The sequence below is a fragment of the Phaethon aethereus genome, assembly GCF_964289735.1.
Source record: "Phaethon aethereus genome assembly, chromosome: 2".
NCBI lineage: Eukaryota > Metazoa > Chordata > Aves > Phaethontiformes > Phaethontidae > Phaethon > Phaethon aethereus.
The window spans coordinates 26,868,837-27,146,841 of NC_138582.1; the positions used below are offsets into that span (position 1 = coordinate 26,868,837).

General features: G+C 43.7%; 6 protein-coding genes across 6 annotated transcripts; 3 read left to right on the forward strand and 3 right to left on the reverse strand.

The window, feature by feature from the left end:
* Window positions 1-22,001: 22,001 nt before the first annotated feature.
* Window positions 22,002-27,215, forward strand: TP53INP1 (tumor protein p53 inducible nuclear protein 1; the record flags this gene model as incomplete). The annotated part of the gene is made up of 3 exons (XM_082015259.1): window positions 22,002-22,113; window positions 22,612-22,960; window positions 26,966-27,215. 3 exons carry the CDS (start codon window positions 22,002-22,004, stop codon window positions 27,213-27,215), a joined length of 711 nt encoding a protein of 236 aa, XP_081871385.1.
* A 15,530-nt stretch (window positions 27,216-42,745) lies between these two features.
* CCNE2 (cyclin E2) lies at window positions 42,746-55,943 on the forward strand (the record flags this gene model as incomplete). Its single annotated transcript, XM_082015075.1, has 12 exons — window positions 42,746-42,873; window positions 43,858-43,890; window positions 43,984-44,092; window positions 44,271-44,327; window positions 46,302-46,453; window positions 48,545-48,680; window positions 51,168-51,314; window positions 52,541-52,636; window positions 53,385-53,519; window positions 54,353-54,464; window positions 55,295-55,449; window positions 55,842-55,943. The coding sequence occupies 12 exons, from the start codon at window positions 42,746-42,748 to the stop codon at window positions 55,941-55,943; spliced, it is 1,362 nt and encodes a 453-aa protein (XP_081871201.1).
* Window positions 55,944-57,219: 1,276 nt separating this feature from the next.
* INTS8 (integrator complex subunit 8) lies at window positions 57,220-83,837 on the reverse strand (the record flags this gene model as incomplete). Its single annotated transcript, XM_081996881.1, has 27 exons — window positions 57,220-57,363; window positions 57,606-57,649; window positions 57,753-57,817; window positions 57,898-57,971; window positions 58,645-58,695; window positions 60,076-60,179; window positions 62,054-62,172; window positions 62,915-62,976; window positions 63,060-63,116; window positions 63,788-63,821; window positions 65,535-65,719; window positions 66,463-66,584; window positions 67,133-67,334; window positions 67,970-68,080; window positions 68,695-68,828; window positions 70,381-70,556; window positions 70,695-70,765; window positions 71,927-72,068; window positions 73,526-73,626; window positions 74,135-74,290; window positions 75,025-75,132; window positions 75,603-75,785; window positions 76,781-76,832; window positions 77,955-78,026; window positions 78,453-78,593; window positions 82,047-82,221; window positions 83,708-83,837. The coding sequence occupies 27 exons, from the start codon at window positions 83,835-83,837 to the stop codon at window positions 57,247-57,249; spliced, it is 2,988 nt and encodes a 995-aa protein (XP_081853007.1). The 3' UTR covers window positions 57,220-57,246.
* A 3,980-nt stretch (window positions 83,838-87,817) lies between these two features.
* On the reverse strand, window positions 87,818-149,465 carry LOC309417852 (neural-cadherin-like; the record flags this gene model as incomplete). The annotated part of the gene is made up of 33 exons (XM_082015424.1): window positions 148,311-149,465; window positions 131,600-131,794; window positions 130,922-131,147; window positions 129,436-129,640; window positions 128,919-129,030; window positions 124,950-125,199; window positions 123,875-124,017; window positions 122,364-122,536; window positions 121,849-122,017; window positions 120,415-120,585; window positions 116,441-116,613; window positions 116,145-116,312; window positions 114,965-115,214; window positions 112,203-112,330; window positions 110,734-110,920; window positions 110,431-110,574; window positions 108,487-108,770; window positions 105,893-107,510; window positions 103,917-104,010; window positions 102,949-103,133; window positions 102,108-102,340; window positions 100,809-101,086; window positions 98,924-99,138; window positions 98,655-98,782; window positions 97,699-97,826; window positions 97,438-97,570; window positions 97,175-97,355; window positions 93,215-93,381; window positions 92,279-92,543; window positions 91,327-91,507; window positions 89,709-89,962; window positions 88,640-88,794; window positions 87,818-88,219 (listed from the first exon to the last, which is right to left on the reverse strand). The coding sequence occupies exons 1-33, from the start codon at window positions 149,338-149,340 to the stop codon at window positions 87,818-87,820; spliced, it is 8,625 nt and encodes a 2,874-aa protein (XP_081871550.1). The 5' UTR covers window positions 149,341-149,465.
* Window positions 149,466-164,509: 15,044 nt separating this feature from the next.
* DPY19L4 (dpy-19 like 4) lies at window positions 164,510-194,971 on the reverse strand (the record flags this gene model as incomplete). Its single annotated transcript, XM_081996939.1, has 19 exons — window positions 164,510-164,674; window positions 168,416-168,574; window positions 168,905-169,037; window positions 170,565-170,647; window positions 174,016-174,072; window positions 175,553-175,673; window positions 176,772-176,891; window positions 178,578-178,736; window positions 180,550-180,623; window positions 181,849-181,947; window positions 182,037-182,168; window positions 183,855-183,989; window positions 184,558-184,681; window positions 186,523-186,668; window positions 187,527-187,648; window positions 189,409-189,499; window positions 190,161-190,285; window positions 191,258-191,365; window positions 194,833-194,971. 19 exons carry the CDS (start codon window positions 194,969-194,971, stop codon window positions 164,510-164,512), a joined length of 2,292 nt encoding a protein of 763 aa, XP_081853065.1.
* A 58,228-nt stretch (window positions 194,972-253,199) lies between these two features.
* On the forward strand, window positions 253,200-253,805 carry LOC309402813 (GSK-3-binding protein-like; the record flags this gene model as incomplete). Its single annotated transcript, XM_081996751.1, has 1 exon — window positions 253,200-253,805. The coding sequence occupies one exon, from the start codon at window positions 253,200-253,202 to the stop codon at window positions 253,803-253,805; it is 606 nt and encodes a 201-aa protein (XP_081852877.1).
* Between the last annotated feature and the right edge of the window lie 24,200 nt (window positions 253,806-278,005).

Here is a 278,005-nt window from a genome sequence, read left to right on the forward strand (position 1 = left end):
TAGTTAGTCCTATAGTCATGGACAGAGTAGCTGTGCTACCTCAAAGTTTGGCCTATGTGGGGATCAGCCAGCAAATACATACAAAAGTGCGTAAGAGCAGTTTCATCTTAAAACTATGCCAGCCCAACCTATTAGTAAGTAGCCCAACCTACTTATTGCTAGAAGCAACAGCAGACTGGATTTTCTTTCTATCCGCACCCTTGCCATCCTCTTCCCTGGTGCCAGCTTTGACCTGCATTTTACAGTACAGTGGGTGGATTTAGGGAGTTAAACCGGTAGAAACCCATCCACTGCTCACTTTTGCTTTTCCTGAGTGTGTTTTCTGCCATTTTTTGGTGCTTTGAATCAGTTCACTGCATGGTCGGCTGAGCATCTGCGCTAGCACTGGGCATTAGCATGAGCAAGGGGCTGTGGGCTGGAGAGAGGGTAGGAACTCATGGTTTGTGGACAGTAATACATATGTTCATTAGCTGTAAAGATAAGCCGCACAGTAAAATACAGGGAGAGTTCTGAGTGGGCAGCGACAGTCAAGTGACAAGGCATCTGTTTGGAAATGAGGGCAAGCCTTTATTTTGTGTCACAGAGTCAAGGAGGGGAGGGAGGTTAGGGGTCTCACTTAAGCATTATTTATTTTATTGATTAGTGACTCTTGCAGGTTTACCCTGAGCATTTCTTCTTTGCTTTCCCTCGTCTCTTAAATTCTCATTGTCTTGAAACTCTGGACCTTGTTTTAAACCCTTGCTATGCCCTGATCAGGATTTATTGTTTGTCAGGGCACCCAAAGGAGGTCATTTAGCTTTGGGTGGGGGCTGAAACTGCTGTTGTTTAAGTTTTCAGAGAGAACTCCTAGATAAATGAATCCAGCTCTTTCAGCTGCTGCCAATTCCTGGCAAAAGGGTTACATAAACATACTCTAAACCTCAAGGGTATTATAAATACATCTTATAAAATATTAACTTTTGTTAATCTCTGAATGAACCAAAATGGTGCTAAACTGATTTAAACCTTTATTAAGACAAGAATAAATCAGGTGTCATGTAAAAAACAATAATACCGACCTCTTTCTCAATGGACTGACATTTATTTCTTATTGTTCAGTACCTTTACTGTTCTCATTAAATTACTTTTTTTTTTTCTTTAGACAAATATTTCAAACGTCACGTATAGGTATTGAAAAGCTTCATCAAGTCTGTATTGGTTCTAGTAAGGTAGCCTTTTGTGTTGTCAGCGCAGTGGGAGTAATGATTTGGCTTAATATTTTAGTGAGTTTTTAACACTGTATATGAAAATTTAAGCTTAGTAAGGGGCATCTGCCAACTTTTAAAAATTGTCTCATTGTGTTAAAGAGCACATTTTGTCACCTTTTTCAATATTGCTCTCAGAAGCTGAAAGATGATTGCCTGTCTCTCTGATGTGTACTGCTTACGGAAGTATTTTGTCCCACTGACTCCTCAGAAAGAACTCTGAAATCCTTGGGCAGCAATACTAGGGACAGCAATGGCTGGTTTAGGTAAAAATAATTCAGTTATTGCTCTAACCTGGAGTTACTGGGAAAAAAAGAAGTTTTGTGTCAAGAAATACCAACCAGTTATAGCCAATCCTTGTTAAAAGAACATCCAGATATTATTTGTCAACATATAAATGAGAAAAAGAGACCCTCAGCTGTCCATGATAGCCAAACAGATGCTGAAGTTTAGGAGGTCTACATATATTCAAGTGCTTGTACCAAAAAAGTCTTCATACAGAGGAGGATGGGGGAAGAGAGAGAGACCCACCTGAGAATATCCAATGGCCGGAGACTGAGGTGTTTGCTGGGATATGGGAGGCTGGCACCAGGATCCCTTATCTGTAGCGATGAGAGCTGAAATATGAACAGTGATCTGACAGGTCTGTTCTCTGTGCTCACATGGGCAAGGATATATTCTCCCTTTCTTTCATTTTCCTCTTCTGAATAATCCTGGATTCATTCCAGTATCAGAGTTAAGAAACAAATGTGTGTGTAGTAACAATAGTGTTTCCTGTCCAGTTCCATGCCACAGCAAACAGGCGTATGCAGTTATTTTTACCTGGACTACTAAAAATGCTCAACCAAAAATCTTTGTTTAAAGGAGTACACTAAGAAAACATGTCTAAGAAAACATGTCTAACAGAAAACTGCAGTCATTCCACTCCTGGCCACAGAATAACACATTAATGCGTGTGGTAACAATATGGTAACAAAGCACTGGGTCACTTTAAAACACAGTTTACCCTTTTTCCATGGTTTAATCATCTAAGTCTTTATTTACAAAGTAGATGGAAAGTTCCAAAAGGATGTTGCAGTGGAGGGGTATCATCTTTGTTGTTGCTGCATTTGTTTATTTTTTTGTAACTTTAGATAGTTGTGCTGGTAAACTTTCATGTATTTCTTGTTACCATTGTGCTCTTTCACTTCCCAGTTTCAAGCACAAATAAAGGTTGTAAAAGGTGCTACACTAACAGCTGTGGGAAACAAAGGTCTCGGTGATTTGTGGAGGATGAGGACCACTGCATGCTTCCTTGGCTGTGTGCTGTAGGACTGAGCTGGAGTGACTGTCCTTCAGAGTGAAAGGCAACAGCCCTTCTTCCTTATCCACTGACACCTTTGCCACTTGTAGGCCTACTCCACTGCACTCAGTAGGAATTGCTGCTCATCTGATATTCTCAAGCCTCCTGTGGTTTTACCCGAGCTTCAGTTTTACTCCATGAAATGGGTGGATCTGTCAACACACTTTATGTACACCATCAAGTAAAGGCCAGATATTGCCAACTTTCAATTACTCCTGATTCAGACTGCAGACTTGTGAGTGAAACAGTGGGTATCCAGGTCATGCAACTTTTGTTGCATGATACCTTTTGACACCTATCTTTTGTTAGGATAGTCTCTTATCTTTTTTAGCCAATGGAATGAAATAGAACTTCTACAGAGAGTAGTTCAGAATAAGGACATAGCTTCAGCATTCAGGTCATGCTAATTAACCTTAGACTCTCTACTGGTAGTAGGTTACTGACCCTCTCTGACAAGGAACCTCTCTGCAGCTGTGCCACGTGCTCTGAACACACAGGGAGAAGCAGAACTTGGGGCCAAATTTTCAAGGGCTTAGCGCATCCTAACTGCCCAGCTTCCACTTTGACATCAAAATAAGACCTTCAGAGTTAAAAAGCCTTCGCTATTAATCTAACAAGTTCCTTTGAATATCCTGCTCTCCTTGGGGGCAATGCATTCTCTGCAGAATTTTGTCTCTAGTTTTTCAAGAACCATCCTAAAACCTCCGTGCTGTCATGAGAAGAGATGACTTACCTGGCTGCCCTTGCACAGAAGCGCAGGCCCATGCAAACACAGTTTGGTTCCGTGTGGTTGCCTGGGGTGACACACATACAATATCAGATGCAAATACAGTGAGTATTTGAATGGAATCCACAAACTGTATGCTTTTAAGATAAAGTAGAGCCAAGTCCTGCTGCTGCTTTGGATGCAAATATATTTGTAATGAACTCTTGTTTTTGTACGTATGCCTTATCTTGCACCTGTTATCATCTTTGTTGTAAAAAGCTTAGGGGTAAGCTTGCCAAACGATACGCCCCATCTGTGCTACCTGGATAAACAGTGTTAGTAAGAAACATGCAAACTGAAAAGCCACAATTTCTTGATGGACAGGTACCAGCACTGTTTCTCTGGCTATCAAGGACAAGGTCTTTTTGTTCTTCCAACAAGTTGCCAACCTTTTCTTGTTTGAAATTCTTGTGAAGTTGTTGGGAGGGAGATGAGAGAGAGGAAGCTGGGGGTGTGCAAACTCATTTTTGGCATGCAGATGGAGTCAACAGCAAATATAACAAGGATTTCAATAGAATCCACCAAGTGAATGTTTTTTCACCAGAGCCAAAACAGAACTAAATGTTGTGCCTGCTGTGTTGGAGGCAAGTGTATTTGTTGTGAACGCTGCTCTTGTTTGCATCTTTTTGCTTGGACCCCTGCAAACCAGACTAGCCCTCCAAAGGCGGGAGGGTGAATAATGGGAAACTGCATCACTAGGACTTGTCCCTGACAAGTCTGGAAAGAAATGACAGCAGATATAGCAAGGCAAGAGAGCCCTCAGGCACTTCAGCAAAGAGGCAACAGTAGGGGAGAACAACTTGTTCCAGAACTTTACCATGTTCTACTGAGATCTCTACATTTTCCTATGTTTTCTTTTTTTAGGGACTTGCAGGAGGGAGCACTGTTGAGTAATTAAAGCACAAGGCTGGCAGCTTGGCTTCTGAAGTCCTGTCACTGAGTTCCTGTGGCAACACATGTACTCTCTGCGATAGTCACATCTGAGAGTCCCTGAACCATGTCATTTTAACTGACTTGCATCTTTAGTGTTCACATCTCAAGGCCTTTTGGGTGCACAGGACACATCACTACTGCATAGTAGTAGGACAGCGGCTGTTATGAGACCTGTCCCACCGTGGAAACATCTGCAGACCCGTTTCCACCCCTTTGCTGCCTGAGTCGAAATGGATGAGACTAGTAGCACTCGCTGTGGCTGGATATGGACCCCCCCCGTTCTGCCATTCATCCTCTGCCTTGCGCTCCCTGCGCAGGCATGCTAGTGCTTGCTGCTTTTCTGTGTTAGAGCAAGGTAAAGGGAAGATCTTGGCATCGTGAGCGCCCTGTCCTAGACCTTGAGCTGTAAGGGAGTTTGCCCAATGCCATTTCACCAAGAGACAGAAGTAAGACCCCCATTCCTTTTGCTGCCTGCCACATGGGGTCTGTATTGGCAAGAACTAGGAAGGATACCGCACTCTGATCTGCCCGAGCCTTGTCAGTCAATGAGAATAATTCATAAACTGGTTACCCTGGCAGAGTGCAGGATGACGGCATCTTTTTGCACTTGGATAGGTTCTACCAGACACAAGCTAGGAACTTCTGCTGTTCAAAAAACTGGTGGCCTGAGGGGATCCCTCTTCATTATGGTCAATTCAGCCTGACCCCTGACCTGTCCAGGAACTTTAACCAGGCTCCAAACTCTTGCAGGGTTGAGTGTGCTGCCAGGCAGCTGAGCAAAACATTACAGATTTGCTGGCAGTGCTACAGCATCCCAGGCACCCCTGCTGCCTCCAAGGCCCTTGTAACAGCTTGTAAAAGGGCTCGGAGAAAACTTTCTGTGCAGAACAGGCACTCCTGGGGTGTTGCAGGCCAGGCAGTGTGCCAGTCTCCAGGGGTGAGACAATGCTTTGGGAAGCTCACCTGTAACCAAAGGCTGGCAGCAACATGTCCAAATGTTATAGAGCTGCAAGGACACAGGCACAGATTCATTCCACCTCAACTTTTGCTCTCTGCCTCCCAGTGGCAGCCTCCTTCCCTGCTCTTGGTGTGAAACTAGCCTCTTCTCTCTCCTTCCTTCATCCCAGCCCCTCATGGCAGGTGCCCAGCAGTCCCAGTGAGAGCAGACCATGCAGTCAGCTGCTTAGCAGGAGACTGCCTCAAACCCTGCAAGCTTCTTTTTGAACAAAATTTCTTTTTTAAACCCTTTGTGCAAGGGTACAGGGCTGCCAACCCAACTGAGATATCCTTAAATGATTTGACCATTTTATACAGTGCAGATCATAGGGAACAATTATAGGACTGCAGAATACAGTGTAGATACACCCACGTAGGCTCCTGAGACACTGCAGTACATGTTCTATTTATACTCATTTTAAAATGATTGTTGAGAGGATACAGGGTCTCCTGGGTTTGGTCCCTGAGGTGTGTAAGGGATGCTGATGTGCAAGAGGTGCTATGACAGCCAGCTATGGCACCTATAGCCATGCGCAGAAACAGGATCCTGTGTGTCTAAGTATTTTTCCTGACAAAATCTTGTGCACTTGCTGCTCCTCAGATCAGCAATCAGGGCCTGAATGTCCAGTCAAACTGCTTTCTGCCTAGTCTTTACTTTAGGCAACGATGTCCCCTTCTGAAACTGAGCCCAATTCCTCAGAGGTCACACAGAGTGCTTGCACCCTGTCACATTGGTCTGCTCCAGCTCACATTGGGATCCTACTCTTTCAGCTGTCCACATGAGCATTTGTGTTTGCCCGTTTCCCCGTACATGACAAAAGGAAGCCCAAGCATGGGGTAGAGTATAGCTCTAGTTGGCTCTGCTTTGAGCAAGGGGGGTGGACAAGACAATCTCCAGAGGCACCTCCCAGACTCTGACTGAACCCACTGATTCTGTCATTCTGTGACTGTGAAAAATGTAAATGATGGTGCCAGTCCTCACTGGGTCTACATAAAGCCCTGGAGTATCCTTGGGAAGTGTGTGTACAATGTAGTAGGAATGCAAAGTACTGAAGACACTTGCAGAGGAAACAAGGAAGCTGACATTTTGATAGTGGACACCAAACTGAACTAACTTTTTAAGTGCTTCAGAGAAGTGGACAGATAGTAAAATATCCATGTAGCTGGGGAATTTATTTTCAAGGGTTTCTTTTTTCCCTCCCCCAGCCTTGAGCGCGTGAGGAATCTGTGAAGCAGAACCATCACAGGTAGGGAAACTTCACATTGTTCAGCAGTTAGCATCCTTGTTGGTTTACAGATGACATTCTTACTCCTTGAAGAGAATCCCTCCCAGCTCTGCTTGGCCAAAGTGATTTGTGAGATCCAGGGGTCCTAGGAGAGGGCAGGACCTGGGAGGATCTTCTGCAGAGGACTTCAGGGTGCAAACATACATAGGAATTTAGACTGAAATCTGCGGTGGTAAGTAGAAACATTCTCCCCTAAAAGTGCCCCTTATCAGCCAACCATAATAACTAGCAAAGTACAGCAGTTGATGGAAAAATGAGATGCCTAGCTACTGCCCTGCTTTTCACTTCCCCACATTTTTCTGGTGATGTGGGATCCCAAAGCATTTTGAAAACACCTTTTGGAAACCAATTGTTTTCAAATCCACAAACAGTCCAGAGTTCAGTTATGAGCATTATAAATGGTCATGCTAATTAAATGCAGCTAAAATATTGAAAAGAGTTTCAGGGCAGACGAGATCAATGACAAAACACCCTTGGAGAGCACAGAAGGGGAAAAAGCGCTGATGTAGAAAGGTGATTTGTGGCGATTCTCTGGTTGCTGAAACAGAAGAATTATTGAGAACCTTAAGGTGAAAGGAGCTTTAGGTTGGAAGATTGATGACTAAAAACCATGGGGAAGTAATCCTTTCTGCATCAGTATGGCAAAGCTTCAGTTCTGGGAGGCAGGTCAATGTAGGTCAATGCTTGCACTGGAAATGCTAAGCTGGGGAACTTCTCTGGTCACCTCCTTCCCCCACGTTGCCTTCTTCCCGCCTTCTCTTTGACAAAGGGAAGCCAGTGAATTTCGGTGTTGCAATTTCACGTACTGAGCATTCAGCTCCACTATCTAATTCCTAACCAAAGACTCTGGCGCTAGGCTGTCTGATGTAAAGATAAAATAAGTTGCTCCGAGTATGGTGATTCTTATTTTAGCAAGTTATTAAACGTGGCTGGCATGGGGATTTGGCATCTGTGAGTGTAGGAGGTCCTTTTCTCATCTTTTATCCTAACCATCTTTTAACATAAAAACATTTGAAAGTCAATCTCATACGCATACGCAACTGTGAGTTACTTTGTGGCCCCCCAGTAACTGCGTTAAAAACAAAGCAAGGATAAACTTTTATTCAAAGTACCATTTTTACACTTTCCTATAATCTGAAAACATTGTGTGAAAAGACTGTCACTCCATATTCTACACAATAAGTAATATTCCAGCCTGATCAGTAATTCCATTGCAACACAGGATGAGAATCTGGGAAGAGTTAGCGGGTTGCTTTTTTAAACTTTTAAATTTCTTCTGGATGAATGGAGTTACATATTTGAACAACCATACTGTTATGTTTGGACAGTTATTTTATGACCATCACAGGCTGTAATTAGACATAGTTGTCTCACTTTAAAGATACCATTTTCTTTGTTTCAGGAGGTTTCAGCCAGCAATTAATGCAATTGGATGGCATTTCAATAGCTGGTCTCTAGCAAACTCCTGTGATGAATCACAGCATTGGCAAAACATGGCAACTATGGTGGTATAATGTCATGTAACAGCAAGTCAGTGTCTTCTGCTAATATTTTAATGACAAGCGTCTCAAGCAGACCAAGTTTTCAGAAAGTGTTTGTTATTCACACATAATGATCTGGGTTACAAAAACACCCTTGGAGGATAGAGCTAATAAAATAAGCAGCTAGTTAGTACAAACTTCTTCATTTAATTTTATTATGTGGAAAGTAGCATGGTTTTCTCGCATGAGAAAGGCACTGCTGTTGTCTGGAAAGTTTCCATATGGCCCTGCAACTTTTAGATTGCGCCAGTCAAAGGTTTCAATCAGACAGTTGCTGCACTTCCACTGTTGTTGACTTGTACATCTATACGTGTTACACAGATTGGCTTTATTTGGAAAGCAATGTACAGCTGTAAAGTATTAGTCATCAGTCTGGCATCATTACGTGCTGGATTTGCATTCTAATTTCCTTTGCTTGATCATAAAATAATGTATTGCAAGCTTACTTTTTGTTTCCTCTGTTCCAGAGATGCATTTCAGAAGCCGCCTGTTGTGCTCCTTTCCACCAGAGAAGCAAGCAAAACCTGCCCAGCGCAGCAAGCCGCTGCACTGCTTCCTGCTCGCCATGACTAACGCAATTACACCAGAAGGAAGTTTAAAATAATTGCTTTAGCGTTTGGAGCATGAGGTTCATCTTCAGCCAGACCTCAGACTGTGCTTTCCACAGCATTTGGATTGCTGAAGTACTCTTATATAAGCCTAATTGACACAATTAGAAGAATGACTCCTTACAGATGTGTGTTGCTGTAGCAACCTGGGGGGAGAGCAGCCAAAGTACCCTTCATATTTAGCAAAATAATATTAATCATAATAGGTAGAAGCACTTCATCCTTTTCATAAGGCTCTTGCTCAGGAGCCAAGTGCCTTAGCATGTTGCAACAGGGATCACTGTAATGGAGTTGAAATAATTTGAAGGTGAGCTAAAATTCTCTCAGGAATAACCAAAATTACATGGAGACACAAGCATAGTCAAATATTGCCCAAATCTCACAGGATATAGGCAGGAGGATTAGCTGTTCAAGGCTTTGATTCTGCCTCCATAGGAACACTGGGGGAAGAAAAACACCAGAGGCATCCATGGAAGCAGGAGGAGGCCTGAATTGCTGGCCTTGTCTCAAGTTTATGCTACCAAAGGGCCCAGTTGTCCAGTGAGAGCACTGTGGACAGACTTTAAATCCACCTGCCACCTTCTTTGTGTTAGAGGGACTCCAAGTTGCTCCATGTTGTTGGCAGTGGATATGGATATGTATGCAAGTGTCGATGTGTGCCAGCAGCGTGGTGAAATGGTAACAGGTATCCTGCTTCCCCTGCGGCACACCAGAGCGGAAACAGCTGCTTTGCAGAGTGGATCCAAATGGGTTTGTTCCTGACTCTGTCTTGCCTGTCCCAGTAAACTTGCAGATTTCATCCAAACAGCATGGTCTCTTTGAAGTGTCAAAGGGACCATGTGAATTAGCTCATGACTTAGGACCTGTTGTCATGAAATCTTTTGATTTTAAGCCAATGATAAGTATTTTGGCTGGTATGATTGTCACTTCAAAGTTATTATTTTAACTAACACCATTTTAAACTTTGTCTTGATGTCTTTGCAACTTGAACATTGAACAACATTGTGTTGCTACAGAGTACAAGAAAAACCTGAAGTCAGTGCTGACTGGGACTGAATAATGGGATTTCCATTTCCAAGATGAAGCAGCAAGTGAATAGCATGAATAAACAAGCAAGTCTGGAAAAAAACAAACACTCATCTCTTGGATGATCATGGAAAATACAGATTAAAAGGGATCTCAAGAATTCATCTATACCATCCCACTCTCTACAGATGGATGGATTTTATCTCCGTCATTCCTGACTAAGTTTTATCTGATCTCTTTTTAAAAAGATTTACAATCCCCAGGCAATCTAGCTATATGCATCACTAGCCTTATTTTTAGAAAGTTTTTCCTAATGTCTAACAAAAGTCTATTTCTGCTGCAATGGAATGTCTTATTAATCTGCAATATCTTTATTTTTGAAGACTGCTGTCATGTTTCTGTCAGGTTTCTCTTCACGAGAGCCAGCAACCCCTATTTCTCCAATCTTGCCATGTAAGTTGTATTTTTCTAGAGCTCAAATCATACACATTGCTTTCCTCTGTAGTCTGATGAGTGTTTTATCCCGCCCAAGCATGATGCCCCAAGCCAGGCTCACTGAGCTCCAGCTGAGCTTTGCCAATACTGTGAAAAGTGGAAGAATTGCTTCATATATTTTATAGCCTCTATTTTATATTTGTACCTCTCAGTATGTAGTTTGCTTTTTTTGAAAGAGTATGCAACCTCCAGAGTATTTCTGCAGGGCTGCTCCCTACTCATTTGCTACTCCATCTGTGTTTTTGCAGTGGATTATTCTTGACCAGACATAAAATCTTGGATTTCCTATTCTTAAATAGCATCTTACTGTTCTTCACTAACAACCCCAGCTATGTAGTTAACTAATGTGACATTGCTCAGTTGAGTATTAAGCTTATATTTCTTCCAACTTACTTTCAAATTTTTTTAAGCTTTGTCACACTGTTTTGTGCCTGGGATCTATAAACCCTCAGCTTTGCTCTAATTATAGTTCCAGAGCCCAGGTACAGTATGTTCATGTGCAGCCTGCACGTGGCCCCTTCACTTATCCTATTCCAGGTACGGTGGTATGATTATAGCTGTTTGACCTGTTGCACCATTGGAAGCTCAGCTTGTCCTGATAATAGCGCAGTTATGTTTACTGTCCTTGCAGCTCTGGCAATTACATCTCATTACACCACCTTAATTATTCAGGCACTGACATTTGAGTGATAATATGTCTAAAATTCAGGCACAGAGAAAAAGAGTTCTTTCAACTTCAGCATCTTTTATTTAGATCTTCTCTTGAACTGCCTGTTTTCCCACAATACATTCCTCACTGTCACAACCAGTCATGATGTTTTTCCAAAAACCCTGGAAGAAGCTCTAAGGTCCTGCTTCTGCCAGGAATTTTTTTTTATAAAAAACATTTCTAATACTTGAGCACTTTCACCACAGCAGGATGAAAGATGTATTTGTAAGATACATCAAGCAGCATGTTTTGAAGCAGTGGTGCAGGTGAGGCAAATGGCTCTTAGCACATCAGCTGTTGGGGTCGAGCCCTGGGGGATACCAGGTGCTTGGAGACTGAGGGCATCACTGACAAGTTGTCACGTTCTGTCACACTGTCACTCATAGCCAAGAAAGCACCATTTTGGTGTATATGTTTAAGAATCAGAGCATACTAACTTACTTTCTCTAGGTTTTCGACCTCACACCAGCTGAACCATCAGCTGGAAGAATACCCCAGGAGCAGCTCTACTTCACCTTATCCAAGAATCATTCCAGCACCTCACAGCTATTTGAAAAGTTCTTAGACAGGCTGTAGTAAAAAGGGTTAAGTGCAAACAACTCTCTTGCATCATCTCGGTGGAGTGCCTGACTACCTGACCACATCCTACCTATGAGGAACTTAGGTGGAGTGACGTAGTCTGCCCAAAGACATGCAACAGGTTAACAACTAAATCTGGAACTACAGGTCTCTTGCTGTGGTGGCTGGGCACGACAACCTTGCTGGCAAGTTTTACTGAAATCTTTGCTGTCGTCTGGGCAGTTACACTGTTATGCAGGGAAGCTATACCTTGCTGCGAACACTAACTTTTCCAGACTGGAAGAGCATGTGGCAGGATCTGTCTCTTGCCTGGAGGCTTCATTAGCACAAATCTTGCAGAGACTGAGACCTCATTAATTTGTTATTGTGCAGAGCCAGTTTTAAAATGCTATCTGAAAAGAGCTCTTCAGATGACTGTAATACCAGATTCTGAGTTGCAGCAATTCAGTATGCATTGATGACGCTTGCACCTGGCTTCTATGAAATGCTCAGCCCAACAGACAAGACCTCCCATGCTATTTATTTATTCAGCAGAGCTCAGCTGGCACAGAGTGCTGGTGTTCATCATGTCTGACCTAAGCAAAAAGGGAACCTGTCAATAAGTGCTTGGGATCCCAAGTCAATTCCTCCATGTGTAAAATACATATATACTGTAATACACTGTATAGATAATTTATGAAATACACAGAAACACACATATATATTTGTATATATACCGTGCTAAAATTAGGTTTGAACATGCAAGCTAAGGACATTGTAATGTATTGATTGTCTTTGTTACCGATGCAGTGCCTGAGACCTGGGAGCAGGAAAGGTCACGTCTTTTTTATCCACTGTGATCACTTTAGGCTCCATTGAAATAAGCATTATTTGATCTTCTCTCAGAAGTACTTGGCTTTTTTTTTAATCTATTGGGGCCAGTCTGAGCTATGTTGAGAAACATTGGGCTCAGTATTTGCAAGAAACATCTGTGGCTGAAAAGACTAACAATGCAGAATCATGGTGTGTGGCTTTGTACCCTGCAAAGATCAAGAGATCTTTCAAAAATAATGGTAATTTGCAACTGGATGGAGTCTTACAGTTCAAATCCAAGCACACCCAAGCATATGATGTGATTCATATTACTTGGTGCTAAACTGATGTTGCTAATTCTTTTGTAACTTGTCACAACAGAACAAAGATAGTGCTCACTATTTTAGGAAGCATATGAATCAGTGGGAGAGCAGAAAGGAAACAAATGGATCACTGGTGAGACTGAAAATGCCTCAGAGATGTGAACAGTGTGTGTCTGCTGACTCTGTGGTTGTGCAGAAAAATTCAGGGAAGGGTTTTAAGCATGGCTAGCCACATAACACAACATGCTTCGAGCTGACAATTTAAGGAGGAAGCTCTCTTGCATGCTGTCTGTCATTCCCACATGATTTAAAGCACAGATATGCTACAGACAGAGAAACCTACTTATCCTCTCACTGAACATTAACTGACAATCATTATGCAGAGAAATCCAGCACAGGAAAATAGATCATGGCACCAAGATAAGTTCCTCCTAAATTCCACCTGTAGTAGGTGCTTAAGAACAACTTTTTAGGGACATAAATCTGCAGCAGCTTTCCATAGTGTTGATCAAGCACACTTGCCTATATACTGACTGTGGGATGCCCATCATCCTAAGATCACCACTGAAATAAAGAACAAAAAAATGAAGTGTTGATAACCATGGTAATAACCCATCAAACATCTGAAGTGTGCAGGAATTTCATAAACATAATAAATGCATGTTTGATGCCACAGTCAAAAATTCGTGGGTCATTTCTCCTTTGGATGATAAGAGCACTTTACTTGACTGTCTTAGGTGGGAGACGTGCTTCTGGAAAGCCTGTGATTAACAGGGCGAAGAAGAAAACAGTAGAAGAGCATGATTCCTGGTTGTATCCAGAGGCACAATAGAGTCTTTTATCACAGAGTGCTGAAGGAGAGGACAGGTTGAGGCAAGAGCGGTGAAGCCATGCTGGACTTTTTGTAGTACAAAAGACAAATATGAAAGAGGACAGGCAATCCCAATGGAAAATGTTTGATTAATGCCCTTAGGCTCAGGAGAAAAATCGTTCACGTAATAACACAAGAAGGGGCATCTGCCTCCCTCTTTCTACTGGCTGGCACTGTAGTATGGCACTACCTGCTGAGATGCCCGACACTCCAGCCCGAGCTAATGATTCAGATGCTGTCACCGAAGGTGCTCTAGAAAAAAGGAGAGTTATTCAGACCGTGGAAATCTATACTGACTTCTGAGAGGATTTTTATTTTGACAGAGCGGAGGAAAAGAGCTTCAAGTATGGCTAAAGCTTACCATTATGTTTTTTAATCTGGCTATGATTTACGGTGGCTTCCTGCCAATGCAATGTGAAGACAGAGTTATACCTGGTTTTGCTCTCGAACAATATGAAAAGCAGGAATTGCATTTTGACAGTTTCTATGGAAAAAGAGTTTTTTTCTAACAAGGACACATTGCTGAAAAGGACAACAGGTTTAATGTTTTAAGATAATAGTTCTTCCACAGAAAACTGCATCCCTCAACTTTTTCTATCTGGTTTAGGGGATCATATTGAGTAATTTCTGCCTCCTTGGATCTCACTCAGCCAAATCATGAGGCTTCTAGTCATGTCAAAATTGGATTCTTGAATTTGCTGAGTTCATGTTCTAGATATACAGAAACAGGTCTCTAACACCTGTTTTGCATAAAAGTCTGGAAAGGCCTGCTCTTACTCAAAACTTTAACTTGCTGTTTGGGAAAATAGCATTAGAAACTTGTGACTTTCAGCAGGAACAATTGGTCTGCTTATCTTTAAGCCAATGCTGCAGAAACCTTTGCCCTAACTGAAGGAAGAAGAGCAGAAAAGGAAGTGCCCATTTTCACTGAGATTGATTTTTATATCTAGAAGTCCATTTCAAAAAAGGGATTGACTTTTGTACAAGGACACAAATGTCAGACTATGCTTTTTTTAAGCTTAAGCTTGGATCTGTTCAGACTGCTTGTGCTTTAAACAACAGGTTTGACGTGTTTGTGCCTAAATTTGGACAGAATAGCTTGGACTCTTTTGAACAGCAGCTAGTATCTTTTCCATAGGAAAAAAAAAAGTATTTAATTGTGGTTAATCATAAACTTGAGATATTTTAAAAATTATAATGCCCTGCTATTTCTCCATATTGCATTCAGCCAGACAGACCAAGACCTATCTGACAGCAGTGATCTAGCAGAATCATGCAGAATCTCTTCCCATACAGGACAGGACTTTCTGCCACAGCCAGGTGGAAGCCATGGGGCAGAAGGCATTAAACTTGGTCTTAATCGCGATTAGGTTCAGGGCGTTCATTTTTAACTGAACATTAAACTGGAACTTTGGTTTTGGTAGCTGTGCTGCACTGACCTTAAACCAACGGCACATATATCAGCAAAGGTGAATGATGTGGAGGTTCCTGTACAGATATGCCAGGTTCGTGCTCCATGGGGACGATGGATTTGTTCATGCAAATCACTAAGAATGATATCAAATGGCTTGCTACACATTGTTTGGAAAGAATTTTTATTTATCTTTGTCTGGAAGGTATATCTTCTCCAAAGTTTAGAGGGAGTTTATGATTTTAGTCTGTGCAAACTCTGTTTGCCGTCATTCTCCCTCCTGCTACTCAATGTTTCCAATACAGAGATAGATCTGCATTCTCACCTACCATTTAAACAGGCATGTCTGCGGAGTAGGGCCTCTCCAAGAGGCAGGACACATGGCAGCGCTTTGTTATAAGCTCAATGCATTCGTTGTAACTTGCAGGTCGGTGTTTCTGTACTCCATGGCTAGACATGGGATTGTGCCTGCTAAATACTGCTGTAGTATTTCATCGCAGTGGGAACCCAGACAGTAGGTCATGCCTCGCATTTATGTATAGGATCTTGAAAAATCAATACAGTTCAAATAACAGGGGACCACTGCTGAGTCGTTTACCATTCCTATGACACACAGAGCACTCTGGACACACAGGGAAATTTTTGCAGGCACAGCAATGGCCACCGAGCACACAGAAAGTACAGCGGACTCGCTGCTAGCTCCTACCAATAATTCACAGTCATGCAAGGGCGTGTATTATTGGAAACATGAATGGTTCCCTTGCTCCAGAGATCTATTCAGGGTTTTTTCTGTAATACAAATAGAAAAGTCAAATTCTTCAAGGGAAAGCCAGTCTCTGAGCCAACTTTTGAGTCCAGCAAGCTCTAGACCACAATGACTGTATTTCTTTTGCTGCCTGAGGGCCTGATCACACAACCATTAGAATCAATAGAAAGGCTAATTGATTTGAAAGACTTTGGATAAAGCATCTAAGGCCACAACCTGCACCACTGCAATCACCAGAAAATTTGTCATTGACCTCAGTGAGTGCAGGATGAAATACCTGGGCTTTTGGTCAGCAGGTATTTAAGTACACACACACACGTAATTTATTTCATTTGTAACCATTCATATGCCTAAGTACTTGTCAGATCTGGAACAAAAGCGCACTGGTTGCCAGATTGAGAAAAGGGGTAGCTTTCAGATCTGCCCCTCTCCTACCAACAGTGATGGGATTTGGAGGAAAGAGTAAGCAAGTCCGTTGTTTCCACCAGTTTGTGATGATAGGGGATTAAAGAAGATAAGTGAAATGTAGGAGAAAGAAATTGAGAGCAACGCTAAGGGAAAAGGAGAGCGTCTAGCCCTTTAACTGCTTCTCAGGGGACTTCAAAAAATATAAACACTGGCCTTTTAACTTCATTATGAGTCTGCATCTCAAATACAACCCAAGCCTTCCTAGGGCTTGCCTACACTGGAAAAATATATTATGTTAATTAATTAACACGTAATGCTTAATATAGCAGTCAATGTAAACAAGGACTACTATGTTTAACATTTGTTGTTGTTGTTGACCCAAGGTAACCCAGCTGCCAAACATGACAGTTCTTGTCTACACTTAAGTGCTTTCTATAGCCTTAATTAACGTGTTCTAACACAATGTAATTTTGCAATACAGATTAAATCCTTTGGGGCATTTATTCTGTAAATTTAATTTTCTGTCTCGCCTATCTTTAATTCGTAGACTCACGCTGCTTCTGCTGTCTCCCCTCCGCCCTTCAGTCTTGGAGCCACTATCATTGAAAATTGAAGGGGCTTTGTAGGTTTTTTCCCCAGTTGCTTCAACTTGTAAACCGAAAGTTTGATCAAATGTACAATCAGTTTATGCCCCTTGATAGTGCCGGTGTTCTAAAAGTTGATCTTGTAACTCAGGAAGAGTTAGTTTAGCCTAGAAAAGTATCATCAAGTACCAGACATTGGAAGTTTTTGGAAAAATACTGCAAAATGTACAGCTAGGCAGTTTGTCAGTCAAGTTACAAAGCCTATTCCCAGTTGCAAGAAGACACTTTTCAGTGTTTTTCCAAAATTTACATTCTCCATTTTGTTTTACATAGAAAAGCTTTGTCCTTACAAGAGGAAAAAAAAGGGGGGAGGGGAGAGTACAAAAAAGATATTATTAAACACAGAGGTTAAAAGAGCAAGAAGTTTATCCAGACTCCAGCAACTGTAACACACTGGTATTGCACACCTTGTATTTTAGTAGAAAATGTTATTATTGCTTGTTACAAATCAAGTTACTCAGCACTACTGAAACCATTAAAAAAATGGAAATTGTTAAGGTGTGTTGCATGTACAACAGCTTGGCTATATGTCACCCGTTTATTTCAGCCTCTTCCGAAGGACACAGGTATTTTCCCAGCCGACATTCGCTGCAGCCTGAAGCGACTATCAACACTCGGGTGTATTCACAGTTACATTAAGCGACTGACGGTGTGCAGCAGGGCTGCGCCAGCTCTCCTGGGCTGTAACTTCACCGTGTGGAAATGCCTTTCCTTTCAGCTGCTCACCTCCCAGAAGAGCACTGCATTTATGTTCATTGCCTCTTCTTTTTTTTTCCTGAAAACAGGGAGTGGATACTCACAGGGTAAGTGACCTCATGCACAGGTTTTCTAGGGCTTCTGATATGTGGCCTGGACACTTTACAGCCCAGTTAAGGAGCTTCAGCCTAGTAAGTGTCGAGGGAGGGGATTCTGCCCCTCTACTGCGCTCTGCTGAGACCCCGCCTGGAGTCCTGTGTCCAGCTCTGGAGCCCTCAGCACAGGAAAGACATGGACCTGTTGGAGCAGGTCCAGAGGAGGCCACCAAAATGATCAGAAGGGTGGAACACCTCTCCTGTGAGGACGGGCTGAGAGAGGTGGGGTTGTTCAGCCTGGAGAAGAGCAGGCTCCGGGGAGGCCTTACTGCAGCCTTCCAGCTGTAAAGGGGGCCTGTAAGAAAGATGGGGACAGAATTTTAGCAGGTGACAGTAGTGACAGGGCAAGGGGTAATGGTTTTAAACTAAAAGAGGGTAGATTTCAACGAGATATAAAGCAGAAAATTTTCCCAATGAGGGTGGTGAAACACTGGATCAGGTTTTAAACTGAAAGAAAGTAGATCAGACATAAAGAATCCTTTTTTTTTATAATAAGTGTGGTGAGACTAGGTTGCCCAGAGCAGTTGTGGATGCCCCATCAACTGTCAGTCTTCAAGGCCAAGTTGGACGGGGCTCTGAGCAACCTGGTCTACTTGAAGATGTCCCTGCCCGTGGCAGGGCGGTTGGACTAGATGCTCTTTGAAGACCCCCTCCGGATCCAAACCGTTCTACAAATCAAGATTGTGTGTCTTTAATTACTAATTAATCAAGTATGTTTAATTACATTTTTAATTTCGCGAATTTTTGTGGTAACGCGGGGGGCGGGGCGGGCCCGCTCGGCCCCGCCCCGCACCCGCGCCCGCCCCGCCCCCTCCCGCCGCAACGTCCGTGCCCGCCCGTCACGTGCGTTAGCGACAGCCGTCGGCGGCGCTCATTGGCGGAGAGGCGGGGCCGGGGCGGCCGGGCCGTCAGCTGCGCGCCGGGGCTATAACAACAAAGGGCTCCGCGGGGCACGGAGTCAGGGCGGTCGCGGAAGCGGGAGCAGCGCGGTCTGGGTGAGTTCGGTTGGGGTGGTTTTTTTTTTGTGGGGGGGGCTGAGGTTTGCTCGTCGCCGGTTATCCCAGCTCCAAAGCACGGCGTGACGGGTTGTCTAGCGGTGGTGTGAGTTCCCCGGCGGGAGGTAGCCAGCGGAGCTCTCCTCACCCCACGCATCCATCACCGGCTTTTCTCCGGAAAACACACCGAGACTGGGCAGCTTTTACCGTTTTCCCGGCTGTCGAGCAGCCGGTAGCCGTGTCCTTCCCCCCCACCCCGCCCCGGGCTCCGGAGGCGCAGGCGGGAAGGTGCGCAGCTGCTGCGGGCTCTGCCCGGTCACCCGGCGGCTCCGCGGAAAGCGGCTTTTTGGAGCCTCCTGGTGGTAATTAAAAAGCGGTGAGCTAAAGGCGGGGGAAGATCGGTAGCCACGCTGTCACAGGGAACTGCAGAGGTGATCTGGGGAGGGGTCTGTGTCTTTTTTTTTCCTTTCTTTTTTTTTTTTTTTTTGCTTAGCCTGCACCCCATCTCCTCTGCTAGGATGGAAAGGGGAAAAAAACCCTTTTTTTTTTCTGCAACAACAATACAATATCGTTGACGTACATCGGGGGTGCTATCTAGAACAACCTTTTATCACTGCTATAGCTGAGCCAGTTGTCCCTAGTCCTGTCTTTTCTTGCAGCTGATGGTTCCCATCTCAGAACTGGAGCATCCCTCTTCCAGCCTCTGTCTCGTTTGCCTCCCCTAAGGATGGCCCGCGATCACAGCGTTACTTCTTGGTCCCCATCTGACTTGCGCGATAGCATGCAAGTGTGGCATTTTTAAAGGCGCTTGTCCAAAAGGATGTTCAAAACATCAACTGGTTTCAGATGGTTTTTTTGGCTCCTCCTTGGGTTGGGGGAAGGGGAAAATGGGCCAACCTGCTTTTGAGCTGCAGCAAGACATTTATGGGTCAGAAACTGTAGTTTGTTCAGCTTATGTTCTCAGGAACAGTGATCTCCCTTTTTTCCTTGTTAGAGGTTTGTTATCTGATGCTGCTGTGATGCCTGTGGAGCCTTAATATAGGAGTGTGGGCTCTCATCTTGCTCCACTCTACGCACAGAGCAAAAAGGCAGCCTCTGCCTGCAGGTACTTCCAGTCTTGATCTAGGAAAGAGGCAGCGCATGCGTGTGGGAGTACAGGGAAAGCCAGCGCTGATCAGCAATTACGCTATGGCTTGCTAAGCTAGCCTAAAAAAAACAAATTCTTTTGTCCCCAGGCCTTGTGCCAGAACAGGGTTAGGGATGGATGTGGAAGATAACTGGAAAGTTGCAGACTTCCAGCTTTCACTTACAGCTATTTCCTTATCCGTGGCAAGCTCTGTCTATAAGGGAAGTGTGCAAACCTTCTCAAGAAGGTGCATAGGAACACTGTGGGCATTCGATGTTTCCTTAAGTAACCCATCCAGAGCTTAGGAACCTTAAGGGTTAAAAGTGTTTCCTGCTAGTTTCCACTGAAAACTGAACTTTACTGCAGTTAAAAGGCACTATTGCTTGCTGTGAATGTTAGGAGAAGGGGATAAATGTTTGCTTCTTTCTTCACATAATTGACTACTGTTGTCATTTGTTTTCTTCCCTCTGTTAAGCCTTTCCATTTTTTAAATTTTACAATTTTTTCTTTAGACTTCTGATCATTCTTGTAGCTCTTTTTAAAAGAGCCCAGATCTTTAATTCTCAAGATTGGTCCTAAAACACAGCCTTTTATGACTACTGGAGATGAACCATTTGTTCATAGTCTTGAATTTTCCTGCAGCTGATAGTTACTGTCGAAGAGCTAGAATGCATAACTTCTTGAGTTACACTGTACCTTTTCATATTGCTTCTGAAGACTGAATTCTAATCCTGTCCTTTTGTGCTGATTGATAAGGAGGTAGCTGCATCAATGTCCATAGGAGCAGTATTGTATGGAGCAGGTGCTTGTCCTTGCGTTGAACAAGTAAGGGTCTAGTGTCCTGGGGTAAGATGACGTAGGAGGACAAAATGACCCTTTCATGTTGCCTGAGAGTTATAGGGTGAACCAGGGTATACTGGCCTTAAATAATGTTCTTTATGGGTTGTATCTTCTTTCAATGGCTGGGTTTGTCTAGTGTAGTGTGTCTTACTCCCTTTCTCTTTCTGAATGCAGGCACTCATACCCTCTTACATGCATATCTTCTTCCCTAATTAATTATTAAATGGGTATTTAATATGTAATAATTCTGGCACGCTGTGATAATTCAAATAATACTATGATGAAATTCACTTGTAGTTAAATCGGTGAATATTTTTTCCACTTACAGTCTTTACCTACTCAGCTACTTTAATGACTTCCATTTATTGGCTCGTACATACATATTCAAAGGCTGTAAGCATGCTGATCTGAGCTGGCTGAACATTCAGCTTCTCGGTAGTAATGGGATTTTTTCATCTTAACTGCCAAATGTAGGGTTCAGGCTTATGGTGACTAATTACATGTAGATTTAGGGAAGTGTTTTGAGAAATAAACATTGGTTTTAATTAAGTATATGAGTTACTTTTCCTTGTTACTTAGACTTACCATACATTATCTTCCACATCCATCCCTAACCCTCTTCTGGCACAAGGCCTGGGGACAAAAGAATTTGTTTTTTCTTTAGGCTTGGGCACTTGGTGTGAAAATGTTCCCACTGGTAACTATGTAGTGCACTTTGAACCTGACAAGGGGATGTGCCTTCCTACTGTGTTAACTTGTAGGCAGTGGCCCTGAACCGTGTGGGATGGGAGAGAGAAGAGACGCTGCCTTGGGCACCCCTGGGAGCCCTCGCAGGAGTCTCTGGGAGAGACGCGGGGTTGTGTCAACAGAGGAGATCGTTGTCCGGAGCAGAAAACGTGTGCTTGCCTATCGCATCTTTCTCTGACGAGGAGGAAGATGAGTGGGGGGCTGAGGGAGAGCCTCGGTAACCATAGGCGCAAGGCTTCTATGCAAAAGTCCTCTCCTCCCGTAGGAGAAGGTGGGGACCGGCAGCTGAACAGGCCTTTGCATGGGGAGGAGGACCTAGAGGAAGGTGCTCAGCTCCGAGGAGAGACCTAGGCTTTTTCTCTGTGCATCTAGCTGGGAGGGAATGGTGAATGCCGGTGAAGCTGCCTCTCCTCTTAGGGAAAAATGTTCACTGGTACCTCAGATTGCACTAACAAGAGGGTTTTTAATTTGTTCCCTACGGATGTTCCCTATCGCTTTGTCATTAAGACCCCTGTCATCGTTTTTTGCAGGTTCCACATAAACTGTTTACCAGTCATGCCTCTGCGTGTCCTGTACCTAAGCTGATAAAGCATCTATGCACTTTAATCTCAAGTCTATGCCACTCTGCTAGTACAGTGTGAGCTGTGCCTTGAACCTCGGATATAAAGACCTAGCAGCCAAAGTCTTGTTCCTGCCTTAGTAATGTTCCAGAGGTTAAATAACATGCTCATGGGAGAGATTGATAGCTTGTCCAGCCAAGAGCCAGAGTTCAGCGAGAAAGAAGATGACGAGTGGATTCTGGTTGACTTTATAGGTAAGACATCTGTCAAACGTAAGCTCTACCTAGGAACTAGTAGCTTGGGAGAAACTTTACCTAAACAAAACCAGTGTGGATTAGTGTGTAGGGTGTTTTCCAAACAAATGCACCAAAACACGTTATGTAAACCGATGAGAAAAATGATGTCAGGTTTATAAGCCTGACACAGGCTTCAGCAGAACCACTTGTACAGATAAAATATGTTTGACTTATTACGCAATTGTATTGCTTTACTGATAACGGTTGTTTTACGTGTCCAGCCTGGCTTGTCAGGGAACTCCCTTTTCCCCTCCCCTTGCTGCCTTTTTTTTTTTCCCAAAAAAAAAAAAAAAGGAAAAGAAAAAAGAAATGTACATGCTGATAGGGGTTTATTTCTGTTTCTTTGGTTTTTTTTATATCCTGTTTCTGGCTGTGTGCAACCTTGTTGTTCTCAACTTCCTGCAATCACCAACATCCATGGGTTCCTCTCAACTGACTAATGGCCACCTACAGCAGATACTTGCACTAATTGCTCTGCAGAGGAAGTGGACATCGCTGAAGCATCTGCCGTGGATGGCTCGCCCGTCTTCTCCTGTTTACCGTCTCCCTTGGAACACTTGCCAGAGGCCAGCGAGTCTTGCTTCATCCAGTTTGAGTCGTGTCCCATGGAGGAGAGCTGGTTTATCACCCCTCCCCCGTGTTTTACTGCAGGTGGATTAACCACTATCAAAGTGGAAACCAGTCCTATGGAGAACCTCCTAATAGAGCATCCCAGCATGTCTGTGTATGCTGTCCACAATACCTGTCACAGCCTTAATGAGACTGGATGTGGAGATGAGGAGTTTCACAACCCAGGTAGTCCAAGGTATGTCTGAATTCCCTTGTCAAGGAGCTCTGTTGCTGAAAAAATCTAGTTTCTGTTTGATCAGCTTAGACACTTAATACTGAATTTTCCAGCTTATTTCAGAGCAAGTGAATAAAGCATGAATACTACGCAAGCTAGGGTGGTCAAGGCTGCCTGCCTGCTTAGAAAAATGTTACACAAGATGACTGTGCCGGGAAACAGTTGGGTATGCTATTTTGACACTGCAATGAATATTTATGGAGCCTAATTGTATGCTCCACTCCTGTTGAAACTGGTGGCAGTTAACCATATAGCTGATAACGTAGATTTGAAAGCACTTTGCCCCTTCCATAGCTATGTGTATTTTTTCGTAACTGTTAGTCAGTACCCTTTTAGTCACCTCACGAGATGAAAAAAAAAAAAATACTACTTTAACTATCCTGACAGGGAAGTCTGGTTTAGTATTTTTTTGTCCCTCAACGTAGTGGTAGATTAGGACAGGATTAAATTTTTCCACAGGTGACTTGTGGAGCAAAAGCAAACTGAAATATTCCACAAAACTTACTCCCCTCAAGGTAAAAAAAAAAATGTGCTGCAAACTTCTACTTTTAGCAGAGTATCTTGTTTGATTTTGATGTCTTAAAGATCTGGCCATGTGGAATTATTGCAGGTGCATGTTTGCTGTGCACTGCTGCTTTGATGGTCACTGTCCAGTATATACAGCTATACGAGTGTAGTATACTCTATTTGTATACATCTGTGTATTTTTGCCATCATGACTCCCCACTTGCCCATATGTTCATTGATTTGGAAATAATTGAGTGTTTTGTGAAGCCTGACTTTTCCTCCCATCTGGTTCCTACACTTAGAGACAATTGAAAATGGGAAAAAAAAAAAAAAAAATCAGAGTATAGTAAGCTTTGTTACACAGGAAGAAATGAGTACAGTGGTAGAGTTGCTACAGGTAGATGCCCATTGACTTTTCTGATCACCTCCTTGCCATATCTAAAGGCCTTATTTCAAAGGAATGGGTGGCTTTGAGGTGACATGCTGCTGTATAATATGGAAGTATAGTGCTGATACCATTAATCTTTGACAACAAGGGATTTGTATAAATATTTGGGGGGGGCACTTTGTGATGTTAAGCATCAAGCTTAACTTATCGGGGGGGAAGCTAATGAGCGCATAGCACATTTTAAAATGAGGGCCTGAAGGAATTAGTAACACTCAAAGTCAGTATCTGACTTCTCTCAGTGACTTGTGAACAAGGGATACTGGTATAAATTCTTCTGAGTAAGAATCCTAATGCTATACTACGTGGTACAGTTAAGCTGCTTTTAATGTGTTGGGAAGCTAAAGGTGTGATCGTCCTCAGGTGCTGTGATTAAGTTTTTCCACACTGAATTCTGTGCTGTTGCGCTTCATCAGGGGATCTAGACTTCCATACGAGTTATTTTGGGTGGCAGAACTGGGAGGAGACATAAGTCTAAAGCTGAGGTAGACTAAAGAAACTGGGGAAAATCAATTACACTGATAACGCAGTAAGTTTCAAAAGCTCTTTTGAAGTGTCTAGTGGTTTAATGGTTGGCCATTTAACATTGTAGGGCCAAGAAAAGCTGCTTAAGGCACACTGGCACAGTAAGTACTACTGTTTTGGGACAGTGCTTTTTGTTTGATCAGGCTGCTAGCAACACTGCTTCCTCTAGAGCCTTGTCTGCCAAAACAATACTGGTTTTAGGACTAACCTTTGTGCCAAATGATGTTACTTGATTAAGCCTAACTACATCTGCTTTAACAAGGCAAAATGCTAAGTGCAAAGAAATTACTTAAATATTAATTGGGGCAGGGTCTGAATACCTTAATGTTTCCTGTGATGTCTGGCTCTATAGCCCAACTAGCAGGACACTTACGCTTTCTAGCAAAATGTTGCTGGGTGCTGGGGACACAGCAGTGAATATATGTAGCAGCGGTCTGGTTTTAGACACAGCCCCTGTAAAATGAAGCTTTCACAACATTGATGGAGGCTCATCAGCCCTGTTCTTTCGGTGCCTGGGGCTCACTAGTGCCAGGCTACTGAAGGCAACCACTAAGATAATAAAATGCTATATTAGATGAGTATGTGGCCTTCTAGCTAACTCAAATCACATTTGCTACCCCCAGTTTCACTTTAAGGTGGCAAATAGAAGAGCGTTGGTTTGCAAATCAGTGCTGGAAGTATATTTGGTAAGAGGGGAAAAAGCTTAAATATCTTCAGACAGCAATTTTAAACCAGTTTTTCTCCTTTTGTGGAGGATCTCTATTTGCTCCTTTTAAATTCCTTCCGAAGCAAAAGGATGTTGTATAAACTTTCCCCTGTTTGTCAGGTTAGTCCTATTTTTTCCATAACAAACCACAACACTTTTGTATTAACAGTTGATACCCTTCACTAGCTAATGACATGCAGCAAGGGCATGCTTAGGAAATGCAGGTTCCAATAACACAACATGGTGTGGCTTCCTAGCTCTTTACTCTGTAAGGCTTCATTTGGAGTTCCACCTCCAGCACTGTTGGACATGTTAAGGGATCGCCCTGTATAGAAAATGGTAGCCCTATATTTGCAGACACCCTCATGTAAATTAAACTGGTGTAATCTGCAGAAAAAAATATGTTTACAAAGCACTGTGAATTGATTTGTGCTATCTTATTCACTTGTTTCTTGCTTTGTATTTTAAGTGCTACGTTTAGGACAAAATCCAGTTAATGAGCAGGGGAAAACCAGCATGTCACACATGGCTATTCTGGAGTCTTTAGGCTTCAGCTGGTCATCCCAAGCTAGCCAAGGAGCCAAATGCAAGTGGATTTTGATATTTAAAAGAAAAAGGTAGAGGGAGGGAGTATTCCCTTGTTGACAGGGAGTACTTCACTCCAACGTGGAGTGGGGGAGATAGAAGAGCTTGCTTCTGTGCCACGCACCTGCAAGCCCTCAAGAGCAAGGCTACAAGGACATACCATGGGCACAGCAGACCGGACTTATGTCTACAGAGACATTATACAATAAATGCAAGATAAGCTCTTCCAGAAGAGACTTTATTATAGAGTCATCCTAGTGCTGAAAAACAGACTCTCCCAAGAGACCTCTTACTCATGCCTGTGCAAGCTCCTGGTCTTGCAGTCACCCTTCCTGGGCACCACTGAGTTGACAGCTAGTCGTTGGGTCCTGGGTGGGGAGAGAGAAGGCAAGCAACTCTGGTGCCACTGGTCTCACACCAGCTGTGGCACTTGGACTTGGGATTTGCTTTGCTTTTAAATCTGCCAGGCTATTTTTAGCTTTGCTTGAGAAGCTTCAGGAAACACCAGTAATTGTTCTGTCAAGTAGGGAAGTCCTTTTTCAATATGTCATTCCCTGCTTGCATAGGCTGCTGGTTTGTTTTTCACTAGTGCATGATGGAGTGAGGGTTTGCCAAAACTGCTGACTGTCTGCTCGTGAAATCTAGAGGACTGGTTGAGGAACAATCCTTCTAAGTTATTTCCTGTGTGTGTCACAACTGGTCTATCTTTCCCATTCCTCTGCATGAATGTTGTTTGGATTTACTTGTGTGGCTTTCATTTAGTATGCTTCTGTCATCAGGCTGAACCATCTATGTTCAAGATGATTTTGAACAAAACTTTGCCTAGTGGCTGACTCCCAAGTCTTCTAAAGCTAGAGCAGTGTGACACACGTTGCCTTATTTCTGATCTATATTGCATCTTGGGCTTAGGGAGGTGGGGTGGGGAAGGCAGGGTGCGATAGCATGATACACCAAAAATACAAAGGCTGTTGTGGTGCCTTCACACTAAAAGTGAGTTAGCAGCACTACTGCACACTACTTACCAGTGTGGTTTTTCCTAAACTGGTTTGACCTCACCTCAGCCCAAATCTCTGCCCAGTAGAATAAGGGTGCCCTTTTGAAATGCTGGATGTTGATGTCCATTTTCTCCTGCCCTCGATAGTTTGCATGTTTTTCCAATGCACCTCAGTAATGACGTACCTGCTTGTTACATTTCTAGACTGGAGGCCCGAAATGAAACGGGACAGCGTGTTCACTGCTACGTCACAGCTCTTGCTACTCGTTCAACTTTTCTGGAAAAAACCAAGAGCTTTCGTCCCACCCACTGGATCAAAGAGCATAATGAAAGACACTATCTCAACAGAAACAGTCTCCGTCGCCAAAACCTTACCAGGGATTGCCACTCTCGGCAAATCAAGCACAACGGACTGTTTGTTCACCAGCCTTGCCAGCGTCAGTTCAATTACTGATGGCACTCGTGGTGGTTTTAATCTATGGTCTAATTGTTTTTTAGGTTGCTCTTATTTTCATGCATAGGTAAGTGTGGTCAATCTGAAACTGATCATCAATCCCTTAAACACAATCGTAATTAGTGTTGCATTCTTTTGAAATGAGACATAAATCTCTGAACATCTTGCAGCAAGTCCTAAACGTTGATGTTAAATATCAATGTCTTTGCAAGCCTATCAGTACGATAGTTTGTGTGCTGTTTTATAAACTATGATATATAGATGGATTCTTAGTTGGTATTTTAAAGAAACTTAACTGAGATGGAAGTGAGTTACATTTTGTATTAATCAAAGTGGAGCTAGAAAATTTGAGGTTTAGCTGTATGCTTTAATGACCAGTACTTGACAGCTTGTGTATCAGTCTGTATTCAGCATATATGACTACCTTCTAACAAGGAAATACTATAGCTGCCAGTGGATATTACATAGCTATGCTGAACTGTTACAAGAAGGACATCTAATCTAAATTGTCTTGTACCTACTCACAGTAGTGGAGTCTGTGTAGGCGTTTTGGGTACTTAATGTGGGTATCAGAAAAGGGTTAAATGTCCCCCAATATTGTTGCAGTGTGATACAGCACTGGTGTTACAGATGTAGTACCTCACAGTGGAATGGAAGGAAAAGTGGACCTATGGGTTAAGTGCAGATGCACAACCCAGAGAGCTGAACTGGGTTTTACTTGGTACAGTTTGAGTTCTTACTCCTTTTCTCTAACTTTCTCTCTTTCTGTCTTTTGAAAGAGGTATTTCCCCTACCTTATTTCATCTAGTCTCTAGTCTAGGTAAAGGAAAAAGATGGTGAATCGACCATTCTTTTAATCCCATCAATAACTGAGTGCTCGTTGAAGAAGTCAGGCTGATGGATAGCTATTTCTGAGCTACTAATTGCTGTTAGATTTGTCTCATATTTACAGATTGAGAGTAGCTCAAAAGTAGCTAGAAGGAAGGTTTTATTAGAAATTCTCCTAATTTTCTCTCTTTCTCTCTCTATGAAAATGAAGTCAGGGTTAATTGTGACTGGAAATGAAGGGCAGTGTGTGGCAGGGTGAAGAGCATGCTGAAAAACACTCTTACAGAACTAAACACAGTGATAGCAGGGTGTATAAAAATTGAGATGGCTCGGTAGTGGTTGTTCTCTTAGCCCACTGGGGGCAGAAGGACTGGATAGCAATTCTGTGGGCCAACAGGAAAGAAAAGCCATTCAAAACTAACAAGTAGTTTTCTGAAGAACACAGTGCAAGATGTTTTGGAAGTTGGCCAGCACTTAGCAGGTGAACTTTAATTTTTTTTTTTTTTTTTTTAAACAAAGAGTGTGTATTACATAGCAGCCACTTTGCCTGCCAAACCCTGACAGATCAATCTGGGAAGTAGATTAAATGGCTATGGAGTTGAAGAAGCAGAAATCTGCACCGAAAGAAGGGGGGAAATACAAGTAAGATTATCCCCCTTTCTGTCAGTGCTTAACGTGGCTGACTGTTTTTTCCTTGTGTTTAGTGCCTAGGGCATTAAAGTGTTAATGTTACATTCAACCATGTCTTCCAGTAGCCCTTATACGGAAGTTAGTGTAAGGAGTCATGTGAGAAGTCTTTGAAATTAGGCAAGATCAATAATGTGAATTATTCCAGACCTATGAAGTATTTTAAATTCAGCCAGATGCTTCAATTTCACTGAAGCAAAACCCCAACAGTTTGGATTGACCTTGATATAGTGATACTGTTGTGCATTCTGCAGCTGGAATTGTTGTGGAACACAGTGTACAGGAAATGGCATTTATAAACTGTTTCACTGCATACATGCTGCTTCATTGGGATTAGTTAGGATTGTTGCAGAGGGATGTTGACAAATAGTTAAATGTATAAAAGCAAGAGATGCTTTCCTGGATACACTAGTCTTTTGTTTGTTTGTTTTAAGACACATTGAATTCACATGGACAGTGAAAGAAAACAAAATTGGTCACATCATGCGTTTCCAAAACAGATTTTGTTACTACTCTTCTCAGTGGTATGTGCCCATGTCCATACAACAATTCTTCTGTGGTCCAAATACTCTGGTTTATCTGGAAATAGCTGTAGTTTCACTAGTCTCTCATTTGTTCACAAATACTCTTACTTGCCTCGGATTATCTACCTTTATCACTCCAACTTTTTGCCTGGCTTAAACTTCCTTCTCCTCACTGCCAACTTTCTATCTCAGGAAAATTCTTTGCTTTCCTGTATTATTTTTCTTTATATAGAAGTAACTACTTTCCTTCAGCTTTAATTTTCTTAAAGTGAAATGAAGGAAGATGGAGTCTCCACCTCCCCGTATTGGAAGGAGTAAGTAATCCTTTAAATCTTAACAGGGAAGATGGAGTTGAGAGTATAAGGCTCTCAGGCATTCCAGTGAGAGCCTTGGTCCGTTCTTCTCAGTAGGCAAGTAAATGCAACTTTAGACTGCTCCTAAAACTGGGAGATACTGATCTTTTTATACTACATTACTAGATGACTTTCTGGTGATGAAAACCTATATCTTTCAGGATATAAACTGTTTTGTTGCACAAAGCTGTGCTTCTCGACTTGTAATATTGGAAACCATATTATTGTGTGAGAGAGTACTGCATCAATGGCTTTTTTTAAATTTCTTTTACATATTTATGTTGGTCTAGCCCTGTTTTGTGCCTGGAGCTATTGGGCAATTAGATTTGTTTTGGTTTTCAGTTTTAATAGTGAGCTGTGTGGCTTTTTACATGGTTTTTGAATTGTATTAAAGTGTGTGTGTGTTTTTTCTTGTAAAAGTGGAGGCCTCGCACTGTCTCATACTGATTGATATTCATGAATCTTGCTGAAACTATTTTCATATATATTGGTCAATAGACAGATTTGCATTTTAAACTGTGCCTTCTACACAGCAAACTTGAAGATTCAAAAGGGACATTTCAGTTAGGATTTAATACTGTACATCAGTCTATGCATATATGGCAGCTTCTCTCCAGAGCCACATCTCTATTTGTAGCAGTCCTTTTGATATGGAAGAATGTCTGGCTCTTTATTTTTTAATAGTTTAACACAAGATGAAAACCGACAAAATACAGCACTTTGCCAAAAAGTAGCATTGCTTAACCAGTGTGTATTTACTAAAGCGATCTTCTGTATTTTGTTTTCATAGTGCGTTCTGCGCACCATGGGGAGACGTGATCTTAACTCTCAATAAAAAATGGCCTATTAAGAACTGTCAGTGTGCTTTTTTTGTGTTACAGGTCGGTCAAAACCCAAATGCCCGAGCACCCCATTCAGGTGTGGTAAGGTACAAGTACTGAGTATCTCAGAATGCTCGCTCTAGTGCAGAAGTCCCTCTGGGAATCAGTTTGCACTGCTGATCAAGTGACCGTGTATGGTGTAAGTAGTGTTATACACCTCTGCCAACCGCTGCGTTTCCTGATCAGCATGCAGAAGTGCTGTAGGTGAACAGGAGAGAGATAAAAACATGTTACCACTTAAAGCGTGCATGGGGTGGGGGGAAGTTTTTTTCCTTATCTAGGCTAAAGCTCTCTTGTTTCAACTTGTACCCATTGCCTTTCATCCTCCTCCCATGCACCACTGTGCAGAATCGGTATGGAAGGCTGCTGTTAGCATTCAAGAGGTGGAAGCAGGGATGGGTAACCTGTGAGGGACCTAGAGATCCGGTGCAAATGTCCAGGTGTGGAGTTAGAGAAAGACAAAGCCAAGCCATCTGCAGTTGAACCTGGCAAGGGATGTAGAGGACAACAGGCCTTCCACAGGTCTTTTTTTCAGCTGGAAAAGGAAGACGAGAGAAAATGTGTGTCTACTGGTAAATGGGGCAGGAGTTCCTATGACAAAGGACATGGAGAAGGCTGAGGTACTCCATGTCGTCTTTGCCTTGGTCTCTACTGGCAAGACCAGCCTCTTGGCATTGCAGGCCCCTGAGGCCAGGGGGAAAGTCTACAGCAAGGAAGATCAACCCGTGGTTGAGAAGGATCAAGGTAAGAAATTATCAAAGAGATGGGACATACACAGATCTATGGGACACAACTATGACTGGTGAAGGAGCTGGCTGATGTCATGATGAAGCCGCTCTCAATTATCTTAAAGGTTATAACAATGGACAGGATTCCTGAAAGCTGGAAGGAAGCAAATGTCCTTCCCATCTTCAAGAAGGACAAAAAGAATAGAGGCAACTACAAGACATGTCAGCCTCACTTTAATCTTTGTGAAGGTGATGGAGCAAATAATGCCAGAAACATTTCCAAACATGAAAAAGGAGGTGATGAGGAGTAGCCAGGATGGATTTATGCAGGGGAAAGCACTCCTGACAACCTGATAGCCTTCTACAATTGGATGACTGGCTCTGCAGATGAGGGGAGAGCAGTGGATGTTGTTTACATTGATTTTTAGCAAGGCTTTTAATGCTGTCCCCAATAACATCCTCCCAAACTGATGAATTATGGACCACAGAAGTAGATGGTGAGCAGGTGTATTGAGACCTGGCTGAACTGCTGTGCTCAAAGGCTTGTGATCGGTGGCATGAGGCCTAGCTGGAGGCCAGTTGCTACTGGTGTACCCTAGCAGTACTGGATCTTACACTGTTAAAAACCTTCATTAATGACCTGGGTCATGGGGCAGAGTGCACAATCAGAGGGCTCTGCTGCCATTCAGAAGGACCTTGGCAGACTGGAGAAAGGGGCTGACAGGAACCTCATGAAGTTCAACAGGGGGGAATGTGGAGTCTTGTACCTGGGGGAAAAATAACCCCAGGCACCAGTACAGGCTGGAGGCCAACTGACTGGAAAGCACCTTGGCAGAAAAGGCCCTGGGGGTCTTGGTGGACACAAAGTTGACCATAACGCAGCAGTGCACCCTTGTGGCCTCAAAAACTAAAAGCTTCCTGGGCTGTATTAGGAAGAGGGTTGCTAGCTGGTGGAGAGAGGTGATCCTTCCCCTCCACTCGGTGCTGGCAAGATGTATCTGAATGCTGTGTCCAGTGGTGAGCTTCCCAGTACAAGAGAGACATGGATGTACTGGAGTGTATCCAGCAAGAGGCCAGGGAGATGATAGTATGATTAAAGACTGAAATAACGGGGAGAGGCTGAGAGCTGGGATTGTTTAGGCTGGAGAAGAAAAAGCTCAGGGGGGACCTTGTCAAGGTGTATAAATACTTAACGGGGGCAGTAAAGAAGACAGACGCATCTCTAGTGGCACCCTGTGAAAGGACAAAAGGCAACGGGTGCAAGCTGAAATATGGGAAATTCCATTTAAATGTAAGAAATAGGCTCTCTGGTCTTCTCTGTGTTGTTCTTTTGGCTTTTTCTGAAATCGTGTGTGACTATTCCCACCCTCCCCGGCCTGGTCATCAAGGATCCTTGATCTCTGTGGCTTTTCAAAGAACAGAGAGAATGGCCTTGCAAGGACATCAGCCAGCTCTCTCAGCACATTGGATGCAGGCTACTGGGCTCCATGGACTTGTATGGGTTGAGTTGTTGCAGGTGGTCCTTGACTTAATTCTCACCCACTGAACAAACCAGGTAACAAAATGATCTGTTTAACTGACAGCGATGAAATGGAATTTGTGCAACAAAGCGTACATTTTCCCAGAGGAAGCACTGCGTAAAACCTTTCCTTTTCAAATGCAGATTTTGTGACTTGTACATTTATCAAAGCAGCGAGTCTACACTGAGACCTGTACAGTGTTCTGTGGGAGAAAGTTTGGCCCATTATGCCTGTATAAGTGTATCCATGCAGATAACCTAACATAGCTATACTGATAGTGTTCCTCTTGGGGGTGCTTAGTTCAGACTTAATGCAGCGTTTTTCATTTAGGTTGGATGCTTTCCAAAACATCATGAACTAGTGTTTTTTAAAATTTCTCTGTGCCAAATGAGAAATATTCCTATAAAGGGTCACATCAATGTACCCATATTGACTTAAGGTCTCGCTTTACATTCCAGTTTTCCTGTTTATGTAAATTCTTGTATGTCTCTGATGAAGCTAGCATACTAATTACTATTCTCTGACACTTAACACTGATGGAGGCACTCTGTTTCCTCACTGAGTCATTCAGTATCTGCTTTCTTTGTCTCATGGACTTCTTTTGGTGCATATTTATAACCATAAAATGCTGTTACCTCCATTATTCAGTGACACTTGCAAGTAGGGTTCAGGGTTTTTGACACATGTAGAAATGACTCATCAAAAGAACAGGCTGGTGCTGCCGCAGCACTGTTGTTCCCGTGATGTGGTCATGATAGATGAGTCTTAGAATAAATGGGACTGAACTGAGACTTAACAGGATGTGTGATAAAGTTTTGTTTCTTCAGCCAGCCTTTTTCTTCATGAGAATACTGTCCTGGAGCTACAGCTGTATAACGAATATTTCAGAAGTTAAAGTCTCTAGACTTGTTACAGAGTTTTGTGGCCAGATTGGTAGTTGAACATTCAAATACCTTAAAGAAAGAGGCAGATGATAGATAACAATATTGTAATTTCATGGGCAAGCTAAGGAAAAAGAATAATAGCCAAAAAAAGAAAACTCAGATAAAAGTAACAAAACTAGGCTAGTGGCCAGGAGTAGACTTCAGATCTCAACTTGCAGACATGGGCTCTGCCATAAGTCTATGCTTCCTCCTGAAGTGCAGCCTTTACGTTGTTTTGTCCAAGCAAAATGACCTAGTCAGGCAATATAATAAGAAACATAATTATGCCTAAAAATCAGCCTATCTGAGTGCTAAAAGAATTGCAGATCCCCTGAAATGGGGCTCTGCAGAGAATTAGTAGGGGCAGAGAAGGGAGGGAAAGAGGAGGGGAGGCCTCAGGTAGTTGGGGTATGTGAGTAGTGGCCAACAGCTCTCAATTTTTGCAAGGTGGATGAAGAAGATGAGATCACGATTAAGAAAGGAGGGACTGACATGGGCAGAGGTATCCCCTTGCCTACTCCCAGCAGTGAATTTCAGCTGTAGCTCTTCTGTCTGTGGTGGGAGACTGAATAATAGGAGATGGATGTGTCTTGTATCACCTTCTACATCAAGAAATGGGTAGAGTGTGAAAAGCTGTTTCTGAAGAATAGCCACAAACAGGTTGAAAGCTTATGGGAAAAAATCAGAGACTGAAGCAACAAAGAGAACCTTGTGGTTGGTGTATACTGCAGGCCACCTGATCAAGAGGAGCCTATTGACAAAGCCTTCTCACTCCAGCTACAGGAGGCATCGTGTTCACAGGCTCTCATCCTGCTGGGGACTTCAACCACCCCAACATCTGCTGGACAAGTAGCACGGTGACCTGTAGGCAATCCAGGAGACTTCTGGAGTGCATGAAGGGTAATTTCCTGTGACAGGTAATAGACAGCCCTACCAGAGGGGATGCCATACTGGACCTGTTCATCACCAACACAAGTGAGCTAAGTGATGACATCAAGATTGGAGGCAGCCTGGGCTGCACTGATCATGCACTGGTGGAATCGCAGTCCTGAGGGATATGGGGCAGGCAAAGAGTAAAGTCGGGACCCCGAATTTTAGGAAAGCAAACTTCCACCTCTTCAGTGAGTTAGTCAATAGGACACCCTGGGAAACTGCCCTCGGGGACAAGAGAGCAGAACAGAGCCAACAGATCTTTAAGGATGCTTTCCGTAGAGTGCAAGAGCTCTCAATCCCCAGGTGTAAGAAATCAGGAAAGGAAGGCAAGAGACCAGCATGGCTGAGTGGAGACCTGCTGAGCAAACTAAAGGGCAAGAGGGAAACGCACAGGCAGCGGAAGCAGGAACAGGTATCCTGGGATGAGTATAGGGACACTGCCTGGTTGTGTAGGGACAGGGTCAGGAAGGCTAAGGCACAGCTAGAGCTGAACTTTGCATGGGATGCAAAGAATAACAAGAAGGGCATCTACATATATGTCAACCAGAAAAGGAAGGTCAAAGAAAGCATAACCCCCTAATGAGCAAGACTGGCAGACTGGTAACAACGGATGAGGAGAAGGCTGAGGTGTTCAACAACTTCTTTGCCTCACTCTTCACTGGCAGTCTCTCTTCCCCCACCTCTCAAGGGGATGGACAGCAAGACAGAGACTGGAGGAGCAAAATCCCTCCCACTGTAAGACAAGATCAGATTCAAGACCACCTGAGGAACCTGAACATATGAAGGTCCATGGGACCTGACAAGATGCATCCCAGAGTCCTGAGGGAATTGACTGATGTAGTTGCCAAGCCTCTCCATGTTATCTGGAAAGTCCTGGCAGTCAGGTGAAGCCCCTGGAGACTGGAAAAAGGGAAACATTGCACTCATTTTTACAAAGGGCAGAAAGGGAACTACCGACCTGTCAGCCTCACTGCTGTGCCTGGGAAGGTCACTCAACAGATCTTCCTAGAAGCTCTGCTAAGGCACATGGAGAACAGGGAGGTGATTCGAGACAGCCAGCATGGCTTCCCCAAGGGCAAGTGCTGCCTGACCAACCTAGGGGCCTTCTATGATGGAGTGACCCCATCAGTGGACAAGGGGAGAGCTATGGATGTTGTCTATCTGGACTTCTGTAAGGCCTTTGACATGGTGCCTCACAACATCCTTGTCTCTAAATTGGAGAGATATGGATTTGGTGGGTGGACTGTTGGGTAGATGAGGAACTGGTTGGATGGTTGCACTCAGCGGGTAGTGGTTAATGGCTCAATGTCCAGATGGAGATGTGTGACAAGTGGTGTCCCTCAGGGTTCTGTGTTGGGACCAGTACTCTTTAATATCTTTATCAGTGACATAGACAGTGGGATTGAGTGCACTCTCAGCAAGTTTGCAGATGACACCAAGCTGAGTGGTGCGCTTGACATGCCTGAGGGACCTGGACAAGCCTGAGGAATGGGCCTGTGTGAATGTCATGAGGTTTAACAAGGCCAAGTGCAGGGTCCTGCACCTGGGTCGGGGCAACCCCCTGTATCAGTAAGGGCTGGGGGATGAAGGGATTGAGAGCAGCCCTGCCGAGAAGGACTTGGGGGCACTGGGGCATGAAAAGCTGGACATGAACCGGGAATGTGCACTTGCAGCCCAGAAGGCCAAGCGTATCCTGGGCTGCATCCAAAGCAGCGTGGCCAGCAGGTTGAGGGAGGGGATTCTGCCCCTCTACTGCGCTCTGCTGAGAATCCACCAGGAGTCCTGTGTCCAGTTCTGGAGCCCTCAGCACAGGAAAGGCATGGACCTGTTGGAGCGGGTCCAGAGGAGGGCCACCAAAATGATCAGAAGGATGGAACCCCTCTCCTGTGAGGACGGGCTGAACAAGACGGGGTTGTTGAGCCTGAAGAAGAGAAGGCTCTGGGGAGACCTTCTTGCAGCCTTCCAGTACTTAAAGGGGGCTTATAAGAAAGATGGGGACAGACTTTTTAGCAGGGCCTCTTGCAATAGGACAACGCGTAATGGTTTTAAACTAAAAGAGGATAAATTTAGATTGGATATAAGGAAGGAATGTTTCCCAATGAGGGTGGTGAAACCCTGGCACAGGTTGCCCAGAGGGGTGGTAGATGCCACATCCCTGGCAACATTCCAGGTCAGGTTGGACAGGGCTCTGAGCAACCTGATCTAGTTGAAGATGTCCCTGCTCACTGCAGGGAGTTTGGACTAGATGACCTTTAAAGGTCCCTTCCCACTCAACCTCTTCTATGATTCTATGATTCTATTAAATGGCAAGGAGAGAGAGTAATTTGGCTTCTATGGCTGATCACAAACCACCTAAGAGCTGAATTAGTGGATACATCTTTACTAAATATCTACTAATGATTTGGGATGGGGTGTTATCTCCTGCACATCGTCTTTGCCTCTGGAGAGATCTATGATGTACCCTAATCATAGCCAAAATCAGGGCTATGGAGAATCGTAAGTCTTAGTCCCCAAGTGTTGAAAAGATATTTGCTACAGTGCTTGGACGCTGGACCATCAGCAGTAAACTCTCTTCACCTTGCTTGCTTTGGAGGGAAAGTCCTGACCCTAGGGCCCAGCAGCTATAGATTTGATGGGGTGATGTGAGTCATCTGAATCAGGATCCACATACATTCCTAGGTCAGAGGCTGAGCCAGGGAGAAGAGGGTCTTCCCCTGTAGCCAGCTGCCTGATTCTCCTGGCAGCAGGGGCAAGGGGTGTCTCCTAACACGCTGTCCACCCTAGGAGGTCACGGGGAGGGTAAGTTCATTTATTTTGTTTTTAAAAAGTACTGTATTATTGTCCTACTTGTGTTCTACGTGGCTCTTTTCTGTGACCTGAGATTCCTTCTTTTCCCCTACCTACACTTACCTCCTGGTCCAAAAGGTGTCATGTTTACAGCACAGTGGTGAAGTGGTCTTGTTAGTTCTTTGAGCTGCAGATAGGAGATCCAACACAGGGGTAGGTGAAGATAGACTCAATGCTTGGCTATTGGTTGCAGGTGCTGCTTCTCACTGCAGAGATGATGTCCTTACCAGGGTTTGACAGTGGGCTTTGTTCAGGAGATCAACCGTAAGGATTGTGCTTTAAAGGTGTGTTGAAAGTGGGAGTTTAAATGTTCACCTACAGGAAAGGATGAGTCTCTGACAGGACATGGATTAAGTGCCTCCTGAGTAAAAGGACTTTCAGGACAAGATAATGTTTATTCCAGGCTTCTTACTGCTGAGGAAGGTACATCATCTGAAAAAGACAGACAGACGCTACTAACAAGAGCCAGAAAGACACAGTCTGTTGTTTTGCTTTATGAGTGTTGGGAAGCGATGGCATCTACTGCTGAATCCAGGTTTAAAAGGCTGGTAATTTTAACTCTTTCTGCTCCCTCCAGCTTTAAAAGCATGCTTTGGAAAAAATCAAGTCAAAGAGGAAATCCTTGTATCGTGCTATACCGTTGTAGCAAATTGTAAGGGAACTGTTAACTTATTCTTGATCTCTACTTGAGTTTTCTTCCTCTTATAAAACTAACTCTTAGTATTGGTTTTCTTAAGCTGATCTGATTGTCATACAGGCTGCTTATCAATAGCTTGTCATTGCCTATGCTCTCTGTTGGCCTTAGAAAGACATATTCACATGCTGATGACTAAGGGGTTTACTCTGTGTTGTACTTTAGCTAACAGGTTCTTAATAACTGTAATATGGGCTCCCTACCCTCCAAATCAGAAAAAAAAAATCCTAAAAGAAGTCAATCTTGTAAGGTCTTAAAAATGTTCCTTAATGCATATTATGGATCATGCCTATTTTGAAAGTCTCTGAAATGAAACAAGCAGGAAAGTAGTAGAATATAAAAGGTTCTAATAGAAAACAAGGATTTTGAAACCTTGGGGTTTCAAATTATCCCATGCTGTTCAACAGAAAAAAAACATTACAGTTTGGGAAGGATGTAACTTACTACTAAAGGATTCTTCTTTAGGATGGGTCTAAAGCTTTAATGGTGCTTTTCTTAGGCTATGTAACTGGAGCCATTCTGCAATAAGCTTAAAACTCCTCTTAAAAACAATGGAAGTCATCCACACAAAAGTCCCAGGAGAAGGCCTTTTCCTTAACTAAGTTATAGAATAGCTTTGGCAACACGTCTGTGACACAAAAGGACAAAGCCTAGCAGCACAAGCAAATGACAATAGTAAAATATTTACTGCAACAAGGTAGGAATCAGGGAGGGGGACAATATTCCATGTTATTTTGTGCCTGGATCACAGTGGAGCTGTGTGCAATTGTTTATAATGAAATACTGCTCCCTTCCTCGGGAACAACCAGGTGGATTCAGCAGCTCTGGGAGAAGAGCGGTATTAAGCACACTCAGTAAATGGACTGACCCTCATGGCTTTCCATCTGTGCTTTATGGATCCCAAGTACACTCTGGGCTCCTTCAAAGAGATCCATAATAGGATAACCAGGAGAAGCAACCTCATCTGTGTAAACTTGTGAGGAAGCCCCTGTAATTCCTACCTTTCCAATGGGGTTCATACCTTCTCTGGAACATATCTGGAAGTGGTAATTAGAAAAAAAAAAAAATGAAAACCACTAGACTAAGCTAAAAGAACTTACCAGATCCCAGCCCAAATATTGCTTAGCAGTTGTAGTGTATTAAGAATCTTGAAAATTCTTCTCTCTTTTACACTCGTCCCCCCTAAGGAAGTATACCCATAATGAAGGAGGATGTACTGTGTGTTAACTCACTTGGAAATGTTCCCGTGTGGACCAAGTCACTTTAGTTTTATTGCCACATCAAAAGGTCAGCACGTTAGCTTGCATTAAAATAATAATCTCTTTGTATGCAGTAGGATTTTATTACACACTAGCTTCTGGGGTTTTGTTTTCTGTCCTGATTAAAATTTATGGGAGAAGTTGCTGGCAGGGTGGAGAATGCTTACGGGACCTGGTGCATTTTCCACTACCACAACTATGCGGCAGTTCACACCAAAAGGTTTGGAAAAATGAGCAGCATAGTCACTACAGTCTTTGTGCTGACACTTATTCATGCCAGACCTGATCCATTCAATTTTTAGCTGCTATTCACTTTGCAGTATTCTTTCCCGATGCGCCATGGAATTCCTTCCTGATGCACCAAAACAGCTTTGCTGCTTCGAGGCTGGCTGCCACCAAGCCCTCATTTGACATCTGCAAGGGGTGGAGGTTTTTTGGGGAAAAAGATACTTTGTCTCTCCTCTCTTGCCAGCCCCTTCATGAAGTTTTTTGACAAGGTGGCTATGGTAGCCTTTCAACTTCAGCAAGTCAGTTAAAGGCCTGAGGTTAGAGTTAGGTCAAGTTTGCCCAAATTCGGGAAAGCCCCTTCTCTTTGTGGGTGGAGTGAGAGATGCACTTCCAGCCAGCAGGACATATCTTGCTGGTGGACTTCAGTGGAGATCAACTAACAGAGCCACCTCCTGAAGGTTACATCTGCGTTAGGCATCCTGAGCTATGACATGAGTTAGATTTCTTGAAATGAGCTGGTGCAATATAGACAGTTGGCAAAGATTGTTTCTAAAGTGCCAATGGGCTTGAACAGATGACAGTGGTTTGTGAGGTTTTTATGTCCCTTTTGAGCCACAACTAGCAGATTTTCTTCATGGTAGGGACTGGAATGGGCATTTTGTTGCAGCCACCAAGCTGAGGAGGCTTGGTGGCTGCAACATCCATCTTGTGCATCTGTCTAAACACCGCTGTGCTTGAAGTTTGCAGGAATCATTGTCCCTGCTCCATCAGGTGCTGTAAGCATCCATCAGGTGAAAGATAGCCCTTGCTGCCCAAAACTTGTGACCTGTTAAACTGCTGTCAGCGACCCTGCTGTAACATCTCTACCTTTGGTGGGCTGTGCTGTCTCTTCTCTTGCCCTTTAAAATAGCACAGCTATGAGAAGGTAAACACCTAAACCTGGTTATCATGCTTAATTACTACATATTTGGAGGTGAAAACTATGTTTACTTGTTAATAGAGTTACACTTGGGAAAAGAAAATGCAGAAGTGAAAAAATGATGAGGTGGTGGATTTACTTGAAGGCAGCTGCGGCTTCTCTTTGCGCTGTTTTTCAGCACGTGTGCCCTGCTCTGCAAGAGAGGAGGGCCAAAGTACCTGTTGTTTCTCCTCAGCAAAATGGCTGCAGGTGCCCTGCATTGAGGTGAGGGCCTGCCTTCACACACAGCCCCTGCCGTGGGTGTTTTAAAGGAAAGTGTGCACTCAAAGTATGGCTAAGTACGTAGTACTGTGGGGCATGGTTGCTTTTTGGGCAGTGTGGGTTTTTTTCTTTCTTAGGGTATGTATTAAGAAAACTCCAGGCAACCCTCAAGTGATGTTGCCAGTGTCTGGGAGGAGTGCCTGACACTGAGGGTAAGCTTCACTCTCCAGCATGTCCCCTGATGGAGAAGGGGACTGTCAGGTTGGCACTGTCACAGCTGGTGCTGCTGTCCTGGGGCTCGGTGGCACCCCGAGGGGTGGTGGTGAGCCCGGCTGACAGATGTGGGAAGCCACTGGGCAGGGGACAGGGCTGTCCATGGGAGACCATGGAGGCTGTGCTTGGGGGAGCCCCGTTTTCTGCCGGGGCAGATTTCTCTGTGGTTAAACACACTGTAAAAAAGGAGGGAGAGAGAAGGGACCGCAGGGAAGGCCCCTCGCAGCAGAGCTGGGTGCCTTCATGGGGCACAGCTGGGTGAAGGCCACCCCTGTGTGGTGAGACGTGCCATAGCTATCAGGCAGTGGGCTAACACCCCCCCGCCCCTGACGTGGGGTGCCAGAGGGCAGGTCCCACAGGAGCGGGGGGGTCGGCGGGTCAGGATGTTGGTGGCACAGGGAGAACCCGGGTGTCACTGAGGGGCCGCGGGCTGCCGCCCCTCATTGGCAGGGGTGCCGCTGGCGGGCCGCGGGCCGCTCCCCAGCCGCGCGGAGGGGGGGGGCGGTGCGCATCCCCGCTGACAGGGGCGGTGGCCGGGCGGGCGGTTGCCCTCAGGCAGGCGGGTAGAGCCGCCCCGCCCTCAGGCCGCGGCGGGAGCGGGGCGGGGCGGTGCCGGGCGCGCGCGGCGGCGCCGTGTTTACATTCCGCCGCCCGCTGCACGTTGCCGCGGTGTCGGCGGGTTCCCATTGGCGGAGGTGGGCGGCGGCCCCGCCCCGGGGCGGGCGGGCTGCACCCTGCCCGGCGCGCGGCGTACGCGGCGCGTGGGGCCGCCGCCGGAGCTTCCCACGGCCGGGGCGCGGACTCGGGGCTCGATGCAGCGGATCGGGATGACGGTGCCGGGGGTGTCCGGCCAGCGGGGACGCGGTGGCGGCGGAGAGGGGATGGGGCAGCGGGCAGCTGCGGGATGGCGGCAGTGGCAGCCCTCCTCCCGGCGCCGCCCGGGACGCCTCCGCCAAGGGAGCCGGGGCGGGCGGGAGCGTCCCGGGCAGCGGCAGCGGCGGGCCGGGGGTGCCGCTGGGACCGGTGCGGCCCTGCGGCGAAGGGGCGGTGCTGGGGCGAGCGGGGCGCGGGCGCTGGCGGAGGGAGGGCGGCGGGCGGGGGAGCTGTCTGCCGCCCTCGCACATGCGCAGCGCGGGCCCGGGCCGCGCTATATAGCGACTTGGCGCCGGCGCCAGCTGAGCAGCGAGGCCCGGGCGGCGGTAGCGGAGGTGCGCGGGGGGCGGCGGCGGGAGGAGGGGGTCCCGCTGGTGTGCGGCCGTCGTGGCGGCGGTGGTACTTGTTGTGGCGATGATTGTGACGATGATGATTAAGATGATGATGATGATGGTGGTGGCAGTACCGGCAGACCCGGTGCGAGGGGTGCAGCCGCGGCGGGCGGTGGGGTATCGGCGAGCGGGAGCGGTGAGGCGGGCTGCCCTCCCGCCCGGGCACCGTTTTGGAGGGAGAGCGGCTGAGGAGAGCTGGGGGGGTTGGGTGGCCTCCCGCCTGGGGCAGGGAGCGGCGCCGCCGCGGGGACCGATGGCCGGGCGGGCACCGCCAGCGGCGGGCCGGGGTGTCGGCGGGAGCCCGCCATCGCCTCTCCCCCACCCCACCTCGGGGACACCCGGCGGCAGAGAGCCCATGGGGGGAAAGCGGGGGGCGGGCTGCCGGGTTTTGGAGGGAGACGGGCGCGATGGGGGCGGGGAAGCCGGCCGAGCCGCTTGGCGGGCTGACCCCGACAGCCGGCCCGCGCCGCCCGCCCTCGCCCGGCGCCGGCGGGTCCTGGCCCTCAGGACAGGGGCTTAGCGGGGAGGGCGCCCGGTGAGTACACCCCCCCCTCAGAGCCCCCCAGCCCTGCGGTGCCCCGGCCCCCGCCTGCCCTGAGGTGTGCTGGGGGGATCCCTCTCCGAGGGACGGTGTCCCGGCTGGGAGGATGTCCCCGGGGGGGGGGGGGTGCCGTCTTGGCAGCCCCTCCGCCCCTTCCCCCTCAGGTTTTGGAGGGAGCCGCGCTCGCAGTAAGGCGGGAGCGCGGGGGAGGGGGGGCCGCGGTCCTGCCTTGCTCCCTGCCCCCTCACGCGCCCCCTCAGCACCCCTCGCCTCCCGGGGGCGGCGCGGGGGGCACACAGGCAGCGTCTCGGCCCCTTTTGGAGGGAGAGCGAGCGCGGGCAGCGGCGGTGCGTCCCCTCAGCCTGACCCTCGCTGCGCCCCGGGGCTGGCCGAGGCGCCCCCCGGCACGGCCCGGCGCAGGCCGCCGCCTCCCTGCTCTCTGCAAATTGGCGCGGAACCGGGGCGGCGGGAGCGCGGGCGGCACGGCACGGCGCGGCCCATCCCGGCAGGTGTGGGGGGCCGGCCGCGAAATGGCCCCCAAGGGAGCCGCTGCACCAGCAGAACGTGTGTCTGTGTGGGTACCTGGTGGCCGTAGGGTGTGTGTGGGGGGGTGGGGGTCGCAGCCTCAGGGCCCCCCCTATCCTCTTGTGCCGGACATGTCCCTTTATAGCCCCCCAGCCCGAGCTAGACGAGCCCAGTTCGTCTGAGCCGAGCTACCCCTGACATACGTGGGCATCCCTGTGTGACCCACTTGAACAGCATAACCCCTGCAGGATGTGGAGCTGCATGTGGTGATGTGCCATGGGCATCCTCCACTCGGGCATCCTCATGCCAGTAAATACTCGTGCCCTTCTAGTTCGGTTGTGTAAACTGTGCCATTCTTTGTGATGTGTCTGAAGACAGAAAGTACGGAACTTGCTCCTAACTTCTTGAGGGTACATTAACTGAGCTTATGTTATTCTTTTGGTCCAGGTAGAGATCTTACAATCCAAAGAAGATGTCAAGACGCAGGTAAGCTGTTGGCATCATAACTCACTGAGCATATCTGTATTCATCTAACTACTGCTGCTCTTCTCATGTCTAACATCTTTTTGCTCTTTGCAGTAGCCGGTTGCAAGCCAAGCAGCAGCAGCCACTGTCATGCCAAGAAGAGTCTCCACAAGAACTGCAGGCACCAGAACCTCTCCAGACCAGAAAAAGGAGAACAGCAGAGGTGACCAGTTTGGGCAACTTGAAAAGTTTAATAATATTGAAAGTTCTCCAGTGCATTTGGATGGGAGAATCTTTACTCTGCTGAGTTAGAAAGTGGGGCGGGAGTAGCAACAGCTTTAGCTTTAGAGGTGGGTGTGCTGCTCGTTGTCAGTGTATTGACACGTGTCTCTTCTCAGCAGGAGATTAAGAAAAGAGAAGATGGGAAAATTGCTAAAAAGCATCAATATGAGATTAAGGTAATTCAATCTGATTACTGGTTCAAACTAGGTGAGGGATTCCATCTGGTTTATGTTGGTGGGTGTGAAGTTGTGCATTCCGCACTAGAAAGTATCGAATAGGGGAAGTTTCTACCTTTACATATTAAAAACTACGGGGACTCTGCACCTTAGCATCTTTCTATACCTTTTTGGCTTTTTACGCTTGTCTTTGTCGCAGATAAAGGGTCTTTCAATGTGGAAACCACTGCAGAATGAGGTTAGGTGTAAAAATGAGAATAAAACCAGATATTTCAGAATAATTCCATATGCAGAGCAGGTAAGGCCTAGAGGCAAGTCTAAACAAGATCATTGCACTTGTTTTAACTTAAGGTGTGGTTTCACGGCCATTTAGTTAAGACGACTCATAACCATGCAGGCCTTCTTTACTCATTTAACAGTTCTTTTGAGTATTTAAATCCATTTAGGAATCTGTTTTAACTCACATAGGCTACTTCTGAACCAAGTGAGGGCCTTTATGGTTGTTTATTTTAAAGTGGATTAATAAAAGAATGTAACTTTCTCTTGCAAACAACCAATTTTGCCATTACTCTGTAAAGCAAATGAGACTAACAGCTATGGTGAAGTAAAACTCTTCTGATTGTGAAATTATCTTTGCAAACTTTGTGTAGGGGCAAAAATCTGTGTAAGTACGTCAGCTGTACTTGGGGTGAAACTGCATGCCACAATTTACCTTTGCTGAATGAGAGAAATCCTGCCTTTTTTTTTTTTTTTACTTCCTTGATAGCTGGCCACACACTCCATCCCCTGCCTTGCTCCATTTTTTGGCTCTCTTTTAAATGAAGCAGTATGCAGGTTTAGCTTGCTAATTTGGCACTACAAACTGAGTTAATGTTCTGCCAGGTTGGTAAGTTGAATCAGCCCAGCGGAGGATATGACAAGCATCAAAGCTGACAAAAAGAAGGGGTGGGTCTTGGGGAGTGAGGATCACAGGCGAGAAGGAGGAGCAGGATCCCCCTGTTCTTGTGTCTGTGTGCTGTTAAGATCAATTCTGCTGGAATATGTAAATTCACTCTTAGGGTACTTTCGTCTGGCTATAAGTACGTTTAGATACACTAAGGAAATTTTATGTAGTTTACCTTGCAAAACAGCTATATAGGAAAGGTTTCTGTGTTCATGGGCAGGTGTTGCCATTCTTTGTGAGTGGGATCGCCCCTAACTCCAGAGAGCATAATTAAAGCTCTGTGACACCATTTTGAAGACTGTCAGCCATTACAGCATTGCATATGCTCCATGCATTTGATACCTCCTTGTTTGTATTGGTTATGTACAACTAAATAAGTATTAGTGAAACAAATTACAGTATTAACTAATCTAGAATTCCTTCTTTGAAGATTTCTGCGTGAATAACTTTGGGCTCTTCTCCTTTTGAGTCATTGCATCCCATATTTGGCATTGACAGGCTGAGAGATAGTTCACAGCTGCTGCTTGCTCAGTGGGTATCTAGCTCTGGAGCTGAGATGGGTGGCTCCTCTCTGGAGTGCTTAATTGGAAGATAACAAGTTGCTGAATTTCCACTGAGAGACAGTAGGACCTCCACCCTCTCCTTTCTTTTCTCTCTGAGTAGATAAGTAGATAGGGCCAGCAACCTCACGTCCTGTGTCTTAGTAGCAGTGAGTACCTTTTGCCTTATGTCCTGTAACTGAGCAGCTGAAGTAATGGGTGGGTTACGTGTGGGTTCATAAACTAAAGACAGTTGTCTTCCTCAAAGCTGAGTTTCCCAAATTTGTCTATACATATTGCATCTTGACTACGAAAGTCTTTGTTGGCATTTAATCTCTTTGTCTGTCTTTGTTTTGGTACTTGAATCAATGCTGAGGTCTAAAAAGGCTAATGTGTGTTACATATATTGTTGTTGTTACTGTAATCTACTTCTTGCCTTTCTTGCTCTCATAGTAAAATCAGCCTTTAAAAGATACCTTGTTTATGTTGCAGAGTTGTTGGCCGCCCACAATAACAGGAGGCATCTCACCTTGCATAATTATTGAAACACCGCACAAAGAATCAGTAACCACTGACTTCTCAAGATTCAAAAAATACAGGTTCAGAAACCTCTTCATAAATCCATCGCCTTTGCCAGAACTCAAGTAAGTTTACCAGATGCAGCAGTTGTTCTGCATATTTGATAAAACATCAACTACTATAGCAAAATCTGTTGTTGTATTGTGTTTGTATTATAGTGGGCAGTCCTCAACCCATACTTCTACTTGTCTCCTCATCCCACAAACAATTTGATGTCCAAAAAAAAGACGGAAATTCTGTTGTGTTTTTTTTTCCTCTTGATCTTATAAACACACTGGACAGATAATTTTCGCCTTTCAGAATTGTCCTTTTATAACTTAACGCTGGAGACTCTAAGTGGTGAAGAGGGACATAATGGTTAAACTAGCCTTCTTTCAGTGCTATTGGAACTGAATGACAAAAAAATACTAAGAAAAGTTTTCTATAAGAACTTAAAAATGTACAAATATGCAAATAAACTTGTGGCAATATTGCTGTGCAGGTATCTTGCTAATGCCAATGCAGTATGCTTGGTGCAGTCACAGTTCTAGAAAGTTTCCCTTCTGCAGAGAGATAGATTAGCTCACTAAATCGGGTTTTTCAATTTCTGAAATTTTTAGCCATTCAGGTGTATTAGATAAATACCCCAGTTGCTGTTTGTATTAGCCTGGTGTTTAAGAGTTGTTAAATCTACTGAATTTATTAGAGAAAACCTCTGCTGAGGTGACTGAGAAGGAAAATGTGAAGCATTACTTTAAGACAACCTTTTTAGATACACCGTGTTTTCATTTGTTCCAGCCAGAACTTGATCAGAACTGGGAGATGCTGCATGGTGACGTTTTGCCTCAGTGCAAAGCAATAGGTCTCTTGTAGTCTCTTTCACTGAGTTTCAAGCTCAACTGCTCTCCTCTCTCAGTATTACTACCAAGCCTGCTGAACTGTGCTTTAAAGAACAGTATGCTTTTATTTATACCTAGCAAAACCCATTTTTGTGTGTGTTGGAAAGCTTAGTGCAAAGTAGTTAAAAAAAAAAAAAAAAAAGATGGTGAATGGGGGAAATCTCATGTGCCCCTCTAGCAAGTTGTTGCAAACTGCTGGATCCTAAAAATAAGTTCAGATACAGAATTCCATGCGAGGAGTTTAATCTTTGATGTTCACCTTTTATCGATAGGCATCTAGTAAAGCTGAGCTCCATCCTTTCCAATTAGCTGAATAAGAGGATCATTTACTCTCTCCTGCTGCCTTCATGCTTTCCTAACTGCTGCAGGAAGATCATAAGAGATTTCTTGATGCCTGCCCACTTAAATGAAGAGACTTGTGCATTAAATGAGCAAGTATCTCTCCAGCTTTTAACTTATGATGGCAGCAGAATGGGACTGATCTGGGTTAGAATTTGTAGGTAATACCAGTCATCAGATCTGTTTAATCTCTCTTTGTTCCTGCTTGGGGAAAGGTAAATATACGACTCCAAAAATTTCGGTAGGAAGCTGGCATTGCATTCATTACCATGCTGTCCCTCTTAGTAAGATGAGAAGTACATCTAAGAAAAAAACCACACATCAGTTCCTAATAACAGTAATTACAAATTAAAACCAAACTATATTAATGATATAGGCATCTTCTTCCCAAGTAGACTTGAGTGCTAATAAATTATAAGTTAGCAATAAACAAGAACTTGTTTTTTTTCACAATAGCCTGTTTCTGAGCCTATAGGTAGGCTAGAAAAGGAAGGGATGGATGAATGACTCTTAAACACTGTCTGTAAATGTTTTTCTCAAACTAAACCGGACAACTTTGTGTATGTTTTGTGTTTCTTGGGGACTGTTTTTTTTTTTTTTCTTTTTTTCTGGGGAGAGTTTGTTTTTTCTCTTGCTCTCTGGGCAGCCACCTAACTAGGCAAAATAGAAAACTGGCTGTATGTGCAACTTTGGGATGTACACGTTCAGTTTTATTGACTGTTCTATAAAACTGGACTTTGATTTGGCAAGCTGCTGTTATGGTGATGTAAAATGTTCAAAGTATACCTACAGTTTTCTAATTACCACAGGGATCTTTTAGTATGCGGAATTTTTCTTTTTGTTCCTGAATACCTGTAAACAATAAATAATGTTTTTATGCTGCTTTTGTGAAGGTGTATGTATACTTAAAAATGCTTTGTGTAACTCTTTATTCCATAGCTGGGGAAATTCCAAAGATGTCTGGCTCAACATCCTGAAGAAGGAGAACCGATACGCTCACTGCAAACATTTCACATCACTACACTCCAGTTTGCAACCTCACATGAGATCAATACTGTTAGACTGGCTCTTAGAGGTGTGTTCTTTTAGTTACTGTGCCATTTTTTATGCTTGTGGACTAAGCAGATAAAAGCACAGCTTTTACGTAAAAAACCTAATAGCAAAATGTACCATATGGTAAATGCTAAAACTAGCTTGCAACAAAAGGGTTACAAGTTGCTTTTGATCCTCTTGGTGAGCTACATTCAGTCTTCCCTGGCAGGAGGTGCTGAACCTTCCACACAGGGCAGCAAGCAATAGTACCAAGTTTTTGCTCTTCCCACACTTATTTCGTGGGAAGGGGAGAAATCTGGTTTTGAGACATTTATCTGTCTATAGCAGTTTCAGTATTAGTTACGGAGCTCTACCTTTACATCTTGGACTGTATCTAAGCCATGAGACAGCTGCATCTGTATTGAGGACTTGAGTTACCACCTTGGTCCTGTCTACGGCAAGAGCTCTTAGATCTCAGCCCTGACACTATTTTCTGACTTACTAGTAAATTTTTAATTCTATTCTATGAAGAGAGCAGAACAAAAGTAGTGCATTAGTGGTGGACATCTGAAGACTCTTGATATAGACAGATTCCTGTTGGAAAACAATTATAAATCATCCATATTCCAGTCTAATTACTGTACTTCAGAGTATTCCAGTTGTCAGAAAAAATGGAAGTTCTAAATCTTGGCAGCCTATGCGAAGGATTATTAGTGTTGTAAACAGAGAGCTATGTTCTGGAGGCGTTTCCAAGAACTCTGTGTTGAGCATATTCAATCACCACTGCCAAAAAAAGTAGCCTTTGACTCATGCAATCCTTGCCCATCAGTGGAAGGGATCTTGCAGGTTTACCAATTCCATATCGAGTAGTCCAAGGAAGCAGATGTTAGTGGCACTCTTGGTGTCTTGGTGGAATAGTGCTAGTAGCACCTTCAAGAGAAAGGAAAGGAGCATGGGGGTTTTTGGAGAGGAGAAAAAAAAAAAAAGAACCCCCCCCCAACCCACAAAAACCCAGTCTGAATAAAAAAAACTATTCCAGTTGTGTACTTCCCTGCTTCTTCTAATGTGTAATTTACATACCACCATTAAATTGTGTTTTGTTGCCTTTTTTGAAAATCTTGAACCCTCAGGAAATCATCCAATTTCCAGACACAAATGTCCAGCTGTTGTCCAGCTCAGTGGTTCTATATGCCACGGTGGATCAAAATCCCATATTGAGGGTCCGTATCCAAAATCCAGTATTGAGAGTCCTTCAGTAGCTCCTACCATTGTCTTCTGTAACATCATAACTGAGATACTATTTAACCTGACCAAGCATTATTGCTTATGTTTGGGCAATATGCTTTTGCAGAAATTGCACTATTTATTCATGGGTGGACCTGGTCTGTACCTTTATAGTTCTGAATCTTGTTTGGAGCAGTAGTTAATAATATCAGAGTAGCACATCAATTGGCAAATATTAGATCAGGTCTAGATCAGAATGGCCTATGGTGTTACTGCCAACCGGTTGCATTTTTGATGGTCAGGGAGGATTTTAATTTTCAAATGGGCTTTCAACCTTATCTTAGTTATTCTGACTTTGTATCCAAGTGAAATAATGAAGCAGAGCAGGAAGCTTGGACTGGGGTTCTATTTCTTGGTTGTTCTTTCCTGTTGACTATAGGTAGATTATAAATAATTTATAGTTATCTAATTAGTTTCTAGTTGTGGAAGGGATACAGAGTTGCAGATAAGATGGAGTTCTAGTAGACCCACTCAAATTCAGTTAGAGATTAGAGGAAAAAGTAGGCCCCTGCATAAGATCTCCAGGCCTGGGCTGCCTCCTTTCCCTTTTTTGTTGAACTGGCATTTGAACCACTGTGATACAATGCAGGGATTAAAAGGTTCTCCCTGCCAGGGAAACCCGCAACTGTATGGAGCAGATGGCCGTTCTTGCAGTTTTGTTCCCGCTTAGCGAGGCTGTCGGTGTGCCTGAGGGGCTGCAGGCAGAGCTCCTGACTTGGCAGCAGAGCCCCCTCCGGCAGGAGCTTCCAGGCTTAGTTGCTGTAGAGCCAAAGACTTCAAGTTTTATTTAGTGGTTCTACCCTGGGACAGACCTACTAGGAATACAGGGAGGATCTGCTCAGTGACTTCAGCCTAAGGTTTGAGCCAAAGTATTCTTAATCAAGCAAATTAATGAGAGTGTTTTTGCTGGGTTTTTTTTTTCCCTTAATGAAGCTTTCTTCTTTCAGTAGAAAATTGTTTGTACTCATTTTTAGGAAAACTGGATGCCAGTTAGATTAGAAAAAGTATACTTTGGAAGTATGTTAGTGCATCATAGACAACCCATGTTCAGATGGGAGCATGGGAAATACTTTTCCCAGTCCCATACTAACCATAATGTCCTAACACACCTAGGTATGTGATGGCTTGTGTGTGCAAAAGATAAAATTGTGCATACTGTGTTTTACTATTAAAGCTTGAATACTCCAATGTGTGTACATAGAGTTTTTTAACAGAAAACTGATTTTTTTTTTTTCCCCTGTTGTAGGTATGTGAGGTGTATGCACTCCACAGGGAAACTTTCTACCTAGCTCAAGACTTTTTTGATAGATTCATGTTGACACAAAAGAACATTAACAAAAGCATGCTTCAGCTCATAGGAATTACCTCATTATTCATTGCCTCCAAACTTGAGGTAAGAAGCTCTGTTATGGGGAGGTTGATTTTTGTTATTCCAAACTAAATAAGAGAGTGATAACATATTTATTTCTTCTGTCTGAATCTTTTTAACTTGGTGGTGTATATACAACACTGAAGGTCAGAAGGGGAAATTTTTTTCTCTTCAGTTGTGTGTCAATCTCATGTAGTCTTTGTCCTCCCTTTCCTTAGCAGTGGGGGAGACCACATAAACTTAAAAGGTATGCAAATGTGCCAGGAGTAGTTTTGTTTTGTTTTGCCTTTTTCCAAATACAGAGCAGTTGGCAAACCATCTCAGGAACGGGTGTGGGACTTGTACAAAACCAAGCCAACCAAGCCTAAATCTCAAACTGCCTGTACATCAGGCTGATATCCTTCTAAACCCATTTAGTGGAGGTTTTTTGGTTTTTTTTTTTTCCTTTTAAACATAATCAGTGCAGTGATGGTGATATGCTACACTGCATTGGTGAGCCGAGAGCATATTTCTGTATGTCTCCTTTTGTAGGTCATGGTAGGCTAGACTGAGAGGAAAATTTGGGGTATTCAATTTTTATAATCTGAAACCCTCTGAATCTATCTGCTGTTCCTAAAGCCGAGGTAGTGCGGCTTAAGGAAGTGCGTGGGGCATCACGCCATGGAGCCAGCTGGTAGAGAAGCAGTTCTGATGGCAAGTTCTCTTTTATTAATACACCTACCTAGACGTAGCCCCAGCTGGCATGAAGGGGTTGGCAAATGTCTTTGTTAGCCATCTCTGCACTATGGATTTTGCCAGCTACAGTGGCTGTGGGATTTTCTTTCATCTTTTTGTAGCCTTTTTTTAATCAATGAGACTGCATCAGTACTGACATTGTGCATAACCTGTATCAGCAAGCCTTTTCTAACGCCACAGTTGCTGTACAAGAACTAGGATGGTGTGTATTTTTACATCAAATGGAGTAGCCGAGTAGAATGATTGCTTGGTCAGCATTTGCTCCCTCAAAAGCTAAAAAAGTTGTGATAACTCTATCGTGTTTTACAACAGGTAATATAGAACCTACTTGTTTTTAGTATCTCCTCATCGTGTATGTTTCAAAGTCACTTCGTATTATGAAAAAAACACTGTTCTAGTGTAAGAAATGTTAATATTCTAATATGGACTGAAAAGTATCTGTCAGTATCTTCTTAAGCTTTCTTACAATTGTGAGGCATTCTAATCTTCACTTTTTCCCCTCCCTCCCTTTAAAGGAAATCTACGCTCCTAAAATACAGGAATTTGCTTATGTCACTGATGGTGCTTGCAGTGAAGATGATATTGTAAGAATGGAACTTATTATGTTAAAGGTAATAACTTTGCTGTATTCTTAAGTGCTGGTGAAAGACTGTCCAGCTGAGTCTTGTATTTTAATGTCCTTTATCTGCTTAGAAAAGGAACACGTGTAGTCTGTCCTTCTTTCTGTGAAACAATGAAACCTTCATTGTGTGTGCAGTGGACCTCTAAAGCCCCTGGCTGGGGTGGAAAAACCTCTGTCTGTTAGAAAAGGACAGGTTTTCTCATGTTTGCATGAAAGTAAAGGCTCTTACCAGATGCAGCCAGCCACAGGACAGATGGGAAAGCTGTTGCTGTGATGTAGTGCACTTGCCAGTATCCTTTCCAGGAACAGGGGCCTCCAGGAGAGCCAGGCAAAGAAGTGACACTACTTGGTGCTCTTGATGTTGGAAAGAATCCATCTTTACCATCACAGAACTCCTTATAGATTCATTCTTCATTAGTAGATACTATTTGCAGGCCTAGGCAGCTAGCCTGAAGGCTTGGGAGAAATACTCTTAATTTCCCAGCTTCTGAATGGGGAAGAGATGCAAGATCCAACTGCACAGGCATAGGGAAGGGTGTCGAGGTAGAGACATTTTTGTGCTGGGAGTAGCGAGAATGCAATCTAAAATTAACATTTGTACTTGAAATTGTATATAATCTTTAGTGTCTTTCGAGTATCTGTGCAATAAGCTGAGCAAGCTCAGAAGGGGAAGTATGGTAGCACAAAACTCTCCTTGTACGGTTTAAGGTGCTTAACTGTTTGTTTAATATTCACAGGCTTTAAAATGGGAACTCTGTCCAGTGACAATCGTCTCTTGGCTGAACCTCTATCTTCAAGTGGATGCTCTGAAGGATGTTCCGAAAGTGCTGCTACCTCAGTATTCTCAGGAAAAATTCATTCAGATAGCACAGGTAGGTAGTAAACTGTATTGCAAAATACTTTTTGGAGTGATGAAAGCACAACTGAAAGTTACGGCCCAAAAGCCATTGAAGAATGCTTTTCCTTGTTTCACCTCCCCTCTTACTTCGTTAAATGCAAGTTTGACTGCCAGAGAACTTCATACTCAGTTTTAAGGAGAAGCACCCATGTGTTTCTTGTCTCCCTGCTGTCATGTATTTTAAGACACTTCTGTACACTGGAAAAATACAAACCCATCTCTTCTGTTTAACCATTGCAGCATTCTGCAAATAGCATGCAGTGGCAACAGCTCTGAGATGAGGGTGGATAATTTAAGGTCATTTACGACAGTTAACTGCTCTTACCTGTATGTTCTGTAACAGTGTTGCTGTGTATTTGCCTAGAAGGCAGCCTGAGAAGTCTTTTGACTATCTCAAAACTACTGTGGTTCAATTTTGCTGGGCATGTGTTGCCCAGCCTCAGAGGTGCTTACTGAAGAGTAGACATGTCTAAGTCACTGAGCTGCTAGGTAATACTTTTAAGAAAATACCTTCTTGGAGCTCTACTAAGAGTTTAAAGTTTTAAGTGTACTTAAATTTGTGCAAGTGAAGTGTCTTCCATGTTTCTGGTAAAAGGGCAAACTGGTTTGCATCATAACTCTGTGAGACCCACTTTAACAGCAATTGGTGCCAAAAATAAAATGGTTGTGCACAATCAATGCCAAAAAGCAGAGCCCTGTTACAGAGCAGACTGTAGGAGGCCTGCGGTATGCATAGCAGTTTCTGAGACAGGATTATACTCAAGTATTGTCTTGTTAAAATATTTCCTCCACTCTTTATTTCCTCAGCTCTTAGACCTGTGTATTCTGGATGTGAATTCTTTGGACTTCCAGTATAGAACGCTAGCTGCTGCAGCGCTCTGCCACTATACCTCAAGTGAAGTAGTTAAGAAAGCTTCAGGTAAAGGAGCCTTTGTAAAGCTTGGTCTTCTTAGGCAGGCAATTCTGAAAGCTGTTCTAAGCCTGAGGCTGCCCAGAATGTCTTGCTTTACCAGGCTGCTAAAGAGCAAAAGCTACATGCACACTAATAGTTTGTTCTTCTGTTGGGGGGGGGGGTAGGTGTTTCTCCCCCATCCTGAATTCTTGCTTCCTCCTTACCACTGTATCAGGTGTTACCAAAACTCAAAAGAGAAAGAAACACTTTCAGAAGCATAGTCTTAGCTAAGGAAACGAAGCAGATTTCTTGCTTTTGGGCCAATACTGCTGCTGTATGACTGACTTCCAGTTGTTTTTGGGGATCATTAGCTGTCAGTTATTTGGCTACTTTTTTTTCTCCCAAAATGTAGGTTGGCCACCCTCAGCTGTCAGCAGCATTCAGTTAGCCTTTGTGCTAATTCCTACAAGCCTATACCTTACAAAATGGGGAAAAAAAACCCACTTAACTAAGTTTAGCACTTGTGTGTTGCCCAAGGGGCAATAAAGGACAAGAGCGTATGTTTTTCATAGTCTGAACCAAAATCTTGTGCACAAACTGACACAATCACTTCAGCCTCCTTGGTAAGCAACAGCCACCCTCGTGGCCAGGGAGCTGCGTTGCTCCAGCAGCCTGTGCTCACTGTCCTCTGCCACAACACTTTGAGGTCACAAGTGCAAGGAAATGCCAGGAGTTTCTGGGAGGATGTTTCTGAATTTTTATCTGTAGTATTTGTTATTTTTAGATTTATGACCATATTGGAACACTGTGCCACTCCTTTATGATTTCTAAATACATTGCTGTGTTCTACCCTCTAGGCTTAGATTGGGACAGCATTTCAGAGTGTGTGGAATGGATGGTTCCCTTTGCGAGCGTGGCAAAAAAAGTCCCTGCAAAGCTGAAGAACTTTAAGAAGGTTGCAGTAGAAGACCGACATAATATCCAAACGCACACAAATTATTTGGACATGCTGGTAGGTGGTTTGTGGATTTGCAGCTCAGGCAGCTAAGGTGCATTATGCCTGGCTGGATGCCTTCCTGCTCATGCCTGGCCCAGCTCGCCTTGGCCTGTGTGGCCAGTGGTGCCTGTTTTGTTTAGTCCTCATGCTTGATGATGCTATAAGCTAAAGGTGTTTTACCCCAGCACTTACAGGCCCATAAGCAAAGGCTTGGATTAGAAGTGCAGGTGGAATGTTTAAAAGACAGTTATCTCTGTGTAATGTTGCTTTAGTACTCCAGAGTCAGGATACAGAATAAAAAAACTTATACTAGCAGTGGGAGGTAGTGCTCCTGAACAGAACTAATGAAACAAAAACATGGAACTTGCCACAGTATTGACTTGTCATCTTCCTCCCCTAAAACACAGGAAGAAGTTAACGGTGGAGTAGCAGCTACTGCCCCAGGTCAGTTATCACCTGTGTCAACAGGAGGAATAATAACCCCTCCCAAAAGTACAGAGAAGAAATGAAATATGGACAACAAACAAACATCACAAAAGCTTCAGAAACACGACTTGGTGCTTCAGAACCAGACCATGCTCAAGGTGACTCATGCTTCTCATTGCTGTTCAAGACTTGGGCAGTAAAAGCAGCATCAAACAGAGCAGCAGATGGAAAGTGAGACTGGTAAAAGGTTTAGACCAAGCACCCCTCCATGCTATCAATCACAGGAGCCTGGACTACTCTGGTCCATTTCTCAGACACAACTTCATTCAACTCACTCTGACGATTCCTAACTTATGAATTTCAAGAACTTTTTAAACATGACTGAGTGGCAAAGTTTGTCCATTCAACTTGCGTCAAACTTACTTACTTGCTTTAACTTGGGCTAGCCATAGAGGACAACCTAATGACAGCTTGTATGTATCTCTTCTTACCTTTTTTCTTTTCTTGGTAAGGTCAGAGCTTAATGCCTCAGTCAGTCACCCATGAGCTCAGGTGCAGTATTACAGAGCCCAGTGGGTAAGCAGTTTACTTTTCTGAAACCACTCTGCCCTTGCATTACTGTGTGTCTCATTCTAGCTCCACATCAGGCTGATGAATTGAAGGTGACACTTTTGGGCTGCCATAAGCCTTCAGTTCACTGAGCTCAGGTAAGAGTACAGGCAAAGAAGGTGCTGCTGAACTAACCTGAACTGGAAGAAGTTCCCTTGAAGGAAGGAGTCTATTTTATACAACCTTCAGCAAGAACAAACAGAGAGAACTGGAGAGGGTAGGGGAAAAAAGTGAGCCGCTGGTACTCTACAACCACTCATCATATCATGGGAACAGTACTTTAAACTAACTGTGGAGCTGTATTTTCTCAGTGTTCATAGACAGCATTAACTACTGTGTTTTCCTTGGAATATTCACTACCTCTGCCTATGAGGTGCTTCGCTTCTGTGATGAAGGGACAGTACTAGGAAAGATGGGTATCCATCCTCCTCTCTCTTTCAAGGTGCTCCTACCTGTGCCCTGCACCCAGGGACAAGTTTTACATGACACTGAGCAGTCTGTGATGTTGCACTAGAGCATCATTAAACTCATACTCTTGGCCAACTTGAATTCATGTTGTCTTCGAACAAGCCATTGTGGAACTAGCTGGAGTTGCTTCTAGCCTTCTGTACAGTTTGTAAAAATAAGGGGTTTATTATAAGATTTCATCTATTTCTAAAAAGAAAGATACTAGGCTGTAAATGTTGTATAAAAATTTAAATGAATTTAAAAAATAAAGTCTTGAAAGATTTTTTTTTTCCACTTCTACACATTTTATAATAGTCTTCCAGCATTAACCTAGAAGTAAAGTTTTGCCATTGCTTGAAGAAACTTCTTTTTTCTTCTCTGTGCAGCAAGCTGCAGGACTTCCTCAGGATTACTAGCATTCAGCTCTGTCTGGCCAATGGCTTTTATCTGAAAACAAAGGAGGGGATGTCACTACACCCCTCACTCCCATAAAGCTGCTTTATTAGAAGGCATTTTCAGCACTGGCTCAATGGGTGTTTTTTCTGTAACATGTTCTGCCACCCCACCACCATCCGGCCTCCATAGCAAGAATTAATACACAATGAAATTATGGAAGTGGGCATTTGTTTCAAGGAGGGAACAACATGCTAAGGGAATCGCCTACCGCAAAGCACCCTGCGTTAACTTACCGCTATCTGCCGCTTGTCTGTCTCACCTCTTTTGTGGTGGAGATCTGAGGGTGAGTCAAGAAAAGATACTAGGGTAGGAAACAGACTTTTTCCAGCTATGAACATCCAGTATGAGCTTTCTGTAGGCATATTCTAGTGAAAGGATACATGTCAAATACTCCAAGATGGTGACATCCCAGATGTATTCATAATAAGAATCCATGGCATCATGACTGTAAGAGAACACGGGCTAGGACATCTAACATTCACAGATTGTGTGTGCATGTTTATTAAACTTCAGTGTACCATTTACCTGTTCTGTTCCTGCAGTGCCTTAAATGCAGTTTTATAGTCTACTTCTCTGAGGAACTGACACAAAATAGCTACCTGGAAGGAAAGACAGGCAATTTTCACAGCCTTAATTCCCCAAAAACTGAAATCTTCCACAACATGCCTCAGTAATCCCACCCCAGTTCCAGACCTAACCACATGCTTGTTTCCACAGTAAGCAAGTTCTGAGCACCTGAACTGCAAGAGCATACACAACTCTGAAATACCAACAACAGTAACAGCTAGAAGGAAGAAAAAGGGTTTTTACTCAAATCTGAAGGGACTGACCTGCCTTCCAGGTTAGGCTCTGATTGTAAGAAGCCTTGTTACTTCTGAATGAACAATCCCACCGAACAATCACAGCCACACAGCTATGACAAACAAGGCCAGGTTCCCAATGCCACCCCACAGATACCATACCCTCTCTCAACTCCACCAAAAAAAACCCCAAACCAAAATCATCTATATCCCAAAACAGAAGTGGGACGCCCCCCCAACACACTATTTCTACCTTTTGCAACACTTCCAAATACAGGTTTATTTACTCATTAATTTGGGTCCTTTTAAGCACCCTAGAAGCAACAGTAACAACAACAAAATCTCTTTAATTGCAGATTGCATTTGCAAGCAAAGTTGGATCCCATTTTACTTTTTAGAAAGCTCGCCCCCCTTTTAACATTGAAATATTTATAAACAAACATTTTACTTGATGCCATGTTTCACCTCTTACCTGGGTGTGACAGTTGAGTAAAGAACAACACTTGATCATTCTTTTTATCACCTACAGAATGGTTAAAAAACAAAACACAAGTTTTGAAATGCCTAGTATTGCAACACAAACAGCAGGTGATTTATAACACAAGGGACCAGCTAAATATCTACATTCTTCTAACCCCTGCCCAACAATGTCATCAATTCCAAGACTTCCCAAGCATATGATGTGCACTACAGAACACAGCACTGTGCTTCTGACAGGAGAGAGGGCTGCAGTCCGTTAAAAAGCTTCACTTTTATTTCCTACCACCCACAGAAAAGGCCTGACCTGGGTGGGAACAGCACTGCAAGTGGGCTCATGGACAAACACCCTCATGCCATGGCAGACGGGCCCTGGCGAGCAGCAGGGCTGCTGTGGAACAGCACAGTACAGTGGTCCCAGACCAGGAGTCCCGGCACAAGGCACAATTTAGATTGGGGTGTGAACAGAACATGCTGTGGCTGGGATTGATGATTCCCCCCAAAACACAGAATTATGAAGGGATTCTCACTCACAGCCCACTTGCAAGTGACAAGCCACTTGTTACATCAACTTGCAAAGTACACAAGGTACATACTATGTACAGTGCCATACCTCTGGCACACTCTGACAGCAGTAAAGTTACAATCCTACCCAACTCCAGACAACCTTTCCCAGCATTGCAACACAGCTCTGCTCACTGTCAGAGCCTGGGAAAAAAATACCAGCATGTGTGTGAAAAGGAGCTAATGTTGTCTGGATCTCACTGCTAACGTGATCCATATTCCTGGCCCTCCCCTGTGTTAGCTAGAGCAAACGGTATTTCCGAAGCATTTAGACAATACGCTTATGTTCATCCACATGGTAGGTGGAAGCAAGCAGGCTCCATCCATGTGACACCAGCACCAGCAGTGCAGTGGGAGCTGGATGTTTCCAGCAGCTGGAGGCTCGGGTCAGCGCTCCAGCAGAGCCAGTGAGGCAGAGCCAGAGCTGCTGTGCTGTCCTGAGCTGGTCCACCTGCCCAGCACTGCACAACAGGCTGCAGCCCTGCAGGGATGGGCTGGGGGAATCACCACACCATGGGGTGAGCACGCACTCCCAGCTTTTTCATTTGCTCGCTACCACACCAGAGTCCAGTACCGGTGCTTTCCCAGCTGGTAGCTCTGCACACTCAGTCTCTATGAACTAACAGGAAAGCCTTCTGTGCTTCAGCAAAGGAGAACCTTCAGATTTTCTACAGCCTTCAAGCAACAAGCAAAGAAAAATGGATCTATGAGGATTCATATCCCTAAATGCATCAAGATACACAAATCTTACAGGCTACAGGAATGTGCGTGTGTGTTTAGCAGTTTTGTCTCTACAGAGAATTTGGATGCTGACTGAATCCAAAGAGATATTTTTGTACATCTAAATGCCGTTTTACCTCACCTGGTCTGTGTACACATCTGGTGGTACCATCTTATTAAAGAAGTCTGAGCATACAGCTCCTGCCTGTAGATAATAGTGAAGGGCTGCTGAATACTGATTTGTTGCTGCAGTGAAAAAAGCAAAATAGGGTCTTAAAAAGTAAACATAGCAGTTATTTCTAAGACTCAGATCAAATACTTATTGAATTGTTCAGATACATATACTTCGTAGCAGAATTCTACTGGGAAAGTGACTTGCTTATCATTGCTTAAAAAGCACAGCCATGCAGGAGGTGGTATAACAGCGATAGAAGACTACACAATCAGGAAAACTAGCAACACAGGCAAAGTTCCACCTTTCGAGAATTGCTTTTTACTTTTCAGGTATTTGATCCTGAATCCACCAATCTTAGCGTGGAAAAGAAGTTTGCCTTCACTGAACTTAGCACACGGGCAGTAGTGAAGGACTTAACCCGCACCAGCTAGAGGGGGCCAGCCGATGCCACTACACACACCTCAGGGTTCAGCACCAGTTTTACTCCCAGTCAGTCCTTACTGAGCTGACATGCAGACAGCCTTCAGGGGCTCTGCAGTGACAACAGTCTGCTTGGCCACGCTGCTTCTGAAACACAGACATGACACACGCCAGGAGTGCTCCAGCTGTTGCTCTTTCAGCTACCAGCTTCTGAGGGTCCTTCACAAACACGCTCCTTCTGGGATGTTGTGCTGCTTTGCACAAGCAGTGAATACCGACAGTTTATAACCTTGAATCACTCTCCCATATCCACGGTGACAGCCCTAAACACTGGATTAAAACCCCTCCCCTCATCCCAAAGGTTATAAAGCATCTTCTAGACAAATTTATCTCCTTTGGAAGGCTAGGATTTCTCCACTACATCTTACTGCACACCACATACCACCTTCCAGTTAAAAAAAAGTATATAAAAAAAAAAACATAACTGGAAACGTGCACCTTGCCTCCTGCAATAGCCCAAAGCACTACCAAGTAGATGGCAGAGGCACAGCACAATAACCTGTTTTATTGCCAGAAAAGAAGAGTCTGGCTTAAATGTTAAATTTCACTAGAGTGGTCTCAACAGATAATTTAAGTGGAAGAAATGCCCAACTACCTGTGAGGATGGCTATGGCCATATCCTTCCCTAGCACATACAGCAGGTAGTACCATACTTGTCTGGCTATCTTCTGAAAGTTCATTCTTCAGCACCTCCCTCTCTGCACTGTCTTTACTCACACACTAAAGTAAGGCCCAGGAACTGACTCTAGATTGGGGAATGATTTAACAAAGCGTACTATCACATCGGCTGGGCAAGATTTCCCCAGGCAACCGCTGCCCTGGTACAGTCAGGTGCACGTCATGGTGCCCAGGATCCAAAATTCTTGATGTCCCAATTCTTCTGGCTGCTCTGGCCTCAGCTGAGGTTCAAGGGCAAGTAGTGGGGAAGTGGCAGGTGAGGACAGAAAGGGAAGAGCTTCCCATCGCAACCAATACCAGATCTGGAGTTCATGCTCCATCATTTAGAAGTCCTAGATATTTCCCTATATAAAATACAGATCCTCTCTACTCTGCTTGCCTTCTGCTCCAGTGAAGATGGTCTCCACATTTAAAAGTAAGCACTATTCTCACAACTTCCCATTCACTTAATAAAAAACTTGAATGTTAGGAATTTACATTAATCGTACCACTTAAGGGCCAACTACCACCCACTAAAAAAGTGCAGTTAATGATGACTCTTACAGTGAGGTTTCCCCTACCCTCAAAGCAAGTCTTCGTGACCCATCGAAAGCTCAGCCTCTCTGTGGGCTTAGACAAACCTCCCAGACAAATTCACCTACACGATTGCATTGAAAGATTTTAAGCCCATATATCACTTAACCTTCTTTACTTAAGAGGAAATACAAAGAGGGTTATATCAGGCAAATCTCAGAGAAGCAAGGTATCCCTACACACATGCTAAAAAACAGACATTGGTTTCGCTTACCAAAATAAATATCTGCCTGAATAATTAACCAGAAGTGGTTGTTTGCGTTGATAGTCAATGCATAGCTGACTAGCTCTTTTACTGTAACAGCCACAGCTTCGAAGTCCACTGACTGCAGACTAAAGGGAAAACAAAACGAAGAAAAATAATTCCTAAACAATTGTTTTGTTTTTTTAAACAGTAATCTGATTTCACATCTAGTTTAAGTCCAAAGCACCCTGCATTAAGCATCAAGCAAAAATAACTCCAGGAAAGATTTAGTGTTGACTAAGACTACCGTTGAATCATTTCAATACAGTAAATCTGACAGAACAAATACACCCTTCACAGACTTGGACAAAAAGTCAGGACTTCATCTATGGCTGCCACCATAAAAGGGTTCTGTGCAAGAATACATGGTCTCAGTTTCAAGAAGTATGAAGGCAACACCTGAAACCACTACAAATTTATCACAGCATCTGCATAAATGGCCAGAGGCAGCAATCTCTGGAAACTTGTGGAACTAGCTTGCAAATCAATACATACCATATGTCACTTAGTGTTTTGGCAGTTATTCAAACACACCTTAAACAATCTTAGTTATTTTGTATTAAAATATTATTTAGTTCACATGGTTACATATAGCTCAGTGAAGCACACAGCTAAGAAACCCCTCAGCTTCTTGTAACTGCATCTCCATCAGGACAATCAAGTTATGAGCAAAAACTACCATGCAATCTGCCCACAAACAGAATGGGGGTCAGCGATGCCCTTACCTGGCAGAAATCACACTAACACACAATAACGAATACACAGTAACTGGAACCAAACCAATTACTTAAACACGAATTTTGAAAATTGTACTTTTAATTATCTTCTTACTTGGGGATGGATGAGGGCCAGATGGAAATGTGCTCTGCTGCAATATCATTCACAATATCTTCCTAAGAGTAGAAAGATGGTAAGAGAAATTATAAAGAGAAACATTTCAAGAAAACCATGTAAGACGTTTATGGTATATACTAACCCGAACATTATGAAGCTTGACAAACAGCGACAATATTGTTGTTAAAACCAATGGTTCCTGTAAAGGGAAAAAAAGAAGTATTCCCATGAACCAACAAAACCCTACCTTCTTCCCTAAGCTTTCAAGCTATGTAAGAAGTTCTGACATTATTATAATTTCCTCTCAAAATAGGGCAATATTGTGTTAAGAATCCTGCAACACAGGAATACTGCAAGAAAGTTTCTGCAGGAAGTCATTAGTTACTCCAGATTTTTCTTAATAATTCCTTGGATATAAACTTTACTTAGATTTTACACATCTTTATGTTATAGTTTCTGTGGCTGCTGCCTAGCCTGAAACTTAAGCTAGGTATACTACACCTTTCTAAGTATTTACAAATCTACAAGCTATAAAACAATTTCCCTTTCTCTTGCTTCTGCTGCTTAGTTACAATGCAAGTAGCAGCTTCCTTCTCACTCCAAAAGGAATGCTTTGCTCCACCATAGCTGGAATAAAATATACTCCTCATGTTAACAGACCTCCACTGTCAGAATTCAGGATCATTTCTTTTGGTAAGCTATTCCACATTGCTGTATGGCAGGTATAGCAAATTCAGGAGTTCTTCAGCCATGTAAAACACCTGTATAGCTATCAGATTTTCTGAATTCAACAGTGGAAAAGTCCAGAAAAATATTATACCAAAAGAAAGTTCTGGTTGCAAACACATGCTTAAGACCACTATAACTTACCCGAAGCTTTTTGATGAAGGACAGCAATTCACTCCTAAATTAGGGACACAAATACCCATGTAAGTAACTGTCCACAGCAAAGAATATATGCAAACTTAATACACTGCCAAGAAGAGTCAGTAAAGCAAATTCTTCACCCACCAAAATACTCGTTCACCTCTAAGTTTACAAATGCAGGGTATATAAGTGAATATACTCAAGCAGGTCATTCACTTTTAATACAGCCACTGCCAAGTTTTACTTTTACATTTAAAACAGGTTAAATAAGAGGTAACACTTATTCTGTCGCGCTATCAAGGGCAGGAAAACCACTTTGGAGTAAGTCAACCGTTTGCTCTAAAAGGGAAAGCAATTGAACTGTATTGTAATTGTCCAAGCTAGAATTGCAACAATGACCTAGAGGCTTACAGAAGAGGTTACACAGTAATCATTTATAATGCACATTGATTTATTTCCTTGTCATGCCACATCAGAAATTGTCACCATAGGACAATCCAGACAAGCACAGACTGTGTGGAAAAGGTTGCAGTGCTTCTTTTCCATAACAGCGGGTCACTGCCCTTTACTGTTTGAATCGGAGGGGTTGGAAAACATTCAGTATCCTAGAGTAGCACATCTGTACTGCTTCCTTCTCCTTGCCAGAGTATACGACCGAAACCTACAGCAAGCACACACCCTCTTCCACCCATCCCACAGCAACATAAGCTTGGATATTAGGAAAAATATCTTTACTGAAAGAGTGGTCAGGCATTGGAACAGGCTGCCCAGAGAAGTGGTGGAGTCACCATCCCTGGAAGTGTTCAAAAAACATGTAGACATGCCATTTCAGGATATGGTTTAGTGGGTATGGTGGTGTTGGGTTGACTGTTGGACTTGATGATCTTAGAGGTCCTTTCCAACCTTAATGATTTTACGATTTTATAAGCAAAAGCAGACAGCCTTTAGGCACACATTAACTTGATTAGCTGAAGAAAGGCAAACAGTCAAGTAGTTTGACTGAGGAACCTTTTCCAGTTTTTAATATGGAAAGCTGTTCAATATCATCATACATTCCAAAATGTACTATAATAGGCAGCTTATAATCAGGCTTGGACTTAAGAACAGGCTGAAAGCACTTACTGAGTGGACAATTCAGAGAGTCCTGAATCAATCAATCGGTCAATTAAGGCTAAGGCTGGCAGAGGTTAGGTAACTGACAGTGAAAATTACTCCAGTCAACAGTATTTTCTTCCTTTTCCTCTCTCCAGGGGCTCAGCTGAACTAGAATTTCATTTCAAGATTGAATAACCTCTAGCTTTACATTCAGCAACCTTAAGCTAAGTGTAGACACCTATGCTGTGAGCTAGCTGTTAATACAGTTATAAAAGTAGTTAAGTGATACAGTCAGTGGAGGCTGCAGAGCAATTGTATTCGATATAAAGCAGATACCTCTAATCAGTCAGCTAAACTGCCATCTCGATGCCATTGACTTTACTAGATCTACCCTGATTACAATGGAGGCACAGGCATGTATTCTTTGGTGTCTGTATGTTGGCCTGAATTCCATATACTCTGTTTCTCTCTCTGAAAAGGAAAACTGACACATCACCGCTAACACCCAACACCGCCAGTGAGCGGATTGTTCACTCGGCAGAGATCTTTAGCTGCTGCCACCACTCTGATAGTGGAATCCAGACAGTTCTTGAAGGAAACATGAGGTCAAATACACAGTTCAAGCAATCTTCAAAAATCATTTAAGAGAACACACCTGTACATAATGCCCAGTGTAGACTCCCTGTGTTTTATCAAACTCACTCTGCCATCATTCCCCCGTTTGTGCTGGTTGGATACACTGCAGATTTGTACAACGACTTCCCAAAGGTCTTTAGCTGTCCGTCTACTTTCTTTGGGACCTGGAAGTTCTTTGCACGTAGCAGCCAGCAACTGTCCCAGCTATGCAATGCAAGAGAAAAAAAATACAGTAACTACAGCTTCTCTAAATATTGACTACAGGAAAGGAATTATTGGTATTAAAAATGGCTAAGCAAGTGGTTTTAAGTTACAAAAAGCAAAGCAATGTGACTAAACTTTGCAGCAGAGGACACTGATGAGGAACCTGGAAGACAGGAATTAAACAATAGAGGATTTTTCCTTTTATTAGTTTCCTTAGGGTACATTTCATTACTAAAGGCTCCAGAAAACAAGCTTTACACTCTACTTAAATATATTGCATAAAACCTGAAAACTGTAAAATACAGTTTTACAAAGACTATGTCCCTAAAACTCCCTTAACTTTCATATAATAATTAATCTGAACAGAAACTGGCACCCTCTGCTATACAGAAACAGCTGAACCTCAAAATGGAAATTAGAAAATACCACAGGTAAGCAGAGCAGGCCAAAAATGAATACGTCCTGTAATATGATCTGCATCCAGCTTCATTGCCTGTCTTTCCTAGTTGGCAGCCAACAAGGGCCAAGATCTGTTTTTGCAGCACAGCCTCCATGTCTCTGCCAATCGTCAAACACGCTTGTTGCTTAGCCCCGCTGCCTTCTACACGAGACTTAATTCATTATAGCCACAAAACCCACCACTCTTGAGACAGAAGGGTATATGCTTTTAAAAGTACAAAAGACTTCAACAGGAGAAGTGTCACTTACAGCCTGAGAGGGCTTTGAGAATGAGCGCTCATTACCTTCACATAAGGATTAGTTTGAACCAGAGGTAGTGGAACTTGCATGGTCAAATACTCGTTCTCACGCCAGTTTAACAGGAAGGCAACACATTCTTCAGCTATAACTTGTCGAAGAGGAATATCTGGAAGAAAAGTGGTTCTTTCCTTAACTTTTTTTTTTTTTAAAAAACACTGCTTTATATGAAACCAAGCTAAACCCATTTCCTCTAATTAGCCATTTCTTTTCCACATCTTCTATCACAGAAAGACACGATGCTTAGCCCTACAAGAGACTTTACCTCTGAAAATGAGGAGCAACAACAGCTTCCTCCAACCACAACAGTACTACATTACTCCCACAGTGTGAAGCCACGTAGACTGCTTTAACAACTAGCAAAAACTTTTCAGGTAAAAATACAGACATGTTTATCCTGTCCAAGTCCTTCAAGCAGCACTAAACAGAGACTGTCAGTGTTTAGCAATGCATAGGCATCATGATGTTGCCGTTTTCATTTCCACCTTCTAAGAACTAACCAAACTTCTACGGACTCACGAAAACCAGTGTCAAACTTCACTACTGTTTTTCCAATTATACACCTAAATGGTAGATCTACAATACAAATCTGTTTTTTTCCCTTTCTTTCAGGCTTTGTGCTTTACTGAGTCCCAAGGAAGACAGAAATGTACTTACCAGGTACTCTCATTTCCAAATATCCTCGGACTCTGCTTATAAGATCAGAAGGAGGACGCTCTCCAGAAACACCAGCTCCAGCTTCATGAGTGTAAATGTCCAAAAGTAGCATTTCGTTCAGCATGACTTGACGGAGTTTTGGAGAAAACTCTGTCACAAGCTCCAAGCAAGCAGCAAAAAGCTGTTTTGCATGGACAAAATCCTGCAATAAAGAGGATATGCATTAATGGTTCCTAATGGATTCATAAGGGAAAAGGCTAAGAGTTAAAGTGCTGTTCAGCTCTATCCTGGCTGAACCAGCCTCAGCATCCATTATCGTTAGCATTGCTCAAGCATCTTACAATGGCCATTTACATTTTTGAGACCTTTGGACTTGCTAGTGAGCTTAACAATTCCAACAGTTCCAGATTTTTCAAACGAAACAAGAAGTCTGAGCAGAAACATACCAGAAGTAACAACTGACATATTAGGTACAGTTCCGTTTTACCTCGTAGTTTAGCAAACTACAGTATTGTCCATTACAAGGCAAATAAAACAGCATTCTAATAAATTCCTTATGTGAAACAGCCAAAAAGAACAGCACTTATCAGTAAGTCAAATCACTGCTGGTTTAGATGCAATGTGATTTAGTACATCATAATCAAAATTTTGTATGAATGAAGTTAACTCCAGGCCCAGCTCACTGGAAAGCCATTATCCTTGCTGTACTGATGGAACTTTGAGACAGAAATATTTAACCATTATATGACACACAGAGCCTGTTACTACATCGCCCTCACCTCACAGTTTTTCAATTGCCCAAATTAACTCACCGGTAACTTCACATGGCTTGCTCACCTTAATTGCACAGCAGTGTAAACCCTTCGCCATAAGGATGTAGACCAAATCCCTAGTCAGATTGTCTTTGATTCCTAAAATAACATTGCCGTAAACATTTGGTACTTCCCACTGGGAGAGAAATACATAGGACATTTGCACAGAAACAGGTTTTAGAATTCACACCACTGCTTAAAACACTAAAAACAAAACTCAAGTATTGAAAATGATTGACATCTAAATGCCAACTCTTTCATTTTTACTTCTAATCGGAAGTAATGTGTTGCTCTCATAAAAGTACCATGAAAATGGCTAGCTAGCCTACTTCATTCCTACTCTGAATATGCAATAACTGGGAGGAAAAACACAAATAAAACAAGAAATCCTTACTTAAAAAAATTCTCTTCCCCTCTCCTGCTCCCAGCTTTTAATTACGGGAATTTAAACTAAAATAATATTGCTAACTAGTCAGAACACTGAGAGCAAAAACTACAGAAATTTGTTTCCTCACAAGGATAGCTTGCAACACAGCCAGTAATTCCTTAAAACAATGGTTATACATTTTGTTGTAATACTTTTCATAGACAATGTAAGTTTAGATACGTATCATCATTCTTACTAGACCACCACTATGCAGAGGCGGGCAGAGGGGAAATCACATTGAGGACCTATGACAAAAACGTTTACTGTTCGTTCGCAACCAGTCCTTGAATTACACTCTCTCGTGACCACATGAAATAAATTACCTTATTTGAAACTGTCCAGAATTGGCGTTCTGAAGTCATACCATGCAACTCAATTAAGATCTGGCGAATCCTCCAAGGATCTACTGACAATATGAGCTGATGTTCAAGCTGGCCAATATTGACACTTGCTGAAGCTAGAAGAAAAGCAATTAGGTCCCCAGAGCATTTCTTCTTAATGTACATGCTTACATTTCTTTAGTATATAACATTTTCAACACAACACAGTAAGAACAGCAGATACATTGATACTTTTGTAGGCCCCATACATCCTTTCATGCCCTACCACAAACACCTTGTGCTGGCTTTCCACCTCCCCTGACCTAAAGAGCTACTTGTGGTGCCTCTTCTTCTTTCACCAGCAGCTCTGAGTATTCCCTTGTCCTTGCTACAGTGAAGCAATAGGTTCAAGATTGGAAAAGCTGGACATGAGCCAGTAATGTGCACTCACAGCCCAGAAGGCCAACCATGTCCTGGGTTGCACCCAAAGCAGCATGGCCAGCAGGTCGAGGGAGGGGATTTTGCCCCTCTGCTGCACTCTGGTGAGACCCCACCTGGAGTCCTGTGTCCAGCTCTGGAGCCCTCAGCACAGGAAAGACATGGACCTGCTGAAGCAGGTCCAGAGGAGGGCCACCAAAATGATCAGAGGGATGGAACACCTCTCCTGTGAGGACAGGCTGAGAAAGTTGGGGTTGTTGAGCCTGGAGAAGAGAAGGCTCTGGGGAGATCTTATTGCAGCCTTCCAGTATTAAAGCAGGCCTGTAAGAAAGATGAGGACAGACTTTTTACCAGGGCCTATTGTGATAGGACAAGGGGTAACGGCTTTAAGCCGAAAGAGGGCAGATTTTGACTAGCTAGAAGGAAGAAACTTTTTTACAATGACTGTAGTGGAACACTGGCACAGGTTGCCCAAAGAGGTGGTAACTGCCCCATCCCTGCAAACATTCCAGGTCAGGTTGGACAGGGCTCTGAGCAACCTGATCTAGTTGAAGATGTCCCTGCTCACTGCAGGGGGGTTGGACTAGATGACCTTTAAAGGTCCCTTCCAACCCAAACTATTCTATGATTCCAAGACTGGCACCAAAAAAGTACTGTTCATATACTCTCTTAGTGAAAATATGCATTTTCACAACTGGTTTAAGTCAATGCAAGACTGTATCAAAACTGAAAAGGTAAGTTCTTTCCAGCTCCAGTCACCATGTGCCACCTCTTACGTTAGCTTCGACTTGTGTAGCTGCACAGCCAGCCAACTATATCTGGGAAATGAACTAGCCAAAAAGATCTGGGTTTCACTCTGGTAGGTTTAAAGCTCCATCCAGATGGCACTCCTGTGTCCAGCTCATCACAGAGTCAGACAAGCATTAGTGCTGGTCTAAGCCCAGAGGCAGGGTGCCCTTTCTGGGAACAGCCACCACAGCTAGATTTGGATCAAACCAACTGCCACACCTCTCTTTCATTCGGTCAGCTAAGACACATTCACTTGAGCATATCTATTACACTCAGTTGAGACACAAACAAACAGCCACCTTCTTGAACAAGCAGGACATTCACCAACTACAAATGGGAAGTGTTCTCTCTGAAAACATTCTCTCCAAACTTTTTCCAAGAACAGACCTGCACACCGTAACCTCAAGCACGGAAACAGGTAACTGCCTGCATATAAGTTAATGAAAATGCTGTGAAAATTACCTGGGATATCATAAAAAGAAGTCACAGGTTTTGTGCACAGGTTGATTCGAGGAGATCTCTTCCGCATTTGATCAATGAGCAGCTTCCGTTCATCATCTTTCAGCAGTTTTATAAACAGCTCATGAGATGAAATCATGAAGACAAGCTGAAGATCTTCCAAACCCAAACACAGGTTTCTAAACAAATGAAAAAGTTAATACGTTAGCAGGAAGAAGCTGCTTATTTTTCCAGTTACAAGTTCTCAAAACATTCATTGTGCTGTATTACATTGCTTACAAAGTGTAAATTCATGTTATCTTAATATGGGTACATACTTGAGAAATGCTGCCATTTTTCTCTTCAAGACTTCAGAAGCATTTTCCAAGTTTATTGATCTTGAACAAACCTGGGAAAGAAAGCAGTAAAATAATTAAGCAGCCCCTTAGAACTTAGAAAATACTTAGTAACAGTGTTACTGCCCAATTTTCTGATTCCCAATAAGTATCAGGCAGTAACCCTCTCTCTCAGGGGAGGAAACAAAAGTTATCTGACAAGCACTGTAGCCATCACAGAAGGATCAGAGTTTCTTTCAACCTGTACACAAGATAGGCTGTTTCAGACCACTGTGCTCTTCCGCCAGACACCATTCACATTCCTTTTTCCTGTTCCTCTGATACTCCGGTGTGCTGACACTGAGTGCCACAGTATTAGTCAGCCTCACAAGATCATTAAATATGTAACAAAGCCATGTTACATGAGTTTAAAAATGAACCATTTCTGAGTGTAAAACCATAACGTTCACTAGGACTAACAGTCAAAAAAAAAAGCAGTAGTTGGAAGATAACTAGACAGCTGGATTTAATTGCAAGCTTGCAAGAAACTTGGTTTTTTTGAGAAATATGTTTAAGTCCTAATATGAGCAGTTCATGGAACAGCTTTTGCTTCCTCTGAGTACAGTGTACTGTCAGTCAATTTTTGCCATGTGCTTGAAGAGCCAAGCAAAAGTCAAGACTCAAATTACGCAAAGAAGATATGAAAATAACAGCTAAGCAACATGAGGAATAAGTTGCATTTGAGCAATAATAATTTCCTGAACTGTTGTCCTCAACAAACCTTTTTAAGTCTCACACATACAGTAACTCGGGATCATTTCATGACATGCTAACTTTTACAACAAAGCTGGCAAGGGAAAGTGGTCCTCTTCAACAGATACTTTATTTTCTAGTATCTCTGTCTTGGAGAATTTGTTTCTTTGTTCCTTGAAAACAAATGTTCAACAATTTCTCTATATGATTTAATGATGTCAGGAATTGCAGCAACTTTAAATCCAAGCTGAAGCAACATTGGTTCCTCCCCAACAGATGGAAGCAGAGCTATAAACATAGATGCAAGACTGATTACACAGAGTAACTGTACTAACTGCAAAGAAGTTTGAGAAGTTACCTTACAAAGTATTGTTTTTTGCTTCAGAACTTTGAGCATTACTTGCAACAATAATAGGGTTATATGGGGAAAGAGATATCTCACTAAACACCATTTCCCCTTCTAATTTCCGATAATTTCTTACCTCAAGGAGGAAGTCTATTTTCTCTTTGCTGGGTTTCAGGAACAGTTGACAAAACTGAATATCAATTGTTCGACCCTGCAATACATCGCAGACTGTGTTGCACACACAGACTTTGAAACAAACTTCATCCAGAGCATCGTTCCTGCATGAACACAAAACCAAAGATCACAGAACTTCTCTGACAAACACAGAGTTGTATCACAGCACAGCACCAGGTGCCAGATCCCAAGACAAGTTTGGAGGACATGCCTAGGTCCAAGGCTGCACTCTGAAAAACTTTATTCAGGATCTACTTAAGTTTACCCAGGACCTCATTTTTTTTAAAAGATAATTCCCTCCCTGCCCCCAGCTCTTTTTCACATGCAGGCTTCATTCTCGCTTCAGCCTGAGCACCACTGGAACTCCAACTAGAGCAGTGTGACTGACACAAAGGTGCATCAGTTTTTGGCAAGCGCGCCCTAAGCATGGATGACAGCCCAATCAGGAATATTTATGCATCTCAGAATACACAATCATTGGGCAAAAGTAAAAACAAATTACCAGAACCTATGGCTTCCTTCTCTTAATCCTTCTCTGTGTGCCTTAACTAGATTGCAAAGTCATGCTCCTCCATCCTTCCCTGTCCAGTACTCATCACTGAAGGCACTCCGTATCAGCCGTATCAGAGATGAAAACACCCCTGCACAGTACTAAGCTACAGCCTCTAAGATCCTCTTTTAAGAGATGTTTATTTGACTCCTCTCTGGCTGAAGTGAACTCAGTAACTATTAAGCTGTTACACAAGAGGCCGTCACCAAGAGGCTGTCACCACTGACACTTCTTTTTCCTCACATGCATGTTTGGAAAACTGAGCCTCTCTTACTTCAACTGAAATACTTGTAAGCATCTTCCCTTTAGAGAAGAATTATCATTATGATTATATGGAGATGCTTTCCATATAGCCCTGATTCAAATGCCTACAAAGTTTGAATACTAGATGCAGCCATATACTCAAAGTTTCTCAGTTGGGAGCCATCCACAAACTGGCCTTGTAACGTGCCAAAGTCTCCCTGCTTATTATAAATTTCTTCTTGTTACAAATGTCCCATACTAATCCTTCAGGCCTGGGCTAGTTCATCAGTGCACAAGGCTCCTAATCACAGACAACTACCTGCTCATGTTCCCAGTGAAGTACACATTTCCTACAATATTACTGCTTAGTACGGTTAGCCTGACCAGTTTTGGCTTTAAGTTTTCAAAGACCTCTAAAGAGGCATTAACTTAGTTGTATTTTTTTTTTTAAATATATATACATACACACACACACAAGATCAGTTATGACTTTTACCACTTTATGATTTACCACTTCACTGATTTATTCACGTAAATGTTAAGACTCATTAATTTTTTCCCCAAATATGGCCACAGTGAGATACATCACAACATAGCTCTTTAGCTGGAAGATGTAGTTCAGCCTTTACTTCTGTTAGCAATAGTCTAAAGTTTTTTGGATGGAAGTAATTTGTTGCTAGAAGATTTTGTATACTTTCCACAAAAAACATAAAAATAATGAAAATTGCTTTTCATCATCACTGAACAGATCATTATTTAATATCTCACCCTTGTTGAGCTTTTTGGAAGAGTTCTCTCAGCACTGATTGCCTGAACTGAACAGGTAAACTGAGGGTTAGATTATCTTCAAGGAATATCTTTACTAAGTCCTATAACACAAACACAGTTGGAATAGTCAATGGATAATGTAAAAGATACAGCTAAGGTAATTTTTTTTATCTGGTAAAAATGATCAAACTAGCAGAAGCAGCTTACACCTGTATGTAATACAAAAATTTATTAAACAGACAGAAAAGGACTGAACAACAACAAAGTTCTCTAGCATCAGAGAAACACAGCAAAAAAACCCCCAAACTTGCACATCTCACAGCAAAAAAACCAAAGAATTAGATTCTACCTGAAACCCAAAGAATTAGATTCTACCTGAAAACTCCGTACATCAGCTAGTGGGAATTATTTACATTGTACGGAATCCAAGATATTTTAATCTTATATATCAGATTATATTACATTCCTATATACATGTGTTCTAAAACAGCATGTTAATGGTCAACTGAAACACTTAAATTTATTAAAATTCCTATCAGTTCAGGTGGAATCATCCACATGGAATGATAAAAAACCTCAAATATATATGGGTTTACTTAAGCACCCTACCTGATAGCTGCCAGATTTCATACAGCTATGGATTTGACTATAAGGAGTTGCCTGTTGAGATGCATCATCAGAAGACGAGGTAAGAACTCCACAAGCTTGACAGTACCCAGCTAACCGTTCTTCATCGATGGTAAAATGAAGTGATGATGAACCATTCTGATAAATAAGAGTTACTCAAATCTTAGTGGCCAAAACATTATGAAACGTAAGCTTAATTCAGAAACACAGAGACTCACTATTTTCCCAAGAAACAGCAAAACAAAAGAATGTGTGTGCACACACTTCTTTTTCAATACTTTTATATGTGCTCTTTAGAGCTTAGACCATGCTTTGTCTATTTAAATAAATTAAAAAAAAAAAATCAGTTTTACAGTTGTGGGAACATAAATATGAAGCAAAATAAAAAAGGAAGCATACCTTTGTTGTAAATTAAAATGTTGTATTTTTTACAAGGTCAGAACATAGACCATCTAACTTCCAAGGGGACGTTAAATAAGAAAAGAATAGGAAGTGCTATATGGTTACCTTCCTCAAAAACACAACACTGCAATCCAAATACCACAAGGGACTCAGAACGTACTGTTCAGTCAAGTTAGTATCAGCACTGGAGATGTTATTCTTGTGTTTCATTCATCAATACAACTTGTGTAAGAGCCCATTCATTAGAAAATGTGGAATAAAGCAGCAATATATTGGAGATGATTAATGTAATTTCAAACAAGGCACAGTGTGAAAAAAAAAAAATTGTTGTCAAAACCCCATGAAGTTTCTTTAAAAACCTTGTGTACCATTAACAATTATTAAATTGCTAAAGGAGGAAACAATAATTTAGACAAGTTTGGGTTTTTTTTAGAAGAGTTGAACACACATGCCAATAAAACACTCATTACCTTTGCAATCAATTCCTTTGTTTTGAAAAACTTTTCTTTAGCATTTTCATGAACAGCTGCATTTGTAGATCCTTGTTGAAAATAGATTGCACCCAAATCATAGCAAACCTGCAAATAGTATTGACATAAAATGCATTATCTTGGAAATTTATGAAATGTTTAAAGTCAAGATTAAGTACTTCAGCTCAAACCTTACACGTACACGTATGTACCAACATACACTGCATAACTTTCCCCACATATTGCAATTGTTTCCTCTTTATCTGTGATCTCAGTAAGAGTAATTCTGCACAGGCATTACAAAATTACAGAACAATTTCCACATAATCATTAAGAACAAAGCACTAAACTGCCCCTGCCATGTAATAGGGTGGGGGTAAGCAACAATATTTACAGTATTGAAAAATGTTCTAATAGTGTAAAAATGAAGTCAATAGTATCTCTTCGCATTAAAAAAGAACACAGAAAATATAAATAGAAAAATACTGCAATTTATCTCAAAAATATTTCTTAACACTTTACACTTTGTCTGAAGAAATAGATACCAACTGAAAGCTTTAGTATAGAATGTAGGCTACCTGGCACTGTAGCTCCTCTGCACTGATTTTCAGCCCAGCTGTGGAACTCTCTGTCTCTCCATTCACCATACCAGGCTCCATCGCTAATAAATCCAGAGTTCTTATAGTGTGGACATACAAATCTTTGTTTAATTTAAGTGCTCCTTCTAGGACAAGGATGGAATCAGCAGCCTGCTCTTTCAACTGTAATAGTTCAAATGCATTGAAAAAATTATTCTCTTGGTTTTGAGTTTAGCTTTGGGTTTAAATTAACGGTAGAAATGTAACAGTACGGTAAAAAGATAGTAAAAAAAATTGTCCTTATACACCTGTCTTATTGCTGTCTAGAATCTGCTCCTGTATTTCTTGTACAATAAAGAACTTTGTGGCTTATACTTCAGTTTCAGATACTCAGAGACAGGATCAAACCCTTACTTCCACTTCAAACAAAACATTTTTCTACACCTTGTTGTCCATTTTTGGAGCACTAAGTCATGCAACAGTCAGACTGTAAATTTTGTTACTATTTCACAGCTGAAACAAAACCGGCTTCTATGTGAACAGCGAGATTTTTTTCAAAAATTCCGATGAATTGGTAAAACAGTTAAACATCATTCATGCTCATCTATTTGAAAAAATATGAAAAAGTAAAAAATTGTAGAAAATGTGTAATACAAATTCTTTAACTGATTCCAAGTTGTATAAGAATAGGAAAATGAGCTTAGGCTACTTATGGAAGTAGAGGGTTTGTTCTTCCTCTTTCTTGCTTCCCTCATAGGCAAACGCTTTGGGCACAACTAGCATTCTGTTGGAAGCTACATACAGAAGACATTCAGCTACCGAATTCTTTTAAAAAAAGTTTTAAATGTTGAATTTTGCTGCCATATGATTTTGCAGCTCAAGCATGGTATGGTTTTAATTACTAATGACACACTGATTTTGTAGAGGCTTGCTCAATTCATATGGCTCCAAGGATGGGCTGATGAAAGAGTACTTCAATCACACAAAACAAATTCCATACTACATGCAGAGCAGACACAGCACTGCCCAAAACACACAGAGTGGATCTGTAGCAAATACTCAAAGTGGCAAATATGAATGTACTGAATCCAACCAAACTGTGATACAGTTGTTTATTTCCTGTTCATTCATATTTACATGTAAATTCAAGCAAAAATAAGAAGGGAAAAAAGTCTCACCACTTTCAAAATATTTTCAGTTAGTTCCTTTTCTTGCTGCATCTGGTTCATCCTGGAAAATAAAGAAAAGAGGTCAAGATCTCAATTATAAAGCAAACCTGCATCTTATTTTACTTCATGTTCTAGACCACAACAATTAATTCATGGTAAGCTTTGCTTAATTACATTTTCAACATCATTATGCAGGACTACTGACTGTACTTATCTATCTACATCTGAAATAAAGGATGAGAATGTGGTTCAGTAAAATGGAACTTAGAAAGTTTTCGTTGCTTTTTTCTTTAAAAATCAGACTGTTAATATTAGCAAAACTATCATGAAGAAACCAGCTTCCACAGCCTCAAGTCTCTTGACGCTTCAGTATTTAAATCTTCTTGAGCATGTGTCATGGGCAGAAGTGTATTCATGTGTTTAAGTAAATATTAAAATTATTTTAAAATTATTTCCCCATACAGAACTTATTGATTCATGATCTGTCTCTGATACTTATAGGACAATACAAGATTTATAGTAAAATGAGGACAGGAGTAGTAGTTTTAATCAACGTATTTAATAGACTCTATCAAACAAGAATGGCCTAATACTAGAGTATAAAATTAACATAAAACCCACGAAAAGTACCACTGAGATACTCTGAACTTGATCAGAGAAATTTATAACATAAAAGTCAATTCCAAGAACAGGTTGTAACTGAAGCCACACAAGTTCTATAGTGCAAAATGAATACTGACATTAAATTACAATTTATTGCCTCGTGAAGCAAATTAAAATACTTCATTATTTCTCAGGTTATCATACATAATGCAGCAAATTGCTATAATAAAACAACTGTATTAAGCAAGTTACTGTAAGTTAAAAGGATGTAAGAAATGTATGCTGCTTAAACTAGGGAATAAGTATTCTGCCTAGGCAAATTGCCATGATTTTTCATGCCTCTACAAAGTCATAGAGATAATAACATATTAAAAGAGTGGACCAACAGACAAGTACATATATGTATCAAACATGTCTGACATGAAAATAAGAATGTATTTGAAAGAAATGCAAGTTTTCCATGCTACAACTAGCCATTTTAAGCAACTGTATCTTAATAACATGATTTAATCAACTTAGAAGTTATATTTCTTATTACAAAATACACATGAATTTCAAATGAATTATGCCTGTAACTTACACATTTAACTGAGGTGGACCAGGTTTCACTTGCTTTACAGGAAAGCTACTTTGAACGATGGTCCTTATGGCCCTGCAGAGGGAAGAAAATTAAGCAAAGAATGGTATTAGCCTCAGAAACATAGTAAGCAGATTACATGGCTCTTAAAAATATCAGTTCATCATTTCAGATACATTATACCATTAGAATACATCCTCTACTTAAGAGCATATCTAGTATTTAAGAAATGCTCTTATGTCCACAAAAAGCTAAAAGACAGAAAGATTTTTATCTTTATATGGTGACAGTTCAAACCACTACCTTAACTGTTTTTTTTAGGGAACAAAACCAGCTGCAGAATAGCTTTTCAGACTCAGCTCTTCACTATAGCCTATCTACAGATCACAAAATCATTACTACTTTGAGATTCTTTCTCCTTCTATGTACAAATATATAGGTAGAAGAAAAGATTGTTTTGTTCTACCATGATTTTAAGATTATTGCCTTAAAGTAGTTTACCATCTGTTGTAGAGTAGTATTGCCATTGCAGTGGTTGGGGGCAAGCTGGACAGGTCTACATCCACATGTTTAGTTCCTGGAGGAACTTTGCTGATACACAAAAGTTCATTCAGTAGCATGTTCAATACAGGAACAGACAAGCTATTTAAAAAAAAAAAAGAATCAGATACTTCATATAGTAATCCTACTTCTGGAATGTTTAAATAATATATACTACTATTCAGTGCTATATTATTACTTAACATCGCACGGAAGTAAGGGTAGTATGCTTATTCAGCATAATTAAATGCTCTGTATCTGACGGCTTTCTAGACATGGTATTATTACCAGTATTAGCAGTGTAAGTTAAGCCAAAGCGGAAGGTTGCCCTGATAGCTGAACTATTACTATGCACTACTCCACACAGACACAGCCCCAGACTAACCCAGTTACCTATAACAGCAGGTCCCAACTAAATAGAAACTCTTTTCAAAGCATTCCCAGATCATACTTCCAGAAGGTAAACACTGACTTTTCCATTGCAAATGGAATTTCACTCATGTAAAGGGAACTTTTCTCTGTGCTGTTATGGCTTATCTCCCTTTCTGCAGCATCCACTAGCAAACAGTGAAGTTAAGACCAGGAACTAGAATAGAACACCGTAGAGCACCTAAGCTGTACTATGTAAATACACATTAGCTGGGACAGAACCTCCCTTGATAAAATGAGAAGGCATGCAGGCTAGACTGCATGACTCCAAGCTTTTGAGGTATAATTTAATACAACTAAAACACTGTTACTAACAGACATTATCTGAAATTAGATGTGATAATCTACTGCCAAAGTACCTATGACCAGATGAAAAATTTGCATTCTATGCAAGCAGCACTGAAAACAACCAGTGAAACTACGTTTTTAGCAGGTAAAGCCAGAATTCCTGTTTAACACATTTTAGGTCTTGTGTCATGTCAGATTCCAGGTCTGTTATCAAGCTATTATTTTAAAATAACAAACACTGTTTTTACTATGTGAGGTCCAGGAATCTTGTTTTCTTTGGCAAGAGTAGAACATTATTCAACTGTTTGTAACAGCAGTTTTAGAAAACAGCTGGGATCAAGCTGTTATTTTATTCCCTTTTAACTACCATGACTGAACCTTTGGATAGAATCAGTTAAAAAAAATAAAAGCATGTTTCTTAATTAAGAACAGTCTTAGGCTTCACGAGCTAACAGAACAAGAACTCTAACTACTATATAAAGATGCTAAATTAGTAGTTGAAATTACTTCAGGTTGGTTCTCAAAAACCCACCACAGATGGACAAAACAATCCTGTCAGAACCCAGAATCAGCCCAAGAGCATCATACAGTAAGGCTGATTTTTGAATCAGGATTATACCTTCATTTTAAGACTAAAGGTACTAATAGACAGAAAATACACCATGAATAAATGTCAGTATAAATTCCTCCTGCAAAAAAGGAACCAGTCTTTAAAAAAAGAAAAAAAGCCTTCTTGTACACATTCACATAAATCTGCTTTCAAAGCTAAAGTATATATAAAAAACCCCTATTGTATACCAGATACTTTTGTCCATACGATATTTTCACAACTAACCACAAAAAAGGTTTCTGTTCATTCTCTGCAGTTGTGCAGCATCTTGCAAAGGTACTTTGGCAAGCAGTAATCCCACCTCACAACACTTCACTAAGGCAGATAAATATAACATAGGTTAACAGGTGACAAAAATACTACTGGGGGGGAAAGAGTAAGAGAAATCCATAGGTAAAACACAAAGACATCTCACTGCAAGCCCTTTTACTGCTCATTATAAAATAACCCCACCAAAAATATTATTATACAAGTGAGAAATATAAATAAAAGTATATAGGAAGAAAAAAGCCCTACCAGTAATTTGAAGAAACATAGTTTTTTCAAAATACTTCTGAAATTAAAAAAAAAAATCTACACACCATAAGAAACATAACTTTCAGATCAGCTCAAAAGAAGTAAGACAACATAGCATGATTTTTTTTTAAAGAAACTTTTACACATTCAAGAGTCAGTGTAAGTTTTGTCTAATGAAGAACTTTCTTCTTCCACGGTGTCTGCAAGCCAAATGTTTTGCTTAGTATCTTTATCAATGATCTGGATAAGGGGATCGAGTGCTTCCTCAGTAAGCTTGCAGAGGACACCAAATTGGGTGGAAGTGTTAATCTGCTTGAGGGTAGGAAGGCTCTACAGAGGGATCTGGACAGGCAGGATTGATGGGCCGAGGCCATCTGTGTGAGATTCAACAAGGCTGAGCGCCAGGTCTTGCGCTTGGGTCACAAAGTGGAAAAAGACCTGGGGATGTTGCTCGACAGCCAGCTGAACATGAGCCAGCAGTGTGCCCAGGTGGCCAAGGCCAATGGCATCCTGGCTTGTATCAGAAAGAGTGTGGCCAGCAGGACTAGGGAAGCGATCGTGCCCCTGTACTTGACCACTGGTGAGGCTGCAACTTGAATCCTGTGTTCAGTTTCAGGCCCCTCACTACAAGAAAGACACTGAGGTGCTGGAGCGTGTCCAGAGAAGGGCAACAAAGCTGGTGAGGGGTCTGGAGCACAAGTCTTCTGAGGAGCAGCTGAGGGAACTGGGGTTGTTTAGTCTGGAAAAAAGGCGGCTGAGGGGGGACCTCCTCGCTCTCTACAACTACTTGAAAGGGGGTTGTAGTGAGGTGGGTGTTGGTCTCTTCTCCCAAGCAGCAAGTGATAGGACGAGAGGAAATGGCCTCAAGGTTTACACTGGACATTAGGAAAAATTTCTTCACCAAAAGGGTTGTCAAGCATTGGAACAGGCTGCCCAGGAAATGGCTGACTCACCATCTCTGGAGGTATTTAAAAGCCATGTAGATGTGGTGCTTAGGGACATGGTTTAGTGGTGGACATGGCAGTGTTAGAGTCCAACTGTTAATCTATGATCTTAACGGTCTTTTCCAACCAAAATATTCTATGATTCTACACAAGTTACAACTAGGGCATGTATCGCCCCACTAAGATTTTACACTGCTAAAGTCTAGTTCCCTAATGTGCTTAGTGCTGCCAGAGTAAAGTTCCCAACTGTTGTACTTCATCAGACCATTCAGCAGCTGAAATTATTTGGGTTAAAAAAATTCAAAGGAAAAATGCAAAGGTGGAGTTTGTCTGTTTCAACCACAGTCAGTTCAGTGGCTTAGTTCACAGATAAATGGAGTGCTTTACATCAACAAAACTGGAGCAAGACCTCCAACTTCAAGCATGTCAGAATGGGGAAACTTAAGCTAGTTTTGTCACTGAAGAAAAGGCAATCTAAAATTAATCTTCATGAGGTTTACATGTGCACATCTTAATGCCTAAGACCCACTATTCTTTCTCTCTAAATTTTAAGCAGTATTGTTTTGCTCACAGACACTGCCTTTATCAAAACCCTTTTCTAACTCACAGATTAAATCGAACTTGATTTCAGTCATTACACCCAAAACTCTTCTTAATGTAAGAAAGATGCTGTCAGAAAAGGGAGCAAGACAGGTTTTCATTTGTTAAAACAAGTATCTCAAGACACTTCAGTTTAGTAATTTCAGCATGAAGATGAACAGACTATACCTTTTCTCTAATACATCCAAATCCCACTTCAAATGAGCAGCAACCTTAAGAGCAAGAAGTTTTAAAATGCGATTTCTTTTGTTATCAGGTGGTGGTTGGACTTGATTCTGTTCATTCACTGATGGTTTCGAAGCTTGTTCCAAGAACTGGACAATCAGCTGTACAGGTGGAGGATCTGCAAAAAACACAGCCGCTCTTCAAATTCTTTGTAAGCCCAGAAATTAATTTCTTGTTGCAGCTATCAAGAGGGATCTTATATCATTGTCATTTATCCAGCTGACATTGTCACCTGGCATTCTAATCGCAAAAGGTATCTTCCTTATGCTGACTCTAATTAGACTATTAACGTATCTTTGTTTAACCTTCAAGTTTACTTGACCATGGTAACCACACTCTCACACTTTTATTTATTTTCACTATTTTGGATTAATTATGTTTCAGTACTTGCATCTACAGAAAATAAATGCTGCCTATTGAAATCACAAGTTATCTGCTGTTAAAATATATACTTATTTGTAATTCTCTATATTTTAAATTATATTTACAAGCAACTGCTTGTCGTTCTGAACACATTTAGAAGATACTTTCAGACTGATTTAAAAAAAAAAAGTGTCCCCAAGTCTCTCCAGTATCTTTGAGCTGCTTTGGAAAACAAAGACAAATGATAACTATTACACTCTCACTCAACTTTGTGAAACGTAAGACTAGTATAAGTCAGTCATTATTTTAAATTGTAAAATAGCAGGATAAGATCTAAGCACAAAGATATAGCCTGAGCATGCCTAAATCTACTTTTTGTAGAGGCAATACTGTCCCAGGTTTTCCTGTTTCCTCCACCTGCTTGCAGAATTCAGAATTACTGAAAAAGGTGATTCCCACTTACTATCATCGAAAGTTCAGCTACTTTTAAATATGGTCACTTTCTTACAATACGGGAGACTAGATTTCTATTCATTCCATGTCTAAGAAGACAAAGCAATTTCAGCACTGAACCTTTAAGAAGACTCTAGTTCCTGCTGCTAGCAAGACTTCAAAGGGAGAAAACCACCTGCAAATATTTAGAAACAGCTCTTCACATTGTAAAAATAAACAGCTCGTAACATTTCCGCAAACAAAGTCCACGTATGCGAAAGGAAAAGTGATCTACCACACGGGAAAGACGGCGAAATGAAGTTATTAGATAGAAAATTTAACGTAAAACGAGAAAAATACATTCTTTGCCTTATTGCTAATGCTGCACAGCCGTGGCTGCCCGCCCACCAGGCCTGACGCCCCTGTCTCGCCCCCTTCACCCTGACTTCCCCACCACCGGAGCCGCCAGTACCACCGCGTACAACCCCGGCAGCAGGCCCCTCCGCACCCAAGCCTGCCCCCCCGTTACCAGCGCCGGGGCGAAGCCAGAGGCGAGGGAGGGACCAAGGGAGAGACCAAGGAGGGCGAGCGAGAGGGAGGGAAGGAGGCGGCGCCGGTGCGCGGCCGGCAGCAGGCCCCAGGAAGGCGGAGGCAGCGGCCGAGCTGCAGGCCGCAGCGGCGAGGGAAGCGGCCCGCAGGCAAACGAGCGAGAGCTCCTTCCCCGGGGCCCGTGGGGAGCCGGGCAGCGGCGCCAGGCCGCGCCCAGAGCCGAGGAGAGGCGGGCGCCAGCAGGGCCACGCCGCACGCACCGGGAGAGGGCTTCTGCAGGTGCTGCTCCAGCAGCGCCTCTTCCAGCAGGAACTCGAACCAGGAGGTCTGTGGCGGCGTGCAAGGCCGGCTGGAGGTGGCGGCTTCCCGATCCGCCGCTTCCGCGCTCATCGCTGTCGCCTGCCCCGAAGGCTCCCCGGTAGCTCGCCCACGGCCGCGCAAATCACACCCCCCCCCAAGAGGAGGAGGAGGAGGAGACGGCAGCATCAACAAGATGGCCGCCCGCCACCGCCCCCTCGCGCAGCCAGGAGGCGGGGCCACATGCGGGCGCGGAGCCCCAGTCGATAGGGCCGCGCGGGGGCTGTCCTGTGGCTGAGGCCCCGCCCACCGCGGCGGGGAGGGAAGATGGCTGCCGTCGTCGGCCTGCAATGGCCTCAGCCCGCAGGGTCGTAACTCCTCCCTTGCCTTACCTCTCCCTCTCTTCTGCTGCTGCTGCTTAATTAAGTAACGGTAAATATATTTTTTTAATTTGTGGTGACTAACAACTACCTAGAGAAGACGGCAAGAAGGGAGTGCTCTGAGCTGGGCCCTTCCAGCGGTCTGAGCAGGCCCCCGCAGCTCAGCCTGGGGTAAAATGGCTAATCTTCCACCTTCCTCCTGCCCATGCACACCTTAATGCCTCATGAAAATGCAAAGGAATTAAGACTTTGATCCATGAACAGGGGCAAATTCAAGTCAAGCAGGAGAAGCAGCTGCTTCTCCTCAGCAGTGGCTTCCACCGTTGCTAAGATGTCCACGTTTCCATAGTCGGTGTCGGTCTACACCAGTCTCGAAGCTGCAGCTAGCCAGGGGCCTGTTGCTAGGATGGCAATGTCTGGTGGAGAAACAGAAGTTTCAAACTATTTCACTCATTTGGCTGAATTTTTCAAATGGTTACCAAGAAAAGAGTTCACAAAGCCTGCACAGCAATTTTTCAGTGTAGATACACGTTGCAAATCTCTTTTGCCCCAGTCATTGCCTCAAATGACCGGGCTGTTTTTCCTTTCCTATAGGACTGCTACTCATCTGCTCAACAGCTGCAATACCCTCAGCAAGCGGAACAGGTGATACTGCATCAAACAAGTGCCCAGAATGGCCCTTTCTCAGCTTCAGTCCATTTATCTACCTAGAGAGTGACCTTCCAGCCATAAAGATTCTGCATTTGGCTATAAGTGATCCAAGGAGACAGAAGAACTTTCCGCTTCCCCATCTTCCATGAGGACAGAAGTCCATTGCAGGTCCTGACTACCATGCAATTTGTTATCTTCTGTCGTGCGTGCTGCTTTGTGTCTTCAGTTATTTGAGGGAAAAACATTAACTACTGCTTCAGCTTTTCTGAGTTACTGTTTAATGCATCCATATGTAAAATGTTCAGTTTCAGAATATGAATTACAAAATAATCCTCTGAGGAATGTTAGCCTGTCAGCGTTACTTGTAGCACATTGTTCAAACTTGTCTCTTTTGGAAGAGACAGTTTACCAATAATTAGGCTAAGCTTTACTTGATACCAAGTTCAGAACAGGCAACTTAATAAAGAGCAATAAAAATGTATATGCACTTCATGAAAATGTTGTAAGAGTTCAAGACTTGGAACATTTGCTGTTCTGAAGTTCTGGGGTTCAGCAGTTTTTATCTGCAGCGACAACATATGTAATATCCCTTGATGTAAGAGATTTTGTAGTTTCTTCTAAGACTATACATCTTTAGAAAGGGAGGAAAAATTTACATTAAGCAAAAGGTGTATATTAGTATAGCTACAATATTTATTTTTTATTACTTTGTAGGAATAATCAAGGCCCAGCCATATAAGACTTTGGCATGGAGTGGCTCATACTGACTCTTTGTTCCTAATCTCTCTAATAAATATTGCTATTTTAGTATCATTGATATAAATAATTTTATGGAATCAATGCAGATTGTTTTATTCAGTTCACATGGTGTTTTTGTTCAATCAATTTTCAGTGTAAAATACACTGGTTCTAAGAGTATCAAAATCTTCCTTCTAGGTACAAAAGTAATTTACATTTGCATTTTTATATGAAGTAAAACAACTAGTGATGAAAGATATAATTTTAAAACAGTATTTATAAATCAAAGGAAGTGTCAAGACTTCAGTAAAAAACAAACGTTCAGTATCATGTTGTACTGATAATTAAAAAACACTGAGTAGAAAACAATTAAAAAAACCTTAGCACTTCAGAGCTTTCAAGCACACTGTAAGCACCTATTAACATTCACAGATCGCCCCAGGCACTGGTAGCTGCCCCTATTTGAAAGAGGTAAGAAAGAGACAAAGGAAAAGAACACAGTGATTTAACCATGGTCATGGAGATTAATCTTCAAGTCAGTCCCTTTCCATGCTTAAACCACAGTCCTTTTTTGGGGGGTGGGAGTAGGAGGAAGCAAAGGGGAACAGGGCACGTTTCCCAGGCTTTCTCTTTTGAGGAACCCAATTTTTACAATGACTGTCCTGATTGAAAGAGTTTGGTTCCAGCTTTTGCCTGGATACCCTTCTAGCTTCTCTTCACACCTGCTATCAGCTCTTCTGTTTTCCAGCTGCACACTTTGAAGAAGGGTTCCATGTGGAAAGCGAAGTCAGAAATAAAAGCTTACCGAATATAAACTTTTCCCACATCTGACAACCGCTTTTAAGAGTGTAAATTGTCATGGCAGCAAAGTGCTACTCACAGCTAGGATTTTTCCACTATTTCAACCTCTTTAACAGGTAATTAGAAAAAGGGTCAGACAGAAAAGTTTCATACAGTTGGGCAGCCTGTAACAGTGAGTGAGATGACATGTGTGATGTCAGGGAGATTACAGTTTAGGAGGATAAGACAAAAGCTGACAAGAAAAACAAATTTAAAACGTTTTATATTTAACATTTCTAATAAACATTTCACAGTCTAAAATGAATGCAATTTAAAAAAAAAGTCCTACCCATTGCTACCCACCTGATAGTAATCATATTAATACTAGGGAGATAATAATAGAATCATAGAATCATTGAATCGTTTGGGTTGGAAGGGACCTTTAAAGGTCATCTAGTCCAACCCCCGTGCAATGAGCAGGGACATCTTCAACTAGATCAGGTTGCTCAGAGCCCTGTCCAACCTGACCTGGAATGTTGCCAGGGATGGGGCATCTACCACCTCTCTGGGCAACCTGTGCCAGGGTTTCACCACACTCATTGGGAAACATTTCTTCCTTTTATCTATTCGAAATCTACCCTCTTTTAGTTTAAATGGTTTAAAACCATTACCCCTTGTCCTATTGCAAGAGGCCCTGCTAAAAACTCTGTCCCCATCTTTCTTATAGGCCCCCTTTAAGTACTGAAAGGCTGCAAGAAGGTCTCCCCAGAGCCTTCTATTCTCCAGGCTCAACAACCCCAACTCTCTCAGCCTGTCTTCACAGGAGAGGTGTTCCATCCCTCCGATCATTTTGGTGTCCCTGCTCTGGACCTACTCCAACAGGTCCATGTCTTTCCTGTGCTGAGGGCTCCAGAGCTGGACGCAAGACTCCAGGTGAGGTCTCACCAGAGCGCAGTAGAAGGGCAGAATCCCCTCCCTCAACCTGCTGGCCACCCTGCTTTGGATTCAGCCGAGGATACGGTAATTCACGTTCTTGCATCCAGGACAAATTTAGTACTGGTACGGGTTGCCCAGAGAGGTGGTAGATGCCCCATCTCTGAAAACATTCAAGGTCAGGTTGGATGTGGCTTTGAGTAACCTGATCTAGTTGAAGGGGGGCTGGACTAAATGACCTTTAAAGGTCCCTTCCAACCCAAATGATTCTATGATTTTATAGTAAGTCACTGTGGTCTACACAAATAAAAAGGGATATTATAATGCTATTCTATACAAATCCTGTGTTCCACAGTTTTCAAGAAGATTCATGCTTTAAAAGTCTTTGCACTTCTACCATTAAATAACTGTACAGCGCATATAAAAAGACTGTTTGGATTATCACTTGTGGGAAAAATGAGTATATCATACTACTGTAACTAAAACCTTGCATCAGGTTAAGTTACTTGATGTACCTTATACGTAAAAAAAGTAATTTTTAAAAGTAGTGTCCATATGTCATGGCAATGTTTCAAGTTCCTTTAACTCAGGTTACAAATGTTCATTTGAGACCTTATAGAATTCTTTAAGCTTGTCAAACTTTGACCCCCACTCTTGGAGGCAATCATAATTTAGGTCTTCATCACCACTAATGGAGTCTAAGGAACTAAGGCTCCCTGCTAAAGAGCATTGCCCTTCTAAGCAGTAAAAGTGAATAGTGTCAGCTGGAAGACTCTGTAGATCATGGTCTGCATCCCAGATGATTTGAGAAACATATTCCTTGAAGTCTGGGACACTGGTAACTGCAGATGTTGATTGTTTCTGATGTGCATGTTTTGGGAATGAGTCTCTTTTGGGGCCAGTGGGTGTCCTGGAGCGTGGAGCAGCTGCCCTCAAGGAGAAGTGGGGAATGGTATGGAGAGGTTTCTTCAGTTCATGTATATCATAAGCATTCTGGAAAAAAAAAGAATGGAAATATGAGAAACAACACAAAAGGAAACAGGTTCCAAAAAATGTTTTAAAACTCAGTGCAACACAAAACTGGATTCTGTGAGTTTTTTACAAACTGAAGAGAGGGCCTACTTCAGAGGGCTAAGTTCAGATCATACCAAATTCTTTTGTGTAATGATAGTCTTCACCTCAAGCAAGAATGCTGTGTCCAGAGCAGCCCCCTCAAAGGTGGCCACAGATGACCAGCATCATGAAAGGTACTGGTTGAAGACTGGGTTGAAATAGAATACTCCCATTCAAGAGTATTTCAGGTTATAAAAAAAAAAGCCAATTGGATAAGAACAGTAAGTTAAACAAAAAGTCTGGGATGGAAAGATAAGGAGAGGTTGGATTTGCAAAGACTGGATTGAAGCTGCATCATACCTGGTCACGTTCTCCACCTCCTTCTTCATTATAATTAAAGACATTTTCTCTAACATCCTCCCAACTTTCACGCTCTTCAGGAATATGGTAAATTCCTCCTTTCCGAAACCCTGAACTTCCCCACTGACTCCACACCGTGTAGGAGACCAAGAGTGCTGGAAGGAAAAAAGACACGTATTTGTTATATGACATATGACACAGTATGATGCATGATAAACAAGTAGTTATATGACACCTGAGATATTACATTGACTCTTAATTTGACAATCAAATGCCCAGGTAAGAGATGCGTAATTGTTAATATATAAACAACTTATATTCAGGAATTTAAAGAATCAGCTATGTATATTACATCATAAACCTCATTAAAAGGGTATTTTACTTACCTAAAGGAATCCATTTAAATAGAAGGCATTTTGGCCAATCTCTGGCCTTTCACCAATCCTGAGTAAATAAGATACCCAAAGTAAGTAAAACACTGTTTTAATGAAGGTTACAAGTGTAATATAATCATGGAATCTTTACTATTCTGAGATGTGTATGCAGTTTTTCTTTATCAATATGAGAAACAGTTTTATGGTGTTAACTTTTCAGCCAAAGTGTGCCTGAAACTGGACACGCTGTGAACATTTCTTTCTGCCCTACCCTCTTAATGAGGCTTGCCTATTAAAATCATAAACTTTCTAGAGAAAGCTCTCTGCCTTCCTATTATGTGAATAGCACATACTAGGTGCAGGTCCTACCTAATACAAACGTAGGGGCTCAGTGCAGGTGGGAGTTTCAGATGGATGTGGTTGCACACATAGATGGGAAGCTCTTATTTAAGAAGGATTGAAAATAAATGATTCTTAAAGACAGAAGTCCTAAATTTGCTTGAACTGTCTTCAGAGCAAGTAAACTGTAACTATGTGCTGATGCCTGTCTCTTAGCATCCTCAAATGAACACCCAACTGCTGATCTCCAGAAAAATGTGAAACACTGATCACAACATCCAAGGCTATAGCAGATTTGATTCAATGGAGCAAGGTACAAGATTAAAAAGAAAGAAAAAAAGTACATGCTTTCCTACCTAGGAAGACAAGGAGGCACATGCTGATGGCCAGAATAGAGCCAGAGCTGAGTCCAACAGGTCTTCTAGCCTTCACCTGGCTAATTTCACACCATCTTCCCTTGTAACCTTCGGGGCACTGGCAAATAGTCTTATCTTGGGATTGAGCCACACAGGTACCCCCATTCCTACAGGTCCAGTGTCCACAAGGTGACGAGGTACAGTGTCTGAGCCCTGTAAGGTTGTCAGTCACTTCTACTTTCCCAGCTGGACACCTGAACAACAAAAGCAGAAGATACCTTTTAGGCAAGCAAAGCACCTGGAGTTGTATGTTGTTTTTGCAAAAGTTTGTTACTATTTCTTTAAAGCCAATAATTAAAGTCTTTTCAAGCAAACCACAAATCCACACTGAGAGTATGAAATAGATGTAAACTCTAACATAGTGAGCTATAGGCTTATGAAAACATGAATGTATGTTCTGCTTTCCCTATCCAGAAGATATGCAGAAGAACTTCACTCCTTCCTTAAAAAAGGGATCTGTCAGCTTCTGAACAGACTAACCCTTTTTTTACAGACTTGTTCAAAATCCCTAGAAGGAAATGGATGCCTGAGATCAACGGGATCCAGTATAAGCTTTGTAAAGTTCATCTGGGCCTTTGGGAAAGAGGGGCCATTGACCTCCTCAGAATGACGATCTTGTCTTTTAGGACTTTAGTTGGAAAAGAAAGTGATTTCTTCTGAGATACAACTGGAGAGGCTGTGCAGTAATGCTGTGAGGAGCACACACCTACTTTCGCAATCCAAAGAAGAAATACTAGTGAATAAATGGAGGAGCCTTCATATTGTTCTTTCACAAGTAGATGGAAGAAGGGAGTGTCCCAAGGCACACTTAAGACCATCTCAGCCTCTTTCAGCAATGAATCACTAGGCCTCAGAAGTGCCAAATTTTGGCTGAATTGAAGGAATGCAAGTTGCTCCTTCTCCCAGTCCTGCGTGTGTGTATGCTTGGGGTTTTTTTAACAGAAATGCCTGTATTTTGATTTGTATATTTTAATCCAAGTTTTGAAAATTTTCTATAAAGAGTGGATCTTCTCTAAGGAACTAACTGTTTAGGATACCACCTGGTAGGCTTTGGTTCTGGCCTTGGGCAGCCAATTTTAAAATCCAGTTTTGTGACAGTCTAATTCTGAAAGTCTCATTGCTTCATATAAAATATGATTGATTTCAACTTCTTTACAGAAAATATATGTAAATATATATTGTATATGCAACATGGATTTTTTATATATATACACGCTATATATATGTGCTATATCACAATATAGATATATATTCACACAGAGGAGAGACCAAAGCTTTTGCAGTACACCTTTTATCAAAGGGTATTTCACTTCCTCACTGGCCTGTGATCTTCTCACCATGGAAAAAAGGCCAGAGTAAATAGGTTCCATAACAGACTTGCAGGAAAAGGGAAGTTTGGCCCATGGTGGGAGACAGGATGGAGAGCAGGATGTGTCCTTGGGATGCCCCTCTCTGGCCAACAGCAGCAGGGAGTTTCACTGTTAGCAAGTTACCTGAACTAAGATAGTAAGAAAGAGCTTCCCAACCATCCCTGGATGAAAACAAAAGCTTAATGTACCGGCATTCATATTTTCTCCACAGGTCTACACAAAGGAAAGGGCTGTAACAGGGCTGGCTGCTGCAGGCACTGGAATGGCATCCCATTGTGACACCTTGCCGCCTCAGAATTAAGCCAAACTCCGTGCTTTTGCCCTCCACGAGAAGCGGCTGACCATTCAGCTGGACATCACGCATACAACCTGCATCAAAGCAGGGGAGTACACAGAGAAATACATTGAGTTAGCAACTTCCCCACCTCAAGCCTTGCACCCAACACATATGCAGGGGATCTTAGAGCATTGTAAAAAACTTAAAATATTATTTTAAAAGATCCGTACACTGCTTATCAGTTTTATTTTAGAAGAAGAGCTACAGGACACGTGCCTATGTGCCCTGGCCGATCTGCAATTGGCAATACTTCTCCAGGACAGCTTGGTTGTACCAATGCAATGATTTAACATTACAGTGCTATGAACAAGAAAAGCTCCACTAAATTAACTTAGATTTAAAATATAGTCTTAAAAGTGTGGCTGAATGAGAAGCAACAGAATGGAAAAAGCTGTCTTCTGTTGAGCCATGACCTCTAAGTCCCAGCACCCCATCCCAGGAAATGGACAGTGCCTTCCAAATCCATCTCCTACCAGGAGGTGTTGTGTTGTGTTCCTTAAACCCTTACAAAGCAAAAATGGAGTGAAGATCACAGCATGATGAGGCTTCTGGAATGGGAAATAAAGATCTATAGTGCTATCTTTCAATATCTACAGGAAATCTTACATCTTCACTAAGACCGGATACAATGGCAAACAGAGAGTTGAACATTAGTTCTGAATTCCCTAGCAGAGGCAACAGGATTTCATGGGCATAGTTGTTGCCGTGGGAATTCTTACCTGGGTTTTAGACTCTCCAATACACTCATAGATTCCCCTTTTAGCTTCAATTCCCTCATTTTGGGAACTCATCATATCATGTACCTTGGAAATCACTCTCTGAATGATTGGGAAGGCGGTTTCCTAGCACAATGGTTGTCCAATCCATTTCAAACCATATATTTGTACCCAAGACAGAGGTCACTTCTTGATCACCTCCACCGCTGTTAACACGCAGGGTAAATTCATTGTTGTAGCGCTCCATGGTCAGAAGAACCCACTGGCCATTGTTTATACGTAACGTCCTCATTCTCAGAGAGTGATTTTTGTCCCCCAAGCTGAAGTTAACACTAAAGAAACCCTCAACCACCTAGAAGACAACAATAAAGATATTTAATAGCAGAAGTGCACTTCTAAATGTTATTACACTGTCCTGACTTAAGAAATGGACCTGAGTTTTGAAACAACAAGAGTACCACTTCCATTTAAGTGCTTTATTCACAGATAAAAATTACCACAAGAAAATGAAAAGTCCAGGGATTATCAGCTTTTTTCTTTACAGGCCACCCTCTCTTCTAACCCACATGAACCTTTTTATCAATCTTCTCCCTATTGATGTCTATGTCCAAGTCTTCCCAGCTGACCCTCCTGTTACACCTGGAATAATTAGCCTCTCTCTGGCTAATATAATCCAGACACCTTTTTAAAAAAAAAAACGTAGAGACAAGTTTTATAGCCAGAAACAGATAGAAGCAATGGGAAAAGGCAAACAGGACAAAACAATCTTCCCCATTCAGGTGTATCACATGCACTCATTCACCTGTACTTTTTGCAGTGAAACAGGTAGCATCTATGCTATGAAAGGGTAATACTGAGAAGTACAACACAAATGAGAGTAGTTACCCTCATGTGGAAAATTCTTGCTTTATATTACATTAAAAAAATAGGTGTCCTTAATCAGAAACTGCATCTTTTTCTCTTATTGGGGTACTCCATGACAAGTTAAGAGCACTGGAACAGAATGGCTTTTGGACTGCTCACCTCCAGTCGGATGTATCCAGTCCAATCTGCAGAGGCCAAGCTGAGAAGGGTGCTGTGGGATATACGGGTGCGCACCATCAGCTGGATCTGAGTGCTGTGAGTGCTGGGGATGCTTCTCAGCTCATAATGGATCCAACTGTCCCTTCCAAAAGCCCATTCTGGAAGAACTAAGTACAACACACACAAAACCAAAGCAAAAATCTCAGAAATTACTGCTCCATCATACATACCATCTTACTGCTTGAGAATTAACCGATTCTGAATGTCAGAATTTTCGTTCTTAAGAAGCTTTGACAATGTAATGAAGCATCATGGAAAGCACACCCCTCTCCCCAAGGGAATTAAGAGAGAAAGAAACAAAGGATACAGAATTTAGGTGGGAAAGGGGCAATTAGAGAATGTCTCTAACATTCTGCCTGTTACAAGCTACATGTTCTACCCAATCACTCCTACACTGAGTCAAATAAGTCTTTTTTTCTGAGATCTGAAACATCTCTTCCAGTAAAGTAGTTGGTATTGATCTGAAGACAAAAAAATAAGAAGCTAATGTTTCTTTCAGTAGTTTAGTCCTGTGGTTAATAACCCTCACTGTTAGAAAATATGCATTTTACTTCCCATTTCAGTTGGCACAAGAGAAAGCCTGGGGTCTGGCACAGAGTCAAAAGTTATAATATGTAATTTTTTTAATTACAAAGAGAGATTAAGTCAGTGTTCATTATCTTAACTAGGGAAAAAAGTAATTCTTTCCCCATCATCCTGGGGAATCCATCTGAGAGGCATCCAGCAGAGAGTGTGATGAAGTTGCACTGCACACTTTTGTGGAAATCAAAAAGCACTAAACCACGCAGACCCTGGTGCTCTTATGGAGCAGGCACCCATTTCAGTCTCTCTCCCTGACAGCAATCCTAGATCTGCTTTTTCTGGGCACAGCTTAGTTGAAAAAAGAAATTTCTTCTTAGCAAATAAAGATATAGTCCAAGTTAGTGACTAGACAGGAAGAACGCTGGGTCACCAACAGCTAATCTAAAGTCAATGTCACGCCAGTAGAAATCTAAGAACTGCCCAGCTGATGCTGGGGCACTTAGACTGGTTCCCAAGGACATGAAATATCAAATAATCAAGAAACTTCATTTCTGCACTCTTTCTTCCCTTCACTGTTTCTCTTCTCTCTTTTCTTTCTTAAAGCATATTTTCTTTTCTCCTCTAGCTTATTCCTTTCCTATTATTGTTCTTAGCCCACTGTTCTCTAATGTCCACCATCTCTGCAGCTACAGGCAGATGAGCAGGGGTAGATTTTCTTGGGACACTACAGTGATTCTTATCCCCAGCTGCCTGCTCCTTCCTGCTCAGCCATTCAGAAAGCGTCAGCTGAACATACTCACCTGTACCTCACTCAAACTACAGGACTGAGAGGTCTAATTCTCTTCCAACACTACACAAGGTCCTCAAAGTTATGGGGCACTGGTGCTCATTACAGACCATTCTGATCAACCCCATCACTAGTATTTTGTAGACAGAGGGAGAAGGCAGATATAGGGAAAGTAAAGTCCCAATAAACATCTGTAAGTCACTACTGATTTCTGCTTGAGAGCAATGGCTGCTGAAGGTATTAAGATAGGGAGGACAGAGCCAACGTCAGGTGTGTGTCCCCTGTACCCTGAACTAGGCTGTGGGATACTAAGAGTTAAATAATTTATTTCCTAAATTTTTGAATTGTGCTAAAATTTTGCACTTTATTACAACATCTCTGAGGTTTTCATTATCCACCCTTGCATGCTTTTGTTCTCTGATACATATATCATTCTGATTTTGTACAGGATAACATGTTTGCTGGAGCCAGCCTGATATTATGTCCTCACATGCACCCACTGCTGTGGTCTAAGGGTGTTGCACAAGCTTCAATTCATTCCAGTAACAGAGACAAATGCAATTATCCCCACTTTAAAGATGGAAAATTGGGCCTGAGGACTTGAGGGTTGGGCAGCCAGGTTTCGGAGACAGAACACAGAATCATAGAATCAGAGAATAGTTTGGGTTGGAAGGGACTGTTAAAGTCATCTAGTCCAAGCCCCCATGCAATGAGCAGGGACATCTTCAATTAGATCAGGTTGCTCAGAGCCCCGTCCAACCTGACCTGGAATGTTTCCAGGGATGAGGCATCTACCACCTCTCTGGGCAACCTGTGCCAGGGTTTCACCACACTTATAGGTAAAAATTTCTTCCTTATGTGTAGTCTAAATCTGCCCTCTTTTAGTTTAAAACCATTACCCCTTGTCCTATTGCAAGAGGCCCTGCTAAAAAGTCTGGCCCTATCTTTCTTGTAAGCCCTCTTTAAGTACTGGAAAGCTGCAAGAAGGTCTCCCCAGAGCCTTCTCTTCTTCAGGCTCAACAACCTCAACTTGCTCACCCTGTGCTCACAGGAGAGGTGTTCCATCCCTCTGATCATTTTTGTGGCCTCCTCTGGACCTGTTCCTGTTCCTTCCTGTGCTGAAGGCTACAGGGCTGGACGCAGGAGTCCAGGTGGGGTCTCACCAGAGCGCAGTAGAGGTGCAGAATCACCTCCCTCGACCTGCTGGCCACGCTGCTTTGAATGCAGCCCAGGATACACTTGGCCATCTGGGCTGCGAGCGCACATTCCCGGCTCATGTCCAGCTTTTCATCCCCCAGTACCCCCAGTCCTTCTCAGCAGGGCTGCTCTCGATACCTTCATCCCCCAGCCTGTACTAATACCAGGGGTTGCCCCGACCCAGGTGCAGGACCCTGCACTTGACCTTGTGGAACCTCATGAGGTTCACGTGGTCCCATTCCTTGAGCTTGTCCAGGTCCCTCTGGATGGCATCTCATCCCTCAGGCTTATCAACTGCACCACTCAGCTTGGTGTCATCTGCAAACTTGCTGAGGGTGCACTCAATCCCACTGTCTATGTCATTGCTGAAGATATCGAACAGTCTTGGTCCCAATATGGACCCCTGAGGGACACCACTCGTCACCCATGTCCATCTGGACATTGAGCCATTGACCACTGCCCTCTGGATGTGACCACCCAACCAATTCCTCATCCACCCAACAGTCCACCCATCAAATCCATCTCTCTCCAATTTAGAGACAAGGATGTTGTGGGGGACCGTATCAAAAGCCTTAGAAAAGTCCAGATAGATGACATCAGTAGCTCTTCCCTTGTCCACTGATGGGGTCACTCCATCATAGAAGGCCACTAGGCTGGTCAGGCAGCACTTGCCCTTGGGGAAGCCATGCTGGCTGTCTCAAATCACCTCCCTGTCCTCCATGTGCCTTAGCAGAGCTTCTAGGAGGATCTGTTCCGTGATCTTCCCAGGCACAGAGGTGAGGCTGACAGGTTGGTAGTTCCCTTTTAAGCCTTTTTAAATATGGGTGCAATGTTTCCCTTTTTCCAGTCTCTGGGGACTTCGCCTGACTGCCAGGTCATTTCAAATACAATGGAGTGGCTTGGCAACTACATCAGCCAGTTCCCTCAGAACTCTGGGATGCATCTTGTCAGGTCCCATAGACTGGTGCATATATCAAGCTGGCAACATATCAAGGTGGCAACCTCATCACTCCTATAACCACTGCAAGGTGACAAATAGTACCATGTTCATTAAACTACATTTTGTAGCATGATCAGAGGAAGAAAGGCACAATGCAGAATGTTTCATTTTTCACCACTGAGAAATAAGATGCTGTGATGAAAAAGTGATCTGACCACTTGCCTCCTCCACAATGTAAAGCAGGTCTCAACAAGACCCTCACCTGTGACATTATCTTTATTCAACAAGAGTTAGAAGGATCTTTACATTGCTGCAGATCTAAATCACTCCCAGAGTATGGTCAGCACGGTCGCCTTAGGCTACCCAATTCTAAGTCGTGGCAAATTTAAAGCAGTATGTTTGATGCTGTTCCCACAGATCCTCACCATTAATTTCTCCCTAGAACTCACAGTACCTTTTTCACACACCGGTCCAGCATATCCTGGGGAACAGTCGCAGTGAAAGAAATCCCAACCACCAGCACATTTGCCATGGATGCCACAGGAGGCCATCCCACCGCTCTGACACATATCATCAGTAAAGACACAGCCAGGAGCACTGTTCAAGGACTCTGCAGGGTGCTCTAGATCATAGACCTGTAAAAGGACAAAGAGAAGCATGACATCAGGTGTCTACAGTTAACAGCAGTAAACCCAAGACTGGTCTTAGTAGCCCTACCTTACTATCAACAATGACATTGCGTATGCAGCCAACAAATCCTCTGAAGCGCCTTTGTGAATCGTGGTAAGGCAAAGTCTTCTTAACTCCACCCAGCTGCAGGGGCTGATGGCCACTGAAGAGCCTAACTATGCTGAAGAGAGGGAAAGAAAGAATTAGTGGCATGCAAAATACAGCATCTTGGCTTAATTTCCGCCCCCCTTTTTCCTTAGGTCTTTTGAGTAATTGTTTCCCATTCTTGTTGGGTTTTGGTTTTTTTACCTTTGAGATCCCACAGTCTCTTCAGAGGCTTCACAGGTAGACAGATCTATTTTGGAGATCTTCTTAATGACACTGTCATTGTCTCTAACTGAGACATTTACACAGTGGTCAAGAATCAGCTTCACTTTCTAGAGAAAGGCATTATTTTAAAAAATTGCACCCAGGGACATGCACACATTTTAAGTACATATTTTCTTTCACTTAGCAGAAGGAAGAATAGTAACTAGCAATTACAGTGCAAGGAACTTTATTAGAATAATAAAGCACATCCACATACTAATCTGGAAGGTTATTGCACATGGCATATAACTAAGGAGCCACACAGAAGAAAGATCCGACTCTACCATGACCATGTCAAGTCACTGACACGGTAGACAGAAGGTGGGATTTTCTTGGAGTTTTCTGCCAAATCAGAACCCAGAGAGATAATCTAGCAGAGCAGACGGTCTGCCAGGCTCCCCATCCCAGATCCTGACATGCTCTGCAGCTTGTCTTATCGGTGAGAGGAAGGGAAGCCTAGCGGATGCCTTCACCAGTGTTATATCAGCAAGATGTTCCCCTTACACAAAAGGATATCTATCTCCTTTGTGCTGTATGTCTAAAGTCACTTGCTGGGGAAGGGTTTCCTGCTCAGAGAAATTAAGGATATTTCAATCCATGAGTCCAGGAAGCATTTAGCCACTGGATCATCACAGCTCTGTAGTCTAAGTGATAGATAGGATCATTAAACAAAGAAAATAGCAGGGCCAGTTTCACAATTGGATCGGACTTCTCCAGGCCTTGTTCTGCTTCACTGCTTCAAGACTAAGGAAACGTCTGAGCTGGCAAACTTCAATCCCTGCTGTTGCAGAGATGATGAGAGACATTGATAAAAGAGCTCTACAGAAGGGAGGAAGGGTTTGGAAGGAGTAACTAGGTACATGAATTAGTGCCATATTGTCCATATTTACACTTGCCTTTCCATCATTTATAATTTTAATATTGTGCCAGCGGCGATCTGCAACATTAACTTTTCGTGACAGCTGCAGGAGAAGCTCACCAGAGCTGTGGCTCACAGTCAGCGATGGGACACCACTGGAGAGCTCTGCAAAGACAAGACTCTTATCGGATACTCACTAACCACGTTCCCACTGAAACTCAGTTGAAACAACTGTTTGCAGTTAGATTTAAGTAGAATCTCCCCTTCACACAAACACAAAGAACAAATACTCTTTAAGATGCAAACCTAAAGCAAGGAAATCTTCCCGTTCTCCAGGCTGCCCTCGCGCCACTGGTCCCTGGTACAACAGAAGGCCATCGGCGACTTCAGTGATAAACTCTAAGGAGATGCGGCTCTCAAAGCAAGGCTTAAGAGGAGGGAACCAGGCATATCCGTGGCCTCTGAAGCTGTGTTTTGTCTGCTGGCAGTCTGGTCCATGGAAATTTGCAGAACATTTGCATCTATTAAATAAATAAATAAAAGCAAAAATCCACCGTCCAGGCAGAAGTCACAAAGGGTTCTTCCCACAGCAGGACTTTCCACTTGAAACACAGGAGCCCATGTTGCCTAGGCCATAGCACAGGTTAAGCACTAGCAAAACTCCTGTCATAAAACGTTCCCTATTGACTTGTTTGTATAGACACAATTTAGCTTTAGTTCTAAATTATATGTCCAGGCAGGAATATTCTGTGAATAAATGACAGAGCTGTAATATACAAAGCACATGAAAACATCTAATCTCTTCAGCAAAAAAAAGAAACTCACTTTTCACTAGACTGAGTTATCAGCTTGTTTAAAGACTTTATAATGTTGACAGGGAAAGCAAAGGAATCATAGACTCAAAGAATACCAGGTTAGAAGGGACCTCAAGGATCATCTGGTCCAACCTTTCTTGGCAAAAGCATGGTCTAGACAAGATGGCCCAGCAACCTGTCCAGCTGAATCTTAAAAGTGTCCAATGTTGGGGAATCCACCACTTCCCTGGGGAGATTATTCCAATGGCTGATTGTTCTCATTGTGAAAAGTTTCCCTCTTGGGCCCAATCGGAATCTCCCCAGGAGTAGTGTGGGAAGGTAATGTCACCGAGGAGAAGTGAGAAGAGGTGTGACAGTCATAGATCTTGACATCTTCACTTTTGCTGCAAGCTACTTCCTGGTTTATTTCCTTTATGCTATCAAAAATAGATGCTTGGGGTTCTTTCCTTAATACTCTGGGGATTCTACAGAAAATAGTAATCACAGCATGACAATGACAAAATCTGTAAGGGCGAAATAAAAGGACTAACAGAAATGGGCAGGAGGACAGGGAGGGAGACCAACTGGGCCCCTACTTTTTAGTTTCTGCTTCCCATAGATTGCTAGTACCTACTGAGAGCAGAACAACAGGGGTAGGAGGCAGAAAAAGATCACTCACAAAACTACTGAAAATGGAGTAGAAGCAAATCATAGGTGGCAGAGCCTACCAAGGGCTTCTGGACAGCAAAATTTCCTTGGCTGATTACATCTGAGCAGTGTCAGACTCACATCTTTACCATGAGCAGGGCTTCTGCAGCTTCAGTCTGAGTCCTGTCACCCCTATCAAGCGTGCTCAGAAGAGGCTGGACAGTTGTTTCTGCTTTCCTATGATGGTATGACCATTTTTAAGCAAACACGCGTAAAGGCTTGCCTTATGGAAGGGGACCAGGCTCATTCTGACCTAATATAGTTCCATTTTTTTTTCATCTTTATACTATTTTATCTATGAGATGTCATTTTTTTTGAGAAAAAATGAGACAAGAAATGTGGGGAAGAGGTTATTAAGTGATGTAAGTGATATGATTAAAATTATTAAAAATATTAAAATTATTGAAAACACATTAAGTTAGGCTGCACAAAAGAGTATTTTGCAGGCTGGCATTAACAGAACTGGTGCAGCCTGCAAACTTCACAAGGTTTTCCCGGACACTATAATGCACCGAAGTACCTACCTGAAAATAGGGTTTTCTTTGCAAGACCTGGGCGTGAAGTGTAACAAAACTCAGATCTGCCACAGTGAGGAGACACGCCATGATGCCTCCTCAAGCTTCCAGTCATCCCACTTACAGACTGAACTAGAAACATTTTGTTTGAGCACCAGACAAAGCTTTACCAACCTGTAGCCCAAATCAGTATCCACGCACGTGCCACCATTGAGACAAGGGTTTGTCTGGTATGAGGAGCAGGAGAGATGAGGACTCTCCCGAGCTGCACAGCCACACAGGGCACGACTCAGGACTGTCACAGACACCAGTAAAACACTTCCAGCTGTGGTTATTGTTGGCACATGAGTCTGTTCATGCTTGCTGATGCACCCGCTGCTATGAGTACAGTTTGCAGTCACGCATTCATCAATGCCAATCTGGGTGATATTTATATCCAAGATGTCTTCCAGCTGTGGAGAACAATTAGTTGCATTCATCTGACTTTTCCACAGAAAGGAAACTCGCAAATGACAGCAATAAAAAGCCTAAGTCTTATTTATTTTCAAAACTGGTTGCTGTGCCACTTCCTTTCAACATCTACCTCACCCTATCCAGCCAAAGGCAGTTCAGCCTGGCATCTCTTAAGGCCAAAGCCTTGGTATAAGTCAATTATAGCATGAGTAAGCATTTAAAGGACAAAAATATCATCATACTCATCATAAGCTGAGTGGATAAATTTTAATCGCTCATGGTTCTGATGGATTGTTTACATAGCATCTGAGCTGTATTTTTAATTTGGACTTCTGTCTTAAAAATACTGGGAAAGGTGGGCAGGCATTGGGCAATGAAGAAGTACTTTTTCTGGCAAGAGTGAGTTAGTACTGCAGCACTGACTCTAAACATAACTCTTATTTCAGCCTCTGTGTACCAGCACACACATTTCCAACAGAGCGAGTCATTTAACTCTTATCTACACTTTTTTTTGCAAGAGAGGCAGGAACTTTACTAAATTGTCGATGCACATTTCCAACCTGGTTTTCCACTAGACAGTGGTTATTTTACTGCCTTGTCCTCTTAACTCAGGAAGTTGGAACTTTTGACTGGTTTGTGAGTTTCAGCTACAGAACATTTCTGGGTAGAGGACTAAAAATTGAAACATTAAGACACCATGTAGAAAGGCCACAGCCAAACACATCCTTTATACAGAGTTTTACAGTCTTTTCAATAGGAAAAACATGTTCACATTCCTAAAAGCTCATTGTGTTTGGTGACTTAATATGTATTTATAGGCTGGCTTTTAAAACATTCATATTTGAAACTTTTAGTATAAGTGCTAAAGGACTGTTTGAGTCCACTGATTAAAACTATCCCTTTTTCTCACACATTACTCCCTCAGTCATTCCAAGTATGTACATTCACTAGGCAATGGATATTATCTGAATAGACACAATGAGAAGACACTGTGGTTTCATATGTAGTATGGATACTTACCCACACTCTGGAGGCTGCTACATTGCCATTAAGTTTTTCTGCTTTATAATAAGGTGGACCATAAACTGCAAACCAAACATCAACCCCTCGGGTTTGACTTGGGCTATTTAATACACTGAAAATGTGAACATTTTCCTGTTGGACTGATATAATTTCTGAAAGCAGCTTCTTCATCTGGTAGTATTTACTCTGTTTTTCGGGGGATTGGGATATGAACTCCTCTGGAGTAATATCTGTAACAGAAGTTAAAAAACTGACAAACACGTATCTTGCAACTGTTGCAGCAATAAAAGCGAAAAGCACCACAGAATAAATATTAAGGTTGCAGAAAATGGACTGAAACTGCAAATTTAAGAGTATTTTCATTTTTAAGCTCTGAAATTTTCCATGCTGGCTTCTGCTCAGGGTTTGTATTCTGAAACTTTTTGAGTCTTATTAATTTCTTTCTTTTTAATTCTTTTAAATCAGAAACTTGTCTAAGATTTTACTTTTCCATAAAGATTGAAACAATTCGGTGAATTTCAGGCAGACACTTCAAATGAAGTTCAAATAAAGTTTTCTTCTGAAATATAAATTGCTGTTTTGTTAAGAAGTTGGTGTAGAAGTCTTTCATCTTTGTCTTCTGCATCAGACAAGCATTTCTTTTTTTCTCCACAGATGCTCCTTCAAATGCAGTGTCAGAGGACCATGCAAATAAAGATGCATTTTCAAACCTTTACCTAGAAAACTATTAACTCTCATCCCATGCCTAAGGGTATTAGAATACTAAATAACACAGCAGTAACATTAAAGAGGTAGATTTCAGTATTACAATCCTAACATACTTCATCACACTGCTTACCTTTTATTCGTATAGAACCAGCATTATGGAGGGCATCATCTTTGATTTCCTTCACTATAACCTTTACAGTTGACACAACATCTGGCCAGACTCCATCAATGACTCTAACTCTTATGTTGTATGTTCCTGGTGGGGTTCCTTCTTTAATAGTCAGCAAACCTGAGTTATCATTAAGGATAAAGTACCTGTAAAAAGAGTTAAGCCAAGGAACAAGCTATGAGAAGTTCAAAAGCTAAGTAGTAATTATCATCACTGATGTTTTTTCTGATCCACTTCGTTTTGGGAAAGCTATCAAAGACAGCAGATGTGTTCCCTCATGAAGGGACAGGGCAAAACAGAACTTTTTTACATTGCCTTCTGTTGGCTCCTAATGACTCTTCACCAGTATATCAAGAAGGTTTCTTCCTGCTTCTATGGCATATTAACTGTGTAAGAAGACTCAGACTTCTGTAGCCATAACTTTGGAAACAGTGCAAACTCCTAGTTTAGATACCTTCATTGAGAGCGACATCTCTGTCACCACCTTTAAATGGCACATGTACATCTCAACCCCAGTCACAATCCAGACGCTTTGGTGTGAATACATCACATACAGACAAGGTCTTAAAACCAGTGGTGACACGGAAACACCAACTCTCCAGGAGCCTGGATGAAGGAGGATGGAAGTTAGCTTGTATTTTTTCTGTAGTGGCTCGCTGATACTGATTGTGGGCATGATTGTGAACAGGAATTTGGAATGGTGTTCTAGCCCATCAGGCAATGGGAAGCAGACTGGTTTGGCATACAGCATTATTTACTGCAGCCTCACACTCAGAAGGGCTTTTGGAGAGCTACACGCAAGCATCTAACCAACAAAATGCTTTTGCACACTTGTTTTCAAAAAGGGCAGTTTAAATACTTTTTATGGTTTCGTGTGTGGGCAAGTTTTCCATACATCTCACCCAACTCCCATTTTTCTTTCCAAATACCTTGATGTTTTCCCTTCAAATTGGTAGATTTTACGATCCCAATCGTCGTCATCAGGGGCACGGACCTGGCCCAGTACAGTCGTGGGAAGAATACCTAAAACAACATAGCATATAAGTGGCACAGTCAGATCTCTCACACATATGCAAACAGGTTGGCCATTCAAGTTCTATTGGTTTGTCTTAAGTCTAAAACCTCTACAAAAATAGTTGTGATAGTGCCTGAGAGTTGTGCACCAGTTTGCAAATACCGCATGGTGTCCTGCTTATTGGGTGTTCGCAGTATGGCTACATAGATTTAATTCAACCTGTGGCTGCAGTGGAAAGTAATGGGAAGGAAAAAAGAAAAGCCACCTCTGAGGAAAGATGTAAGAGATATTCAGAATTACTCGTTTTCAGTATTTTAGCTGCAGTATTCAACCAACTTACAGAGTGGTTTAGACAGGGATTGGGGTTTGGCAGGACAAACAACCAAAATGCTGACTGGGTTATAACGGGCAAAAACCAATAGCAATTTGGAGGAAATTACAGCAAGATAGAGAGGATGTCCAAAATACAGTAACCAGGCTTATTTTGAGTAGGGACTTGGCTTTGCATCCTCTCAGCAAAGCTCACAAATTAGCATTTTTTTGTTTTACAAAAGCTATTTCTGAAGGAAGGGTCCACAGGTATCTGAATTCATAGATCTACTGAGTAAAGAATCAAGGATACACAAAGAAGAGGAGAAAATGTGGGACTTCACCTTGTGAAATGGAACAGCACAAACCCTGACAACTGAGGGATGCATGCAAAAATGAGAGAAAACTGTACCTCTCCTGCAACTGTTGGAACATCCATTGCATATTTTGCAGGAGACGGTACACAGGATGCCCTGGTGTTTGACTCCCACATTATATGAATGTAACATACAACATGATAGTAGCCTTCTGATTCTGTCTCTCATTAATATTTTACATAACCGAAAATCTGAAGACTTGCACAGTCCCTCCCACAAATTAACAGTACAGATGAGTTTAACCTTCAAAGATGCAACTAAAAGGGAATTCAGGCTTAATGAAAAGATCTGGTACTTAGTGTACAAGCAGAGTTTCTCAGCAAACAGCAACCAGACTTGGTTTCAACTTTACAATAAGCTGAACTTGACAGTGAACACACAACAGGCAGAACAATGCTTCAGTACAAATAAATGGTCAACAGCATCTACACAGAAGTAGTTTCTAGTGTGCTCACAACAGACAATCTATTTAATGTGCTATCAAACCATAGGGTACACAGCAGAGTAGAAGAGGAAGGAATGACCTGAGCCTACATGGATGCAAGCATCCCAAATCTTCCTACCTGTGTGGTTTATTTTGCTGTTGGGCTTATTATGTGGGGACACTGGATCACAAGATTTCACCAATTGCCAAAGCAAGAAGGGAAAGGTGGCTTCTCTTGCACTGCCTGCAGCCAACATTCACAGAAAGTTCCCCCATAACAGCATTTGTCAGCTGAAGGTTTATATGAATGTCTCAGGCTGTTTATACCCGAGTTCAGCTTAAGTATATTCACTAAACTTGAATTCAGTCTGGAGGAGGAAAAAGGTTTAAGGAGGAGGAAGAAGGTTCTCAGCATTCAGACTCATCACTTCTCAGCAACATTATGAATTGTTAATTTGCATCCCCCCCAAATGTTAATGCTGCTGTAAGACTGCATCTGAAAACAAGAGACCATTACTCAAGTTTGATAGAAACATGCATAGAATAGCAGCCAGCTATGCTTTTCCTTCAGGCTGGCTCAGTTTCTTCCACAAATTACGTGGCCCAGAGTCCTGTGCCCCACGCACCTACATCTCTCTGGGCGTGCTTAAGCAAACTCGAGTAGCATCTCTACTAAGATCTTAGCTTATGTGAGACAGGACAGAGTCCTGTTGCGAATGTCACAGCTGCTCCTTTGGCCTTACTGTCACACTTGGAAGCAAGCATCAGGGAGTAATTTACCATCATAGCTGTAAATGAGACATTCCATGTAGCCAGCAGAATGCGGGTGGTCATTTTGGTCCCCAATATTCACAGTCAGTGTATTGGTGGAGCTCATCGGCGGGATCCCGCTGTCTGTGATCAGGATGTGCAGGTAGAACACCTTGTGCACTTCCCTGTCAAAGGTACGCAGCGCGGTGAGCAAGGCACTTCCATTGTGGAAGTCCTGCAAGTTGAAGTTAGTCAGACTATCGAAATCACTGAGAAGGTGAAAGGAGAAAGGTGCTCCATTAGCAGCAGTGTCTCGGTCCTTAGCGTACAGCAAAGTAGAGGTCTCATTCATTTGGACAACCTGTGGAGAAGCTGTGTTTTCCCAAACCACTGGGTTATAATGAGCCTCAAACTCTGGCCCGTTGTCATTTACATCCTGCAGAGTCACTAAAACAGTGGCACTGCCAGTCAGAGGGGGCTGCCCCATATCAGTGGCAATGACAATGAGCTGGTACTGTGTCACTGTCTCATGATCCAGCAGTCCTGCAACCATCACCCACCCATCACTAGCCACAGAGAACTGGCCACCCGGGTCAGACTTGTTTAGCAGGTGGAAAGAAAACCTTCCGTTCAGGCCAGAATCCAAGTCAACAGCAGAAACCTGAACAACTTTGGTGCCAACAGGCGCGTCTTCCCCCAGTGCAGCCACTTCATAGAACTGGGGGTAAAAGACAGGAGCATGGTCATTGGAATCCTCCACATAGATCACGCAGTGAGCGATGCTGAAGAAATCCATGTCCTCTGCTTTCACAGTCAAATTGAACACCCTCTCATGAGGCTTCTCAAAGTCAATCTGCTTTCGTAGCCGGATAAACCCACAGTTGTTAACTTCATCTGTCTCTATGGAGAACTTGTGGTCATTGTCCCCATCAAGGATGCTGAACGTCATCATGGCATTGTCTCCCTCATCTCTGTCCACAGCAGACACCACTGCCACCTCAGTGTTAATACTCGCGTTCTCAGAAACAAATGCTGTGTAGATCTTTTGCAGGAAGACTGGAGCATGATCGTTTATGTCGGTCACCAAAATAGTGGCAGTGCCTGTCCCAGTGAGCCCTCCTCCATCTCTGGCCTCAACCACTACTAGGTACTTGTCTTCCTTCTCCCGATCCAGGGACCCAAGCACTGTATAGATGGTGCCGCTAACTGAGTCAATTGAGAACAAGTCCAGATTAATTTCATTTTGGACATTCTGAATGATGCTGTATGTTAGTACAGCATTCATACCAGCCTTTGGGTCATCAAGGTCCACTGCTGTCATTTCCATGACGGGAGTGTCTGCTGGAGAATCCTCAGGGACATGGCCCACGAAACAGCTTTCCAGCACACAGAGGAAAAGGGGTGCGTTGTCATTCACATCCCTCACTTCTATGATCACATCTGCAAAGCCGGTCAGTCCCTCTCCACTCTCATCCGTTGCAAGAACAAGAAAGCGCCACGTTGATCGCTTCTCACGGTCTAACCTTTTATTTGCGCTGATCTCACCTGTGTTCTCATTGATGCTGAATTCACTACCGGCTCCCTGTCCGTGCAGGGAATAGTCAATGGCATTTTGATCAGCTGCTTGGTCAGGGTCTGTTGCAGAAACCTGGAAAAAGCCATAGCAGGTAAGTATTTATGTAAAAGAAAAGGGGAAATCACTATTATTTTATTGATCGTAGATGGTATTGTGCAGGCTAAATAAATAGCATGCATTTTAACAGCAAAGGTCTACTGGTTTGAGTCATTCAGGTCAAGTAGTCTTTCAATAAACATCATGCACAGCCCAGAGAAACAAAAGATCGCCTTTAGACAGACAAATATATTCTGCTTCATAGTGTATTTTGGAAAGAGGAAATAACTGCAGGAAGGACCAAGTGGAAGTAAGAACAGATCTGCTGATCAAATGTTTCTTACGAAACCCTTTGGAGCTGGAATACAAAGGCAAACAGGGGCTGTTTCTCTCCGAGTGAACAGAAGGCTGCGAAAACAGCGTGGCCGTACATCCACGCTGATTATCAGCACAGGTCAGAGAGAACGCCCAGCTCCTGATTTGCATCCAAGGATTGTTTGGGAGACTGATGGTTGGGCCAGCCAAGCAGTCCTCATGCCAGGGACTGCTCTAACAACAAAGCAATGAAGATGATCGAGTTGCAGAGTCAAAGAACAATCCCTGGTAATGTTTATTTGGTAGTATAAATGTAGCCAAAAAGTCTGTAACTTAAATGCATGAGGTAGATGTGCCAACAACACTATGCCTATACAGTTACTCCAAATATGCTAACTCTGCTCTGTAAAGGAAAGCCACCACATTTTTCAACATTTTGAGTCACAGAATCATTTAGGTTGGAAAATACTCTTGAGATCACTGAGTCCAACTGTTATTTATGCTGGTCAAGTGAGCAAGCCCATCACACAAATTCAATCAGACTTTCTTTATTCTCTTCTTTACAGAAAGTTGCTAGCTAAATCCTAATACCAAGGCTCGCCCACCCTAAAGAAACTATCTTTTTCAATTTGTGTGAATGGGTGGGATTGAGCTGAACAAAAAGTCAGGTTGCCCTGCTTTGTGCAAACTACTTTACCTTTAGGACAAGTACAGGCAGATCTGTGAGCTCCTCCAAGACACTGCCCTGATATTCGTTCTGAGTGAAGACTGGTGCTTCATCATTCTTATTGATGACATTGATGATGATAAGAGTGTGGTTTTCCCATTTTCCATCAGAAGCTACAAGCCGGAGCTCATAACGTTGTTCTTGTTCGTAATCCAGAGGCTGAGAGATTAAGACAGTTCCAACCTCAGGTTCTACATCAAAAACTCCTTTCACATTTCCTGATGTGATCTGATACCTTAGTTTGGCATTTGCACCTACAAGAGAAAGCAAACAACCATTGCCCGTCCACTGTCTGAATGCTAAATCCAGCTACACACACTGGACATGTATCCAGGAGAAACTTTATTTGCCCAGAGTAGCCTGTTACAGTGTGTGGGAGACATAAAACATAGACACAGCCACAAACAGAATGATCCATGTGTATAATTTGAAGGGATTGTGTGTGGCAGATTGGGGGTTGGGTCTGCATTTATATTGACAAATGTAATTTCCAGTCACAGACAAGCACCTGTTTATCGGTAGTGAAGGAACTGTGTGCCTCTAATTTAATATGCATTTATTTGCCAATAATAAAAAGGTAACATGCTATTAAAATACTAGAAGATATTTTTGCTATCTTTTGTTTCCTAAATCTCCCATTTCAAATGACAATATTCCTTAACTTTTTTTTATTTTTAACCACTGGATGGTGCTAAAATATAACAGAAGTCCTCTATTTTGAGCAAGAACTCATCTCAGAAGAGCACTCCACCTGTACAACAGCAGTTGTTTGATTGCTGCAAAACATTTAGGAATAATTAAAAAAAAATTGTTTGGCACTTCATGTTTACTGGTTTGAAAGGAAAAAAAAAACCCCATGACATTGCATTCCAGGACAGAAAGTCATTTCCCTAATTAAATAGGTGAACTAGAACTAGTAGAAAGAACATTCAGCATTTTTAGTTGTGAGTCAACCATGGGTGAGAAGACTAGAGCAACATGGATGACAAGAAAGTGAAAAGGCTGTGCTCAACATTGCTTAGTGCTTGGAAGAGGCCTTTGCAGCCTGCCTTTCAGCATCACTCGCTAACTGCTTTTGCCAAATCCTCTCAAGTGCAGCAGTTGGGTTTAAATGACCTTTTTACTTCTCCATCACAGGCAACCCGTTCCTCGGTGCTCATTTGGGCTCTGTCACCAACGCACCAGCTTACTTTCTTTTTTTACCAATGTGTTTGTTTTCCTCCAGCAAGTTGAGCTGGACCAACTGATGAAAGGAGCAAAAAAGCCCCTGAAGAAGCAAAGATGGGAACTGACTGGTGGTGCATGCTGTTGGACTGGCTCAGCCCATCTGGTCTCACCACACCGTAGGGGCAGTTTCACACCGTCAGAGCTGATGTAACAGTGTAAGCCCCAAAAGAAGGTCTGGCTTTCCCTTTTTTTCCTGCCTTCTCCTTGCCTTCATTTCCATCTATGTCATCGCACATTTTCCACTGTTTGACAAATTCTTCCACAGGCAGAGTCCAACTCCTTAATTCACCTAAAAGCACATGGGTTTGGTTTTCTTGCAACAGTAATAAGTAAAACTGGCTCGCAAGAAGCTCTGGAAAGCACAGGAGTCAGCACAAAGCAAACACATGCTCAGCAGTGGGGTTTTACGTTATCTCTTGTGAAGTTACAGCAGGGTTGTGACTCCAGGTGATTTCATTCTACCCCAAAGAGATTGCCAGCTAGCTTAACATTTGCACTGTGAACCTGAGCACCTAAGAAAAGAACATGCTGCCACATGCTCAGATCTTGTCTCCTGACTTTTAAGAATGCTTAATTATCTCCTGAATGCAGAGATTTGTTTGCTCAAGAAGGAAGTAGCCCTACACACAACACACAGTAATACTAAGGGGACTTAAAGAGAAAGACATGCAGGTCAGGTCCACTCACCTTCATCTTCATCATCCGCTGTTGCTGTTACAACCGGACTTCCAACATCCCTGTCCTCATCTATGCTGACCTCATACACTGACCGAGGAAATGCCGGAGCGTTGTCATTCACATCACTGACAAAAATCCTTACGTAGGCTGTGTCTAAGAAGGAGATGCAAGAGGAACATGCAGACTAGATATGGCAGAGGTGGAATACCTTGTCGTATTCCAGACAGCTCACATACTCCCCATGTCTAGAAAAGTTAAGGAACCCAATCTCTGATATCTTTTACCCAATATATAATTCCTTACTAGTTTTACCTGTGTTGGGCTGCCCATGGACACCAGGTCTAGCAGATTCTGAAGAGTCCTGAGATTGAACTTCAATCAAGTAAGAGGCTCTTTTCTCTCTGTCAAAAGATGCATGGGTGGAAATAATTCCTGTCTCGGGCTCAATGGTGAAGAACTGGTAATCCTCACTAGCATCTTTCAATATTACGTAGTGAACCTAAAAAGGAAATCGGTAAGAGAGCCTGCTTTTTCCACTTTCATTTGTATGTCCGAGTGCTGTGAGCTCCCCCCTCCCCAGTAGCCTCCTAAGGCTACCTGCAAAGGAGCAAGACTTTAAGGAAAGACAGTTCATCTGGACAGAATTTTTCTAAGTCTTTTGCCCATTTTGATATAAAAAAACAGAATTCTCAAACAGAAGAACATCTCTACCAGTGATATGAAGGCCTATCAAGCCCAGTATCTTATCTAATCTAACCTAACTGGCCAGTAGGAGCAGTTAAGAAAGATCATGAATAACAGAAGGGCAGAGAATGTATGGAATGACATATTCCCTGGTGTCTCCCCAGCTTCTAGGAACCCACTGTGCTTCTTGCTGGGTTGATGCTTGGACTTGATGATCTTAAAGGTCTTTTCCAACCTTAATGATTCTGTGATTCTGTGATCTCAAAAAAAAAATGGGGCTAACAGAGTTTGGGGCCCGTTCAACAGGACTGAACAAATAAAAACCTCCACTGATGAAGCTATGCAAATTTTTCACTTTAACAAAGGTTTGGCTTCCTCATCTGAAAAAGACATTTCCACTGCCACCCCTAAGTCATGCCCAGAGCACCGCCAAGCAATTACACTACACAGGTTGCTCTTCAGAAGCAAAATGACAGTTACAGAACAGCAGCTCTCTACTAGCTAGAGGTCCCTCACAGAAGAGCTAGTAGGATTTTTGGAAAAAACTCAGGAAAATGCACAGAGAACAAGCAGTTTCCTTCATAACACTGCTTTTTCCTAGGATTAGGTCATTATGATAACGGTCGTTAAACGTTAGTTTGACCAACCATTTGACCAATGATGGTGAAATGAAATGTTATTTAATTGACCATATTTAAATGGCCGTGTTTAACTGATCGTAATCACTGATGGTCAATTAAATAATGAGCTGAAGAGACAAGAGTTTGGCAACATGTTCTGCAGCCACCTCTACTTGTCTTGTCATGGGAACAACCCTGAGAATCATGCAGCAGTGCTTTGTCACAGTTACTGGATCAGGATGAGCTGCTAGGTGCAGGATCCCAAGATCACGAACAGGATCTTCTCTGCCTGCACCCCATATTATGCGCATCAGGCGTATGCTAGACAAATGCTTGACAAGTGCTGTAAGAAGCGTTTGTGGCTCATTACCACATGAGCCACATCTATCATCTATCATCTGCGGTCTGCGCACTCTCACTAATTACAATACTAAAACTTGCCCATTGGGAGGAAAAGAATTGGATGTAAGGTCAAACCTCTCCATGTAGGCCAGAATCCAAGTCCATAGCTAACACCTGAATCACAGATGTGCCAACAGCAGCTCCTTCTGGCACAGACACCTCGTAGTTAGAAGACATGAAAAATGGAACATTATCATTGACATCTGCAAAAGGAGGAGATGGAGACCATGGTGACAAAATGTTTGAAGACTTTTTTTACTATATTTTTTTTCCACAGTCATAATTTTGCTTGGAGAAAGAACTCACATTATTCATAGTAAGAAGCAATCCTGCTTTGGGTCTTCCTATTTTCATGGCAGCTGTCAGGAAGTATTTTATGGACATTGAGCAGTTTCTGGGAGATAGTCGCCTAATCTCAGCTGAGATACTAGCTAACAATTTGACCAGTGATGATCTCATAGTAAGTCCATGAGGGCCAGGACCGGGAGGTCTTCTGGTTATCTACAGCTGGTTATCCACAGCAGTAGCTAATTGCAGCATTTTTATTAAGCGGACAAAGTAAATTAAAACTGAAGAGTCTATAGAGTTGACGAAGGAAACGTGTAAGACAGTCTTGCTTGGCCTTTGCAGGGCAGTATAGCCAGAGTTATGTTAGGCTCTAGGACCTAATGATTATTTAGGATACAGTTGCACATTAGCCTCCCGTCATCTAACCACTGGACGATGTCCAAAGGAAGCATGCTGTTCTTCCCACTCTTGTCCTCCTGCTCTAAGCCATGGGATCCCCCTTCCCACGAGCAGGAACACATGGTCCCGTGCTGACAGTGCTCATTTTGTTGCTCTGAGAGAAGACTGACTTTCTGTAGAGAATGGGGCTAGCTGATCTGACATGCTCTGCAGCTGTGTAATCACCAGATCCAACACAAGGGACGTGGTGAGATCGCGCAGCTGAAGGAAAGAAAGGGCTGCCCTGGTAGCGGCCATCTGCAGTCAGGTCAGATTAAGCATCACGCAAAGCCTCGTTAAGCTTATATCAGTGCTGGTCTTGCTTTGTCTTCCTTGCCTGATCCCTGTAGAGATTTAAACTGGAAAAAATATGTCCAGTGTTCTGAAGGGCCAGTTTCTGACACATTTTCTCCCTAAAGCTGCTGTGTAGGACCAGGTGAGCACAAGGGACAGGCAGGAGAACTATGGCAGCACTGACTCGGATCCGTTTAAACTTCTCTGGAATCACGTCCTCCTGCTCAACCCATGACAAATCAGCCCAGTGTTCCTCTTTGTCTGTAAGACGACTAAACTCAGAAATGCTGCGTAGTCCCCTACATCTTTTTGCACTTTTCACAGTTTAACAGCCACATTTTAAGAAAGTTGATTTTCCCGTGTCGTGGCACAGTGCCAAAACAGAGGAGCTATAATGACAGTTCCTCGGATCCATCTGTCTTTATGAAGAACAGACAAAATTCTTAATATCGCATTCTGCAAACCCTTAAGCACACATTTACTTCTACTACTGCCACATGACTCCATTAATTCTGACACACAACTATTTACAGGAGCAATGTCTTAAATTACTTTTTTTTTTAAGTTGTCAGTGTGGGCTCCCATAAATCCCAATTTTCTTTCTCTCTCATATGCATAATTGTCTGTGAAAACTTCTTTTCCAACAGACTTTTTTTTTTATTTTATAGAAGAGAATATATCTTCTTAGAGATAAGTTTCAGCAAATTCATTGACCAAGGCAAGGAAAATAAGATGCTATAAAAGACTTCCTTTTCTGTGTGCTTGTGCATAAATAAAGGACAATTCTGCATATGAAACTTTCTGGCTGTTATTTCTCTCTTAAAGGTGTTTAACTTGCTTTTTTCTCCCACTAATGCATACACACGTGCGTAAATCTTTTTTTGTATGAAATACTAAGTTATTGAAAAAGGATTTTTGCTTGTGAGCAAAATGAAGTTTCTCCCAAATTCTGATACCAATAACTGCACTATAGGAAAAATCTTTTGGGACAGGGTCCATAATCTACAATGAGGTTCAGACTCTGACTTGAAGCACTCTTGCTCTACAAACCTGAAGGGTTTTTGCATTGGTGGGCTGTGAAGGACAGGACAATGCTGTGATAAAGTGAAGCAGGGAAGTTGGATTCCCATTCAAATTTCCACTTGGTGGTAAGCAAGACAAATGTTTTTGCTGGGGACTTCACTTATTCATATTTTCATCTAAATGACTACATATCAAAAGTAACTCCACTAACGCTTTAGAAAGCAGGGATTAAAATCAGATTTTTATAGTTCTATGTGGATCTATGGTAGAGCCTTACAAAAAGATCCACTATAAGGGGGGTTGGATCAAATCTTTGAAAACTATACCTATTGCATTTTCATTTCTACAGTTTTAACCTCAGTGTTAAATAGAAAATTCTGAATGTAACAACAAGCCCTAAACAGATTTGGTTTCTGCTTGATATCTATCTGAGCTATTTCTCTTTCTATAGCACAAAACATTTCTAGTAATACTCATCTCCTTTCAATAGCTTGGGGCTATTGACTAGATTTTCCCTCCTATCAAAAGAAAATCTTTGCAATTACACTTATAAAAGCAAGCACTAGTGTTGCATAAACGTTCACATGGCCCATTTTTGCATTATCACATTATTTTATAGCCCTTAGAAAATGTCTCAGGCAGACCTTTTTAATGACTGCACAACTTCCTTTTACAGCACAGAAACGTACAAGGCATTCTTAGGTGGCTTGGGATTTCACAGGTGTTACCTTAATTTATGGTGTTATACTAAAAATAACAAGAATATCGAGCGTTCTAACAGCAGCAAAGCTTACCTGTTACGTTCACACAAACAGTGGTAAAGGAAGCTAAAGGAGTCATTGCTACGTTTTGCGCCCGGACTGTCAGGGTGAAAAACTTAGTTGTCTCAAAGTCAAGTGGTTCAGCGACTAGAAGAGAAGCAGATCCATCAGCTCTGTTTGGCTTCAGATAGAAACGAACTGGCATGTTAGTCTCTGGAACTTGACCCTCCTCCAGATTATACGTAACCCTGGGATCACCATGAGGGGATGTGGCTTTGATGGTCTGAAGAAGAAAAGAGCCACCACATACGTTCATGAAGCGCAGGGTTGCAAGTGTTAAATGTTCAGTTTGACGGCAAGAACATACGGACATATGTGTTCTCCAAGAACATGCATGCCTGTATGACTTGGATAACAGACAAAAGAGCAACAGCTTAAAGAGGTGAGTTTCATTTTACAACATTTAGGTTCGATGCAGGTCTTTAATCAGCAGCACGTTTGCCTGCCTGTAAATGTGCCAAGCAAGAACTGCATCACCAGCTAAAGGAAATCCCTCCTCTCTCCTCCTTCCAAAACAAAAGCCATCCAAAAGGAGACTGTTTCTCCACTGAGTGGTACATTTTACCAGGCAAGATACAAACAAAACTGTTTGCAAGTGCTTGGATATTACATGCAGGAGGAGGAAGGCAGGAATTATCTGACAATTTATGGAAGAGACTATCCTTAAAGAATATGTCTGTGCAGGTTAAAAACTAATTGGTTTCGGTTAGAAGAGCCCAGAGCAAACGACAGCCGTTCCATGCTGTAGCGCTAAACTAAGAAAAGCTGTAGGAGAGATGCAGGCAGGCAGCACGGTCCACTGAGGATGCAGGAGTGAGGAGCTGGCCCTTGGTGGGAACACTCAAGGATTTCCCGCACAGGCAGGGCACGGGTCTTGCTTCTCCTTCAAAGCCGCTGCCTGCGGGAGCACACCCTGAGGGCCGTTGGTGTAAGACGTCACTGGGAAAACTGCTGCCAGCTGAAATGCCAGCCTATTCTGCAACAGGTACTCCTGACAAACACTAACGGGCTACGCAGCTGTGAAGGCTCGAAGGAAACACAGTGAGGTTGCCGAGTGGGCATCCATGCACTCTCAACATGGAGACAGAGCACAACAGAGGAAGATGATGAAATGAAAAGATGAGGGAGGGAACTAATTGCACTTCTAACATACCGCTATCTTGGTGTCACGAATGGTGTTTTCCGGGATGGTTACCCAGTATCTGCTCTGCTCCCACCGGGGTGGCTGGCTGAGCGCATTAGTGACAGTTACCGTCAGCTCCACAGTGCTGCTCCTGTTCCCTCCATCTGTCGCCACGACGTACCGACTAACACGCATTGTCTATGAAACGAAGAAGATTGAGGACGTTTGCAAACCGTTTTGTACAAATCAAAGAGATTTCAATTAACCTTCTGCAATAAATTTGAGGGGTTTGAGGTTGCTCTGCTCCAAGCACAGAGTCGCATTACCTGGGATAGCGGGCGGTTCACATATACCCAGCCCGTGCTGGGGTTGATCTGGAAGTATTCCAGCTGATGCTCTAACATTGAGTATGTGACAGCAGCATTCACTCCTTGGTCATTGTCATGAGCTGCAACACGGAGGAAACTTGTCCCCACGGGAGTGTCTTCGCTGAGGAAATCTTTGGAAAGACAAAGGTTGTGTCAGTAGGTCTTGCACTGATTTACCAGGCTGAGTGTAATAGAAATAGGCCTGCAAAACCTCATAGTCTCCTTCACGGGAGATTAAATGTTTCCGTCATGAGGCAAATTAGAAAGTATCGTCAGTAACAGAGTGCCTACAGTCCTCTTTTAGCTTCCCCTTCCCTCTCCCCTGAGACGCTGGGCTGTTCAGCGAGCTGCTGGTGAAGCAGCTGTACTGACCGCGCCACTGCCAGCACTCCTGCCTCTCCCCGCGGCCGCCCGCGCGCCCGCTGCTGCCGATCACAGCCCAGCCGGCCTCGGCTGCTGATAAAGGCAGGCTGGCATCAAAAGGAATTCTCTGTGGATTGAATTAATCCTGAAGGTGAGTGGCGGCGGCAGCGTCGCCCGCAGGAGGCAGTAGGCAATCGCCAAGCGTGAAGGCTCGGGTCATAGCGAATAAAGATCCTCCGCAACACCCCGTGTTTTGGAGAAGCTGCCCAGGGCAAGGGTGCTATGATCTTTTTATACATGCTCCTTTCCTGAGGTCTTGCTCCCTGTTCCCAGCAATCCACCTGAGACAGATGCTCTGTCTTTGTGTCCGTAGCCCTAGACAGACCAATACTGCTTTGAACCTGCTTTTATAAACATCATCTAAAAATCTGGTGGCAAAGAATCGCACAGTTGAAGTACCCATTGCACAGAAGAATAATTAATTTTGTCTTCCTAAAGCCTGATTTCTGGCAGGGACACCAACAAAATTATGGGAAATCATGAGCAGTCATTTCCTACTGCCCTCCTCTCTGCAAGGCACAATTTTATATAAAGCTATCGCATGCCTGCTGGCTGCCTCTCTTCCACACCCGGTCTTTAAATTGCTCTGATCTGACTTGGGTCCTGCTCTTCCCTCCATCCTCAGCCATCCAGTCCCAATTCCTCCTCCAAGTAGCCACAGGTGCTTGCCTGATCGGGTTTTTGAGCCCCTTCCATGCACTAAGGCTCCATCAGCCCAGTGGATTGAAACAGCCCCGGCAGTGGGAAGGCTGGAGTATTGTGTCCAGTTCTGGGCTCCCCAGGTCAAGAGAGACAGGGAACTTTTGGAGAGAGTCCAATGGAGGGCTACGAGGATGATTAAGGGACTGGAACATCTCTTGTATGAGGAAAGGCTGAGAGACCTGGGGCTGTTTAGTCTGGAGAAGAGAAGGCTGGGAGGGGACCTTATCAATGTCTATAGATATCTGAAGGGTGGCTGTCAGGAGGATGGAGCCAGTCTCTTTTCAATAGTGCCCAGTGATAGGACGAGGGGCAATGGGCACAAACTGCAGCACAGGAAGTTCCACCTCAACATGAGGAAGAACTTTACTGTGGGGGTGATGGAGCACTGGAACAGGCTGCCCAGAGAGGTTGTGGAGTCTCCTTCTCTGGAGACCTTCAAAACCCGACTGGACGTGTTCCTGTGCAACCTGCCCTACGTGATCCTGCCTCGGCAGAGGGGTTGGACCAGATGATCTTCAGAGGTCCCTTCCAACCCCTACCATTCTCTGATTCTGTGATGGCTGTCACAGTTAGGTTTAGACAACCCAGTCAGTCTAGTTAATCACTTCTTGTTCAGAAACTGCTTCCTCTCTTTGATCTCCCTTGTATGTGTCTCCTTTAGCATTTCTGAGGTGGGACAATCAGATCTGCACACTGTTTATTAAGTGGAGTGGCCATGTCTTCTGTTTTGGTTTTCTTCCTTAATATCTACAGTCTGTGGCAGTGGGGCAGTAAAACCCTAAACCACCACCACTGCTTGCTCCATGAACACAAATTTGAGCTTTAATTAGCTTCCCTCATCCCCCAGGACATTTAATTGGCCTAGGATTCATGTCCCTGGTACATCAGTAACAGCCAAAAGCTGCTCTCAGAAGAGATTTACTGGCACTAAAATAGATTAATGAAAATGGAATTTATTGCTGAGAAACACTGTAAAATATCCTTTCCTTGTGTTTAAATTTATTCCTTTATAGTCAAATCCTGTTAAATCGCTTTGTGAGAAAAAATACAAAATTACTTAGGAGGGCCATACACTCACATTTTATGTACTTCTGCTTGCTGCTGGCATAACTCTAATGCTTACTATACTATCCCTATTGCATAGAGTTAATCATTTATTTAATGTCTGTTTTGCAAGCAGATGATAAAATGCACGGCTTAAATCAGGGATTTGACTAACATTCGAGGGCAGAGGAATAAAGAACGAGCAGTTTCCAGGAAGAATAGAAATCTATGACTAATGGCATTTGATCTTGTTAGAGAAGAAGCTATTTTTAATTCTGTGACGTGCAAACATTGATTACTTATGTATAGATGCTGGAAAAGTGCTATGCATAAAGTGACCTCATTATCTGCCGTTTCCCCATCCAAAAGCACAGCTTTTGCTACAGGACCTTTGCTGGTTCCCTGTGTTCATGGAAAAAGAAAAAAAATTGCCCATTCCTCAGAAGTGCCAAAGTAATCACAATTACCAAATGCAACCTCTCAGCTTCACTACTTTTGAAAAAAAATAATCCCAGGCAGTTACACCTGAAGGACATGTTTAAAGGTAGAGATGTTCATCTTTGCATAAACATTACCTTTACCTCAAGGACTTCTCTGTTCTGTCCAAAAATATTTCTCCCCAGTAAGATCACTCCCGCCTGACTTCTCAGTGCTGCTTTGGCCAGGTTTGCAGAAACCATTGGTAGGAACACAGAAATGGCTGTTCCCAATCTGCACATTTTAACCAGCTTGGCACTTGGAGATAGTCACTGTAAGATACTCTAAAAGGTGCAACACAAATTTCTTTCCGTCCTTGGGCATGCCTCTGAAGTGTGGACGTATATTTAGACTATTTCCTAGCAGGTCACTTCTCCTTGTTAAAATCCAGCCATGCAAGCATCCAATCTCTTTTTGAATCCTGCTAAAATGCTGGCCTCTGTGATGCTAGACAACTTCTGAGCCATCTTCATTTTAATAAGGCATTGGTCACTGCTTTGTCCTACATGATATTTACACAGAACTGGCAAAACATCTCCAAAATGGAGTTATTGTCACATTTTTTGCCATTCTTGGCAAGGTAATTACGCAAGGAAGGGCCTGTCCTAGTCCAGCAACTAGAGAGTACGCTTGTCACTTGTAGGTGACGTCAAGTGTAAAGGCTCCGAGTGTACTGAAGTGCAGGGTTTTACTGGAGAAGCATCAAGTAAATTAAATGAAAGACTGATGAAAAGCACATCATGTGGGGATGAGAAAGGGAATGGCACCAGGGCAAACGGGGAAAGCTAGCTCAGCAGCACAGTTACAGGAGGCATCAAGGCTCACAGCCAATAGCAGGCTAGAAGCCAAGGATTTGGGGCTGTTTGACAAGACATAAATACCACTCCAGCCTATTCGAACAGAGGTGCTGTGTCAAAGAGACACAGATGACAATTGCTCTTCTAGTCGGGGCTGATGACTTCTCAGCTAGGATGTCATGTTGTGTTTTGGGACATCGAATAAAAATCCAGAGTGCAGAAAAACTAGGCAAGGAAAAGCTGCAAAGGGAAGGGATCAGACCTGCCTGATCTGTAGGAGTGAAGACTGTCAGTGTTTTTAAGAGTATTGCAATGAATAAAGAGGACAATGATCAATTCTGCTTGCTTTCACTGATGATGGGTTGAGCAGTAACTGGCTTAGTCGGCAGCAAAGGAAGACTGGTCACCTAAAAAAGTGACGACTGTTATAAGGAACTACTAACCAGGTTCATGTTGTGGTACTGGGACAAGTAGTTAAGAAACACTCACACTGATAGCGACTGTTCTCAAACTTGGGATCGTTGTCATTGACGTCAGCAATAAGGACGATGATCTGACACACGCCAATCAGTGGTTCCTGTGCCTGGTCAGTAGCAGTAACAGACAGCATATACTCCCTCTGCTTCTCCCGGTCAAAACTCTGCGTGGTTGTGATGACTCCTGGGAACACAGACACCTCCTTTTCTGTGCATTACAGCCTCAGGACTAAATTCGAAGAAAGGGACCACCAAGTCTCCCACACAAGAGGAAGCTCTGACCACATGCAGCACAACCATCAAGCATAATCCACGCCAATCCTGGAACACATCTTGTCCAAGACCAACTCCAATTCTCCTCTCCTCTCTGCTCCTCACATGCCACATGCTGCCAGGAGTCAACAGCTTTCTCTCCTGCTGCCCTGATAAGGAGCTTCAGTCTGAGTACCTTGCTATCTCATGCCTCATGGAGAACAGAAGGACTTTCTTCTCCTCATTGAGAGGCCTCTCAGGTTTATTCCAGCAATGGTCCAAGTAACCAAGTATTTCAAAGACACACTATTATTACTCTGGGGAAGAGTCACACCACAGAAGGCACAAGTGATGTAATCAAAGTAATCTCTCCTATAGGAGCCGGAGGCTGCATCATTGAACAGATTAAAACAGGGTAGAGTCACATACCTCAGTTAATAAATCGAACAATTTTCTCCCAGTATTTAGCTTTTCCTCTCTATTGACCAAGTCTCTCCCTGTCTCAGATCTTTTCTTCTCATTGAGTGACTTTAAATTGGCCTTCTGGAGGCCACTTCCAGACCTATGTCTTACTATGCTAGGGACCAGGATTTTGCTGCTCTGTGGTCAGTCTTTCCAGTCTTCTGTGCTGTCCTGGACATGCAAATATCACATCTTACTCTTTGACTGTAGAAACTTCAACAACTTTTATAACTCCTTCATCTGTAACACATCAAGACTGTCCGTCACTACAACTACCATTGTTCTGGTATGAGGGTTTTGCCTCTATACGCACTGCACTGGACCTCCTATTTGTGCGTGAGATGAGAAATAAACCATTTTGAAGAAGTCTCTGGCCACATTAAAGGGAAGAACAAACTCAAGCTTTTAGAATCAAACTTTCTGCTCTGCATTTTTATAGCCACACTTGACCAATAGGAAGATAACTGATACAGAATAGCTGTTTTATCTTCTAATTGAGCTGGGGTTTGTTTCCCTACTTAGTCAATTAAATCACTATCATCTTAACTTAATCTATATGCACGGCTATCCACATATTCTGAACTTTTTCCAGTGTTTATTCTACGAGCTGCTATAGCTAACCCTGCAGTTGAACTGTTAAAGCATGAGCCCACATGGACACAGTCATACAGTGGCATTCTCATTACAATACAACAGCATTTTCTTTTTATCTCAGTAACCTGAAGCTACTGACCTGTGTCTGCGTCAATGCTGAAGCCTAAGGAAGCTCCATCTCGGTGCATGAGCCCATACTTCACCTCCCCGTTAACGCCGAGGTCTGCATCGTAGGCTTCCACCTGTAGCACGTACGTGCCTGGAGGCTGATTCTCCAGAACCCAGGTGCTCTCGCTGTAGAAAGCGCACTAGAAACACATCCAAACATCCAATCCTATTTATTACACAGAGCCACATGAATTTTCTGCACAGTGTCAATATTTTTTCCCAGCACTTCTGCGAAGAATTCAGAAGAAAATCACTTCTATTACTTATACTCACAAAGAAATCAAGCTCTAAGGGAGAGGAAGGAAAAAAAAGAGAATGAAGACTTTTCTCTTTAAGTATGAAGAAAACTGGATGTGTGTTCACCTACAGATTCATTCTGCTCTGCACACACAGTCCCTTCCACCCACCAGCAATCACCAGTAGCCAAGAAGAGTCTATAACCCCAATTATGGATGGGAAAAGGATATCTGCAAAAAGACATCTTACCTCTCTGAAGACAGGCTTGTTGTTATTAATGTCATTAACTCCTACAATAACTTCAGCAAAACTACTGAGAGGGGTGGGTCCCCCCGAGGCATTGTCATCTATCGCAGTGATGTTCAGTGTGTATTGTGGCCCTTTCAGGCTGGGCGGTGGGTTTCTGCGGAGTTTAATGATACCTACATTTGGAAGCATAAAGTGTCATTTTATTTTACTGTGTAAAAAAACGAATAAAACCAAGTGACCATCACATTTCTCTTCTGCTGTATTGTTGGTTCAGTTTGTAGTCATAGAATCATAGAATTATAGAACAGTTTGGGTTGGAAGGCACCTTTAAAAGTCATCTAGTCCAACCCCCCGGCAATGAGGGGGGACATCAACTAGATCAGGTTGCTCAGAGCCCTGTCCAACCTGACCTGGAATGTTGCCAGGGATGGGGCATCTACCACCTCTCTGGGCAACCTGTGCCAGGGTTTCACCACACTCATTGGGAAACATTTCTTTCTTATGTCTAGTTGAAATCTACTCTCTTTTAGTTTAAAACCGTTACCCCTTGTCCTATTGCAACAGGCCCTGCTAAGAAGTCTGTCCCATCTTTCTTATAAGCCCCCTTTAAGTACTGGAAGGCTGCAAGAAGGTCTCCCTGGAGCCTTCTCTTCTCCAGGCTGAACAACCCCATCTTGCTCACCCTGTCCTCACAGGAGAGGTGTTCCATCCCTCTGATCATTTTGGTGGCCCTCCTCTGGACCCGCTCCAACAGGCCCATGTCTTTCCTGTGCTGAGGGCTCCAGAGCTGGACACAGGACTCCAGGTGGGATCTCACCAGAGCAGAGGGGCAGAATCACCTCCCTCGACCTGCTGGCCACACTGCTTTGGATGCAGCCCAGGATACACTTGGCCATCTGGGCTGCAAGTGCACATTCCTGACTCATGTCCAGTTTTTCATCCACCAGTACCCTCAAGTCCTTCTCGGCAGGGCTGCTCTTGATCCCTTCATCCCGCAGCCTGTATTGATACTGGGGCTTGCCCCAACCCAGGCACAGGACTCTGCACTTGACCTTCTTGTCAACCACACCACTCAGCTTGGTGTCATCTGCAAACTTGCTGAGGGTGCACTCAATCCCACTGTCGATGTCACTGATGAAGATATTAAACAGTATTGGTCCCAGTACAAACCACTGAGGTACACCACTCGTTACCCATCTCCATTTGGACATTGAGCCATTGACCACTACCATCTGGATGTGACCATCCAACAAATTCCACTGAACATTTTGCTTGAAAAGTGTAGGATTCAGTCTTCTTAAACGACACAGACTTTGGACCAGGACCTCAAATTTTAGTTGATATTTGGAGAGTGAGCATCATATCAAAGAGATAATTCTCATTGATAAAAAGCACACTCATTTGCAGATTGTATAAATTCGGTGCTTTCTTATGATTGTTTACACACAGGTGAAGCAGAGTCAATACAAATTATACAGTAAATAACTGTGTTCTAAAACCTCTTTACTTGCCTTTCTGACTATCCAGTTCAAAGTTGCCCTCCTCATTGCCTCCCGTAATCAGATATAGCAGCCCATCTCCATCAGGGTCCTTTGCCCGCACAGTAGCCACTAAGGTGCTGGGGCCAGCATCTTCCGAAAGGAAAGTTCTGTAGCTGATGGACATAAGGGAGCAATGACAGCACATTCAGTATCAGAATAACCATCGCCATGTTAACCAGCAGCCAAGGATTATAAATTCACTATGAATGTAATTATTTTTAAGCTTTGGGCATGCAATCATGCAATCTTTAATCAGTTTAAGATGAGACTTCAAGCATCTTTGTTCAGCATAGGGTTTGCATTATAGGACTGTACTCCTGCATTTTTGGTATACGTAATTTCCAGAGATCTTTTGGAAGATATCAATATGTACCATACTATATTGCACTGCAAACCAGGATCACTTACCCCCTAAAGATGAGAAACAGGACTAATATTTGTCATGCAGGATTTCTTATGTCCCTGTGTACTAATGGAAAGCATCAGCTACTACAGAGATGGTGTAAATCAGTATACCATTTTGTAAATTACTGTATTTATGTTTCGTATTTAAAACATATCCATACTTTAAACTTATGCAAAAAACAGAAATTGTATCCCTCCAGGAAAGAAAAGACTGTATTTTAAACAAACAGGGCCTTATGAAGTTAGCTCATAATACAATCCACTGATGAAAAAATTAAGGTTTAATGTTTGCTAACTACCATCTTTATCTGTCATACATTTATACATGGACAATCACTTTGAGACCTAGAAGTCAACACAGTCAAAATCCCTATAGACTTAGGTCTTTTATTCATTCTGTTCTCTCCCTATAAATATAAAGTCAATATGCTGGTATCACAACCAGTGGTTTGTTTTTTTTTTATAAAATCTAGAAATGAAGAGCCAACTTCCAAAGCCTTTCTCCATACAAATTTAGCCTTGATTTAACCAGTTCTTACAGCTGCACAAAACAACAAGTGACCGTTTAGCCAAGTGTTGTTAAGGTTACACACACGAACAGCATCTGTGAAAACCAAAGCAGGCGTTCAAGCTGGCTTACACGGACTGGGAGAAGACAGGAGCCTCGTCATTCACATTGGCCATTCGAATGCGCACAGACGCCGTCCCTGTCCGAGGGGGATGTCCTTTATCGACAGCTATCACCACAAACTCATACATATGGTTTGCTCGCTCAAAGTTCAGCCTCTGGTTAGAATTGATGACCCCGTGACGCGTGATGGAAAAATCAGTGCTCTGGATGAAGTAAGTGATCTCGGAGTTGGAGCCAGAGTCGCAGTCTGTTGCAAGCACTGTTAGAGAACACATTTAACAGAACGGTCATGCTGCAGAAGAGGTTTGGTTATGCTATTTCCTATGAAGTCAAATTGAGATACTGTTTTTTTTTTTTAGAACAGCCGTTACCTAAATCTATTTTACCCGTAAAAGCTTCATTTTTGTGGTAAGAGTCTGGGAGCTCAGCAGGAGGCTGGGAGAAAAAAAAGCAAAACAAGTCTCCCCCCCAACCCCAGCCTGAGCGAGCGCAGCAAGGCGCGTTTGCAGGAGAGCCGTGATCCCAATACTACACAACATGCTTTGTACAAATAGCAGTCAACACTGGTAATTACCGCACCGCACAATCAATACGCACGTTGGTAGAACATTAGCAGTCATAAACTGTGTCCTCACTCTCTCTGGGGATGCCTTTCAAATTTAATTAGCTCCCAGCTATGTTATAGCTAAAGTACTTTTTAATTACCTGGTGCTTCAAGGTACAAAGAGTGATTAAACATTCCTCCCTAGCAAGTGTTTATTCAGGACTCGGGTGTCCCATCTGCTCAGAAGCACCAACTCAGCAGAACAAAGAGCTAGAGCTCACAACGTAGTATCAAAAGCGATTTTTAAGAGCAGGAGCTCACCTCTTTAATTACCCTGCCATTTTTCTAGCCCAATAATGAGGTTTCCACTCATACCCACAGTGGCATTAAATAAGCTCCTTATTCTACCAGGAGGATACAGATCCAGCCATCGAGGCAGCGCAAAGGCCTTTTGGAAGCGGAACAGCGATTGCAGTGCATGGACACCCTGGCAGACAGCTACAGCGTCATCCAAAAATGAAATAAACAAACAAGGACCCATCACTATCAGAATATTAACTCAAAGAGGTTAATTCCCCTCAAAGGGGAAGAAAAAGATTTCAAAAAAGAGCACTGAAATGCTGTGCTACTTAGTTGCAAAAAACTCAACTACTTCTGCCTGTGGAAAGTTACTCATCTCTGTCTAAAACTACATTTAGGGTGGTTGTAACATTTTGTTTAACATCTCTCAAAATCCTGCTGTTTAATAAATATTCGGGTGTGTTATAGACTACAAAACCAAGGGCTTTAGAGTTAATCACTCTCTTCCTGTACTGAAAGATGAAATATATTAAAAACTCAAGAAAGATTGAAATGAAGCTGACTTAAAACCATTACATTTAGTGGTTAAGTATTGTTTTTAGAAAAGACACGCAGAAAGTGAAAAACATATTTGACTTGAAAAGTTCTGATTTAATCTACAGAGTCGTTACAGAGATGTTGTAACCATTCACAAAACCACATTTTATGTGCTTAACAATCATACTTTTTTTTTTCCCCAGATGTCTGGCACACAGGGAACATGATGCTTACTTGTACATGACAAAAACATGCCTTACTTCCCCAAAGCAACTGGGAATTCCATTCCTCTTCCATTTCATTCCATCCGGCAAACTGATCTGCTTTGCAAAGGTATTTCAAGGACCACATAGCAACCAGAAACGGGTCTGTGCTAGCTCTACCTATGCTCTAAGCTAGCTTAGTGCATGGTAACTCCAGCTCAAAGCCCAGTATCTTAGCATAAAGCTGCCAGCTACAACTTTAAGCCTTGCTCTCCTGGCACAGTGGTGCAGCTGAAGGAGCACGCTAACCCCTGCTGAGAGCATCCCTCCATGCTTTTCAGATCATAGCTTGTTTGCATCCAGACATCTTAAAGCACATGCAGCGAGCATCAATCTGCCCGTAATGACTAAGTAGACAGGCTGACGCAGCTAGCGTAGCATCAGCACTGCAAACATGATACCAGCCAGACTTTGAGTGTGTTAAAATAAAAATGGTTGACTAAAACCTACATGTACATCATCCACAGTTTTAACAAGTGGCATATATCACATTATCTTTTTCACTGCCATTGATAGCAACCAGTGAGCCACAGAATGGCAAAGGCTGTCTCGAATTGCCATTTATTTTTGTTTGTGGGATATTCTGAGGTTGCAACATCTCACCCCTCAAGGAACTATAGCCAGGGTAAGAGCTGCTTTCCCTCCCTTCCCCCCACCCCGAGATGACACTAGCTTTGGCAGTCAGAGTTAGTGGCATAGCACTCATCCAGCACAGGGTACCGGTGACTGCACATACGGCTTCCTTGCAGCCACTACCAACACTTAACCTGCCCTCCAACACTGAATGAGTGCTCACCCACCCGTTTTCACTGACTGTCACTGTACTTCCACCTCACATTTTCTTTTCTAAGAAGGTTCTTTCTCTTGAAATGTACCCCATATGGAAAGAAAACCAAATGGGATGCAATTGCACAGCTTTGCCGTTCTGCTGTTCTGCTTGCTTTGGACACGGGGCATACGTTTTTTTCCCACAACTGGGTGACTTTTGATCAGCTGTACAAGTCTCCTGGTTAGAAGAGCATTCACCTCTTTAAGGAAAATCACATACTTAGGAATTTAAGGAGTTGACCATTCCAATCAACTTACTTCTTCCAAGAGCCATGAAGCCAAAAAATGAGCTACAGCAGGCTCTGAACTCTCTTGGCAAGTGTTTAGCAAAAGCAGTCCCTGCAGCCCTCTTATCTGCATGTGGCTACACAAGGGAAGCTACGCTTCTTATCACCACTGCAACCTGCAGCTGTTCAGCTTCGATCAGGACATTTACATCGTTGTCTTCAGAAGATACATCTTAGACGTGTAAATTTTTGCAAAGTCTTGCCTAGGCACTTCCCCTTTCTTACATGGTTCGTAACCACCCTGAAGTCTCAGCCCATGCTCCTGTTACTACCCCAGTACCTGCCCCTACTTTGTTTGAATACCAACAACGAGCCTGTAAGCTTTCTCCCAGTTTTAAGCAGAACACACCTGTGCCATGTGTCACATCATGACAGACAACGTCAGATCTCGAGACATCTTTGAAGGCATTTAACTGACACCAGTAAAACAGGTTGGAGAATGGACTTTTGTTCCTTGTCTGTTGGACTCTGAAGGCTGAGACAAGAGGTGCAGCATCATCCAAATTCACTCCTTATTTGTGCAACCACAGTATTTCAAGAGTGACCTTGAAGTTTTGGTTGGGACTTGGGGCTTAAAATTGTTTCCAACAGCTCTTATCTTTCAACAGGATACTATTCTAGCCTCTAAAAATGTCATCTGTGCATTCAGGGTTTATGTGCAAGTGATATGTGGCCATGTTAAACACAACAAATGGAATGATGACTGGTAAGCCACAACCATAAATATAAAAGTTCACAGGCTTTCCAAAGGTTTCTCCTTTAACACTTTGTAAGTTGATTATACAGCATTAATACCTATTTGATAAAACTAGCTGCCCATTTAAAAGACTCTTTTTTTCCTTAACACATTAAGAAAAGTAAAACTAGTTGCCCTTCCAGGGCACACAAAGATGACCAAGCTGAGTTAAAAGACAGCTACAAGATTTAAAGGAAACAAGCTATGGCAATCCACTAAGTCACTGCCCCTCAGCTGCCTTAACTGATCTTGGGATAACACTGGATCCCTCCTTGGGGGCAGCTGTGTGACACAGCACAGTGGCCCTCACCTGAAGACACTCACAACTCTACTTCCAGGGTACCTAAAAGCCATCAACATCTTACAGAGGCAGTGCTTGCTGTGGAAGAGGCAGCGCTTCCTCACAGTAAGAACATGAACATGTAACATAAACCAGCAGGCTCATGGCAAGACTGAAACGAAAGGTACTGGGATGGTCCTGACCTTGCAGTAGAGACGTGCCAACAGGAATGGTTTCAGGAATGTTGTCTCTGCTGTAAATGGAGTGCTGGAATTCGGGAGAACAGTCATTTTCATCGGTGATATGGACCATGACCTAAGACAAAAAGATATGCTGAGGGGACATTTTAGTTTCTGCACTTAGGAAAACAGGCATCTCGTTCTGGACACCGCCTGGGCAGTCATTGTGTTTGCTGCTGTCCCATCCTTACATCTCCGGTGCTAAACTTTTGCTCACGCTACTCCTGTAACACACAGAAGTATTACCTCCTCCACTTCCAAGCAGATGGGAGGCAAAGCCAAAGAGAAATACCAAGAGGTATTTCACAGAGCTTAGATCTGAGCCCAGAGCAGAGCCCACCCTTCCGCCTGCACCATAAGGCCTCCTCCCTGTCAAGCATCTTCATGAGTCTTCTAGGCTATCCTTGTGTACAACTGGTCCCACTAACGAGGTAATGAAGATTGCAGAGACAGTGGGTAAGAAGCAAAGTGAACCACGTACCTCAGCCACGCTGCTAAGAGTGCTCTCAATTTCCACGGCTTTCAGTAAGAGGTGATAGAGGTGGTGCTCGCTCTCATAGTCCACAGGGTGGGTCAGGCTGAGCTCCCCGCTCTCCTGCCTCACCCTGAAGAGCCCGCTGGGGTTCGTCAGCAGAGTGTATGAAAGAGGCTGGCTCTGGAAAGAAACAGCCTCAACAACTGCTACTCTGTAAAGAATGAGAGAATAACCCTTTGCTTCAAAACAACAACAACAGAAGCTGTCTCCTGACCACCTAGAAGAGGAAGATGAGGATGACAAAAGGTGAATTGCTCACTTTGTCAATGCTTGGCTTTGCTTTTCATTTAGACTGGAAATCCCCGTGCTATAGGGAGCCCACCCTGACATAGCTAGGATAACAATCCATTTCTACCCCCTACTAACATGAAAACATCTTTTTCTTCCCTTTTGTACCCTTCCAAATACTTGACAGCAGTTACTGGTTTAGCTTCAGTTACAGAGATAACCGAGTCACTATACTTTTGACTTCCTTTGAAGCTGTATATTCAGAAAACGAGCTGGTTCAGAGATGGATGGGAAACCCACGAAACACAGGGCCTTTCCAGACCCTGCTGTCCCCCTTGTCAGGACATGAAATGAATGTTTGCCTCCGTACCGTGACCTATGCTTTGAAGCTCCATCTCTCACAGCAGTCTCTGGCCAGCGTGACAATATACTTTAAGTCCATCTTAGTGAATGCTCCAGGGAAGGAGACAAATCTCCCTCCTCCTCCTCATTCAGTCTCTTTTAAGGAGTAAGTGGCACATCTCCAGCAGTTTTTCCTACTCCATCAGCTTATTTTGAGGTTTCCTACTCCTTAAAGGCCCTATGGCACCGCTCCACCACTCGGTGCCTTAAAAGCCCATTCTGCTCTCAAGAAGCTGAACAGTGACAATAAAACCAGAGCCAGCTCAGCAGCATCTCCCCACTGTGGCTTGGCTTAGCTACTCTTCACGCAACCACAGAGCTCCTTGGAGACTTAGCTGTATCTATTTGCACTTCACACAAAGTTGTTGTTATCTCAAGAGTCTGGCAATGATTTGCCTTTCTAAAAATTTAAATATAAGTCAAACGGGATGCAAACAACTCCAAATCTGGTTAATTAAAAGACAGTATTTTTCAAGCACTCGAAGCGCTCCAGGAGATGCATAGCCAGTAGTTTGGCTGTTTTAATTCACAATGCAATGCAATAAGACCCCAAGAGCATTAAAATAATAATTTCAGCAGAATTCCAGCATCCCAGACTACACCATGTGCCACATTGGAGACTCTCAAGCACCAGAAAAGGCATCATTTCGTTTAGAAAACACAACACTATTTTTAAAGTGTCATAGGCAAACACATATGCATAGCCCTGGAAAGCAACAACACAAAAATGTCACTTCATTGTGCCCTGTGAAGTTCCTCTCAGACTGCGGGGAGGGAGCTCACCTAACAAAGTACAACTTACTTTTCTCCTGCTGGAGTATTTTCAGGGACAAACACACTGTAGGACATGTTAGTGAACTGCGGAGGTCGGGAGCCCACCAGGATGGAAATGGAAGCGTAGGGGCTTTTGTTGCCGTACTCGTCGGTGGCTTCCACAGTAACCACATACTCCTTGTTCCACGTCAAAGGCAAGCCAGTTGTCATGATAATACCAGTATCCTTATCTACTCGAAATCGCTCTTCACCACCTATCAATATATGCACACAGTTGGTCTGAAAATTGCCCCACGGCAAGAACATTTGCATCTTCAGTATCTCAAGGCAAGCCATCCTCAATTCGTCTGCCTATGTCCTCGCATGCGCTTCTTTTTTCCTCTCCAGTTGTGCACCGTATCTCTCACTCACACCATGCTCTGTTGACTGGTGCAGCGTAAGAGAGACAAGAATAGGTGAGAAATGGAGCCTTAAGGTAACCATAAGGCTGCAATCGATTTCAAAATAGGAGGAAAGCAAAGAAAGATTTCCATCCACACATCTGTTTTACCTAAAGCACCTCTAGCTTCTACTTGCTGTATCTTTAAGGATTCCCCAAGGGATAAAAATCTATCAACAAAATGATGAAATGGGAAATAATTACGAAAAATCTGCAATTTAACAGAAGTTTACTTTTTCTTTTTTTTCTTGCCCCAAATAAACCTACCTGCAATAAGTGTGTAAGTTATCCCAGCACTGGTGTTTTCACTGTTACTGTAATATGCGACAAGCTGGTAGATGAGAGTGCCTTTTCGGGCGTCTGGATCGACACGTGCCAGGTAGGGGTATGGGTACATGCCCCAGGACAGAAGTTCCTCTTCTGGGGCAAGGAGTGTCACGTGGCAGAGGTACCAGTCGTTATCTGCAAAAGATGCACAGATTTCTAGACAGTTTGTTCATAAACTTTAATTGGGAAAGTTTAAGATCTTATCCATTTGTACCTGTAAACAAACTGTTGCCCATCACATTCATCCTATCACATGCACAAAAAATTCAGTACCGATACGGACTTTGGTAGCTCAATGTGCATCAAGTGCAGTTAACAACTAATTAAAAATACATTCAATAATAACTTTTAATTAGTTAGATATGTATGTTAAATACTATGTCTGTTACACCACTTGCCATGATACAGTTTTAAGTGCGTACTTATCCAAACTTGGGTGAAATTTGGCCTTTTTGTTTTCAACAGAGCCAGCATAAATGTTGCCAGTTTCACCAAATCGGGTTTAGGGCTTATTAGAATATTTCTCTTAAAAATCAGTGCAAGCGGCAAGCAATCGAAACTTCCTAAAATCCTTCCTGCTCCTACACTAATTTCTTTAGATTTCTCAAACCACTGGATATTCAAGGAAAAGCAGATGCGCCTTCCCCTTCTGCCCCCAGCATCCCACCTGGTTGCAGCTCAGGTGAGTGAAACATGGCTTTGAACTGGAACCTCCCCCAGAGCAAAGCCTTGGGCTTTGCTTCTGCAGGGAGGGAGCAAGCCCTAGGTACTGGCAGGGGAATCAGAGCACAAACTGCTCTCTCCTGGGCATGGAGGATCCGGGGTTGGGAGCAAGCACCTCGACCTGAATCCCTGGAGAGAAACAAGCACGTATGTTGACTGCACCTGTATTGTTTTGGGGCTAATACTCCAGTACCTAAAAGGATGGGTGCAGACGATGGCGTCTGCCCAGCCTTGGACTGCCAGATCTGGCAGCAGCCTGGAAGGACCCGCACCATGGAGTGTCTGACCTCAATCCTCTCTGATCTCTGACAGGTAGCAAGGCCTGAGGGTGTGCAGGCAGCAGGGTTGACTGTCAGTGGGACAACTCCTGGGATCACCGCAGATCTGCTCCTGGGGTGGCTGTGCCATTGCTAGTGCCAGCCCAAGAAACGGGGTGGACCCCTGATGTGCAGACGGGCTGTTCACAGAGAAGAAACAGAAGGAACCTTCTACTGCAAATAGCCCATAGAGATTTAATCACAGCATTTTTACCTCTTGGCATATCTAAATTCAAACCTTTGAACTCTCAGCAACTTGCTAACAGCTGCTAAAGGTACCTATGAGCTTCTTGAAGAAATTTTCCTAAGCACATTGATGTTCCAGAGGTGGCCGTGAGGTTTGACTTCAAATCCAAATTAATATATTATTGAACGTATAAAATAAGTTCAAATAATAAAAATACCCCTAAGTGTAGAAAGCCGGGGAAGTAGAAAAGTACATATGAGAACTGCATGTTGTCTGCCTGATAAAATATGATCACATACTTCAACAAACTGCACTGAGGTTGCAGGTCTGTTAAGGGCTACACCACTATGAAAAGAAACACCCATCCGTGTGTTCGTATGTCTCGTATCGGAAACCCTTGATCTCTGCCTTCAGGAAGGCCACATTTCACATAGGATGGAAGAGGACAGCAGCAGTGGACAGTGGACAAAACCAGCACCAAAGGCAAGACGCAAGCTAGAAATTCCAAACCAATTTTAACTGTAAATAAAAGACTACCCACAGATAAAGACATCTGCTGACACACAAGACCCTGTATTTATGGCAGCCTTACCCCACAGTAAAATACGTGCAGGACAAATTTACCAGAGGCAACCATTCCCAGGAGGGAAAAGACTTCATTGAAGTTTTGTGGGGTTTTTTAGGTATTTAAAATAATTTAAAACATGGTTTCTTTAGCCAGAGGAAATTCTTAGATTACATGGTTTCTGTTTTTCTAATGTACTGACATGGCATACATGGAAAAAGTTGTTAAACATGCTCCTCTAAGAATTTCTTTTTCTGTATTTCTCAGTGTAACACAAGGTACAACTCTCAGCACAAGCTAATGGCTCACAGCAGAGTGAGCAGCTGTAGTGGTCGGTATTTTATCCATAGCCAAGAGAGCGAGCTGAGAAACACATGTCTTTAATTAACCCAGCTATAGACAGTGTCATTTTGCTAAGAACTTGTATGCACATGGCATTAAAAAATATTTTTATTCATTCATTGGTCTAATTCAGGCAGTTCTAATTTCTGTGGAGGCAGATATCTAGTCGAGCATTTTTCCCATTGAGTGAAACTTAGAGAATTATTTCAAAGAATTATAATTATACGGCTTAGTCCTTAATATTGTCCATGTAGGTGATACAAGTGTTAAATACTAATCAATAATGAAGTCCTAATCCTGCTGTAAGAATTGTAAAAACCACCACCATGTCAAAACGTCAGCCCTAAACAGAGCTTTATGCTTTAAAAAAAACAGACAAGGGAATACATTTTGCTGAGTTCAGGACACCATGTCAGGGGAAATATTCGTGTTGTTCATATTAGCAAAAGTTTTTTGGACTTTTACAAAAAGTACTTCTCCCTCCTCTCTGAAATTGTGTATTTAAATAGACTCATAGAATCACAGAATCATTCAGGTTGAAAAAGACCTTTAAGTTTATCAATTCCAAGCATTAACCTAGCACTGCCAAGTCCACCACTAAACTATGTGCCTAAGGAATGCATCTACTCTACACGGCTTCTAAATATATTCAGGGATGGTGACTCAACCACTTCCCTGGGCAGCCTGTTCCAATGCTTGACAACCCTTGCAGTGAAGAAATTTATCCTAATATCCCATCTAAACCTCCCCTGGCGCAACTTGAGGCCATTTCCTCTCGTCCTATCGCTGGTTACTTGGGAGAAGAGACCAACACCCTCGTCGCCACAACCCCCTTTCAGGCAGTTATAGAGAGCGATAAGGTCTCCCCTCAGCCTCCTCTTCTCCGGACTAAACAACCCCAGTTCCCTCAGCCGCTCCTCAGAAGACTTGTGCTCCAGACCCCTCACCAGCTTCGTTGCCCTTCTCTGGACACGCTCCAGCACCTCAGCATCCTTCTTGTAGTGAGGGGCCCAAAACTGAACACAGGATTCGAGGTGCGGCCTCACCAGTGCCACGTACAGGGGCACGATCACTTCCCTACTCCTGCTGGCCATACTACTGCTGATACAGGCCAGGATGCCATTGGCCTTCCTGGACACCTGGGCACACTGCCAACTCATACTAAGCTCTCACTGAACCTTGGGAAAATCGTGACACTAGCAAAGCTTCATATCACAGACTCACGGGATGACTGAGGTTGGCAGGGACCTGTGGAGGTCATCTGGTACAACCACCCTGCTCAAGGAGACCTACCTAGAGCCGGTTGCTCAGGACTGTGTCCACATGGCTTTTGAATATCTCCAAGGAGGGAGACTCCACAATCTCCCCTGAGTAACCTGTTGAGGAAACTAAAGTTCTGCGGACTGAATGTCAAGAAAGATGTGGACCAGCTGAAAAGTGTCCAGAGAAGAGCAAAGAACACAACCAGAAAACATGGCCTGTCAAGAAAGGTGGAAAGACCTGGAGGTTTTCAGGATACTGCAAGGGACATGCTAACAATGCTACAAGACGCCGAAGGACTCTGAAGTCAGACAGCTGTTCCCTACCCCACGAAACAAAAAGTAACAAACTCTCATTCCCAAGGAAAAGATTTGTGTTAGATGGAAATCCCCCAGCCATTTTTTAATTATACGGATAATGGAGCATTTGATAGTGGCTGGAGAGGTGAGGGATCATCCATCAATGAGATCTTTAAGACCTGACTAGACATTATCTGCCAGCAATCACTTTGTTATAGCAAAGCCTGCCGCTAGGCAGGGCCACGGGGTACCAGCAAGACCGTTAAATCCTTTCCATCACACTTTAATCCCCCTGCCCTTCAGCTTTTGCATCTCATTGATTTCTGAAGCTTACATGTTCACGTGTCACTCGCTCCCCAGCAGCTTGAGGGAATTGCTAGCACAAACATTCTTTGCCCCTCGTGTTTTATTTTACTGTTCGCTTAAAGATAAGAAGCGAGGGAAGGAGTGAACGCCACTCTAGAAACAGACAGCACCGCACATGAAACGAAAAACACAGGGTGAGGCCAAACCCAGAGGGTTGTGGTACAGCAGCAGGTGGTAATAAACTTCAGATATCAGGTGGAACGTCTTTCTGCAGCTGAGATCTGGCTCACTCCTTCAGCACTTCAGGATTTATTTCTACTTTTAAGGCTTGAAGGAGCAGAGGTGTTCTCTCTGTGCAAGTAAACAAAACTTACACTGAAGCAACCTGCAAGCATGCTGACAAAACAGCCTGGGTTATCTGCACACAGACAGGAGAGCTCTAATCCTGGCAGGGAGTGAATGGAGTTGGTCCCTTCTCCCAAGAAACCAGCGATAGGACGAGAGGAAGCGGCCTCAAGTTGCGCCAGGGGATATTTAGGTTGGATATTAGGAAAAATTTCTTCATGGAAGGGGTTGTCAAGCATTGGGACAGGCTGCCCAGGGAAGTGGTTGAGTCACCATCCCTGGAGGTATTTAAAAGCTGTGTAGACGTGGTGCTTGGGGACATGGTTTAGTGGTGGACTTGGAAGTGCTAGGTTAACGGTCAGACTGAATCATCTTAAGGGTCTTTTCCAACCTACATGATTCTATGATTCTGTGAAGAAAAGATTGCTACAAAGGTCAGGTCTAAGTTGGAGCAAGTCCCAAACTCTGAAAAAAGCAGTATTGAACATGCACCAGAGGCTAACCGGAGGCCAGTCAAACAGCACTATGCTGCCCTATCATTCAGAAAAAGCTGTTCAGAAGCAGCACTTTGAGCCTTTGCTACTCAGGAATACAAACATCCCTGTTCTGGCAGCTGTCTCTTCTTTGCACAGACACCAGGCATGAGCAACTCAAGGATTTTAAGGTGTTACAGAAACACGGTAATAAAATACTATGGAAAATTATTGCATTGACCTGAAACGCGTCAGTGAAACAAAAAGAGTCTTGATAAAGCAGCTTTTTTTTCCAGCAATGCATTGGTTTTTCGACTGTCATAACTGCAAAAGCATTAACAGATCAAGCCTCTGAAATCAATAGTGTTTTATTTTGTTCCACTGACACAACCGCAGCATCCTATTAAATCAAAATGCAACATCACCCAATGATGGTACAGCTCACCCATTTTGTCAATATGAATCATCCACTGAAAGGAAGTAAGTAATCAGGAAACTAGGCTCTATAGCCTGTGAAACAAGACTATCAACGGGATAAAACACCAAGCATCTGTATCACACATTTGAAAAAGACTCTTGGTATGATCAGTCTAGAGGAGAATATTAAGGGGCTGGTTTTGCTTGAGATACCAGTATATCTCCAAGGCTTCAGCTCTACCTCTCTACCCCCGATCTCTTCAAGGTAGAGCTGAGGAAATGTAAGAAAGGCACATCAGCGATGGCATGAAAGGGATGTCAACCAACCACCAGCCAAGAGGAATCTAAGTAAAAGGGTTAGGACGTAGCAAGTGCAAGGATGGGGGAACTCACCACGTGGCCATCCATGCAATGAAGAGCTGCTAACTTTCTGTGTTTGAGGGCTAAACACACTCCAGCAGATACAGCTGCGCCATGCTTGGATGAGAGCATGAAAGCAAAGAAAGAACTGGAAAAGGATTTTAAACTGCAAGTGGCTGTTCTCGCAAGCTTTTACCAATTCCATGTTCCTTTAAGCATTTACTTTCCTCCCTTAATGGAAGGAGGAAACGTGATAGAAGTAATTTTCTTTTCCCGAGATGAGGATTAGAGCTGCACTGACTGATGTGGGTTTGACGGGACTAACGTTGGGAAGCTGAGAAGTAAAAAATCTGCATGAAAAATGGTCGTTTATGTTTTGATTATATCCCCTCTGGCAAAATGAAGCATTAAAAGAGACAGCATGGTATGCGAAGACTTTTCTTAAGTACCCAGCCTGAAACAGGACATCAAGGCGGGATGCCTACACAGCCCTTCATTGTGCTGTCAGGCCACACTGTTACCCCTTAGTGGCAGGGCAAGACAACAGGAACTTTGGTTCGCTATTGACCTCTCACCAGGAAATCCGCACCTCAGAAATGGTTACTCTCATGGCTAAGAAACCTGTTTCATCTTCAGGATTGAAACACAAAATTAGTTTCAAAAGACCTGTATTTCCTCAAATTAAAAAGAATGTAATTGCCAGAAAACACCTGATGCACTAAGTTAATAAACTTCCATCCCAAATATCATACAAAATTACATTTGAGATAGAAAATATCTTGTGTATATATATACATATAAATATAACTTGTCCTAGAAGTCCTCTAAATGCTTGTCCTATAAATTTGCAGTTTCCTTATAAATTACAATTTTCAAGAGTAATTTTTTAAAAATGTAGTCGGATATACTGAAGACTAGGAAGATCAGTGTGTTTCAGTAGAAGCAAAAAGAAAAACAAAAGGACTCATTTTTTAGGCTTAAGTTACCTTCAGGCTCCAGACCCCACTGCAGACAGGGCAGCTGTGGAGGCAGCAGGGTAAAGCGTTTCGCAGGCAGAAGCTTGCACAAAACATGGTAGGTGTTGGTCTCTTCTCCCAAGTAACTAGCAACAGAACGAGAGGAAATGGCCTCAAGTTGTGCCAGGGGAGGTTTAGACTGGATATTAGGAAAAATTTCTTTACGGAGAGAGTGATCAGGCATTGGAACAGGCTGCCCAGGGACGTGGTGGAGTCACCATCACTGGAAGTGTTCAAAAAACATGTAGAAGTAGCTCTTCAGGGCATGGTTTAGGGGGCATGGTGGTGTTGGGTTGACAGTTGAGTTGATGATCTTGATAGTCTTTTCCAACCTTAATGATTCTGTGATTCTGTGATGATGGCAGGCAGCGGCCATCCCAATGAACACTGCTGACAGACCATGATGCATTAACACTGCACTTCAACATGAAGATGGGGGAACCACCACCTACTTCTGAGATCCATAGCAGGGACCAGACTCTGCTGCTTGCCACAAGAAATGTGGGGGGTTTTTTTATTTTTTATGTTTAACGTTATAGTCGCCGGGGGTTACATGTGCAGCTCATGCTCCAGTCTCCCAAACATAGGACAGATCTGAGAGCCTCGGGAAAGATCAAGGGGAGGAAACAAAGCGAAGGAAAACAAAGGGGATTTGTGCAGGAAGATGAGACAAAAGGCAAGACTGATCAGAAACTGCAGTCTTTCAAGTTTAAGGATACTACCTTTCACACCGCCTCCCCAACACAGAGTGATTTAAAGATAAGCCACTGACAATGGCAAACACTTCCCTTCCCTCAGCTAGCAGCCCCATCCCCTTGATGTGGCTCCAGCGAAGAGGACAGGGAGACAAGGCCTCCTGCCCTTCTTGGGGAGCAGAGAAAAAGCCCCGCTGTCATTGCCGTCCTCTGTGCAAGTCAACAGGGCTAGAAACGGGGTGAAACACCCCAGCAATGTTACTTAAACCACAGGCATGACAGCTGAAGCACTGAGAAGCAGCTTTTATGCCTCTCAAAAGCTATAGACAACCAATTCCCACTGCTGTCATCTAATACTGGTATGATATTAGATGAAAATGTCTCCTGGTTTTGGTTGGTATTCCTTGGGATTTTGGTTTGGTTTTGTTGTTTCTTTTTTTTTCTTTCAAGCACTAGTTTACTTCTCTAACTCAGATTTTGTAAGACAGCTTCGCATAAACCTCGCAAATCATAAATGTCGGTTCATCAGCCTTTTTCATAAGTAGATGCTCTGTGGTTGCGAGACACACTGGTGCCCCAGTTTCTAACCATTACTCTTGACTAACGTGGATATTTTTAAAACAAGCTGCTTTTGAACATTCCAGTATTTACTTTGTTGTTATGGTCTGTCACGTACTCCAGTACTACCTGAGGATCAGACAAGATGGGTCACTGTATTAAGTATCTCATAAACTAACTCTAAAACACCCCTGTCCTCAAAGCACCTGCAATCCAGTCCTCGTCCACTATGCAGTATCCTACAAACACTGCAGTACTGAATCTGAAAAAAACCCACAAAAAAACATATGGACATGCCTCATGAAAACTCTTCCATGTATATTTTTGTGCCTTTCAGAAATTTCCCCAAAACTAAAGTATATGTAGGAATAATCTACTTAACAGTATTTAAACCTCCAATAAAATTACTTTAACCAGAGTACATAATCACTTTTAGAAATGCCTTTTAGCCCGAAGAAGTGATATTTGCACAGTCATGCTGTCCACTGTGCCCCCTCTCCCCTGCCCAAGTGGCTTTTGAATCTGGTGGCCAATGTGCTCCTACATGCTTTATGAAAGTCAGCAGCTGGCCAGAAGATCGGGATCCCAAATAAGGGTGCCCACTGAAGGAAAGGAAAAGGGAAAGCAGCTTTTGCTTGGTCCTGATGAGCAGACCGGTCAGCAACGCCTACCATGCTCATGCATCGGCTCCAGCTACCACGGGTGCTGTCATCCCTCCTGGGAGAAGCGAGGGGGTGAGGAGGGGCTCTCACAGCAGCGAGAGCCTTCACGGCACAGGTCACCCCTCCAGAACTAAAACCTTAATTTTCTTAATTTCTTTTCTCCAACTCTCTTAAGAAAAGTTGTATGGGGGCAGTTTTAGTACAGCTAGTCTGCCGTCGTGAAAATGACGGGTCAGCTCCACCCCCAGTCTCTCCTCAGGGAGATTCCTGAGAGCGAAGTTTCTGTTAATTAACAGATTTGGTTTCTCACAAACACTCCCAAGGTTTGGTCACGATGCTCGGGGTATCATATCCCCTTATAACACGCTAGTGCACCGACCAAACTCTGTTGGACTGAGAGGCCCATGTCTTCAAGACAGGGTAATATCCTCGCTATCCCAGTTACAGAAATAGGCCTCTTTACTCCCTTGAAAACCCACAAACCACTATATTACCTTGCGGATGAACAGCCCACAGCCACAGAACATCTGGGCAATGTGACTGTACTGACCACCTCATCTAAAGGTATGTCAGTGGGTTTCAGTTTTCCCTCCTTGGTTCATCACCGACAGCAAGCTCGACAGACCAGCCTGCAGAGATTGCTTTGCATTATTTCCATGACATATTTTTTTAAAACACACCAGCACTTGGACATGTTTTCTACTCATATTCCACCTCTGCAATTTTAGGAGGCAAGGTCTTGCTTACCTCAATACTACCTGTAGACTTATCCAGCAGGACCATCAGAGCTAAAAGGCAATTGCGAGTGCTACTGCACACATGGGCAGCAAAGACAGATCTTCAGCCAATTGCCAATTTCTCACTTTCTGTGTGAATGCAAAGCTACAGTGGGTACCTCCATCACACTGGGTATCTGAGACACCTAAGGCATTTGTTGGGCAGCAAGGACATCTCCACAGACAGATGTCTCTACATCACAGGAAAAGCTTTGGGCAGATAAGGAACAGGACTTCAAAATCCACCGTATCTTTTCTGCTACGGCGTCATCATAGAATCATAGAATTTTGGGGTTGAAAGCGACCTTTAAAGGTCATCTAGTCCAACCCTCCCTGCAGTGAACAGGGACATCTTCAACTAGATCAGGTTGCTCAGAGCCCCGTCCAACCTGACCTGGAACGTTTCCAGGGATGGGGCACCTACCACCTCTCCGGGCAACCTGTGCCAGGGTTTCACCACCCTCATCCTGCTCCAGCCTTTAAAGCCTGACTGTGGTGTCATCCTCTAGTTTTTAAGATCTGTTTAAATTATTTGTTTTGTTTCCAGAGGAAGGCTCTGAAGGACTCTTAGACCTGTGATTACAGAAGTAGCATCTTTGCTTTGGGCCTTAAATCTACTGTATCTGCCAAAAGCTGCCCACTACCACCCAACCACAAGAATCAGAAACCCCTCACAATACCTCAGAGAAGGTGGGAAGTACAATTATTTACAGGATCTCAAAAGCTTCCAGTTTACAGGATTCTTCATAAAACAGGGTTTTTATTACAGCTTGCCATGTTAACAGCCTCCTAATCACCATTAAAAGATGCTATTAAATACTATACAATCCATAATTATTTGCAGGCACGTCAGTTGGTGAGGAAGTCTGTTCAGCAGCCAGACCATGCTGACATGTTAAGAATAGCTCAGGAGTCAGCAGCACAGAAGACATTTTGGGTGATTTTTTGTTGTTTTTTTTTTTAAAGGAGGAAAGTGCTGTAAGACACAGCTGCAATCTTGGCATTTAAAAGTTGCTTCTCTTTGCAGATCATTCAGCTTTTACTGTTGATAGGAAAGAGAGGCATGTTCCTCAGGTTTGTTTCCATCCCCCAGAACTTCCATCTTCTACTCCCCAGTCAGTATTTCAGACAACAGGTGGAATGATACAGACAAAATAGACATTTGTGTGATACAGCACACCCCAGTAACAGAAACAAGGTTGTACTTAATGTCACTGAAGTGACATTACCTGCAAGGTCTCTTGTCTGCCAATAAAAAAGAGGCTCCAATTGTATAGTCACAAAATCTAGGAGGGTTCATAAACGTTTTTATAAGAGCAGCAGGAACGTAAACAGCATTGAATTTCATCATGACACGTCTGCTGAGCAACCCACATTTTTGGAAAAGCTAAGCTCTGCGTGTCGTCATCATTAAAGAAACACAACATCCTTCAAGGAGCTCATGCCTGGAACAAGCTCCCAATGGCTGCCTCTGCCTTCCTGTCGCCCAACACAACACAGTACCTACATTGCCTCATTAAAGTGGCACTTAGTCAGTTTAAAATTTGTGTGGGGCGTAAGAGATCCTCTTCCTGAGTGGCTGTGGCAGAATCCTACTGCTCCAGGGGTTAGGAATCGCCTCGCTTCCAGCCCCAGCCTTTCTGCAGGAACGCTACAGGCACTTGTTCTTGTGTCAGCGTCGTCCTTTAATATAGGTAAATCTCTTCTCCTTGAGGTTTCTTCAAATGGTTTTAGAATAAAAAGTTGCTTCCAGGGGCTTTATGCAATAAGAGCTGCTCCTGTGACCATACTTGGAGTGTATTAACTTCTTTCCAAACACTTAAACAGCTACTGTCACCAGCAAAGTACCAACTTTTTTTTCAGCAGCAATAGCATAGACAAAGAGATGCCAGAAAAAGTTGTAGCAGTATTTCCTGTTAACACCATTGGATGCAGCTGTACAAGATGCACCTCGGACCCAGCAGCACGTGCACCTTTGGTAAAGGTGGGCGGCAGCATTTAGAGGTGTGTTTGGAGCAGGAGGCTCCAAAGGAGTAGTAGTGTGCCGGTTCCTGTGCTGGGTCGTAAGAAATGAAGAAGTAGAGTTGATAGCCTGCCTTCCAGCTCTCCTTCTACACTACATTTCTAAACAGACCCTCCTCCCCTTCCACAGACATATCCCTCACCACGTTGCTACTTCTCTCTCATGAAGCAGATGTCTATTCCATATGTATAGCGTTTGTTTACTCAGTCAAAAGCTCAGCCAACCCATCTGATGTAAAGCAAGTGCCTCCGTAGCCATATGCACAAAACTGCTCCTTACTCTGCCGTCACCAGCGCTGCTTTTAGGTCCCTCCATCAGCAAGGCGCAAGACAGGGAGCAGCACGTAGTTACAGGAGCAGAACCCCAAGTCCTTTCCATCAGCCTCTTTCCTAAGGTCAAGCTTTTAAAGGCTTTTCTTAAACTTTCTGCTTAACTTTCTCTTCGGTTTTGAACGGTTTCCACCACAATGCCTGCTGCGGAGCCACCCCTGCTCTCCAGCCAGGACAGCTTTCCAAGCCCACTGGAGATGCACGAACGGCACCAAGTTCAGGTCCGCTTCAGAGTCATATTCCCAAACAAGAAGGCTACAGGCACGTCTGCCTAGGAACGCTTACACAAACAAACTGCCCATGAAACACGGTAGGCACGAATTTTGGGCCTCCCATGTGTAATGCAGGTGTGACAAGGCAGCCGCAGATCAGCCAGCTCCTGCCGGTACAACAAAAATTAAACCCTGCCATGAACCGCATAGTGCTCTTGGAGCGTGAGACAACACTGAGGGTACGCAGGGATGCTTCTGGTATGGTGCAGCTTTGATCTGGCTCTGAAACAGATTTTTAAATGCCTTCCTGCTGTTGTAACATAATGAAAACTCAGAAATATGAAATCATAGGCTGTATAAAAAGATGTAAGATACTAACATTAAAAAGAAAGGGCAGAATACTCTGTTTTAAAGATCTCCTATTGCTTTTCTCTTTACCTTGTTATGATAAAGGATTTCTCATCATCTAAATAGCTTCTTATGTACCTTACTAAGAATACTTGTAACATACATAAACTTACACATTTGCCTCTTCAGTTTTTAAGCTCTTTGTTGGTTTCCCAGCTATAGACTTTATCAGATATTCTTACCACTTATTTATTGCCTCTGGGTCATTATACATTTTTACATTCACTTCTTTTACAGTAAGATTCTTCCAAAGATACATACAGACAGAGTAACACAATAACCTTCATCCCAGAGCTTGCTGTTTTGTCTAATGATCCCTGGCCATTAAAATGGTTTCACGGTTTAAGTGAGGCAAGCTTGTTCTCTGTCGGCACCTGAATTTGAAGGCATAGCAATGGTATCCACAGATGGTTTTCATCAGTCTGATACTAGAAGGGGGGCGGGGGGTGGAAGCAGCACATAGTCTGACCTCCAATACCGATCGCCAGGTCAGATTTCTGTTTCTGGAGTCAGACTTATTTTGTTCTTAAAATGTCAGGCGGTGGCAGGAAGCAATGGGCCATTTCTGACTCCATAAAAAATAACCCTAAGTTCTGTCTTGATCTGAAATCATAGCCAGCAACATATATGGATTACTTGTTATTTTTTACAGAAGCTGTGTTATGTGGATGGAAAGGTTTTCCCTTCCCAGTGGGCATCCTGGTGGAGGTTTTTTAAGAAAGTGCAAGAGACTGAAACTACGTAATGTTTCCATGTGCAGTCTAGACTATATTTTCAGGAATATCAAGATTTGACAGATGCCTTTTTAAAATGTAGTTTGCTTCCAGTGAGGCATAAGGGTTCGATACTGATCATATATTACCATAAGATGCTATACTGGAGGAACAGCATTATCCTACCGTCTCCTCAATCAGATTTAGGATTTGTCTCCTTGGAATTTGGTTACAGTAGTAAATACTCATTATCCCACCTGAATGAGAACAGGGGATGAAAGATCCATCTCAGTTCCAAACCATGGAAATACTGAGCAGCCTTGCAACTGTTTTATTTGTTTAGGTTGCAAACTAGCTGCTGGTGTTTACCTCACTTTGATGTCTCGAGGCATCCCAGATTTACCCAAGGGTTGCTAGCCTCAAGCTTACTCTTCAGAGCACTGCAGACATGCTGGAGGGGGAAGAGATTTGTCTTGCTGGGCTTTTTTTGAGTCTCTCTCATTGTTAAAGAAAAATAACCTTTCTAGATTATGGAGTGACTTCTTATCACGGGTGTTTTCAGTGTGATAGCATGTGGGCTGTATCTGTGGGGTTGGTGTGTGCAGGAGCACGGAAACCACCGAGTGGGTCTCACTATTCCGAGTCAACGCAGCGTGTGCTCTATAAGCCCTTCGTGGCAGGCTCTCAAGATTGAAAAAAAAAAACCAAAACAGAGCTGAAAGTCTGCTAGAGCCAAAGCACAGGGCTAAGAAATTGTGTTCCTTCACTTTTTGAAATATGATAGACAAAGTCCTAAACATAAATCTTCCACACGGCGTGAACTAGTTAGTACGTACCTGCAGCTACAGAACAGATATCTGTGGGTGGAGGAAGACGAAACGGCTGTGCAGCTGCACAAATCCTAGCCTGTGTAAGTCGCTAACAAGTGTGAGAACCCACTTGGGCGCTTGCAGGTGTGGGCAGGTGTGCATGAACAGAGGCAGACCTGCAAGGGGAATGGAGCTACAGCCCTGGCAAGCCTTCCCCACCACCCCCAGCCCTTCCACGCTCAGGCTACACACTGTTCCTTTGTGTTCTGATGGCATGGCCAGTGTTTCCAGGACATTAAATAGCCCAGAAGAAAATTTGGATGAGAAAAGGGCGGGTTCGTAGCTCCTATCTTTGTATAAGAGTCTTGTCTGAACTCCAGGTCCTGATCCCACAACTACACTCATGCAGAGTCCAGAACAGCAAGGCTTTGAGAGATGGAGGCAACCTGCCAAATTCCTAAAGAAGATGCTAACTGCTCTGTGTAGGTAAATAAGACAGTTCACAGAAGTCATGCGAACCTCTTTGCGATGCACAGTCCATGTACCAAGTGTATATTCAATGGGAGAAGACCTGTATTTTCACTGTGCCAGCTACGGTATCCCCACAGAACAGACGGCAGCCCCATACACATCACTGCTATGAGTACTACAGAGCGACAGGTAGATTTCGGAAACTTATTGTACTCTACACTCAGTTTATTTCAGTATTTTGACCATGTACATGAGTATCTAGGACTACAGTTGCTCTACATTACCCTCTGACCTATTTTTTTTTTTTTAAGTGCCAAAAAAGCTTTACTTTTCTCGAAAAAACAAAACCCCAAGACACACGCTTCGCTGGAGAAGCAGCACCTGTGAAATGCCTACTTCCATTCATGACTTTTACGTAAGAGATGGCAATTAATAAGGGTCCAATAGTTTTGTTCTTCAATTAATGGGAGGATTAAAAGGTTGGCACATGTTCCATAATATTCATTACTATGTGACCCACTGTTAATTATGTTTAGTAAGAGGCACAAGGAGAAATGAGGAGCAGACCAAAGTTAATTCTTGTTGGCTTTAGATAGTTCACCAGGTTCCTTCAGATAAAAAGATGGATGCTCAAAGCCTCCCAACATTTCATTACCTTCCTGTAAAATAAGCAGCCAGAAAAAGATCCCAAATTAATTAGTGTACAAAGTTATGAGGTAGTTTTGATTTTAAAAGTAGCTTAAAGGAGTGTCTAAATGACCTTGTCCCACTTGATCATCGAATTCCTTTCTCCCCGAGGCTCAACTCTTGTCAATATGTTATCAGTGCACAGACAGTGGTAAAAACATGTTGTACAGCACCAGACTGGAGAGGACAACACGATTAATCATTTGTACAACACTGCTCACAAGGTTATTTGCTTTCATTATAAATAAGCAAGACAGTCAAGCAACATGTCATCTTTCCAACTCCATCTTTAGCTTGAATGAGAAGTGACACTCAACGTCGGGTGATTTGTTTAGTACCTGTAGTGATTTGTTAGTACCTAGAAATAACGTGCAGTGTTTTTATTATGTTACATGTTTCTCAGTTGCACAGCACAGCCCATTCCTGCAAGAGTAAGTCTCTCGGACAGGCAGCTCTGGGATTCTCAGACTGCACCCAGTGCAGGATGGTAAAGTAGATCACAGACCCCCACGACACTCCAACACATTTGTTTTCCTCCCAGGTCTACGTTTCACATTTCCCGAGCATTAGGCGGTAAAAACCGTTCACAGAAAACTGTAAATATTCTCCCTGCAATGAAGTTGTAAACCTCTAAGAAAGAAACCCCAACAAAATACAAACAAATGATAACCAGAAATGTTATCAGAGACCTGAGCTACAGTTACAAACACACTATCAAACTTAGTCTGAGTAAGATGAAAGTAACACACAGAAAGGATGGCTCTTGTAGCCATAATGCACCTCAAGCTTAACATGGTTTAAGAAGTTTAACAAGTCTAGCCATTCTCTTTGCTGTAATTAGGAGAATCACGTACAATATACAAGCTGTTGATACACTGAGGATTTACACAGTGCTATGAGACCTCCACTTTGTTCTCTCCAGCAACTCCTAGGGTTCTAGAGTCAAGGTGGGGTTTTATTTTATTTTTTGCTTGCCATAAGCCCATTGATATCTACTGCACAGCAGCTTCATTCCCTTCCCGTGCACTGCTCTGCCACTGCTGTAGCTGACTTCCAGCATCATTTCAGTGTGCTTCAGCGGTGGCAGAAGGATCTCCAAATGCAGTGGGTCTGTAAGCAGCATTCCCAGGGTGTGGGGGTTACCTCTCCCTTCCCAGGTCATGGAGGCCCACAGTGAACTGAAGAGGTTCTCCAGCAACCACCAGCACTACAAGACAAGCTCTCTGCTGTGGTGTGCCCCCTTTTCTAGCCAGCTTTAACTGCTCGTTAACCCACGGGCAGCCCCCTCTGCTCCTACAGCAGCGAACCCACTGTGACAAGAATTCCTTACAAGACAACATAACCAAAGCACCATTACCCACGTTTTCATGTATTCCTTCAAAGCCAGGAGGCGAAAGCTGTGCAAGGCGGCACCGGAGAAGAGCCAGCACCTCCCCACGCCAACAAACCCAGCCTGGGGGGACTGCTCCCACAGCCGCCCGCGGCTCCCCACGCCCCACGGAGGGCAGCAGCAGCGCGGCCGCATCTCCTCGAGCGTCCAGTGCCTGGCGCGGCCATGCCCGCTTCCGCGCCCCCCCCCCTCCGCAGGGCCACCCTCCACCCCCGCCCGGCCATTCCGCCGCCATCCCGCCCCACGCGGGGCAGCGCCGCGGGCAGCCGTGCCCCCCGCCCCGCCGCCCGCCCGGCCCGGGCCCCTACCTCGTCCGCTGCCGCGGTGCACCTTGACCAGCACCTCCGTCCGGCCGCCCGCTCGCAGCTCCCGCCGGAGGTAGAGCCGCCCCGACGCCCTGTCGACCGCCACGGGGGAGGCGCCCGGAGATGCCAGCTCGAACCAGTCGTCCGCCGCCCGGTCGCGGCCCCGCGGGACGGTGAAGACGGTGTCGCCCACCCGCGCCCCGGGGGGCAGGCGGGCCGTGTAGCGCCGGGAGCCCGTCCCCGGCGGCCGCTCGGGCGGCGGCAGCGAGCGCCGCTCCCGCCGCCGCCCGCCGGCCGCCGCCCGCCGGCCGCGCACGGCCAGGCGCAGGCAGCGCGCGGGGCTGCGCAGCGGCCGCGGCCGGCCGTGGTCGTGGGCCGTCACGCAGAGGCGGAGCCGGCGCAGCCCCAGCAGCGAGCCCACGGCCAGCACCTGCCCGCTGCGGGGCACCACGAAGAGCAGGCGGCTGCCGGCGCCCGGCGGCCAGGGCCGGAAGGTGAGGCGCGCGTTGGCGCCCTCGTCGCCGTCCGAGGCGCGGAGCCGGGCCACCTCCGCGCCCAGCGGGGCCAGCTCGTCCACCTCCAGCGGCCGCGCCGGCGGCAGGCGGGGCCGGTGGTCGTTGCGGTCCAGCACCCGCACTCGCAGCAGCGCCTCCCGCGGGCACCGGCCCGCCCGCCGCCGCAGCCGGAGCCCATAGTGGGGCTGCGACTCCCGGTCCAGGCGTTCGGCCGTGCGGAGCAGCAGCAGCCCCCGCCCGCCGTCCGCCCGCCGCTGGAGGGAGAAGCGGGAGGCGCCGTCGCCCTCCAGCGCCCACTCCCCGGCCGGCTCCCCGGGGCCCAGCAGCCTCCGCAGCGGCACCCGCAAGCCCCGCACACGCGTCCCCGCCGGGCTGTTCTCGGGCACCTGCCCGGAGAAGCGGAGCAGGCGGGGAGCGCCCCGGCCCCGCCGCCCAGACGCCTCGCAGAGGGGCAGCAGGAGCAGCAGCAGGAGCAGGGCCGGGAGCCGCCCGCAGCCGCTCCGTCGCCCCCGGCCCATCCCGCCCAGCCGCGCCAAGCGGAGCAGAGCCCCCGACGGAGCGTCACTGCACCGTGCTCCCGCCGCGCACACCCACGCCACGTGGAAACCCAGCCCGCCCCCGTCGCCGCGGCCAGTCACAGCCGTGGGCGGGGACGGGGCGAGCCCGTTCCCCCGTGGGTGGGGGCGGAGCCCGGTCGATGGCAAAGTGTACAGCAATTGCGGGCAAATTCCCGATTTTCCCCAATTCCAGAGCTTTCTTTCCGGGCTCCGCTGCCGCTTGCGTCTACCCAGTCCCGACGCTCCCTCCCGCTCCTCCACAAGCCAGGCGGACCCGGGAGGAGGAGCAGTGCTTCCCGGGGGGTGACTTCGCGGAAAATGGGCCACCTTGCGCTTTCCCGAGCGTGTGTGAAAACCACCAGCCAAGCCACAAGAACAACCAGTAAAAGAAACAGAAGAGAAAACACTATTGCATAAAGGAGAGAGGACCTTGGGATGCTTGAATCGTTGAAAAATGGTTGTGACCAAGCAGATATATTTTTCTGATGTGAGCTGGGCTTGTCTTGGAAGTGTGGCCCCTCAGGAGTGCATGTACAGGTTGCAGCTCCTTCGGGGAATATGCATTTTTGGTAGAAGGAGGAAGGGCAAAACACATCTCAGCATCGTATGTGAACAATAGCAGCAACTATCACATTTAAAGTATTTTTGTGAAAAGAATAGTGTGTGCTGCTCTTGAGAGCAGTACTGAAATGGCCCGTCTGAATTAGGCAAATAGACGCATCAGTCCTGCTAACCATGCGTAAAACACTCTGGGCATGGAAATCGTTGCACCGGTTATAACGCGATCCATGGAAGCATGAATCCAAGCCAGACCACTCCAATGCCAACCACTCCCCACCACTCATCAAACAAAACATTACTCATTTTCTCATCACTCCAAGCGCAAGTCCCAGCATCTAATAAACAGGAACAACAATATCTGCCTTCACACAGCGACGGTAACAGCCTTTTGCCAAGTCTCCGCATCCAGCTGGTCAAACTGTGTTAATGCTTTTCAATTAAAAATTCTCCCTCTTGCTGTTTTGAACACAGGTTTGCTAGTTTTGCTGGAAGGCTGTTAGGAAGGCAGGGCTGTTTGTTGCCAGCTGTGTTGTAACTTCAGTGATAACATATCTAGGCTGGAAGTAAAGCTTAAGTAAAGTTTTGCTCAAGAAAGCCAGAAGCCATTTCAATAAGCTTTAGTCAAATATTGCAGGTAACAGCCAAAGGTGACAACCAACTGCTAGATCTGCACCTATGCCACCTGGGGAATTACCAGTTTTAAGGAGAGGTGATCACTGGGTCAGCCTTTATTTTTACCCTAGGAAGGTGAAGGGATGATCGTTTCTAAAAACCAGCACGATGGTTGTTTTTTTCTAAAAAACAGACTGGGAAGGCAAAATGTAAACCCAAATATTTTTAAGAAATGGTTTACCAGTAACAACAGGGAAGTAACCATCAAGATCCATCCATGGTTAAAGTGCTGTAGCAAGCTTTGAGTGTGTTGTCTTTATTCTTTGTGCCCGACATAAAAATAAAATGTGAGTAATTCCCTGCTTCACAAAGGCACTAGAAAGCTCATTAACTTGCAACACTTAATGAGCCAGCCAGACCATCCGAACGAGCGTTCAGTTTAGGACAAGTTTAGATCAATACTGAGATATAGTGCAACACACCCTTTTCTGAAATGCATCGCATCCTACTGGTCTTGCACAAACTCTCAACATCCAAATTAAATCCTCTCAAAATCCAGTGCTCAATTTTCACCTACATTACAAGGAGCGCTACCCTTTCTGTTCTCTTATATTCACACACACACATTTAGAAACATACAGTTTTGTGTCTATAGCCTGTCAAGACATGAGCTGCATTTTATTGACAGTTCTCCTTCACACATATGAACCCATGTATTGTTAACACGCTCGTTAACACATCATTTTGGTGATGTAAATTTAGGCTTCTGCTGCACGTCACTGGCATTGGCAGAATTTAGGGCCCACCTTACAGACCAGAATCAGCGACAACCTTGCCACCATGGGTACTTACTAGCACAATTTGTGTTATTTTCAACATCCAATGGCACAAACACTGTGCTATGACAAAACAAATATATATATATTGTGGACACATGTCCTGCCCTACAAGTTGAAGAGATGCAAACACAACTGAGGTGCATCTGACTGCGATTACCAGCTCTAAAATTATGTGACTGCATCCCAGACAGGCATGGCTGGAATATTGCTCTTACTGGTGCCAGGCAGCTGTAGATGCATTAAATCACAGAATCACAGAATCACTAAGGTTGTAAAAGACCTACATGAAAGACAGAGATGCTACAAGACTGACCATTCTGGAGGAATGGAATGGGATAGTATAGGATAGAATATAACAGAAGAGAAGAGAGAAGAGAAATAATAGGTTTGTGTTGGAAGAGACCTTTAAAGGTCACCTAGTCCAACCCCCCCATAATAAGTAGGGACATCTTCAACTAGATCAAGTTGCTCAGAGCCCCATTCAGCCTGACCTGGAATGTTTCCAGGGATGGGGCATCTACCACATCTCTGGGCAACCTGTGCCACTGTTTCACCACCCTCATATTTAAAAAACTTCTTCCTTCTATATATCACAGAATCACAGAATCACTAAGGTTGGAAAGGACCTTCAAGATCACCAAGTCCAACCATTAATCCAGCACCACCATGTTCCCTAAACCATGTCCTGAAGCGCCACATCCACATGTTTTTTGAACACTTCCAGAGATGGCGACTCCACCACCTCCCTGGGCAGCCCGTTCCAATGCTTGACCACTCTCTCGGTGAAGAAATTTTTCCTAATATCCAATCTAAACCTCCCCTGGTGCAACTTGAGGCCATTTCCTCTCATCCTATCACTAGTTACTTGGGAGAAGAGACCAACACCCTCATCGCCACAACCCCCTTTCAGGTAGTTGTAGAGAGCAAGAACGTCTCCCCTCAGCCTCCTCTTCGCCAGACTGAACAACCCCAGTTCCCTCAACTGCTCCTCAGAAGACTTGTGCTCCAGACCCCTCACCAGCTTCGTTGCCCTTCTCTGGACACGCTCCAGCACCTCAGCATCCTTCTTGTAGTGAGGGGCCCAAAACTGAACACAGGATTCAAGGTGTGGCCTCACCAGTGCTGAGTACAGGGGCACGATCACTTCCCTACTCCTGCTGGCCACACTGTTTCTGATACAGGCCAAGACGCTGTTGGCCTTCTTGGCCACCTGGGCACACTGCTGGCTCACGTTCAGCTGGCTGTCAACCAGCACCCCCAGGCCCTTTTCTGCCGGGCAGCTCTCCAGCAACTCCTCCCCAAGCCTGTAGTCTAAATCTGCCCTCTTCCAGTTTAAAACTATTACCCCTTGTCCTATTGCAAGAGGCCCTGATAAAAAGTCTGTCCCATCTTTTTTATAAGCACCCTTTAAGTACTGGAAGGCTTCTTTTCTACAGGCTGAACAAGCCCAACTCTCTCAGCCTGTCCTCACAGGAGAGGTGTTCCATCCCTCCGATCATTTTGGTGGCCCTCCTCTGGACCCGCTCCAACAGGTCCATGTCTTTCCTGTGCTGAGGGCTCCAGAGCTGGACACAGGACTCCAGGTGGGGTCTCACCAGTGCGCAGTAGAGGGGTAGAATCCCCTCCCTTGACCTGCTGGCCACACTCTTTTGAATGCAGCCCAGGATACGCTTGGCCTCTGGGCTGCGAGCGCACATTGCTGGCTCAGGTCCAGCTTTTCATCCACCAGTACCCCCAAGTCCTGCTCAGCAGGGCTGCTCTCCATCCCTTCATCCCCCAGACTGTATTGATACTGGGGCTTGCCCCAACCCAGGCACAGGACTCTGCACTTGACCTTGTTGAACCTCATGAGGTTCACGTGGTCCCATTCCTCGAGCTTGTCCAGGTCCCTCTGGATGGCATCCTGTCCCTCAGGCATGTCAACCGCACCACTCAGCATTGTGTGGTCTGCACACTTGCTAAGGGTGCACTTGATCCCACTGTCTATGTCATTGGCAAAGATATTAGAGAGTACCGGTCCCCATACAGACCCCTGAGGGATACAAATCATCACCCATCTGGACATCGAGCCTTTGACCACTACCCTCTGGGTGCAACCATCCAACCAATTCTTCAGCCACCCAACAGTTCACCCATCAAATCCATCTCTCTCCAATTTAGAGAGGATGTTGTGGGGCACCATGTCAAAGGCCTTACAGAAGTCCAGACAGATGACATCCGTAGCTCTTCCCTTGTCCAGTGATGCAGTCACTCCATCATAGAAGGCCACTAGGTTGGTCAGGCAGGACTTGCTCTTGGTGAAGCCATGCTGGCTGTTTCAAGTCATGTCCCTGTCCTTCATGTGCCTTAGCAGAGCTTCTAGGAGAATCTGTTCCTTGACCAGATGTAACCTCATTTCCTTATCGGGAAAGAAAATGATATGTCTCTTTCCCTTCCCTGTAGCTATATTTTCTGAAGGAACTTGACTTTTCCTGTGAAACTGAAGCAGAAACCACAGAGAGACTGATACAGTATTAATCCAAGAGGCAACCTGAGTAAGGAGAGTGGAGATGGCTCTTGGCTCTGGTGGGAAACAACACAGAGAAGAAACAAATACAAATAAATTAAATATGCTCCTTAGATCTCTTCAGGACAGTCAGCTTCTATTGCCAAAGAATCATAGTGAAATTTATTTTTAGGATTCTTCTCCAGAAAACCTTATCTGATGAACTGAGGACTGTGAATGGCAGCCACTAAATCTAAGAATTGCTATTATGAGGCCAAATTATCAGCAAGCCCAACAGCCTTCCTCTGGCCCTCTCTCGCAGCTGGGACAAGTCCCTAGAATGCAACCAGCAGTTCAGACTACAGCTCAGATCATCATAAAATGTGCCAAATTGGGAGGAGAAAAATTAAAAAAAACTTTTTAAAAAAAGCAGCAGCATTTATCCAGGTGTTAATAATGTGGAAATAGATGCAAATTACACTGTTAGCATGTGTTTCAGAAATAAGTTTTCATGTTGAAATGAAAACAAGACTTGATTTTAACATAGCTGCCTAAAATTGTATAACAGCTCAATCACTTCTGCAGCAGTGGTTTCATACTGTTGTCCAGGGTTGAGGTTAGATCAGCCAAGGAAAGCTCACGTGCTTTTTCCAGCATCCAGCAATCCCTCCAGGGAGAGCACAGCTTCTGCGCTCTGGGTCTCACAGACAGCGTAAGAGGATGCAGTGAAGAGATGGCGGCTGCATTCTTGCCCGTCCTTTGTCAACTTTATTCAGAGGGGGGAATGGCTAAGGACATTGTTTCATATTCACCTTCATCTTACAGAATCTGCTGGCATTTATTGCAATAGTGTAAAAAAAGTCAGTCTAACGTGGTTTTGGTCTTTCTATAACCAACCAGTATAGTACCATCAGGAGTCAGGGCTTGACATTACAGTGAAAACTTTGAAACAAGAAGAAATCCCAAGGCATTTTAAAGCTACTCAGAATTCTGAAGGTAAACATATATACTGCTGGTGTGTTACAACCTACTGAATAGTTCCGTGATACTCTATATTGCTTTACATTTGTATATTCCATACATGCAATTTATTTCATCATGAGATGCATGTCCTCTCATTACTATTAAAAAATGTCTGTCGTTTGTTACCTGAGCAATCTGAAAGCACACAGGAATTGAAGTATGCTAGTTTGGGTCACAGCAAGAACTGGAAAATCTGGGAAAGTAGGTCCTAGAAACAAATTACAGAGCTACCATTTAGGAAAAAACCCAAACCAACAGTAATTTTTCCTAAGACTTCTCAGACACTGATTCTAATCAGGATATATATATCTTATATATATACACACACACATAAAGTACATACACACTTTTTTATATACACCTATTTCTGTACACATATAAATATAATTTCTATTATATATAATAGAATATTCTGTATCTCCCAGCTGGTAACCACAGTCTCAGTTTTGGGTAAAGACATGGAAGAATACACAAACGCCAGCATGTATTTCATGACGCTGGGAAGCTCCATTCCCATTTCAGCTAAGCAATCACAAAGCCTGGGTGCTTGAAGAATTTATGGGTAAACTTGAATACCCCAACATCAGCACATTTCATCTTTTTAAAAAGATTAAGCTTGTTTCCTGACTTGTCTAAGAGGAAGCAGTCTGATGAATTGTTCAAACTCAGAGCCATTAAGAATTAAAGATGTAAATACATATTTTTTAGATGCTGTATGATTGATTTTTAGAGAAGCACTTCATCGGATATTTCTATCATCTTTAGGATTTAACTAAAATAATCTATGATTTTCATATCATTACATGGTAAATTATTACAAAGTAGTCTGTGTTCAAAGATTTCATTCCTACTAATAATATCTTATAAAATGATAGAAGGCTCCAAAATATGTCACCATGATCTGCAAAAATTCAACACAGACAATACATTAGTTGATTAAAAAGAAAAATAAATGAGTAAGCATTTGATGTTGCATAGCAATTTATTTCCAAGTGACATGCTTGCTTGTGGTGGGATGACCCAGGCTGCGTCCCAGGGACCCACCAAAGCCGCTCTGTCACCCCCTCCTCAGCTGGACAGGGCAGAGAAAATACAACCAGAAGCTCATGGGTCGAGATAAGGACAGGGAGAGATCAATCACCAGTTATCGCCATGGGCAAAACAGACTTGACTTGGGGAAATCAGTTTAATTTATTGCCTATCAAAATCAGAGCAGGGTAATGAGAAATAAAACCAAACCTTAAATCACCTTCCCCCCACCCATCCCTTCTTCTCCCGATTTCTCTCCCTCCTCCCCACCAGCGGCGCAGAGGGACAGGGAATGGGGGTTGTGGTCAGTTCATCACACGTTGTCTCTGCTGCTCCTTCCTCCTCAGGGGGAGGACTCCTCACACTCTGCCCTGCTCCGGCGTGGGGTCCCTGCCATGGGAGACAGTCCTCCACAGACTTTGCCAATGTGAGGCCTTCCCACGGCTGCAGTTCTTCACGAGCTGCTCCAGCCTGGGTCCCCCACGGGTTCACAAGTCCTGCCAGCAAAGCTGCTCCAGCCGGGGCTCTTCTCTCCATGGGGCCACAGGTCCTGCCAGGAGCCGGCTCCAGCGTGGGCTTCCCACGGGGTCACGGCCTCCTTCGGGCATCCCCCTGCTCCGGTGTGGGCCCCTCCCCGGGTGCAGGTGCAGATCTGCTCCCCCGTGGAGCTCCATGGCTGCAGGGGCACAGCCGGCCTCACCGTGGGCTTCCCTAGGGGCTGCTGGGGAACCTCTGCTCCGGCGCCTGGAGCCCCTCCTGCCCCTCCTGCTGCTCTGACCTGGGGTCTGCAGAGTTGTTTCACACATTCTCACTCCTCTCTCTGGCTGCAGTTGCACAGTTCTTTCTCCCCCTTCTTGTGATCACAAAATGATAGAGTTTTTGATTCCTGGAGGAAGAAAGAGAGGGGTCAGCAGAACTGCTACCTTGGACTTCCAGAGGGCAGCCTACAGCCTGTTCAGGTCACTGGTTGACAGAGACCCTTGGGAGACAGTCTTGAAGGGCAAAGGAGTCCAGGAAGGCTGGACATTGTTCAAGAAGGAAAACTTCAAGGCGCAGGAGCAGGCCATCCCCATGTGCTGAAAGACAAGCCGGCGGGGAAGAAGACCAGCCTGGCTGAACAGAGCTTTGGCTGCAACTCAGGAAAAAAGAGGGTTGATGACTTTTGGAAGAAGGAGTAGGCAATTCCAGAGGACTATAAGGATGTCATGACGTTGTGCAGGGAGAAAATTAGAAGGGCCAAAGCCCAACTAGAACTTAATCTGGCTACTGCCGTAAAAAGACAATAAAAAATGTTTCTATAAATACATTAGCAACAAAAGGAGGGCTAAGAAGAATCTCCATCCTTTATTGGATGTGGGGGGAAACACTGTCACCAAGGGTGAAGAAAAGGCTGAGGTACTTAATGCCTTTTTTGCCTCAGTCTTTAATAGTAAGACCAGTTGTTCTCTGGGTACTCAGCCCCTTGCGCTGGAAGACAGGGAGCAGAACGAAGCCTCCATAACCCAAGGGGAAATGGTTAGCGACTTGCTACACCACTTAGACACAGACAGGTCTGTGGGGCTGGATGGGAAACACCCAAGGGTGCTGAGGGAGCTGGTGCAGGTGCTCACCAAGACACTTTCAACCATTTATCATCAGTCCTGGCTGTCCAGGGAGGTCCCAGTGGACTGGAGGTTAGCAAATGTGACACCCATCTACAAGAAGGGCTGGAAAGAGGATCCAGGAAACTACAGGCCTGTCAGCCTGACCTCGGTGCCGGGGAAGGTTGTGGAGCAGACCAGCTTGAGTGCCATCATGCAACACGTACAGGACAACCAGGTGATCAGGCCCAGCCAGCATGGGTTCATGAAAGGCAGGTCCTGCTTGACCAACCTGTTCTCATTCTATGACAAGGTGACCCTCGCCTAGTGGATGAGGAAAGGCTGTGGATTTTGTCTACCTAGACGTTAGTAAAGCCTTTGACACCATTTCCCACAGCATTCCCCTGGAGAAACTGGCTGCTCACGGCTTGGACAGGTGTACTGTTTGCTGGGTAAAAAACTGACTGGATGGCCGAGCCCAGAGAGTTGTGGTGAATGGAGTTAAATCCAGTTGGTGGCTGGTCACAGGTGGTGTTCCCCAGGGCTCAGCATTAGGGCCAGTTCTGTTTAACATCTTTATCAACAATCTGGACAAGGGGAGCGAGTGCTCCCTCAGTACATTTGCAGGTGACACCAAGTTGGGTGGGAGTGTTGACCTACTTGAGAGTAGGAAAGCTCTACAGAGGGATCTGGACAGCCTGGATCGATGGGCCAAGGCCAATTTTATGAGGCTCAACAAGGCTGAGTGCCGGGTTCTGCACTTGGATCACAACAACCCCATGCAACTCTACAGGCTTGGGGAGGAGTGGCTGGAGAGCTGCCCGGCAGAAAAAGACCTGGGGGTACTGGTTGACAGCCAGCTGAACATGAGCCAGCAGTGTGCCCAGGTGGCCAAGGCGGCCAATGACATCCTGGCTTGTATTAGAAATAGTGTGGCCAGCAAGAGTAGGGAAGTGATTGTGCCCCTATACGTGGCACTGATGAGGCTGCACCTCGAATACTGCGTTCAGTTTTGCGCTCCTCACTACAAGAAAGACACTGAGGCGCTGGAGCGTGTCCAGAGAAGCAACAAAGGCAACGAAGCTGGTGAGGGGTCTGGAGCACAAGTCTTTTGAGGAGCAGCTGAGGGAACTGGGGTTGTTTAGCCTGAAGAAAAGGTGGCTCAGGGGAGACCTCATTGCTCTCTACTACCTGAAAGGGGGTTGTAGTGAGGTGAGTGTTGGTCTTTTCTCCCAAGTAACAAGCGATAGGACCAGAGGAAATGGCCTCAAGTTGCACCAGGGGAGGTTTAGACTGGATATTAGGAAAAATTTCTTCACCGAAAGGGTTGTCAAGCACTGGAACAGGCTGCCCAGGGAAGCAGTTGAGTCACCATCCCTGGAGGCATTTAGAAGCCATGTAGGTGTGATGCTTAGGGACATGGTTTAGTGGTGGACTTGGCAGTGGTAGGTTAGCAGTTGGACTTGATGGTCGTAAAGGTTTTTTAAACCTAAATGATTCTATGATTCTAAATCTATCTATCTATCCATCTTATCCCAGAGGCGCTACCACCATCACTGATGGGCTTGGGCTTGGCCTTGACCAGCAGTGGGTCTGTCGGACACAGGGGAAGCTTCTAGCAGCTTCTCATGAAAGTCACCCCCATAGCCCATCCCCGCCCTCACCCCCAAATTTTGCCACACAAAGCCAATATATTGCTGTTGCAGGATCTTTAGGGAGGATGTCAGAGTTCAGTAATCGCATTGGAAGCATCTCATATTTCGCCGCTCATCCTCACACCAGTATGGCTCAACAGGTAGGCACAGTCAGCATGACATATGCATCCCCTCTGAGCAGGCTGCTAATCCTCAAGAGCTGCAAGAGCATTTATGTTGCCCCAGGCAGACAGATATTTGAGCTATGCTGTACAGTCTTCACTTGACTGAAAATTGCATATGCAAATAATACAACAGAATACAAAAATCTTTTTATTACTGCAAGAGAGGAAGGTTAATTCATTATGAACTACATGGGTTTTGTGAAAGGGTATCAGACTTCTCAAAAGAAAGCGTAAAATGGTTTGTATCCCAAACAAGCCATACTTTCTGGACTTGACTTTTATTACAATTTTTTTTCTTTTTCCCCACAGAAAAAGTTTGTCACAAGAGAAAAATATTTACTATGTATACATTATTTTGATAAAAAACCTGTCCAAGACAAACAGGATAACAGGAATTGGATTCCTTAGATTTGTTATTAAATACCTGCACATAGATACATCCATATGCCATATACACTACTGCTAAATGTCACTGTTAACAAGTAAAGCACCACCAATATTTCTTCTGCATTACTGAAGTAACAAAGTTTGAACTTTGAAAGGCATTAAACACGCACCTCTTTTCCATCAAGTAAATAGGTAACCTTAAACATCACTTGAAAGGCAGAATTACATACATTTAACTGCGCTGAAATGGAAAACACTGCCAGATTAATTACGCATTTAAACATCTAGTTGAGGTACCAAACAATTCAGAAGACCTTTAGGCATCACTAGCTCTGCATTTGGCATAGTAAGAGTGCAGCAACATAATGGTGGTATTTCCTTTTAGCTGTACTGATGAAGTAGAAATGATTACTAAAATCACACACACTGCACATTTTAGAATTTTCACCTTTTTCCCCGCCCCGAAAGTTAAGTTTTAAAAAGAGTACTAAAGGCATAATGATACAGATTTACCTTGAGGTATTATTTCACATTAAATATTGCTTGTGTTGGAATTAACTCGGCTTTTCTTTCATCTCTGATACCACAGCACTCTAGAATTCATCTGCCCATCAACATATAGGGGATTTATTAGATCCAACCACCATTAGCAATAATAGAAGCTACTCATTACATCTCCATATCACAATAGTAAGACATCTCTAAACGCAAATACAAAACACATGCCCAAGCATTCACACAAACAGCCTATGCTTTCTCCTGTTAGATTTCTGGTTAAAGGATAGCTTATATGTAGTTAACAGCAGTCATTAAGACGGGTTTTAGTGACAGCTTACAATCCCCATGACCTGATCTCGCAGCTCCTATTCATGTGAATTGCATGGGAAAGCTGATGAAGGGTCACAAGATTTGGACATTTGCAGATGACTTAGTAAAAATAAGGTGGTAAGAAGCAAATTTGGTCTCTCAACTTCTACCTTACAGTAAATAGTAATGACACCAGAGCAAATAATTTGAAGTATTTTCAATGCCTGTTAAACCTTTTGGCCCTCTTTCTTCCATATTTGTGTATCTCCTCCTTACCCCCACAATGGAGATTGTATTTAAGATTGTATCGTATTTACTTTGGAAGAAATAAAACCAGTATTTTTTTTAAATAATATGAATAGAAGCTTATGTTCTGAAATGCCTTTACTTAATTAGTTTCAAATATCTCCTGGCAAATCTATCAACTGAGTTCAAGTATGTGGTAATTGAGGAAGTGAAAGAGCATTTTTTTAAGATTAAGACAAAACTGTACATGTCAGTTTACCTGTGGCTTGATTAAACTTTAATCCACAAGCCTAACGGTAACAGGTGAGTGCCTGAAAATACTACACTCAATTTATTCTTTCAAGGTAATTTTTTTTGCATTTACTAAGATCAAGCATATCAGAAACTGGAAATGTGAGGAAGGAAATAAGCCAGCAAAATAACAACACAAATTGCTACGCAAATTCTCATTCTTCCCAGTGAACAGCTGTTAGATGGCTGGCATACATCCCTAGCTGCACCACTTACTACTCAAGCATCCTTGGAGGCAGGAGTATTAAGACACAACAGAAGCTCTAGAAATCAGAGGGACAAGAATGAAAAAAAAAACCCAAACCAACTTCATAAAAAGAAACACAAACTGAGATTTTTGTTTGTTTAATAAAAGCTTGCAAGGCACATGTTTCAACTGAATTGCAACATCTACAGCAAAACAGATCATAATTTGCAAAAGGTTTCCCTCAGCCCTTGCAGGGAGTTAAACCTGTGACCTGGCTGAAAACCAAGCTAGGGTTGTGTGCACAAGTCCAATGTTTTTATTGTCCTTCTGAGGGATATAATGGAATTTACTGCTCCTTTTTCACAGAAGATGGAGATTAGAATAGACAATAGTATTTTTGCTAATCTATAGCTGGATAAGAAATTCAAGCTCATAATTTTCTTTGTAAGATATGATTCTTTCAGTCTCTCACTTTAAAAATGATGCCTTTTTACTGGAACAGCAGCAATGTTTCTCCCACATAAAAGGCTCCTCCTGTTACTTAAGGCTGCTGTGTCAACGGTGCTGCAATACAATTTTCTCTAATATAAAAAGCAAGGTAAAAATCTTAAATGATTCTCCTAAAGCGGAATCAGTTGAAGTATCAAGAATACATCTTAAAAACTATGACAAAACTAATAAAAACAACTATGTCACAGTTCAAATAAAGTTCAACAGGTTCGTTTAAACATGTATAAAGGCCAATGTGCTACAAGATAGTTTCTTTAGATGTATGGATGGCCTTGTTTGAGATTTTCTTAACATGTGTGCTCTACATGTAAGTATTCAAACTACGTTCTATGTGATAACACCTACATACAGCATTGCGGTAAAACACAACAGGCAGTCAAGGATAATTAAATACTGCATCTTGGCATGGCAGGCTAAGGCATGAAGCCGTAAGCTATGCGACTTCATCCATGCAAGTGCAGTTGTAACCCTGAAGTTTGCCACCTGGAATGCCTTATTGCTGTCATGAAATGATATTCATGAGTGATTAACTTCAGGCAAGTAAATGACTGACACACAGACACGTAATTCCTTGACAGTGATTCAAACAAACTTAAATCATATAAGGAACTCTAAACTTACTTCCAAATATTACATCTACATCCATACCAGCACACACAGAGAAGGTTCCTGCAGGCCTGCCATAGCTCAGGTTAATACAGTAGCTTCTGTTGTTATATGGTAATTGAAAAGTCTGGAACAGTCCAGTGCAGTAAAACATGCACTTGTGCATAAGCAAATAAATGCAGACTGCATTTGGCCACATACACACTACTCTCCACACAACGACTGGGTATTTACTTTTAGCTTGTCACTCAGTTATACTGATAAATGTTTCTCTCAGTGACCACATCCAGGATATTTGATGGATTTATCTGAACAGTGGTTTCAAATAAAATGCATAATTTAATATCTTGTCAAGACTCAATAGGCCTAACAATGTAATGGAAAGTAAAAAACAGGTTACAGACCTGTTGACTTTAACAACAATAAAGGTTTTTTCTTTTAAATCACTTCAATAGTGATAATAGGTTTTAAAAAATCTCAGCACTACCCATTAGCGTAAAGTAAGCAAATGTATCTGCATAAAGCAGATAAGAACTGTGCATATATAGCAACACACTGCAGTTCCTAATAATTTCAGAGTTAAAATCTCTGAATTTGCATTTTATCAACAAGTGCTGTAAGGACTGTTTTGCAGCGCTCATTTGCAGAATGGTTTGCAGATTTTTCAGTTGAAGGTTCATCCTATTATGCCAGATCCTCCATGAAAGACATATGGGCTCCAAAGAATCATTCCCATATGCCTGATAGAGTGGTCTCTGGGACAGATGTTACACAAATCCATAACTGCAGGTAACTCCTAATGGGTGAATAACCTCTTCCAAAACTTACATCCTAGCTTTTTGTCCAGCTACACCTACATAAGCAAAGTTACCATCACCTTTTATTGGCTTTTCCATTCACAACACCAGGATTAGGCCCAGAGTTAGAATTAAAGCATTATTCATTCTCTTGAAATAGTATCAGCCAGCAAACAGGATGAACAGATAATGTGTTAAGAAAAATAGTTGTAGAGGCAAAGGGAGTCATATAAGGAAGACAAATTTTAGATGGAAGCAAACTGCAGAGTACTTTCCCAAATTTTCAAAGATCTCAATGTAGTTGCATAATTGATAAAAAATAGCTATGAACAACTGTACTATTACTTACTAATGGTGCTGATTATAGTGTTTTAAATCACAGTTATGGTACTATCTTAATATAACTATCACATAATAGGTTGAATGAAATGACTGTCACCCATGCCTCCCCACACACACACACATATATATATACCAGCACGCACACAGAGGGGGTGAAACAGAAGTGCGGAAGTCTCAGTAGCAAACCTAGTTGTCCTGCTACACTTGTCTAAAAACAAGTATGGCATACTGCTGTATACTGGCCCATTCTGATGGCTGCTAAGACACACATATGCATACACACATACACATTTAAGCATGGAAAAATCCTGAAGACAAGTTCTTTCCAAACTGAAGATATGACCTTGTCAACTCTTACTCCTAGGTCTAAGTCCAAGCACCTTCACCAACACGGCTCTAACAATGTAGAGATCAGTGCCATAATCTATGGAAGTATTTTTAAATAAAATCTTCCTTATTTGATTTATACAAACACTATAGCTACAGGTAAGATGTATGAATGTGTGTTTGATAAACATAGAAATGTTTACAGTGGAAGACAGGAAGAATTAAAACAGAAACCCCAAAAACCCAAACACTTACTTGAAAAGACTTGGGATACCAATTGCTTTCTTCCTAGAAAATAAAAGCTATATGACTTAAATGAGCTCTTGAAATGTTTTTTCTGCATTTACTGAAGTCTACCCACATCAGCTCTCTAACGCTGAAGTTAGAAATCTCAGTTACGTGAAGATTAAGATGATTTACAATGGGAAGAAAAATGCAAAAACGTGGAAGACTGTCATACTTTGTAAAGACTGTAAAAATGACAAATTTTCCCATTTCCTTCAAGGATGGTATCTGTCTCTGTTGATCTGCAGTTCAAAGAATTCCAGTTTGGTAAAATAAAGTTGTCAATACACTGCATGTGCGCCCACGCATCTGCAAAAATAACTTCCTTGATCAAAAGGAACTTTTCCAACTGAATTTCATTCACAATCAATCCTCAGAAAGACGCTTGCGTGCTTTTTCATGACTGGAAGGATATCACAGTGTTGATTCTATATACAAAGTAGGATCTATTCCAGTATACCCGAGTAAAATAATTCACATATGGAGAATAGTTCATTTTGATTTCATGACAAAATCGTCCGTATTTTGAGTAGGCATAGCTGTCACCTTCCTCACAAACCACCTGTCAGAAAAGAAGATGATCTAATTAAAATACTGAAAATAAGTGGTTACAGAATGTAATTCTGTACATTTAATTTACTTCTGTATTCTGCAAATTTTATTTATGATAGACATTTACTTTCCATACTGTATGATTCCAATAAGCTGAAAACATTTTCTCTGATAATTTGTTTAACCATCTAAAATAGCCTTTGTGAATTAATACCTTTTTCAGAATAGCAGACATTAAAACTAGTATACTTTATTCATACAATAAAGAACAAGGGCAGTGGAAGTTAGCCACATGCCCCATTAACCCAGTACTTTAAACCTGACCAGCACATAGCATACCACCTATGTAGGGAAGGAGATTCTCAGTTACCTTTTCCAGGCCAAGGCAGTTTGACATACCTAATAAAGACTGAAGACACATTATCGCCCTATAAATTCCAACCAATTGACTCGGAAGCAAATTGCTTGCCTATTTTAGCATCTGCTACTTGATATCCTTGAAGAAATCCCTTCACTACTCCTTCTGATGGCGCAAATTTACATGGGTTTAAAAAAAGGTGGTAGGACAAATTCATGGTGGCTACTAAACACAAAGATATTTCCCCTGAGTCCTTCAGCAACAGACTGCTGGAAAACAGTCTTGCCCTATCAATAATCAAATGATCTCCGCCAGTGTCAGAAACAAGATATCAGACTAGGACTATAGGACATAGCCCAAGCTAGAAAGTAATACTTATCTTCTTAAACACAGCAATTTGGAAAACACATCCATAGACCTGTCAACAGCATAACAGCTTGTCCACTCTCTCACTTACTTCGGGAATAAGTAAATGCTGCAATCTCCAACTACATATGCACTAGCTTCCACTAGTTTGTAAAGTCTTGATAATCTTTCAATATGACTTAAGACAATTTTTGTCAGAAAGCAAATGGAAAGTTTTGTTTCAAAGCTTCCTGAGACAACACACCATATCAACTTTCAGGAGCAAACTATGTCAACTTTCTGGAAAAAATACTTTATTCCTGTTGACCATTTTTTCCTACAGCTATCACTTTTAGCATCCAACCCAGTACAGACTCAGCCACAGAAAGGAAGCCTAAGTGATGTTCATTACTAGCCAACCAATCTTTTTCTAAAAATATTGAACACTCCGTTGTCTACATTTGAATGCATATACCAGTTGTTTTGTTACAGATTTAGATTACAGACATTCAGCAGAACAGATTTTAACTGCAAGACTCATCATGAACCTTCTTTTCCCCTTCTTAATCTCTCCACTATAAATAGGATAACCCTTGTCACTTCAACAATCCTAATTACACAAAAATAATAAATGACTGTTTTTGTGTACTGACAGCGCTGTGTGTGGCATTTTTCAAAGACAGGCTCCTTGCATTGTATACTGTCTTTTGGTGTTTTTTGCCCCTCCCTTTGATTGAAATTATCATTGCAAGCAACAAGCGCTCTGAAAAGTACTGGGAAGTGTTCCTTAGGATGAACTGCTAACTGGGTGTTAGGAATTAAAGGAGGGAGAAACTCATTCTGATACACAAACCAAAAACTTAAAAACCTGACAGTAAAACTGTGCTGCTGTAGTTAGGATGAGATCAGGATTATGTGCGAGAGAGAAGTATGCAGGAAGCACGGAGATGAGAGATGCAGGGGAATGAGGGAATGGAATCCTGAAACTGTGGTTAATTGTTCCAGCTGACATCCTAAGTGTGAGGAGAGAACAGGAACTTACTCATGCAAAATAAGATCTGAGAAGAAACTGAGAGATAACATGTGCTGATTATCAGTGATGGAGATTATTCACGCACACTCTGTTATGGTACAGTACACTGGTTACAACACAGACTAATCATGGCATACATGATTTTAGCAGCAAGGAAAAGGAAGAAAACGGATAGATTTCAGCAATGAGTAAGGAAGTTGATAGAAAAAAACAGAGACAATATCCTCCATGGATAACCTGGCCAGGAAACGTACAGCTGAAAATGCCACCAGTTGTAGATTTTGGGGGAAATTAGAGAGTAATCCTCTAAAAACATATCGGCCCTACAATTACTCCCCCAAACGAAAGCAACTACAGAAATGAAATGCTCACATTACAAATTTTTTTGAAATGTATATCATCGAAAGCAGAGCTTATAAAATACCTAACACAGATGAACAGCTTGGAGTTTACCCCAAGGATGGAAAATAAGACTGTATACCAGAAACAAATGTATCCTCCCCATTAAAAAAAAAAAAAGGCATTCAAACCAAGGATTAACTTGGTATAGATAATACACAACAGGCTGTAATGTCAAATAGATGCTTAAGTTATTTTTCTTAGTCAGGAAACCAACTAAATTAAGCTAAATTGTGAATGCTTAGAACTAACTGGTGACTCCATCTCTCCTGTTGACCTGAGAATAAGCAACCAAACCCTAAGTGAGTTTAAGGCCACTCCTGCCTTTGCAAAGTCAAAACTGTTGCTGGATTCCCAAGAAGCAGATGAACAAGTAGTAATGAGACCACCTTACAAGTCCCATCTCATTGCCTACTTCAGCAGCAAGAGCAGTGCTAACCAGCATTCAGAAGAGACACAGCATTGCAATGACTGAAGTAGCATTCACGGGTATCTTCTTAACTCTACAGTTTATTGAACCAAACTTTCTACCAGCTGTGGCTTAAACTATCTGTTGGGGTGTGTCCTGGTTTCAGCTGGGATAGAGTTACTTTTCTTCCTAGCAGCTGGTATAGTGCTGTGTTTTAGATTTGGGATGAAAATAATGTTGATAACATACTGCTGTTTGTTGTTGCTAAGCAGTCAAGGACCGTCCAGCTTCTCATGCTGGCCTGCCAGCCAGAAGGCGGGGGGTGCACGGGAAGCTGGGAGGGGGCACAGCCAGGACAGCTGACCCAAACTGGGCAAGGGGATATTCCATACCATACGATGTCATGCTCAGTATATAAACTGGGGGAGCTGGCCAGGAAGGCACTGCGGCTCAGGAACTGGCTGGGCATTGGTGAGCAGGTGGTAAGCAATTGCATTGTGCATCACCTGTTTTGTATATTCTTTTACCATTCTTATTACTATTATGATGATTCTCTTTTTTTTCTGTCCTATTAAACTGTCTTTATCTCAACCCATGAGTTCTAGCTTTTTTTCCAATACTCTCCCTCATCCTGCTGGGGGGGGGAGGTGGTGAGCGAACAGCTGTGTGGTGGTTTTAGCTACCTTCCAGGTTAAACCACAACAGGGTGCTAACCTCTCTGCAAGACTGAACCAAACAGACTTGTAGCCTGAGCAGTAACAAATAGGCTGCACTGAACTGAATGCGGACTGGTCCTCATCCTAGGCAGTTTTAGAAGAACTGAGTTTATCTATTTTAAAATTTCAACTTTAAAGCTAGTAAAGAATGCCCTCTGAGGCAGGGCTTTACTGCTTTTCTAATAACCTCTCATGTGTTACAGTCTTAAACATTTATAGATAGTTAAATGGTATTTAATGATTGGCAGAAAAGCAGCACAGCTAAATACTATTAGGATGTATTAGGAGGGATTAGGGCAATTAAAGTATAGTGTGGGGTAAGATTACAGGTCTATAAGAAACCCAAAACTTAATTGATCACTTCTAAAATTTATAAGTCTTTGTCTACATGTCAATTACAGTCAGAAAAATAAGATCAGCATTATAAGAAGATTTCTTTTGAAAATAATTATTTATGCATTCAAACATGTTTTTTTCCTACTGTTACTTACATGACCATTAGCAATATCCAATAGATCTTTAACTCTACATCCTCTTACAGGTCCCACTTCATTGCAAATGGAATCTTCAATAATCAGAAAATTTGCTTTGTAAGATGTGAGTATCTTATAAATATCCTCTGCTGACCTCTTTGAATAGATCTGGTAAATCTATAAATTAAGAAAACATGTTAATGCAATGCAAAAATCAGTGATGAAGTAAGTAATGAAATACTTGGTGGGGGGCAGTATTTGGAATGCTGCTTACATGTAGTGAGAGTGGCACCAAACAAACAATTTGCATTGCCAGGTGGCCTGGGGAGGGGCACAGAAGAGCAATGCAGACAAGTGTGTAATGAGGAATGTTACACGGTCATCTTCTTTGGAGCATCAACATTTACAGTACTCCCACACATCTCAGTCAGGCACTTCAGTCTTACATGATGGAACAATCTATAAATCACTGATAATACATATACATTTATGGAATCGGATACTCACATTTTCATTTCTTTTTAGAAGATCATCATCATTATATAAAGGCAAGCTCGATACCATCCATCCGGTACAAAGCCTAATAACACCCATTAACTGTGGGCTGCCTGCAAACACAGCAGCCACAGGAGCTTGTCGTCTGCAAAAGGAACATCAACATAACACATCTGAGTATAGGATGCATTTCTCAAAACAATGTTTTTCATTTTAAATGCTGTGTGAATCTTTTAAGGTGCTATAGTATGAATTGGAGTACATGAACATATCATTGGGGGTCTAATTACAATTGGTATTAATGCTGCAGTGGCAGTAGTCTCCTTGCCGGGAAAAGCTCAGACCTGCAGCAATATGGAGTTTGCAAGGAAGGTCTCCTGCTGGGGCAAGGGCTGATGGCTGTTCTCTTCCCGTCCTTGTGATAATCCATGGAACACCATTCAGAGCGGTCCTGGAATGGATCAAACTATTGCTTTTCGAATGGTTGCTGACTTGTGACAAAACAAGCTTGGGAGAGAGGGTAGGTAGAAGGAGCAACAACATGATGTCACCTTGTATGGGAAAAAATTGTGATTATTTTCATTTGATCTCTAGGACCATGTATATAATCGTATAGGAGTAAATAGTGTCATGATACAGAATAATGCCTACAGTAATTATGTTTCTGTGTTTGGTTACATCTTTTGACTATTCGTATTCCTGTCTCAGTGAAAGAAAACAGTCATTGTCACACTTCATTACAGACTCTGGGCAACTTTTCCTGCAGAGAAAATTAAAAAATAAATTCATTTTATCAGAGAGAAAATTTTAAGAGAATATACTGTAATAATGACATTCAATTAAAATTCCAATATGGATATCCAAGTACATCTTTAAGAATAAAAATTCCTTATTTTCATTAAAAATATGAACAGCTGCTACAAATAAGGGCAGTCAAATTGCTCTTTGCTGAGTGAATCTCAATGCAATTCACCATGATTAATGATGTACTTGAAGTGTAATATATGCAGACTAATGTAAAAGCCATTAGGTACTTGGCATTATTCCATCTGCTGCCTTGAAGAGCTACAGCAGTGACAAACAACATACACTACTATTACCAGAAAGAAGAAATTGGCTGGAACACCATAATTACCAGCCTTGTCTTTTCTGAAGATGAACAGGTTGACATTAAAGACTACATAAATACAGAAAATAATATTCTAGAAAAATACAGTTAACAGTAAGTTATCTGAACACAGGGGATCTAATTTTCAGAGAAGTGCAGCTCCTAATGACATAGTTCAAAGTTAGATTGAATGAGGCCAGAGTCCAGTTCTGAAACTTTTGGTGAGAAGAAAAATGTATCTGTGAAAATAACTTGACTCAGTATCAGCTATGTGTATGGCTCAGTATGAACTATGTAACATGTAACATAGCTCAGTAGTTGCTATGCCCTGCCTAGCCAGCCAGATAAGAACCTTTCCAGCCTTCTGGTCAAAGGGGAAGTTTGAATCATACAAGTCACGCTACACGTTTCTTGACTGAAGTCTCTAAATCCTCACATTCAGATATTTAATTTCACTGGCTCATGGACACAAAAATTTCAGTGTTTCTGTTCCCCATGGAATTATCCTGACATAAAAACCCTGACATAAAGAAGTAAAATGGAAACATAGGATGTCACACTCACTTTATCCATGTCATGAGTTCTACTGTATCAGGATCATAGAATTCTTGTAGTTCTGAAAGCTCTGTCATTATCCTAGGGAAAAACTAACGTAAACATATTTTTGGTTACTTACAGTTTAATAAAAAAGAATCTATAAAGCATCTCATTATATTTAGGCCTTAAATAACACAACAAAACTGGGCTTCATCTGAGTTGTCCTTCCTGACTGGTATTTTTCATAGAATGATCCTAAAGCATTCTAAATCATTGGAAAAGACCTTTAGACTCAAGTCCAGTTGTTAACCTAGCACTGCCAAGTCCACCACTAAACCATGTCCCTAAGCACCACATCTACATGGCTTCTAAATACCTCCAGGGATGGTGACTCAACCACTTTCCTGGGCAGCCTGTTCCAGGGCTTGACAACCTTTTTGGTGAAGAAATTTTTCCTAATATCCAATCTAAACCTCCCCTGGTGCAACTTGAGGCCATTTCCTCTCGTCCTATCACTTGTTACTTGGGAGAAAAGACCAACGCTCACCTCACTACAACCCCCTTTCAGGTAGTTGTAGAGAGCGATGAGGTCTCCCCTCAGCCTCCTCTTCTCAGGACTAAACAACCCCAGTTCCTTCAGCTGCTCCTCAGAAGACTTGTGCTCTAGACACCTCACCAGCTTCGTTGCCCTTCTCTGGACACGCTCCAGCACCTCAGTGTCTTTCTTGTAGTGAGGGGCCCAAAACTGAACACAGTATTAGAGCTGCGGCCTCACCAGTGCCACATACAGGGGGACGATCACTTCCCTACTCCTGCTGGACACGTCATTTCTGATACAGGCCAGGATGCTGTTGGCCGCCTTGGCCACCTGGGCACACTGCTGGCTCATGTTCAGCAAGCAACATCGCCAGGTCTTTTTCCACTGGGCAGCTTTCCAGCCACTCTTCCTCAAGCCTGTAGCATTGCATGGGGTTGCTGTGACCCAAGTGCAGTACCCGGCACTCAGCCTTGTTGGACCTCATAAAATTGGCCTCAGTCCATTCATCCAGTCTGACCAGATACCTCTATAGAGCCTTGCTACCCTCAAGTAGGTCAACACTCCCACTCAACTTGGTGTCACCTGCAAATATACTGAGAAAGCAAGCACTCAATCCCCTTGTCCAGATTGTTGATAAAGATGTTAAACAGAACTGGCCCTAATGCTGAGCCCTGGGGAACACCATCTGTTGCCAACCGGATTTAACTCCATTCACCACAACTCTTTGGGCCTGGCCATCCAATCAGTTTTTTACTCAGTGAAGAAGGTATATATTTTGTTTGAATATTTTGTGAAACACACTGTTTATATTTATCTGACAGCAGGAGACCTTCTCCAAAGCAACTATGTTAAATACAAGTTCTCATCTCTAATCCTACTTTATTAGAATATTTGTAAGTAAAAAAACAAAACCAAACTCCAAGAAACTATGTGGCAACAACATTCACCAACTTCAACTGGCCTTAAATGCATCAAAACCACAGTTCAGGTTTCCACAGGCAAATGCATACAAATAAGGACAGTGAACCCAGAAGTTGACAAATCTCTCATGGTAAACTTGCTTGAACAGGGCGGGGTTGGACTGTGGTGACTTGATGGAAAGATGCTATGTAAGTGGGAAAGGAGAGAAGAAATTTCCTAGAAGAGCATTATGTGGGTAATCTGCCCTGGACTTTCCTCTGACTTTTACTTCAATTACCGTGATGAAAGAAAGTACACTATGTTGTATGAAGTAGGATATCTCACTTTATGCTCTTGAAAACCATTTTGGGAGCCATTTTGAGCATTTATCTGAAGAAGGCATGGCTAGAAGCTGGCCAGCCTGGAGGGGCTGGATCATGCTGCTGTAAATAGTAAGTGAAAGCTACTGGTTGCCAGCTCTGAAAAGGATAAAGTTTACAGGTTATGCCAGACTAAAGGGACAACTTACTTTGGGACAGCCATAGCAGACAGACAGCTGGAAATGGCAGCCTGCTTTTAACTGGGGAGTTTCCACTCCCATTACTTGGACAAATCAGCTGTCAAGTGATGGCAGTCTACAGCCAGACATGTTAGGAGAGCACAAGAACAGCTGCCTTATGTTTATATCAGGGCTGAAAGCTGTAGCAGTGCTGTTATACATATACCTGAATGGTCCCCAGAACAACAGACAGACAGAAAGAGGAACTGCTACTGCCACCCCAAGGACAAACAGCTTCATGTATCAATCAGAACCCTTAGAAGAAACTAGTTAGATGAGGGACTATGCCAGCCTGAGTCAGAAGGCAGCCAAGCAGAAAGATGCTGAGCTGTACACTCAGCCATTTATAGCCATGGTAACAGACTAAGAGCTTCAAGGCATTTGCACTGTCCTGTTACTATTAATGAAAGTTTCCAAGCTCAGGGATGAGTTATGAACCTGGAGAGCAAACTGTTCACCACTGCTTAAAAGCAAAAGCTGCATCTGTAACGGATGAAGCCCTCTAGAGTCCAAATCCCCACACTGCTTTTATTAAAAAATAATCTGGAAAAGAATTATTTGGTCAACTAACCTAGTTTCCTCTGTTGTAATATATTTCATAACTCTTTTGAGCAACTGTAGCTTTTTCAGGAGAATATCTATTTCTCTGGCAGAAATGTGTAAAGAGTCAGATTACATTGCAACCGAAATTTCTATTATAAGATAGATGTTACAAAATCTGTTAAAATACTGTTGGTCAACACCAGCTTTTGTATTTGATTTTTTTTAATAATTATTTGAATTCTTATAAACTATTTTGAAGCTATGTTTGTGTAGTAGAGGGTTACACTTTATGGGGTATTTCCCATATTTTTTGCACTTGCGGAAGTTTAAAAAATAATTTCCAAATACTGTTCCTCCCAGGCTGTCTGTGATTTGCAATAAAGAACTAAATATTTATTTTAATCATGGAAATATCTGTAGCTTTTCTTGACTGTATTGTAGTATATACTTAATCTCTACACACTACTCTGCACAAAGGATTTAACTCCATTTTAATTTGATGGGAGCTTTTCAAACAGACTATTTGCGTATGGCCTCCCATAATTTTACTTCCATCTAACCTCACTCCCCCTCACTAAAATCAAAATTGGGGCAACACAGTTTTCAATATCCTGAGTTTTTCCTTGGCAATATTTTCTTTGTTGAGTCACTTTATATATCCAAAGCATAACAGCTGAATATAATAAAGTCTTCATTTAAATTTAAACACTTAACTACAAGAAGCAATCATTAACAAATTAAATTGTAAAATACCCCATGCTGAAAAATGTAAACAGTTTTGTTTACAAAAAACAAAAGAAAACATTTTCAGTGGATGACAGCTTTTATTTCATCATATATATTTCATTTCACCAAGTATATTTCATTACATTTGCTCCTCATTTTGACTCATATTGTGCCTACATATAAAACAAAAACCACAAAGGTAATTTTCTTACCTCTTTCCACAAGCTGAATCCAATTATTGTGGGAACTGCCATACTCAGAATAAGAGCCTATAAAACATGTGTTAGAAGAAATGGGTTATGGACCGTTCTCTGTTCTTCAATCTTGGACTATATGTTGACTCTGCTCATATAGTAGGCTACATTTATGCCTGAAACATTGGAGTGACAGTAGGTGAAATTTCCCAGTTTTCTACCAGGCAAAAAAACTCTCTGCAAACAAGAATTAGCCTAATTTTGCACAGAACAACTTGTTTGACCCATGATAACTCTACCACCAATATTAGGGATGGTTAATTACTATTCATATAACAACGATGCAATATGGACATGATGTAGAGAACAGAATTAAAATAAACACCTCTCACATACAAATGAAAATGAGATAATCTGAGAAAGGAAAAAGAAGTACAAAACAAGCATTTCAAACCTCTAATCTTCTTGATGCTTTTGTTCAGATTAGCAATATTGATATGGAAAACCTAGAAATCCATTCTTAAGCACACCATCATTGTAGCTGATACAATTTTCACTTTGCAAAAAGGAGAAAATAGCTAGCATGGTACAGAAAACATTTGGTAAGGAGGGCACACAAGACATTCTCTTGATAATAAGCTATTAACACACCTACTGTGTTAATAGTAATAAAGCAGGCCTATATAGCAGAAAACATGAAGTATATGAAGGAATATGTTTACTGTGTATATGAACATACTGTTACTCCTTGATTGGAAGAACACTGTCACTGCTTCTGATGTAAGAGTGTATGGCATTTTCACGAGTGACACAGTGAATCTCTGTTTAAGTATTAAATATTTATTCCTATAAGCCTCTTGAAATTAAGGTAAGTAATATCCTACCCTTACTTTATTAAAAAAATGCAGAAAGCTGCCAAAAATTGCACAAAGTAACTCTTGGCATATTAAGAACAGAGCTAGGGTTGGAAGCGGGGGAGTTGTTTGCACTATAGCACAAGCTCATCTTCAATCGCAACACTTCTGTATAATGGCCACACATGAACAGATCTTACACAATTACGCATTTCTTATGAAGGAGCTTCACTCTCAGCAATAAAATACACTTAATTACTACATTTTTAGCCTCATTGCCTAGTGAACAAGGCTTATATCAATGCTTACCTGCATGCCTGTACTTTTTCTCCTGCACTCCTCCTACAGAGTGCTTGACCTTCTTGGCCAATCACAACTAAATACATCAGAGGGCTTAAGGTCTCAAAGATTTGTTAAAAGAAATTAAACAGATGAGTGAAAGCTAGAAAGATGAAGACAGCTTTGCTTCTTAGGAGGAGAGGCTGTAGTGTGAACACAACTTTATCACCAGGTACCAGAGAACATGTGAATGTACGACATTAAGAATGAAAGACACAGAGGAAGCGGACTATATGAAATCCACTGCTCACAGAACTACATGTTCTTTTAATAGGTTCTTCTATAGCTCTTAGGTCGTTGTTGTTTGAAAAGTTATATGTTTCCTAGATATAGTTCCCAAGACCTTGGCAACAGCAACTCACCAGCAATATCGGGTGCACAGCTTTCAGTCGAAGCCACTTGAAAAGCGTCATCCAAAGTTCAGGAGAGCACACACCAAATGCAGCAAGCATGCAAACATAAGGTGTCCATAGATACTTCATTCTGAAAAACATCACAGTAACTTAGCTGGGACTCTGCACATGCCTCTATTTGAGCTATTTATAAAAACATTCAGATTTATTTCGTATGTCCAACACAGTCTAGATGTTCAAGCAATCTGAGATCAAATTTGATGGCACTGAAGGGCAAACCAAGGAAATCTCTAGCAGAAGAGCAGGCACCTGATTATCTGCTGCAAGATGTAGTAGCAAGATCCAAGGTCAAAGATGACAAAATCCTTCACAGAGTTCAGGGGAGGATGAAAGAAAAACAAAGAGACTAGTAAAGTCACTTGGCTGTTGCGGTTTTCCAGCCAAGCAAGGATAAAAAGCAGCTATTCAGCAAAGCTGTACAGACACTGTACTATAAGGGAGTTCCTGAAGAAAGGAAAGGAAAATATTTAATAGGCAATTTATGATTTGCTGGTATTGTCTGCCTCTTAAGGCTAGACAAGTCAAGACAACTACACAGTAACACAATAGTCTGCTCACTTTAACAATCTGTGAATATTCAGATTTTAGGACGATGAGTGTAACATAAATACAAGTCTGCCACCTTCAAGCTGATTTAGCCGAGAGCCAAGGTTAGAGTAACAACATCTTCCCAACATTAGCTTCTGTAGCTTTAAAGACTAACACAATACCTTCGAAAAGAGCTTTGCTACTGCTTTAGCATGTCAAGCAAAGGTATACATCATGCTAGCATAGACACAAGAAATGCACAGAAATCTTCCCAATATTCCAGGACACACTGTTCATCAAAACACTACTCAAGATCTCACTAGAATACAATATTAAAAGCATTACAGTTCAGTTCTACACTTAAATACCATAAAGTGATTAAAATTTGCTTCAATTAATGTCTCGGATTTTGGCTGCATTAAAACTTAGAAAACATATTAAAGAGACTGAGCACAATTCATCATATACCTTTATCCAATTTATAGTAAAAATTATCTTTGCTATCTCCCCTACTAACTAGTACCACTATATGCCAAATATATTTCTGAAAAGGGGTGAATTTCAAAGGGGTGAATGGTGCATCACGTCCAGTTAGGAATCTCTGTTGCTTTCAAAAGAGATACATCAAAATCAGACTTACCCTTCCAAACACATCGCTAGACAACCAAGTAAAATTGTGTGAATTACATGATAAACTATTTCTGGCCTCTCTCCAATTCGACCATCCTCAAGTTTAACTGTCTCTTTCAGTGGTTCACCACTGCAGTTGGAGAAAATGAGACATCACTTAATTCAGACATTATCTCAGGCAAAGGTGCCAATAAAAATACTTTTATGACCTTTAAGTCAGCAGTGCACTGAGATGATTCCGTGGCATATAATACAATATTGTTGCACTGCTTATTTGTTTTTGTACTTCATCAATGACCTATCAGTACCCACTGTCCCTTGTTTTAGACTGTAACCTCTCCGGAACAATGGCTGTGAACTAATACAATGGGATCACTGCCTGTGACTGTAAATCTTATTTTAAGGTAATTCAGCAACAAGAGACAGTCTAATTTAAAAGCATGCACACTCCACAAACATTTAGATGAAGCATGCTGTACATGCATTCTGAATAAGTGTCTTCATATCATTAGCTTGGTGAAGAATTATGGAATCTGTAGGACACTAATTGTGTATGGAATGTGTATACCATCTTATGACAAAGTGAGATAACAAAACCAGTTTTTAGTCACATTATTATAAATTCCAGTAATATATTATAAATAAAAATCAATGAAAATCTTACAAATGTTTTTCTACAAGCAAGACAGCAAGGCACACAACAGGTAACACTTTATTCTACCATGATGTGATTTCAGGTTACAATTTTATATTAAGTTTCCTCACAACAAATGGAAAAATATTTCAGATTATTAACTGCTTCAAAATTGAAAAAAAAAAAAAAGGAGGAGGAGAAGGTTTATTTTAAGCTTTTCTTTTAAAAGCTCTTGTACATACTGGAGTCACTGCTCATTATGAAGTAGTAAATAGCTATTTCAACTACTAGCAAAAAATCAGAAGAGTTTGCTTCATTGTTTGGGATATACTATCACATATCCAACTTGACAAACATTTTCATTTATAGAAATGTAATCTTTACCTATTAGATGTCTTAGTCCTTGAAAAAGTCTATTGATTTTTGCTGCAGACAAGTGAGAAATTTGCCCTAATACCTGAGCAGTTACACCATTACATCTTCTACCAGGAAGAGATAATTTCCTAGCCATTGAGTTTCCAAGACAAGCTACACTAGGATCTACAGTCTTGCTATTCTTAGTCTGTAAACAGACAGCTCTACTATCCCTTCCCTCAAGGGAACTGTGAATCACTGTGAAACTAAAAATAATTGAGGCAGTTTTACTTCAGCTCTATTCTGAGTAGCAAAGGCTGATGGACCTTAGCACAGTAAACAAGAGTTTTAAAAAAAAAAAAAAAGTGAAGCATTAGAAATCTGAAATCCTCTCAACTCCACCAATCTCATCCTTCACAGTACGCAAACCCGGAAAAAAAACAGCCAATCCGAAACCAGAGAAACAAATTTTCTAGCAACAATTTTCCTGTCAGAAGGGGAAAACAGTGAAACAGAAACATCTTTCTCCCTCGCAATGGGAAGAGACATAAACATATCACAAAACATTGCGCAGAGCTCTGCAGGAATTGCACCCATGGGGCAAAAAAACCAATGACAACTCCCTGTCTTGAGTGGAAGAATGCTCAAGAAACTTGTCACTAAAGTACTTTCTTTAGGGGCCTCTGGTGGGGCCTTTCCACTGGTGCTCACACCGTGGCAAGCTCAATGGTGCAACAAACTCTGAAGCAACAAACATCATGACCACTCACTTAGACATTCATAAACCTCTTTTAACTTCTTATTTTTCAGTATAAATAAGTTACTTACCAAATTCTCCTAAAAATGACCTGAGTTACAGAAAAAAGGCAGATAATTAATACTAAAATATAGAAAGGCAACAGTGATGACTGTGTTAGTCGCAAAAAAAAGTCTTGGGAGGGTGCCTGAAGAGATTCTTGACAAAGGAGCCAATTCATTGTAAAATTCCTAGTAAGGCAAAAACATCCCATTAAAAACAGTAACAATACCCCACAGACTAGAAATAAAAACGGCACACAACCTATCACAGTTTAACCTGTTCATGTCATAGGAAACTATCTGAAATTCATCTTTGAAAAGTTATCTTTTTATCATTTGAAACCACTTTGCAAGTACTCTTCAGAGTAACTGTCAAAAGCTTGTCTTCCAAAAAAAGAATCTGTGATCTGAAGAGAGCAGACTACAACTCTTTTACATCACAAAAACTTCAACTTCCCATATAACTCCATTATGGGGACCACAAAGCACTTTGTTGTCACAGTGGATTAAGATTTTAGAGATACTGATGCAAGAAGGTATGCTTGTCCTCATTCCAAACCGGGAGATGAAGAAGGGAAAGTGGTCATCCGAGATCACAAACAAGCTCGAGGCACTGCCAAGAATAGAATCCTTAATGCTGAAATTCTAGTTCTGTAGCCGAACCCACTCGATCATTCTTCTTTCTCAATTAATGAGCACAAAGGTTATATAGTCTGCCAAGAAGCACTATCAATGTGTATTCTCAACTGGAATTGGTGCAGCATGTGATGCTGTGAATGCATTCTTGTCTTACTTTGTTTTGCTTTCCTCTCTCTTTCCTTTTCCTTTTCCCCCAAGGGAAGACTAGAGAACTGAACCACTTTCAATTAGACAGAATCAGTTTAACGTTTAACAGCTGGGCATGTCCAAACTGGCCTTAAAAGTCACATCTTGAAGTTCTTGTGCTGCAAAACGTAACTCCAGCCCACAGTTACACAATTTTCTAGGTGTAGTTGCACGCAGTCTGTCTCAATCACCGGCTTCACTGCAGAGTTTGACAGCCTGGAAAGTAACATGTAGCAAGTCCCCAGGGGAACAAAAAAATAAAATCCATAATACCTGGTAGCTGAATAAACTGAAATCTTGACCAGAAGCGGTCCTTTCTTTTCTTGCAAAACACTTTAGAACGTGCATGTGTTAAACAATGCATCTTAGTCAACATCATTACATCTTGTCTTCCAAAAATTTACCAACAATTTCAATTATGTGTGACATCATTTTCCACTTCTTCCCCTGAAAGGCTGTGAAGTAGTTTAAGAGAAATGCAGCTCCCAGGAGAGAGTCACAATTCCTGCACAGAACTGAAAGTCTTCACTTGGGTCCAGGCGATGTCTCAGTCCTTACCATACTTCATTTGAAGTTTTCCAGAAAATCTGTAGCCATGATGTTGTCTTCTTGTAGACCAACATTCAATTCTTTCATAGATGCAAACAGTTTTTCTTAGAATCACAACCATTCCCTCTGACTTTTAAGTTGTCCCTTGTCCTAATATCTTCTGAAATGTACAGCTTTTTTTGGGGGTGTTATTCTTACAGAACTAAAACCTCACAACCCAACCCTGTTCTGAGATAGTATTGATAGTTCAGAGCCCTTTCTTTTCCAAGCTATAAAATGTTAGTGACACCGCCTTTATCCTATTATCTTTGCTTTCAAGTCTTATTAGAAACACTAGACCTGTCAGTGTCAGAAGGTTTCTGCTCTTCAACATCAAAAGAAAACAAAAATCTATGAAGTGCTTTCACCCCAAGGCATGAAAAATATTGAGGTGCCTCAGAAACCTCAAAACCCCAAGTAAATTCTGTATATGCATCTTTTTTTAATCCTGTCTTAAAACCAGCGACAAATAGAAACTGTTTCCCTAACTCCTCTATAAAATTCTCACAAGCCACTTAAATTTTATACTTCTCAGAGCAGTTTCAGAAGTTTGGATATCTTAGAAGGTGTAAAGAGTTTAAAAACTTACTTAGTTGTGTTTAAGCCAAGTTTTACTTCAATGAACTTCAGCAAATGCTCATTTTCTTTATGAGGAACAAACATCTGAAAATTAATTTAGCAGAGTAAAAATCTTATCAAGTGCTGGAGGCAGCTTTCACGAAGTCACTTCATTCAGATTACAAAATGGTAGGGAACAATCAACTATTCAAGATTTAGTTAAAGCTAACAAATGTGATTAAGTGGACCAATTAAGGTACCCATGTAGTACTGTAAATCTTCACTTGAATAAATCTATCTTTAGGGTTTCCTTGAGAATATAATTTCCTTAATTTCATTCATGCACCCCAACAGGAGCGCAAGTGAAAAGCTGTCAACAAGTTGTCAAAAGACTACTGAGCAGTGTAAAAAGGATCATGAAAAACCGACATAAACTTACCCCCAAACAAGCCAAAGAACATTGCGTTTTGGCTCCACTAAACAAATACGACTGCAGCCTAGCAAAAGTTATAAGCATTTGTAATCTTCACATAAATTGTTTGAGCAGCCAGAAGTTCTGTGTACTGTATACGTAATTTAACTTGTATTTTTCAAGGTTAGGTTTTATGTTCCTGGAGATACAGCAAGGCTAGCCAATCTGAATGGCACAAGAAAACAATCAGTTCTGAGCATCTTCTCAAACTTTTTAGGGTTCACTAGGTTATTTTTAAGTCAACACTATTAATTAACACAACCAGGGTGAGTTTGAGACATAGAGGAAAAGCACAGTAAATTACGTAAAAGGCTAAAGCCAGTAAGAGGGAGTTGCTAATCAAAATACAAGACCAGGCTAAAATCTCATAGTGTAATCTCAGCTCCTAGCTGGCTCCTACCCTAAGTGAAGGTCTTTGCTCCCATGCTCTAGTTGAAATTTATCTGAAAATTAACATCTAACCTGAGACTAGTCATACCTGTTCCTGGCTATTAGGTCTTCTCCTTGCACAAGAATATTGTTTTAATATTCAGCCCAGTTTGTAGAGGCCATCCAAGTCATAATAAAAACCACATTTATGAAATAACTGAAGCGTGACTCAAAGAGTATTTCTATACTATGCTTTAACCTCAACCCAAAAGACCAAAACCCTAACAAAAAACACCTGCTTAAGTTGTTGAAGACTTTTCATAGAGAAAAAATTACTCAATTTTTAGTACTCCAATTTGCTATGAATTAAGCTATGAACTCTCAAATTAATAAGACAAGCAACACTTCAAAAGACTTTTCCAAGATATATCTGCAACTTTCCATTTAGATTTTGACAGTTAAAAATCACTTTTTACAGAAGAATCTTACCTTTAGTAAGAAGTTTAGTGTCACTGTTATTGTAAGTACCAAATAAATATACATTATTTTCAGCAATCTTGATATAAATGTACCTTTTTTCGTATTCATCTGCAAAAATATTTTAAGAATGCCATATCATTTGGAGTTCAGTTTAAATAATAAAAACTACACTCAGAGTTAGAGGAGAGTCTAGTTACCTGAAGGCATTTAGAGAGCATTAAAGCTGCTACAAGACTCAGTAATGGTGACACTAGTAAGGCTGAATTTTCAAACTGCAAAAGGTACCCCAAGAAGAGAGAAAACAAGTAGATTTTGTACACTTCATGCACCTGTTGAAGAACAAAATAAAACACAATAAAATAAAATTACAGTGGATATAAGTCTTGCTTTTTAGAGCAGCAGATAGCTCACTCCTCTGTTAATCAGGGGATTAATAGATCTCTATCCTCCAACTCACTAATCTAGCAGGGCACCATTTAGCTCTGGAAAGTATTTCACATCAAAATGATCCTGGTCAGCCTCAGTAACTAGTGCACAATTACTTCATCAGAATTCTATAAAAATGCCAGAAGTAGTAGTATTTTACAAAGGCTCCCCGTTCTGTAACGCCTCACTGTGATGCAGCATGAAGCAATAACCACAATGCAACAGTATAAAAACACACAATTTGTGTGAAAGAGCTGACTACTGTAAACATGCGCTTTCCTGGCCCTCACAGTATCTTGTTCATCTAACCTATCTCAGGAATACACAGACTGTTACTGATACTTTGTTATTTACTAATGGATAAGCAGATCTTGCAAACCCCGATACTCGATTCTTCAGACTTTTACCAAAACACCCTTATATTTTAAGGGCCTTGCTTTGAACTGAAATAGATCAAACATTTCCCACCACTGAGGTACAGAAAAAAAAGCAATTGAAAGAAGAGGTGACGAATTAGTATTGCATGCAGTTTGAAATGGAAGTTACATCTAATAAAACTAGAAGGCACACATGTACGAAGTAGCATATTGCAACAGACTGAGTAAAAATGCCTTATTCTTGCAACATTTCTAAGAAACATTTTGCAGAATGAATTCAAATACTTTCTTGTATTAAAAAAAACAATTGGCCTTCAGCATCTGTCTAGCCTATGTATTGGCTAAATTAGTACAGGGTGGGCCATTCAGGGTGAAAATGAGCTCCTTAACTGCACAGAGCAGTTTTTTGGTCAGCCCCACCCTACTGTGAATAGGGAAAGGAAAAGCAGAGGCAGCTAGGCCAAAAAGGATGCATGACTGATTAGAGTTCATCATTCTCTCAGCTCTCCAAGGATGTTTCAGGCCTCAGAAGCTTTGTTTAGCTTCAGCCCTCTGTAAGTTTTCGTGCTACTATGTGCAAGTCAGCCCTACTCTGCAAGACGAAGAGGAGCCCCCGGCCACCCCTTCTGGCTGCACCATGGACCTCTTGGATCCACATGGAAATACAGATATATGACTTCAAAGAGCTTTCAGTTCTGACACAAAAAACCCCCATAAAGCTCAAAATTATACTGTTCTGAACCACTGTTGTGTCACCCTATTTAAGGCAGTATTCTCTCTCTCTTAGCTCTCCTGCTGAAGCAGTATCTCGCTGTTAAGTGTGCAGGGTATATCACAGGATTCACCTTAGGGCAGAGACAGTAGTGACTACGTTTCCTAGATAATGAGCATCTGAGAAAAGGCTGTCCAAGGAAGAGGAAAAGAAGCAGCGGCAATGCTTTTAGTTAAATAGCAGTCATTTGCTCAGCCAAGCTTTGTTTAGCTTCTGACCCTTTTGTTTGTCCCAAACACAGTAGTCCAAAAAAGAGTGAATTTAAAGCCATTTTATTCTTCTGATGGACATGACATGCACTTCAGCTGGACCCAGGCTGCAAGACACTCAAGTCATCACTCACTCTGTGCTCTTTGACGCGCCTAAGCAATATGTAAGGCAGGCATCTCTGAGGCTGCATTTAAGTCCCCAACTATCAGTAGGTTGAAGAGTTATAATACCTTCTCTGTCTGTGCCAGGGCAAAGCTGTCTAAGAGAAAAAGAGAAACAGCCTGGACAAACAGGAGATAATGACTGTATTCCCACATCATCATGAAGGTATATGTTGAAGCACTCACCAAAAGGTAACAAAACTTCTAGAGAAAAAAAGAAAAACAAAAAAGCATTAATTTCATACCTATACATCTCTGTCACTAAGTAATTGAAAAGTCATTAAAACAGAAACTATGGAAATTAATCATTATTTTAGGAAATAATTAAAATACTGACTTCAGACATATTTAACATGTTCGCAGATGGAAGAAAGTAATTACTGAAACATCCAAAAACATTTAAAGCAAATCAGAAGAAACATCTTTGACAGAGAGACAGGGAAAGGAGGTTATGACCCTCTTCTCCGAGCGACAGAAGAGCAAAAAAATAGTTCACGTAGTGAGAAAAATTCTGCATCAGTTTATTTTAAAAAGACAGCACACAGCTCATTACCACACTGTTCCCTCTGAACCCTCACGGGTGCATAACAGGGCAGGGCACGAGTTCCTAGCAAAAACTGCACATGCCTAGGTGAAATCCAAGCGGCTGTTTTGAAAAGAACAAACAAAACATCTACTGTTTTCTGCCTAGTAGGGCAATAGTGACAAAGGTAATTACTCTAGAGCACAGTTCTACCAGCATCTCTTTATTAAGAAATTAATTTTGCTTTACCTCAGCAGAACAATTTAGGTTTTTTTTTAAATAGCCTGTGAGAGCTGCTACTTGACATGCAAAATATGGCAAAGCCCAATTTTCTCTTGATGGTATGGAGTAATCAATTCTTGTTGTATCTGTCCTAGAATAAAAGTACAGGCAAAGAAAATTATTACAAGATTTATGGAACAAAAATATCAAGGAAAGCCTAAATGTCACTTCTAGTTACCAGTGGGGCCTTGCAAGCAAACAATTCCTGTATTAGGTGCAAAGTAATACTGACACAATTTCGCTGCTGATACAGGTCACAAATTTAGTAGCGGCATGGAAAGTCCAATCTTTACTCATTTATTCAGCAGGTCTCCTTATCAGGTGGTGTTCATTGGACTGAAGCCAAAAGGCATCTGCCTCCAGCCTTTTCTGACCCACCACAACACTGTGCAAGCTGGACACATCACATGCTGCTTCTGCCAACACTCACGGTGACAATGGAGCCTTCTTTGGCCACAAGCAGTGCTAAACGGTCTTATGTCCATAGGCAGGGGACCGCTGCCGTAACAGTAGCTTTTCACATTACGATGAAAATCAGCTCACAGCTGAGAGAAAAGACTCCTTTCAGCTCTCATACAATATGTTTTAAATAAATGATTTAGGCGGTTGAGCACAACATACTTAGAATCCAAAATAGTGCTCCCTCATAGCAGCACCAGGACCAGCAGATACTCTGTCTACAGGGAAAATTCTGCCCAGCAAAACAAGAGATTAAAGACGGATGGGGAGCATGGGCCAGAACAGAAGCAGGGTCTTCTCATGGAATGACTTGACAGTTATCTGCACAATTAGAGCTGTAGAAGAAAGTTTTAAAATGTGCTAAAGTGACTTAGAAGCACAAGTCACACTTTCAAAGGTCATCAAAGGCATCAGAGGTACATAGTCTTCTTTGCGTCTACTATGCTTTTAAAAAGTAGCCTCAAGCTCCTTTATCATTTAGATATTTGAAGGCGTCACCTTTCATTTTTACCTCTGAAGCCTCTTATAGAAGCATATTTGGAGCTTTTTTAACTACTAGACCTTTCAATTTGCTAACATGGTTTACTATTCTTTACTGTTAAGGAAAAAAAAAAAAAAAATTATTCACCATTTTCCCCATTTTCCCGTGTTCACACCAGCTTGGTATACAGGATTCTTAGCCACTAATCACAGATTCGGTCATGATGACTTCACACTCCTAAAAAACACTTCCCAACAGTTCAACTTTAAAGGTCTATCTCTAACATTTTGCTCTTCCATAGCTCTTTTCTTACAAGTGCTCTCAAGTTCACAGAAAGCCCCAGGGATACTTGGTGACAAAAAGCAGGAACCTGAACACAAATTCCCATTGCCCAAGTAAGGTTCCCTATTACTGTGGTCTTTCATAAAGGGAAGGGACATTTTCTTGCAAGTAAAACATTTTAAAATAAAAAAAATCTTGAGATCAGGATCATCTAAGAAGATTCCATTTTGCACAAAAACCCACTACAAAAAGCAGATTAAAAAAATATAAAGACTCTATACAAGAAAAATACACTTGGTCATTTTGTTTTAAGCAACAGAACAACCATCACAATATTTAGAGCTGGCCACAGAGAGTACTTCTGTTTTACAGCAGCTTTGCAAATGTGCTTTCACACTTCACCAGCACAAAACCAAAACCTTTTGAGGATGTTTTTGGAAAATGGAATTGTGTGAGAATACTCCTGTATTCACACACATATATAAAGACAGTTCAACTGGCAGCGTGGATGGTTTGGACAACAGGAGGCCTTTCCATTAATAAAAGTATCACGAGAATCAATGCATCTCTGGGAGATGTTTTGTATTCGGCATAAGAGCTTGTTCTCACAATGAGAACACAAAGTTTAATAGAAAGCATTTCAATCTGCTCTAATATTTTAAAATATTGCCTTATTGACAAACTAGATTGTATAAAGATGTTTTTCTTACCTGTTAATAATGAACCATGCTACAGTCAGCATTCCTGCCAGCCAAGTCCCACTCATAACCCAACTGGTTACAAACAATGCAGTCACATAAATTCCCTGCAGTCCAAAAACTATACCAATGTAGAAATACACTGGTTCAATAACTTCCTGAAATTACAAATAAAAACGAAGAGACATAGCGGCAACTGAGCTGAAGCTGGAAATGATTACTATTTACATACTGCTAACAGTGTGCTAGGTGCTTTACAAACAGGTAAGAGATGGGCCCTATTCTAGAAAAGTGCTGAGCATGCTTTTATTTTGGGCTCAGGGAGAACAAAGCAGTGTGAATTAAGAGCGCACTTCAGGACTCAGCTTGCTAGTGCCATGACTTTTGTAATTGCTTTAGCATGAACATTTTATGTGTCAGATTTAATAAACCTATACTGCAGTGAGCTATAAAGTTCACAGGACCTACTGCAAGAAGTTATGTGGAGAAGGAACTTGGAGAAGTAAAGATGTGGCAAAAATAGTTCCAAACACAGAGAAGCATGTATAAAAGAAATAAATAAAAAAGAAAGATAAACAAGAGAGCACACAAGTATGCAGCGTAAGCAGAACAAAGCCTGAGTAGAGCAGAAAGAGACAAAAGGTTTAACTACAAAAGTGTTTTTTCCCTTTTATCTATATGAGAATGGCTAGAGACAGGTACCACTATAACAGACTTCTGTACTCTGAAGAAACTAAGTTCCCTGGTTTTAATGGATAGCACTGATACTCTCCACATTTCTAAGCAGTTTGTAGAAGTAAAGAATAACAGACAGAAAAGTTTAATGCATATAAACCCCAAAAATCCTGTGCCAGAAACTGATGAGAATTGAGAAGAACCTGGACCTAGTGAGAGGCTTAGCTCAAGTCATTCAACAGAAATTGCAAGTATTTATTGCATACAGCAGAGAAATTCTCATACACACACACCCCCCCCACAATAATGAAAGCACAGAAAGTAGGGAGAAGTGCACATACTTCGCTACCAGATGCTTGATACAAAACACTGGCAATCAACTCTGGGTACAAAGTCATTTGCTGGACTGCATTGATCGTCTTCAGTGATATTGTCTTATTGTTGTGTGTCAATTCATAAACACCTATAGACAAAAAAATATATATTATTCTTGGAATCACCTACTATTGCTGCTCTTAAAAGAGGTAAAAGTGTACTCAAAGGTAGGGGGAAACAGATATGCTCATTAAAGCTACTGACTGATTCACCACTCCTAATTTTAAAGGGAGGAGAAATTTCTGTGCCAGATGCCATTCCACCCTACTGATTTAGCAACAAAGTTCTCATTTTTTGATCTAGCCTTTAAATAGAAGGCCCAAAACTAACCAGCTGAAGCATAGCCTCAGTAACATACTGATGAAGTCCTGGAACCATCTACCTACAGATCTCCTTCACAGGAGGTTCTTAAGAAGTGAGATAAAGATTTAAAAGGGATGAGCAGGATGTATTAATCCTGTCTCCACCAAGAGGTCAGCTATGATGGCCTCGTCACCCTTTTTAGCCCCGAGTTTCTCAGGCTTCTAAAAATCACTCACTTAACACAATATGCCTTTATAACGGGATTGAGATGAAATTGAAGCTGGCATGCTCGAAGGATACATCATTCTGATATACTATAATTTAAAAAATGACATAATTACTTAGGACAATAGAGGGAAGAGGAAAAATAATCTAAATTAGAGAAGGAAAAAAAAACCCAAACAAAACACCCAACAACAATGCAACACCCAAACAAGATTACCGTTTCCAACTCTGAACATATCATGGTGTGTGGTCTGCAGCTGGTTCTCTGCAGGCCAAACCAGGTCTTGCAGAACTTCCAGCTAGGTTTAGCACAGCTATGATACACCTTTGAAAACTGTGTGTCCCTATAATACCTAGTAGACACATAAGTCTACCTGTTTGCAGGGACAGCATGACTGAATGAGGCAGTCCATCTATCCACAGCATGAGTAATGTTCCCAGAGATAATGAGGAAGTGACTGTACCAAAGACCTATTATATAGTGCTGACGTGCTACACATCAGCTGAGAAACTGTTCCACCAATAAAACTATACCTACAAAGTTTAACTGCCTTCAGATGAGAGTTCACGAGAGGACTCAACTAATTCAATGGCTGACCGCTGCAAGAGAGCGCTGTTCAATCCCTGTTCTCTCCTGGAGTTCTCGCCTTTTCCCCATGCTAGCCCGGGTGTCCTTCTGAACTCACTAAACTAGCACAGAAGCGTTACATCTTCTTTTCATTGCTTTAGTTTTCTGCTGGTTTCGGGACCCGGGGTCAGTAAGCTCCAGAGCCAGTGCAGGATAAGCAGCAGGATCACAAAGGGAGGAGAGACCATTGCCACTCCATTTGTTCTACTTCCTGTTGGTTTCTGTCCCCATCACTCCGTGCTCACCAACATCTACTCATCATAGCTGGCAGGAGTGGAAACCTCTGGCAGGGACAGATCAACTCTTGACAGAAACTGTTCCATCTTCTGACAGAGGATGGAAAACAGTAATTTCCATCTGTCATTCCCAAATTAAACAGCAATTACACTTACATGGCAGAAGATCCACTATGTAGCATAGGCAAACCCAACAATAACTTCCATAAGGGGCAACATGACAGTAATATTAATCCTATTGCAGAGTATTGATTAAAGGAAATCCACTGGAATACAGGATAGTTAAACATTGTTTTTTAAAAGGCACTGAAAAGTTAGGACAGCATGCAGTTTTTAATTAATCTGACTGATATACCTATATGAGAGTATAAAATGAGTCTCCCCAGTCTGCAGTTTTTTACTGTCTCCAAAAGGAACAGGATTTTTCATGGTTAATAAAACAAACGGGTTTTGTACCTCTTTCAAAGGAAGGAGCCTTTAGCAGTTCTTTATAGAATGAGTAATAAATGGCGCTGTCACCTTGAAATGTAATTTCTCGTTCAAGTTCCTAGGGAAAAAAAAGATGTATTCATCTCCTGCAATCTCTTCCCATAGAAGACTATATATTTTCAGATAGACCGGTTTTGTAATACAGTGCATGGTTATGACTCCACTGTACATCCCCAAAGTATTCCAGAAAACTTTAATCTTCACAGCACCTCTGTCAGGTATATAATGCTCTCTACAATTTAGCAAACATGCTCAGAATCAGAGCAACTCAAATCTACATTGTAAGTCAGCATAAGATCCACAGGATCCTTTAATACTCACAAACCTGAATTTAGTTCAAACTTTTCATACTTCACTAAATAATACAGTTCTTAAAAAAAACAAAACAAAAAACATTAATCCCTTTTGTTTAGCTTATGCAATCCCAGCATGCTTCAGTTTCTTCTCCAAATTTTAGAAAAGTATTTCAATGATAAAGGATGGCACGGAAAAACATATAAAACCATGACAAGACAAGACTTCTGTTAGTAGGAGAAACACTTTAAAAAAAAAGAAAGAAAGAAAAACAAAAAAAGAAAAAAAGAACTATATCAAAGACAGAGGCCTGAGTGGAACAACATGGGATTCTGAGCGCAAGTAGTTCTAACCTGACATAGATCAGCTTTGATTTCAAGGACACAATTTGGCTTTTGTTTCAGTAGTTTAACTTTTTTCTTTACCTGCCTGCTGGAAAACCAGAATTTCCGTTCATGATATGTTGAGAGGTACACAGCATACATCATTCCACTAGTGACTGCCGCAAGACAGCCAAAGAAAAGTTTCGCAAAACGCTGAATTAACATATCTGAAAAGGGACAGTGAAAAAGCTAAAATAGTCCAGAGGACTTAGAAACAAACAGTATGCCCTAAATATGCCTCATTTCTGCACAGCAGGTAAATTTACTGACATGAGAATTATCACACCTTCATCAGCACCGATACATCGAGAACTGGTTTGTTATTCCTCTCCTGCAGAGTTTTCTTTCCCAATTGTTACCACCTGTTTCACGGGACTCTCAGATAAAATACTCACACACTACACTGCAAATTTCTCTCCATTTCAGTAAACTTCATTTTCAAATTAATTCCAAGAAAGGTGTCTTCCAAATAAACAGAGTGAACTCTAGGTTTTAGCCAAAACATCACAAACTTCTTAAAAGACATTAACAGAAAGAGGTGGCGATACCACATCTAACATCAATACTGAGACATTCTATTCTCCGTTCTGTTTTCAAATAGAAGAGGAAGGAACTAATCTGAATTTTACCAAACTCATTCAGTGGGCGTCTACTTCACCTGTAGCTCCCTCATGTTAGTATGCACTCTTTTATGTTAAAAAGTTTTTGGTAGCTTGGCGAGCACTTGCCTAAAATTACACCTGGTTTTAAGTCTGTTTCTTGAAAAGCTGTAAGGACTTTTTGTCTGTTCTTGTTTCAGTACCATTACTTCATGCCTTTCAGCTTCTCAACCTAAAGACCATTCCAGGGGCAATTAAAATATTTATTTGTACTCAAATAGTTAACAACAGTACGATTCTTAACCCCTTCGCCTCTCCCCCCAACCTGAAACAACCCAGGACTACCATTTTACTCCGCAATATATAAAATGTCATTATTAAAGAATTCTAATGTGCATGCCTGTTTTTTCTTGAAACATTCAAAAACTTAATTCAAAATAAGTCTGTTATAAATTACTGTGCTACAAATATCTTCCTATAAAATGTAAAAGAATAATGAAAAAAAAAAACCAGAAGTTGGCTAAAAATTCTGTAGCTTACATTTTGGCGATCTTCCCAGATTTGAGTTTTCTTTGTTTCTCTCCTCTGGAGCCATTTTGTCAGATTCTGTACAGTTTTGCTTCTTTCTCTGTCGCAGGTCTGCTGCCCCTGAAGACGTTTTTTGGAAGTTATTGCAACAAAATACCTAAAAATCACACTCTGAGAAATCCACACAGTAGCAGGTAACAGCCAGTTATTGCTACTGATTCAACCCCACAGCAGATATATTTGACAAAAATACTCAATTAAAATATTTCATATGTCTAATTAAAATAACAATACAACAATATAGAAATAAATTCCTATGTTATTCCTTAGAAAATCCAATAGTTTGCTCTTGAGGCCATACTCTGGGATTACCCAGAACCCAAACTGGAAGCTAACTGGTTTATTGCATAGTGAATGTATTATACAAATGAGGGAAAGCAGTCATTTAGATAAGTTGATACAGACACTGGGAGAAATTGGTGCCAATTTCATTCTACTCTCATCCTGGTTTTACGCTGCTACAGTACAGTACTGTTCTAGGCACATTAATGTAATACAAAAATTGGACTAGTCCATTACTTTCAAATTGAGCTGCCTGTATGAATTGGTGAAAGCTTTTATAAAGTAAATATAGTATGACTTTTTTTTCCTGCTTCCAGATCTACTGGAACTAATCGGGTTTATGAATTTTTAGTCTAATATATAACTAAAAAGCCCAGTCTGCTAGGCCATGTAGATCACATCACAAGACTGAGGGCTTCTTCGGCTTCTGTAAACAGCAGCAGTTTGAAGCCTTGGCCCATTTATTTTACAGTCTGAAAGGCAGCAACGCTAATTCACAGAGTGCAAGTCTCCATACAAAAAGATTCATCGCAAAAAATCTGTTATAATTACTATATTAAAGATGACATCCATGTGTGATGAAAAGGTTTTTAGCTATCCAGTTTGATCTACCGTTCAACATTGTTTGAAATTTTGTAGCCACTAATTTCCTCTGGACTTAAAAAAAAGCTTTTTCATAAAGCCATTTGACTTCAAACTTGAAGTGTCAATCTTCACATCCCACAATGAAGCTTTTAATTACTATGGTTGTATATTACTGTCTAATTCGGTCTATTTTTAACTCCCAACTATTAGATTTAAAAGTTAGAAACTAGAGATAGTAATATAAATAAAACCTTTAAAGCAGTGTCTGCCTGTATGAGGGCACCTATATTTGTGTTTTAATAGGACTCTCAAAGCAATTTATAAATTATTCAGAGCAAGCCAAGATCTCAATGATAACATTTTTTATGGAATGAACAGAAAATGTCTACCTTCTTAAATAAGAGAAGAATTTGAAAGATATTAAACAAAACAAGGTTTAGGGTGTTCAATTATCACATTTATCATTGTGATCAAAATGAAATATACACCAGTATCTCTTCATGTCATGTATATTAAGTTAATGAGCATCACAAAAATCAAGTACACTGCGATTAAAAATCACTTGTCCTACATAAAATAAAATGGTGGGGGAAAACCCCTAGACCAGCAGAATGGGCAGATATGTGCTTGGAAAGACAACTGTTTGCCCTTGTCATTCTAGTTATGACCAAAGCAACAGCAGTGAGAACACTGGAGGAAAAGGCATTTCTTTCCCTTTTCTGGCAGGTAAGTGAGCCACGTTAGAAGTGTAACACGCTTATAAAGTTTAGAGTTAGGAGCAGTAATAGAAAACTCCCAATGACAGAACAATTAAAAGTTCTAATTCTGAAACAACTACATCTCAGTCAGCAAATGATCTTCACCTCTGTTTTGAGGACTGCTCAACAGATTCCCCCACTCAAAGCAATAATAAAGATCCAAATATGCTACTTCTGTTTCATTTGCAGCTGACTTGAACAAGAAAAATGCTGTTTCCACTTCTATGAATCCTTTAAATGGGGTGAAATGAAAGTCAAAACAAGGTGACAACTAAAAATAACCTAGGATTTTGAATTGATGACACAGCTCCTAGTACCTCTCTATCCAGCAAGCAATTTTTCATCCAAGATTGCTTTCTAGTTCCCTGTAAGTTCCCAGCACGCTTTTTTTCAACTCTTGTTGAGACATGTGTTCCACTTATTTTTGTGTATCTTATGCAGAAAACCCTAACTCATTGCTCCTGTGTGCCACTATATTTTGCCTGCATTTTTTGACTGCAAATTGAGCACTGTCTGCAATTCTTGTCCTCTCATCTAAAGGAGGATGAAGTAGAGCTGGGAAACATTTAGACACGGGCCACAAGGATGATCAAAGGTGTACAATGGCTCCCATACATGCAAGGAACAAGGAAGCAAGTTGAGGATGCCTCAGTCTAGAAAAGAAAGTGACCAGCAGAAACATGCCAGAGGTCTACAAGCTAGTGAAGTGCACCAACAGGTTGAATACAGAGCAGTGATTCACCTTCTTTTCTAATACTGGAACAAGAAGTTATCAAACCAACCCAGTGAGTCAGGCTAAAAGGAACCAGTTCATGGCACACTGCCTTCACATATATCAGTCCTCCCAAAAGAACGTTCTGTAAACAAAGAGTTTACATCGATTCAAGAGATGAAGGACCCATTCATGGAGGACAAATGGCTGAAGACTAAACAGACGGAAACCACATCCAGCTCAGAAAATCCCCCAGCTGAGAACAGTTGAGAGGCTGGGATATGCCATGGGACAGTAACACATATGCTTATTTTGCTCTTGCATTTCTCTGGGTGCCTGTTTACAGTCACGTTTTTGTTGATTTCCCCAGGAGAACTACATGCCATCTCCTCATCCCCACAAAGGGGGTTAGCACAAAAGAGGCCTGGAGAAAAAAATGATTGTGTGGGGTGCTGAAAGGGAAACGAGAGAGGAGACAGACCAACACGTACAAACGGGGAAACAGAGGGAATACCAACGAAAAAACGCACCCACGGAGGCATCCACGGAGCCGATGGATGCTGCCCCGAGGTATCCACGGAGCTGATGGATGCTGCCCCGGGGTGTGCTGCACAGAGGCGATACCAGGCGAGGGAAGACAAACAGACCCCAAGTTTCGGGGCTCCCATCCACCCAGCTCCCTCCCGCTTGGTGCTGCAAACGATGGGCTGCCCTGGGCGGGGAAGAGAAGGCCTCGTCAGCGGGGCCCGAGGGGGCCGCCGAGCAGGGATGGCTCTGGCCTGGGCCGGCACCGCCACCGGCGGGGGCAGCGGCGGGACCGGACCTGCCGAGGGAGGCCACTCCGTGTCGCGCAGGCGGGCGTTTCACCGTCCTACGTGCCTTACTAGCCCGGCATGGACCTGGCACAGAACTGCCAGCCCCAGCCGCAGCCCCGCTGCCGACCTGCGCCAGGGGAAGCGGCCACGGCACGGCAGGGCAGGGCATGGCAGGCGCCGGCCGGGGCTACACCGACCTCCCTCCCCGCTCCCCAGCTGCGCAGCCCCAGGCGGCGGCCCCGCCAAGGCGGCCGTTGGGCGCGCGCCCCCTCACAGTGTACGGCCGGGAGCGGGACGGGACAACCCGCAGCCCCGCCCGCCCCGCCGGCGGCGGAGGGGGATAAGGGTGACACACGCGCCGCCGCCCCCCCTCACCTTCCTCCATCGCTAGCCTGCGGCCGCCGCCCACCGTCGAGACCCCCCGCCGCTCTCTCCGGGGCGACACCGCCCCGCCTGCGCTCCTGCCGCCGTCGCCCGCCTCTCGTCGGCCCCGGGGGCGGGAGCGCTCTCGCATAACACGGCGAGAGGAGCGCAGCGGCCCCTCACTTCCTGCCGCCCCGCTGTTGCTCCCGCCGTCGGGCACCTTCTCCCGCGGAACTATGGTGGCAGAGCGGAGGGGAGAGGCCGGAGCCCAGCCGTGGCGTACCGAGGAGCACTGAGGCGCAGGCGTCCGGCTGGCCCGCGCTTCCGGCGGGGAGAGGGCTCCCCCTGCAGCCGGCTCCGGCCCGCTCTGGAGGCGCGAAGCTCCAGCCTCCTGTGAGCCCACCGCGCCTCACAGCTTCCAAATTAACATCGCACGGGCAGTGAAGTGCAGTTTCTGCTGCCTGCCAGCCCGGCTCTGGAGCCGGGGTGCCTCCGGGCCGGGCAATGCTGCCCCTTCAGAGGGGCCCGCCCCGGCCGCGGGGCCTTAATTGGAGCATCTCCTGTGGGTGCCGCTCGCACAGCACCCCACCTGCCCTCTGCAAAGAGCCTCCCTCCCCGGGAGGAGAGGTCTCCCTCCTGGCACCCCATTCAGGCTTCAGAACTTTGCCTTCGGTGCCCAGTGCAACCCCTTTTTAGCTGCAACCTCCTTTTTAGCTGCCAAATTTATCTGCACAGCAATTATCTGAGGGAGTCCAGCCTTGGTGGTCAGGCCCAGAACTCTGAGCTAGCTGCAAGGGCCTGGTGAGAGATGCGGTTGGTTGAGCACTGTCACACGCCTGCTTTGGCTTCCTTTTTGCATCATGATGAACTAACGGGGCACGGTCACTCCACTGTTGCAGAGGCTGTACAAATGCAGGACAAAACGATGCCCCTGCTCCCGATGAAGTTACAGCCTGCTTTTGGGAGAACGGGCTGTGTTTGGATAAAGGGAGGCCAGTGCAAGAGCGTAAGGAAGAGCTGAAACATCCTTAAGCAGTGGAATAGGTGGGCATTTCAGCATCCCAGCCACCTAATGATTATTGTGGTTATTGTTAGTGCCCTTGGCAAAAGAAAGACTTGGAGGGATCGGGTAATTTTGTGAATGTGAGCTGAGCATGCCTTCAGAGCGTAAAGGATAGCATGGAAAAGTGTTTTCTGTAACTTAACAGAGCTGGAGAAGCCAGCGTGTTCACTGATGGATGCAATTAGAGATAGTAGCTAAGTTAGGAGGACAGGACTGGTGGTGAAGGATCTTTAAGATGAAGATATGTAGTTTATGCTTGAAATGACAACAGGTGGGGGTCCAAGGAAGAGGCTCAAAGAATGGGATGATGTGGCTCCAACGATGCTTATCTCTTACACTGTTTATTGCAGCTTGGATTTTTGGTGGTGAAAGTCCCAAGTTCTGACCATGACAATAAGCTGAGCCGATGATATACATGGAGCTGGGTTTGTTGCGGTATGACAATCCCCTGATTTTGCAGTTATGCCAACATAAGCTACTTCTGTGCTGCACATGGGATGCCAGGCCAGGGCAAGGGCTGGCGCCCTCCCTGACCACAGCCTGGGGACACACCTCAGGAGGTCCTACTAAGAAGGAGGCTTGCTGATACTGATTGCATTTGCCACTGCAGGCACCCTTGATTCTTGGGTTAGATTGTCAAGGACAGAAGTTCTCACCCCGCCGTGCCACAAATCTGCTTGCAGATCTCTGCAGTGAGCACCAGCTGAGGGCTGAGGGGGCTGCTTGGACCACAGAGGGAATTTGTGTTTTGGTGGCTGACTACAGCCCTGGGGAGGGCTGCAGAGTACCCCCAAGCCTTGCCCAAACCTGCTGTGCAACGTCCATAGAGACAGCTAGTGCAGAGCCCAGCCCAGGGGGAAAGGTACTCCCAAGCAGCATGTCTTCCAAGGAGCACAATGTTGTCTCCTTCCCAATGTCTTGCTACAGCTCTAGGGGATGGACTGAGCACAGGCCCAGGCTTGGGTTGGTAGGCAGCCATTCAACAGACAACAACTGTACTACAGGCTAGCCTTATGTGTGGGATTTACCACCACTCATCATAAGATGGTCAGGGTGAGTTCTTTTTAGGTGGTGTATAAGGCCCTGTGCATTAAAAGTATGCTGAGAAGCTCCAGAGTCTATAGGACCGTGGTCTTGGCAGAGATAGTCAAGCAAAAGCTGGGGCACTGGGGCAATATCTAATGCTTAGCTAAATCATTTTAGGTTTTTCTCTGTCTTAGGTCAGACCTGTAATGTCAAAAGTTGGGGATCTCTCTCTCATGATGTGTATAGAGATGGACTGAGGTTCACTACCAGGGCGCAGACATTGTTGCCTGTGTAAGTGCACTGGACTAAATTCTGACACCCTTTGAGGCAGTCTTGCCCTGAGCATGAAGTGTCAGATTAGGATCGTCATCTCTAGGAGCAGGATGGTATTGACAAAATAGTGAAAGATTGCTGAAGACACCCAGACATTTGCTAACTGATAGCTTAGAAATAACCAGGGTGAAATAACTGAGAGGTGGCCAGGATCTGTGTTGTCTGCATCTCATTGTGTGTGTGTGTGTGTGTGTGTGTGTGTGTGGAGGGAGTGAATTCCCTGGGCATGGTCTGCCGAGAGCCGTGCTGCCTGGCCTTAATTTTGGGTTGGGAAGCTGTGACCTCAGCAACTCTCAGCACCCATCTCTGTCCGCTGCAGGAATGCATTGCTGAGCAGAGTGGCAGGGCTCACTCAAACCTCTCAGAAGCAAACCGCTGGAGGAGCTGTCAAAGAGGTTTGTGGAAATCGCACCTTGGGGACCGCATGTCTTCTGACATGCCTTCTGACGTGCAGCCAGGCCAATGGCTGATCAACTACTGGAAAACTGATTTGGTTACTTCTCTAGCAGTTGCAAGGAAAAACTAAACCAATTTGTGTGTCCTATTGGAGCGTAAAACAAGATTTATAAGTTTCCTGGATTTTTTAATAAAATCTAAAATACTTCTGCAATTGTTGATTTATTGGGTAGTTAAAAGGGTTGCTTATGTTTTAAATGATCCATAAATTATCCTTTGCATTTTTAATGTAATTGGTTTTGATCTGGTTTATTTTTTTCATAACTTGATTCTGTTGTAAGTTACCGGAATAAGCACAAATAATCATTGCCATCAAAACAACAATAATCTTTTTTAATATTTGTACTCAGACCATCAATACAAGGACAGGAATAAAACAAATGACTGCTCAGTTATGCTCTAAATTTTATTTTTCTTAAACCTTCTTTGTACCTGCTGTTTCGTACTGTACCTTGTTACATTTCTTGTGCAACTCCAGTTTTCTACTGATGCTCCAGCATGTGGATCATCCCACATCTTGAGTTCAGTAGAACTATAAATGCACATCAAGTTATTTACATGCACAACTGCACAGATAGCAAAGAAATGAAAAATCCAGCCTGCCTACTTGGTTTTCATTTTTTTCCAAGGTTTTCTATGGAAAAATTGCACATTTGAAGGTGGGAGAACCAAAAATAATTTTTCATGCAAGTTTCTCTCTCCCAGAATGAATATGCTGAAATAATTTTGAGAGTAATGTTGAAAATGTTATTACTGCTGTGCTTCAATCTTCAAAAATGCCTTCTGTAACTAATATTATATGAAAGTTATTTCATTTGGCAGCTTATAACGTGCCCTAAACATTGTGCTGTAATACATTACAATGAATAAATACGGGGATGTTCTGTTCTTTTTCCAAGCTTTCTCTGTACAAACATGCATCATGTATCTCCATGATGGCATTCGTTCTCTATTTACATATTATTTCTAAGCCCTACAGACATAACTTTCCTTTTTGTTTACAAGTCTGTGATATTGATGCTTTCTAGTTTAACAATCTTTCTTTCTCTCTTTTAGAGATGTCAGGAGACAAACAGCCACAGATATACCTTAGTACATTAATAAGGCATTAATACTGGCCAGATTTGTCATTACTCAAAAGTAAAGAATGTGTACTTGTTTATTTTGTAAACAAACCAAGGGGTTTTTTGTATGTTAAAGATCCCATGCCTAAAAATTTTTGTAAAGTTCAGTTTCAATAATCAGATAATGACTGCAGGTATTTCACCCGTTTATAGAATCATAGAATAGTTTGAGTTGGAAGGGACCTTTAAAGGTCATCTAGTCCAACCCCCCTGCAATGAGCAGGGACATCTTCAACTAGACCAGGTTGCTCAGAGCCCCATCCAACCTGACCTGGAATGTTTCCAGGGATGGGGCATCTACCACCTCTCTGGGCAACCTGTGCCAGGGTTTCACCACCATCATTGTGAAATATTTCTTCCTTCTATGTAGTCTAAATTTGCCCTCTTTTAGTTTAAAACCATTACTCCTTGTCCTATCACATCAGGCCCTGCTAAATAATCTGTCCTCATCTTTCTTATAAGCCCCTTTCAGTTATTGGAAGGCTGCGATAAGGTCTTCCCGGACCCTTCTCTTCTCCAGGCTCAACAACTCCAACTCCCTCAGCCTGTCCTCAGAGGAAAGGTCTTCCATCTCTCTGATCATTTTGGTGGCCCTCCTCTGGACCTGCTCCAACAGGTCCGTGTCTTTCCTGTGCTGAGGTTCTCCTAATTTCAGCCTTTCCTGGGGTTAATTTTGTGACTTCAAATTTATGCTTCAGGATTAGCAGCATCCCAAGGTTTTGCTTATTTTAATTATTTCAGACCCTTCCCTCCCCAGAGCTGTGTATGCTCTACCAAGATGTAAAAAAATATTGTCTACATAAGTGTTTGTGGGACCAATTTTGCACTGTGCTCTCCCAAGTGATATGGGGAATGCAAGGAAGTAAGTGGGGAGAAGCCAGAGGATAATGACAATAAGGAAGCATTACTTAAAACTGGACCTAAGAAATCAGAAAATTAAACTACACAAATGTACAGAACCATATAGAACCTTTGGGATTTTTCCACCTATTTAATTCTCATCCTACTTTTCCTCAGCCCAGCTTCCAGTACTTTTGATCACTTCAGCTCAGGCCTGCCTTGCCCAGGATACAAAATGAGTCAGGTTCTATTGTCACCTGCTTTGTTGTAAAACTCAGTTAATATCCATTAAGTCAATGTATCTGATTTAGATTTGCGCACAGAAACTGAGTTGGGGACATGGAAATATATTTTGGCTCCATTCTCTCTTTGCTTCAATCCTCTCGTCGTAAATCTATGTTTTGATTTCTGCTGGGGCCTTTGTAATTTTTTTTATCCCTTTTAGCAGCTCCCCACAAAATGGAAGATACTACTGATGTGATTACCACAACCACCTTCCTCTTCTCTTTTGTCTTCTACCCTGCCTCTTGTTTTCACCGTGTCTTCAGTGATGCATTTTCCAATACTGTCCTTGAAGCAGCATGAGATCCTGCACGTTCATTTTCTTTACTGCTTCCCGTCACTCCTGATGCTTCCCTATAATCTACAACTAACTCATAAATCAACCTGTGTTTAGATTTGCGTGATGCTGTACAGCCTCTCATCCTGTCCACTTTCTCTTCTACTTCCCTCTAACAATCCCATCATCTTCTCCATCCCTTTTTTGTACCACCTTAAATAATTCCTCACCCTTCTTTGTGTTTTCACCCTCCAGAAATGCAGTGATCCTTATCACAGTTGCCTTTATCTGACCTGTAATTTTCTGTATTAGTTTCTCGCTCTTCATCTTCATAAGACCAAGCCACGTCAGCTGGCTAATTGCTGTATTGCTCCTCCAGCCCAAGTGCCTGCAGAGCACTACATCAGTAATAAAGTCATGGTAAAAAGACTACAGGAGAAAAAACTTGATATTTATTTGTTTGTTTAAACACACACCCCGACCCTTAGTGATGTGACTTGCTTTCTGTACCATTTCCCTCTTTCTACTTTTGCTCTAGTTCTTGTTTGTGCTGTAGACAAAGCTCCCCAGGGCAGGAGCCTGACCCTTGTATTTGTAAAACACGCAGCATATTATGTGCCCGGCCAGAAAGAGTTGTAAGGGAGTGTAACTGGCCGATAGCAGCCTTGCCCTCCGCTTGGCCCCTGCTCTGCAAGGAGGCCCAGTGCTCTGCCATTGCCTCTGTTCTTTCCTGCACTCCTTTTTTCTCCCTGAGCTGTTTCTTTGACTTTTATCCAAGGATAAAGCCCTTTGAGGTGGATGACTCACAGCTCAGCACTTCCTTTGACTCACGCTTTGCCACCTAGGACATTGGTCAGCTCTTACTAAACCACAATTTGATTTTTTATTGCTTATGACGACATTCCTTGCAGCTCATGTCTCTGATTTCACTATCACTTCTGCCGGGTCAGGGCTGTGTTTGTTTTTCTACGGTTTGTCAAAGCTGTATTTTCCCGCTGTCTCCCTCCCCTTGGGTTTGATGGCCTTTGATTTTTTCACTGTCCCCTGCAGATTTTGGTGCCTGGAGGCTCTCTTGTGTCCGGAGCCCGGCTGTTGGGCTGCATTTTGGAGGAAGAAGCTGCTGCTCTCTGCCTCAGCCTGCCCTGCCAAGACGGAAAGGCAGCCTGGCCCCTCGGCTCCCCGTGCAGCATCGTCGCTGTTAATCAGCTGCTTGGCCGCGAGCAGCGCAGCCTCCCTGGCTCCCGGTGGCGTCCCCGGCGACACGTGTGCGATGACAGTGCAGTTGGTGGCATCGCACAGGTGCTGATGGTGAGGGCTTAGCAAACACTTCAGCTGGTGCAAAACAAGCGCAAGAATCCAGGTCACTTCCCAGGCACTGTGTTGTCCCTGCAGGGCAGGGCTAGCATGACTCGAAGTCCCTGGCACTGACATCAGCAGGAATGACTGATCACATCCAGGAAATTGCTCCTGGAATATTGTGCTGGCCTTTTTTTACATAAGTATTTTTCAGAGAAGTGGTGTAATGCAATCTGTCATGTATTTGTGCCTTAGTGTCTCACTAAATACCCTAGTCGGGCACATGTCCCCATCCCAACACAGCGACTCCCACCCTTGTTCTTGTCTGGCCATGTTACTGCTGGCAGAGGAAGGGCAATATTTGCTTTTGATGGGTTTCCAACTTAAGCAGAAAGGCCTGATGCTTGAAGGTTATTAATCAGGAATACAACTCATAGCCCTAACACTAAGCAGACACTAGGTCCCTTCTCAAGAGTTGCATCCAGGGTTATTAAAACGTCCTGGAATCAAGCAGCGCTCTGCAGCTGGTGCTGCTTTTCAGTGGAGTGAGTAGAAACAGACTCCAAGATGGGCAAAACGCGCTCCAACCAGGCAGATTAGCTATTACCAAGCTACCGTACTGTTTGTTGTCTGCTAGGATTTCCTAGAGAGCAGGAAAAGAAGTGGATGGGACTGTATGTCGCTCTTAATGCAGGGTGCAACTTCTATCTGGGATGTGGATTTTCGATTCCCAGGCAGCTCTGAAAATCCCAGCTGCAATTTTCCGAGGAGCGAATGTAAGCCAGGCAGTTTGTTATGGAGAGGTGTGATTCCTCTAGGAAGGGCAGTTCTGTTCCCTGAGCTTTTCTTGACTCACAGTCAGCATTGCTGGGCTTTGACTTCATTCCCAGAACTGATGCTCCCCACACCTGGAGTTGTCTGAATTAAATTGCCACATTTGAAATTATTACTTTTACTGGCACCTGCATCAGTCCATATAAGTGCTTTTATGAGACATGGGGCATTATGAAAAATGCATGGAACAAATAGACCTAACACATAGGACACGCATCACTGTGTAATTATGCATAACTATACAGTTATATAAATGCTTTTCTTAGGGAATCACCAGTGACGGCAGCAAGCTTTGCCTAGTGTTTGGGCTAGTTAAAACACTGATTCATCATACTTTGAATACTTTGTTTCCTGCTTGTTCTACTGTAAATGGATTACTGCCTGCAATTTCAATAGTACTTAATGAAGATGAGAGATCGATCCAGTGATAAAACTGGGTCGTCTGAAGAAGAGGAATGATGCACCCCACGTGTCAAAGCTCACGACGTTACTAGAATATCGCTAGCTTGTTTGCAGACTGTCTCTTTCTCTTCCTGACAGATGCATTTCTGTCAGCTGGGGTAACAAACCTAAGCATATGAGCCATGATTTGGCTCTTTTGTTCCTCCTCCATCTGAATCTCCCCATCCTTATGCCACTCGCCTTGGACTCATTTTTGCAGTTGCATATTTCTTCTCAAACAGTCGTACTGTCTGATATGCAGAAAGTTGGTCAAGCCTTGGGCGCAGAAAGCAGCACAGCTGTGTTGCTGCAACGCGTGCTGCACTCGAATTTGTGCTCTGCTGCCAGCCAAAGCAGTTGTACCACTTCTGGTACCTCCGACAGCTCATTCAGCCAGCTCGGGATGAAACCTTATTGTGTTGAATGAACATGCTTAGGTGGAGATTGGGGCTCAGGGAGCAATGCCATGAGAGAGAGGACCTGGCTAGGCAGGGATCTCAGCATATTCCATTCAAGCAGAAGCTCTGGAGGAGATGCCCACATTGATTTTTTTAAAGCCCAGTGTGATCCCCAGAGGAAAAGTGCTATGTTAGTGCAAGGTATTTATTGTCAGTGATATCTTCTCCTGAGCAACTAGCGATAGGACAAGAGGAAATGGCCTCAAGTTATGCCAGGGGAGGTTTAGATTGGGTATTAGGAAAAATTTCTTTACGGAGAGTGGTCAAGCATTGGAACGGGCTGCCCAGGGAGGTGGTGGAGTCACCATCACTGGAAGTGTTCAAAAAACATGTGGACGTGGCACTTCAGGACATGGTTTAGTGGGCATGGTGGTGATGGGTTGACGGTTGGTGATCTTGATGATCTTGAAGGTCTTTTCCAACCTTAATGATTCTGTGATTCTGTGATTATTAGCAGTGTTATAGTGGCTTTTACTGTAATACCATATTGCAATGCTTACACAAGAAGCAGATATACATTGGAGGTAGGGAAGGAAAGCTATGGGTCTGCTTCAAGCAAAAAGTGGCTAAACTTGACATTTTATCTGAGTACGGTCATCCAAAAAGAAAAGCAGATTCTTTGCTTCCTTCTAAGTCTTTCCAGGTGTTTTTGAGTTGATGATGCAAGTGCTTTCTGCACAGGTAAAACAGACAGCCTGGATGGTAGGTGGATGAGAGATCTATCATTAATGAGCGATTTATGAAGAGATTAATTTATGAGAGTTCAGATGAGTAGATGTTCAACGTGTTGGTGCATATTGCTAGTGAAAGTGCCAAATGTTTATATGGTTTCTGTGATGGGAGAATCTGGGGAAACCAGGCTTTGTGGTTGAGCTTAGTTGGCTGCGCTACTTTTTCCTGTGTACATCATGTTAAGAGTCATTTGTTAAATATCCTTTCCGGCTTTACGTAACTCTGACCTTACAGGTGAAGAGTTTGGTCGCACCCTAGGAATTGCAAAAAGAATGATGATTGTTGACGGAGGCAGATAATACCTTCCTCTTCAGTGAGTCAGGATGTCAACAGCAACAACTTGGACAGGAATTGACAGGAAATTTAGGCTTAGTTCCTGAACTCGTCATTTTTTGGCAGAGATGTGAAGGAACAAAAGAGACAGAGGGGGAAACCTGGATTCCCTTCCAGAGAGAAAGTTTGAATTGCTTGGTCATGGACTAGCTCATCTCATTCACAGAAAACATTATGGATAGTCTCCAGAGGGACTATGGTCTCCATCCCATTGACATCAGGAACCCTGAGAAGCAGCAATCATGTAACCCTTTCCTGGAATATGCTTCAGGAGGGTATAATTAATCATTGTAAGGGCCCAGTGTGGCTTCACAGAATTCAAATAGTCCCACAAATATCACTGAAACTCCTCTGGTGAGTTTTGTAAACAGGATTTGACTATAAATTAAACCCAAGTGTAGATTGTGAGTATTCACAATGCCAGTTAATTTTATCCTGAAACAATTTCTTACTTGCTAGAGTTTAAATTTTCATTAGTTCGGAGAATGGACCTTTTTTTTAGTTCATGTCTTCCAGATGTGCAGGGTTGCAAATCAATAGCCAGTCCCCTGCAATAAATTTTCATTTAGACACTTTAAGGCCAGGGCAAAGAGTACATATGTGAATGGGGACAAAACTGATAGACTGCTAGAAAACGAGTGTTCCTGCCTTTCCTTAGAAAGGTTAATGGAAGTATTGGCCTGCAGGTATTACATTTGCTTGCGGAGTTTTCTTCCCTCTTCCTCCTCACACCTGTTTTTTGCAGTTGGCATTTGGAGAAGTACCAAAGTAAATCCAAGCTAATGCGTGTGCCATGTAACTCCACTGAACTGAATGGAGGGGCAAGAGGCTGATGGGACCAGTCCTGGGGGACCCTGGCTGCCATTTGTGCCCGCAATAGGGAGCAGTGGAGGGAGTTCAGGGTCTTATTAGAGCGGAGTCTAAATTAAGGCAGGCTCTGGCGTGCGCAGTGGCAGGGAAACGCAATTTGACAGAGACGCTGGAGCTCCGAGGTGAGCGAATGCCACCTACACCGCTCCCAGGAGGCTCCCGTTTCTCAGAAATGTTATGGCAACACGTTGCAACCTAGATATTAGTTGTACTTTTCAGTTTGCTTTGTCGTTTTGATCAGTAGCTTTTACTCTGCAACAAAAACATACTAATACGTGGTTAATGTAATCACGGTAATACAAATGCGTGTTTTGAATGACTCGAAAGAAGTGGGCAGCATTCTGCAGCTTCTGGACTTGATTGCTGTGAGCAGTTCCTACCCTAAGCACTGCATTTCCATCGTAACAAAGGATTCTCAGTAAATACAAAATTGTTAAGCGCACCAATAATATGTAGCATTTTTCCATTGCATTAGACATACAGAAATTGTCCGGACTCATAACTTGCTGGCCAGGTTCAAAGGTAAATAAGCCAAGAAAGCAAACTGAAGTAGATTTAAAACAAAAAACCAAACCTACTCCTACAGCACTGACCAATGAACATTTCTTGCCCTGTGAAATGTTCAGTGATGAGGGGGATATTTTCCCTCAATGGACCCTGCTGAACAGACACGCGTCGGAAGGCTTATTTATAGCTCACATGTACATAAGATGGCTCTCCTGTTTGCCAATGCTCTGCTGCTGTCATTTGACCTCATCCCTAGAAGGCTGAAACTTTATTACTGTAATGAATCTTTGTTTCTCCTTCCCTGCACCTGAGGGATTTAAACGTGCTTGTGCCAAGAGGCCGTCTCCTTGCCCGGCAGTATATAATCTAAGATACATGCAAGTTGATTTCACATGGGAATTAGAGAGAATGGAAGAGATTTGTCACAAGACGTTTGTGACCCTTGTTACATCAGCCTTTGGGAACACAGTATATCAGCCAAGATAAAGACTTGCCCGGTGAAATAGGTCGTTAGAACTGATAAACAAGGCTTCAAGAAAGACAGAGTTGAGGGTCAAGGTAGGAGTCTGAAATACTGAAGTAATTTGGGGCGTTGACTTAATGTATTTACCCACAAATAGGTTCAAGGTGGAGAGGGACAGGGCAGCCTTTCTTACCTAGCAAGCACCATGCCTCATCTGATGCCAACCCTTGTGGGAGAACTTTGACCTTCGTTGAATCCTCGTTAGCCCTCAGATTGCCACTATATTTGTATTAAGCTGATCAGAGCAGAATTCAGCCAGTCTTGTGCTCTTTTCTGTTTATTCCCAGTAGCACCAGCCTTCAGTTTTGTAATGATTTATTGATTTAATGGCTCTTGCCATATCTGATCCGATGCCCTGTGGCAGCGATCACAAAATGTGTTTCTCGTGGAAGCTCTGCTCTCTGAAGGGGAGCGGACCCTTTCACTTTTACACCGCTCTATAAATGTGGGCCACTTAAAGTGAGACACAAATGAATATTTCAGCCTCGTTTTTAGAGTTTGGATTAAATGCTTTTCATCGGCAGCTGCCAGTGGAATCAGATTTCTTCTTTGGTTGTTCTGGTTCCTCCTTTTCCTCCCGGGCTGTGTAATCCTGGGAAAAAGGGTGGGATTGCTCTCCTCTATCTTGAGCCACCTGAATGCCTGGCATGCTGCTCCAGCTCATCATCCCAGTTCTGGCGGAGCTAATGGACAGAGAGGGACATCTCCTGGGGGCTATTCATCCCATCCTGAGAGGGCTGGCTTGGAGAGGTGTGAGGAATCACACCTGCCAAGTGCCCTCGCTGGAGCCAGGACTATTGCTGTAACCGCGCTGAGAGCCAGCGGTGCATGAGGTGAATCCTGCCCGAGCAGCACGACTCCGGGGCTTAGAAAGGGAAAAAGGCTTAGCAGCAAGAAGCGCAGATTGAAGGTAACGGATACATAGGATGAACAGAGAAGAAAAAGAGGGATTTTACACTGTGGATCGTCTACTGTGTCGTTAATAAAAAAGTCCACAAAACTCCTACTAACATCGTCTCAGTAGTTTGTTTTTAACATATTAATTATATTTTATTACAATTTTTTTACTTAATATAGAATGTAAATAAATGTAAATTTGTAAATTTTAATATACTTTTTCTTTTCTTTAAGCTAATATTTGTTTCATTTGAAACGCTTCTTTCATTTTTTTTCCAGAAAATCTCTTTTTTTTTGTATTTTCAACTAAAAATAAGGTGAGTCACCACTTTTCCAACAAACCCTAGAAAAAACTCCCAGGAAAGCTAACAGTTAAATCTGTGTGACTCCCTTTGCATCTCAAAAGTTTTCAGCAACCAGAGACCAATACTTCCACCTCCACCTGTAGCACCCTTCATGCATTATTAACTCTCGTCCTTTTCAAAACACATCACTGTGCACATTTACTGTATGTAAATACAGAGTTTGATTTTCATTTACTCCACATAGTAGCACAGAGTTAAAGAGCTTTTAAAGGACATGTGTATTAAACATAGTTTCTCAGAGAATTATTGAGTTTATGTTTAAAAACCTGGACCAAACCTAGAATTTTTTACAGTGTGGATCATCTGCCACAATTATTATTTGCTGTGTGACCTCAGAGTTTATTTACTTGTGTAACACAATAAATGCCACGCACAAATTAGTCTTTGCAGTGGTACTGCTTCTCGTGACTTCTAAAGCTTTATATTTGTTTTATGTTTTGCTTTTAACTAACTCACATTCCAGAAGTCACGTGCCTGGGGAAGAATCTCAGCTATCTTTCTGGTTTGCTTGGTTTTTTTTTTTTAAAAAAAAAAAAGCAAATTCCCAACTTTCATCATTAATTAGAAACTTGGAAAGACTCAAAAACTTGAAGGCAAATGTCTCCTCAGTATCTTACTCTCATGACTTCTGAATTAATCTCCTGATCTGAGGTTTGTTAGTGCATGGGAGGCTCAATGCTATGCTGTAATTTATGAAAGCCATATTGCCGCATGAGTAAGCAAAGGAACAACAATCACAGTCAGGATTTGGGGTAGAGGTGGAAGGTTGCTTTCCATGAAGGCTGCAAGGTTGTTTTAACTGGGGAAAGGGGAAAGAAGGATGCAGAAGTCAAGAAGCGGAACTGCTGAAGAGAATATGGGTTAGAACAAGGCTCCTTATTTTCCTTTGCAGTGTGCTTCAGCAGGTAGTAACCTGAACTAAGGACCCACCTAGGCTTTGTGGAGAAGGATGCTCAGGGCTTGTCAGTGGGTGATGACCAGTACCGACCAGTACCAGCACGGGGTTGTCCTATGTGTGTTCCTGGCTCATTCCAGGAAAGGTACTGGTGAAGCAGCGAGCTCCCATTGCGCACCCAAGTGATGGTTACATCCTCTGATCACATCTGAAGCTGCTTTGTTAGTGGAAAGAAGAAAATGAAAACAGTAACATTCAAGCTGTAAATTAAAAGCCCACTGCAGATGTCGATTTCATGAGCAAAGTTATTAAGAGCATTAGTATGCGTATCAGAAGTAATTAAAACCAAGCAAACAGGAAGAATGCCGGGCGAGAACACGCAGGTTGGAGGAGAATTCTCCACTCAATTACACAAGTGCAAATGAATGTCTTGTAAATAAATCCACCATCAGTTCCATGGGTGAAGTTACAGTCATGCTGTTTATAAGTAGCTTAACCATAAGCGCTGGAAACTAAAGAACAACATACCATTTACAATAACAAGAAGACAAAAACGAAAAGGAAAACAAAACCAACTTGTCTGTCTGTTCTCAGCGGTGCCCTGGAAATGAGGTTATCCTCTCTGAGGATGCTGATAATTTGCTGAGGCATTTGCAGGGCTGGGACTTGTTCGATTTTTTCTGAATAATGTCATAATTGGCCAGTTGTTTGAAGATATTTGTCTGAGGAGCCTTCTCTGATACTGTTACTGGTTTTTAGAATGTTGTTCACAGTTATAGTTGCTTATACTATTTGATTGATGATCTTCTTCCCTTTTGAGTGTGCATAGTGGTCCCTATTTTCTCCACCTAAATTCCTTATTTGTGAATGTTCTGCAAATAATTCAGAGAATAACTTCTCATTTCATGTGATGTTTAGAAATTTTTATTCCTTGAGTTTTATAGTTAAGCTGTAAAATGCATCATTGTACTTGCTCCTGACTGGAAAATGAAAAGCTTTTAAAAGCAGGTATAATCAACAACAATGCTCTTTTGATTAAAATCAGTAAAGGGTTTAGAAGTATTTTCAAGAAGTATTTTAATATCTGAAAGATGTCCAACTAGTCAAATAAAAGATGACTCATAGATCCCACTAGGAAAAAAACCATCCATCTTGTTTGCCCAAATGCCAGCCAATCTTTTAATCCTCTTCAGATTGGTTTACTTGTGTGAAATGGATATTATTTCAAGGTGCTGCAGTACCTGCCAGAGCAAGTAAGTTACTAACTAAGCTGGGCTCTGTAGAGCTTCTGCGTTCCGTCAGGTTCCACAAGGATCCTCGACTGGTCTGCGCCGACTGGGGGAATTAAAGCCAGGTGAAATGCCAAGCTCCTTAGCTCATCTGCTGCAGAGAAGAGGTCTGCGGTGTGCCCCCTCAAGTCGTTACGAGAATAAATCCGACATGCCTCTCTTACTAGGTCAGAGAGAGTCTGCAGTGTCCTGATACGCAGCATGCCACGGTATCATATGTATCACAGAAGCTGAAAACATGATTGGGTTGCAAAGGAAAACACTCGAAAGTTAAGAAATGCCAGAATTAAGGATGCTTACTCAGCCATCATTTGTCTCCCGACGGCAAATGATTTATGATACAATCTCTAGCCACATGATCACCCACTGGAGTCCTCCCCTTCTCTGGTGTGAGGGTGAGCAGTTTGTTTATTCTGTACTGAGTGTGCCCAGCCCATGTTTACTGTACATTCTTCAAACCTGCTTTGAAAACAGAGCTATTTATTCTTACGTAGTTTTTTTCATATGATCATATCGCTGGAGTGGCTTGGAAAAATAGAAGATGTGCAGTGACTCCCAGGCATTTCCCATCTGCGGATGTTTGACCTGGCAATTGCAATAACACTCCTGAGGAGGAGGAGGGTGAGGGTTTCACCAGCGCAGGGGAATGGGGAAAACAAACTAAGGGCAATTCCTTGGGCACTATCACAGTGAAGCCTACCCGACTCACCAGCAAAATTCAGTCTCCTGCACAGACACTCCATCTCCATCTGCAAATCCTTGCCCCGTCCTCTCCCTCCTTCCCGCAGTTTATCCTGCCTATATCCTATAAATCAGGCCCTAAATTTCCCACAGCTCTGCATTCAAATTGGGCGACTTCTTCTTCATGGCTGCATTCACAGGTCACATTAGGGACTTAAAATCACCATTTTCCCTGTAGTTCTGGCATCTAGACCTCACTGGACTGGCAGCATATCCTGCCTGTAACTGCAGGTAAAGTCATGGCAACCATGGGCTGGAGCACCCTGGGAAGTCAGGTGTGATGCACTAGCATCTCAGCTGGGTACGTGCTGATTTATTTTTCTCCCAGAGAACATAATTTACAAGATTTCTCTAATTTTCCTATGAAATTGCAAGAAGTAGATCACCAAAAAGAAATAACACTCCCATGACAGACTTCTGAGTATAGAGAAGTTAGGTATCCTCAAAGAAAAAGTCACCCATGTCTTATGTTAACACAGGTGGAATGATGCCTCATCCTCTAGTCTCATATATGGGCACAGCTGCACTGATCTGCCTGCAACTTTCAACAGTAATTCAACAGGAGATAGATTTGGAATGAAAAATGTTGGTTCAAGTTTGACAAAATCACAACAGAAAACAAAGCTCCTAATGGGACATACTGGAGACCTTAAAAACAGATGCTGTCAGCAGCTCTGCTTATAATAAGCTGTGGGAATTGATGGTGTTCATTCTAAAATCATTTTCACATTTAAATCTTGGTGGGACTCATTGGTCAGACACTGTGTGCAGGGCAGATAAAGCAAATAGTGTTGCTAAGGCATCAGCAGTCGGGCAGGAGTATTTCGGACAAAACTCCCTTTGCCTTTAAGAGGAGGATGGGGTTGCCTCCATCACAGCTGCAGATTTGGGGCACCTAGGTCTGTTCTCCCACGCGACCGTTTCAGTGCCTCGCTCAGAACGGCCCTTGCTGCTGTCCCACATATGATGCACACCTATGTTCCATACTTGCCCTTTCAGAGACCAGTCCCACATGGTATCTAGGCTTACTCCATAGGCTTGGGCTTTCTCAGGACACTAGACAGTAAGGTGCTGGTTAGGACACCCCAGTATCCCAACTGGAGTGACAGGTGGGCATTTTCAGTTGCCTGTCTGTGCAAACCCAGGCTTCTCTTCAGTGGTTAGAAGAGGGTAGTAAACTATTAGGAAGTGACCTCAGCTGACAAGTATATCATGTTCTTTCATTCTATTCACTTACAGCATTTACAACATCTCCCCATTATCGTTTAGACTTTTACAACTCCTAATGACCCTTTTATCAGAGCAGCAATAACCAATAAATCCCCTTTGGCATTTATTGCCCTGTCTCTAATACATAAAACCCCCAATTTATAACATCTCATGAATGCTGAAGATTATTTTTCAAACTGCTAGTCCTGTAAAACTTCTTCAAATCTCACTACAAAAATCAATGCTCTGATAAAGGCCTTGTTTCTGTGGTTTGCTCAGCATCAGTCCTAAATGAAATTCAGCCACAACCTGCAATAATCCCTGTGTACTGGATGCTGTATGGCAGAGAGAAACTAGAAAGCCAAAATGCCCTCCGTTGGGGGGGGTGTCCTATCCCATACCTGTCTCCCACCAGGAGTGGTTTTGTCCTTAGCTACTAGGAGGGGTTTCAGGCCCGGGCACGTTCAGCAGGGGCTCTGGGGAGAGGGGATACAGCTTTCATTGCCAACAGCCATCACAGACAGTACAGGTGGGTCTTGTACACCTGACGTGGTCCACTCAGAAGTCAGATAACTGAAATCAGTTGGCTGGACCTTGAAAACGGTGGAGAGAAACAGGGACCACCAGGAGAGGCTTCATCCCACCCTATGCAAGTCGCCCAAGAGGGACACCTCCGAGGCGCGCCAGCTGCCTTCCTCCCTTCGACACCAGTGGAGCTAGGCCCCTGGCTGACAACAGTCATCTAACTTCAAAACAGCTAAAATTAGATGTCACAAATCTCTCGGTCTTCATTTGCAGTGATGACAACATAACTTTGAAGTTCTCTGTTATCACAGGCAGGGACCAGACTCCAAAAGTACCTTGTTTACTCATCCTTGTAATTTTTGCCCAACACCCAGTAATGCCCTGCGCTCCCTGTGGGACTTTTAATGAATTACCATTAGTACCATCTGAAAACGTGCCTTGGCTTGATTTATCTGCAGGTACAACACACACAGCCATGGGACCTTGCAGAAAGGAGCAGGATCCCTGCTTCCCCTTTGCTGAAACTCTCCCCTGCACTTCCAAACCCCAGCAATCAGAGCACAGCAAATTACTCCTCAGGAATCATTTCAAACTGAACTGTTAATGAAGGCAACCCAAGGATACTATGTGTTCCTGGCAACGGTTTCAGTTTTGCTAACTCTATTTCTAGACGCCAGACTTGGGCTTGATTCAAAGCCCAGCGCCGGGAAGACTTGACGTCAGCGGATTTTGGACAAGCCCGGAGATATTTCTATGTGGCAAATGCAATGCTGTGTAAAGATGCCCAGGCTAGGTGTGAGCTACTGCCAGGGCTGGAGGTCGGTATGGCTGTGCTGGTGAGACACCGTATCCCAGTTAATTAGTCTTGATAAGAAACTGCCTATTTTGACCTGGGCAGAGAGCTCAGTTAAGGCAGTGATTTTCCTCCTGACGTGAGCTAGTGCAAGCATCTCTGTGCCATGAGAAGATGATTTCAGTGCCCAGTGCAGTTGGGTCTGTGCCAGAGAGAGCAGACTCATCTTGTTTCCCATCTCCTTGGCTGCCCGTTCATTGCTCTTCCCTGCACTACCCACTACTATTGCCAGGTCTTCTCACTACCCACTCGCATTTTTCCTCTGTCTCCTGCTGACCCTCTTCTTCTCTGCAGAACTATAAACCCAATGACTCCCTAAAGAACTTTTCATTAATGTAATTTATTAGTTAAATCATTCCTCTAACCCATTACCCGTTCAACTAGCATGTCTCCCCGTCCACTCAATATAATTGGTACAGCACCTGAACTCCACTGCCGGGGTTTAAATGGCCTGACATATATCACCAAGTCACAGGATATTAAGAGAAAGGTGAGACGATTATTGGCACACTGCCACTGGGATCAGATTGGATTTCTTCTCCAACCACTGAAACATGCAGTTGTATAAAGAGGGTTCATGCAGACTTGGTTTGGTCCTTACTTAAAGCTTAACTCCTTGCTTGAAAACAACATGGGGGTTTCACTAAGGACTGAGGACTTGGCCATGTAAAGAAGCCCTCGTTGAATCCACTGTCCTCTTGATTTTTGGAAGGGGACTGTCTGCGTGAGGCTCAGCAGGATGGGGCTGGCGAGGAGAGCTGCACCGACCTGCTCTCTCTGGAGCTGGAGTCCCATCGATGCCCTTCTACTTCTTGTAAGAGCTGGTACAGGCAGCCTGGCCTTGCCTGCCAGCCTGAATGTGGCCCCAGGTGCTCCCATCACTGTGATTTCTTCTTCAGCATCGTAGTCCTCTTCCCAATGATCCTCTTGTTTCTAAGTCTAAGGAAGTATTAAACACGAGGCTGTAGGTTTTCACTGACGATTAATTTTGTTGCGCAGTTTTTTCCTCCTTTTGAATTATAAAACATCAAAGGGTGCAAAACACAGCCACCATCTTTGCCAAGAGACATCCATTCTGCCTTTTTGTTCTTTTTCCTGGGGAAAGAAAACCTGCCGACATCATCTGCCTTGTTCAGGATCTTTGCAGTTGGCTCCTCCTTCCCTCCCCTCATGTTCCCAGCATCCCTCACACCATACTGAGGGGTAACCAGGGAAACCAGAAACCATGGCAACCCAAAGTGGCATAATTTGTCTCTGAGGAAAAAAATACAAGCATGCAAAATCCCTTTAATGTTTATACCAGGCAACTAGGTCCAAATCGTCTCTTTTCCCTCCTCTTTGGAGCAAGGAAGCGTTGGGCCTGCCTCCTCTTCGCTGGGGCTGCCAATGCTGCGAGTCCCAGGTGATGCTTACCTCCCACCACTTGCTTCACCTGGCCAAAGCCCTCATCTCCTTGTACTCCTGCAAAGCCAATGTGTCAGCAAGGTCTCAGTTTCCATCGACATGGTGGTCCAGTCCCACCAAGAGCAAGCAAATCAATCGGACATGCTAGGATGGCTTCCCCTGCAGCATCTTGCTCCCTGTTGTTATCACAGGGACATGGTTGCCCCATCACTGAGTACTCAGTTTTGAATACATCTCTCAACAGGACTCTTGTGGTGTAGGCAAGCGCTTTTATCACCAACCAGAGAGAGAGAGCTCAGGCTTGGAAAGTTTAGGGTCAGGTTTTCAAAGGAAGAGCCAACTGGGCACTTCTCAGTAGCTCTGGACATCTTGTCCTTGTCACAAAGTGAGTCTGCAATACAGGAGAGAAAAATGGGTCTTCCCAGTCCTGCTGTCGTTCACCCTCAGGTTCCAGACTCTCTGGATGAAGGATGAGGGTTTCTCCCTGCTGGGCAAGGCCAAGGGCACAGAAGTCCAGAACATAGTATACACGTTGTTATCACTATTTACTATAAACTAATGATGGCGTTGGAGCAGTGCTATCGTCACTGCTCCTCCAAAATGTAGGAATGGAAGGTGGCTGGCGAAGGAAGAATGTGATGGCTTCCTTCTCCCTCTCCCCTACCACAACATTTTTTCTTTTCCCCCAAAACAGGGAGTGGGGTGACACTGCTCTTAGTGCCTATCAGGGGGGTCATGCGTGGGGAGAGGAGGTGAGGGCTCTGCCACCCTGCCAGGGGCAGCATCCCCCTGGGGTGAAGCTCTTGGGGCTCAGCCCCTGCTCCCCAGCCCATCGCCCCACAGCCAGACCAGTCTCCTCAGGGGATGATAGTAAGATCCCAGCCCCTTGGAAACCCCACAGCCACTCCTTATCCAAAGGGATACCGCAAATGCTGTTCCTGGTGGGGCACAGGAGGTTTTCGGTATCAGCTGTGGAAGCATCAGGCAGCATTGCCCAGCACTGCTCGGAGGCCAAGTAAGCAAAGAAATAACTGGCAGGTTTTCGCTACCCTAAAGGAGTGCAAGAGACAAACTGCTTGACTTCTAGTTCATTTCCAAAATAGAACGATGACTATAAGTTGCCTTCTTTAGGAGAAGAATGATGACAGTAGTAATAAATTGTACACATTTATTTTTGAGTTTGCAGATGGGTGAATGTCGAGTGATGGTTGGGAAGAAAACAAACAAACCCTGGCAAGCAGCTATTTTTATAGGATAGTTTTGTGTTGAAATTTCTATAAGTTGGCAACAGACTCGTCATGAGACCTTTTATCCAGATAAGACCATGCCAAAATCTTCAGGAAACATCTTGCACGTTTAATTTTTTATTTACAAAAACGGGGGGAGGGAGGGGAATAAATGCTCGGGGGAATGTTTGCAGACGTACAGTGTCTGTTCTGTAAGGCACCAAATACTTTTTATTCTGTGGATTTAAATGGGACTTTTTCCAAAACAGCAACATGCGAAGTTCAAATCTGGGGTAACTCCAAGTCAGGCCTTGCACCGGATTTTTTTGCAGGCTGGGGAGGGAGATGTCACCAGGCAGAGTAAGCAAAGTTCACGAACCTTAAGGGCCAGTCTGGGATATCTCACCTTTAAGGTCAGTGAGCCTGTTGAGAGAAGACTGGCTCTCCAGTCTCTCCAAGCACAACCGCTTTAAAGAGAAGAACTCAAAACTCTGCTGGACATGCTGTCCCTGCCTCCCGCCTCCCTGCCAGCACCCAAACAAGGTCTGTTCATGAGAAGCACTGAGCCAAGAGGATGTCGGCTGCCTCCATGACTGCAGCTCCAGGCCCAGTCCTCTGGGAAGTGACTTCTTTATCAATGTTTGCTGTTTGTGTTTAATTTCTAGGAAATGTCTGGACTTTCTTAGACTTCACGCTATGTCATGAAAGTGTTGCTGTGTGCGTGCATGCATGTGTCCGTCCCTAAAATCTGCACTATGAAGAAAACAGTTCAGAATTAAACGTTGGCTTGTAAAGAAAAAGTATTTTATGCTAAAAAAAAATCTAGAGCCCTCGATGCTGCCCCAGATAGTTTCTGGCTAATAAGTTGTGTAAATATTCTGTTTATTAGAGTTCTGTTGAAATCTGTCATATAGTCTGCCTGCAGAGGGGAGGAAAGGGTTACCTACTCTGCGAGAACAGAAATCTAAGACCGGAGCTTTATAACTGGCTCTGTGATGTGAACATTAGATAGTAATGTCTCAAAACTGAACTATTTAAGCAGCTCCAGTTTCTATATTAAATTGACTTTAGCATGTTTGTAACCAAAGGGACAGCTGCTTCCCGAAGAGCCTTTCTTAACGTTTATAAGGATTAACTGTTTTTGTGTTGAGATTATTGAGATAATCTCGATGCATTTATTTGATTTTGATTTGTTGTCTCATTTTCTTTGTAATGTTAATAACTTAGCCTTAGGAGTATCTTTTCCTTGATTTTACTCCCTTTGTTTAAACTCAGTTTCTTTTAGTAAATAGGGGCCAGAGGGGGGATCAGAAACCATCTGAAAGCTTGACCACCTTCTCCAACTTTGCCCACAGTTCCCTCTCGAAAGATTCATAGTGAATTCCACAATTTTCATGCACATGTGCAGTTGCAAGTAGCTCACTGATGTTCCAAATGGAATTTGCTGCAAGTTCGAGCACTGAGGGAAATTTTCAAAACAGTTTCCAAGTAGCGCCTAAGTCTTCTGAGTAATTCAGAGGATGTTTGCAGACGTCACACCTGGGCCTGCAAGCATGAGGGCCTGAGCAGCAGGTTGCTCTCCATTGAAGAGCTCTCAAAGGACCTCACATGTTCACCAAAAAGCATGTGCCTTATTTACATTCAAGGCATGGCTGCACCATGAGGTTCAAATTAAAACCCTGAGGCATCAGTCACTAATTAGCTTTCGTGCTCATTGCATACCCATGGAGCTCACTCTAGGCAGATGAAAGACATATGCCAAGCACTTTGGAGAATGAGGGAGAGAGAACGGAGAGAACAAAAGTTGGGCAAGGTAGGAAGAAGGAACATCATTTATAGCCAGGTCCAGGATGGGGAAGAGTCAGGAGTCCTGAGGGAGGAAACAAGGCGCTCTGAAATGATCAGCAACCACTAACAACCACCATAACTCTGTCCAGAGTGAAGGATCATAGAGAGCAGAAAAAGAAAAAGAGGAGGACAAGACAAAGAGCCTTAGGAGATGCACCTGTGCTCCACCAAGGAGCCAAAGAGGGTCCCACTTGAGCTCTCACTAGGGAGTCTTGCAGTACAGCTCCCTTCTAGACAACAAGGTTCATATGCAAGGCATTGAGGTAGCACTCATCCTGTCTCTTTCCTCTCAGGACAAGAGGATTTCTTTGACAACCTGACTTCCAGCCTTCACAACGGACCATAGTATCATAGAATCTTTGGGTTGGAAGGGACCTTTAAAGGTCATCTAGGACAAACCCCCTGCAGTGAGCAGGGACATCTTCAACTAGATCAGGTTGCTCAGAGCCCCGTCCAACCTGACCTGGAATGTTTCCAGGGGTGGGGCATCTACCACCTCTCTGGGCAACCTGTGCCAGGGTTTCACCACCCTCATTGTGAAAAATTTCTGATAAGAAGTCTGACCCCATCTTTCTTACAAGCCCCTTTTAAGTACAGGAAGGCTGCAATAAGGTCTTTGCGGAGCCTTCTCTTCTCCAGGCTCAACAATCCCAACTGTCTCTAAGCATTTCTTCACAGGAGAGGTGTTACATCCCTCTGACCATTTTTGTGGCCTCCTCTGGACCTGCTCCAACAGGTCCATGTCTTTCCTGTGCTGAGGGCTCCAGAGCTGGACACAGGACTCCAGGTGGGGTCTCAGCAGAGCGGAGTAGAGGGGCAGAATCACCTTCCTCGACCTGCTGGCCATGCTGCTTTGGATGCAGCCCAGGATACACTTGGCCTTCTGGGCTGCAAGCACACATTTCTGGCTCATGTCCAGCTTTTCATCCACCAGTGCCCCCAAGTCCTTCTCAGCTGGGCTGCTCTCAATCCCTTCATCCCCCAGCCTGTATTGATATTGGGAGTTGCCCCAACCGAGGTGCAGGACACTGCACTTGGCCTTGTGGAACCTCATGATGTTCACATGGACCCATGCCTCAAGCTTGTCCAGGTCCCTCTGGATGGCATCCCATCCCTCAGGTGTGTCAACTGAACTACTCAGCTTGGTGTCATCTGCAAACTTGCTGAAGGTGCACTCGATCCCACTGACAATGTCATTGGTGAAGCTATTAAACAGTACTGGTCCCAATACGGACCCCTGAGGGACACTACCTGTCAACCATCTCCATCTGGATATTGAGCTGTTGACCACTACCCTCTGCGTGTGACCATCCAACCAATTCTTCAGCCACCCAACAGTTCACCCATCAAATCCATCTGTCTCCAATTTAGAAATAAGGATCTTCAGATGAAGCTTCATAGCTCTAGCAGAACAACACCAAGGTATTTCATTTTGTGACATAGGACTCATCTGCCTATGATGGACTCCTGTTTTAGCATAATATGCGTCTTCCTAAGTACCTCTGCTTGTTTTCTTCAGAATGTCTGAACCTCTTCCTTTGAGGCTCCATTTCCCTTACAATATCCTAATTACATTATAAAATATATCTAATCATTCCTTAGGCTGCTGATACCACTTGCAACCGAGGGTAATGTATCTGCATTATGTATCTAGGTACAACTGGCTGGGATACACATGTCCATCCATTAGCCGGTGCGTGTAAGCATTGGCTAGGTGTTTCTGCCAGAGGGAGAAGACATGGGTGTTTCCCATGCAGAGGGCTCAAGCGCATACTCTCAAGGAGGTATTCATCCCCTGATGAGTACTCCTGGAGATTTTGTGCTAGAGCTGGAAGGCGTGAGAAAAGATAAGACATTGATTAGGTCTCTGAGTCAGTGGCAGACGCACCCTCGCCATGCTGCCGACTGGCCTATTCACTCTCCCACTTGTTTGTTCCCTAACTTGTCTCCTTGACTCATCCCAAATCCAGCTGATACCAGAGATAGGCAAACTACACACCACAGCCCCTTCACCAGCCTATGGTGCACCTTCTGCAGCCATAACTCTCACATCAGGAACAACAACAGGGCGATGAACTTTTCTTTGCCAAATAGGAAAAAAAGCTGAAAAAAATGGGAAATGAGTTCTCATTTCAAACATAATGAAGAGAGGGGATCCTGGCGAGGAAAAGTGAGTTATGAGAGCTCCTGGGAGAGGAAGAGGGTTTTTTTAAAAAGATGTGTTTCCCTTTCATGCACTTCTGTTAAAAATGTGTCACGCTGGCACCCATCCTGTGTTTCAGTGATGATGATGTACTCACCCTGAGTGAAGCAGCAATATCTGTAGCAGCGAGGGCATAATATCACAGGATCATAGAATCTTTGGGTTGGAGGGGACCTTTAAAGGTCACCTAGTTCAACCCCTCTGCAATGAGCAGGGACATCATCAACTAGACCAGGTTGCTCAGAGCCCCGTCCAACCTAACCTTGAATGTTTCCAGGGATGGGGCAGCTACCACCTCTCTGGGCAACCTGTGCCAGTGTTTCACCACCCAATATGCGGTACAGTCTTTCAGCTCTCTCTGGACATGACAGGGTTCCATCAATGCTTATTTTTTCGGTTTTGTTTTAATGCCAGGTTGACATTTCATAGTGCCCGATGAGAGCAAAAGGACCAGCATGGTGCCTACAGGCACCATGGTCTGTGAGCACTGTCTTTGAGACTCTGGAGGTCTGTGAGCATCGCCATTGCAACCAGTTTCTGCTCCTCACTGGTTCTGAGCTCAGCCATTTGGACCCAAAGCAGTCTACTATGCTCCTCTGTAGCAACTGTTTTTTAACTAATGTGCTGCAAGGTTGTTGCTGCTGTAGTGGGCATGGAGTCGAAAAGGAACTTGGGGAAGGGTGCAGAACACTCCCATCTTCTTCCCTGGGATCAGATAGCCTCAAACAGTCATGGGCACCTTGGAAAAAATCAAATAATTTCCCTGAATTTGCAAGGGGAAAACAACAGAAACACTGTGTGTTGGTTGAGAGTAACACGGGGAGCAGATCTCACCTCCCAGCACATGCTGCAGAAGCCCAGTGGGAATCCAGTTAGGTCCAGGTAGGCTGCAAAAGGAGATTGTATGGGCTTTGATGGGACTTGACAGCAGATGAAGGTGGGGATGGGGTTGATCCAGGTTTGATGGTCATGAGGGAGCTGGACCTGGGACAGAAATGTCCTAGAGGAGATGAGTAGCAGCAGAATAGGAGCTGTGGATCTGGGATCCTGCACAGGAAATCGGGGTGTGCAGTGGGAAGGTGGAGGTAGGGGATTGAGATATTAGTGATGGGGGTGGAAGGCAAAAACATAGTAAAGGAGGGTGAGGTGGACAGTGTGCGTGTACCTCCTCCTATATGTGTACACAGACTTGCAAAGAGATCGCCAGAACCCCTCCTTTTGCTCCAAGGGACCCTGAGCTTTCCTTTGCACCTTGGCCTGAGGACCCCGGTACAGTGGCACCTCTCGTGGACCCACCAGCTCTCCTGGAAAGAGCACCTATGCTGTGGTCACCTAGCTCTAACGAAGCCGGGAGAAAACTGATGTGCTCCAGGACGTTGTCTCAGTGGGGAAGAGTCTGGCCATTCAGAGGCTATGGGGTGCCTGGTGGGACCTGCCTCATGGTCACTGGCCCTGCCCCACACTCACCTGCTGGTGTCACACACACACCGTCAGCAAAATGCCTACTGCTAATAGTGCCTAATCCCAATTAATGCCTTGCAGTCTCTACTTCCTAAGTGAAATCCAGTGCCTCAGCCCTGTGCTGCCTCCAGCCCTCACTTGGGGCATCATGTACAACCACCAAGACTTCTCCCTGATGGTCTCTTCTGCTTTCAGACATGTATGAGGGGTGAGTATGTTCTCCACAAGGGTGACAGGCTTTTCTGGAGTGGGCTGCAGAGGTGTGTCATCCCGTAAATGAAGGAGGACTGCACTTTGGCCTGGCAATGTGGCTTATACCTGCTCTGCCTGTTCAATGTCCAGGTTAGTCTTGCTTCTTGTTGTAAATTCAGCAGCTCCAGGTTTTAATTCTCGGTGCAGTGTTCCTGCCTGCTTTGTTAAGTCCCGGTAGCCTGTCTGAGAAAGGCATCCAGTGATCTCCAAAATGGCACCCCAGTGCTTGTGAGGAGCCTTGCTGGTGACCGAGGCGTTCGTTCAGGCAGCACTTGCTCTCAGGAGCAAGGAGCAGACCTCCCGCCTTAGCAACCCCCAGCATATTACAGCATGGATGTCAGTCTGTTCCTTCTGGTCTTTATTTTTCTTGCATGGGGACAAATGCCCACAAGTCTCCTTTCATGTTTGAATTTTGACAAGGACATCCTCAGTAGCCTCTGTTCGAGGCAGCTCCCCTTTCCGGCTGCTCTGGCGGCTGCGGTGCTGATACGAAGCGCAGCTGAAAGGCCCAGCCTGAAAGTATGTGCTGCTGTCATTGCACGTTTGGAAACTGAACCCATTGCAAAGCTGAGAGTCTGGTGGAGAAAGATACCTGCTTTGATTTTTGCCTGCCACTGCTGCTCTCGGAAGCAGAGACGTTCACCTGGGTTGAATCAGCGGCAGGAGGCATAGCTGGAAGGCTGCAGACTTCCCTGCTTACCAGCTCACAACCACTGGGCTGGCAGATCCTGGTGTTGGCTGGGCGCAGGTGAAATTTCACCTTTACCTGCTGTTAAGGCAAATTCTGCTTTATGCTTTCTGGCTTCTAAAAGCTCAGGGAAATCTCTGCTTGATCAATGTCATTCCTGCTGCAGTCAGTGGAGGTTGACGATCCCTGTTTAAAAACTGCTGGAAGGGTATTGTAGGTGTGTGATCCTGGACCCTTGACTTTACCACCCTGGATTTGCAAACTTTACCTTTACCTTCACTTTTTGTTTTACTTTCTTTACCTTTCCAGCCATATTAGAACTCCCCCATTTTTCTACTCTCTCTACAGCTGAAGGGACACAGGAATTCCTATGGATAAATATTCAGGACACTATTTAAATAGGCAGCCGTATCTTGTAGATCATTTGCTTTGCTGTGTTGCAAATGTTGCATTTTGTATTGTGTAGTGTGCGTTGTGGATATGTGTTGCATAGAGTCTGGGATAGGCCCTTACTTGTCACAGATGGCAAGATATAATCACACTGGACTAGATTTACTTCTCCCAATTCCTCAACAGGGCTGGATTTGTTTGTGAAAGCAGTAAATTTGCACATTATTCCCAATTACAGGGATATCTGACCTGGAGCCGGAAAAGAAGGAATTGTCATGATGATTGCTAAAATTCTATCTCAGTCTTTATTTATAATAAGGTTGAAAGAGAAGCACTTAGCTGTAGCCCACCCTATTCCTTATCACCTGCTTGGCTGTATTGGTAAATTAACCGGGTGGGTCCAAACTATACTACAGCCTAGTGTGAAGGAACACGCAAAACTCCAAATCCAGGTTCCAATCTGTTTGCAAACGACAAGTTTATATAGTAAAATGCCGAACTAAACCTTTATATTCAAACAACTCTTCCACTTGGACATTCAAAATCCTGGTCCAAACCGAAGCCGAGTGCTGGGGCACTTGAGCAGCACTGTGGTATTTCCAGAAGTTGCTCCAGGAAGCTTCCTCCAGAGCCTGAACCTGCTAGGTGCCAGAAGATGCTGGGAGCCACATCTGTTTGGCCAACTTTTGGTTTAAACCCCTGCTTGGTGGGATGAATTAGGCCCTTAAAGGCTACAGAAAGGCTTTAGAAATATGAGTTTATATTTACATAGTACATTTCATCCCAAAGGACCCTAAATCACACTGCACAAACTTTACATAAGCAACAGAACTGAAATGCAGCCGTGTCAGCAATGGAGGGTGGCAGCCAGCTGGCATACGTTAGCAGGACAAAAATAAGAGAAGTGGCTATTTTTGGCCAAGGACAGCAGGGCAAACCCCTCTATTGCAAAAGTGCCTTCAAAACTTCAAAGCACAGTTTTAGTCTAAATAGCGATTGTGGATAAATAGATCTTTTGGAGTCAATCGACTTGTTCACAGGCACATCTGGGGAATTCACTCACTAAAATAAGGTTTTGCTACATTTTATGCTTGCTATGGCTGCAGAACTTCCTCACCCAAGATAGCACATTTCTACTCCAACTCCAGCCCCATTCACAGATTTGTCACAGCCTTTCTTACGCAGCCCTCACTGCTGAGGGTGGAAGATCCAGAAAAAGCCTGAGCTGGCAGGTCTGGAAATGCACATTTTCAGTTGTCAGCCAGGCAAATCTGTAAGTTGATTAGAAAGACAAACTTCCACCATGCCCATCGAGGTAACTTTTCAGAATACAACTGACCTTTAAATCTCAGCATGGGGTGTCCAGGACATTTCAAGGTCTTGCCCCAAAGCCCCTCACAGAACAGGCTGTGCAGCATCTCTTGGCTCTCTTTGGGCTATGTAAACACTTCACACCACTGAAAGGCACCGTTCCTTACAGCAATGTCCCTGATGAAATGCACAGTATTTTTACTTTGGGGCCAGGGTGGTGTCTGTACTTACAGAGCACATCTCATCTCAGGGGACCCTGAATTCCAGATAAGTTGCCCTGTGGCAGCCAATGGCTCCCTATGAGCCTCCTCCCATATCTCCATGTTCTGTTGCAGCTGGATCCTTGCAAGTGAGCCATCCCCTGCTCCGGCATCCACCCTCCTGAGCCACCCCATCACACTGTCATGCCATTTAAGTGCTACTGGACCACTCCCTGGTATGATTTTGGCTGCAGACTACAGTCCAGCCCAGTTTGGGGGATATGAACAATACAGGGACCATTCCCCAAGAGGCAGGATGGATGTGGAGAGTTTAGCCATGTCACTTTCCCTTAGGGCCAAGGAAGAAACCCCCAGCCACTTAATTTATTAACATCCCTGTGGCCTTTGAGAATAGAGCACCCCTTCAGCAGCACGCTACACATTGGATGGACAAGGAAGGAAGAAGTTGGCCAGGAGCCAGATGTCTTTCAAGGAACATTCCAAGCTGGGACATGACTCTGCTGGACTTCAATTTGATGTAATTTGGGGCTGCAGCCATCCTCCCTGCCAAAATTACAGAATCACAGAATCACTAAGGTTGGAAAGGACCTTCAAGATCATCAAGTCCAACCATTAATCCAGCACCACTATGTCCCCTAAACCATGTCCTGAAGCGCCACATCCACACATTTTTTGAACACTTCCAGAGATGGCAACTCCACCACCTCCCCGGGCAGCCTGTTCCAATGCTTGACCACTCTCTCAGTAAAGAAATTTTTCCTAATATCCAATCTAAACCTCCCCTGGTGCAACTTGAGGCCATTTCCTCTCGTCTTATCACTAGTTACTTGGGAGAAGAGACCAACACCCTCGTCGCCACAACTCTCTTTCAGGTAGTTGTAGAGAGCGATAAGGTCTCCCCTCAACCTCCTCTTCTCCAGACTAAACAACCCCAGTTCCCTCAGCCGCTCCTCATAAGACTTGTGCTCCAGACCCCTCACCAGCTTCGTTGCCCTTCTCTGGACACGCTCAAGCACCTCAGTGTCCTTGTTGTAGTGAGGGGTCCAAAACTGAACACCGTATTCAAGGTGCGACCTCACCAGTGCCGAGTACAGGGACACGATCACTTCCCTGCTCCTGCTGGCCACACTACTGCTGATACAGGCCAGGATGCTGTTGGCCTTCTTGGCCACCTGGACACATTGCTGGTTCATGTTCAGCCGGCTGTCAACCAGCACCCCCAGGTCCCTTTCTGCCAGGCAGCTCTCCAGCCACTCCTCCCCCAGCCTGTAGTGTTGCATGGATTGTTTTAAAAAAAAATTGTTTCAATAAGAAACGCTTGTCTGAGTTTTATGTGGTTTTGCACTGGAAAGGTGGGCTGGCTGGCAGGCAAATGGGCTGTATGAGCACAGTGATGGGGTGGTGAGAGAAGGAGGCAGGGAAGAGGATGGGGAGCTGGCTCTGAGGCAGACAGGCTCCCTCTTGCATCCCATGTTTGTAGGGAGGGAGATTGTGTTGTGGGGTTGTTCCTCAGTGGCATAAACCAATCTAACATGGGGCTGCCATGGGTTTCGCCCTCCTCTCCAGCCATAGCTGTACTGGCCTTGCACACCCAGGGCTGGTGGGGAGCCAGCGCAGGGAGCTGAGCTGGCTGAAAGCTAACACCACAGGGAAAAAACGATGAGTCTTCAGACAAACCAGCTCCCTTACTCAGTCACTGTGTGGTTGCACTGGTGCCAGTGGTGGGGTAACCTGGTGGGGTTAGTGCTGCTAGTCTTCAAATTCATCACAAAGCAGCGTTAAAGGCCGTTGGGACTCAGAGCAGGGCTGCAAGGGAGGTATATGCCATTTCACATGCCCAAAGCGTGGAGCTCCTGGCTGCCTCCCCTGGGATCCCATATTCATGGCTGCCTCCTACCAGCTGAGCAGAACATCAGCCAAGCCCTTCTTGTGATCTAACAGAAATATGGATCTCAGTGGGTTTCCCCCAACCTTTGTAGCAACCCGCTTTTCTTCTCTTGTGATTTGTTTGTCCTGCAGTGCACTTTGGACTGCAGCCCCATGCAGCTGGACTGCAGCCAGCATGGCAGAGACGGCTGCCCCTTCCTTCCCCGTGACGGCTGTGGATCCTGCTCTGAGGACTGAAATCATGTGGGAGGAGAGATGGGAAGGGTTCATAATTTCATGAGTCTCCCAAAAGTGGGGCAAGGCTCCAAGGGTGGCACCTGAGAGTGGGGCAGTGGGTCTTTTCCCTTAGCTCAGCTGCTGTGGGGAAGGGACAAAGTCTTGACAAAGACATGACTTCTCTGACTCTACAAGATATGTGCCTGAAGCATCCTTAGAGGACCTGAGAGTGAAGAAAGGGAAAAACAAAGAAGGAAATGTTTGGTGACCTCATTTGAGCTCTGAGAAATGCGGAAATGTGTAGGACAGGAGCGTGATGCTCTGGGAGGAGCAGAGGCCAGGAATGCAAGACAGCTTTCTTCCTGATCAAAGAACTGGTGCAAAAATGGTTCATGGAGGTGGATCCACCTTTGATGTTGTGAGCAGATTACAAAGCAATGCCACACCAGTTCCCAAGATTCCTAGATAGGGAAAGCTGGTCACACACACTGGAAGACTCCCCACAATGTGCAAAGAGCTCCCAGCTCTGTATGCTGAAATCTCCCTTGTCCTTTAATTTAGCCCCCTTGTCTTTGCTCTGTTTGCACAGCATTAAAGCATTGCACTTTCCAGGGAAAAAAGGTTTTGTCTAATATTTGTCTTCATTTTAAAGCTGAATTTTATTCTTTTTAATGCACCAGCATTATCCAACATGTAGTCCGATATATAAAATCGATCATGACCTAGAAAAGGCCTACAAGGCTTGTGGAATGATGCTGCAGGCAGGGAGGGAAGCCCCACAGGCCAGCACTTAGGCACTCAAACTGGTTATGCACAAGTTCCACAATTTTATACATTCATGAGTGTACTCAGGTACTGGGGAAAAAAAAAATCTCACTGAGCAATAACACAGAGCCTCCCCCTCTTCTCCACCCCCTGCCTCCCAACACAGGGCCCTGCGGGGAAATGCGCTGTGCTGCTGTTGATGTTTCCCCCGAGCAGACTCGCATCCATGATGGTATGAAAAATTAATAAAGGAGTACAGAGTGCATTAACAAACGCTGACGTATCTCCCACAGTTAATTGACATCCACTATTTCTATTTAAAATTAATAAAGGCTTGCCGAGCATGCAGAGCTCACACCTTATAGCGACAGAAATGTCCCACACAGCTCAGCAGGTCATGTCACCATATCAGTGATGCTATGTACCACAAATCACGACCAATATTCCCAGTATTATGGCAGGCCTGTATCCAAGCTGTTGCTCTCAGCATCGGTGTAGGAGGCCTGTCTGATGCATGCTCTGGAACTTGCCACTCTAATGGGCGCGACACAGGCTGCTAAGAGAGCCTAGAAGTGTCTGAACCTCTGCTCTCCAGCCGGGGCGAGTCCCTCTTTCTTTCTGATGTGGCGAGGGGGCAGCTGTAGCTGTGGACCGGTCACGCTTAGCTCATGAAGCTCATGAAGACATCACAGCTGATGTCTCCGTACAACTTGCGACAATGGGGAGCTGCGCTGCGCTGCTGTCCTGTCGCTGCTCCTGCAGTCTATGATAGATGTTTCTATGATCCAGATGTCCTACCAATGTCTGTCTTAGCCATGCAGAGAGGGTGCAGACAGGACTTCTAGAAACGAGAGGAGAAACGCTGGCACTGCTAATGACACTCTTAAGTGGGATAGCAGTCCTCTTTTTCTTCAGCAGTGGAGGCAGGTGACAATCTGGTGAATCACATACATTGTAAAGACCAAGACCTCTGTAAGCTTTTCACAAGGCCTGACGTAGAGCAGGCAACCCCTAGATGAAGTTTTACTGGGAAGCCGCAGGGCTTGAGGTACCACCAGTGGTGTAGCCTGAGAGGGGACTGGCCCAGGTGAGCACGAGTGATCCTGCATTTGTGTGGTCCGCCCCATCGAGGCCAGGGCTGCACCCAGTTATGGGTACCTGGTTGTATTTATTCACTCCAAGCCTTGGCTCAGGGATAACAACAGCAAGGGCTGTGCTGCCAGCCAAGCCAGTGAAATTAGGGACCCTCACATGCGACGCTAACAACACCCCAGGACCTGGGGACTTTCACATGCTGCCCTGACAACACCTTTCTCAGTGCTGATGGGCATCTGCTTTTGAGGAGGCAGTCTGATGTGGTGGGTCTCGGGTGAACTGCATGTGGAAGAGTGCCTCTTCTCACCTTGAGGCAGGTCCTGTGGGCCAGCGGTGGCCCTCAGCATACTCCTCTCCCACTGGGGATGGAAGGCACATGATGAGGAGGGAAGACATCTAAAAGGCAGTTCTTCCAGGAGAGCACCTTGCTCATCCATATTGAGCTCCTTCTGCTCCTCCTCTGCATCTTTGTTCTTCTGGCACTGCTGCCAGCGAGGAAGAGGAAGCCGGAAAATGGTTGCCAGAATTGCGTGGGAGAGTTGTGCCTGGTTGGAAAACTTGCAGCTGTCTGGCACTTATAGGCCAAATATCCCCACATTGATTGCCACCTACAGCCTGTTACCAGCCCAGTTACCTCGGGGAGAGCTGGTTTGTTCGCAGTGATTTGTTGGGAACTTGAACAATGACACCACCAGAAGGTGAATCACAGGACTTTGACAGTGTGAACACCTGGGTGGAAATCAGTGACTTCTGGCTACGCTCTGTCACCTGCCCCACCGGGTGCCATGGGAGCCATCCCGCAGCCCAGCAGCTCCACTGGGTACCGTGGGGTCCCAGCTCACCCTACGGGCTGAAGTATGCTCCCTCCCTTTCTCCAAGGGGAAACGACGACTCGGGAAGTAAAAGCTGTGTGTTCATTTGGAGCTTGCTCCTGAATACTGTTTATACGAAGCAATTATATGGCGATACCACACTTCAAAGTAGACTCTTTTGTGTAGCCAGCTCTGAAAAGAGAAGAGAGCTTCTCCCCACATCTCTGCTGAGATTTGGACCTGCACTTCTGAGGGAGCTACCAACTCTTTTCATTTAGGCCATGGAGCTACCTCCTTGAAAAAGGTACCAAGCTCCACTTTGATTTTCAGTTTCTAGTCTCTACACAGGGCCTGAATCAAATTAACTTAAATCATGGCTTTGATTCACATTCCCAGAGCTGGCTTAAGATGTAGTTTCATGGGCTTCCTGCTATTTGTTATCATCTGCTTGCTGGAGGTTCATACCTCCCCAGCAGAGCTGGAGGACCTGGATGTGTGCATGTGCATCTCTGGGCTTTGATGTTCACAGCTTCCCAAGACAGTATTGAAATGCAAGCACTCATGATCGGGAATAATGGTGAGAGCTGATGAATTAACATATGCCTTGAACTGTTCTCATTCTATTCTCTAGGATAACACGCTCAGTATTCTGGTTTAGCAGTGTTTACACATATCCCAATCCAGTTATTTACATCATACTTGGTAATTACCTTCATGGAGCTGTTTGGTTGTTTCTGGGGATGATGTAATCTTTGCTTGTACTGCTTTGCCCACAGAGTTTGCTGCATTTAAGGGCTTTGGAATACTTCCTCCAGTGATTTTATTTCACTGGCTCTTTAGAAAAAGCCGTAGCTATTTTCTCATCTAGCAGTGCCCAGAACTTTTGTCTCAGGGAAGAACTTGGGGACAGCCAACTTCCTGGTGTTAAAAAAGCCTCTGATTGTACAACTGGAGTTGAGAGAGATTAATTCAATCTACACTTCCTAGAAAATAGGTTGGATCTTCAGCTGTGCTAATGCACTACTTAGTCTGAAAAAGCAAGGGGACAAAGGTTTAAACAAACCTTTCGTCCCTCCTTCAGCTATCTTATTTTTCAGAGGTCGTGGGGGCTTCCATTCTAGCCCATGTGTAATGTTGCATCAGTTTAACTAAAGATGCCACGTTAGCCTGGGGTGGATAAACTGGAGTGTCTTGAAGCTTGTATGCGTCCCATCACACTCCTCCAGAGTGGGTGTATGGGTGCAAGCAGGGTCATATAAGGCCCTTTGTGCATGACCTGGGTGGTGGAAGGGGGCCAAGGCAGGGATAGGACAGGTTCAGTTCGAATCTGATGCCCGGCCAGGGGATGTGAGGAAGATGCAAGCATTTAACTATGGTCTGTGTCTGCCAGAGATGTTCTTTGTTGGAGGCACTGTTGTGAAGTGAGCTGGTCACTGGAAAGTGTCTAAGATGACGTTATTTTCCCAGTTCTGTCATTTGCTTACTAAGTGGCCTCCAGCAAATCAACCACCTACTCAATGCCATTAATGCAGTCTCTATGCAATGGGTGTAAAACCATCTACCTTCAAGACTGCACTGAGATCCACCAGTATGACGCGATATCTAATGCCTCTCTTTGCTCCTTCTGCCTGAATCTTGATTTCTTTCTTATCAGCAGATAATAAATCACGGGATGAGATGGAGTGTCCCCCTCTCCTCCAGCTATCACACAGCCGTGTGGCTTGGGCATGCTGCTGCTGTGTGGGAGAGGAAGGCTGGGACTCCCTGGGGCTGTGGAAGCAGCTGTGCTGAGTGACAAAGGCTGACAACCCTCGCTGCTACATTCAAGGAGTCCTTGCCCCAGATGTTTACTCAGCACTTGTGCTGGTCATCATCATCCCGCAGTGAGCTGGCAGAACCGAACCTCCCTGTGCCCCAGCTCCTCTGGGGTGAAAGTCCAGCATCCTCCCACAAGCAGCTGATGGATGCAAATGCATGGGAAACTGCCCAGTTTTTGCACAAAAGCAGCCGAGATGAGCACCCATGGCAAAGGCCACCAGCTCCGCTGGGAGGGACAGACCTCTGGCAGAGGGATGGGAACAGAGAGCTAGGAACCTGTGAAACCATACCTTGAACTGGCTCTGGGAACGCAAATCAAAGCCATGATATAAGTTAAATTGGTGCAGCTTCTGTGTTCAGAGGAGCCCTCTAATCTTTACGTTGCCAAAGGCCTCGAGGGACCATTATCTTAGGTAAAGGTTACTGAAAGGCAGGTTGCTCCAGCCTCTTCTTGCCCTCGGCAAGTGGGGAGAGACTGCGCAGGGATGGCAGGGATGTGTCTGGCTCCCTTGCATGAGGGGCGCCTTCGGACGAACCACAGAGGTGGCTTTCTGACCCTTTTTTTCCATCAAAATGGCACAGAGGAGCTCCACGGACACCAAAAGCTCACTTGGGCTTTTTTTAACTTTTAGAAGGATTAACACAGATTTCTGTTCGAGAAATCAGGCTAATTCCAGTCTAAAGTGCCGGACAATTCCCCCAGTTCCCAGGAGGGTAACATCATAGCCCATTATTAGCTGTGCCAGTTACAGTTATTTCCTTCCCACATTTCCTTTCAGGTGTCAGACTAGAATGCGATTGCTTTTCTTCCTGAGAGCACTATTTTTAAAACTGAAGAATTGAATGTTATTAATATAGTAGGTGTTGTGCTGTGCAGCCCATTCTATAATGGGGTGTTTATAGCGCCGATGCTCTTACCCAGTCCATTCGTAATCAGAAGTAATAGTACCACTTCACCACTTGCTCTGCTTGAGGATGCTGCAATAAATCCCGATGAGGCATAGCTTGGCTGCAGCTGGCGGGTGATGTAGAAGCTTTGTGCATTTTTACTTCTCTAATGTTTATAGCTCTTTTACATTATATGAATATTGCCAGTCCCGAGGATTCAGCTGTCATGAATCAAGCCTCAAAAAGTAATGAGATTTTACAAAATGTGCACATTTGAACTGTGTTTTATGGGCCCTCAAATGCTTCAACCTTTGTGCCATGCTGTCAGGCTTCCCTGCCACTGGCTTACTTTAAGAAAGGAAAAAGAAAGCTGAGATTCACATATGATCATCTGATTCCAACAGATGGCCCCTACCAACATCACCTGATATCACAAAACTCGAGATAATGTTGTAGGACCAGTCAGCACGGTCAAACAGATCCTCATCAGCATGATGGGCCAACGTAGCTCAGCTGAAACAACATCACGCAGAGCTTATACACACCTGGTTTTCTGTGAGAATAAAAGCTTTACCCTCCGGCTGCTTGCTGCCTTGAACTCCCCGTGCAGAAGGAGGAACGAAGGGTACATTTTTGAAGTGTTAGCAACAGAAGCCACTGGCCAGCACGTCAGGGGCTGAGCAGAGCAGAGCACATGTGTATGCCACCCTCGTCTTGTTGGCAAGGAAGGTTCAGCAGCACACGCTCCCCAGCCACCAGCTCATTGCCGTTGCCTGCTCCACTGGTGCCAGTGTCTATGAGGCTGTAGCATGAAGTGGGTAAGGGAATCGATCCAGGTTAAAAATAACTGTGCCTCTCCCTCCCTCTCTCCCCTTCTCCTCCCAGATTTAAAGCATGACTTTAAACCTGGATCGGTTTCCTGCTCCTGCTGAGCGGTTGGCACTGCAGCAGTAGCGATGACACGGCTGAAGGGATGGTGTGGTTGCAGAGCGCTGCGAGTGGGAGGCATCTCTGAGTGTCAAACAGCTCACTTAGGACCCATTACGGACCGAAGGGTGCATGTGCATGGGAAGTGGAAAGAAAGGAGAAAAATCAGAGGAGGGGTGATGTGTCATCTCTAGTGGAAGTAAGGAAGAAACTAAGAGTCGGGAGTGGTGCTTGTTGGAAAGGCAGGCTTGGCTTTTTTGCAGTGCTCAGGAGACATGACTTTCAAGAGCTTTTTTGTGAATGAGGAAGACTGCACCTAAGAAACACCTGACCCTCTTAAATCAGTTCCTCTTAAAACCCAAACAATAGCCCCAAATTTAGTTTGGGACTTCATTGAAATGAAGGACAACTGCAAAAATTTGACTTTATGTTTTGCACATTTCTTAGCATCAGAGTGCAGGACTGCTCGGATCGAGGCTGGTGGCCGTAGGAGCAACTACTCTAAAAGCTGACCTAATGAAAGGGTGCTGAGAGGGAAGCAGCATGGGAGGGGATGGCAGCATCCCCTTTTGTGCTTGCTTGCTTGTCCCTGCCTCAGTCCCAGTGGTCACCAGTTCCTTTCTGATGCCTCTAATACTCCTGAGTCCAACATTTACACATGTTTAAAACTTTGGCTATTTGTCACTCTTTTCCTAAACTACCAATGGCAGTTGTCCTTGCTTTATGCTGCTGTTCTCCTAACTCCACACCCTGTCATCTCCCCATACTAGTGTCCTCCATTGATAAGTCTTTCCATTCCTATTGCACTCACCTTCCTTCTTTCTGTTCCTTCTTTATCCCCATCTCCCTTAGTTTTCTTATCCCCTTACTGATTAGCCCTTTCTCCCCTCTGTCATTTCTACTCTGACAAGTAGATTTCTACTCTATTCTGGATTTCTAAACAAAACACAACCAAGCAGGAAAGCTAAGACTAACAATTCTGCTAGAAGAGTATTTCCCCGGGTGTGATCTATAAGCATGTGCAAGAGCTCTCATCATTACCTTGGTATATGTTTGTAAGACAGAGTATTACTTTCCCCCAGGCTCCATCTCCTTTATCTTTTAAAAGTGTCCCCTAGTGACAGAGATTATGTTTCCCTATAGTATGTACCATTTCTAGCATGCCCGATCACTCCTGCAATATAAATGCCATGTAATCATCAGAATAATACATAAAGCCCTCAGTCTTAGGATGTCTGGAGTTGTTGCTTCATAAGCATCTCTCTCTAATGATCGCCCACTTACCTACCACTAAGGAACTTGGAGCATCCTCCAGAGGTGTCAAGGTGCTCTTATCCTCCTACCACACATGAGCAACAGTGACGTGCCACATGACATGTAACATGTCCCTACGGACAGGGTGAGGGGCGAGCCAACATCTGCTGAACCCTTGTGCTACACTTTGAACGTTTGGCTTCATTCTCCTTCCCGCACAGCAGTGGGAATTGGGATGTGACTTCAGAGAGGAGTGGAACAAGAGCCTCTGCGGGCCAAATGATTTTATAAGTCCCCTGAATGCACCCTGGCACTCAGTGGACTGGAAAGAGGGAAATGAGAAGGGAACAATATAAAGTCCACCTCTATTTGCTGACATCCTTTATTTCTTTTGTAAATAATACTCTGCGCCAGTGTTTCCTAAGGGGGAATCTGGAGGGAATCACCGTCTCCACATGGACTCGTGTAAGAAAGGAAGCAGCTGGTCCCTGACTTTTATTGCTATACTTCATCTTGGAAACTTTGGTTGAAATACTGCACAAAACCACATTTCTCTGGGTTATTTTCATCCTCCCTCATTTTGTTCAATTAAGTAATTAACACTTCAAGAAAAAAAAAAAAAATTCTTCTGCGAGTTCGTTTCACCCAGGACAGGGAGTGCCAGAGCATAAGCGGAGGTAAGGTTGAGGTGCTGTCGGACGCAGGTTTATTCCTGTTCTTATTTTAGCTGAACCAGTTCACCCCCCCAGTAAATAGGTGATAAGGCAGTGTGTTTATAGCGAGTAGCCGCACGGCACAGCTGTACTATGGATTAGGTAACGTCACTGACTCACCACAGAGTTATTGGGCCACCTCATCCCTTCCCTTGCCAGGGCAACAGCCTTCAACGTGTACACACCGATGGGCTTTGCACGCACTAATTAAACTTCACAGGTTTTCTGTGAGGTTAGGTGTAATTATAAGCATTTTTCAGATGTAGGGACTGAGGAACAAATCTTCCTCTCAGAGACATCAGGTTGTTTCCTCTGATTTTCTCTAGGGGTGCTGAAAGCTCCTTTCAAAGAGCCAAACCCTCACAGGTTCGAGCAGGAATTATCAGTCAGTATCACCACACCTAGGGAGTTCCCGGCCAAAATTTCGATACTTACACTGGATCTTGTGCACTTAGATCCAAAACATGCCAAAAATAAGCAAGGTTTTACCAATCCTGCCGTAAGCATAAACTACATGCCTAAAGGGCCTGTTGTGTTAATCCCCAGGTGTTGGACCTCTTTCCATGGTTTTGGAGAGTTGTTCTCCATTCTGGTTAAATGCAAGTGGAGTTTTAATGGATGTACTGACCTACCCAGATGGGCAAGTCCATGAGGGCTTTTAGGGGAGCCAGCATGGGACTTTCTCTGCACAACTGCTAAAGCTACACAAGCGCAGATTACGTGGCCAAGCACAGGGAAGAGCAGGACTGGATGCTTGCTTTCAGTGAACATGTCCCAGCCATCCAGTGCTTTTTTCCCAGCCTGTGTTCTCAGCTGAGCTAGATGCACAGGAGCCTCTATCAGCCACAGATTTTTTTTTTCCCTTTGGTTCAGATTGAAGGGACATACTTTCATATTATTTTACATCATCCCTAGTCACAGCAGAGACCAATATCTGCTCTTGTAGAATATCAATAATCACATAAAGCTGGTGAATAAGGCAGGAAATGGGAAAAACTCCATGGGTTGCTATCCAAATGGCCTTTAAGTACCTGCTCCAAATGTCCTCAGATGGGAGCTTCATAAACAACATCAAAACTCAGGTGAGTTTTTTAGTCTAAATATAATTCCATTGAAATCATGGGAAAGAAACGCTCAATGATTTCACTCTCACTGGGAGTGGGGTTGCAATAGGGGACTAATTATTGTTCACTGAAGCCAATGGAAAGAACTGTAACAACTTGAGCCCGTGATTTGGCTTCTGGTGACAGTACTGCTTTGGACTGGCTAAAGCAGTTGCTGTTTACCCTGTCCCCAACGACTGATCACTTGTGCCTTCCTACAGCCTCCCAAGTTGCACAAGCCCGACTGTTTGTGTAACCATGCAGTAAACCACCTTAGGAAATAACCCAGCAAAAACTATAGATGTTCCCCAGCGCAGGTCACCACCTGGCTGCACAAACAGCTGTGCCAACATCTCTGGAGGTGGCATGGGGTCCAGGATAAGTGGGGAGAAGCAGCTGCTCAACACTGCTACCAAGAAGATGGCCCCCTTGGAAGATGCTCCCAGGCCTGTCACACAAAGGGGCTGAGCTACGTCAACAAGGCGCTGTGAAGAGGGTGTTTGCTCCGGCCATTTCACTTGTGTTGGCTCTAGCATTTGGAGGCTTCACCGGAGTGACTAGGCTTACTAACCTGGCAGAAAACCAGGCTGGCCGAAAAAAAAGAGGCTAGTTTTCTACTGGGCTGTTAAATGGCTTAGCTGTCTTGTATGATCTCAACTTCAGTGATCAGCTCCTTGATCTGTGTTACTTATAGAAGGACACACGGTTGTATCTGTGGCTCTTCCCACGCTTGATGGAGATGATCCACATTTACAATGGAAATACAAGAGAGCTGAAGTCAAGAACATGGTGACTAATTATATTCCTTCAGCATTACTATATTGGTATTTTGTTTATTGAGTTCCTCCATTCCAGTTCAAGATTCAACACACAGGCCCATTCCCTGGCCCTTTCCAGGACTGCTGCCTTGTGGAGGGCTGAGGCTGAGGCTTTATACATCCTCGACTTGTTAATCCAAAGCTTTTATTGAGTTGAACATACCTGTCCCATGCAACACTCCCAGCAGTTTCACTTTTCTGTCATTCAAAAGCAGCATAGCCGGGGTGGGGTTTTTTGCCTAGTTTCTCCCTTGTGACTTTGAATGCTGAGTTTCAGCCTGAAAAAATATTTACAGCTGTGTTATACAAACTAATGAAAAACAGTGTTTAAAATGAAAGTGCTGGCATGACTTTACGGAGAACAGCAGTGGAAATGGCCATATGGTAATAAACAGGCTACCTGATATGGTTTATTGTTTAACTCCTTCTTGCTTTTAGAAACTTAGGCTTATGTTTTCAAATGCCCGAGTCCTCTGAGACATGTGCCATGTGTTGGGATAGTCACCCAGACCTGTATCCAGGTCCCCCTGTGAATAGGTAGCCTTGGAGTAGCTCAGTGAGCAAGGAGCCTTCTCAAGCAGGGACTGCATGTATTTCTATATGCTTCACAGCACAGAAGACACCATAAACAAAGCCTCCATTTCTAAGGCAAACCACAAGCAATTTTGGTTTTAAAAAAAGGGCAAGAAAATGTCTGGACGTCAGCAGGTTTTCCTTCTTGCAGCTCTCCATCAGGAAAAGAGTGAGAGATGTTATATTGCTGCAGTGTTGCCTTTCTCACGCGTAGCTGTGGTAGTTTCCTAGCCTGTGACTGTAATGGTATGATGAGATATTTATAACATGCGAGGAAAAATGTTTCCTTTTTAAAGCCCATCACAGTAGCATAATAACAAGCCTTGAAATCTGTCTCTCCTATATCCTGAAATCACTCCAAGGAAATGATTTTTATACGCTGGCTGTTGGCATGCATATTAAAGCCATTTCTAAGGAAAAGCTGTAAAACACACACTCGTACGCTGCGCTGCGCACACATGGCTGCACAATGGGATTAGGCCACATGGCACTAAAAATGCCGCTGCCTAGTCGAACAAGAGCTGCTGCAGTTGTTACCCCAACCGAAGCCGCTCTGGTACCGGCGCAAGGGTGGGAAAGGTGCAAGTGCAGATAAGCCCTTACAGTAAATCAGCTATAACATGGTTTGGCTCCAGTCCCAAGTAATAACTAACCAGTTTTATGTTAATTATTTGCTATCCTTTTACATATAGCAATAGTTACAGGCCAGCACTAAGCATAAATGACTGCAGTGCGTAGCTGGCTTTCATAAAGTCTCTACTTATTTGATGCACTGCAACACTTGCTAATTGACAGTTGTGAATGATTCTGGTTTTTCCTTTTGTTCTGGCTTCCTTCTTGCAGCCTCTCATGAAGTAATATTTTAGAGTGTGTTTGCAAGGATAAACAGAGGCTCTTCTACATTTGGATATTTCATTCCATAGTTCCCGTGCATGCTATATGGTAATTCACCCTTACACACCAACTGCAAAACAGTCATTCTCTCCCAAATGCCCCACTAAATATGCTCCAGTTATAACATATTTCCATATCTATAATTTAAGCACCAAGAAGATGGGCAGCAAAACCACAGAGTCCCCGCTCTATCCTCCTCCATCCACCCCGACCACAAGTCCCCAGCCCCAAAATCACAATGCACCTCCCCATTGGGGTAGCCAACCCAGCTCTTTGTGGGAGTGATTGAGAAACTGGTCCAGCTTTGAAAAGTCAGCACATTTTTTTCCCTGGGTTACTTTTTTAAGCTGATGTACAAAAGGGGCAGCCTGCAGCAGCACTGGCAGGGGCAGAGACAAATGTCAGAGAAAGGAATACCTGTAATTTGTAGTGCCTTGATGCTTCCCTTAGTGGAGCCAAGACCTGAGACCTGTCTCCATCACAGAAAGATCACAGTAGGAACCCACTAGCTATGAGGTGCGCTAAATCCCTAGACAATTCCACCAAGGGACCCTCTGCCCCCTTCAAAATCTCGACCTAAGAAGTGCTTTACAGAGACTTACATGCGTAAACTTCTCTGAGGTGCTTGTGGAAGTGTTGCTCTAGGTCTTACCTGCTTGGTCTCCTCCGATAGGAATTTTGATTCTCCATCATGACTTGTCTCATCTTTCAGGGCTGGTGTACACTTGGAAGGATCGCCAGCATAGTTCTACGCTACAGGCATCCCAGCAACCCCTGCAAGTGGGAACACATCAAAAGACATCTTTGGACAGAATTACAGTACTGCTGGCACATCTTTTGAGGCACTGTAGGTTTTTGCGGATGCAGGTAAAATCCTACCCAATCCCAAATATACGCTCCTTCTACCATTTGATGTACACCATGCACAAATATAAATGGCTAACAAGAAACCAAGTTGTAAGAGAATTAGGCCCAAGGGAGATAAGCTTTAATAAGTCTGCAGCCTCCGCCGGGAGGTAATTCATGCAGCCGTTAAATAAAGCAAACACTACTGGAATTTCACAAATAACACGGATTAATAACAGGGGGAACCATTCTCCATTATCTGGGTGGGACACATATTGTTTCATTGATATTGCTATAGTGCAGGGAGATTGAAATAAATCATGTTTTAATTAAAATAAAATGTAAATAATGGAAGGCAAAGGAATCACTACGGTTCTTCCAGACTACACCAGAAAGTGCTGCTCTTGATAACGATGGGCAGAGCTCACTGGGAAAAATTAAAAGTGGACAAGTCAGAGGACATAAAGATAAAAATTGAATGGAAAATGTTTTGAGTCAGGCTGACAGCTTGGTTAATGGAGTTCTGTGCTAACAAATATTAGCACATATGTGGGCCCACCTAGGCATTGAAGTGTGCGGGGTGTGGAGGGATGGTTGGCAGCTTTGCTGCTATTACAATGTACCTGGCTCCCTGCAAGCCTCAGTTCCCCGTTAACAGCAGGCACTGCTGTAGTATCGGACCGCCTGCAAAGCAGGAACAGAACAGGATTTTGGAGAAGTTATTCAACAAATACAACCCTAACTTTGGAGAAACTTAGGGGCAGTCCTGAATGCCCCGAGCCCTCGTAGGTTTCTATGACAGAGCAGCTCCCGGGCTCTGAAAATGAGAATTGCTGTGTTCTGACCCCAGCAGACAAACTCACAGATTCTAACAGGAACGTACCTGAGTCTTTCAGCAAACTTTATCATAAGAAAGAGCAGGACAGAAATTTAAGCACACGTTGGGCTGTGGGGAGGGCAGCGCTGAGAGCTAGAACCTTCATTACCATACAAATGAAATGATGACTTTGTCAAAAAAATAGGAAGAGGGTTTGGAAAGAGCCCAGCTCTTGCAGCCCTCACTTTTCTGAATGTGTTTATTTGTTTTATTCTATTTATGGCCTCTAGTTTTTGCATGTGTCCTCTTATGTTTCACCTTGGAGCTTTCCAGCCTACAGACGCCGGAGCCAGGCTCTGGCTGCCGCCCAGCTGGCCTCTGCCCTAGTTACTCCCCGTAATGCAGCGAGGGCTGCAGTATCATTCCTTTCTAGGGCTAAACCACGCCACCGACTTTTGATCATTAAAGGAAATGAACTTGAAATGACATTAAAATCAGTAAATAAGACTTGTGTGCAAGGGCATTAAGATTACGGTTGGAAGACGCAGTGTGCGGCGCCGCTGATTCAGTAGCATTCTTTGGCAGGAGCATAACTGATAGCAAGAGGTGTGAGGCAGCGAAGAATAAAATCCTGAGTATTCAGCTTTCAAGGAAATTTGCAAAAGCCGCTGTCTCAACAGCCAAGATTTACATGCATCTTCCAAGAAAGAATTACTTTTCTATGGGAAAGTAATCGTCCTCTCCACCGCTGAGCTAATGATGTATAAAATAACTCTGAGAAGCCCAAGTCCCATGACGGCACTAGCCAACAGTGAAGAGAAAAGGGAATCCAAACAAACTACTGGTGACCAGAAAACAACTCGAAACAGATCGTTAGCAATAAATCTTATCATGACGTTGAAGTTGGGCTCATTTTACAAAGAGCAAAGAGGAGAGAGAGAATTGCTAAGGGCAGATGGCAGTGACTTTCCCTGTGATATACACATAGATGAATGCATATAATTTCTGAGTACTGTATATGGCCCTGCCTATCTCAACAGTATAAATAACTGGAAAGAATATTAACACATTTCTTGAGTTTTAATTGTTATGTGGTTTACAACCGTCGTGTCTCATGCTATTTAACATGGCTATAGCTTCAAATATCCCACATTGTGGAAAATATAAAGTTCAGCTGGAAACGTTTTACCTGCCGAGATCAGAATTTCATGTTAGCATTTATCCTGCCGTAGCTGGTGGCAGAACAAACCTACTGCAGCGTAACAGGAGGTTACATCCTTTACACAGTTATATTTAGTCTTTTCTGATGCTTATCTGAGTTGTAGCCCAGTACAAGGAAATGCAGATTCTGCACCCAAATCATTGCAAGTATGAATAGTAATGACAACAGCCATAAGAATAATGCGTAATTCTTGCATCTGCCTGTCCAAGGAACCCAGGAGGTTTTTTATCTTTTACATGCAGATCATCCTTTGTTCAAATATTTTCCACAAAAGTTGTTGTGTGGAAAATCCACAAAAATCAGGAAATCTGCCTTATTATAAGGAGTACGGGAAGAACTGTGAGCCTGATCATACTGAACATATGTTCACATGCATAAAATGAATAAGATAAAAACTACAGTATATATTCTTTCTCTTCTATAATATGCTGACGATTCCTTTTGCATTATCTGTAGCAATAGGATAAAAAAAAAAATTCAGATAGTAGAGTGACTTGCCAAAAAAATATGTCCATACCATTACACATACATTAATAAAACTTTCATTTTCCTATACTATTTATGGGTACATTTGTTTGTAAACCTTTTAAAAATGTTCTTTTCCACTTCTTGAGATTTACTTACACCATTTCATAATTACTCTGTAGAACAAAGCTGACATCTCCAGATGGCAAATATAAACATCAAAAGATGGAGTGCCACTCAAAGACACGTGGGAAACATTTGCCAAAGCTGAATACAGTCTTAGAAGAATTTCAATAGTAGAGCAAATAAAGTTTTTCTGAATATGCCATTAATAGCAGCATAATAGATCTAGCTGACGTGTTGGACGTGGTAAGCTGCACTCAAACATTTTGCTACCCACAAAATGGCACTTACTTCAGGATTTTTACATACTCAGGAAATCATACAGTAAATCAAAGTAATGAATTACAGAAATTGTGCTATAAAATGCAGCACACATTAAGGAACATACAAGAAACATGCATATGTGCATGGCTAGGAAAGTGTGTATGGGATTCGACCTTTTTGCTGAATAAATAATTGAGAGTTTTACAGTTCTTCAGCCTCTCCTTTTATATAATCAGATAACTGCAACTACAAATTCAACTTGAGGACTGACATTTTTACATTACAATGGCTTCTTTGTTGCTCCAAACAGCAAAATATATACAACAAATCCGTTCAGAAAGAAAATGCTTTCCATCATGCTCATGTTTGCCTTATCATAATGAGAAACTCTGTGCGGGAAGTTCTTTTTCCAGCAGTATTAGTCTCCTTTACATATTGGCAGGGGTGAGAAGGGATCTGCCAAAATCCATTACCCATTTTGTCTCGACTGTAGTAAAAGGTGGCGTTCATTGTGAGCTGGGCAGTCCAAACATCTAAGGATGGGAGAAAGAGTTTGCTAAAAAAAGTTAATAATTACTTTGAACATTGCCACGCTCTCCAAGCAGAAACAGTTTTATAAGTAAAATTTTTTATGAAATTTTCTCAGCACGAGAGGTCCAAAAAGCTCACTCTTGCCTTACAGCAACCTCAACAGAGATAGCTCTTTGTGGTGACTGGTCCTTGCCTCAGACACCAGTTCTGCGAGTCATATGGTTGCATCAGAATCACACCTCTTTTGGAGGCTTGTCTATGCACAAGCTCCCACTGAAATAGTGAGATTGCCTGTGAAGACCACACCTCTCGGCACTTGGACCCAAGTCTAAATATAGGCACTCTTAAGGGTGGGGTTTTTTTCCCAACATAAACTGTGGTTGCTTGTCAGCATGGAAGAAGTTGGATTTTTGTTTACTCCTAAATTATGATTAAAGCAATGGATTTTGAAGGGCTGTACATGAACTAATGAGTCTATATCGAGCAGATCTGCATAGCTCCATTCTGCAAAGGAGACCTGTGGCAGTAGCGAGCCTTAGGAACTGTACTGCAATTGTATTAGGGTCCTCCCTGCAATGCCTGTCTATGCTGCAAGACTGAATGATGTACAACCAAGGTGTCACATACAAGCCCCAAATAGATGTAACAATGCTATGCGGTGATAGCTATGTGTTAATTTGTTCCCCCAGCAGAACATTTTCTGTGGAGAAAACTGAATCCACTACTATAGCTGCCACACAGAGCACTGTCTTTAATTAATAAGCACAGAGAAATTGTAGGCACTGATGAGTTCAAGGAACCTGATCCACTGAGAACTCTCCAACTGTAGTTTCATGAGAGACTGGCTCCAGCAACCATGTTGGTTAAAGAAGTTCCTGCCTTATGACCTCCAGCTTCTCACTCCTGGACATACATACACTACAGCTCATCACCCCTGCTGTTGCGTGCAAAGTTACGTACCTTGAGCCACAGCCCAATTTATAGTCCAGCCCTATAAGGGATGATAGCATGGGCCCAACTGAGGAGGCTGTGAACTTCAGCACAAGGGTGGGAGCAATCAGCTGGGCATGGAGCAGGGCAGACGCTTCTTAAAAGAGCTTCTCTGCCAAAGTTAGTGTCTTGGGGAGACTCCACCCACAGGTTGATGATTCAGTTAAGCCAAACTTACAGCTTAAAGAATTCCTGCTCCCCCTCCTGCCTTGCCAGCCATGCTTTCTGCCAGCTCTTTGCCAGGGATGTACATCAAACCTTAAAAAATCCAGTACCGAAAGCTAACTGATATAAAACACTTTTTTTGTGGGCTTAGTTTTCTGCTGGCTGTGATTCCAAAGAACACCAAGGCCAGCACAAGGGATGTGTTAGAGACATAGATGGGGGTTCTGGTGGGGAAGGATTTTCCAAGGCAACTCACCATTAGGTTGGCCTCGCCAGGTTAGGCCATGATCAAATGGCATCTCTACAATGAGGTGCTGGCCAGACTAACCACAAGTTACACAAGTCACTTTACAACACCCCCATGAAAGCTGGGGTACCTCAGCACAGGAAATACTCATGTGGTCACTCCCTTCTGCTAGTCATTGTCAAGGGGTTTCTTATTAAGCAATGCAACTGTCTTCCTCTTTTGGTATCGTAGAAGAGCTTTTCTTTCAGGACTTTGGGACTGTACAGTTCTTTCAGAATGATTTTATGAAAGAAGAGCAATTTAGATTCACATTCTTTTCAAGAAATGTCTTCAGTTTAATATCCTACCTGCTTCAGTTGCAGAGGCATCAATGAGCACAGCACGGAGAGTGCAGCAGCTGAATGATGGCAGCAGTGATAATAAGAGTGCATATGGGAATTCCAGGAAAACTTTAATCATCATCATTAACATTTTATTTTCTGCAGTGCAATCCCTACTCTGATGTACCACACTTTGCTGTGCCAGACTATGCAATGCCCAGTGCTGATAAGAATCTGCATAAATATGAAGAGTGGGAAAGCCGTGCAGAAGAAAATCATCACAAAGCTGGCACTGCCACGGGAGTTTTTTCCTTTTGATATTTTCAAATTATATTTGTTCTGCTCTGTGGGTATGTTTCAGGTCAGGTATGATTTTGAGGTAAAAGGAAGGTAGTCTCAAGCATATAGACAGATGATGTCTAGCTTCCGTGTTTCCTTGCTTGGTTGCTCATTTATAAGTTTGCCTCTTCACAAATTGTGTCGCAACTTCTGGTTTTAGCAGTTTTGCCCAATTTACTATAAATGAAAGTAGTAAAACCCACCGGGCTGCAACAATAACAAATTTAGGCAAACACAGTGGAGAGTTTTCCTCCTGCAGCTTGATATTCAATAAGAAACACAAATTTAAAAGTAGGGACCATTTAAAAATGGATCATGTAGGTAAATTTGTGAAAAGTGCAAAGGAGGGAACTTCTGAAATAATATGAACTCAGAATGCCAATGATACATAACTTGAGTGATGATGTCCTGGCTGAAGTTGGTGACCTAATGTGTATTTTATAGGAAAATCATCATGAAAGTTAATATTATTAAGTCCTTTATAAAATGGTTCATTAACTGAAAAGGTGTGTTTCTTTGGACAAATTGCCTTAGAAATGTTGGCCTTTGGAGTCCTGTCTTCATTTCTAAAACAGAATTGTGCCAGCAGATCTACTTTACACAGTTTTAAATCAATTTTGCAATCAAGGTTTCTGTTTATAAGCTCTTTGGGCTTAATTTCACTGCAAAGCTAACCTGCGTTATAACTTATTCCAGCTATAACTGGAATCCCTTCTACATAAAAAATACAAACTCTGGCCTGCGGTTGCTTTTGATTTGAGGCAGAGAGTTTAACAGGAAGACATAGGCTGATATTAAAATGTCTATCTTCTCAGCTACTCTGTACTGTGAGCACAGTTTTGTGCCGTTTGAATGCTGTTGGTCTTCCAATGCCTTCCCATTCCTTCTTCCTTATTGCCGGAGGGCTCCGGATCACGCCTGGGCCAGAATTAATAACAGCTCGTGGTACTGCCAAGAACCAATAAGGTTGGCAGAAATCTCAGTCCATGGTTTTATGGTGTGAAGTTTTTACGGGTAAAACTCACTTTGAGTGTCCCTGCCCCATCATCCTTCCTCAGCCCTGCCCGCCTCTGCCCCAGCATTACTAATTTCTGCTGATCCAGCATTTTTAATGAGCCCTGGAAAAAGATATATTTTTAAAGAACCGCTCACTGGCTCCCAGCGTGGCTTAACACACAGCTCTGCCAGCACAACGGTGAGGGCTGCAACACGGGCATGGCAGCAGGCATGTGGGGTCAGAAGCCTTAAAGCAATATTGCTACTGAACATTTTGCATTCTGAAGCTGTGGCTACTGCAGCAGGCACAAACGAAGGCATAAAGACATGCTCCTGGGAGCAGAGGCTGCAAGTGTCCCTTTATATGCTAGCAGGGAGTATTGGGGAGGGCTAGCTGTAATTTTCCTGATAAAAAAGCACTTGAATCCCCATGACTCACCCCTCTGAAATACAGTCATGCCTTTCAGCAAAAAGGATGTAACGTGGGAATCAAAAAGTCTAGTAGCAATGATTGTTGTGTTGTAGCAGTCACTGGTGGGAAGAGGAAACACAGAGTGAGGCAAGAAAGTTATTGCTGTTTGGCTTTAAAGCATTTAAAAATTTTCTTCATAATTGGCAGGAATTTTGTTGCTGCTCTTAATTTAAACAACACTATTGAGAGGGAAGAGGGGGGAACTCTTCCAAAACGCTGAATGTCTTCAAAGAGAGGAGAGCACATTTGTCGATAGCAACAGTGAGAGTCCAATAAGAACAATTCAGATCATGTAAAAAGCGGCGGCTCCCATAGGCCTTTACCTGTAAAGCTTCACCCCCCAGGTCTCCATTCAACCCAAGCACAACGCTCCCACCCCAAGTGGGAAGGCAATGCTTACACCGGGACGGCCGCAAGAGCTTCTCCCACCTGCCTCCCCACTGCCTGCTCTTCCCTCTTCAGGGGCAACTTCCCCGCTCCTCTGCAGCTACAGAACTGCCACAAATCCAAGTCTTGCTATAAAGGAAAATTAAAATCATGGCTGGTTTACATGAGTTCCCTTGCCTTCAACTGTGGCGGTTCAGCAGGACCCTGAAGAGAGGAAAAGTGGACGAGGCAGGAACCTCTCCATGTCTCTTACTGTAAGCCAGAGCTTTTTTTTATCCAAAAGTCTTGAGAGCCCTGTATCAGAAGGAGGTATGTGACATGACCTGCGATACCTACTCTAAATTATGCATGTATAATAACACCCAAGGATCTCATGAAAGCTATTATGTTGGACATTGTACGCTGAAAGGTTTGCAACCTAAAGGGATGTTTTTCATTATTCACTGAGGGTGAATTTAGCTCTAAACAAAATATACAGAAAAACACGGTTGCTAATGTGATGGAAATTATTACTGTGTAATAATTTATGGATCTTGTTTGTTGACTTTGCTATTGGGAAATTCACTGTCTAAATATATTGGCTTGATTTAATAAGGGAAAATCAGGCTGACCTAATAGGTCACTGGAAGAAAAAATAAGCAGACAGGGTAAAAAAAAAAAGCTTGAAATAAGCCACTTCTTCACAAATGCATGGCAATTTTTAAAAGTTAATGGGGAAAAAAAACCACCAAAAAAAGGATTGCAAGCAGATCAAAAGGACTATATTAGGTAAAAAGAGGGTTGGTGCAGTGGAATCGGGCTGTCACACACATAATTTTTTGAGAGAGAAGAAGGGGAGGTGTTTCAAGAAGCTAGACCTACCTGACTTGTTCAGAGGGGCTAATAAGATTTTAGAAAAATGGATATGAAGTTTTTTAGTTTTAAAATCTTTTGCTAATCACAGAGTCTCACAGAGGAAATGGGCAGAGATCAAACTTCATACTAAGTACCACTAATGGACATCGTAGTGCTGTGCAGGGCTAGAATAAGCAGGAAAACTGAAGAATTCACGATGAGATGAGTAACACCACAAAGAAAAGGGAAAAAATAGAAGAGTTGTGGTTAGGGAGCAGAAAGAAGGAAATGTAACTGTACCTATAAGCATAGCAGCTGCCCCAAGATGTTTCTCATCTGAGGGCTGACCATGCTTCTGTGAGGAGCAAGTCTGGGCCCTAAATTACACAAACACCACAGTTCAGATTCAAAACGAGAAGGGGTTATCACATCTCAGGTGGTGCCTGTTTTTTTTCTTTTTAAGCAACAGTCATCTTTTTCTAATGGCCTAACGTCAAAACTATACTTGAAGGAGGGATTTCAATGAAGAAAGCTGGCAGTCGTGCCCAGGTTCCATTGATTCAGTGGAATTGGCTCCGGCCCTTGTAGGACAAGTGCTCCCTTAATTTTAGACGTCTACTTCAAATGCAATTACACAAGAGGCTTTTTTTTCCCCTTTTTTGGCCTACATGCTGAGTGAGACACATTACTTGTAATCATTATATACTAGTTTATTGATTGTGGCTTTTCAGTATTCACTATAGATAGGCTTACTTTAACAAAACTGTCAAGAGACGTGTCTGGTTAACAAACAATTACCGACTGAAGGTATAACAGCAAGCACAGGGACTTTTTCAGGACGTACGGAAATGTGTAATTTTTGATTTTGACAAAAGGTGAATGGGCTTTTCTTTTGCATCTGTGGTATTTTTGAAGAGATGTCGCAAAAGTCTATTTTCATGGGATTTCAGGGGTGGTTCAATATTTTGTTTTCATCTCTGCTTCCTATATTTTAATATTTGAAAAGATCAGACGAATGGAAATTATTCACAGGAATTGCACATATGGAAAATCCATAAGAGCTCGCACAACGGATTACGCCGGCCCATGGCTTATAATATAATGTTACCATTAAAATGTATTCCGGTTATTAGGAAAGCTGGAAGTGAGTCAATTATTTGAATAAACAAACAGAGACCTGGTTGCCCCGTAGTTTAGTGCATCCCTGAGACGTCTGCAGGCTCCTTTCCCACGCCTGCTGTCTCATTCCTAAACTAGCAGAGGCTGTTGTGCAAGGCAACTCCTAATAAACAGGTGGCTTAATGCGCTCTTCTGAGGCAATCTCTGCACACCGGGCACCTTTGCACATTTGGGGCAGGCCCAGGGAATCTGCAGCATCCTGTGTGTATCAGAGGAGGCAGAAGAGGTTTTGCAGTTTAGGGAAAGGGAAGGATCAGCTTATCAGGCCAAAGGAAGGTTCCTGTGGTCCCTCCAAAGGGGACATGCATCCTCAGTGCACAGACGAGCCAGGATACAGCAGTTTGGTGTGTCAGACACTAGAAGAAGATGAGAAAGTAGAAGAAGGTGCCAGCTTTAGCTTTTCCCCTAAAGACCATTTTTTCTGTCTAAAAGATGTAAGAAACTCTGATAACTCCAGGAAAAAGAAGTAACTCGGCCTTACAACTGACGATGTAGTTCCCAGCCTTGCTTGGAAGCCGTATCCCTACATGCACATTCTTAGGTAACTGACTGGGGATAAACAGAAACAATATAGGATCCCATACATCTGAATTCAGGTTCTTGTGTTGGGACAAAATATGCATATTTGAATGTCTTAAGGATGAAAGCCTACGCTTACAAAAGCAACTAACGTTTCTCGTTTCCATTAAGGTCCCAGCCTGGGCATCCAAACGCCCATAAAACTGTTGGCCAACAGGTTTGTGTTTACCCTGAGAGTCAGGGTAAGACTCATGACATTTCTGCTTATTAATTCCCCTGTTTTAATGTGTTTAGCTTTACAAGTTATGACACAGTAAATACATTTGTGTCACTTAGCAACCTCAGCTGTTTCAAAAGGAATGTCTTTTGTTCTTGGAAATCTATTACAAATGCAGGTTACAAAATTATTATTGGGGAATCTAAACTCGTCTTCTTTGGATGGTGTTCTGGCCTCTCCCTATTCTGCATCTAAAGTGTGCACAGGAAATTAATTTACTTTGCACAAGCATCCTTCATTGACACTATTGTTATGAAGAGAAGCTCTGCATGTTTAGTAGATATGACAGAAGTTTCTGCTGAAAAGACAAGACGTGAGAAATGCCTGGAGAAAGAAAGGACTAGAAAGGACCTCCTAGTCACTGGGTTCACACAGTTCAAAGACATCTTACTGTTTTGTAAACACCACTATAAATACTTTACCATTGCAACGCAACACTACATAGTCTCTGTCACAAATTTATCAATCATCTGATTTATTTCTGTACACAACACCGAAGTCTGAGATCACAGATGACACAACTGCAGCATAGGGGTTTGAAATGTAAACACCCGTGCAAATTAAGTATTATTTCTCATTTCACATTGATTCGGTTACTGGGTTTCCATAACAGGTTAGAACATGTGCATGCTCCTGAATGTAGTGGAAGGACTGAGATTACACTGGATTGCAGACTTCAAAGTAATTAAGGGGTTTCTTTCTTTGTCCTTACTAGGTTTGAAGCTCAGAAGTCACTTCCAGTTGTCCACTGTGTCAGGATCAATACAAAAGGTAAGATATATAAATTGACCTTTATATTCTGAAAATGAAACATATCCTCAGGAAATCCTATAAAATCGTGTAAAAAATTTATAGAGAGCCACATAATTAATACAATCAGTACTTGTTTATGAACCTCAGACTTCGTCCTCTGGTAGGGATATCTGAAAGTCAAGTATTACTAAAAATATCTTAAAGACTGTTTTCTAAAAATGTGAACAGATAAAGTGAGAGTACAGGTGAACAATAATAATATAAAGGAACCAGTTATTGTTTGCAACTGTAACATCTTGCTAACAGAATGACGTAGGCAACAATTTGTGGTGGGAATTTTGGGAATCCCAGAACAGAAACAGACAATACAGAGAAATGTATCAAGGAGGAAAAAAAAAGAATTGTGGCAATGTTCATTGTCAAGCTCTGAAAAATGTTGTCGGTGGTCAGAAAAACCTTGTCAACAGTTTTGCAACTCTTTTTGTCCTTTTATTTTTAAAAGGACCTGCCCCTATCCTTAATGCTTTGGGTTTGGGGTTTTTTTATTTGAAATTATTGTGGTAAGCTGCTAAAGTAAAAGCAGCATTGCAGAACTCATCACCAGCAGTAGAAGACAAAGTGTGGTAACTAGGCTGCCATTCTCCCAATCTGAATGAGAATACCTTGCTATAGCTAACTTGGGGACTCGGCCAAATGACCTGATGGCTACAAGTGAAGAAGCTCCAGCCTCTTCCTGGCAGCCACCCCTGCCACGTACGCTCACAAACTCTGCATCTGAGCAGCTGCCTGTACAACAGCCACTTCATTGCAAAACCCACTGCTGGAAGTTGTTCACACTTTTGCAGAGAGGCACTAGCAAACCACTGGCAGTTCAGAAACCGCTGTAGTGACTTCTGCCAGGAACATCTGATGGTGGCTGCAGGCCGTTTGGACCTGCTCCCAGCATGGATTGGGGTTTGACTCCAGAAAGGACTCTGGGTGCTGACATGCTGAGATTGGCTCCACAGATGTGAGCCCAATGTAAATTCATACTGATCCATCTTTGGCATAGTTTCCCCCACATAAGCAAACCTTTGAGGGAGAACTTCAGATCCAACATAGGTCTTCTCCAGCATTTCAGCTTTTCTCTTGTCTTTCACTCTGACTGTGAAGAGAGCAGTTAGAATACCAAAGTAATGGCTGAGGTTCCCAATTCCTCTGGGAGAACATAATCTGAAACGCCGTTCTGATAACTCCGTAAGGTATGCAGATCTGTGACACTCATTTTGTTGAGGTGGTAAAACTGTTAACCCTGATGAGTAGCACTCAATGTAAATATTTTCAGTGGGTTTAGTCCTAAAATCCTCAGCAGGTACTTACTTAGTCACTTGTCAATCAGACACCACTGAAGTTTTACACTAAAAAAATCTGAGGACATCAGGATTCTGCTAATGACTGCGCTCTCAGCTCCCTATCTGTGCCACTGATCTGCTCTATCCTGCAAACTTTTCCCAGCGCTGCTGTTGGTTAGGGATGCAACGAAGCACGATTTGTGATTATCATTGCTGGGCTCATGAAAGCCCCAGGTGTAGATGTAATCACAAACAGCACTGAGCTTTTGCTGGTATAGCTTATTTTGCTTTTGTGGGAGGAGAAGAAAAGGCTGGAATAAGCTGTACTGGGTTATTGCAGTTTTGCTTGTACAGAATACCAGATTACCTACTCAGAAGTGCTCCGAATATAGATCTCCCTTGAAGTAGATCCATACACTGCACCTGTGTAGGCCTCTCTTTATTACACTTGAAAAGATACTGCATAATTAGGGAACAAGGGTAGAAGTGTTTTTCTTAAAAATGTTTTGATGTGAGGAAACAAAATCCCACTTTTTCATTACCTGTAGAACAATGCGATCTGAGTTTTAACAGCCAGTTACCAAGAAGGTGCTGAAAATAAGAAAGTATCAATTTGTTAAATATATATATGGATAAATACCATGCAATTAGGTAGCATGTTTTATGCCAAGCTCACATAAATCCATCCTGGAAATGTAGTAATGGACTTGGACACCGAGGCTGGAGCAACCAGTGACATGTTCAGGTGACAGGCGCGTTCGCAAACACATGCGCATACGCACGGGATCTCTTTCATTTTGTACAGCAAGTGAAAGTACCTCAGGAAAACGTGGACAAACGGGCCAAAGGACGTGCCCTCTCCTCTGCCAACCGCTTACTGATTAACCAAGGGCACGGTGCTGATAGCAGTTACGCGTGCGAGCGATTTCCATTTCACTAGCAGTTCCCCGGTGGTGACGGCCATGTGCCCGGTTATGTGAATGACCGTGTGCTGGACTTACAGCCCCGGTGTTTTGACATCCAGAAAATGTTATTTAAGGCTCATCGTAGAAACTTCAGCACTTGCTTTAAGGACGTGGTGGCGGATTCCAGGGCAGGAATGGCACTGGGATGGGAAGAGGCAGGACTGAGCCTCGGTCCAGGTGGTGATGAAGTAAATCGTGGGCAGGTAGAAAACCCGAGAGAATGCCTGTACATCACTTCACGTCTGCTAATTCTAGTGATGGAAAGTAAGACCCCAAAGGCATTTCTGTGCCAAGGAATTAAACCCAAAATCAATGCACTGCCGGATGCGAGGACACGGCAGGCATACCAAGCGGAGAACCGTGACCGCCAACCGTGAGCTGCAGGCAGCCTGGCAGCGTGCTGTGATCTCACAACCGGGCGCTCTAGTACCGACGTGTTGCGATCTCAAAACCGAGTCTTGTGGGAGATGGCTATAAAGGGAATCGCAATGTAACGATCCGCTCCGGAAAGCGCTACTGCGTCACTACCAGAGTAGGAAAACGCAAGCATCGCTTCCACGTGCAGTGTTACAGCGAGAGCAGAAACAGGTACAACTGGCGCCTCGCCTCGCTGTACCAAGGCTGGCAGTGGCAGAGGCACCGGCATACGCTGGTGCACGGAGCCCTTCAGGCTGTTAACGGTCTCCCGGGGCAGTGCCTGTCAGGCCGGCGGGGCAGGAGCAGACACGGTACCGGCCGAGGGGGGAGGCGGGCGCCCGGAGGAAGCTCCTCGGCCACGCGCCCACCCTCTCCCCTGCGCCCAGGCGCCATTCGCCCTCCCCGGTGCCCCCCGCCTCTCCCCCGGGCACTTGTCTGAGGCGGCGGGACGGCGAAGGGGCCCCCCCACCACCCGCCTCCCGCGGGCCGGCCCCGCGCCTCCCCTCAGCAGGGCCGCCCGCCCCGCCCCCTCACACCCCTCCTGCCAATCATCCGGGCCCCGCCTCCGAGACCCGAGGTGCGGGGTTTGAAAGCGGGCCGGACCACGCGGCGCGCAGACAGAGGGGGGGGGGGAGGGAGCGGCGTGACCAGAGGACGCGGGGCGGCCTCGCCCGGCCGGCGGTCTCCGGCCGCGGGAGCCGCCCCCACGCGGGTGGGTGAGTCTTCCCTACTCGCCGCGCGGGGTGTTGGCGACGGGAGCGGTCGGCGGGCGGTTGGTGGCGGGGGCTTTCCCCCCCCGCGCGGCGCAGTGGGAGGCGCCCGGGGTCTCGCGTCACCCATTGTTTACAAACCAACCCCAGCGGGCCGAGCTCCAGCTTCAACCGCAGCCGCCGGAGCCGCGTGTGCTCGCGTGCGCGCGGGGCGGCGGGCGGCGGCCCCGGTCCCGCTGCGTCTGCGGCACGGCACGGCACGGCGCCGGCCGAGATGCCGTGCCGCCCGGGCGAGCGCTTCCTGCTGCTGGAGCGCTCGGTCGCCGTGGGTCAGGCGAGCTCCAAGGAGGTGGACGCGCTGGTGGCCAAGCTGGGCGAGGTGCTGCAGCTGAGCGCCCAGCGGGCGCCGCCGCCGCCGCCCCGCGCCCCCAAGCACCTGGGGCCGGGCAGCGCCCGCGACCGCGCCGCCCCCTACTCGCCGCGCTGCAGCGGCGGCGGCCTGCAGGCGCCGCGGGGGCCAGCCCCGCCGCAAGCACACCCGCCACACGCCGAGCCCCCGCGGCCGGACAGGAGCGGCCACCAGCGGGTAACCAAGCAGCTGTGCGGCCGCGGCTGGCTGCGGAGCGCCGCCCGCCGGAGGAAGCAACCGCCACCGGGGCCGGGCGACGGGCCGGCGGAGGAGGAGGACCCCCACCGGCTCTTGCAGCAGCTCATCCTCTCCGGCAACCTCATCAAAGAAGCCGTCCGGCGGCTGCAGCTGGCGGCGGCGGCAGCGGCGGCGGCGGCCTCCACGGCCTCCAGCGGCAGCGCCTCGGCGGGGAGCACCGGCGCGGACAGCGAGGCGGCCGAGGCGGCGGCGGTAGTGCAGCCCCTGCAGTAGCCGGCGGGGACGAGCAGCGGCCGGGGCAGAGGAGCGCGGCTGGGGCGGGCGCTGGCGGCGGCGGGGCGCCCCGCCGAGCGGACTGCGGGAGCGCGCTGCCGGCTCCGCCGCGATGTAAGTCTCCCCCCGCGGCGGGGCGGCGGCGGCGGGGCCCCCCTCGCGCTGCCGGGCGGGGACGGGACGGGCGCGGCGGGATCGGTTGGGGTGGGGCCGCTATGCCCCCCCCCGCCCCAAGGTCACCCGCGTCGCGGCGCCGAGCCCCCCGCTCTCAACTGGGAGAGGCCGCGCCGGCCGGCAGCCCCGCCTTCCCCCCCCGCGCCGCGGCGGCCCGGCCGGGGCCGCGGACCCCCCCGCCGCCGCCGGTCCCCCCCGCCGGGCTGCTCCGTCTCCCAGGAGCCATTTGCAATAATTCTCGCCGACCCCGGCGGGAGGTGTTTCCTTTCCCCTCCCGGGCTGGTTTGGGGTTGGCTTTTTTTTTGTTTGAGTTTTTTTTTTAATTATTATTATTATTATTTGAACGTTTATTATTATTTTCCCGTTGTGTCTGTATGAAGCAGTTTTAAAAAAAAAATGTGAATATCAAAAGCTGGAAGGCAGCTGGACTCATAATTGTAAAGCCCGATGAGTGAATGGAGCCTGAGACGCATTGTTCACATAAGGTAGCCGAAACAAGTTTTTTCTACCAAAAAGAAAAAGAAGAAAAAAAGAAAAAAAAAAAAACCCTGAATCCACCCTTCCCCGACAAACTCAATGGCTCGACTACAAGATGCAGCTGTTGATTTTAAATATATGCACTTCGTACCGGAGTGTTTGAAATGTGTTCCTGGTTTACAGGACTTACTGTCTTAATTAACCTGTCTGTACTGAATAAACGTGGTCTTGTTTTTATTTTTGGGTCCGTGTCTCATTGCGAAGGGGAAGTGAATTTTGGTTCACAAGAACAGAACTATGTGGATGATGCTCCAGTAGGCACGTTCCTCTTGATCTTCTTTCAGTTGTGAGATCTCCATTTTGCAGACCAAAAAAAAAAAAAAAATCCCCACAACAATCCGCATAGTCTGATGCAGTGGGACACCGGTTATTAATGCACGGAGATGCAACTGAGCCCCTTTGTTTGCCAGCAGCCTTCATTCGTAAGCCGTGAGACGCCCCTTCGAGCTGCCGAGAATGTGGCTGTTGGAATTTGTAAGTCAAATTGTACTGAAACCAAAATTAGGTATCTTGTATCGGGAAGGAAGAGAGCTTGTGTTGGTTACTTGTTTGTTTTGGTTTGGTTGTTTTTTTTTTTTCTTCAGGGAGAGGTGGGAGGGGAAAAAAAAAGACTCTAGAAAGGAGTGTGCAGAGGTCTGGGCAGCAATTTTTAAAAAATTAAAAAGCCTTTAGAACACAGAGTTTGATGCAGGTGATGATACCTATTCTAAGTAGCTTCCTTGGTAAAATCCTACGTTAGGTTTTTAGGAGTCAAAGAATGAGCTTCAAGATCAGAACTGAACACATCAGACAGACTGGAGCATAACAATCTCCCAACCCCCACTCAATTTGAGGTAAAAGCTGCTCCTTTGAAGAAGGTAGCAATCCCACATGAAAGAAAATGGAAGATGTTTGCCTTTGTCCAAGAGAGCAATTTGAGCAGCTCTGTTTGCTTGTGCGATTAGTTCTTTCAAGAATACATTAAATCCACAAAATATTTTAGATTTCTTTCTCTGCTACCAGCTACTGATAGAAACTGATGCTGCAGGTTTTTATAATGTCTCACTGAATTCCTCATGTGCTAGGAACACTATGTGGTGTTGTTACTAGCTTTATCTTGATTAATTTGTAAGTAGAATGCAGTTTTTCCATAGCAAAGCATGTAAAATGCAAAGGAAGAAGTTCAATGCATTTTAGAACCTCCTTAATTACTAACATCTGAAGTCCTTTTCTCATAACTTACGCTGTTTTTGTGGCATTTTGCACAACTTGCAAAGGATTTGGATCTGCCATTAGTTCTTACCCTCCAATACAACAATGTAACGTGTAGGTTGTCCTCCCTTCAAAGGAATTTTTATTTGAAATTTGGATGTTTCTTTCTAAATCAAGGGGAGAAAAAGTTCAATTTCAAAAGAAATCTTAGCTTCAAATATAACCGCAAGCCAACAACTAAAAAACTAGTTGTTTTCTTATTTGTCCTTTAGATGCTCGGGCAGATAGGTATTTGCTGTGTGGACGCTGAATTTGACCCCTAGGATAAGTAGTTTAATTATCTTTACTGAAAAGAGCTGGAGGAAACAGGCTGAAAACCCAGCATAGCTGCTGGAGCCCGAGTTGTTACGCAACTACGGTTAAAAGTATATGTGTGGCTGTCAGCTGAAATTCTGAAAGCTGGCATGGTTGACTTGAATTTTTTTGCCACTGATAATTATGCATCGATTCTGCATCCCCCTTTCCCCTCTCTCCCCCCCTCCCCAAATCCTAGCCTCTGTATACTAATGAGAACAGCTAACTTTACAAGTGCCCTTTGTAGTCATTGAAAGCCTCGAGACATTCCTTTTAAGGATTTTACTAGAATAACACTTTTCAATAAACTGGCAGTTGAAGTGAGGCTTAGAAAAGATGCTAATAAATTTCACAGTGACGGGCTGGTTTTTAAGCTTCCTAAATTACTTCTAAAATAGCTTTTACTTTCTCCTCCATGCAAAGCTCGAGATGTATATATGAAAAGGGTTATAGTGAGCTAAGTGTTAGGTAGAGTGTGTGATGATTTGGTAAAAGGATTTTTGGCACTTGTTTCAGATGACTTGCATAACTCAGCGATGCGTCTTCATCACTTGTAACGTGGATGTCCTAAGCTCACGCCAGCAACCTTTATCGTCACATCTTCCTTATAAGTCTTTAAAATTATCTTCTTCAAAATAGAGCACATGTCACGTCTTCATAAGGGAACGGATCGAACATGGCTTATTTTGGTTTTAGAAGCCAAGTTTTACAAGATGTTGGACCAATTGAAATATTGCCAGAAGGTTTCCACTGGTTCATTGCAAATTCTTTTTCTCAAATATTGCCTTGTGCTACGCTAAGCAGGCATACAAACAGAAAGGAACTTTGATATAAAAGTCACCATCTACTTTGTTTCCCAAACAGGATAAAAAAGTTGAACAGTGAAGTAAACATTTTTTGTAAGCTTTAAATATCTGTGGTTTAGAGGTAGGGTTTCTTTAATGCGTTTAGCCTGTGCTGGTCCTCAGATACCAATTACTTGGTTTCTGGAGAAGCAAAAGCAAATTTAGGTACATGCTACATTTGGCCTTCACAGGATGCTTAGATTATCTTCATTTGTAAGTGAAAATATAGTTTACTTCAGCTATAAATTTGGAATAAAATTCTGTTTTCATAATAGGCATTTAGCTAGGTTTTATAATTTTTTTTCTATCTTGTGAGGAAAAAAATAGTTCAAAACACAAGATTTTGCAGTGGATCACATAAGCTGTAGGATCAAAAATAAGCCATTCAGATATTTGTAGCAAGTAATATTGCAATACATTGGGGAAGAAGCTTATTTTCATTATATTTACGGAGGGCTATATTTTGGGGGTAAACTCGATTTTAAATACTTTTGTCTCCCAATCCCATCTTTCAACGCGCCTCTCTGTGGTGCTGCATTAGCATGGCACAAGGGTGCCACAGCTTTTTCATTCATAGTCTATGTTGCAGCTTAACTCCTCCCGAGTTCTCTATATGACTGAACAAGTGTTTTCCTGAGCCTTTGCCCAAAACTCAGCTTTGCACCCTTGTGATAGCTTGCTCTTTCTACTCTCATGTTCCCTGAGCTCTTGAAAGTAACTCAGTGTAGCCAGAAGTCTGGCAAGTAGAATGATTTTCGTCTGCTCTTCCCCTTTTGTCTCCTGTCTCCCTTTTAGCTTACTATTGTATATTGCACCAGCACTTGGAGACTCCCGTAAAAATTAAGCTGGTATAGCACTTGGCATAATAAACATGGTAGGAAAGCAGGGACCCTGCCTGAAATCCTTAAAATGGAGTTTTAAAGAAAATCGCAAGTGCATCTCATGGAAGGCATAAGGGAGAGGAAGGATGTAGGCTGGTTAATGCACAACTTAAGTTCTGGCCAGCCAGGGCCATCCCCAGTACTGGCGGCTTCTCCATCCCCATCCCCATCTCCATCTCCATCTCCATCTCCATCTAAAGAGCATCCCTCATTCCCTTCTAGTCCATGGCTCCACCATTTTCCTCTCCTCACCCTGCATTCCTCCCTTACCCAGGTCATTATTTTAAGCTTGTGGTTGTCATCATTCATTTCTACATGTCTTTTGTCCATGTGGTATTGCTCTTCTCAAATATTAAGTAGCTTTGTTCTCCTCAGGTGCTTTTTGGTAGGTACTTTTGACTTGCTTGTTGATTTGGCTTCCAATATTGTAGCTCAGTCACTTCTTGGTAGCCAAGATCTGTTTTACTTCTTATAAACCTTGCAGTGTATGAGTTAGAGGGCAAGTTACAACTGTCTTTCATCTTCAGTTTGTACAACATAGGGCGGAAATCAGAGGTGAAATCCTAGCTGCAATGAAATGAACAGATGAAGTTAACAGAAAAACCACTCTCAACTTCTATGGGAATTTCCTCCAGTGTTTTTTTTTTTTTGGAAGTAACTGGAAAACACCACTTAAAGTGCTACGATAACTACATAAATGCCTTTGCAGCAACACAAAAATGACATTGGCAAAATAATTTCCTGAGTCAATGAGGTTGGTTTGCTTTTTCTCTTCCAAAAATGATGCTTTAGCTCTGTGATCGACCTCATCCACCTTTGTCAAAGCTGTAGAACTGCCATTCTGCAATTTCCATGGCAAAAGGCAGCTGCTAGAGAAGAAGGAACCGGTGTCCTTAGACAGAGGAAGGCTGCAGTGTGCCCAAGGCGCACTAGTAGACACTGTAGACTCCACAACAGAGGAAGCTACAGGAAATCAGGCACCATAAATTCAGAGACACGCATTAGCTGTTCCTTATGCAATATCCTGTATCTAAATTGTATTATTTTTGCTTCCCATGATCTAATCTGGTGGTGTCTGGTAGAGTAATACAGCCAGCTAAGGGTAGTCTTCATCGCTGTAGGCACTAGGACATCAGCTATCAAAAGAAATTGTAAAAACACCTTGCCTCTGTGTCCTGCTGGTAATCACTGACTTGGCAGGACTTTCATGAAGAGGTGCTAAAGAAAGGCTGTAAGCTCCTGAGCTATAGAAGAAGTTTAATACGTTCAATTCCAACCCCAAATACAGGTTTTATAGCAGCAACAATTGTAAAGCTAGGAAAAAAAAAAATCCTGCTGGAGCCTTTACACTTGAAAGCCACGTGGTAAGTTAGAGAATAAATAGACCTGCTTTCATTTTCCTCCCATGTATGTACTGCCAGTCCTCATCCGAGGAACTGCACTGCTCCCCAACGTGCTATGGGGCTTGTGCCATCAGCTGCCCATCAGAAGGTGGTCTCTGATTGATTTTACAGTCCAGAGAGAAATATATTTTCCATTTGATGGTATGTGATGAAACAGCACCAGGATGAAAATGTTCTGATTAGAGGAAATGGATCCTGGCTGGCTTAATACTAAGTATTTGCTGCTCTAAGCATTTTACCACAAAAGGTTGGGGATTATTCTACCTGTATCACAATGATTGTCCTTATTTCAAGGCTTCAATCTACAGAAGCGTGGGCTCTAAGTTAAGTTGCAAATTTGGGTTATTAGTGTTCTTAAATCCACGTTGCAATGTCTTCTCATTTTTACAAGACTAGTAGTTTTCCACAGGAAACCAAGCAGTGCTGAAGCAGGTGACTGAACGTATGTACATCCCCAGCTTCTCCTGAAAGATGGAAAACAAGGGGCATACCTAGTCCTCTCCAGTTGTTAGCAGGCAGCACTGGCAGGTGCTAATCTGGCAATACCTAGCTATCAGTCAGTGTGCAGGTATGCCCCACTGATGTGATACCTCATCTATACATTGGTTCGGAAGGTAAAAAAGCAGATATTTATATTTTTCATCCTCCTGCTCTTCTCCTTTTAGCTTCCATCAGGCTGCTTTGACAGCCGCTTTCCTCCAAGGTCTCCGATGCAAACTTCCTTGGCCGCTTCCAGCTCTGTCCTGAACAGTAGCTGGATCCTGGCTCGCAGGACACGGAAATCTTATTCCCGTAAAAAAGGAGTATGTCAGCCTGGAGTGTGCCAGACTGATAGCAGAGTGGAAATACGGGACAGATTTCCCACCTCTGCATCTGTATAGATCTGTTCTTTTCCCCCTTTTTTTTTTCCTTTAGCCACATTTTTTTCTTTAGCCTCTCTTAAAGAGGCTACACATGTCAAGCGCCGCTGAAAGTCAAATTGCCTACCTCAGTAGGGATTTGGAATACACAGCCCCATTTTTCACTTTTCCTATTATTTTGGGGGAGACCCTTTCACAGCACATTTGGTTTGTGTTGATCCTGTTCTCCAGCCTGCGGGAAGACAGAGATGCTGCGGGGCTAAACAGAAAATACGCATAGCATGGGTGCTGTCTCTGTGCACACACAAGCACGGGGTCAAACGTGAGTCGCTGAAACAGTGCTTGCACACAGGGTCAAACGTGCAGATGTTTTATTGACACTGAGAGTCACGCAAAGGACAGGTGCTATTAATTAGCTTTAAAGTTAAATTTTTAGGAAAAAATTTACTATACAGCAAGAATTGTGGAAGAATGCCACTGTGCTTATTGTCTCGTTGTCAAAGTTAAGGCAAATGTATTTTTAGTGCAGTACTGCATATGTCCTGTGTGTGCATTGCCTTGATAGCTGCTCCTGAACAGCTCTTATCTTAGTAAAAGCAGATCAGACCCTATCAGAACTACCAAAATATTGTTAGAAATAGAATTTCAACTGGATTTTGGTCCACCTGCTTCTTCCTAAACAAAACAAAAATCCTTATTGTCAGGTATGTGTGGATGCTGAGTAACTCTTTCAAGGATGTCTTCATACAGGAGTGACTTGAAGTTTGCAGCCAGCACGATACAGGTCTGCCTTATGATCGCTTTAACTTATCTGTTATTAAAAGTCTCAATTCTTTTGGCTTCAGGATTTTTAAATGGGATTGCAATGTTTTTTCTCATTCTCAAGAGTGGAGATTTTTCTCATATTTTCTAGAGTCAGAAAAGTTTTCCTTCAGGGTGAGGAGGAAAAAAAAAAAAGAAAAATTCAGCTCAAAATCTAATTGTGAAAAACATTTAATGGTTTCAGTTTGTATCTGCTGGGGGAAATTATATTACAAACTGATCTTCACCTCTAAGTACAATAAGCACAGACACTTAGAAGTTGAAGTTGTGTTATCCAGGAGGCATTACCTTTAAGTCTATAAACTTTAGAAAGTTTTAAATTAGAGAGGGGAAGTTAACTTGAATGTTAAAACTAAATAGAAAGACCAAAGATTTTCCGTGGGCGATTGCAACTTTGCATGTAGTCCAGTCCAATTTATTGGAACTTCTGTGACTCAGCAGAGGAGATTAATAGTTTGACACCAAAGGTAATCTTTCATAAGTGACAGTCCCACACAATAAAATCTTTAACACTCTAGGGATTGTCAATTAGATGAGACCTGAACTCTAGGTAGCTCAATATTTTGGATGCTGGTTAGCTGCTTCATACCAGCTGCTGCATGGTGGAAGAGCCCCAGCAGTTCTTCTCCCAGTGTCTGGCAGTTTGGCTCCCTCTTGGTTACATGGCTTACTATCCCTTCAATAATGTTGGGTTTTGGAGCTTTAGTCATGGTTACAGTTGATTTTCTTGATAGCTGTGCATGATGGTATGGATGGTCCAGTGCTTTCAGAGCCAGGAGACCTGACCTGCTGTGGTCAGCTGGCCCATGTATGCTTGGATGCAAAGCTGGCTTCTGCGGAGGGTGGTGGGAGGATGGTCAGGGTGGCCAGGGAGAAACAGAGCGCCTGGCCAGCCCGTCAGACATGGCTGGTGGCTGCCTTGTCTTCTGGGTGTAATGCCGAGGGCTGACAATGAAACAGCAGGGATGGATGTTTCCTGTGGAAGCTGCCTCTGGAGAGGAGTGTGGGACTGGAAGTTGGGCTTCACAAGAAGAGACTCCTCAGGAAACGTTGGAGAGGACCGGGAAGAGAAAACAGTCCCCAAAGAGGTGAGATTTGAACCAAAACAAGGACATGAAGAACTGGGGAAAAAGTGGTTTCAGACACTCTGGACCAAAGGACCTATCCTGAAACCCAGAAGTGTGCATAAGTCTCAATTCCCCTTCCTAGCTGCTAGAGAGGGCGATTACTAAAGCTCTGAGAGCAGGTTATGGAGCCCCATCATGAGAGGGAAGACTGTTAGAGACCCATATGGAGACCTGTAGGTAGAAACAAGCTTCCTGATGAGGAAAAACAGTAGCATGGCTACTGAAGACTAAGACAGGCTCAAGCAGCTTCCCCTGACTGTCTACAAAGGGATGCTGGCATGTGGACACTGACTGTGGGCAGCACCGACCCAGCTCTTCCTTCTGTTCTGATGTGCTCTTGTCTTCAACACCTGCCTGGGTCTTGCTGAGATTTTGCCCTTTTCCTGTCACCGATTGCCATCAGGACTGTGGGTCTGCACTGGCAGGACAGACATAATTTGAGGGCTTGACCATATTTATTTCTGCATCGTTACTACTCAACACCTGAGATCTGAATCTTTTGTCTCATGCCGCACACCAAAGCCTCAGCCTCCTCCAGCTGCCCTAGAGAGAAGGGGAAATACGGCACTGCCTAAGTCTCATTTCCATAGTTGCGGCTATAAAACAGAACCTGCCTGGTTATTGACTCTTTGGTTATTGCAAAGCTCGTGATTTTGAAAGCAGTAGCAGTTACACCTTCCTCTTCGAGTTACCTTTTTTTTTTTTTTAAGTTAGTTGCTGCTGTGCTTTAACCTCTATCACAGTGAGCAAAATTAAGTACAAATGGTATGTTATTGTCTTGCTGTTCTTCTGACTACAGTCAGCAATAATGACAAACTTCTGCCAATATCAAAGACCTCAGCACTTATGTTGTCAGCATGGGCTACCTTCACAGTTCTGCACGTGGTGCTGAGAGTCTCACAGCTGAGATTTGTGGCCCTGGGTGATCCTGGCATCAACAGCTTCCTTTGAAGAACTGCTGTTACTCAGTTGTTAACACTCTCACGGTGTTTGATGTTTCTGAGGCACAGAGAAGCTGATTAAATAATTTACCATATCCTTATGTCCTGGATATAAGGACAAACCTCTTCCCCATGAGGACAGCCAGGCACTGGAACAGGTTGCCCAGAGGTTGCAGTCTTCATCCTTGGTGGTTTTTAAGATCAGACTGATAAAAGGCTGAGCAACACGGTCTGGCCTCAGAGCTGTCCCTGCCTTGGACAGGCACTTGGACTACAGACAGACCTCTTGAGATCCCTCTGACCTGAATTATCCTACAAACCTACAAAGTTGGCACATCCACTTGCAACAAGATATTCCATTCTAATGCAATGCATGGAATTCACCCAGTGTTTCTCTAAATCTCAGCTAGGAATAAAGAATCCAGGCTGTGTGAACGTAGCCCCTTAGCAAGCATGTAATTTCAAGACTTTTTCCTGCTCTAGCTTCATTCACTCTCATTCACCTTGAGTACTACTCTCATTTAGGGTCCTATGGTTGACAAGACCGTTCCTCTTGGTTTCTTCTACATCTACATTCTGCCCTTTCTCACTGAGGTCTGTGGGGGCTGAAAAGCAATAACAGCCTTTCCCCTGCCACCAATTGCTCATCTACAACAAGGAGGACATCCGCTGCTCAGCTGATACTGCTCAAGCAGACCTGTGCACCTCTTCCTCCAGCACCGGAAAAGGCAGACAGAAAGGACCAGATGTCATCCTTACGGTTCAGGCATTCTTGCTTACCCCCACCCCCCCGATCACATCTGGATCATCTGTTTTTACCTTTGGACTCAAGAGGGAACAAACCAGTACAACGTTAATGTGTGCCCAAGGGTAAGGGTTATTCCTGAGAGAGCAAGAAAAAAAGCCCTTTCCCAGATTTGAAGGACCCCATCCCTCATGCTCTTAGGAGAGTGTTCATAATGGCAGCTCTTGTCTCAGTAAACCTCGTGCCTTGGGACTCGACAAGAGTGGGCAACACCCTCTGTATCAGGGAGCAGTTTGCTGCAAACCAGTGACTTCGCAGAAAATGTTCTCGTCCAGTGCCCATGCTGGGGGTTTCAGATCACTGGACAACAATAAACCTCCAATTTTGATTGTTCAAACTGCAAATTGAATGTGAGGTCAAGCTTCTGTTTGCTACAGAATTAAATTCACATCCTTTGCTTCAGATAAGCCACAAGCCTGAGACCACCTCTCAGACATGTCTTGTGTGCTCCATACGCCTCTGGTCTCCAGTGCATACCACCCCATTCTTCTTTTAGCAAGGGCATTAGGAAATTCAGATGAGAGCCCACATGTATGATCTTAACAGGGCAGGGCCAGCCCAGGCAGTTCAGCTACCCAGATCTCCTGAAGCTCTCAGTTTAATCTTCAGTACCGTGGCCAAGTTGTTCAGACAGTCTTTCTGAATGACAGCATCTCTAAACCTCACCTGGAATACCAGTTGGCTGGCTTCCACAGGGACAGCTTCTTCAAAGTCAAACAAAACTTCCCCAAGCCTCAAATTACACAAGATCAATTATTTAAAAAAAAAAAAAAGGAGAGTTTGCTACGGTGGCAGAACACTATGATATTTCTTAGCAGAGTCAGACATTTGTACGAGAGGCATGTACACTCCAAGAGCAGAGCGTATATGGCCAACACATCTCAAAGACCCAACTCTGAGGAGCTAACCGTTCTTTCCTAATTAAATATCAAAAATAGGAAATGATGGATGGTTTAATCAGGCCCCTTTATGTAATTTACTCTGGGATACAAGATCATTCACAGTTTTTTTTTCAAATGTGTCTCAGCACAAGGGCTTTTCTTGATCCTTAATTCTTCTTCTTTCTTATCTGAAATGCCATTATTTCCGCCCCGCCGTTGCTCGCCGTGGGAGGCGTGACGGGCACCTCATGCGGCAGCGCAGGCAGGGAGCACTACTGCCCGCTCTGAACCACTGCAGTCCTCTCCGTTGTCTCCATCCATGCCTTTCAGAAACTTGAAGAGCTTGCTTGGTTTTTGAACAAAACTGCTGAACAGTCTCCTGTAATGCCCTGTTATCCTGCCCGGCTGTAACGTACTGCTTTTGATTTTTGCTTGGCTGGTTTGCTAGCAAACTCTGTTTGCATGTATATGTACTGCACTGGCATGCCAAGAGGCGAGCAGAGGTACGTCTATGCGGCTTCGTGTTTGGCAAAAACAAACCAATCCTTTTATCAGCAAACGAGCTGTCGTTACAGCCACCCTCTGGCCTCCCCCTCAGCAAAATTTTTTTTTATTAAAAAAAAGGCAGGTGTCCAGCCTGTCCTATTAGAATTAATGAGAAAACCCAGTCAAAATCAGCGGTGCAGAGGCCTTAACCTTTCTTAAATTGGCGGCACAATTTGCATTGCTGGGTGTGTGGTGAGTCAGCACGGATGGGATGAGTTGGTCGGTGGTTAGCAAGCGCTCCACGACTCGGCGGTGATACCAGCTGCCGTTATGTCATTGCTGGGGATGTATTAACACCTTGCCTAACCCGTGTGCTTTCCTGGGGGGGGGTATCCTCGCACCTCCCTCAAGTGTGAAATAGAGGGAGAGCGCTGACAAACTCGGTCTTTGAGTGCAGAGATTCAGGATCGGTGCCAGCAGCTCGCGTCAGCTTTGAGCCTCCGTTTCCCCACGTCGTGGGGCTGTGACGGCGCAGACGGGCGCTTCCCATTACATACTCACAGACACCGAAAATAGACACTCCATTGCTGTCGCACATTAGCTGACGGTAACGATGGGGCTCTGCTTACTAGTTCAGTTACATACTGGCAATCTGGCCACTTCGCATGCTTTATTTATCAGGTATTAACTGCAACTTCCACTTATCACCCCCAGCCTAAATCGCTGCGTCGTTCACTGCAGCAATCAGACATTTACTTATTTTTGCTTTTGTTATTAGCATCAGAAAACTCAATTACAGGCAAGCAGGCATGCATATACAAACACACAGTAGTAGGTTTGTGCTGATGTTTTTAAAGATACACATCTGCTGATGCTAAAAATAGGTCCTTGTCAGCAGCTTGGTAATTTTAGGCTCAATGAGAATTCATCCCCATGGTAACTGTACAGTTGTTGAATCATTTATTATTTGAGCTTCAAAATCACAACAGTGCCGGCAATTTTCATCCTCTGAACATTTTTAAGGACCTTTTGCAGTGTTGCGGTACTCCTTGCTCCACACCATCAATATTTACCAAGCCAACGGTGCTCGCCCTTGAACCGACTACCTGCTTCCCCTCGGACGTATCGGGACTGGGGTACTCGATAGCAGGATGGCAGTTTAAATAGGTTTCACTTTTGTGATAAGAGCAGTCCCACCGGCGTGGCCGTTTGGCTGGGGGTTCGACGCACCAAGCCCTGCACGCTCCCGATGATTGGCAAAATGAAACTTTAAAGCACGGACCTAAGCCACCGTCTTTGTCTTGAGAGCCAGAAAACAGGATATCTCAGGTCTCTCTGTTGCAAGAGGTTTCGCAGATAAGAGGCTGGTAGTTTTTAACCACGTAGACAGATGTGGTTGACTCCAAGCCGGTGGGGGGACGCACTGCCTGGCTTCGAGGAGATAAAAGCTGTTTGTACTTTCCCTCCCTTAGAGATAACGCTCTTTAGCCATCTTGTGCTAAAACCAAGAGAAGTCAGGCGACTGGGCTAGCAAAGGCTCGGGTGAAACGCAGGTTCCCTGAGCCCGGGGGTTGCTCAGACTCTGCTCTCACGGAGCCTCCGGGGAGTGGGGCTGGGGGAGGCTCTGCAGGATGGGGCAGGGGGGCTGTGACCACCATCAGGCTTGAAACAACAGAAACAACTCGGCAGCAGAAACGCTTCCATAGCACACAAATTGCACTGAAGTGGGGTGCCTGAGGCTGATTTTGGGATGGATTAAGTCACAGGCATCAACTCCCTCACCAGCTGCCTGCGTGATTTTTGTCGCACCATTGCTGGCCATTAGATTTACTAGCGTGCACAATATGGAGGGCTGTTACATTTTAGGTAGTAGAGGCTCAGTCCCTTTTAGTCTGACAAACCGGGATCGGAAAGCCTGACCCAGAAACACAGACACTATTCCCAGGTGCCAGCAGTTGTAAAGTGATATGCTCAACAGCGCTGATTCCTCCTAGGTTAAACATTATAGCTGTTATATACTGCCATGACTGATGCCGTATTTTTAGCTCAAATGCACTTTCATTGTGTAAGCTTTTAAGAAGCTCTTGGACAAGGTAATCTGTAAGGCACTTTTAAATTGCCTTTCATCTTATTAGTTCAGTTGAGTCGGACACAGCGAAATAAGGATGCACGAGTGCCTGGTACAGCCACCGTGCAGCTGCCTTCCGCCTTAAGCAGCTTTCTGTTCATCTGTCAGTACCCAGAGCGTGTTGTGCATCACCCGTACGGGATCCGTCAGGTGATCCTGGTGTGCGCTGCGGAGAGAGCCAGCGTCTGCCGGCAAGGGGAGCTGGGTTTCCCCTCCCGTGCAAGGGTATGATCACCACCGGTGTCAGTCCAAGCCACCTACACGCAAAGGGACAGCACGGTGCTGTCCCCAAGGGCAGGAGCGGGAGAAGGCGGCCCGTCCCTGGACCAGCCCCCAGCACCGAAGTTCTCTCCTGGACAAGAGGCAGCTCTTCGTTATTCAAGCATTTGGTTGCTCACGCTGTTCGTTTAATCAAACCAGAAATTTCCTTCCCTCCAGCTGGTTCAACCACTATACATCTATCCCAGAGCATGTAGGAGACACGTTTGGGAGACGTTGCCTTTTTTTATTTCCACCTACCAGCCTCCATCTTCCCGGGCTGGGCAGCGTGCTCGGGGGCCGCGGCCGCAGCTGGCGGCGGCGATGCCGGGTCTTGCCGCACCACAGCCAGAACGTGTCAGTGGGAGAACTACTTGCCTGTAGCATCCAGAAAGCTGGTCACAGCTCACGGGTTTTATAACAAGCTGGGAGGGGGAGAAAATCACCTGCACAATAGACCAGAAGCGGCATTTATTTCCAAAAGCGTTGTGGCCAAGGGCTTGTTTCCAAGTAGTTTCTTCCACAGTGCTGGGCAGGCTGCTGCCCGTGGAGGTGGGGTGGCCATGTCAGAGCCCCCCAGCTCTTCCCAAACACCGTTTTCCCTTTGTCACAAAGAACAAAGTTTTGAGTAATGACCTCAGATATACTGTAACTGCCCTGTGGCGTTACAGCTAACCACAGCACCCGGTTTTACATTGCCATTATTTATTCATTTTTACCTTGTTACAGTTTTTTGATCCTGCTTGTGTGGGGGACACGACACACCGAGTGACGTCGTGTGATGCCCCAGCAGTGTTGCTGACTGCGGGCCCCTGCAACCCGTGAGCTCCCGGGGCGGCCGTACCGCAGGGTACCTGCACCGTCGGAAGCCTTCACCAGGCACCGGAGAGGGTGTTATTGAACCTGCGGAGCAGCTGCAATTGGTGACCACGCATGGAAAGGGGACCCAGCCTGCCTGAGACTCGGACACCAGGCTGGGTTTGAAACTTTGGGTGCAGTCTCCCTCAAACCAGGATGCTTCTTTGTCTGAAGTCAGAGAGAAGTAGTGAACGTGTGGTTCCATCATACTATTTTTGCAGTCGCTGTCTGAAAAAGAATTGAGTGTTAAAGCCCATCTACCAGCTCTGTCTTACCAGCTTTTTCCATCTGGTTCTAACTGTATTTTCCCATCCAAGATGTTGGTTAGTAAAAATAGCTGATCTACGATTTGTATTAGATTAGTGACAAGAGTCCTTTAACCAGGAATGGCTCCCGAGCTGTGGGGTGCTCTAGAAATGTGGTCACTCCACAACTTTGTGCTTACGTACGATCGTTACATTTCTTCCATGTAACATCCCTTCCCTCTCCACCCTGCAGGCAGATATGCACGGGCTGAAACTTTTTCATAAACGGGCTTTTTTGTTCTTCATTTGGACTGCATCCTGCACCCCAAGCTGGACACCAGCCTCCTAAGAAATGCAGGCGAAGCGCTGCTGTGCCATTTCAGGCGGCGCGACGTGCCGGACGCTGCCGCTGCCTGACGAAAGCCGGCTGAGCTGACGGCTGGGGGCTGGCAGCGCAGACACCTTCTTCCTCTACAGCCTCACGCTAGCTCGGGTGTAGGGGCTGGGACTGGGAGCAAAGCAGGGCCAGGGGTGCGTCCGTCGGTTCCGGGCAGCCAGAGGAGCAGGCAGAGGGATGCAGACAGCACGGATGGAGCCAGACCCGAGGCTGCCCGGGCTGAAGGACAGCAGCCCCCGGATCGCAGCAGCCCATGTAACTGCCCAGAGGCGTGGATGGACACGGGACATTGGGATTTGACGTTAGAAATCACACAGCAAACACTCACAAAATCCCATTTTTGCTGCTGATGCTTCATTATGCAGTGATGGATTCTTTCTACGGGCACCAGCGTATAACGGTTCTCTAAAAAGCAAACCAGGCTTGCTGATTAATCTAGGCCATCTTTATTTTTCTCTGCGCTCATTCCTCTGCATTCTTGTTTCATTCCCGCGCTGTCACAGAGGGCTCTTGCTGCTAAATGCGACTGCAGCTGCGTGAGAGAGGACTCTCCTCCCTCCCCATCGGGGATCTGGCTGCAGCAGAGCTGGCACAGCCTCAGACCCTGCCCAGGCCCCCCCAAACTCTAGCAGTAATTCACAGCGGAGCCTCAGCTCTCCCACCCAAGGCTCCATGAGTGCAGTGAGCCTGGGACCGCTCTTTTATCATCAGTCAGTCTCAAAAGTCAGTACGGGACTAGCGTCAATTGCCGGGGTAGGCGAGGCTCATCATAGCTCCTGCATCTGGTTTCTCTTCCACAGGGCAATGAGACGGGGTGGGATGCTCTTCTGCCACCCGTTCACCCACCGCGGGAAGCCTTGGCCGAGTTAATCCGTGGGGAGATGTGCTGGTGCTGTCGTCAGGGTGAGAGCAGAGTGCAGTGCCTCCCGCTGGCCCTCCCTAAATGTCCCCTGGGTCTTTCCAGGCTGCTTCATTGCTCTAGTGACAGCCCAGCATCGATGGTGGTGCTACTTCAACTCCCCGCTCGCTCCTGGCTCAGCACGGGGGCTCCCCTTGGCTGTGCAGCCACCGCTGTTGATCCAGCTCCAAACTGTTCATCAGTAATGAGGAACTGTTCCAGTGGTTAAAGATCGCAGTTGCTTCTCGATGACCAAGAGTGCCCTTGGACCTTCAGAGCTGTGCCCAGGACCCAGAGCAGTGCGCGGTGGCACAGGGCCAGGTGCAAGCATGGCCCAGGGGGAGGAAGGTCATTTTTGGTTGGGGTTGCTCTCATACTATGAAATCATGGCCTCAGGGCATGAATGGAGGCATACCCTGTAGGCAGAGGTGATATCTTTCATTTCTCTATCACTCCAGTTGAGTGATAAAATTGAAAAACCTCAAAGTTTGGGTCTCCAGGCTCTTCCTTGGGTATGGTATTTCGGTATTTGAGACAGCTCACAGGCAGTCGGAGCCAGTCAGGTCAGGGTTTACTGGAGTTCGCGTGGGCTCCTTGCTCAGTTACAGCCACTAAATCAGTCCTCTCCCTTGAGCCCAGCTGGGCTGACACGTGCAGCCACATCTTTCACAGCAGTAACTGAAGTGGGGGGGGTTGGTATTTAATTAATAATTTTTTTAAGCTGTTTTCCAGCTCAGTTCTGTAGCCAGTGCTTTGGCCACGTATCCTTTCAGCAGGGTTCGCACCAACTCTCTTACTGAAGTGTCTCATCGCAGGAGCTCCCACAGCAGACCAGGACTACACATCCCCTGGGAAGATGCAGGTACTAAGCCAAGTAACCGCCATGCGACATGCACGAGCCACAGGAGACCGTTTTTTATCACCGTGCTCCATTCACACCATGAAAACAAGGTTTTTTTTCTTTGTTTCCAATTTAGCACAGCTTGACCTCCCATCAGCTTCTCGAGCCGAGCGGGGCAGAGACGGCGAGGGTGGACGAAAGCGAGCTCGTCTCGCTTACGCTCACTCTGACCCCCCGCCTTGTTTGCCAAGTAGCCCATCTTTGACCTGCAGTGTGTAAAAGGATCGCTCAGCTCCCTTCGTGGGCGAGGATGCAGGCGAGCGCAGCTGTTTACATCTCTGTTCAAGCAATCAATGATTAAACAACAATAAGGAAGGAGCCCACGTGGATCCATGAGCCGAACGTGCCCGTCTGAGCACATGCTGAAATAACTGGCTGCTTCGAGGTGGCACTCAGCCCGGCAAACACACGGGCTCCATCCCCGCAGCGTGGGACCGGAGAGGGACAGGGGCTGGACGAGGGGTGCTGGGGAGCGGGGCTGGACGAGGGGTGCTGGGGAGCGGGGCTGGACGAGGGGTGCTGGGGAGTGGGCTGTGCCTGCCCCTCGCCCCCCTCTCTTCCGGGGCAGCGCTGCGGCACTCGTGCGGGACGCCCGGCGCTTTGGGTCTCCGTCCCGCGCCTTTCGCCTCCTTCCCTCCCCTCCCGCGCTTCTTGATGCCCAAGTGCCTGACCCTGCCAGCCCCTCTCCCACCGTGAGGGACACAGCCCGGCTGTACCCCCTCCCCAGCTCCAGAGAAGCCAAGGAGGTGACCTCGGAGAAAGAGCAGGATGGGGCAGAGACAGGCGGGAGCGTGAAAAAAGGCATGAAAAAAGGCAGAAAGTCCATACTCGGGAAGGCGGGTTGCAGCGGGGAGAGGGCATCTTCCTCCTCAACCCGCCCTGGGGCGCTTGGTTACGGGGGGGTTAGAGGCTTCTCATTACTTTGGCCAGTTTGTACCGGCTCTGCATTTTAACAAGGTCCCTCACTGGAAGTATTAAACTAGTAAAAAAAAAAAGGCAGTGCAAGAGCTGCGTTTTTCATGGCAATTTGCGCTTTCTGTCAGCATCGCTTTTTAGGATCTTGCCGCTTGTGGCATCCTGAAGTACAGCAGTCCTGGCGTTCGAGGCTGTCGGCAGTGATAAAAGCACCCTGAAAAACGAGGTTTCCGTACAGAATGGCACTGCTGCCACTCAGGCACCAGAATATACACAGCTTTGGTCGGCAAGTGACGAATTATGGGTTGAAAACACTTCATATTCACAGACTTGGGCTAATTCCTTTGCAAGTTACTTTAATCAATGTATATTTCTTTTCAGCTTGCAATCTTTGAAAACAACCCAAACCCACAGACTAAAATATAATTAAACACTTAAAGTATTCGATAGTTTCAAAATTGTTTGGTTGTGATGGCTCAGGATGCATGGTAGGAAATTTGGGATGAGAAATTTCAGACCTGGCAGAGAGCAGCGAGCTCTCTGTAGCTGCACGTGGCGGGTGCGGAAACCAGCCTTTCCCAACACCCACTAAGGCCTTTTGCTGTTATGAGATGAGATTATCCCTCGTCTTGCAAAAGTGCAAATAGAAAAATAAAAATTGAAGGTGGAAATTTTTAGGAACTCCTTTAGGCTTAAAAAAATCCCCCAAATGTGGGGTGCTATTTTCATAGAAAACAAGCTGTGATAGAATTATCTTTTTTTAAAAAATTGTTTTAAAACAAGAAAAAAGGTGTAATGTTCCTAGTTAAACAGTGTAACATCATGCTATGCAGGCTGGCATACTGACCTCAGAAAGCACATAAGTGTTAGACAAAAGCTTATTTAAGAAAAATTCCTTGACATTAAGCTCTTATAAAAACTACATGAAGTACATACATTTTCAGTTTTAGACTTTTAATTTGGGATTTTAAAATACAACACAACATGATTGATGAGACTCAGTTAAAAGAAGATGTAGTAGCCTGAATCTATCATCAGGGTAAGCAGGGTTGTCATTTCTTAGGTTATCCAGGCTATCGGAAAGTATAGTAAGCTTTGGCAATTTATTTCTTTTTTTAACATATAAAACCATTAGATTTAAAAACAGGTTTTACTAAGACTGTAGTTCAGAAGGTGAATGTCATCCATGTAATATGTATTTTAAATATAGTCTTTATGAAAGTGTAATATATATTTTCACAATCTTTTTTCAGATTAATTCCAGTTATTACATTCATATTACATATTATTAACACATCTGAATACAGGTGATACATTCACATCTCAAGTTCAATCAATAATCTTAACCTCAGGGAAAGTTACACTGTGGAATTGGACTTTCAACTTTACCGATGGAGTCTCAGGCTTTCCTGTTTAAATAAATAAAATTGCCTCCAGCTAAGAACCCATGCCTAACTGAGGTAACCGAGATATCCAAAAATATCAACACTGTGAGATTTCCCAATTAATCATGCAAAAGGAAAACAGAATATACGTACGTTTTCCACTTTGGTAGGAATCATCTCATTTCTAGTTTTTCTGATTTCTAAAACATACAACCATCATAATGGGGGCATGCTGTACTACTCAGCTTTAGGTTAAATGAAATTTAATGTTGTTGTAATCAATTAAAACAGACCAACTTCCTGAAAAGGAATATAAAGGATTCAGTTCTGAACTTCATAAATAGATAAAAAAAATCCCAAGTATGAGAGAGCTTGTGAAAAATAACACAAGACCCAACTCAGACCATATACATTAGGATGTGCATCAACCTTTATAAAATCTGAGGCCAGGGTCCTGAGAAGAAAGTGGTATCATCATAGAAAACAAGGCTGGTGACGACCTGAAGAGGACATCTCTGATGGGTGCTTGCACAACCAGTCCCAAAAGATTGCCAGGAGTGGAGTCTGAGCAGCCTCCCCAGGCAGTCCAGATCAGTGCTTAGCCATCGCTAGTATGGGAAGGTTTGTTCTGATGCCTCCCTTAATCCCTGGCTGTAACTCCATCCCTCCCTCCTGCTCCCACTCACAATAGGAAGACTTTATTCCTTTTCTCTTCATAGCCATAATTTTTATATACCGTTCTCATACCTGTCCTCAGTCTCCTTTTCACCAAACTCAGCAATCCCAGTGCCTTCAGCAGGCTCCTGCGAGCTGTTTTTCTGTCCCATCTGTTCACTCTGCAGCTGGTCCACATCTTTCTGCAGCTTTTGTGCCAATTGTTGGCCATAACTTTTTGCTAAAGTTTTACCAGTACTACACAGAAGACTTGGAAAACTTCAAGGGTAACCCTAAAAAAACACCCCTTTGGGCAACCCAACATGACAACATGAGGTTTGCCTTTTTTTTTTTTTTAAAGCATTTCATTATTGTTGCATTCAGGTTGTGATTTATTTTTCCAAACCTTTTCTGCCCTGCTGCTTCCCATCCACTCATTCCCTATTTGTATTTGCACAGTTGGGATACTCCTATGCAGTTGATATGCAAAGACTCTATTCCACAATCACTCCCCAAGTAGCTCATATAGGCTAATTTTCTCTCTGCATAACTATTAATTTGTCATTGTGCTCCAAAATGAAAGGCAGAACCACCTTCTCAGAAAGAGAAGTTGGAAATACCATTTCAAATATTTTGCACAAATTGATCCTGTTCAATATACTCATGTTTACAGAACAGTGATTTAAAAGAATATCCTGTCAGACCCTTCAGACTGTAACAGTTAGCCAGAAGAAAAGGTAAATCTAGATTACTATTACTATGGTTGCAGGGGGTGGCACAAGGGAAAGAAGAAGAGGGGGGACAATAAAAGGGGAAAAAGTATATTTTGTTTTCAATTACATAGCCTCATTTCCATTATCCCTTGCCTTGTCTGGAAGAGTTTTTCTACTTTGCCCCCCCCCTTTTCTTTTATTCTTCTTCCCTTGTACTTACGTTCAGAAATACCAAGGCACTATCATGGATTTGGTCTTATGGTAACTAAACATCTCTGTAGGAGAAACAGAAGTGCCCCATACCCAGAGCACTTCACAGGAACCCTGTTTTAACCATTGAAGTCTCCTGAGGGCCTCCCAGGAACCATAACATGACTTCGGTCCCAAAATTCTGCTATTCTTTCTGCTGAGTTTTAGGGAAAAGTCAGGGAATAAAAGAAACTGGCTCCAAAGCCACTGGGGACTCCCTCCATGGTGCCCTGAGTCTAATAACCGCAGAGGTGACAGATTTACAAGGTGGACCGAGGCCTTTCTCGGCTGCAACCTGGCAAAAGCCTGCTGCTTTCTTCTCAAGAGAATACGAATACGCAAACGATGGAGCACAAAGGTGCAGCCCTTCGGCCACAGTTAAAAGATGTGTCTGGGAGAACAAGAGGGGCAGAGCCTGACGCTGAGTTCAGACGCTCCAGCAGACGCACGTCCCAGCTCCTAGGACCTCCACCCTGGACCATCCATGTGTTTTAGAAAGTCTTCACACACAGCTCCGAGTGCCTGCCTCTGGAAGGGCAGCAGCTGGACCAGCAAGGAGGTGTCCATAAGATAAACACTTTCCCACATCAACTTCCAGAAGTATAATCAAGCACATTTTTGTGGGTTTGTGTGTTTTTATTTTGCCAAATACTTTATCTTGTTTGGCAGTAACAGTCTCACTTGCAAGAGTTTCTAACATGCAGCAGATCAGCTTACAATCCTCAATTCTGTAAAATTTATTTTGAACATGCCAGAGAACCTATCCCATTTCCAGCTTTTAGCCTCACAGATCTTTTTATTTCAGGGTTTACTTTTGCCCCACCGCCCTTTCTCTGGTACAAATAATGAGTATAATTGCCATGGAAAGATGCTGTGCTCTAACCCCTAACTGAAGTCCAGTCCTGAGGCAGGCATGGAGAGAGATGCTAAATGCTAAGAGATATCAGTTATTTAAGTAACTTAAATATACCATCATCTGATTTCTTTGCTAAGAGTGACAGTTGTGGTGCTGGGTTATGGGCAAAGTATAGTCTCTGTAGTTTGGAGAAACCAAAATCAAACAGCTGTCCCTGCCTGACCCTCCCTTAAAAGTAGCCTAGGTGATGGGTCTTACAACAGGTCATGATTCTTTCTCTTAAATATGAGATCGTTAAATGCGAAGCAGGGTGAATAGAGCAGGATGTGGAAAAATAAAAGTAGTATGACACGAGAGGTGAAAAGCATTTCTCACTTTCTGACTAGGTAGTATGATCCAAGTTTGGAAGTGTCTTGTAAGCCATATAAAATTTAATACCTGAGTACATATGGAGAGTGTATAACATAAGAATCAGAGACAAAGTACTTAACATCCCACACTTATATTTTTACAAAGTTACAGCATTTTTCTTCCCCTCAGATAATCCATTTTACATTCCTAATTATTTCTGTGCTGTGTAAAATATGCCTGTTAGAATAGAATACAGAAGCTTCTTTTGCACAGGACAGTAGACAAATATGTACAAAACAAGAAAAAAAAAATTTTTAATAAAAACATCAAATTCACAATTAGAGGTCTTAAAATACTTTAAAAAAAGCTTTAAACTGTGTGCAAAATTGAGTAAAAAAGATTTTTTTTTTGCTATTTCAAAGAACGTAGAAGATTAGACTTTGTAGGTTCAGGCTAAACTATTTCCGTGTTAAGAGCAGTTTAATACTTTATCTATCATGAAGAAACCCCCGATGACTTGAGTGATTTCAGCAGCTGTGCTCTCAGTGAAGGGCTTAGTGGTCTGTGTGCGCATGCTTGTGAAAATTGTGTATTAACTTTTTTTAAAAGTTAGAGGTCCATCTGCTGATTTCCAGAGTTCTGATGATTTTTCCGGAGCACAGTTGGCTTGAGCAGTGGTAAAACTGGGAATATAATCAAAATCTCCAACTAAGCTCACTGTGTTTGTTCAAAACATCAGGAAAGGTGGAAGAATCTGCAGGAAAGAGTTGTGCAGGTCACTGAACCCCATGATAAAAGCAAATCTTAATTTCTTGATTTCCAAAATATCAAATCTTTACTGAAAGATCAAAAGCTTTAGTTTTCACCTTACAGAAAATGTCATTGAAACACTAAGTGTTAGAACAGTGTTTCACTAAGAGTATGCCAGAGTTTATTCAATATTAAATGACCCTTTACTTTTCAAGGTGAGGTTTTACCATCAACTCCAACGTGGCAAAGCTATTACCATCCCTCAGTGCCTGCTTTGCTCACTTCTGCCTTCCTTTCTCTGAGCTGATGAAGCTGTTTGCACAGCTAAGCAGTACACTGGATTGGGTGAAAATGGGCTGAAAGATGAACCATTTTCCCTACAGGTTCTTCCAGTTGGACCAGCTTCCCTGACCTGGGTCACTGCATGGCAGTGCTCACCATTAGACAACCAGCTATGGGTGGCTGGGAAGCAACATAGCATAATTTAAGGTAGGATGCTACTAAGCATCTATGGCCTCAGATTATTAATTACATGGATGGGGTTTAGCTTTATCAACCCAGCCAAAAACCAGCTGGTTGGCCAACTAGCAGAGATGGCCATTTTTGTTCTTACACATGCTGTACTTCACTTAGCAGGACAATTAGAGCAGATGACAGCGAGGTGATGCTGCAGGTGAAGATTTTATCCAGAAGTAGATTACACCCTGGGCTACACTGCCTTTGTGTCAGAGAAGCAGCAGAGTGAAAGAAGGCATTATTTTGTTGTTATTTTTCAGAGGGGAAGGTGAAGGAAATAGAGGAAAGAAAAGGGCATAAGAGAAATCTTATCACGTCTTTGACTATATATTTTTAAAAGACTAGATTGCAGAAGTATTATTTTTCATAAATATATTTCTATATCTTCCTCTAAGGCTACCGCATGTAAAGCACACTGTGCAGCCATCAATACACTGCTTTTCCATTCAAGTTGCATGCTTTCTGGGTGACTTCACCTTTAGACTGTTCCTAAACAGAAGGTCAAGTAAACCAAGCTTGAAAGGCTGAAATGGCCTGATCAGAAAGCTCACAAAAGCAAGAGAGTAGCTGCCAGTCATACAAACACAGTCTACTCTATTGCTGCAATTTTACAACAGCACAAGGTTTAGAAATCAGATTCTGTAGTTACCTAAGAAAGCAGCTCATTCTGCCTAACTAACACTATATCTTAGTGCATTGCTAGGAGAGTAACATCGTCTCTGCACTTGGCTCCTCAGAGAAAACAGACTCTGGAGGCTTTCTGGAGGCTCTCAATCCCAATATTAAAGCTTGAGGTAGCACGCATTTGGAGCCCTGGGA